Consider the following 288,358-nt stretch of genomic DNA (forward strand, 5'->3'; position numbering starts at 1 on the left):
GTATGCACACTTCGTTGTAAGCTGAGAAAGTTGAAGAGAGCGAAGATCACGAAGAAGGTAGATTTTGAACAGCTGAAGAAACCAGAGATCCGAATGGAGTATTCCATCAAAGTGGAGAACAGGTTTGAGCAACTTATAGACGAAGGAGAAGAGATGACATGGGAATCAATGAGGGATATCTTGGTTGAAACAGCAGAGGAATGCCTGCCAAAGAAGAAGAGAGAAAGTAAAAGCAAGTGGATGACAGAAGAAATTCTATCAATGATGAGAGACAGGCAAAAGATCATGGACATGGATTCGAAAGAATATAGAGAGTTGGACAGGCAAATAAAGAAACGTTGCAAGGAGGCCAAAGAGACCTGGCTGAATAGTGAATGTGCCAAAATTGAGAGTCAATTTGGAGAGAATCGGAATGTGTACCAGAGGATAAATGAGATCTCAGGCAGGAAATCAGGCTGTTCAAGCTCTGGGTGCATCAAGGCAAAGAATGGTAATATGCTGGTAGGGAAAGATGATGTAATGAAAAGGTGGATGGAATATGTTGGGGAGTTATTTCACGATGTAAGGGACGGTTTGCCAAGCTTTCCAGATTCTATTGAGGGTCCAAAGATATTGCAGTCAGCGGTTCGATCAGCTATAAAAATGATGAGCAGAAATAAGGCTGCTGGGCCAGATGGAATTGTTGTTGAAATGATTGAAGCATTAGAGGATTATGGAATTGAGAAACTGGCAGGAGTCATCAACAGAATGTATGATGATGGGATATTTCCGGAAGACCTGAGCAAATCAATCTTTATTGCTCTTCCCAAGAAACCTGGCGCTGTGGATTGTGAACAACACCGTACAATTAGCCTTATGAGCCATGTTACAAAGATAATTCTAAGAATCCTGTTACTCCGTGCAAGAAGTAGAATAAAACCTGAGATTGGTAAAGAGCAGTTCGGCTTTGTAGAAGATGCTGGTACCAGGAATGCGATTTATGTCTTGAGAATGATAACAGCGAGAGCGGTAGAGATGCAGAAGGATGTTTTCATGTGTTTCATTGACTACTCAAAAGCCTTTGACAAGGTGAAACATGATCAGCTTTTTGAAGATCTTGGTAAGCTAGACCTGCATGGAAAGGATCTACGACTGTTGCAGAACCTTTATTGGAACCAAACAGCGTGCATAAGGGTGGATGGAGATTGTAGTGAATATACAAGCATTAAGAGAGGAGTCAGACAGGGATGTGTGATGTCACCAGATCTCTTTAATTATTACAGTGAGCTGATCCTAAGGGAGCTAGAAAAGGAAAATGGTCTCGGTATAGGTGGACATAACATCACGAACATAAGATATGCAGATGACACTGTCCTACTAGCTGAGTCTGAGGAGGATCTGCAAAGGCTTCTTGATGTGGTGGTTCAGGAAAGTGAGAGGAAAGGTTTATCGTTAAATTGCAAGAAGACAGAATGTATGGTGGTATCAAAGACTGAAAGCCCAACATGCATATTGAAGGTGAAAGATCAAAGAATTAAGCAAGTTTCCTCCTTCAACTACCTTGGCAGTCTAATCACAGAAGATGCCAGATGTATTAAGGAGGTTAAGAGAAGGATTGCACTGGCTAAGTCTGCGTTCTCAAAATTAGACAAGATCCTAAAAAACAGTGCCCTCAGTATAGAGACCAGAATTCGGGTACTCAACTGCTATGTCATCCCTGTATTAATGTATGGAAGTGAAGCATGGTCAATAACAACAGACATTAAAAGAAGATTGCAGAGCTGCGAGACGTGGTTCCTTAGAAGAATGATGAAGATCCCGTGGACTGATAAAGTGTCTAATGACGATGTCCTAAGTAGAGCAAATGTGAACAGGAAGCTGTTACGTGAAATCAGAGTTAAGCAGCTCAAATTCCTTGGTCATATCCTCAGAAAGGATGGTTTCGAGAACCTAGTATTGACAGGAAGAATAGAAGGAACAAGGAGCAGAGGCAGGAAGAGAGTGATGTGGTTATCAAATCTGAAAGACTGGCTAAAAGAAAGGGGAGCTGAACATAAAGCGACAGAGCTTCTGGAGATGGCTTATAACAGAGAATTGTGGCATGACATGACTCACATGATCGCCAACGTCTTAGGATATGGCACCTAGAGAGAGAGAGAGAGAGAGAGAATGATATACGATAATGAGGAGGAGGCAATTTTTGTTTTTGTTTTGGAAGGTAAGCTCTTTCCTGTGATTACAAAACACTTCTGAAATGTGTCTTGGTTGCTACAAATCTTACAAGTGCATGGGAGTAAGATGCAATCCATTGTCATCACAAGTATCATCCATTACATGATTACCATCAGTCATATTTCCATTAAAGTTAATATTCATTTGGTGTGATAAATATAAACCAGATAATCACTCACGACTGAAATGTATTAAGTATATTCTTACTAAAGACATCACGAGCAAAGCTTTTATGCACGATTTTCCAGAGAATTGCCAGAAAAACAAATTGGTAAATAGAGATCATAACTTGTGATCCAAACACAAAAGCTGTATTCCCCTGCCTCGGAATTGTCAGATGACACTCTTATCGTATAATTTTTGTTTTTGGATCAAATGTGTAATCTTCATTCAGGCACTAAAAATTGCCCTATAAGGCCAAAAAAACAAACAAGTTTGTTTCCTGTAGCCGCGCGCGCATTTCGTTTTTGACGGCTTTTTTGCGCATTTAGATTTTGTTTTCACTTTTGAAAAAAAAATAAAAAAATAACCCGGAAAAAATCGCAAAAAATTATATAATACACTACTGGAGTAAACATTTACACATCACACAACAAACGAGCTTAGTGAAAAACTAATGGAGAAAACATCACACATTTTTTTAATACTTTTTTAATCTGCAGGTTGAAAGGGGATCATAAATATTCTTGAATATGAAGAAATATGATTTTTTTGTGTGTGTGTTCCATTCCAATTTGCAGCAAAAAAAGGGCTTTTTTTCATTTGAAGACATGGATTTAAAAAAAAATAAATAAATAAAAAACCTCATTTCGCATTTGACTTTTTTGACCTGATACAGGAAACAAACATGTTTGTTTTTTTTGGCCTAAGCAATTGACATGATTGACGTGATTTACAAAACACAAACTAAAGTCACAATTATATAAGCCATGCAGTTGAAAAAATAAGATACACATTTGACATTGTAAGTAGTAGTTGCTATTTATTTCAAATTGTTGAAGATGATTCAAGATAGTATACACGAAGGTTGGCTTGTAAGAAAATATTTGTTTTTCTTCTACACATCCTATTTTTAGCGTATTTATTTAGTATTATTTAGTTTATTTAGTAATAGTACATGTAACCCTATACTATATCCACTACGCACTATGTGACTAGATCTGGTCCAATCAGGCTAAAGTCGACAATAATGAAACTGAGATATGGGCAAAACGTGAGGAGAAAAAACAATACAAAACATAAGAAAATGGACATATCAAAGGTTCATAACTTTGCAACCAATTATTCAACAGAGCTGGGGATTCAACATCAGTAAGTGAAGGTACTGAGCAAGTTAGTATAAAAAAAAAAAAATGTTTGATTGGCGTAACCTGACCTACCCTAAAATTAGGCCCGACCCTAACTTTTTTTTTTTTTTTTTTTTGGCAAAAAAATAATAAAATTTAAAAAAATAAATTTAAATTAATTAATTAATTAATTTAAAAAAAAAAAGTTCCAAAGCCTTTATCAAACGAAATTTACAGCTTAAAAGTAAAAAAAAAGAATCCTGACCTACCTACCCTAAAATTTTTGTTATGTTACGCCAATCTAACAATATTTTTTTAGGCCTAATGGTACTAACTCAATTTTCAAAATTTCCGACTTTGGCCTGAGTGGATCAGATTGGGTCTCATATATGTGACCATCCAGCACAACTGAGCCCTGAAGTCGCCAATCATCATTTTGAGATATTCAACCAAAATATTTTGCTTGAAATTAGCATTAAAATGATGTATATCATGTCTATAGTACTTGACATTTAAGTAGTGAAAAATCAATAAAACAGTCAATAAATCCTTTGTTTCCTATTGTTTATTGTTAAGTTCAATGGAGCATATCTCAATAGTGGCACTGGAGACATCCGGGCTCAGTTGTGGTGGATGGTCACATATAGTCTGTCCACTGTATCTAAACAGAAGTGAACAAAAATTGCTCACTAATTGATGATTGCCCTTTTTAGTCAGATTTACAGCTTGAGTATAATTTCTGAATTTTTTTTTTGATAAATCAAATATTCTGCACAATTAAGGGGTGGGGTATGAACGTTTGGACAGTATTTATTGTGGGACATTAGAACACATCAGACATATCGAATTGCATTCTGAATACGAAGAATGTCATTCTGATATCAAATAATTTTGATTTTTTTTTTAATTCGCAATGTAATACACATTTTATGGCAAATGATTAAAAATTGATATTTTTGATATTTAACAGTACTCGAAGTAAACTTTATAAATCTGATGATTTATACTTAAAGTGTATGTAGGTGGGATGAAAAGCCGACGATCATTTGAAAATTTTGACCATTCATATTGAAGATATGGATTTTTTTCCCAAAACACCAACAAAAAGTAGGTCTTTTTGGGAAAAAAACCCTTAACTTCATTATGAAAGGTCCAAATTTTCAATTGATCGTCGGCTTTTCCTCCCAGCTACATACACTTTAAGAATATGTCATTAGACTTATAAAATTTACTTCGAGGACTGTTATTATATCAAAAATGTGAAAAATATCAAATTTTAATAATTTATCATAAAATTTGTATTATATCGTGAATTTCAAAAGTGAAAATTATTTGATATCAGAAGGACATTCTTCGTATTCAGAATGCAATTCGATATGTCTGATGTGCTCTCATGTCCCACAAAAAATAATGTCGAAACACTCAAAACGCTCATTCCAGATCCCTTAAGTATTGCCTAATTGCCTTGTATTATTATGTCAAAATATATATTGATTTGTGGTTGGGCATTCACAACAGAATTCTCATCTCTATTGATAAGGCAAATATTTAGGTCTGTTTAGCTACCCTGTCACTGGCCAAAGTATATAGATGTTATATTGTGTATACATTAATGTTTTAAAATCAAGACCACTTAACATAATTGAAAACATTCGTCAGGTATCAAAGTTCAGTGATTATTCTATATGAAAAAAAAGCAAGTCATTTTTTATTTCAAAGAAAACAGTTCTCATCGTGGATTTTTCTGTAACTGTATAAAAACTCTTGCAAAAACTGTGTGTCGCAATACAGCAAAATTGTTAAATTGATTTGTCATGGTCTTTCTTTTCCTTGTTCTTTTTCTGCAATTATGTCAGTTCAATTATTTGAATTCTTTATTTTCTCTCCGTACAGGCTGAGCAGTTCTTCTGGTGTGAACCAAATCCGAATTAGCACCAGTCAAATTCATATCAACCTTGTCACTGATTAATTTGATAACCAGGCAGGTTTGGTTCACCCCAGAAGAACTGTTCTGGCGGGGCTTCCTCTTAAAAGAGGCTGGGCTTGCTTAATTTTCTTGAGGCAGGTCCCATCAGAATCCAGCATGTGTCCGCTCGGCATCGGACTGATCAAAGCTGAGAGTTCTCATCATGCTCACCTATGGTCGTTTTAGGGCAACGGTTGAAAAATTACTGTATTTAGATAATTGCTTTATAATTTACATAGTCCTATAGCTCTAATCCAATTGATGATTCCATTACAGAATTCAGAATTGCACGTAGCAAGATTACTAGTATTTATAGAGAAAAAGTCATCTTTTGTAATATTGAGAACAAAGTACAAAATATGGTTCAATGATGCATCAGTTACAATCGCACTATATTTTTCTCATTGTCTCATTATTATTTGTTCTTGTGCAAAGATTGATGAATAAATATGTTTAAATGCATGCTTGAACCATATTTTGTACTTTGTTCTGAAAATTACAAAAAAAATGACTTTGGTAATTATCGTAGCAGGCTGAAGGCTGACGATATGCATACAAAGTATAGTTTTACCTGTTGTTGTAATATCTTATAGTAAGTATATTTTAAAACAGAAAAAGGTGCGCAAAGGTGTTACATTTTCTCTTTCATTATTCACGTGGTAGCAATTAAAAATCAGGTTAACGTATAGGAGAGACACTGGTGCAGCTACACACAGTGTTCCTTTTTTTCTTCTTTTTTTTTTTCCTTTTTTTTAGTAATCACACCGAGTTACTCTTTATTCCATGTTGATCGATCTTGTCTATAAATTAGGCGAGACGGAGCGGTGACTGTTACTGTGGAAATGAACTGTATTATTTAAGCAAAATAACCAAGATGGGAAGATATATGTCCTGAAGGCTCCAACTCGCCTTAAAGATTCAGACTACTTACTGGCATTTTCAACAACAAAAAAGCATTAACATTGCAAATCATAATAGCATGATCAATTAATTCAGTAATGTTAAAATCACTGTACACTTGCACTACTCCGAGTACTTAAGTTCCTGTAAAACTGGAAAACACTTCCATCAGCACCATAAGAACAGATTAGTTTCTGAAACTTTCAATGTTTTGAGTATAGCGTATACACATGTTGTATTCAAGAGGTTGCCAATTGCCCCAAAAACTACAAAGATGTTGATCCATTTTATAGTCTGTTTGATAGAAATCTTCATTGCAGATGTCAATAATTACCAAGTCTAAATCGAAAATTCTCTTTGTCACAATCTCGTCTACTGCACGACCATACACTCCCGGAACAAGTGCTGAAAAAAGAAGCGAAGAAAAAAAATCAAGGATCATAGAACAAGTGTAATGAAAAAAGGGGAGATGACAGATTAAAGATTAAACCAGGGCAATTTTCACCATTCAATATATGGGTGACCAAGTGGCATTGTGTTAAAAGGTTACATTAGGCGGAGGCGCCGTATGTAGCGTTAGCTTTGGGCATGTTATTTTCTTTATTTTCCTCCCGACTTACCCGGGTGAAAAATAATAAGAAGAATACAATTAAATATCCAAAGCTAACGCTGAATACGGCGCCTCCGCTCAATGAGGCTTGCTGATGAGCAGAAATTCAAAGAGAAAAATACATATGTTAAGGTCAAACAGAATTATATATTTGATAAATTGATATTCCTCTTGGAATTCCGAAAAAAATACTAAAGGAACCTTTGTATGTATGTCCTTACTTTCAATTTTAACGACAATTTGAACGACTTATCCTTCACTTTTAAGCAATTTGTAAACAATTTTAATTTTTTTATACTTGCGCTGATGTGATCACTGAATGGGTCTTTAAGTGGTTCAATGGTGAATGTGTCATTGAAGCTTTGTGAAAGATGAATTCTAGCAAACAATAAGTTTGATCCTAACACTATAGGGCATCCACGAAAAGGCCTCAAACATACCAATTTGTGCATAACAAGAACTGTCTTTAAAAAAGACAACACAACATATGAAAATCAGGTTTCATAATAACACTGCAAAAACGTCGGTGTTAAAAGTAACACCGAGGGTGTTGATTTTAACACCTGGTGGTGTTCTGAGAGGTCCACACTTTTCGGTGTTAATTCAACACTGCTAAGTGTTATTTTGACACTACGAAGTGTTATTTTGACACTGTATCCTGGTGTTAAGTTGATCCTTTTTCCGGTGTTAATTTCCTATTCAACACCGCTGGGTGTTGAATTGATCCTTTTGCGTGAATTTTCCTATATTCAACACCACTGTGATGTAAATTTAACACCACTGGGTGTTGATGGAAGATATTTAACACTGCGGCGGTGTTCTGAGAGGTCCACACTCTTTGGTGTAGAAGTGACACTGGTACGGGTGTTGAAATTATCATCTTTAATCATTGTTAACATCTTAATCAATGAGCGTGAATTGTGTCTGTTGCTTCTGTTGGTTTCCACTCAAATAATAGATCACATAGATCTACAAAAAAAAGTCCATGCAAAGCACATTTAAGATTTTGTATTGACACCAAGATGGTGTTAATCTAATAATCTAACACCGTAAATTAACACCAGAAGCTTCAACACCAGCTCGGTGTTGCATATTCAACACCGGAGTTTTTGCAGTGAAGTTTGCATTAATATTAAAGTGTCTGTAATGCAGGTAATTTGTTTTGTGTGTGGCAAAATTACCACATTAAATACCACCAAGGACATAATTATTAGGAATTACTGTGAAATATTCAAGAATATTCATTTCATATTGACAGCTAGACATGGCACAGCGTTATCATCCCTATATCTTCGTGTCAAAAATTGCCGTGACAGTACGGCGAATCCTCTCGTTTTTCAATAGCTACGCATGGCGATTTTGTTCGAGATAGGCCGAGCGACTCAGGCTAAGCATAGTATACGACTATCATATGAGATACCACCAAGTTCTATTATACACATTATTACGATTTGCGCATGCTCTAGTATTCCATATGGTGTTGCTATTACAAGGAAATTCGATTTGTTTTCAGGTAAAACCCAGGTTTTGTTTTTAATACACTAACTTGAAATTAAATACACTAATTAGCGGCCATTGCTGTTTGCTCTGGATACATTTTACTGCATTTTTGGCGTAACGATTTTTAAATTGTAAGTTAAAATTGTGATATATTTAATTTTGAGAATTACAATTATATAAAGGAACACATTTAAGATCCAGGTGCTTGTATAATAGAATATTCGATCACGCGTGTATATCACAATGCATATGTAAACTTTCTTTATCTATGTCAATAATAGAATATTGATTTCACCAACGGAGTATGGAGCTGTATGAAAAAAATATTTATAATATAGGGTGTTGACACTGTGCATGGAATCTTTTACATATACTCAATTCTTTAGTCTGAATTGTGTTTCCTCTTCAGTCATTTTATTGAATGTCAAACTCAAATTGTTGTTTATGCATGAAATTTCATAAATGGGTATATACCACACTTTAAACGAAAGAATTGATGTTGGAGTATACCAACACTTCGTAGGGTTTATGGAATAAGGTCGCACCCATGACCGATAGCAAATCAGCACTTTTACTATGACTATAGGTTCAATCAGGGAAGTGAGGTCTTCTCTCACTTCCCTTGAGATCTGCTATCATTTTCCCGGTTCAAAATTAAGTCCCTTGATCATTTTGATAAGGATCTTAGATCTTGTATATAAATGAGAAATCGGGGAGGTGTTGGTTGATCTATCTGAAACGTTCTGTTTAGGTGTTGAACAAATACATTTTTGAAAAGCTTAAAGACGGACGATGATAACGGTTTTTACAATAACTACGGGCAATTAACCAGTTTCACTTGTCCCAAATCTGTCCAAAATGACACGTTTTTGGTTTTGATGAAGTGGCGCCTCGGGCAATTTGGAAATGTGTCACGGTAATATTGATAAATAAAATGAGAACAGACAGAACAACAAAATGAATACCACTTGAATTTATAGTAACAGCAATGTTTTCTCTATTCAAGTATAGTATAATAATCTGGGTCCTTTCATATTATTTTGTTCTTTACAATCTTTGAAAACCAAATAGCGTCTGGTCATCTAACACTCACAGTATTTCTGATTGGTTGAAAACTTGAAATACTTATTTCAATTGCCAATTATGACTAAGCTTTAAGCTATTTATGGTCAAACTTGCATTTGAAGATAATCTTATTAACACTCTCTTTGGTTGGTTCAAAATTGGACACAATATTCATATTGGTCAATCTGCAGGTACTGGTAGTTCTCGGGGTTAAGTTATTGTTGAAAAGCAATCTTACCTGACCAGAGAATCTTTTATTGGAAACAAAAAAATATCATTATATTCTGATCTTACCATCTATTGCAATCTAGATGTATATCGAAGCCTTCAGCAAATCCTTTACCCTTATGCCAGCAGTAACCTAGGATACAATAGTAAACACAAAACAGGTGAAAACAATCAAAGAGGAAGCAAAGAAATGCAGGATGATTAATTTTCGACCTGTTGATGAAGAGGTTACGCACGTCACACCATCAGTCCGTGGGCCGCTTGTTCGAATGGCAAATCAAATGTACTATAATTGAAGACCAGGGGCGGATTTAGAGGGAGCGCACCCGGTGCGCGCCCCCTCTAATTTTTGCAGAGCGGCGCCTGACTCTGTGTATTTTTGCAGAGCGGCGCCGGACTTTATGTGGGCGCCGAGCCGCCGCGGCAGCAGCGGTGGCTCGGCGCCCCTATTGAAAATTCCTGGATCCGCCCTGGAAGACCGAATTAAAAAAAGACTAGTTTGCGTCTAATGTCAAGGCGTGCGGCGTGATTGGTTGGTGACCTTGGTCTAGTTGACAGGACGTCATCCCGGACGTCATACGCAATATAGTATTTTAATTGAATGTGTCAAAGGGCATCGGAAAAACCTGGCGTCAACAATACCTAAAGCAGTGAAAAGGCATGTGACGCCAGGTTTCGCTGTTTAATTCGGTCTTCAACTATTTAGACTTGCGATATGTTATGTTGGCCTAACATTGTGTTGTCGGACTAGCTGCGGTGTGTCGGACTAGTGATGTGTCGGATATAAAGCGTAGTAGCACTATATTCCAGTGGGTACAGGTTAGGATTTCGACGATGAATCAACGTTGATACAACGTCGAAGTTTCAACCTAACCTGATTTCAACCTAGGAGGTTAGTTGAAATCAAGTTGAAATTTCAACGTTGATACAACGTTGACATTTCAACCTGATTTCAACTAACCTCTAGGTTGAAATCAGGTTGAACTCAATCAGGTTGAAGTCCATTTGCAAATACAACGTGATTTCAACGTCGAAATTGATTTCGATGTCGAAATTTCAACGTGATTTCAACGTCACTTTTTAGTCAGAGGCTATTTTAACGTGTCTCCCCACGTGTCTCCTGGCACGTTTGTGCAGTGAGATTAAAAATTCGTGCAGTGAGAATTAAAAATCCGTGCTTGAAATATTCAAAGTCAATACGGTGTTTAGTAGCGACTCCCGTATGGTTACTTTTCATCATCACCCCTTTCCTCATGTTTCTCAAAAATCTCTAATTTTCATAGGGATGGATACATATAGAAATAGTTTGCGTACCGCTAGTATATTGTCAACCAGCCCGACATACCATAGGTCTTACAGATTCTGGGATATAGGCCTAATTATCAGCCCCGGATGGACACGCAGACAGACAGAAAAGCGTTTACCAAGTCTCATCATGAACATAAGTATAGCCTCACTGCTTACTGTGCAGCGATTGGTGGAATCAGGGTTGAATACATTATGCACTGTTTAGCTATTGCAGTGTGCCATTAAAGCACTCTGATTGGTTAAACGTTTTAAAATACATATTTAATGTATTTCAAATATCACCACAACTCACTATGTTATTACAATAAATGCAGTGCTCAGAGTGTTTACATTTTTATGAAAGACATCTCGTATAATAGTTGAGCAGATAGATGACAGGAAGAGCCTTTGCAACACTAAATGCTGGACAATTAGATAGTCTAAAAATATTTGATGCTATTCAGCTACTTGATTGTCGGACAAGGCCGCCGGTATTATATACCCTCACCATCTTTCCAAGAAATTAGAGGTTGCCAATTAAGGTTTCACAATACAGTATTGTTGCTACTTTATCCATCCATTAATTAATATCTTAGTGCAACCACAACTTTTAATATGATACACAAAGTAGCATCAACAATAATTGTTTATACTCACTGACATTTTGAAGAAAAAAAAGACAATTTTTCAGTACGACCAGATCAGGTTGTTATTTGAAATCTTATCTATTACTCATAATTTGGGCTTTAAAGGTAACATTTTATGTTTGCCGGGCTTTTTACACTACTGGGGTGGCGGTTATGGTAGGTTGAAATGTTCTTTTGGGGGTTGGTTTTAGAGGGGGGTTGAAATTTTCTGTTGGCTGTTGAGTTAATAAACCAACTCATTTGTAAGAGGAAGGATAAAAGAAATGATTACATAGCGACAATTACCTTTTGGACATACTCTGTCTTGACAACCTGCAACAGGACCAAAGAACGTCTCGAAACAAAAACTGAAAAGGAAAGAAAAGATCCAGAATTATTGCTTGACAGTGCCCAAATGAACCAGTTCCTTAAGTTAAAGAATCATAATATCAAATGTGAACTCATTCTGCAAACCTAAATTATTTGTCTTGATATAGGTGCATGCAAACGACGCTAAAATGTATATTTGGACATTTTATGTACACTGTTAAAACACTGTTTAAAATTTTGCTGCTTAAAAAGACGTTGTTTAAAGTGTTGTTGTTTAAATTTTTAAACAACATAGAAGTTTTAAACCATGTTGTTTATAAGTTTTAACAACTTGCAAGATGTTAAACAACCACTGTTTACCGGGTGCATCGCTCAACATTGTTTAAAAGTGAAATTAAAGAACTTGTTTAAAAATTTAAACAAATGTTACTTGAACTTTTAAACAAGTTGTTTAATTGGTAAACAAGATGTTGAATTTATAAACAAGGTTGAGCGATGCAGCGGCGCAGCGGTTGATTAAAATCTTACAAGTTGTTAAAACTTAAAAACAACATTGTTTAAAACTTATACAAGCTTGTTTAAAATTTTCAACAACTTATTTAGTTTTGTTCTAACAGTGTATTAAATACATAAAATGATTTTTTTCTAAAAAACAAACTACTCTAACCACCTGTACGGAAACTTTAATTTTGTAGATTGTAATTTGGTTGGTGAAAGTCTGTGGCAAAGCAATTGAATGGTTTAAGATCCCAATGGAGATTGGCGAAGTTAAGGAAGGGGTATGAACGTTTGGACAGTATTTATTTTGGGACATTAGAGCACATCAGACATATCGAATTGCATTCTGAATACGAAGAATGTCATTCTGATATCAAATAATTTTGATTTTTGAAATTCGCAATTTAATACACATTTTATGGCAAATCATTAAAATTGATATTTTGATATTTAACAGTACTTGAAGTAAACTTTATTAATCTGATGATTAGTGTATGTAGGTGGATGAAAAGCCGACGATCAATTGAAAATTTTGACCTTTCGTATTGAAGATATAGATTTTTTCCCCAAAACACCAAAAAACAAATAGGTCTTTTTGGGAAAAAATCCATATCTTCAATATGAAAGGTCAAAATGTTCAATTGACCGTCGGCTTTTCCTCCCTGCTACATACACTTTAAGAATATATCATTAGATTTATATAATTTACTTCGAGGACTGTTATATATCAAAAATTTGAAAAATGTCAAATTTTATAATTTGTCATAAAATTTGTATTATATTGTGATTTTCAAAAATGAAAATTATTTGATATCAGAAAGACATGCTTCGTATTCAGAATGCAATTCGATAGGTCTGAGGTGCTCTCATGTCCTACAAAAAATACTGTCGAAACGCAATAAACGCTCATTTTAGATCCCTTAAATGACCCATTCAACAATCATAGCTCACAAGCTGACCTCAAGTAGCTTCAAGTTGTGAAGCATGAGGTTTTGTACCCAATACATATTAATTGTCATGTAATTTTATTAATGCCCGTGCATATCAGTTTCGGTTTATTTTCACCATACAATATTATACAAACATAATAATGAAAGAGAACATTGGTGGGGAGACCAAAAAGAGCTAGCAAGGCTCGAAATGTATGGTCAGCCTATAGAAGTTGCAAATGATGATAATTATAGATTACTACCTTAAATAACTACTAAAACATGACAACTACAAACACGGGAACAGGTTTAATTTTATTCCAAATCAGAGGAACTTGTCTTCTAATTGTATTTCTTGCTAAATCAGTGTTGACATTATATGGACGATGAAATGAAGAAATGCGGGTGGGTAGCTGTGAATGGATCTATTTTGAATGAACATGATGAAGTAATCGGCAAAATTAACAGGAAGGTTATTGGATGCATATAGTTGTGCATGAACAAAGGGTCAATTTGTGGATGTCACAAAATAATAGTCAGGTTATTAAACTTCTTAAATTAAGGTGGGTGGGGTATGCTCGAGCCAGTGAGAATTCGAGCAGACTCTCATAATTCTTTTTTGTTTTAGATGTATTGAGTAAAGATTGGTGTTATTTGAATTTGCCAAAATTAAATTACAATAAGATGGGTGGGGAAGCACTGTATAATGTAAATAATGTTTTAGGTTTTAATTTGGTTGGTGAAAGTCTGTGGTAAAGCAATTGACTGTTTTAAGATCCCAATGTAGATTGGCGAAGTTAAATGATCCATTCAAATATCATGATGACCTCAGATTGTGAAGTATGAGGTTTTGTACCCAATACATTAAGGGATCTAAAATGAGCGTTTATTGCGTTTCGACAGTATTTTTTGTGGGACATGAGAGCACCTCAGACCTATCGAATTGCATTTTGAATACGAAGCATGTCTTTCTGATATCAAATAATTTTCATTTTGTGAAAATTACAATATATACAAATTTTATGACAAATTATAAAAATTTGATATTTTTCAAATTTTGATATATAACAGTCCTCGAAGTAAATTATATAAATCTAATGATATATTCTTAAAGTGTATGTAGCAGGAAGGAAAAGCCGACGGTCAATTGAAAATTTTGACCTTTCATATTGACGATATGGATTTTTTCCCAAAAAGACCTAATTTTTTTTGGGTGTTTTGGGAAAAATCCATATCTTCAATACGAAAGGTCAAAATTTTCAATTGATCGTCGGCTTTTCATCCCACCACATACACTTTAAGTATAAATCATCAGATTTATAAAGTTTACTTCAAGTACTGTTAAATATCAAAAATATCAATTTTAATGATTTGCCATAAAATGTGTATTAAATTGCGAATTTCAAAAATCAAAATTATTTGATATCAGAATGACATTCTTCGTATTCAGAATGCAATTCGATATGTCTGATGTGCTCTAATGTCCCAAAATAAATACTGTCCAAACGTTCATACCCCAGCCCTTAAGTGTCGTGTAATTTTATTAAAATACACGTGTAGGATGGTCATTCAAAACGTTCTACCTCCATCGTCACATCTCGGTTATCTTAAGTGCCAGGGAGTTGAAATTACTCATGATTATACTTTTAACTCTTGACTATTTGATTAAAATGTGATTTTTGGTTGTTCAGATATGTAGCCGAGATTTAGGAGTATAATCATGGGTAATTTCAATATCCTGACACGTAAGATTACAGAGATGTGATGATGGAGGTAGAACTTTCTTTTTGAATGACCCTCATATGTTGGAATTTAGGAACTTTGTTAAAATTATATTTTTGGTTTCATACATTATGACATAATTATGTCGATATAAAGTCTTAAAAAAATCGTCATTTTTTATATCAGCTCATCGATTTGATTCAATGGAGAAGCGTGGGCAAAGGTAATTGCACCAAGTCTTAAAAGTCTTGATTATTCTATAAAATAGTTTTAACTGTTCGTAATTCGGTAGTCCCTGCAGGCCAACACGATGTGTTTTAGGACACCTGATATCAACATCCCTGTTTAAATAAAGCTTCTCGATTTTGTTTGAGTGAGCTATTATCAGGATTGATATTTAAGTTGGTGTTTTACTCATTTTGAAATTTTAAACCATTAATTACATTGCTAAATGACGTAGCGGCCATTGACAAGCAAAATAAGGAATACATATTAATGGTGTATCAAAGTACTACTATAATTTGAGTAACCTGGTTTCTTGACTGAATATATAATGTACTTAAGCACAAATTAAAGCTTTCTAAAATTAAACTCTTTATCCGCGATAAAAGCACATACTTAACTAATCAAATCAAAGATTATTGCAACCTGGGCTGTCAATCCGAATAGAATTGTATGGAATGAAAAGTAACCACTAAATGCTAAATATTAATGGTAAATTTTATATACCTTAGCTTTGTCGACGGAAGTTTTGTCTTAAGCACGTTAAGCATATTAAGTTCGAAATATTAGATGAGACCACAGAATTAAAATTTTAATTATGTGGATCACACATAAACAAAGCGATTATAGAAAAGTAGGAACAGGAAGAAGATGTGGAGGTGGAGGTGAAAGAAGAAGAATAAGACGAAGATGAAGAATAAGAAGAAGATGAAGAATACGAAGACTACGAAATGGGACGCCCTTTAAAAAGGGTTCTTGGGTGTTTTGTATAAAACTGTATAAAGAAGAAGAAGAAGAAGAAGAAGTGGAAGAAGAAGAAGTGGAAGAAGAAGAAGTGGAAGAAGAAGAAGTGGAAGAAGAAGAAGTGGAAGAAGAAGAAGTGGAAGAAGAAGAAGTGGAAGAAGAAGAAGTGGAAGAAGAAGAAGTGGAAGAAGAAGAAGAAGTGGAAAAAGAAGAAGTGGAAGAAGAAGAAGTGGAAGAAGAAGAAGTGGAAGAAGAAGAAGAGGAAAGAAGTGGAAGTAATAGAAGTGGAAGAAGAAGTGGAAGAAGAAGAAGAAGAAGAGAGAAGTGGAAGTAATAGAAGTGGAAGAAGAAGTGGAAGAAGTAGAAGAGGGAAGTGGAAGAAGTAGAAGAATAGGGAAGTGGAAGAAGAGGAAGGGGAAGAAACGGGCAAGAAGGGGAGAGGAAAGAGTAGGAAGAGAGGGTGAAGGGAAGAGAGGATGAGATTCTGACGTTTGGTACGTGTGGATAGATAATGTTTACACACAAAAAAACCTTATTGTACTACACATTTGACAACACAGATATACCGTATGGTTTATATTGAAAAGCAAACCTATATACGGCTAAAATGATCCCACGACGTATGATTGTGGAAAGAGAGCTAGCTAAGTGTCATTTACAAAGTTCCTGTGAGAGAACATTTGTTGATTAAGCGTCTTGCCATTCTGATTTTAACAAATAAGAGTGAGTCAAATGTGACTTGTATATTACATGCATGTCAAAATCAGCTTCCTCTGGCACCAGTGGTCAAAAACAAGATGTTTAGACCTGTCATGGCAAATTACAATTTTTGCTTTGTGTGATCTGAGTAAAACCGAACTACATTATCTGAATTTCAAAATTAAACCAGGGTTGTATTTTTTTCAAATTTCTCGTTTGCAAAGCGAAGCAAAGCCTAAGAGTGAAAGATGCCCACCCCCTCGTGATGCGACTCGAGTGTTTTATAATTCTTACCATTTTTGGCATTTATAATAAAATGTAGTTCCAGTGGGATACACCACGCCGCCGTACAATTCGTTTCTGCAGACACCATTTCTTTTGTAATAAAATCCGACTGCATCTGAGATGGGAAAGAGACACAAGGTAAAATTCAGCTTTTCTTACCATTTTTGGCATTTATAGTAAAATGTACTTCCAGTGGGGTGCGCCACGCCGCCGTCCCATTCTTGTCTGCAGGCCCCATTACTATTAGAATTAAATGCAACTGCATCTGGGGACCGAAAAGAGATACAAGGGAGAATTATTTAGTGGGGCGAGTCATACTTGGGTGTCATTAGCCTTTTCGAAGTATGGCGTACACAAAAGGAGGGTAAGGTAAAACCCGGCAAATTCAAAAGACTTTACCCACTTCGTGCAGCGCCATCGTATTGTGTCCGCCATATCTCGAAAAGGCTATGGGGCAAGAGGAAGCTCTCCCCGGACATATTTTCTCTTTTTTATTATTATATTGTCTTTCTGGCTGCCGTGATGTTAAGATTTGTAGGTTTTTTTGCCCCTTTGTGTCAAATCTGACCCCATTACATCATAGAGCGTCAATTTGACGATATATGATTGCATTAATAAATAAATAAATTTTGGATTTATAAAGCGCCTTTTTTCAAACCTCGGACAACTCCAAACGCGGTAATTTTGCTGCCATGGCCAATCATCACAATCAGATCGCATCAACTAGGCCGGTTGCAGCCGAACTGTTAAGTTATTCAATTTGAGTTTATCATTTTTGTTTGTTTCTTTGTTTGTATGTTTATTTGTTTTCGTGGTTCTAGGGATGGGGAATAAAAAAATAAAAGATTTGGGGGAAAAGATAGGAAAAAGTTAGGCACGAGCGTTTTGAGCAATTTTGTAGTCCGAAAGATTTTGAATTCCACCCCCACTAATATTGAAAGGAACGACAGCCAAACATTTAAGTGATTCATATCCAATCATAGATCTCCTTCACTGTCTAGGCCTATATATGATCAAATTCAGATTAAAAACAGAATTGTGACCTATGGCGATATTATGTGCAGCTATCAAAGGACATCAAAACAAGTATAACGCCCTTTACTATAACGTCATCCCTCTACTTTTAAGTTAAAACAAACGATATTGAAAAAAGCCAGGTGTTTGACAAACATAGGTGAAATGTAAATATTTTGAGAATTTCGTCCACTTGTGATGTCATAATTATTGATTTGGAGATAAAAACAAACACAGAAAAATCATTGAATTGACAGAATGCTACATGTTATCATTTCTGACATTTCTTATTATCTGTGTCTTAATATTTAGGGCATACAAGGCCGGGTATAAACAGTATAATACTTGCTGCAAAACATTCTTACAAAATATTATTTAAGTGATGACAAAATGTTTGCAAAAATCCCCCCCCCCCCAAAAAAAAATAAAAATTACAATAACATTTTGACAACATTTTTCGTTGAACGATAAATCCTCCTCCCCAAATATTCGACGAAATAATTTCTGTTTATAGGCTAAATTATCTATGCATGGAATTGTAAATTTTGGCGTCATTTTCGTGACATTTTTATTTTCCAGTGTGTGGAGTACCGAAAGCTGGAAAGTCAACATTATTATCGGACACTGCATTGGCCTCTGTATTATCCAATGCACTTTATAATGCTATACATTACGAGATGAGGTGCTTTCATTTCTTAGTTTAGTAAAATTGAGATTGATTGATTAGCTGCTTGTGTTTTGCTTGCTTGCTCGCTCGCTCGCTGTTTAATTGTTTGTTATTATTTTCATTTTTTTTTTCATTTTTATAGTTTTATACTTATGTATTTATTATTTATTTCATTTAATTTCTTATTTATTTTGTCTTTCTTTATTTTCTTTAATTTTGTTTCTTATTTAATTCTTTCTTTCTTTCATTCTTTCCTTCTTTCTTTCTTTCTTTTGGTAAACACAACGTCTATGCATAGAACTTTGGAAACTTGGGCTGGGATTTGGGCCTTGAGGTTTCATGTATAATTTGTAATTGCAAGTACGCGGAGCACCGTAAGCTGGAAAGTCAACATTATTATTTGATATTTAATGCAACTTATATACTTTACATCACAAGATGCAGTCCCGGGATGCAGCGCTTTTGTTTTTCATTGAATGAAAGTATGACACGACTTAAAATAAAATAATTGATTGATTGGCGATTGTTTGCTTGATTGATTGTTTGCTTGATTGCTTGCTTGCTTGCTTGCTTGCTTGCTAATTGCTTGCTTGCTTGATTGATTGATTGATTATATTAAAATTAATGAATTAATTGATTATTTTTATTATTATTAATTTCATTGATTTGATTGATTCGTGTACCGGTTTTCGTTTTTTTTACTCTTCAGCAATTTCACAAACAATACCTGTCTTCCGAAGCTGAATATCAACTTGTTTTCTTAAAACGTAATAGCTGTTAATCATGTGATTGGCAAAATAGCCCACCTAATCCATACATAAAACACTTAATCCGAACCCAAATCTTTAACATAAACCCTACCCCCGGCGGCCCGGTAAATACACATTGCCCAATTGATAGAATGAATGTCGAATTGAACTGCCGCATTCCATTCTCTGTCGGCGCTACGGCCGGCGCACCAAAGTAAAGTAAAACTTTATATTCATGTTATTGCGCACAAAAATAAAGTGCCGCGAGTAAAACTACGAAGTTTTGATGAGGATTGAATTAAAAGTCATTCTTATCCATTAATAACAACTAGTAAATATCGCAGCAAATTATAAAAAGGATCTTTTACTTTAAATTTTGTTGGTTTTAGTAAACTATTTCTTGAAAGTTAGCAGTACGCGCAGCAGACGACACGAAGTGATTCGGTCGCAATTACGCAACCATTTCACGAAGTTTTGCCTCACGAGTCAACTGCTTTGTCGATCGAAAGTGTCTTTCGCGTTTGGTCATTTTTTTGTCTAAAATGTTCAGTGTGGATAACGTTGAAGTATCAAGAACATATCGAGCGAAATCATCGGCTGGACAATGTAGCAGATATGGTACAAAATGTAAGTATTTCTTTCTGTTCTATCGTTTTGAAATTGTAGAAGTTAGGCCCAAGTTAGGCCCATAATTGAGGTTGGGCGATAACGGTAAGTCAGGATACCTGAAATGAAATGTAATGAAATGTATGACCTGACTTGAGTAAATAAAGCGCGTGATATAATTTGATTGAATTTTGCATTAGCGCTTGGGTTCTATAAGGTATTGTTTTATAGGTCCCAATAAGTACTGTTTCAGTTTTTTTCTCCCAGCCGAGTCATAGGCCTAAGTTTGATAAATTTTGAAGGTCAACATAAATGATCGTTTTTGGCAGTTTTGGCATCAAAATCGACTGAAAATTACGGGAAATGTGGTTGCTATACCAACCTGCGCCTTCTGCAACTATCCTGAAATTGTGGCACCAGTTCGTATAAATAATATTAATTGCAATAAACAATTTGAAAAAATGCCCATAGCCAAAAACAAGCATTTTATACTGACCTTGAATTTTCAGGTCACAGGTCAAAAACCTTTGTTTTTAGGAAGTTGCCATGAATCACTTTTTTGATGTACACATTCATATAAATACATTGGTATACTTTTTATTTCAAATATCTTAAATTTGTAAAAATCCATGATTTACCACGTAAAATTCACTTTTTTTGGTCAAGATTGAACAAAAACCCTCAAAGATGCAAGTTTATTGTTTTAAACGAATATTGAATATACATGTGACATGTATTCTCCACAGCAAATATTATGAAGTTCATACTTTATTTGCTTTCAAAGTTATAGCTGTTTTGACAATTGACAGTTTTGGTAAAAAATATCCTTTGACAGCTGCACATAATATCGCCATATCAAAATTTTGCCTCAATATGATATGATGGAATATTTTTATTCGCAGATTTAAAATATTCATGTGCCCTCTATTATTCAGATTCAGAGCAAAAATTAAGGTTGCAATTTTTTTGAAGTTATAGCTACTTTAATATTTGACATTTGTGCTTAAAATTGAAAAAAAAGTCACAAACACACATTTTTCAACCCAAATATCTCAGTCCTTTCAGAATTGCCAGCCGGGTTAAACAGATAGAGGAGACTTGGTAACTTGTTAATTTTATAATTAGTAAGCTATCTACTGCTGATATCGGCGTTGATGAAGTACCGTAGTTAAATCAACGAAGCTGATATTGGCATTGAAGAACTATTTGGTTGATTACAAGCAAGTTATAACTACGTACTGCTGATATCGCAGTTTTCAATCAATAAATCAGCCAGGCTGATATCGGTGTACGTGTGGACGAACTATTTTGATGATTATTAAGTATAGGATAATGGCCAAGGATTAGAACGTGAGTGGATAAGAATGGCTGAGCCGCGGAGCGGCGAAGCCATTCTTATCCACTCACGTTCTAATACGCGGCCATTAACCGACTTAATAGACACCTATGACGTCGCGCTATTGTTTTACCGCTCCATTATTTTTTACGAATGGAGTGTTATTGAAATAGGCTGCTCTTTACAAATTGATCAATCACTCATTGATGCCGGACAATACACTAATATAATGATCGTACTAAATTTTAGGTGCGAGTGCAAAAATAGTCCAACTCAGCTTTATGTAAAATTTCTATAGAAATACCCATCATATCACGATCCAGGTGTTTAGTTCAAATCATCCGTAACCACCTTCTTGAATTATAAAGATTTAAAATGTTTGTTACACAAATTGAATAAACGTAGATTCGTAAAATCATCCAAGTGATTAGACAATCAATAGTTCTTTATGCCCACTTCTAATGCGTTAACTATTGAAGTAGTTGCGTTTAGGTCTCTATTTTGCATAATAAGGAAAATGGGCAAAAAGGTCATATAGGTTCATATGAAATGGTCATTACAGTTGTGTACCTCAAGAAAGCCACACCTATCGCTATACCTGAGCAATGATACTCTTCTCTGTGAATCGAGTGTTCGATTTTGGAACAACCATGCAATTATGGACACTATTGTTTATCTTGGATAATTTTGTGTTTGAATCATTCCGAGGATATATATCGTTGATTCGCAGCAGAAGGACCAAAATCAGGTACGAAAAGGTACGAAAATTTTAAATGTACTACAACACATTTTACCTAGGCCTATTATGTCCCTGAACTTTGTCGGCAAAAAACAAAACAAACTTCGCCGCCTTCGACGCGAAATAAAAGCCACCTCAACTTCCAGCCCCCCTTCCGAAATCAAATGGATCGTCCCTAACATTGTAATATTTAATTACCGTTAAATGGGGGTAACTTCGGTAAGCGGGGTAACTTTGGTCGTTCAAATATATTTTTTAAATGGTCATATTTCCGTACAGCAATACTGTTTTTAGTCATATTTGGTCTCAATTTGTTAAGAAATATATTTGGAAGAAATAAAAGTCGCTCATGTCCAATTTCGTTGAAAGTTGCGAAAATATTGGCATTTTTGACCAAAAATGAGCATTTTTTTACATTTTTTTCAGACAAAATAAAAATCGATATTTGTGAGCAAGGATGCGTGCTTGCTTAATTTTGCAAGGGGTCAAATGTCACAAAAAACAAAACCTTGCCCATATACAGCGAAGATCATTTTTTTTCTTCATGGAATGTAATACTCTGACCAAAGTTGCCCCAAAGGGCGCCACATTCCTTTTTTAAAGGAATTTTTATTTCTTCATGGAATGTAATACTCTGACCAAAGTTGCCCCAAATGCGGGGTAACTTTGGTCAGGCTATTTTCAACCCCTAGGGCACCCTTTCAAAATTATTCAAAAATCTTTTTCAACTTCAAGGCGTAGACGGGAACTCTAATGTCATAAAAAAAGAGATAATTTGAAATATATTTGGTTTTGTTTGGAAGCAGTGGTTTAAAAACTCCGAAAAGTGCCCAAAGTTACCCCATTTTACGGTATCGGATAGGCCTACTGATCGATGTATGTAAATATTCAAGCATGCCAAAATACCATCAGATGAAACATCAGATATACTAATGACAAATAAAAATTATACAGAAAATAGACCTACTGTGGCTTTTATCATTATTAAACATGCCCGAAGAGAACGATTTAAAATAAACAGATTCATAGGCCTAAATACATTGATACAGAATGTGTATTATGTATATGTAGCAATGTTGCCCAAAATATGACAAATTATATGTAAGGCCTAAGCCACTGAAAACGTATAAAAATATAAAGAAGAAAAAAAATGTTATAAAAAACAGTAAGCGTAGAAAGAAAGGTCCAAATAAATAAATAAAGGGCCTACGAAGTAAAGCCTAAATAAGCATTTTCCAAAGTGAGGGTAAAATACATCTTGCATAATAAGTACAACTTAGCCAAAAATTTAACCTGCCCGTTTTGATCTTGACTTGCTTTTCACAGATTGCATTGTAAGGGCTCGGATAGCGACGTTTTTACGTATTTTTTTGTGGCACCTGAGAGCAAATCAGACACATCCTTCTGATATCAAATAATTTAGATTTTTATTAGATTCGCGATACTATACACATTTTATGGCAAATTATTAAAAATTGATATTTTTGAAATTTAACAGTCCTCAAAGTAAATTGTATAAATCTAACGATATGCTGTAAATAGTAGGAAGTTGGCTTGGGTTGAACAGCCGTCAATCATATGAAAATTGTGACCTTCATTATTAAAGATATAGATTTTTTCCTCAAAACACTAAAAAATGTAGGTCTTTTTGGAAAAAAAATGTTTAAGTTCAATATGAAAGGTCAAATTTTCAATTGAGTCGGCTTTTCATCCCAGCTACATAGGCCTATAGTTTAATTACATATCATTAGATATTTAGTTTACTTCGAGGACTGTTAAATTTGGAAAAATATAAAAAATATGAAATTTTAATAATTTGTATTATATCGCGAATTTCACAAAATCAAAATTATTATTATTTTTAGATATAGGGACAATCCTCGTATTCAGCATGCAATTCGATATGTCTGATGTGCTCTCAGATCCCAGAACAATACTGTGCAAATGTTGCTATCCGCTTCCTCAATTTATTGTATTAAGGGGGTACTACACCCCTGCCCAATTTTGTGCATATTTTTGCATTTTTCTCAAATATCATAGCGCATTGATGACAAGTAAGATATGTATATTATAGGGGCAAGGACTACAACTACTGCACTGGAAATTTTATTTCAGCACAGACAACAGTTGTGCAGTTACAGTCAAAAATGAGGGAAAACCAATATTTGATCAATAAATCAGTAACTACTTGCCTTGAGTTGCTGAATTTTCAGTGCAGTATAGTTGTAGTCTTTGCCCCTATAATATACATATCTTACCTGTCACCAAAGCGCTATAATTTTTGAGAAAAATGCAAAAATAGGCACAAAATTGGCCAGGGGTGTAGTACCCCCCTTATGAAAATCATTTTCTTCTTGTTTTTTCGTATCATTGTTTTGCATGAATGAAGTGATGATAATAATACCGCACTTTTCGCAAATACTTGCTTTTCAAAAGTGCAATTGATATTAACATTACATTCGTAAATGCCAATACTTTTTCCCTGAAAAGTATTTGCTTTTCAGAGAAAAGAGAAAGGCATTTACGAATGGCGTGTTATTGTGATCATCGCTCCATTCGTGGAAAATAATGGAGCGGTAAAACAATAGCGCGACGTCATAGGTGTGTATTAAAAGGAAGCTAACTACTGCTGAGTGCTGACATCGGCCTTAATGAATTAGATTTTATTTGATAAATCAGCTAGGCTAATATCGGTGTTGCAAAATTATGTGAGGAAGGTTTAATCCTTTTCAGAGGGCTGAGCTTTCATCTGTCTGAAAAATTAAGCCTTATATACTAGGGGTGCTCTGCGTGCTAGCCATGCGCTTCAATGGAAAAAGTTCAAGTTTTGAAATATTTTCTCAAAATATCAAGAGTTATCTTAAAAACTACTGAATCAATACTAGGCTTGTTTGTACTCATTTTAATGCATTTTTCGTGCTGATTCCAAATATGGTCATGAAAATTTACATTTCTGAAATTTTTGAATTTCTAAAAATATTTTTGAAACTTGTCGTCTGCAGTCGACACCCGCGTAAAGAGAGTTAAGTTCATATTGCAACAGAAGGCATTATATGTTACTTAAAAGTAAGATATAATGCCTTTTGTTGATATAATTTGATAAATCAGCTAGGCTGATATCGCTGTGGATTAATTATTTGGTTGATTATAAGTAAGCTATATATCGGCGTTGATGAAGTAGTTTTCTTTTGATAAATTAACGAAGCTGACATTGGTATTGAAGTACTATTTGGTTGATTATAAGTAAGCTATCTACTGCTGATATCGGCGTTGATGAAGTAGTTTTCTCTCGATCAATCAGCTATGCTGATATCGGTATTGAAGAATTATTTGGTTGATTATAAGTAAGCTATCTACTGCACTGCTGAAATCGGCGTTGATGAGGTCGGTTTCTTTCGATGTATCGGCTATGCTGAAATCGGCATTGAAGAATTATTTGGTTGATTATAAGTAAGCTATCTACTGCTGATATCGGCGTTGATGAAGTAGTTTTCTTTTGGTGAATCGGCTATGATGATATCGGTATTGGAGAATAATTTGGATCACTATAAGTAAGCTATCTACTGCTGATATCGGCGTTGATGAAGAATTATTTGGTCGATTATAAGTAAGCTATCTGCTGTTGATATCGGCACTAATGAAGTAGCTAGTAGTTTTCATTTGATAAATCAGCTAGGCTGATGTCGGTATTGAAAAACTATTTGGATGATTAAGAGTAAGCCATCTACTGCTAATATTGGCGTTGATGAAGTAGCTAGTAGTTTTTATTTGATATATCAGCTAGGCTAATATCGGTGTTGCAGATCTATGCGAGTCTAGTAGCTAGGGTTTAATCTTTCCCTAGAGAAGTCCTTTTCAGAGAGCTGAGCTTTCATATCTCTGTCTGCAAAATAAGCCTTATATACACTAGGTGAACTGTTTAAGTTCCTATTGCTTAAGTAAGCTATATGCCTTCTTTTGATATCATTTGATAAATCAAATAGGCTGATATCGGTGTGGAAGAACTATTTGGTTGATTATAAGTAAGCTATCTACTGCTGATATCCGCGTTGATGAAGTAGTTTTTATTTGATAAATTAACGAAGCTGATATTGGTATTGGAGAATTATTTGGTTGATTATAAGTATAAGCTATCTACTGCTGATATCGGTGTTGATGAAGTAGTTTTCTTTCGATGAATCAGCTATGCTGATATCGGTAATGAAGAATTATTTGGTTGATTATAAGTATGCTATATATATTGTTTATATCGGCGTTGATGAAGTAGCTAGTAGTTTTCATTTGATAAATCACCTAGGCCGACCTCGGTGTCGAAGATTATAAGTAAGCTATAATTCAGCTGCTGACAAAGATTTATTCTATACCAATTAGCAGTATAGTTCGTTCAACTTCAAGAGCAATATAATATGTCAATCTGTGATCGGCGTTGATTAAGTAGTCTTCGCTTCGTAAATCACCTATGCTGATATCGGTATTGATGAATTATTTGGTTGTTTATAAGTAAGCTATCTACTGCTGATATTGGCGTTGATGAAGTAGCTAGTAGTTTTCACCTAGGCTGATATCGGTATTGACGAACTATTTGGTTGACTATAATCATACTTTTCATTAATACTTCATTTTTGTGTGAATTATACATCAGTGTGTTTGTTGTGTATATTTGCGTGATCTAGGCCTAGGTGGTTTTAGCATTGGGTATTTCATTTCCGCAAAAAGTCAGCGAATACATATAACAAAATAGGGATTTCTAAGAATAAAATTAATCTAAATTTATTACTGATTAAAATGTAATTGATTTATATCTATATTTTATAATAATAGTTGACACGGTTAATTAGCGGATTACGGAGTAATCTGGTCAATGAAGACAAAAGGCTAACATATTGTCACTATCAATTGGTTAATAATGTTATTGATGACTCAGAATATAATTGGTTCACGCACTTACCCGTATAGCTTTATTTCACGCCGTTATAAGGTTAACAAATAGGCCGCAATTTAATTAGTATACTGTACGATTACGTTTTATTGTGAATTAATTGGAGCCGTTTTTGTATTTTTGTTGTTGTATTTTTGTTGTTGTTTTGTTGTTGTTGTTTTTCGGGCTTGTTTGATTGCTTTTTTTTAGCTTTTTTGCAATATATACTTCAACTAAAACAAACACACCCAGCATCCTTGCCACTTTGTGCAGATACAGGCCTGCGAACACATACGTGGCGCTTATAATATGAAATTGGTCAAACAAATTTCAGACCTGATTTCTTGGCATATTTGTCATATTTACACATGACCCCACAAGCAAGGGTGCATCCTAAAGTACCGAGGTGTGTGTTTTAGGGTGATAGGGGAGATGAATAGCCTGTACATGAATTTGTGGATAGTATGCGGACGATTTTGAATGGTGTTGCAGAAAGCGGTAAAACTACCTTGCTCCGACCTTATTATTCAGCTTTCAAATTTGAGTTGGTGTTGTCTATTCCAATTAAAGATTCATCTTTTTATTAGAAGTGGGTATATATTACTACTTTCACAGTCCGTAACATGTATGGGCCTATCATCTCTCAGCATCTTTTTTTTAATAGCCTTGATCAAAGAATATAAATCGCCTCAAGAACATGGACCCTTGTCTAATATTAGCATAAATTGGCTTTGATTTGAATCGGTATAAGAGCCTACTCTTACTAGGTCAGCAAACTCATAATTTAGCTTAAATTAGATAATTGAATCGTTTCTTGTTTGTGTGTTTGTTTTTGTGTTTTTTTTGTTTTTTTTTTGTTTGTTTGTTTGTTTGTATGTTTGTTTTGTTGTTGTTGTTGTGGTAGTTGTCGTCGTTGTTTTTGTTTTGTTTTGTTTTTGCAATTCCAGTACAGTTTAATTCTGAATAATTTAGACAACAATACTATTTAGGGGTTATTTAAAGGTTTTATTGATTGTTATATGTTTTTAATAATTTGCCATAAAATTTATTGATATCAGAATGCAATTGATGTGTCTGATTTGCTCCCATGTCCCGTAAAAATACTGTGCAAACGTTGCTATCTGATCCCTTAAATAATAATGAAAATTTACAACTGTGTTCCAACGCATCTGTAACCTTATAGGCCAATATTTAAATTTAGAGGCACTCTATAGCTTTACACAACCGTTTTATTTGATAACTATTTATATTACTCATATTTGTTATCTATTTCACACAAATAAAGTTAAAGCTACCAACCTTCAAAGAGTTAATATAATCAATACATCATATCATATGACCAGAAAGGCTGGTTGGAAGGAAAAAACGGATGCTTTTTGACCTTTTCCATGTCAGGTATTATATTGCATAATTCATTATAGAATTCTGGTATGTATTATAGAGTGTATTGGAGTGGGTGGTACATATTCTTGGTGTTCAACAATGTTGTGGAATAATAAACTCCTCAACAAAAGTTTGGAAAGTATTTTCAAGCATCTGTATCTCCAATTATTTGTGACATATTCATATCGTGTTGCACATCACTGGATAGCTACAATACTCCCCTTTACAATGAAACGCTATTTGAAACAACAATATTTTTCACGGCTGAGTACACGCCTTGTGAATGTAGTGGGTCTCAAAATGAATTTGCCAAATTGACCATTATTCTGTGCTCAAACAAAGCTAGCCACTAACCTCAATAGCGGGTGGAAAACCACAGGCAGCCACAATAGTCTGGCACCTTCTCCTCATGCTGCTCACCGACCTGGTTACACGTACTGTGGGATGGAATTCCATTCTTCCACAAGGATTCGTCGCAGGTCATTCAATTTGGTTGCCTATGGGCTTCTTTGGCACGCACAGCACGATCAAGCTGGTCCCACAAGTGTTCAATCGGGTTGAGGTCTGGCCCCCGGGTCTGGCCTGATGGCAGGCCATTTTGACTCTACTCCCATATTCTGTAGGTATTCGTTGACTACCGTGGCTATGTGGGGCGAGCGGTGTCACCTTGCCGGATTGCATTAGGTCCCAGATTGTGAAGTCACAGCTTGCTGCACAGAATAATGGTCAATTTGGCAAATTCATTTTGAGACCCCACTACATTCACAAGGCATGTACTCAGCCGTGAAAAATGTTATTGTTTCAAACGAGGTGTTATTGTAAAGGGGAGTATTGTAGCTATCCAGTGATATGCAACATAATATGAATATGTCACAAATAATTGGATATACAGCTGCTTGAAAAAACTTTCCAAACTTTTGTTGAGGAGTTTAGATCAACTTTTTTTTTATAATTTAAAGTGATTGATGGTGATTCGATTTCTTTTAATTGAAATCGATTTTTTTATGAATCGTTTTCATTGATGCAGCTATACAACTTACACAGACTGCATCTGCATGAACTTTTTGGTTTTTAGTATCACAAAGAATACCAATAAAAAAATCCTGTACAAAATTATGTAAGATTCCAAACTCTCCAAATCCTTTAAAAAAACACAGCTAGCTAAATCTTATACATGTATATTATATTTTTATCAAAACTTTTTCTGGTAGGCCTATACATGTTTATACACTTCCCTGATGGGATAACAGTGGCTGAATAAATAAGCCTACGATAGCAATACAATATAATAAGAAATAAAACAATAATAATATAAAATAAAATGTCGTTCAATGGTGGGTAAAAATCTTGTTGCCAACGCATTTTAACATCCACAACGCACTGCACATCCAATTTCCTCTCTGGTCCAGACGCATCCCCTTTTTAAAGGGATTTTTATTACACTAGCTTTTACCGCGTCTTTCTACTCTCTATGGACCATCGCAAACAGCAACGAGGAAACAACTTTTCTTCAAGCTAACGTGTCAAAACAATTCTTGCTTTGACAGAACTTTCAATATAAAATGCACCCATTGAAAACTCAAGAGGCGTTGATAGCCAGTTAAACTTGACATGCTTAACATGCTTAATGGATATGCCGCACTGTATAGAACACCAAAATCCTTTGGGTGAAACATTTTACCGAACATTGGGTACATTTTACCGAACATTTTGCAAATTTTTCCGAACATTGGGTAAATTAATCTTTATTATTAATAATTTATTTTACCCATTGTTGGCTAAAACTTTAACCAACATTGGATAAAAAAAACCTTTCCCTATCTATTGATATATTGTGCCCAAGTTGGGCAAAGCGCCAATTTACCTAAGTGTTAAGGTACCATATGAACAACCATCATAGGTGTTAACCAATATTGGATAAAAAACCTTTCCCAAGCTATGAGGGTTGTTTATATGGTACCCAACGGTTTAGTAAATTGGCACTTTTAACCAACTTGGATATATTGTACCCAAGTTGGGCAAAGCGCCAATTTACCAAAGTGTTGGGTACCATATGAACAATCATCATAGGTTGGGTAAGGTGAATTTACCCTATGTTGGGTAAGAGGTGATTTTATCATTGGGTATTTCCTACCAGTAACAGCATATCAGTGTTACCAATTTATCCTATGCTTTAAAGGTCAGCGAATATATATAACAAAATAGGGATTGGTTGATTTAAGTAAGCTATCTACTGCTGATATATGCGTTGATGAAGTAGTTTTCTATTGATAAATCAGCTATACTGATATTGGTATTGAAGAATTATTTTGTTGATTATGTGTAAGCAATCTACTGCTGGTATTGAAGAATTATGTGGTTTATTATATAAGTAAGCTATCTACTGCTGATATCGGCGTTGATGAAGTAGTCGTCTTTTGGTAAATCAGCTAGGCTGAAATCAATGTTGTAGAACTATTTGATTGATTATAAGTAAGCTATCTACTGCTGATATCGGCGTTGATGAAGTAGTTTTCTTTTAGCTATGCTGATATCGGTATTAAAGAATTATTTTGGTCATTATAAGTAAGCTATCTACTGCTGATATCGGCGTTGATGAAGTATAAGTTTTCATTTGATAAATCAGCTCGGCTGATATCGGTATTGAAGAACTATTTGGTTAATAAGTAAGCTATCTACTGCTGCTATCGGCGTTGATGAAGTAGTTTTCATTTGATAAATCAGCTCGGCTCCCAGCAAACACAAAAACGTTTTAAAAACATTTTAAATAAGTTATATTTTGGCTTTTGGTTTAGGTAAAACGTTTTAATAACATTAAAATGTCGGGTTATATAAAGGTCATGATAACGTTTTAAAACGTTTTGTATGAAAACACACTACAACAATATTTGTAAATATTTTCAAAAAATGTTATTGTAAACTATTTTTGCAAACATTTTTGCCAAATATTGTGTCAATACTTAAATAACATTATGTTAAAACATTTGAACCCATCAAACACAGAAATGTTCTTAAAATGTTTTTGTCAAAACCTTTTAATAACATTTAAATGTCGGGTTATATAAAGGTCATGAAAACGTTTTTAAAACGTTATTGAAAATATTTTGGGCAAACATTTTTCGCAAAATATTTTTCAACTCCCAAAATAACATTCTGTTTAGAATGTTTTGTATCAAGTTTTCAAGAATGTTTTTGGAATGTTATTAAAACGTTTTTATACCCTTTATATAACCCGACATTTAAACGTTTTCTGTAAAACATTTTTGTTTGCTGAGCAGTAGATTATCAAAAATGTTTTTAAGGTTATGAAAACGTTATATACTCTTAATATACCCTTTATATAACCCGACATTTAAACGTTTTCTGACAACCTTTTATAACCTTTTGCGAATGATGTCGAAAACGTTTTGTGTTTGCTGGGCTGATATCGGTATTGAAGAACTATTTGGTTGATTATAAGTAAGCTATCTACTGCTGATATCGGCGTTGATGAAGTAGTTTTCATTTGATAAATCAGCTCGGCTGATATCGGTATTGAAGAACTATTTGGTTGATTATAAGTAAGCTAACTACTGCTGATATCGGCGTTGATGAAGTAGTCGTCTTTTGGTAAATCAGCTAGGCTGATATCAATGTTGTAGAACTATTTGATTGATTATAAGTAAACTATCTACTACTGATATCGGTGTTGATGAAGTAGTTTTCTTTTAATAAATCAACTAGGCTGATATGATATTTGTATTGAAGAATTATTTGCTTGATTATAAGTAAGCTATCTACTGCTGATATCGGCGTTGATGAAGTAGTTTTCTTTTAATAAATCAGCTAGGCTGATATGATATTTGTATTGAAGAATTATTTGCTTGATTATAAGTAAGCTATCTACTGCTGATATCGGCGTTGATGAAGTAGTTTTCTTTTAATAAATCAGCTAGGCTGATATGATATTTGTATTGAAGAATTATTTGTTTGATTATAAGTAAGCTATCTACTGCTGATATCGGCGTTGATGAAGTAGTCGTCTTTTGGTAAATCAGCTAGGCTGATATCAATGTTGTAGAACTATTTGATTGATTATAAGTAAGCTATCTACTGCTGATATCGGCGTTGATGAAGTAGTCGTCTTTTGGTAAATCAGCTAGGCTGATATCAATGTTGTAGAACTATTTTATTGATTATAAGTAAACTATCTACTGCTGATATCGGCGTTGATGAAGTAGTCGTCTTTTGGTAAATCAGCTAGGCTGATATCAATGTTGTAGAACTATTTTATTGATTATAAGAAAAACTATCTACTGCTGATATCGGCGTTGATGAAGTAGTCGTCTTTTGGTAAATCAGCTAGGCTGATATCAATGTTGTAGAACTATTTGATTGATTATAAGTAAGCTATCTACTGCTGATATCGGCGTTGATGAAGTAGTCGTTTTTGGTAAATCAGCTAGGCTGATATGATATTTGTATTGAAGAATTATTTGTTTGATTATAAGTAAGTTATCTACTGCTGATATCGGCGTTGATGAAGTAGTCGTCTTTTGGTAAATCAGCTAGGCTGAAATCAATGTTGTAGAACTATTTGATTGATTATAAGTAAGCTATCTACTGCTGATATCGGCGTTGATGAAGTGGTCGTCTTTTGGTAAATCAGCTAGGCTGATATCAATGTTGTAGAACTATTTGATTGATTATAAGTAAGCTATCTACTGCTGATATCGGCGTTGATGAAGTAGTCGTCTTTTGGTAAATCAGCTAGGCTGATATCAATGTTGTAGAACTATTTGATTGATTATAAGTAAGCTATCTACTGCTGATATCGGCGTTGATGAAGTAGTCGTCTTTTGGTAAATCAGCTAGGCTGATATCAATGTTGTAGAACTATTTTATTGATTATAAGTAAACTATCTACTGCTGATATCGGCGTTGATGAAGTAGTCGTCTTTTGGTAAATCAGCTAGGCTGATATCAATGTTGTAGAACTATTTTATTGATTATAAGTAAACTATCTACTGCTGATATCGGCGTTGATGAAGTAGTCGTCTTTTAGTAAATCAGCTAGGCTGATATCAATGTTGTAGAACTATTTGATTGATTATAAGTAAGCTATCTACTGCTGATATCGGCGTTGATGAAGTAGTCGTCTTTTGGTAAATCAGCTAGGCTGATATCAATGTTGTAGAACTATTTGATTGATTATAAGTAAGCTATCTACTGCTGATATCGGCGTTGATGAAGTAGTCGTCTTTTGGTAAATCAGCTAGGCTGATATCAATGTTGTAGAACTATTTGATTGATTATAAGTAAGCTATCTACTGCTGATATCGGCGTTGATGAAGTAGTCGTCTTTTGGTAAATCAGCTAGGCTGATATCAATGTTGTAGAACTATTTGATTGATTATAAGTAAGCTATCTACTGCTGATATCGGCGTTGATGAAGTAGTCGTCTTTTGGTAAATCAGCTAGGCTGATATCAATGTTGTAGAACTATTTTATTGATTATAAGTAAACTATCTACTGCTGATATCGGCGTTGATGAAGTAGTCGTCTTTTGGTAAATCAGCTAGGCTGATATCAATGTTGTAGAACTATTTTATTGATTATAAGTAAGCTATCTACTGCTGATATCGGCGTTGATGAAGTAGTCGTCTTTTGGTAAATCAGCTAGGCTGATATCAATGTTGTAGAACTATTTGATTGATTATAAGTAAGCTATCTACTGCTGATATCGGCGTTGATGAAGTAGTCGTCTTTTGGTAAATCAGCTAGGCTGATATCAATGTTGTAGAACTATTTGATTGATTATAAGTAAGCTATCTACTGCTGATATCGGCGTTGATGAAGTAGTCGTCTTTTGGTAAATCAGCTAGGCTGAAATCAATGTTGTAGAACTATTTGCTTGATTATTAGTAAGCTATCTACTGCTGATATCGGCGTTGATGAAGTAGTCGTCTTTTGGTAAATCAGCTAGGCTGATATCAATGTTGTAGAACTATTTGATTGATTATAAGTAAGCTATCTACTGCTGATATCGGCGTTGATGAAGTAGTCGTCTTTTGGTAAATCAGCTGATATCAATGTTGTAGAACTATTTGATTGATTATAAGTAAGCTATCTACTGCTGATATCGGCGTTGATGAAGTAGTCGTCTTTTAATAAATCAGCTAGGCTGATATTGGTATTGAAGAATTGAAGAATAGGCACGGGTTACTATATAAGGCCTCGATACTATAAATAAAATAAATAAATAAATTTCGGAATTTATATAGCGCTTTTTCCAGAGGATTCAAAGCGCTGTAATTTCGCTGCGTGGTGAATCATCACAATCAGATCGCATCAACTAGGCTAGTTGCAGCCCAACCTGGCGCAAACCTATCTGCACTTAGATTGTAACATCCACCCATTTTCTGCAGCTCCCCAAATTCCATTGGGTGAAGGAAGTTTTTTGATAACGAAACAACTAATCACCGATTTTGAAAGCAGGAGGAAACCGGAGATCCCGGAGAAAACCTGCGAGAGCGAGCATGGATCAGGATAAACCAAGTGCACATGAGTCCTTGGGCCGCGCCGGGGCTTGAACCTGGGACCTCAGTGGTGCAAAGCGAGGGAACTACCACTGCGCTAACTCCCAAGAATATTGTTCTTTTACAGTTAACTTCCAGGACTACCAAATCAATTTGGACTGTATAAATGTGACACAATTAAAAATTGTGAAAAGGAGTGTCAGTGATCACCATGATCACGGCATGAAACGCAATGTTTGATATTGTGAAATCTATAGAGGTCTGGTTTCTCATCTGAATATTATAAGATGTGTATACGCGGCGTCGTGCCATAAACGCATGACGTCGATTTAATGCAGATTGCAGGTAAATGACGTCAAATTGACGTCACAAATATAATGTACCTTGTAACGTAAAACCTAATCCTATTAATAAAGTGTCAAGTGTCCGCCCACGGATAGACCATCCCAGATCAAACTCCCTAGTTTCCCAAAGCTGTTTTCAATATTGACAATTATCCACCTTAATCACATTTTTGAATATAAATTCATACTTTGATAATGGGGTGATTATGGGCAAATACAGCGCTACATCTTTAGGGATTTTAGAGGAAATGATAAAAGAAAGTGTTCGAGAAAATTAAACAGTGTATCAATTATGTTTATAGTAATTTTATTGTCATTAAAATTTAATACGGATTCTGTAAGACCTTGTATGAATTCTCTTGATAATTAACCGATATTCGCGCGTTTTGAATTACCTAGTTTTAAAAGCTTCTAAAACGATTTTCTGCGGTTTTCTTTGTAGTGAAAGAATCCATTGTGACCCAATGCTGTCAAATGAGGCAGATGGGTCTGTCATAGTCAAAAAATACCCGGCCTGGGTGCCGGTAATGTGTTGTGGTGAAGGTCATTCACATATAAGATGAAAATAACATTTGATGTAATCCGACCATCTTTCTTTACAATAATTAATTTTTTAAAGGAACTTTTTATTCGAAAGTGCAATGTCTTCTTTACGTTTTGGTCTTGGTACTGTTTGTTATACAGTGTCGTGAATTACAGCAGGAACTATGCAATAATTTTTCCTGGTTGTTTCTCAAAATGGTGTGTCATTTGATTTAGTGTTTGATCTGGTTTGCTTTTTGTTTTTGCAATTTATAACTGTATTGAGTGTGCGACTTGACAGCTACACAAGTAAGGTCTACCAAATCAGTGCCATCAGTGCCATCAGGGTATTCAGGGCACTTCACTGGTCAAATGCTTACGCTGCAAGCATTTGGAATGTCTTACCAGCCCATCATGTAGCTTCAATTAAACCAGGATTTGCAGAGCTCCAAGTTGAAGGTTAATCTTGGTTGCTGTTAATGCGTAGATTAATCGTGGCATAAAATACCTTTTTGTCTCCTATTCGGATTTACAAAGCATTTGGACGACAATTCCATAAATCATGTCAACATTCATATCTGTTGATGTGGATTTACTAATTTAGTCAGGAGTTTGTAAAAGACCCACTCCAAACAATAGCCTGAGGAGGAGAACTCTCACTTATCCTGCAAAACCTAATTGCTTGAGTGCTTTGAACAAAATATGAATCCATTGAAAATTCCTATATATGAAAAGAAATGTACCCAATCACACACATAATTTAATCGATACTTCCAAAACAATAGTACCTGAAAGGTTGTGACAGAATGATTAACAACTAACACTATTACGAAAGTGTACAAAAAGACTCGATTTTGCGAATTATACATTTGTAAATCAGAGACTTGAAGCGGTCCATTGCTGTGATACCAAAACTTCATTGTCTACTTTTCAAGCCATTCATTTGCGTCAGGTCAAGTTTTAGCTTCAATTGAAAATAGCCAAAAAGTACATGAAAAAAGGACACTATATAGTATAGTATAAATCGTGTAAACAAGATAATCGAAAACAAGTATTTCTAAGAACTTTAAACTTGCGTTGGCCTCAAACACGAGTAAATCAATCAATTCAACTCGTTTTCCAACATGTCCAACTGGCTCTAAGTTATACTATACTTTCTAAATCGCCGCGTCTTGAGATAAGGGAATACAACAAATCCCAAATCAATGTAGATTTACCACTCCCCGCAATACCAATTCACTGCAAAAACAGCAGAGCAACACTTAATAAATACTTCATAAACACTTGTTTGTACAGTGATAGTGTTTAAGGGATGTTATTTTAAACACTATCTTGTGTTAAAAACATAAACATCTTTTATATTTTTTAAACGTGTTTAGTGTTTATAAATTTTAACATCCTTGTACATAAACATCTTCACTGTATAAACAAGTGTTTATGAAGTGTTAAAGTGTTTATTAAGTGTTGCTCTGCTGTTTTTGCAGTGTTAACGTCTTCAGTACTCTTCCACTTGCAAATGTATCCGTCTGTATATTATGCATCCTGTCGTGGAGGGGAGGGTGGGATGTGTGATTGTTGGTCTTGTGCACGGTGGTTTTGCAAATCCGTAATCTGAGGTATTTCTGTTGCAAAATACAATAAATTCCCAATCAATGTAGATTTACCACTCCTAGCAATACCCCGATAATTTAGTGTAAAACAAAATACTTGGAAATTTGCATTTTCAAGAATTTTGTATTTTATTTTTTATATAGTATCTGATTTGACATCCAATCAATCAAACAATACACGAGTCAATTAGTAAATCCACCACATTCATAGAGATCACAAACTTCAGCAAACAAAAAGGTTCAAAGAAACTTCATTCTTATTTTCATTTATTATATTTTTTCTTTGAAAATGCTTTTATCTTATAAAGCATAATAGGGTGATTGTACTCTTGAAAAGACAACACTAAAATTCCTTTTTACAAGTCAGAGAGATCAAATAATATTATTTCAAACTCGTGTATATTACATTTTTTAACTCGTACGGTGAAGAGGTTCAAGTGAAAACAATGCTATTCTCTAGAAATTCCTATTTCTAGAATGAAGCATGAAGTTTATCAGACAAATTAACGATAGGCCTACACCTATTCTCGTTTTTCCACTCTTATAAAGGGCGTGTGGGTGTGCGGGTTTGCAAATCAATAGCTGAAAGAGAAACATGTATTAGGTGTTGGAAATACAACAAATTCTAAATCAATGTACGAGCGTTGATTTACCACTTCCAGCAATACCATATCAATCACATGTCTTTAGTACATGAATGATCTGCCTCGAGCTCCAGATATATCAAAATGCGTTGAAATTTTAGGATGGAACTCTAGGCGCATGTTGCATGAGGCCAAGGCCATTCACCCAAGTTGAAAACAACGTAAAATGAAAATTTAAAATTTAAACGTTTTATTCGAAAGCGTATTGTCTCCTTTACATTATGTACCAATCTTATTGTTTGTGCAGTATTTATTAGTGTTATGAATTGAATTATAGCAGGAACTATACAAAGGGTGTGCAGTAATTTAATCTGATTGGTTCTCAAAATTTCAAAACTCAAAAAATTGTGTCCCTTGATCGATCTATAAAGGTAAACACTATTAAAATGTGATTGTGGTGTTTTTACTCATACGATATGCCTATAAACATTTTCCCGATTCAAATAGGCATAAGTTGGGAAAATAAAGTTGCACCGTCCGAATGAAGTATCAAAATATACAAAACAAAATTCTTTATCTATCGACTACTTTATTAAAACATTATTTGGTAATTTGAAATTAGGTTATAAAGTGTCTTTGAGATATTGCTTTTATCTTAATTCTCTTCACGCGGGTGTCGACTGCAGACGACATGTTTCAATTTTTTTTTTTAAATTCAAAAATATTAGAAATGTAAATTTTCATGATCATATTTGGAATCAGCATGAAAAATGCATTAAAATGAGTACAAACAAGCCTAGTATTGGTTCAGCAGTTCTGAAGATAGCTCTTGATATTTTGAGAAAATATTTCAAAACTTCCAACTTTTTCCGTTGAAGCGCATGGCTAGCACGTGGAGCATGAAGTGTTAATGATACTCTTTGCGCGCAGTATCTATATGCGTATAAGACCTTATCAAACCTTTTATATCTCTTCAGATTTTCAAAACATTTGAATGACACTTTCGCAAATCATGTCAACAGTCAACAATTAATGAAAAAAGACAGCGGAAAATGTAAACAAGATACTTGAAAATGTGTATTTTGAACCTGCTTTGACATCCACTCAATCAAACAATACTCGAGTCAATTAATAAACCACCGTATTTATAGCATTATAAGAAGTATACCAAACAATACATTTCAAAGATATTGCCATTTTTATATGTTTTTCTTGAAAATGTTTTGATCTTATAAATCATAGGGTGATTATTTTCTTGAAAAGGCAATATTAGTTCCTTTTTACATGCAGATAAAAAAATCAAATGATTTCAAACACGTGTATACCACGTTTGTGTTCTCGCATGCAATCAAATGACAACTATTCTTATCCTCTGGAAATATCCATCTCCGGAATATCAGCACAATTATTAAATATCTTTTTCTCATTATTATCTTCCTTTCTTCCCTTATCTCTTTTCGTTCTCCTATCTTCCTTCCTTCCTTCCTTTCTTTCTTTCTTTCTTTCTTTCTTTCTTTCTTTCTTTTTCTTTCTTTCTTTCTTTCTTTCTTTCTTTCTTTCTTTCTTTCTTTCTTTTTCTTTCTTTCTTTCTTTCTTTCTTTCTTTCTTTCTTTCTTTCTTTCTTTCTTTCTTTCTTTCTTTCTTTCTTTCTTTCTTTCTTTCTTTCTTTCTTTCTTTCTTTCTTTCTTTCTTTCTTTCTTTCTTTCTTTCTTTCTTTCTTTCTTTCTTTCTTTCTTTCTTTCTTTCTTTCTTTCTTTCTTTCTTTCTTTCTTTCTTTCTTTCTTTCTTTCTTTCTTTCTTTCTTTCTTTCTTTCTTTCTTTCTTTCTTTCTTTCTTTCTTTCTTTCTTTCTTTCTTTCTTTCTTTCTTTCTTTCTTTCTTTCTTTCTTTCTTTCTTTCTTTCTTTCTTTCTTTCTTTCTTCCTTCTTTCTATCTCAAAATTGATAGGTATTGATGGGTATCAGCATTGATTTATTTCCCCAAAGATATGAAGGATAATTTAAAATCAACACATTTTCCAGACGGTAGCATCATGGGAAACAGGGGTAGTTCCCCCAATCGATTTTAAAATTGAGAAAATCCCATATAAGTAAAACCATAATATTTAATTTGATTTGATTTGATTTGATTCTGTTGGAAATACAACAAACACTAAATCAATGTACATTTACCACCCCCGCAACGTCCTCACTTATAACACTATTTAAACCATAAGTTTTAAAAAAAAACTCAGGAAGATATAGGCTAAGGAACATAATTATAGAACCCTGAATATTATAAACAGGCTTAGGTGCTTAACACCGATGCACACAGTTTGCTTAAATTCCAAATTAATCATGAATATTTACAATGTATTTTATTTAGCCACTTCTCTGAATACCAATTTATTTTCAACTTAATGTTACAGGCCTATGTGTAATTCAATGATAGTGCCTGAGCTAAATTCCAAAACAATGTATGTAAATATACCACTTCCAACAATACAACATCTTCCGCAGTGTACAACCACGGTACAACCCTGTCGCCATATTCAGGATTTTCCTTAAGGAGGGTGACCCGATATATTTGGAAAATGGAATTCTTTAAAACTTACGTATAGGACCCTAACATAAAATGTTGTCTTTTTCAAGCATTTATGCAAAAAGAACACTTAAAAATGTTCCTTGTTAATGATGCGAGCAAGAAGTGAGTAATGGAATTACTGATATAATATATACAACGTTATACTGGTAGTCTACTGTATTTTATTACTGATAATTATGTAATAAATTAATATCAAATAAAAGATCCTATTTTTCTCATTAATATATTGAAATTGGGAGTTCCAAATTGGCGTATTTCTGAAGATATCATCAAAAACAACTGTCGAATTAGTCTCGAACGTGGTATACCACATGCAGTCAAGCCTAATGCAAAACTAGGTTTGCCGATTTCCGACTGATTTTGCTTGATCGCATCATATTTTACAATATACGGTACCGATTTGGAACACCTGTTTTGAGAAAATATGAGCTATCACCTGATACCAAAATATATCATGCATATGTATAATTATACATAAAAACGATTGACTCTATCGTACAAGGTAGTCGTGGCCGAGCGGTTAAGGCGACAGACTAGAAATCTGTTGGGGTCTCCCCGCGCAGGTTCGAATCCTGCCGACTACGAATTTCTTTTTCCTTTTTTTTTGCTCTGCTATATCCCGTATCATTAGAGAAATTCCCTATTACTTTTTTTAGTAATTTTGTTTCTAATTTTGTTGAATCCTGTACATGAATGACTATTTGTTTTTTTAAATAAATCATATTCAGTACATCATGCGCTTCATATCATCTCTGGTATTGCTAAATGCCTTTACGCATGTCACATGATCATGATGATGTTTCTATTTACTTCAACCAACAGACCTACATTATATGATCGGCTGGAATCTGCACAATGTAGTCGTGGCCGAGCGGTTAAGGCGACAGACTAGAAATCTGTTGGGGTCTCCCCGCGCAGGTTCGAATCCTGCCGACTACGATATTTCGTTTTTACTTTTTTTCATCCTCAGAGAGGTTTCCCACCAATTCGAGATTTCTTTCACAGGTTATTATTACTTCCCCTTGTTTTTCGCTTCACGGTGTCTTTGGAGGATTATTCTTTTTTATCCCCGCAAAAAGTACAATAAGCTTAAATTTTGACGATGATATTATAAAATCAGCCAGTTTATTCACATTAATCGCGTTAAAGTAAACCCTGTTCCGCACTCTTCAACTTACACTTACACACCCTGCTTTTGATCGCCCATTGATGTCCCAAGTTAGACGCTATTGCACAGTAACCAATCAGACGTTTTCGTTGACGTAAACTGAACAAGAATTGCAATCGATTATGTACAGTTGCCGTTAAAGTTGAAGTAAATTTTCAAACTTCATTTCGCAAACTCTCTATTTTCTGACCGCTATGTCTCTTTATAGACACCCTCCTCTGGAATCCAAACCACTGTTCGCTCTATTTACAGCCCTTACAGAGGTGGCTCTAATGGAAATACATCACATTTCACATAGATTTAACAAGCAAAATATCAACGTGAATACTCTTCCACTATTTAAAACCCTAAATTTTGACACGGGCATGAAGCATAGGGCCTATAAACAAACTTAAGGTACATTCATACTTCACTGCACTGCACACAACAGACCATTAGAGTGGCCGTAAGAAGAGGTCAAAGTCAAACTCAATCAATCCTACCTGCTGGATATCAATTTAAAATAATTATTTTTAAATGTAAATTAACTACATCTATATATCTGGCATTTAGGTATAGATTCTGTTAGGTTTATTCACAGCCTCACTACAATTACCTGTAGTGTGCGATGCAGCGACGTATAGGTTCAACAACCCATGCTTCTAGCGGAGCTTAGAGGAATTACTTATTCGAAACTAATTTAGAATGATTGCAATGTACTTTTACCACTTTCCGGAACTCCAAAATGATTACAATGTACGTTTACCACTTTCCGGAGCACCAAATCGATATACACCAGGCACAAAAAGAAACTCGTCAGTTATATTCATCCTTGCTGTTCAATAACGTGATCATTTTGGATTATTCTGAAATATACATGTTGTTCATTGGACTTCTCTTTCTAATTTGACACCCTGTTCGTGAACATTGAGCAAGAATTGACCAAGATATGCGCCTCCAAACTCTCAAACTCCAAAATGAAAAGTTGCAATTTCAACGATTCAATTGTGCCTGTTACACTGTGTGCTTTATTGATTGGCCCGTGGTGCTTGTGTGCAATACAACGACGCGTTCCCATTGAAAAGCGTTGAAAATTCAACTTTTGATTTTGGGGTTTGAGGCTTTGGAGGCGAATATCTTGGTCAATTCTTGTTCGTTTTTCACGACCAGGGTGTCAAATCAGAAAGCAAAGTCCAATTAACAAAATGTATATTTCAAAATAATCCAAAATTATCAAGTTATTGAACAGCAAGGATGAATATAACTGACGAGTTTCTTTTTGTGCCTGGTGTATAATGAACTGGTTCTATAAACTTTTCAATTTGCATCACAACCCAGCTGAAGACTGAAGGTAATTTCAGTCGTAATGTCGCTTTATGCATACCTGGTTCCCTGGTCTGGTTGACCAGAGTTAAATCAAAACTTAATTTCAACATACCCAGACGAATGTGAATCTGCAGTTTTATTTTCAAAAACGTTTTGTTTTTGTTTTTTTATTTATTAAAAAGTTGTAAATTAACTAAATTATAAGACAATAGGTCTAATAGATAGGACAAAGCCATTATGTATGATTTCGGTCAAATTTTATTTTTGTTATTCTTGGCAAAAATTATTACTGTAACACTAACACTAACAGTCAAGGAGGTTTACTGACCATTCTAAGCCGAAATAATAAGGTATTTGAAAGAAAACCACTTAGCTGCTTAACTGTGGAGCTCATGGGGGAATTGGATAAAGCCCGGGATTTATTATAAAAACTCTAAATTTTACTGCAATTAAAGCACTTCAGGCACTGTAGTGCACCATTGGGCATTACAATCATGCAAAAGGTAGAAATTCGAGAAAAATGAGCTAGATATACTATAAAAGTTATTCCTTTCAAACTATTTAAATTACAGTTTAATGGTTTAATCCTTTAACTTCAATTTCAAATGGAATCGGTCCACTGACAGATAATACTGGAAGCGTACTGACTACATTATCATTCAAACGCGTTTTTTTTTTCTTACACGTATTTTGGCCTGCACGTACGCCACTATTGTAACGAAATGGCTAAACAAACAAATAAACAAAACTCAAACTATCAATCAAAACAAAATATTAACTCACCTGCTGTTTGTAATTGCATTGCCAGCGACATCAGTGAAACAAATACTAGGTAATATTTCATTTCGTATCGAGTCCAAGTTCTTAACATCCAAAACAGTACCAAATTCATTCAATCCGTGACAGATGATCCGGATATCGCAATCGATATCACCTGGAGTTGGATAAAGTAGTAGAATCCAGGATGGAAAATATCCGGGAAAATTCAGTAGAAACAAATGTAATGTTAAAGTTTTTGATTGCCGCCGTATTGAGCGATGATTTTAAGAAGCGATTCCCCCACACCGCCCCCGTTTGTAAATATCAAGTTTACGCCTCGTACATGCCGATACGATGAAAAACAGCAACAAGTACATTACCTTCTATCATATGGTAGTCCATCACTATCTTATTTTCAAATATTAAAATATCAACTTCGTTTCCAATTAAATTAAACTGAGATGCCTTAAACGCGTATGTCCTGTGATGTACGAAGATGCGCAAAAAGTGAATACGTGTTGTCAGACGAAGCTTTGAATGAACTTTCAATTTTGCTCCACATTAGAGTATTTGATGCACTGGCCATGCTAATAAAATAATATGTTTGTGACTTTGGCCGATGGCATAGAGCCACAGCATGCCGCGTTTACTTAGAAGATCAATAAAGCAGTTTTAACGAAAACTGTCACATTTATATGAATGGTATAAGGACCCAGCAAACACAAAACGTTTTCGACATCATTCGCAAAAGGTTATAACGGTTGTCAGAAAACGTTTAAATGTCGGGTTATATAAAGGGTATATTAAGAGTATAAAACGTTTTCATAACCTTAAAAAACATTTTATGATAATCTCCTGCTCAGCAAACAAAAATGTTTTACAGAAAACGTTTAAATGTCGGGTTATATAAAGGGTATAAAAACGTTTTAATAACATTCCAAAAACATTCTTAAAAACTTGATACAAAACATTCCAAAAAGAATGTTATTTTGGGGTTGAAAAAATATTTTGCGAAAAATGTTTGCCCAAAATATTTGCTATAACGTTTTAAAAACGTTTTTATGACCTTTATATAACCCGACATTTAAATGTTATTAAAAGGTTTTGAAAAGAACATTTTAAGAACATTTCTGTGTTTGCTGGGTTCAAATCTTTTAACATAATGTTATTGACACAATATTTGGCAAAAATGTTTGCAAAAATAGTTTAAAATAACATTTTTGAAAACATTAAAAATATTGTTGTAGTGTGTTTTCATACAAAACGTTTTAAAACGTTATCATGACCTTTATATAACCCGACATTTTAATGTTATTAAAACGTTTTTACCTAAACCAAAAGCCAAAATATAACTTATTTAAAACGTTTTTAAAACGTTTTTGTGTTACTATTTTCATCAAAATCCAAGTATGTTTTCGGTTTTGACCCCTGTAGAGCCCAAGATTTAACTTTTGACCTTTCTGTTTATAAGTCGATCGTAGATAAGTCAAACTATACACTTTTTGAATCTGTTTGACCGGAAGGATAATTTGACACGAGTTTGGACACAATTTTTTTATGTTATAGGCTACTATACCCAAAGAAGTGGTTTTTTTCATATCAATCATATCTAGGAATTAACAGTTGGAGATAATGCTGACGAAACTTCGGTCAAGTACACGTGACCTCATGAAGGAGGTCGCCGCGCCGTAGATAGCTGGTCAGGGCATTTTGGGCATTTTATAGGACAGGAAATTGTAGCTAACAATTGGGCTTATTACCCTGATCGGGACCGACTGTAACGAGGTGTTTTACCATGGGACACTTGCCCGCCTTTTACCAGCCTGATAAGCCACAGGTAGAGCGGAATTAGATTTGCTTTAGATTTGCTTGGTCCTACGGAGAATTGAATCCGGGACCTCTCGCACCAAAGGCAAGGATCTCAACCAGTGTGCTACGGCTGCTCCATGAGAGAGAACAAAAAATAAACTGGCAAAATTATCTAACCTGGTTTTCTTCTGCCGGAAAATACAACAGGTTTTAATATGAATGTATCAAATTGCTCGTGGGTGCATGTTGTCAATGACAGAAGGCTTTACAGAAAATATAAATGTGTGAATAATCTGTCATCCGATATGAATTTTTAAAAATAGGTTAATACTATAAACCGATTTAGGTATATCACATCAATTGTTTCTAAAATCATCTGTGAATCAACAATTTACCTGAAAATCATATTATGTAACGGGCCTAGATATCAATTACATTTGACTGTTTGTGACCTTTAAGAGCAACAGTTACTGTATTCTCAAACCGTTTATACATTTTTTTTTTTTTTTGAGGGGTTTAAAGAGGGGTTTAAAGGGATTATTGCTCATTTATTTCCTTTTGGCTCATTATATTAGTATATTAGAGAATAGGTAAATTTGCAGGCAATCAGTATAGGTTACAATGTACACTTATTATCTTTGAAAACACGTAATTAGGCCAGTCACAACGATATTATTGTGGAAAGCCAAGTTATCAATGCAGTGGGTTGAAGCAATGACGAAAAAAAACCCAGTTTGTGTTACAATTAGATTTGTTCTCAAGAAAAAGATTCACGATTTTGATTACAATGATCTTTCTTTCCCTCTGTAATTGAAGTGCAAAATCATCCTTAGCCAGTGCTCTATATAAGGGGGACCATGACCTAGCGGTGTTTATATTGAGACAAATAAAGCTGGCACATAAGAGGAATAGTACTGGGTTCTAGAATCGATCCAAATGCTAATTGAAAGGTTGTCATTTATTGTCCACCCTACTGTATGTAGGCATATGCTTTTTCTTGGGCAGACGAAATACCCCGGGAATTGCCCAAAACATTCGTTTTGAAATTCATATCATTGGTCGTTATAAACCGTTAGCTCAAGAATTGCAAAACGGGGCCAAAACCCATGGAAATACAAATGCAATTATTGGCTTCCTTGACTCATTTCCTTGACTCAAGTTGGCTAAAACTGGAAAAATATCAAGTTTGCAACATCGAAGAACTATACGTCCAAAGTTCACGATATTAAAATTGGCCCCCGGGAATTGGCCAAAACGTTTTCTTTGTTTTTTACCAGTCTCGGCAAAAAGGTTTTTAAAATATGGAATCCTCACTCGTTTCTGTAATAAATCAAAAATGATTCTATAAAAACCAAAAATGGATCTAAAAAGGGCTAAAGATCCCCTTACAGAACCTGAACAAATGATGCAACCGCGGATTTTTTGTCTTTGGCCTAATATTTATTTTGTTTGCACCCCTACCCCACTAACCAAGAAAGCTGGCTACACCCTGGTAGAAACATAAAACAAAACTCGTAATGCATCATTAAAATCTCTGGTAAACGTTTCTGATATCAATTTTTTTTTTAGAACGTGATTTGATTTGGACTTTATTCCAAAAAATGCCGACATTTAAAGCTAGACCGTTGGGACATTTGCAATTTCGTGTCCTTGTCTCGAAAAGCGGGTTTAATTAGGGACCGTTCACAAACACTTATTAGTTGGGCTGATGCAAAAAGGGGGGCTGAAAATTCTTATAGGGAGGGGGTCTAAAAAAAAAGACCACAAATTTTCCTGGTTAATTGACTTTATGTGCTTTCTATGGGGTTGACCCATAATTTTCATGTCAAAAAGGGGGCCCTGACATTTTGAGATCTCAAAGGGGATCCGAAAAAATTTTCGCGATTAATTTTTTTTGCATCAGGCCCCCTAACAAGTGTTTGTGAACGGTCCCTTACGCCACTGTACTATGATGTAAGTGCTTGCAAAATATAGATCATCTCGTCACGAAGATTGCATTACTGGCACATTCTCCGATAAAGTGTTCAAAATGCCAAATATGTGTCGCCCATAGTGTCAAGTCGTATTCAGACTTGTTTCTTCAGAAAGAAATAACTTTTATTAATATAACTTATACTTAGGAGTTGCTTTTTAAAATGTGTGAGGCTAGAGGTTGTAACATGCCTAGAAAGTATAAAACAATAAAGCTGATTATGCATGTCCATTGTTTTCCTCCATGTCGCCAGCCAAGGTGTGTTCAGTATAACGTGTCCCTGCTCTCTAAACATGCGCACACATAATGGATTATAGGTACTTTTCATTAGCTGGTATCATGCCCTAATTATAAAGTATAAATCATCACAACACAGATTATTAAATTTTTCCAACAGGTCTTTCAGACTATGTCGCCAATATTGTTCACAGATACGTTACCATATTTCTAATGGATAACAATCTGTGAAAATAATTGGCTAGATGAATGTTCTCATATGTGATGGATCAAGCAGGCTCCATAGTTATATTATATATATGGAACAAAACACAATGGTTTCAAAGTTAAAAAAATCAGGTCTATTAATGGCAAAAAGTCCTGACGTTACGTTCATGCCTTCACAGATACGTTACCTAAATTCTACTCTCCTCGGAAAAAACGCTGTGATAAATGAAGCCAAATACCATACCAGACTTTAGTACATTGGGTGATGACTGATCAAGTATGGGTATTAAGTCGGTCAGTTTTTACACTTGCACGATTAAGACAAAGATGGGAAAGCGTTTCACAGATACGTTACCACTGATACGTTACCCCCAATACGTACAAGTAATATTGCTCAAAAATGAAATATTGTTGAAAAATCACCCATGCATTGTTTTGTGTTCTTAAACTATTAAAGTTTACGATTCTGAATGAATTTTATGAATTCTTTGTGGTTGGCATTTTGTCATTCCTGAGACCAAACTTGGACGCTTTAACGGAGAATGGGCCTACTCGTATTAATAGGAATGTACGTTTAATAACGCCTCCCTATTTCAGAGTAGGCGTAATGAAAATACAGTAATTTAAACAGACAAAACAGGTTAAAGGAAAAAGTCAAAAACGTGTGTGACGTAAAACATGGAGAATAACAAGTCCCCGTAACAAGTGCCTTGCCATAAAAAATAAAAAAAAGTCACAACGTTGCAGGATACTAATGCTCTGACACTTGATCGGCTTTTTTGTGTATTACAGGCTATACCAAAATGATCTATACCGTGTTCTCTCCCGATTTGAGAAAAATATTAAAAATATTAAATCAAATGTTTTCGAATTTTAATAATTGCAAATGATGATACCTATTTATTTGGTTAGTTCAAATATCTTAATTTTGTTTTGGAGTAATCACTATGATAAAAAGGATTATCAAGACGCAAGTCAACAAGTTTGTAGAACATGTATAGAATTTGGCCTATCAAGACGCAAGTCAACAAGTTTGTAGAACATGTATAGAATTTGGCCTCAGTTTTGCCAGCGACATGCGTGACATTATAGACCAGGGGCCATTGTGAGAACCCTTTCCTATTTGAGTTGTTGACAAGTTCATATAGAAAGATCATTTACAATCAAACAAAATAATACAGATGTAAAGTTTAATAATAATTATGATGAGTAATTCGACAAGTGAAATTGTTCAATAGAGTTCAGATATTTAAGTTTTAAATTTAGTGAAAATGCTTATTTTTTGGATTTGAACCCCAAAATTTACCCCCAAAAATGTCCATACTACAACTTGCGCAAATGAATTTTATTGCACATAGAGTCTTCAATTCATGTATAGCTTTAAATGTTAGCTAAAATATTTAGGACATAGATAGTAAAAAAGATGAGCAATTTTCTCTACACCACTAGCCAGACAAATTTCTGCCAGCATTTCAAATGATGAACATCACACCACAATAATTATATTCAAAAATGCCGCCAAAGTAAGGCTAGTATTATGTCATGGAAGTGGAACAAATCCTTTATTCCTACAAGGATTGCTTCGTAAATATCACAAATAATCGATATCACAATTTTAGTCGAATTAAGAACAGGACACAACAACATCCGCCTAACCAAAATAACTTTGTGTTGAACATGATCAGTGAAAACAGGTGCCCGTTATGGATCATTCTGGGACACCCTGTATAGATATAGCGGCCGTATATTTGTGAAATGTCTGAAGACTGAACCTCCCCTTAATTAATTTTGATAATAGTTAATTATTTTAAGCGAAAGACGATCTGACACGGAGGCGTATACCCATTAGTAATTTTCTCCGAATCAGAACGTTGAATTTATTGTCAGTGTCACCTCCGTTTTCTCTTGTGATGTTGATAGATGATATTTCAAAATGAACTTGAGGATGTTTTATTTTATTTCATAAATTTCACAAGAAATGTGTAAGAAACACGTTGTTGTTCCACATGTGTAACAAAGTTGTCGAGATCGAAATAGAAAGAGCAGTTCTGCCCTACCACGACAAAAGGAAGTATTGGACAATTTTATGTTATGATTGAGATATGGGACAAAAACACAATTATAATAATAATAATAATAATAGCTTTATTTATACACGGTAAAAACATGTTCAATACAGTATTGTTCTTCCACATGTCCGTGTGGATATTAAAAATATTACTAACAAACACAAGTTAATTTAAAATATAATATATTAGTGTACATAGACTAAAAACTAAAATTAATATGATCTTTTACTAAAAGACAAATATTATAATAAATAAAATAGTAACCCTGCATTCTTCCTCATACAGTCACACTCTCACATGCACTCCTCTCTCACCCTCTCAACACACATCCTCCATACATCTTTCACAATAAAACGTTATAATATGATTTATGTACAAGTTATATTTAAATTATTAAAACACATCATCAAGACCACTATTGCACAAAAACATACCAAATGATAAATTATTCAAAAATATATTTAGGAAATAAATTATTTAAACACATCGTGATAATTTGCAGGCCCACTATTGCACAAATACAGAAATTTCATATTAATATAAAATACTATAAAATTGCTCCAAATTGTGTTTTTGTCCCATATCTCAATCATAAAATTAAAATTTGATGTTTAGGTACTAATCCGCATCTGATTAGCGTCTTTCATGCATGTAAAATTGTATGATTCGGTAATTAATTTTTTACTATTAAAAGGGGGTACTACACCCCTCGTTAAATTTTTGCCTATTTTTGTATTTTCCTCAAAAACTAATAACACAGTGGTAACAAAAGTTATGTATATTATAGGGGCAAGGAATCCAATTACTACACTAGAATTTCAGTGACCCAAGACAAGCGGTTCGTTATTCATGATAAGAAATGAGGTACCGCTAGGATGTACCTCATTTCCTATCACATATACTGAAACGCTTGTCTTGAGTCACTGAAATTTCAGTGTAGTAATTGGATTCCTTGCCCCAATATAACTTTTGTTACCAGTGTGTTATTATTTTTGAGAAAAATGCAAAAATAGTCACAAATTACCACAGGGTGTAGTATTTTAATTGTGCAAAATTGAGTGATCGTGATCTGAATTCTGAGTCACGTCCATTGCCTTTGTTAATCATGCTAATTGTAAGTGATCAATCTCATTTGAACGACGAGTGTATTTTGGAATGACCTTACTATTGTTAATTTGTCAGAAAGTAACGAAAAAGACTTTTCAATATCAAAATAATCGTGTAGGTCCTAAATGGGATTTCCCGTTTTTCCTTTTCAACATGTAAACATTATTTTGCAGCTGGACAAAGTTTGTATGACTCGTAATATTTTTTACGAGATTTGTTTTATTCATTTATTTTATAAACTCGTCAGCTGAAGAGAATGATATTATTTACATGGTTCAAATTTCAAGACGTTCAACGTCTTATATGCATTCACTGGTAAAACATAAGAAATGACTCACTTACTTGCCTTCCTATACGATCTAGGATAACCGACACCGTATGGGGGGCTTTGGGGCGCTAGCCACCGGGGTAAAAGAAAGGGCGGCAAAAAAGAAGGGGCGGCGGAAGGATGAAAGGCGGCAAGAAGAATTATTAAAGAAAAAGGCGGGCAGAAGGGGCGGCAAGAAGAATGAAAAAGGTCGGAAAATTATAGAAAACTATGTTATGTAACTACAGTAGTACAGTATACCATTTTGGTCGCCAGCAGGGCCACCGCTCCAGACGGTGTGGATACTTGGGGGTGTAACACCTCTAATTCTGTAATATTTTTAAAAATCGTGAGGAATTTTTGATCCACCCCACACCCCCCCACCCTAATTCCACATTGGTTTTCCAAGTGGTGGAAAGATAACATTACCATCAGATTTGTGCTACCCGTAGTGACCTTGATGAAGTTTGCAACACTACACATGCCAAATAATTTAACTCAATGTTGTGTATATTAAACAATTTTATGTAAGAAAACAAAATCAAATTATCTTGACACTTCAACTACGGTTCATTCGTTGGGAGAAGCAGAACAGTTTAAGGCATCAGGTTACCTCGAAATTTCAAGAAAAACCAACAAACAATTTATTCGATCGAGTGTATTGCTTCAAATCGTCGTAGTGCATTTAGCACTTAACGTTTCGACTAATGAAGTGACTTTGATTCTGTGAATGAAAAATAAAGTTGAGGAAAAAGCCTGGGCGGGGGAATAATGGTATGCCAACTGGAAAAACATATACAGCGTGTTCCTATAAAAATGTACCTTTGGGGTAATTAAAATTGTATCTATAATTTCTTTTTACATAATTGTAAAGCCTATTACTGTAGTATACCTTATGTAAAAAACATTTTTGAAAAATATTTTGTCAATAATATTCTTAAATAACATTAGAATGTTTTGCATCAAGTTTTCAAAAATATTTTTGGAACGTTATTAAAACATTTTATACCCTTTTCTATAACCCGACAATTATTCGTTTTTGCTGGGTACCTCATCATGGGCTTTTGTTTCCAGAACCAAATCTAAATATTTCACACAAGGTTAAAAAAAACGAGATCACCATGTAAGCGAATTGTGTATTTTTCTCATAATTATACATTTAAGAACAACCCAACAAACGGACATTTTTTATTGGGACACCCTGTACAAGTCTTCAATCCTCTAACTTTAGAGCATAAATCCTTTTATACAGGATGAAAATGAATAAAAGCTTAAAAGAGAGTAGATAAGTGATGATACATGATACTATGACAATTTGAAATCTTATGACACCTAATCGGCTATTGAAACCTCTCAAGAGATGATAAATTATGTCAAGTTTAGCTAGCCCACGTCTTGTTAGAAGATAAGTGTAAAATATGACATAGGGTTATAATGTATGACAAGTTGTGCCATCAAAACTATCTGAGGTAATTTTAGTAGGCCTACCGGTAATTTCTCTGGGTACACAATATAAAAATAGCTTGCTTGTAATAATACCACGTTAAATGGATTTAGGCAAAAAGACAAACACTAAATATGTTTGTTCGTTTTGTGTTAAGCCGCGAGCAAATCAATCCAGGCAGCCTTTTTTCTTTCAATCACAAATTGCTGAGAAATTTTGAAGATAACATGACGTTTTTATATTATTTTTATTATGAACAATTTTAAAAATACCTAAGAAATACACTTTTGGAATATTAGTTGTTCTCATGATTATATTGTTTTACAATCGCGATGAAATTAATAACATATTTTGAAAATCAGAAATGACTTGACCATAATGTGATTTAAAGTGTATTTTATTTGGGGAAAAAATTTAAATGGTATGTTACTTGGGAAAAGAAATACAAAAAACAAACAGACAGACACAAGAATTAAGGCCCTTAGGGTAAATGCGGCTGGGTAAAACAACATTGGGTAATGTTGGGTAAAATTTTACATAAATTCATATGGTTGTGTAATGGTATACCTTTGCATTTTACTTGGGGTAATAAATAAATAATACAAATAAACAAACAAACAAACAGAAACAATGGTTAAACAAACAGAAACAATGGTTAAACAAACAAACAGAAACAATGGTTAAAAGAGTTTGTATTCAGATGCTATTCAATGTCTGATGTGCTCGCATGTCCCAGAAAAAATACTGTGCAAACGTTGTTATCCATTCCCTTAAAGACTATGAATTTGTATTATTCTTTACAGTTGTTGAGGGGAACAGACCATTATTCCGAAGGGTCATTATTCCGGATTTCATTACTACGGATTTACAGCAAGGTTCGTTATTCTGAAGGGTCAATATTCTGAAGGCCTGTTACTCTGAAAAGTCATTACTCCAACATTTAGAGATTCCGGTGTACTGGCCCTTCAGAGTAATAAACCTTGTTCTAAATTCAGAGTGTTAACCCTTTGGAATAACAAACCTTGTTCTCATTAGAGTATTGACCCTTCAGAGTAATGAACCTTCGGAATATCAAACCTTTGAAATAACAACTCTTCGGAATAACGGTCATTCGGAATAACAAAACATAATTGTTGTTGTTTTGGGTCATAAGTAAGAAAATCAGCAGTGAACATAAAATACTTAGTATCATTATTTCCATTTAAACAAGAACTGAACTGTCTTGCGTTATGATAAAAATGTTGGGTGAATTCTTTGATGACACCCCTAGTTTTTGGAGTCTTCACATAAAGAGTCATGTACAACCAAAGCTGTTTTCAGTTTGTATATTTAATTTACATGTAAGTTTATACAATAATATCAAAATACAACATAACAAATTACAAAATTAAAAATGTGTAACATATGAACTGCTTTTGTTATTTGCATTGCCTCTTATTTTTTTATATTACAAAATATATTTAAAAGGCTTTTACAAAAATGCTACAAGCACACACACTCTGGTATGACTTGTCAACTACGGGCCAAAACAAAACCCGGAGAACTGACAGTGAGATGTTTGTCTGCACATATTAATGCCTACCCATTTACAAAATGATTTAATTTCAAATAGACTGTCATTAACATAAACAAAGGCAAGATTTTAAAATTGACAATGTCAGGTATTTGTTTCTTGGAAAGGCTTTCCGATCTTTTAAAATATGCTTATTCTAAATACTTCACTCTAAGGTCGGTATGATTATGCACAAAACAATTTAGACCAGGTCTAAATTTAGACTTTGTCTGACTACGGAGATTAGTCTTACAGAGAAGGAACTCTTTGGTATTGACTACCTTATTCTTTATTATTTTAGAGCCTGTTAAGGGCAAATACATGTATGTAGCTTAATATCAGATAAACTTTTACTGGACTTGGCTAGGAATGGACCAGGAAAAGAAAAGAGTAAACAAATTCCTCCAAAGTCTAACCTCCAAAGTTAGTCTAAAGTTAGATCTGGTCTAACTTGTTTTGTGCACACAGACCTAGTAGTTTAGTGGTGTGTAGTAGTATCAGTGTGTTCAAAGGTAGGGTCGCTGATTTTGTTAGCAATTCTTGAATTAGCTTCAGGTTCGGATTTAAGCAGTGGCCCCGCACTAGTAGAGTTTGTGCCGGGCCAATAAATATTCAATAATTCTGGCCCAGGCAGCCAGTAGATGCATGAGACAAGACTATGATTAAAATAAATGAAGGATGTTTGAGACAGTGTTGTTAATTTTGTATTTTCAGATTTGTCCATTGCTTGATTTTGCAATAGAAAATATTGAGAAAGCTGGGCCTGTAAATTTATTGCTGGGTACTGGATCAGTAGCTTTACAGTCTCACAGAAAATTAAAAAAAGTTATTATATCCTGATTAGTTTGTAATTCAAACATATATAAACTTATACTACAAGATACCTATTGGGCCCACCTGTGCATGTACACTAGCCAAGGTACTTGGCTGGCACTGTGTAGGGGAGAGAGGGAGTGTTCAGCCCTATTTTTTCTGACCAGCCTAGCGATGTCAATTTTATGGTTACGGATGACCTGATTAGCCCATGCGAAAGCCCTATGTCTTAGCTATATCCGACCACAATCCCAGAACTATAGGTCTTACAATGGCGAACTTGCCCCATATTGGGGCAGGTTCGCCCATATGGTGGGGTAAGTTCACCCTAATCACAAAAAAGGTTTAAACATTGCGTAACAATAACATATTACATGCAAACATTTAGCAAGAGTATACAGGGCATTCATTCTCTTCTGGGGAGTCACTAAATTTGTTGCAGGGGTCGGGTCAGGGTAAAATGTAGGGGTCCAAAGTGAGCTTAAACGTATCATGTTTACAACTTCGGGTAGATTATGGATTAGGACATAAACGGTGGTATGAGTAATACTGATACCAACATAACTTAAAAAACATGCTTTTCAGTAGTTTTACCTTGTTTAATGGTATAATTATCAATATTTTGCATAATACGCTGATGGGGCAGGTCCGCCCTCCAGTTTGGGGTAAGTCCGCCCGGGGCAGATATAGGGCGAACATGCCCCATCCTCAAAGAGCGAACGTGCCCTTTGTGCACATTTTTGTATTTTCTTTAGGGTATGCAAAATACAAATCGAACACTGGAGTTTATAACTGCATTAAATCTTTGACAAATCCCATATGTTCCCAATACAGATTCCCATTAAAACCATCTGTATTTATGTATCAATGATAATACAAAATTATTAATGCAAGAAAAAATTACGTTTTGGTGTAATTTTTTGTTTTGGCTGCAGTTCGATGAACACGTCCCTATATGTCGCGTAGATAATATGAGAAGTTTATAATGACCTATGTCACCTAATTTTGCCATCACCAAATTCCCCGATAGCTGTAGTGCTGAGAAACAAGGGGTGGGCGAATCTGCCCCTAGGGCGAACACTCCCCGCTCTCCCCTACATGTAGTACCAGGGGAGTACCAGTGTAGTACGACTGCTTGTGGGTCCTATGCAGTAGCAACATTGGTACTATGTATGCACTATATGTGCACCAGTCAGGAATAGCAATCTTGTAGCATAGAAGATTACATTATGTAAAGTGTGGCATCAAAGTGTGCAGATCCAATTCATCCATCAATTCAGAGATTTCTGTAATGAAGCGTAAGAATACTTTTTTGTTGTGCCACGGAAGTAAATAAGAATAATTATCTGGTGGGCAAATTTAATTTGGTTTTGATTTGTCAAGTGGGCGACTTGATATTTACATGAACTAGATTTCTCAAAAGCAAACAATTTACCTGATTCTGTGCTTCAATCCATGACCTAAGCAGAATATATTCAGGTTTTATTTACAACCAGCTAACATAAAATTGTATTGGGCTTGACTATGTCGTAAATAACTTCATTTATAGCAAACATATGCATGAATTTAAGAATTAGACCCATATTTCATCAAGAAATGTTATAACTGGTTTCAATTCATATCAAATCGGAGCACAAGCTGCACACCTTGATCACCTTGGTACATTTTTTACATACATATCCAAGAATGTCATTACCATATTTAAATTTGCACAAATCATTCCTAAATTACAACACTTGGGCAAATAGCATTGTGGCTTTTTAATACGAGTCTTTCTTGCTTTGTATGTATCTTCCCATCCAATGCTTAACTTTATTCAATGCATTGAAACAAATGACAAATATACAAATGGAACAACTGATTTCAAAATAGCCTGCTAAAATGAAATATTAAGGTTATTGCTATATTGGACCAAATGAAGATCGTCACTTTTGGCGATCACCCATGGAATGGTGGAATTATTAGCACAATAAAAGCAATTCAAACATATGGTAAGACACTCTGAAAGATTGAAGTGATGCTTCTGATCTCTTCAGGTACATTTGTCTCAACGTTAACGGTGGGAAATATGAAAATATTTATGTGCCTCTTAGCTAAGCAAATATAGAATGAATTCAGATATTTCATGTTAAAAAATTTGACCCCTACTTAAAAGTGCTGTACCAAATAGTATAGACAGTCTGATCTGGACCATCCAATACCATTCATGTATGCTTTCACATCAGTATTTCTTGAAAACATTTCTTCTACATGAATGGCATAAATGCAACTGATTTCTTTTTTACTTTTATGTTCTTTTGTCAGTATGCTTGTTTATAACCTTATTTGAAAGACCATATCAAGGGGTCAGAGCCAAAAGTCCTAAGTACAAAAATGTCATTCAATGACAGGCATTTTTGTACTCTCACACATTTCATATGCATTATGTTGCACTTTGGGCTTTACATTTCCACTGATAACAGTTTCTGTGGCTATAGCTTCATTATGGCTATACAATCATGTGCCCAGTGTTGTAAGGATATTTTGGTACCAAAATCTCATTTTGACCAAAAATGCACTTACTGCCTTTTGGCTCTGACCCCTTGATATGTTTTCCTTTCCTCCCTTCCTCACACTATAAAGATAATTATACAGTAGAAATGTGACCTTGTACTCTCCTTATTAAGCAGTCCACATGGAGGGCTTTATGCTTTAAAAGCAACATGGTTCTCAAGCAAAAACTTTGGGAAAAACCGTGTGAATGCTTTTGAGGATTCCAATCCCTAAGTTTGCACCCAAATTTATCCTCAAGAAATTTAGGGAATTCACAATTTCCCCCCGAGTGATACTTGAGTGCCACTGCAGTGTAAACGATACATTTTTGTGATTCTCAAGTGCTGAGTTTAACCTATGACCTTGGTTTAATTATATTTAATATGGTTAAATTTGGCACAATACTAAATAGGTTACAACAAGCTATCAGGCATTGCAAAACTCGAGGATTCCAGACTTCAATGGAGTCGTGTGAACGCACTCGGGGATTGACATAGGAATTGCAATACTCGAACATGTTTATTCTCAAGAATTCCATGACTATCTGAACACGACTATTGTCATTGGGCAGGAAATACCTCCTATGTGTCATTGGCTCCTGAACATGTTTAAAGTAAAACCTCCTACAGTTTGTCCACTCTGAAAGTGACAACGTGCGCGTATACAGCGCACAGTTATGCGTCTCTGCTGCATGTATGCATCCCTTCAAAGTTGGCACAATGTGTGTGTCCGCGTCGCTACTTTGTACTTCAGAGTAGACTGACTGTATGTAACCAGTTGGCAGTTTTTTTTAAACATGTTCAGGGGCCACTAACACATAGGAGGTTTTTCCTGCCCAACGACAGTACAACACTATTATCTCTCCTCCATAAAACAACTTGTGCAGTGTGCACACATCTTGCATGGCTGGGGCTATTTCATGATACCCTGGCTGGAGCATTTGGCTTGAGCCTGGTCCCATTAGGACCATGATTGTCTCTGCACGGAGTGACCGTTTACACTAACAAACACCGCATCAATACTCATAAAGCCACATGTCCATGGCTGTCCAAAGGCCTAAATCATTCTAGGCATGTCCGTGCAGGTGTCCAAACTCCTGTCAGTCTGTAATTGTCTTAAAAATCTGACCCTGCATCATGCTTATCTCGGCCTGCGATGTTCTGTATTGATGTCGTTCCTGAATTTCTAATTTCATCTTTTCAATACACTATATCTATTATTGGTGGTGGTGGTTGTTGGTCTCCTGGTAGTGACAAGGGTGAATCCAGTGGGTCAAGGTTTTCTTTTGCACCTGTAAGATAAAAGGCTCAATTAGTTCTGTTCTTAAAAGAGAGAGAAAGTTATGTGGGGAATTAATTATGAGAAATGGTTTTTAACACAAGTCTCCACATACATAAATGACAGTGAAAAAAGTCACTGAATATCTAGGATTTGAACCTGGGACCTTCTGATCACCAGACCCATACTCTACCAAACGTAATGATTTAGATGGGGAAGACTAGTTATTATTGAAACACATTTGCAGGTTTACTTGTTCATACATACATGTATAACTATGTGTATTGATGATTTGCTCAAAACCCTTTACACTCTTGTGGATGGGGCTTTTCATGTTTGCATGTTTTAAAAGCACTTGATAGTAAGCACATATGCTCACTATCGAGTGGAAAAACATTTCTCATAGTTCTGTTCTCCTTTACAACACATAGTCTCACACTGACAGGACTACAGAGTGGAGGGGATTTTGCAATTAACTTGAAACAATTATCACATGTTCATATCATGGTTTAGTTTTTTACTTATCAGCAATATGGAATTATTTAATCATTAAGACTCATGTTAAGAGTTGGTGTTTCCATGTGATACTGCGTCTGACTGCATTATCAGTGTTTAAATAAATATAGCGCTTCTAGGTAGTTATCAAAGCCCTTCATGTTAAGAGTTAGTGTTTTCATGTGATTCTGCGTCTGACTGCAATATCAGTGTTTAAATAAATATAGCGCTTCTAGGTAGTTATCAAAGCCCTTCATGTTAAGAGTTAGTGTTTTCATGTGATTCTGCGTCTGACTGCAATATCAGTGTTTAAATAAATATAGCGCTTCTAGGTAGTTATCAAAGCCCTTCATGTTAAGAGTTAGTGTTTCCATGTGATACTGCACTGGTTGCATTATCACGTGTTTAAATAAATATAGCGCTTCTAGGTAGTTATCAAAGCCCTTCATGTTAAGAGTTAGTGTTTTCATGTGATTCTGCGTCTGACTGCAATATCAGTGTTTAAATAAATATAGCGCTTCTAGGTAGTTATCAAAGCCCTTCATGTTAAGAGTTAGTGTTTCCATGTGATACTGCGTCTGACTGCATTATCAGTGTTTAAATAAATATAGCGCTTCTAGGTAGTTATCAAAGCCCTTCATGTTAAGAGTTAGTGTTTCCATGTGATACTGCGTCTGACTGCATTATCAGTGTTTAAATAAATATAGCGCTTCTAGGTAGTTATCAAAGCCCTTCATGTTAAGAGTTAGTGTTTTCATGTGATTCTGCGTCTGACTGCATTATCAGTGTTTAATAATATAGCGCTTCTAGGTAAGTTATCAAAGCCCTTTTTGTTAAATTTCATCTTGACACATGCAATAAATATATTGTGCAAACCTTTTTTATAGCAATTATATGTTAATTGCATTATTGCAGCAGCAAGATTAAGCCCAGGTGTATATTTACTATTTGTTTGGACGATCTTCATGGTACTTTCCCTTATTTACACTTGCTATCAAAGATCCATATTTTATTCAACATTTTCCTTACTAATGTGTTTCTTTATCACTATATTAAGTTGTCACAGTTCTGATAAAAAAAAGTGTTTTATGCAAGAAATGTGATATTTTTTAGATAAACAGAGTGATGAAACCCTACAGGCCCTCACCATGAACAGCAAAACAAAAGTGTCAGTGAATGGTGTCAGGTGTTCTGTCAATCCTTGATATGCGGTTTTATTCACCAATTCCCTCATTCCCTCCACAGCTAAGTGGTTTTCTTTCATTTTACCTCATTATTTTGGTTAAAATGATCAGAAAACAGTTGACACTTGTTACTAATATCATGTAATATAAATAGTTGGCAAAGAATATAGAACAAAATTAAAATTTGACCCAAATCATACATTATGGTTCTAAAGATGTCAAAATTGAAATGTATTTTGCTGGAAAAATGACCATATATCCCTAAAAATATGTAAGTGAGCATTTTACATTAATGATTATGATCTAACAACATAAAAGTTTATATTAAAAAGCTATCTATTATGACTTTCAAATGACAAGAAAATGTGGTCAGCAAGGCAATGAAAAGTAATCATGTTTTGTGAATGCAATGCAATGTACTGTTGTACACAGTGAATTATATCTCATATTGGAAAATAGATCTTATATTGAAAATCTTCTGTAGTTAAGTAAAATTGAGTTCAAATATTAGTAGGAATGCTGCCCCCCCCCATTCAACACAAAATTTGGCAACCATGAGAGTTACCAAATAGCGCAGAAAAGGGGTAATTGTTTTACCAGTTTCAGTTTTAGTTTCAGTTTTATTTCATCCATTCAATTACACATGTAAACATAATACAGAATAATAATTTCTTTTGACAGAATAGTGCAGAACATTTTAAATTATATGACAAAAGTATGAGAAGCAGTGGACGAGGATGCCACTAAACGCACAGCGTGATGTTGTGGCACCCTATACATAATGTTTCAATTATACAATACTAAATAAAGCATACCAGTAGCGAGGACTGCGAAATTGGCAAAATAGGGGGTATTTAATATGCACTGTCCACAAAATTTGACTGTGAAATCAGCAAAATTGGGGATATTTAATTTGCACTGTCCGCGAAATTTGGATAAAAGGGGTAGGCCTACTTGGGAAATTCCGGTAAATTTATGTCAATTGAAAAGGGGTGTTTGAAATCCTAGTCATTGAAAACTACAAAAAAGGGGTTGTTTTTGGCCAAATTTTGTCCTCGATTTTGCATGAAAAAAGGGAGTAACTACAGAATACCCCGCTCAGGGTGCCTAACCCTAACCTTAACACTAACCCTAATCCTAACGCTGTGTTGGGAGGTGAGGTGGGTATTCTGTAGTTATGCCAAAAAGGGGTAAATTTGATGAAAAATCATTGTAAAGAGGGTCTTTGAAAGATTTGGTAAATCTCATGGTTACTAACTTTTGCGTTGAGTTAGGAATACAATCGAGTAGCAATTTACGATCCAGATTCACCCAATTGGTGCTGCCACTTAGGTAATAGAAACAAATTAGTTTGATCTTTTGATCGACCATCGATGCTTGGTTGATCCTTATTATTTATGAAATTAATTAATTGACTATTGTTAATTGTGATAACATATGTGTACATCCATATCAAAACGATGCACTTGTCGGCTGCTACATGTGCCTTATTTCACATAATAGCTAGGAGTAAATTCCAGACTCATCTCAAGTGGAGGTCACTTCAAATCATCCCCAAGTGACATGGATATGGAATGTTATTTGTATTAATAATAAGCCATCTGACTTGGGATGATATAAAGTGACCCCCACTTGAAATGAGTCTGGTAATTTATTACCAATTATTATGTGAAATGAGACACATGTAGTAGCCGACAAATGCATCCTTTTGATATGGATGTACACATATAAATCTTTGCCTGCATTGATATTAACCAATATACATTTAGCATCAATTTTGATTAATTAGTTGTTAGTTCATTAATAACAGGCATCGAAGCAGCATTGACAGTCAATCCAATGATCAAACAAATTTGTTTCTGGTGCCTAACTGATAGTCGAAAGTCAATTGTTACCACCAATTAACTGAAAACAGTTTCTGGTAATCCCAAGGTCAAGTTTGAACATTTATGACAAGTTAATTGGTACGTATACCCAAGGGTCACTGGCTGTTTGCAAAAGAACATTAAGTTATTATGCCACCCAATTAAACTCGATTGTGTGGATTATATTTCTGTTTGATACTCATATTAAATCTTATTTTGGATCTCTTTTGTGTTGCTCCCACAAAATGAGCGCAAAAAGTCGCAAGTTGGGAGTTTTGAGATGTTACAACTGTTGAGTTGATGTTCTTTGCTTGAAGACACCTGTATTGGCATATCCTTTCTGAATATGGACACACCACTGACTAACAGGTGTCTTCCAACTAAAACAAAGAAGTCAATAGTTGGCACATCTCGAAACTCCCAATTTGTGACTTTACGCACATTTGAACTCAATTTAATTCAATTTGAGAAGAAGAAAAAAATTAGATCCATTTTCCAATATGTGTTGTATAAAGGCACAAACCTGTTCAGATGTCATTATATATGTATCCTGTAAATTCTGTAAGTGACATTATCATGATAATAATCAAGCAAATAATTAGAAAATTACAGACGGTATTGTTTTAAGCTCCTATGACATGGGCAGCTTGTGCATGCCCCATGACAAGTGCACACCCCTTAAATAAAAACTAACCTTACTCTTAATAATCTTCCACACTGGGTGACTCCATTTGAAATCTACACACTGTGTGGGAGATTGAGGTCATGTATTCCATAGACAGGGTATTTAGATTTCAACTGCAGGGGTGGAATTTCGTAAAGTGCCACAGGAGTCCATGTGGATTCTCGCAAGAGAGTTTTGCGAGAGTCCATGGATTCCCGTAAATGGATTCTCATTGTACAATCTTGCAAGAGTCCAAAAGGTATTATATGTAGGCCTACGTAAAATGCATTCAAACAAACAAAGTAATAAATAAACTAACAAAGTTAAGTTTTTAATATATGTGTCATCATACTCTCACTTCCATGTCATTGCATCTTTGGCGACTTTTCCTTTATATTTTGCAGGCTCTGAGTTTTAAGGCGTGTTGAACTTAAACGTAAGTTCGCTGAGCCGATCATTTCCAGCGCGAGTCCACATGGACTCTCGCAATAGGACTTTACGGGAGACTCTGCGAGAGCCGACTCTCGGACTCCCGCCGAAATTCCACCCCTGCAACTGCAATATCCCATTATATAGAAATTATTTTTATAAATCTTCCACAAAATAGGTTTGCTTGTTATTTTGTCAAAAGAGCTCAATTGACTCCTATCCCACAAACCTTCTGTACTGGTACATGAGTAGCCATAAAGAATAGAAACTCCTAAAACATGTAAAAATCTGGAAAAGGAAGCAGTATTCACACATGCTATGGTTTGTGATAATGTGTTTAACATGTACTCACCTCTCCTCCCCTTTGGTAGACAAGGTTTAAGGAAAAGGTGTGCAAAAGCAGGTTTGGCCCCATGTAAAATGCATCAGTTTTTATCAGGGATGGATTCATGAAATTGATGTACAATCAGCGATGGTTTCATTGTTCTTGTTGTTTTGTTCATCCAATATGAATCATGCTGCAAATATTTTGATTCATGGTATATCTTCCCAATTGTTAATTATTGTTTTATTTATTCAAAAAATTATGATCTTCATTGAGGAGATATACTATATGCCTATGTTTATAGATCAAGCCTATTTTCACCCATTGGACTATTCTAGTTGAAATCCATACAACCCCTAAAGGACACATGACCTTAATCTCCAACACAAGGAGTGTGAATGTCAATTACCTAAATGGGTGACTCTATTTAAAATCTACATCACTTGAGTGGGAGATTAAGGTCATGTCTTCCAGAGGGGTATGGATTTCAACTGGAATAGCCCATTGAAAAGGTAACAGCAATTAGCCATGTGCAACAGAGTAGAGTTTTGCACATGAAAAAAAAGAAAAGGGAAAAAAACCAGCAAATTTTATGGACAAAAGGGCAAGCAACAAGACAAGATGTTGTCCAAAGCATACAAGGCATTGGGCTGTTCCATTTCAAATTAGCATGAATTTCAAATAGAATAGACAATTTGGTAACTTTCAATTTAAATACTCGCTCCAGCTGTAGAAAGTCACAATATAGAGGGAGTATGGGTTTCAAAAGAATTACCACTAAATCTGTATATCTTCCTTGAGTCAGTAAAATGTAAAATAAAATTTTGAGATTTTCTCAAAAAGTGTTAATTTTTTGTAGGAATTGCTAGTTGCATCACTCCTTTCTGAAAATGTATATTCTTTTATATACTTCTCATCATTACATTTAGAGATAAAAACCAATATCTAAATTACTGAGAACGGTATACAGACTATAGCCAATTTCATTTGACAAACATACTCCCTCTGCAGAAGACTTACTTAAATCTTCCACAGGGGTATGACCGATTCCATTACTGACACTTACTTTCTACTATTCTGGTAACTCTGGCTTTGTCATTTTCTATAAATAAGGCTGTTGCCAGGAATGCGCCTCCCCAGCACCGTCACAAATGTAGCAACATACAAGGAATATTGCAGACTCATCATTTGAGCAAATGCAGTGGTATCACTTGACCATTTATACCTAATTTGGTCCGATATCTGTGAAATAAACAAAAACATCTTTGAAATCAATATTTAGAGAATAATTAATGTCTTGTTTTTAGCCACTGTCGTGCATCTATCGCCTCATATAACACAGACGACATCATTATTTTAAGTAAAACAATGTGGTGAAGCAAAAGGGAGATGATTGTATGGACCATCCCCCTGGCAAAATATTGGGGGATCTACCCCCCCCCCCGATCTATGCCTATGAATAACAGAAAGAATTCTTTTGCTTCTGAAGTAGCATTGATTCAAACCCGATTCGCCCAAACCCCACAGAACTACATGCTGTGAGCATATTTTAGTGGTGGCGAGAGTCAAGTTTAAAATGGTGAAAGGTTCTTTATAGCTTTATGATTGGATAAAGAGCTCAGCAGTGGTTCATATACATAGTTGAATGCACTGCAATTTGAGTGGTTGGTAGAGAAGTTTCTCATCTTCTCTGAAAGAACATCGTAGTGATCTGCATCCGTAAATAGGCTAATGCAATGTGCACAACCAGCCAGTGAGACCGGCTGGCCGTAGTATGAGAGAGTATCTTGTACAAGACTACATAACTTCCCCAATTGGTGAGCACATCAGTCACTAAGGAGCACTATAGCATCGGCAGGGATGGAATGCACATTCTGGACCGTGAAAAAGATTTGTTCAGGAAAGGGGTCATGGAAGCGATCCAAAAGGAGAACTGGCACAGCATCCTCAACAGAGACCAGGGGTGCCATGATCTTCCAGTTGTTTACAACAAGATTTTGTAACTTGACCAAAACCAATCAATATTTGGTAGTCAAGTGCCAAGTCAATAATAATCTCTTCAGTGGCTAAAGACGACCTATAGATGTAGGTCGAAGTTACCACACCTCTGCAAATGGTAAGTCTTGTGGTGACAACTCTCTAGTCCGAAGGATCCCTAGTCCGAAGGTTCGCTAGTCCAAATAATTTACCATTCACTAGTCCGAATTCTGAAAAAGTCCAAATATCGGGTTCTCTAGTCCGAATATAGAATAAGGCTCGCTAACCCTAACCCTCATTCTATAGGCCTATTCGGACTAGAGAACCTTCTGACTAGAGAACATTCGGACTAGCGACCCTTTGGACTAGAGAGAAGTCACAAGTCTTGTGACTGTTGTTTTAAATCTACTACTGTATTATAAATTAGTAATACTTACAAAACCTAAAATCCATGGACTTAAAGCATCACCTAATAAATGTCCCATAACCATCTGACAGGCATTAGCTGTAGATCTTCTAGGTGGAATCACAGTATACTGAAATCAAATACAAACATTTCATAATTTCATTATAATGCTTGATAGATTAACCCTAACCCTACCAAACATCAAAAAACCTCAATTCACAAAGCATGTGCATGGGCAGGTATCCCACGTGATGTGATTGCGTCATCATACGAACAGTCATATGGCCACGGAAAGCTTGGCCGGTAAAGCTACAGCCCCGTGGCAAGGTAGGCCTGTGCATGTGTCTATAGGAACTATTTTCGTAAGTACCCTTGCGATTTTATGCTCATTTTGTAGGAGCAGGTAACATATTTTAATCCTATAAACTTGCAAAAAAATACACTTGTTTAACTAAATATTTGATTTTTCCATGCAAAATTTGAATAGTTATCATATCCCATACCATGTCATTTGCAGAGGTCTTTATCAGTAACCAGCATGAGTGTTAGTATTTTTATATTCATAAAATATAATTTGATCAAACAAATCATTTATTTACATTACATGAATAAGTAAATCAATCAATTAATCAACCCCTGAAACTTGTATAGCACCTTAATCCAAGAAAACTTGCACTACATCCTACATGTAAGGCACTGAGACACATTCCATATGTCATATTATTCTCCCTCGGAAGACCTGTATGTTATTTGTTTTACAAAAATAAAAATAACACCTGTCTTGTTAATTTATGTTTGGCTATTGGGCTATTCCATTTAAAATCCACACTACCCCTGTGTAAGATTTTGGAAATATCTTCCACAGGGGGAGCATGTTTTTCAAATGTAACTGGTCAGAGTTAATCATTTTGAAACCCATACTCCCCCTGTATTATGGCTTTACCAATATCTTCCACAACTGGAGTATTTCAAATGGAAGTTACCTAATTGTCTATTCTATTCAAAATTGATACTTCCTCTGTGGCAGACTTCAGCTAAATCTTCTACAGGGGTAGTGTGGATTTTAAATGGAAAAGCCTATTGTTAATTTGGAAGATAACTTACCAATAACATATCAGGCACCAGTCCCCAATTAAGAAACAATCCTATTTCAGCTAAGAAAACAAAAGACTGTAAAAGAAAAACAAACAAAATAATGTCAATTGGTGTTTCGATTGGTACAATGTATATGAAGACCTGAGGTCCATTTCAATTTTATGAAGCTTTTAAGTCTCAAAATCATTTGTAACTTAAGACGAGTCGTATCAGACATGAGTCGTAAGTTCCATTTCACTTAACTTACTTGCGAACAGTAACCTTCGTAAGTGATGGGGATTTACTACAATGACCCTTCCTAAAGTTACAAAGTTACTTGAGTGAAAAGTTTAGTGAAAAGGACCCCTGAGCTAACCAAATTCATAATTTTAAATGCCCAATATCACCAATTGGGCTTGGGCACTTCTGCAGCTCAGATCTATCATATTTTACCATCACATCATCTATGTAATATTACATCCTTCATTAATACATTCTTGTTCATTAATTGGTTAGGCTACAAAAATATTATGTCTCAAAGCCTGTGGTAGTTTTAAAAAAGAATGCAGAATGAGGTTTTTATTTAAGATTTTTATTTTTTGAATTAAGATGTTATTTACGAGTGCTCAAATGTACAGAGCATAAAATTGTGGCTGATTTACACAACTGAAGTACAAATATCAATTGTTTTATACCTAAACAATGCGAGTATGGAATCAAGTAACTCTTCTTCCAAATTTGTCTCAGAATTTCATGACTTTACTTCAAAAAACTATAAAAAAAGTAAATAAAAAATGAATTTGCCTTTTCAGTTGTCATGGATGCGCTAAGAAAAACAAACGCACAGCGGCTTTGAGACAGCAACATTTTGTAACCTTAAAAGTTTATCACATGACCACAAGTAGTTAAACTACACTGCGCACAAAAAGTATCCTAGGCCTCTCAAACTCAACTTAAATCTTGCTTGAATTTGTCAATGTATCATTTACAATGTACTTACCCACGCTAAGAATAAGTTTGTGTAGGCATATGTAAATGCAAAAAACAGGAATGGTACAGAGACCAACATGCCATAGCCACATATAAGAGGGTCCACTTTATGATTGTATTTTCTTAAAACTTGAGCTAACGCTGTTCCAATACCAGTCCCCAAGAAACCTGTCACACAGGTTATTGCACCAAAGATGAAGGCCACGCTGAAAGGGATATAAAAAAACACAGTTTTTAGGCGACAAATGAAAAATACCTTTCAAGTACATGTAGGGTTGGTCCGGCAGCCGCAGACATTGTTTCTTTTTTTCTGAAGGCTAAAATTACCAAAAAATTTCACAAAACTCTCTAAAATCTGAACATTTTTTGCAAACATATTTTCTAAAAATATTAAGGGCTCTGGTAGCAACGTTTGGACAGTATTTTTTTGTGGGACATGAGAGCACATCAGACATATCAAATTGCATTCTGAATATGAAGAATATCCTTCTGATATCAAGTAATTGTGGAATTATAAGCAGAAAGGTCAAAGGTCACCATTTGACCTCCACAGGGGTTAAAACCTGAAAAATTATGTTTGGCAGCAGGACTATAATTGAAGACCGAAATAAAAAGACTAGTTTGCGTCTGACGTCATGGCAAATGCGTGATGTGATTGGTTACTGACATGCTCAGTACGGCATTTTTGGTCTGGTTGACAGGACGTCATACGCAAACTAGTCTTTTTAACTCTGTCTTCAATTATATTATGTGCCAAGAGTCAAAATAACCAATATTTTAGGCCCTCTATAAATGTTACTTACTCAGAAGAATCCATCCTGTGGACCGCATATATATCCTCTACAAATGTTGGTGCCCATAATGCCAGTGCTCCCACTACCCACGATACACCAGTGAATCCAAGGGAATTAAATATGAAGCTTTTACTGAAAAGAAAATAACACAAAAAAATGAATGGGGATATTAATTCATAGTAACACATTATTATCATAAAATTTCACCCAGTGTATACTATAGTGGTTGTTTTTTGGGTACAATGTTATGACCCTTCCAAAATAATTCACCAAAAGCATCAAATGTGAACCTTTTCCTCCCAATGTTTTTTAACACTTTTTCCCTTGAACAATTGTTCTTTCAAGCCATTTTTTGTCACATGCTGCTTGAGCTAATTGCCAACACTTGCATTTAGGGACAGTCAGCAGAATGATTTTTAAATCTGCTGACTGTCCCTAAATGAGAGTGTCAAGCCAAATACTGACTACAGTGGAAATTCCAATTGCATGAACACAGCCTGGTATAGCGTGACGATTTTTTACGTACACTGCGTGATGTATGCCAGCGTTTGTGACTTTGTGTGGGTAACATAGAAGTAAATCCAACTATTCCAATTCACTGATGATTGGTTAATATTGTATCCAAGGTCGTATGTTCGTGTTGTAGTTTGAAATACGCAAAATACGATCACGGTTGGATCGAATACAGCTGTTGAAAGCTGCATTCATTCAATTGGTTCATTCAATTCATTCAATTGGAATTCCCACTGTAGTATAACACCAATATGACAAGATACTAGACATGGAGCTCAAGAAAGACAACCGATCACTTCCCTGAGATACTGAAAGGAATAAGTGATCACCAAAAGTAAAGTAAGTTGAGTATTTGGTACAGTGAGCCTCTTTCCACTTCAAAATCGGGCACTGTGATTTGTTGAAATGCGTCACGTGAAAGACCTTAATTACAATTAAAATGGCCAGGGCAAATGAACTTTATGTTTGTCTTGCACAACAGCATGCAGTGAAGCGCGGTGCATTATAAGCACCCTAACACATTCTCAGCCCTCAAATTAACCCACGGCACCCATGGCATTTTGCCGTGGGTGCCCATCCCCACTGCCGTAATGCCCTCAAAATATGTCCTTTACCCAAGGCAGTCACTTGTCGTGCCCTCTAATGAAGTTGCCGTCAGTGCCCCAGCCCTGCCCCTTCATTATAAAAATCATCTATCTATGTTTGTGTGTGTTTTCTTCACTTTTGAGAAATTGCCTTGGTGCCCTTCTCAAATTTTCAACAGTTGCCATGATGCACTCTTACGAACTGCCGTGCTGCCTTGCCTTTTCAGTGAAAATCCAAGACAATTCTCAACTTGCTCTAAAAAAGTTGCTGTGCCCCTTCAGATCCTTAATTCGAGGGCTGCACATTCTACACAAAGCACTCTACACTTCTGTAATACACACTGTCACTTATATTTGGGATATGCATATGCACTTCACCTTGGCTGTTAAAACCTCATCAGTAAATGGGTTTTCACAAATTATTTACGTTTTACTGCCGCAAACACACTATTTGGGTGTAAAGGATATTTCTTTTAATTCAAATCTCCTGATCTTGACAAGCTGAAAAACTTGAAACTACAGGATTGCCTTGGAATGGAAACTATTAACCTCCAATAAAATATGACCCAATCTGATCCACTCAGGACAAAGTTGGAAATTTTGAAAATTGAATTAGTAGCATTAACTTACTCAGTACCTACACTTACTGATGTTGAATCGCAAGATTTCTTGAATACGTAAAGTAAAGTTATGAACCTTTTATATATACATTTGCTTATGTTTCTTATTGGTTTTTTTCATCTCACTTTTTGCTTATATCTCAGTTTCATTATTGCCGACTTAAGTCTGCTTGGATCAGATCTGGTCATAAATAAAGTAGTACCCACCACACACCCAATAGAGATTCATGTACTTACTTTTTACCAAGTGCCTTCAGATCTGTGCAGTAATCTGTATTTGCGATAGCTTTATTCCCTGTCTCTGCTTGACCTCTGATTGGTTCACGTATACACACCATGATCAAAAATACACTTAATACACCAAATGGTGGTGTTACCTGTTATTTGAGGGAAACATTGTTATTTGTATGAGTAAGAAACTTGTACTATTTGTGACATGATCAAGGGGAATGAGTCACATGTCGACCATGGTCAAAAATGAGTTTTACACATGTTTCTAAACAGGACGTTTAGAGCTTTCAGAAACTGAAAACCCCATGTTGATACAACTTTTCTTTGCAAGGTTACGTCAATTTATCAATTGCTGAAAATAATATAAAACAAAAGAATTTTAACACTTTCTTTGCTTATATCTCAAAATCAATATTGGCGACATCCGACTCATTCCCCTTGATCATGTCACATTTTGGTCATTTTACAGGAGAAGCACTTTTTGTGTGAAACACTAAAATGCCAGAGCATGAAGGAGAACAGTTTTATCTTAAGGGTACTACACCCCTGCCCAATTTTGTGCCTATTTTTGCATTTTTCTTAAAAATTATAGCGCATTGGTGACAAGTAAGATATGTATATTATAGGGGCAAGGACTACAACTACTGCACTGAAAATTCAGCAACTCAAGCAAAATAGTTATTGATTTATTGATCAAATATTGGTTTTCCCTCATTTTTGACTGTAACTCCACAACTGTTGTCGGTGCTGAAATAAAATTTCCAGTGCATTAGTTGTAGTACTTGCCCTATAATATACATATCTTACTTGTCACCAATGCGCTATAATTTTTGAGAAAAATGCAAAAATAGGCACAAAATTAAGCAGGTGTAATACCCCTTAATTTGCAAAAGGTAAATTTATTGAAAGAAAATTGCTTTAGTGTTCAATTAAGTTGTCTGTTTTATTTTGAATTAGTGCAATGAAATTATTATAGAATCTTTTCTGAAAAAACTAGATAGTAGTAATAGTATAAAAAATAGATAACAAATCACTAATACTAACAAAATATAAATATCTTTTAGCAAGAATATTGTGATGTGCCCTGAGTAATTTTATTTGAGGATTTATCTTTGTTTACAAAGTTATGAGTGATGACATTTTGGGGGAATTCCCCTCTCAAATTGAGCAAAACAAGTTGAATCATATCTAATTTGGAATATTTGGAAACCCCCTGAATTCCCCTAAGGAAGTGATGTAATGAGAAAGGTAAATGTTATAAGTAAGACTTGGGAATTTCCCAGATTGAGCATACATGTAGTGTGGAGGTAGTAAATGGCCAATAATAGAATGGGGTTTTTCCCATGCTTGATACATAAGAAAATGTAAACACAATTATTGTCACAGTTTATAGTGTTGATCTGGGCTAGCTAGCTAATATGCTTACAGTCCAATTCCTTCAAAGAAAGGAAATTGCAAACCAGAAATATTTTCTGTAGTCAAAGTACTACTATTTGCCAGTGTTGTCGGAGAAGATCTAGAATACGTCAAAGAATGTACTTCCAAGAAAGGAATATATTCTTCTGTCGACTTGCTGAAGTCTGGTGTTTTGATTCAACGCAACTGTCAAAATAAGTGGGGACAACTGCATCGCAGTCCTGCTTCCTGAAGATATTGTGTGAAAGGTGGAAATAGCACAAAGTTTGGAGAAAGCAGCGCAAGGAGTTTAGTATAGGAGAACGGCGCAAGGAGTAAAGAGATTTGGAGAACTGCGCAAGGAGTTTAGTATAGGAGAACGGCGCAAGGCGTTTAGTATATGGGAGAAAGCAGCACCATTTTCGTGTGTGGATTTTATATGCATAAGGATTTATAAGCGCAAGTGTACACTGGACTTCGCTGATTTTCGCCGGACAAGTGAATAAGGTTATATTACATCAGTCGTCAGAACATTGCAAGAACTTTATGGTCACCAAGAAGAAGAATGCTGGCTAAGTAGTACTAAATAGTTAAAGAGTGATTATATTTGATTGTTGTGTATGTGCATTTGTTGTCATATATTGTATCAATCATAACGTGCTTTCAATTAAACACTTAGATTTTGTTAGCTTAATCAAACAGTGTATTTGTGTTGTGCATTCGTGTGAGTTCGGGTAAAAGGTGATTTTGGCCTTGAGTCAAGTACGACTCGTAACAATATGAATTCCAAAAATAAATAATAGCCTTGAAAAATAAAAACATAATGTTGTAAGGTCACAAATGGTTTAGGCCTATATTATATGACTGTCATGCACTGATGGGAAATTGCAGTGGAGATGCGATAGACTAGTGTGGCGACATAGGGGCACAGGAGGGGATATGTGCTCCCCAATCAAAATATAAACTGTTAAATTCCTACTTGATATCAAAAGCAGCCAGTGCCCTATCAATCAGACTCGGTGCCTCCCTAATCAAATAACTCACACTATATGTTGTACACCATTGATACATCATTTTCTTGTTCATTTTAAATATTAAATATATCTTACCCTGAATGCCCACTGCCAACCCCATGCATTAGCAACACCACCACCAGCTATGTATCCAAGACCACTGTAAACAAGAAAATGTAATATTAACAAAAGTTTGTTCAGGTAACTTATAATGTTTTTTTATAAAAAGAAGTAAAATAAATATGGTGCCTGAGAGGGGTGTTCTCCACTGAAAAGTGAGAAACTTTTGCAAAACGAAGGCCCCCCCACAACCCCGGTTTTGCCACCAATGGTGGAAGGGACGGGACAAAGATGGAACAAATAAAAAATTTTGTAAGTTTGTATTTCACAAAACCTTCATAAAAATTACACATTTATGCAATAAAGAACGAAACAATGAAAACATTGGGACTGATTGGATCAGTCACAATTAAGCTATTCCATTTAAAATCCACACTACCCCTGTGGAATATGCTGGATATATCTTCTACAGGGGGAGTAGTTTTAAATGGAATGAACAAAGGCACCTCCATTTTGAATTTCACACCCCCTCTGAATAAGATTCAACATAGATCTTCCACAGTAGTAGGGTGAATTTCAAATACAGTTGGTTATGTTCTAATTACATTTAAAATTCATACTCCTCCTGTTGAGTTTATTTCCCAAATCTTCCACAAGAGGGGTGTGAATTTTAAATGGAATAGCCCGGTATGTGAAACAAGGAACAGAAACCAGGTGTTATCAAAGTGTTCAGACAGATGGCATAATGTAAATCTACTATTCATAGCATATTTTCAAAGTAGCCTTTGTGATCAAAACAGTATTTTGAGCTCTGTTAACTTACGGGATAGTATCATTTGCACAGTATTTTTGTGGGACATGAGTGCACACCAGACATATCAAATTACATTTTGAATACGAGGAATGTCCATCTGATCTGATATAAAATAATTTTGTATTTTTGAAATTCATAATATAATACAAATTCTATGGTAAATTATTAAAAATTGATATTTTTGAAATTTAACAGTCCTTGTAGTAAATTGTATAAATCTAAATGTGTTTAAAGTGTATACGTAGCTGGGATGAAAAGCCATCCATCATATGAAAATTTTGACCTTTTGTATTGAAGATATACATTTTTCCCCCAAACCACTAACAATTTTAGGTCTTTTTGTGAACAAAATGTATATCTTCAATACGAAAGATCATCCCAACTACATACACTTTAAGTACATGTCATTAGATTTACTTCGAGGACTGTTTAAAATATCAAAAATATCAACAACAACAAAAATCAATTTTTAATATTTTGTCAGGCTTTGAGTATTAAAAATTTGAGGTGTGTGATAAATAGCACACCTCAAACTGGAGTGCTATTTTGTGAATGATGAGTGTGCGAGTATGAGTGTAAGCTTAAAGATTAAGGAGTGTGATAAATCACATTCGCACTCCTTGTGATCATTTAAGGGGTGCGGAGGAGTGTGATCACACTCGCACTCCTCAAAACTCAAAGCTTATAAATTTGACATAAAATTTGTATTATATCGCAAATTTCAAAAATGGAAATTATTTAATATCAGAAGGACATTACTCGTATTCAGAATGCAATTTGGTGTGTCTGATGTGCTCTTAGATCATACAAAAATACTGTGCAAACGTTGCTATCCTATTCCTGTTTACATGTAATGGTACATCACGTTTGATACATGGCAAGTATACGAGTGATGAAATCACATTGTACATACCTGCCAACTGGAATGGCAAAGTAGAATAATGTCAACATCCTTGTCCTTTGATTGCCAGTAAAGAGATCTGCAATAAGAGTTGATGCTATAGTAGAGTAGCTTGCTTCACCTACACCAACAAGGCCACGCAGTAACACAAATGCCCAATATTTCTGAAATCGATTGACAAAGAAATAAGGGTGATTAAGGATTTCATCTTATTCATTGTTATTTATTTATTTATTTATTTAAACTTTCTTTACCCAGGGTAGCTCCTTCAATGTCAAACACTGATTTCCAAGGAGGCCCTGCATTTACAATGTGAACAAGAAGCATATATATATACAGTAATAAATCGGAAAATACATAATTATAAATGGCACATGAAATTGTGAACAATTGGGAAAACATGTAAATTCAGATAAAAGACATATTACACTGGTTTTATCAAAAACAAAAACAACTGCTTAAATTGAGCAATACTCATTGACTTAAAATTACATCTACTATCATTTGGGAGGCTATTCCACAATTTAGTAGCACGTGAATGAAAAGTTCTTTTACCTGCATTAATATTATATGGTGGTTCAAAAAGAGCAAAGTTGGTTTGAACTGGTTCCTTTAGAATGCATGTCATGCATACATTGTAAAAGTGAACTGAGAGGAAAGGTAACCAGGAGCCATTCCTTTCAGGCATTTGAAGGTAAGTGTTGCCATGTAGTTGAACCACCTATCATTTAATTTATTCCAATGAAGAGTACTCATCATGTCATTAATTGGTGTTCTGATATCAGCAGAAAGAATAATACGAGCAAGCCTATTGTGAAGAATTTGGAGGGAGTTGGAGAGCTCAACAGAACAGTTAAACCAAACAGTATTACAATAATCAAAATTAGGCATAACAATTGCATTAGAAAGCATGATGAGGGTATCTTTTGGAATATGTGACCCCTCGGCACAACTGAGCCCTGAAGTCGCCAATCATCATTTTTGAGATATTCAACCAAAATATTCTGCTTGAAATTAGCTTTAAAATGATGTATATCATGTCTATAGTACTTGACATTTAAGTAGTGAAAAATCAATAAAACAGTCAATAAATCCTTTGTTTCCTATTGTTTATTGTTAAGTTCGATGGAGCATATCTCAATAGTGGTACTGGCGACATCCGGGCTCAGTTGTGCCGAGGGGTCACATATAAGGTTTGACACGTTTAATTAGGATCGGGATATATCTGCCATATTGAATTCTATCATTTCTCCTGGTAGGCTGATATAAATATTGAAGTCTCTTAATTCATGGACACACTAAGGTATTTTCCACCCTGATGTCACGATGTGGCAGTGACGTCAAAGTGTTGAGACAGCTGTTTCACTTGCGCATCTATGCGGCATCTTTAATTCCGTAGAGCCATTGGTATATTTATGTTACTTTGTAACAAAGTGTTGTCCATTCCCCCAGTAAATGTAAAATATTTGAAATTAAAAGCTTGATTTTGCCAAGCCTGTTCAGTTAAATCCCTGCCGAGATCCTTGACCTTCTTGTTCACTTCAAAGAAAACAAGGCAGCAATAATACTCACATCTGATGGTACAAAAGAACAAGACAATGTCATGGCTGCCCAGAAGAGGACCCCAAAGGACATGACCAGCTTGCGAGAGTAGCGGTCACCCATGAATCCAAATATCGGACACATGACCATGTAACTGATGATGAATACTGTCTGAAGGATACCTGCTGCACTGTTACTGTCTTCAATGTTGAAGTACTTCTGGATGTGCAACAGATTGGCTATGGAGAATAGGAAAGAAGGAACAGTTTTAAACAAAACCAAAGTGTTATGGTACAACATAATAATTATAAATTCCCAGTCACCGCACAACCCAAATAAAAAAAAGGAAAGGAACATGGACTGTCAGCAGGCACTCAAATCCACAATCTTCTATGCAACGTAATTTGCTTTGAGTCATTCAACATTTTCTCATAAGGTGAAAATTATTCGGCTTTTGTTTAGTACCAGTGTTCGAAATATGCCTCAAAAAGTTACAGGCCAGCCGGGCTTGACCTTAAAAAGTTACCGGCCAGCCGGGTCGGCAACTAGATGCCAGTCAGAAAAGTTACCGGCCAGGCCAAAAAGTTACAGGCCAATGGCCGGCTGACCGGCCCCTATTTCGAACGCTGTTTAGTACTGCACGTGTCATAAAGTCCCACCTCACACGTGAGCATGTATCAGTCACGCATGTACAACTTTAGCGTTAAGACTGCACAAAGAGTAAGGCAGCTATTATAAATACACCATAGCGTCAGAACTAATTTAGTGTGTTAATATTTATAAAAACTGATGATTTATTTACCCGCATTTAGATGTACCTCATTTGTCAAATTTCGTTCAATTACTTCAAATATTAACAACAAAGCAGTGTTTTTAAAGATAAATACCCGAATTTTAAAGTTGCAGCAATTTGTATTGATTTGAAGACAGCGCGACGATAAATGGACGGTTTTACGTGCTACAATACTTGCGTAATAACCATTGATTGTTGTAAACTGCAACTTTTAAATTCGGGTATACATTTTTCATTAAAAGCACATAGGCCTACTGTAGTACAGGGATCTACATGTATACGGTGATTTTTTTAATTTTGGGTGGATCACCGTATAGGCATTTTACATTGAAAATACACGTAACCCATGCACCACGTAATTGAATAGCAGCCCGATACTGCACAGGTTCGCTAGATCGCTGGTTACCAGTTGCTCTCGTCTAATATGTAATCGGCAATCGCGGAACCTAAAAAACATGGCGCACATATCATGATCGGGAATTGACACAAATTTTTACGGTAAAAGCAGTCATACCTAGAAAGGGTAAAATTCAAATTGAGAAAATATTCTAGGTATGACTTGTTGTACTACTAGGCCTACTGTGTTGTTTAATATTGAACGACATTTGACAAATAATTTAGTAAACAATGCTAATATAGAAATTAGTACCGGTATTGATGCGGTCGATAAATATGTATGCCCCAATTTATGAGTACTTAGCAATTATTTACAGATATGAAATTATTATGATTTAACAGTTGGAACCACTCGCTCGATAGAGAGTTGCTCTGGAATTTGTATCAAATAAACTTACTCAGTTGAAATTTTATTCTGTCATTATTTTATTTTATTTTATTTTGTTTTTACTGTTGAATATCTTGTTTAATCTTCGATACGTACTTACAAATAGGAAGGTAGCCTAAAGGTCCGTTCATACAATGCATACTACACCGCAATTGCGGTGCGGTGCGATGCGTTGCCGATATATCGATTAACTCAATGGCAACGCAACTCATCGCATTTCAAAGTTAAACTAACTTTATTGCGATACCGCAATGCAGTATTCTGCGGTATGATGCAGTGAGGCATCGCATCGCAGTTGCGGCGTAGACTGTATGAACGGACCTTTAATGATCCATTTCCATATTAATGGCAAATTTAGCCAAAAATAGCCTTTTTTAATTGTTTAGTTCCTGGGGATGGTCCTCACCTGCAACTGTATATCTGTCAACATAATTCAGTAAATTCACTGTAAACAATATGACAACAGTGGCATAGGCTCTAAAGCCAGCAACGGGTATTTTCGATGGCGAAATCACTCTGGCATCACCATTCTCTTTACCCCGTAGATCACCCGCACCGTCCTGCGTCCCTACCCCGCCACTGTCGGGTGGAATGAGTGGCTCGTCATCCGGCATGTTGTCTAGCCTTGCATCCATCAAAGGTATAGGAAGATCAAGCTCGAAGTTTGATGAATCCGTCTTGTATTGTTGGCTGAATTTATACTTAGAACAAGGAAGTTCAACAAACTACACAAATCTTTATTATCATGTGTAAATCATGTGATTGTGAAGAGAACTGCTTCTTGTTGTTTACAATTTGTAAACCGGAAGTGATAATAAATTTTCGTGCCTTCGTGCCTGTGCTTCGTGCACACGTTCGTGCACGGTTCGTGCAATTCCTAGCGCTGGGCAAAGTACGATACTCGATATGCGGGGGGGGCTCAACTTTACTGGAGGTGCCTTGCCCGGGGGACACTCACTAAAAATGGGTGACGGGGATGTGCGGCCACATTGACCCCCATTTTTCAACTCCCTCTCACCCAATGACCCCCTTTTTGTTTTACTGAACTTCCCTATCACCCATTTGTTATCCCTTTCACCAAAAGAACCCTTGAAAAAGTACCGGTAGGCTATTAGTGGGGAAAATTTTTGATAATCTTTCACTGAATTACCCAATTTTTGTATTATTTTTCTTCAAATGTTTGAAATTTTGTATCCGATTATCTTGACCCAAATTTTTCCCAGTTACCCCCTTTTTTGGTCAGATTTCCCCAATCTCACGGAAAGACCCATTTTTGGGACATTCTCGCTGAAACTTTGAGACCCCCTTTTTCAGTGTCTAGGTTCTCACCACATGATCCCCGTCACTTCCAAAGTTGAGTGCCCCCCCGCGGTGACATGTAAGGGGGGTCAGTCATTGGGTATACAAAATGAAAAAAACTGGGTCAATATGCCTAGGTATTAAATTTTGAGGGGGTCATTGGGCAGGACATTTTTTTTAAAAAGGGAGCAAAATTCTATTTAGTTTGCTCCATAATTATATATTTCATAGGCCCATAGCCTCCCGATGGGGCAATAGGCCTACGGTCTTAAAATTGACCTTGGTGCACTAATTTTTGTCAGGCCAAAGAGACTCGGGGGGGGGGGCAAAGATTTTGGGGGAGCAATTTTTGGCCGGGCCATGTCGAAAGTGGAAAAGTCAGATTTTGGGGGAAAGGGGAGTCATTTACAAACATCATTGAAAATCATCGGCCCGAGGTACGGTACACATAACATGCAGCCCTTAGTGGCTGACTGCCGTGATTTACGAAAATTGTTGGAGAAAAGATTGCCATAAAAATGTTTTTAAAGTTTTAAAAACACAAGGATCTGTCTAATTTGTCTTAATTTTATTTGAATGACATTTGAATGAGTGGGTCAGTCTTATGAGCTATTCTAAAATTAGTTTGGACGGTATACGTGCGATGGGAAGAGAAGTCCTTCAAATTCCTTCAAACTTGCATCAGTTCAAATGTAAAACGAATTGATATAGGCCAAACTGGCCAAAAGACATACAGATGATATTCATTTCACAATATTTGTTTTATTTATCAGACTCCACATAATCAAAAATCGTTAAATATATTGCACACAATATCTACTAGAGCAAAGTTTCTATCACATTTTGTTAAAAATTCATCACATGTTCCTCCTGATCCTCTATCTGTCCAAGCTCGTATATTCATTCAAAATTATTACAAATGACACCGGCACCACGAGCTAATAGTAAGGGGCATTTCGTGATCAACAGCCATTCCCACTTTGACATTCCCACTTTTCCCAAAAATTGTGAGATTTTTATTCTGAAAACCTCTAGCTACATAATGTTTATGCATGTACAAAAAATTGTTTTGCAGATAATTCGTTCAGCAAAAGAATCGTCAAATTTTGAATTACGTTCTGGTAAACACCAGAACGAAATTGCAATTAACACAGTGATGGTCAGTGTAATACACATGCATGACTCGTAAACGCAAATTCAGAATCTGTAAGAAAATTATAATTTTGATCTTTTTGAGTTTTGCAACTTGACCCTCTGTTACAAATGAATGGGGTTGATAACACGAGGAACTATTATAGTTTAGGCCTAGGGCCCTGGCCCCTGTGAGATGAGTGTTGCCAGAAAGTATTTTGAATAAACACATTTTCTTGAAACCTGTATCGGCTGCGTTTAGGGCCTATACATGTAGATACAGTTTCAGGTGACAAAACACAAACTATATACACTTTCATACTTTCTAAATTAAGATTAAAATTTCATTCTGTTAGATTGCAATGCACGATGAGCGATAAATCCAAGCTTAGATTAGAAATTCTTAATCGAATAGATTAAAATTAAGTTAATCTGCATTTATAAACTATATTAAGATTTAAACTGTTTTGGATTAAATTTTTGTCTTAATTTGGATTAATCTTGGATTACCATCTTCTTTAAAAAGTCAATCTAATGAATTTGAATTTCAATCTATAAGATTCAGATTTGCTCAATGTTTATCTATTAGAGTAAGAATTTTTAATTTCAGCTTGAATTCAACATAATTTTCTATGTGCAGTTTCATGAAACACTTATAAGCAACATTATAATCTTAACAAACTACTCTTTCTTACTATACCGTTTTCAACATACATTCATTGCCGTTTCAAGTGATAAAAGCATACACTTTAATACTCTTTACTTGAATAAACTACCTTATCTTACAGATTTTGATTTGATTTGATTGAACATTTCTACATGTAGGCCTACAGTTTCAAGCGATACTCTTATACTACCATTTCTAACAGTTTTGGTTGAATTGGATTCAACATTTCTACATTGTAAAGTTTCAGGTGATAAAAAAACCACTATATAATCTTAACAAAGTACTCTTTCTTAAAGTTTTTGGTTTGATTAGATTCAGCATCAGTATAAGTGATAAAGCTTACATACCGGTTATGCTCTTTACTTGAACAAACACCCTTTCTTACAGTTTTTGGTTTGATTAGATTTCTACATGATTGTACAGTTTCAAGCTGATTGTATAAAGTTTCAATACTCTTAACAAACTACCATTTTTAACAGTTTTGGTTGAATTGGATTCAACATTTCTACATACAGTTTCAGGTGATAAAAATCACCGTTTTTGGTTTGATCGAGTTAGATTGAACATTTCTAATATACAGACTTAGTTCGAAGTGATACTCTTAAACTACCTTTTCTATAACAGTATATTCTAATAGTTTTGGTTGAACAGTTTTTGACAGTTTTTGGTTTAATCAAATTAGATTGAATTACTTTCAAGTGATATATTCTTAACAAACTACATTCTCTAACAGTTTTGTTTGAATTGGATTCAACATTTTTTTACTGACATTGTACAGTTTCAGGTGATAAAAAAACCACTATAATCTTAACAAAGTACTCTTTCTTAAAGTTTTTGGTTTGATTAGATCACTAGATTCAACATCTACACAAGTGATAAACTTACATTACTTGAACAAACTACCCTTTCTTACAGTTTTTGATTAGATTGAATATTTCTACATAGTTTCAAGCAATACTCTTAATAAACTAACAGTTTTGGTCGAATCGGATTCAACATTTCTATACATTACACAGTTTCAGGCGATAAAACACTCTATATTCTTAGCAAACTATTCTTACAGTTTTTAGTTTGATTATAATCAACATTTATATACAATACAGTTACAGGCGATAGTACATTGAAAAAATACTCTTAACAAACTATATACTATTTCTTACCGTTTTTGGTTTGATTATATTCGACATTCTACATGTGAAGTTTCAGGTCATAACTCAACAAACACAAAACCTTATATTTAAATGTCGGGTTATATAAAGGATATTTATAAAAACATTTTAATAACATCCAAAAAACATTTTTGAAAACTTAATGTAAAACATTCTAAAACAGAAGTGCTGACAAAATATTTTGCAAAAATGTTTGCCCAAAATGTTTTACAATGAAGTTTTAAAACGTTTTCATGACCTTTACATATATAAACAAGACAATTAAATGTAATTGAAACGATAAAGTTTTAAGAACATTTTTTGTGTTTGCTATAGGAACAATTATACTCTTTCTTACAGTTTTTGGTGTTACTACATTCAACAGTTCTATACAAGTATAGTTTTAGGGGATAAAACATAACAAATTACTCTTTCTTACCGTTTTTGGTTTAATTAACATTTCTACATAATATCCAACGAAGCTTTATCTAAACTCGTATGCATAAAAATATAAAATCAATGTTTAAAGTGGAATTCAAACTGATTCACAGTGTTTTGTGGTTGTCATTTTTGCCATCTATAGTATAAGCAAACTATGGAGTAGTTCAGACGTCCGATGCAGAAGTTATGTATCCTCTAGGACACTTTGTGGCAAATTATCATGCCACCAGAAATATTTTGTAAAACTGTTCGTCAAAACGTGTAATGGATTTTTTTTGTCATGCAGCTTCATAACTTTTATTTATAAAAGTATAACAATAAAATGTTGCCAATAATATATTCTCCAAAGAGCCTTTCACCCAGAGAGTACGCGAGTCCGTCACAAAACTCTTCCAGTATTGTCCTGCTGATATCGCTATGCACTCTTAGATGGTCGACACAAGAAATTGTATTATTTGGATCTGAATCAAAAATATAATTTAAATGACTTTAAAATGTCACAAAAGCCATGTTGTCCATTTATGAAATCAACTCATTCTGACAGCTTGGTAATAAATCAGGAACAGCGTCTCGCAGCCACTGACCATCACGTCTAACAAAAGACTTGATATTGTCATTGAAAGTATAGTACTGGTTTCCAGTGATAAAATAGAGTCTGTTATTCGGCATCTTGTAAACGGCAGATATGTTGGCGAGTTGGTTGGGAATGTTCCTCCATCCTAAGGAATTCATAGTGACTGGTCCTGCTATCTTCCGATATCCTAGGTATTTGTATACGAGATTATCTGTGAAGAAAATGGAAGGATTGTACGATTGAATTCAGATAATAAGTGTACTATCTCTTACAATTACAAATTTTACGAAGTGTGTTATCTACTGAAGATAACACATACAAAGGTACTATCTACTGAAGATAACGCATAAGGTGTATTGTATAATAAAGGTAGGCCTACTACAGATACAAAGTCTATACTGAAGATGCCCATTACCCACATACAAAGTGCAGTGCTATCTACTGAAGATAACACAGATACAAAATGTATTACCTATACCAAATTAGCCGGTAGTATTTCTTTCACTTTACCTTTTTATTTAGAATGGATTGAAACCTTTCCTTTTTGAGTAATAAACCCAAGATTCAGTAGCTAAACCTCGATTTTTGCCATGATTCGTTGCCCAATTTGAGTTTAATGAGCTAAACCGTGGTGGATTTTTGACATGTTGGAGCTAAACCACAGTTTTGCTGCCAAAACTATGCAATGAGTTGAGTTTTGCTTTGTGACAGGAACCCTTTTTATACACTTGTTGATAATTAAGAAGGAAGTTGTTTGAACAAAGTTGGAACAAATTCTGTTTACAAACCTTTACGACAGAAAATTCGTTTTCCTACCAAGTGCCCAGATCATAAATGGTAATAAATGTAAACAAGTCAATATATTAGAACTGAGGATTTCACAATTGATTTAATGTAAATTTAATGTAACTCACCTTTTAAAAAGTAGATATACCCATCTTTATTAGATCTGTACGCTGCCTGAATGTCGCACGGTAAATGCATCCATCTTTCGGTGATGTTCCAACGGTTCACGATATGCTCGTTACGCTGGTCTAACTTCCATACCTGACAACCCTGTAGAAAATACAATTAAATATAGTCATTTTTGAACACATAAGGATAGAGATTTTGGGCCTATTATTTACTTGTGGCCAGTGTGGCATTTTACCAATGCCGATGTCTAAATTAATTAAGCAAACCGTTTAACGTTTTCGTAGTATCCGGTTGTCGGCCTGTTGAGATTGGATTTGGAATCGAGTCGGCAGCCTAGAGAATTGAATTGCTAGTTTTTAATAGTTTCCAATGGATTTGTTATTTAAACAAGTGGCCTAAGTAAAGCAATGCCGATTGTTCAGGTTGAAAAGCATTACTTTTGGTCTTTGAGTGACAGGTTTAAGGAGAAATAAGGGGTCTTTTGGTGACAGCGATGCCAAAAAGGGGTATTAACATTAACAGCAACGCACACGTCGCCCCACCCTGGAGGAGTTAACGTACCTTGAATATATACACGGAGTAGGCGAAGTAAAGAGCTGCATCAGGGTTCCCTGGAAATCCTAAACCAAAGAGTTTGCTTTGCGTGGAGACTGACCAATCAGAATCTGCACCTTTGTGCCACACGTAAGAGTCTAAAATGAAAATGAGAGACGTAAGTTGTGATTATTAACACATTAGATAAAATAAACTAAGACTTATGATATAGGTGATTCATTATGATGGCTATGATTTTTTGTAAATAATTTTTTAATGGATGTATCGTTCGTTTGTAACTTTCAAATTGTAACTTTCTTATGGAATCAGTGCTATCTTCAGTAGATAGCAAGCCGTTTTCTCATGGAATTATCTTTCTTATGGAATCAGTGCTATCTTCAGCAGATAGCAAGCCATTTTCTCATGGAATTATCTTTCTTATGGAATCAGTGCTATCTTCAGTAGATAGCAATTGTCTTTCTTGCAATTATGTTTTCTTATAGAATCAGTGCTGTTAGTTGTGATTTCTTACGACTAGTCCAATAAAATATCCACTTACTTGCAGACGTTTCGGAAACTGTCAGTTTCCTTTATCGATGCTATTGATGTAATGACGATCTGTATACAGCTGATGTTGACTGCTGCTTAGCAACTGAGTTGCCAGTTGCTTTCTTGTCAGTTATCAGATCGTCAAAAACGTGACTCAAGTTGTATCAGGAGAATAGAGGAGAATCAGTGCTGTCTTCAGTAGACAGCAATTCTCTTAATTATCTTTCCTATGGAATTAGTGCTATCTTCAGTAAATAGTACTGATTCTATCAGAAAGAGATAAGCTACGAAAAATAACACTGATTCCATAAGAAAGAGAGATGCTATCTACTGAAGATAGCACTGATTTTTTTTCAGAAATAGATCTAGATAATGCTATCTTCAGTAGATAGCATATCTCTTTCTAATGGAATAAGTGCTATTTTCAGCGGATAGTATCATGTCTTTCTGATAGAATCAGTGCTATCTTGAGTAGACAACTTAAGAATCGATGCTAATATTTTGAACATTCTAAAGCCAACTACGGTATAGTCTGAACCACTGTACGAGTAATCCACACTTGCATTAAATATCATAATGTGACAGTGAACATTAAAATGATGCGTTCACCCACTTGTTACGAAGTGACCAAATCTTACCTTTGAAAATGAAAGTGAATGCTCCATGTCGCTCGGACACCGCAGCATCAACAAACCCTGAACACGTGCTTACAAGTGGCAGCCAATTGACCATCTCCTGTCGTTCAGTCGTCGTTCTTACTGTTGTTGTAAGATCGTCAGTTCTTTCCGTAGATAGTTTCAGTGTTTGCAACAATGTGGTCCCAACCCCACTTTGAGTAGTCGATGCTGGTCTTTTGGTAGGAAGCGACGTGATCATTGTCCTGTTGTTGTTACCCTGCGTGGTTGTATTTACAGAAATGTTAGAAGATGGCGTGGACGTTGTTCTGGTGGAATTAATCTGTGCAGTTCTTGTCATATTTGTAACACTGTTCTCAGTTTCTGTGGTAGTTGGTCTTCCATTGCTAGTTAGAGTTGGAGTTGTCGTCTTGGCAGAAGTGGCATGAGATGGCGTGAGCATTGTTCTGGTGGTATCACTCTGTGTAGTTTTTTCTGTGGTTGCTGGTTTTCCATTTGGCGTTGTCTTCGTGAACGTGGTGGGATCAGTTTGAGTGGTCTTTGAGCTCGTGGTGATGGTTGTTGTAGGCATAGTTGTAGGGGTAGTCGGAACTGTAGTTGGTGGTTGCTTGGTCTCTTGGTTTTCTAGAATATATAAATGTAGTGATTACATCAGTTTATGAAGCCAAACTAAACACAATTCAATATAGCTTGACTATAGGACCGTAAACACGTGTTTGAAAAATGTAAAATGACAGTGTGCGTTTTATAAACTACACAACCGATGTTAGAGTGGTCCTAAGACAAAAATCTTTATTATATTTATTTCACATGTTAGACTTCCTTTTGCCAAAGCTTTGGTCGACATTTGTTGATGATTTTCACATGGTTAACATGGAAGAAGAGGAATAGAATATACTTTCTTGTTTTCTTAATGTCCTAATATGCATGGCAAATGACAGTAAGGTTGTTTTAGTCTCCGTGTATGTTACAATCTGTTTTAAAGTGAGTCAAATAGAAAAGTTAGCCTCAAACTCTTAGTGGTGCAAAGAGAAGATACACCTTTTACCATAAGGTCCGAGCGGTTTATCACTTTATCATCGGCAGTCACACAACCCAAAGCGAGGTTTGTTTATCTGATTCAAACATTACTGATACAGCAATGGTTTTTCATTTTTGTTTTAAGGAAGTTTTTAATATACACCCAAGATATACGGTAACATTTTGCAACAAAGTATTTTTTGACAAGCGGGCACACAAGATGGACAAGCATATACCAGAAATTAAAATGCAAAATGCTTCAAAACGCCACATGTATCTTCCCTTTCGTATTATTTGTCCCAAACACCTCCAGGTCATATACGTAATAGGCATATTTAAATCATTGGGCTATTCCACTTGAAATCCATAGGCCTACACCCCATATGGAAGACATGACTCCATTTGAAATCTACACTCACTCATAACAAAGTCTTTTGCTATCTACTGAAGATAGCATTATCTCTTTCTGTCAGAATCAGATTAAGGTCATGTTTCTTCCATAGGGGTGTATGGATTTCAACTGTAACAGCTCATTTTGTAGGCTAAACCCTTCGTAAGTACACTTACCTCCATATAAAAACTGTATTCCCAACTTATCATCATAATGGAGTTGAAAATCCTCCTCATATCCCCTGTAATATGGATACATAAGAGAATCCCGCACGTAGGAATGGACGAGGCCAAGGGCATGACCAAATTCATGAGCAGCCACAATAAACAGATCAGTGTAGTCAACTGCAAGGAATAGAAAGATTTAAGTATTAAATTTAGATTTAAAGGAGGATTTCGTGATCCTAGCATTCTCTTTTAATGACATTTTTCAGTAGATTACTGTAGATACAGTAGTAATACTGATTACGCGTTACGGTGGACGCTTTGGACCTGTTTTAAAAATTCTCCTTTCAAAAAAATGTATACTTTTACATACTTATCTTTGCTATAGTGAGTATAAAGTAACATTTTCCCTACAAAATGATCCCGCCAGTATCCTTAAATAAATACTAAATTAATGTACACTTACAGCGAGGTGGTGGACCAAGTGACCATCTTTCTTGATCATCAAAATGCACCCATCCACTTTCAGGTCGAAATGCGTGTGCGAGTACTTTTCCTTCGCCATCGAAAGGAGAACCATCACGGTGATCCCCGGTATAGAAGTTGATAACGATGTCGGCTTCACTTGCTGATGTTACTTCACGGAAAGACAATGCTGAGGCGTCGGCCCATAACTAATATTTTTAAAAAAGAACACAAACATCATGGAAAAGACATGTTAAATAAAAGCTGATTTTTGTTTGGTTAATTTGTTCGTTTTTTGTTTTTGTTTTTTTTTTTTTTTATTCCCTGTGCTTGGAACTGATGGAGGGAGAAAAGACATACATAATGAGCCATCAGTTCCCAACGATCATGAACAATAATTACATAATCAAAATATACTTTTTGAGCAACAGGTACAAAGAGAGACAGACGAGGCAAAGACTATGGACGAAGACAACGAACACTCACACTCATACAAAACATACAAAAGGACAGAAGACAAACAAGATAAAAGGATTCATATTCTACTCAAAAAAAAAAAAAAAAAACTAGCCATGATATATACATAATATACAAAATATAAAAGTTACTTGAAAAAAAAACACAATCAAATTTTATCGATGTCGAAAGAAAACTTTTTAAAGTGCTTGCCAAGATTGCCATTTTTCTCAGCAATTTTTCCATTTTAAATGACACCTCAAAATGGGGACATTTGAATCTTTGCTAGCAATTCATACAAACTGATCGACTCAAACAAATGTCGAGGGCGTGCCCTGGGCGCATTTTAGCTCAAATAGTCATTCCAAAGATCATTTTAAGAAATCATTATTATAACAGTTCTCCTTCTCTAATTCTGTGACTATAACCATGCATAATCAGGGATGAAACTCCACTTTTGACAAAAAGCTTGAAAAACAGCGTGAACAAAATGGCCCTAAAACGGACTGAAAATGTTTTTATTCTAGGCCAACTGACTGAGATTTATAAACACGACAATTAAAAAGTTTTACTTAAGACTGTCATTATAATACAAGTGTACTACTGGAATTTGGTACCTTTAGTGTTGGGAAGAATTCATCTTTTCGGTAAATCCCATAAGCCTTTGCGAGTACACCTGAGACCTCGTTATTTGACGTCACGCCGATCTGCGCCGATGCGCACATCGTTTATCGAACATCGTTATTGCGCATTGCAAGTCGGCGTGACGTCAATTGGCGAGTTCTCAGGTGTACTCGCAAAGGCTTATGGGATTTACCGAAAAGGTGAATTGCATAATGACGAAAGTCATGTTTGAAGCCATATCTAAGAGCAACTTGAACAAATAAAATAAATAAACATAAAACAAACAGACAAACAAAATGTTACGGTGAAAATACTCACGTCCCAGGCTTTCCTAATTGCCATTCGCTGAGGCTCTACTGGTAATCTTCGGGAAGTAGTCTCGATATAGTAGGTTAAATCAGTTTTGCTCCACATGTTGAAACTCACACGAAATTCAAAGACATCAGAATTACCGCATCGAGGGGTATTTAACAACTGTGTTGTAGCATCGTCAAGTACACCTAAATGAAATATAATCGAATTAGGTTATGATTTTGTTTTCAGTCCAGCATGGTCAGTGTTGTTATTGATATCCGGTCTGTTGCCGATGTGTGGAGGTGTTCAACATAAGTTCTGACCAGTGACCACCTACATACATCATTATGTAAGAACTTGAAATACACTGGACCAAATTTCGTACCCTGTGGTACACCACCAGCTACCACCCGCAAAAAGAAATTCATAACGTAGTCCACAAAGCCTATGCTATATTGTGGTTAGAGCTCAATATAATAGCCTACATAAATTTACATTTACTCACAAATACCTCGTGGAGGCTGAAATAATGTGGTCTCCTAGCTTTAGAGCCCATTAGAACCACCTATATATTGAAATTAAACACATTCGTTTGTGTGATTGTCTATTATATATATTACTTATTTCTTTACCTGTAGGTGGTAACCCGGCGTAGAGTTGGAATTTGATGAGCGCTTCTGTCACATTACGCGTATCACCTTGGCCTGGGTTGAAGAGCGGCAATGGAAGGTATCCGAAATACGTCAAGTAATTCTGTGAAAAAAGGTTACAAAATACAAAATATTGATGTTTATAGATAAATAGTTGTAACTATTATGCAATATATATATTGCTATCTTCAGTAGATAGCAAACATTTGTACCATAAGCAATATCACCGCACAAAACTATCTTCAGTATACAACTATTGATATCTGGTCTGTTGCTGCTGCTATTGAAGTCACTGCACGTCGTGACTATGCACCATACATTGCTATCTTCAGTAGATAGCACATATTTGGACCATAAGTAATATCAAAACTATCTTCATTATAATATACAACTATTGATATCTGGTCTGTTGCTGCTGCTATGAAGTCACTGCACGTCGTGACTGCACTATACATTGCTATCTTCAGTAGATAGCACATAATTATATATTTGTACCACCACTATCTTCAGCATATACAACTATCATCATTTTCTTTCAATCATATACTTTTATGCATACATTGTATACTTTCTCAAAGAATAACAGCAGTGTGTTAAATGTGTTAATGCTTTTGATGAGAATTAATAAGTTTGAATTATATACATACAATAGTGTATGTGTTTAAACGGTATTAGACTGGTTCTATTTTTGGAAAAATCGCGTTCCAACCGGAAAGTTAGGCAACCAGCTTATGTTTGTTAAATCTGGTATCCTATAACTCGAATCTGTTGTCTGCCAAGCAGTATTTTGAGACCATGACCTTCATATCCGAAATTCACAGTGCATTTCTTAGTATATCATTGTCAATAACGAAATTGGTTGGGTGTCTATTGTATTTCTTGGATCGCTTTAATCGCTAACGCATTGAATATCGGGATATATAAAGGGTACAAAACATTTTAACATGTTTTAAAGTTGATGCAAAACATATATAAAGTGTTATTATGTATGTTATTTAAACTGGTATTAAACTGGTTTTCATCATACTTCAACAACCGCTCACAATTTGTTTCTATCAATAACACTATTTCTAAAGCGCATGTGCCAAAGGAGGGTGTTCCACAAGGATCTGTGATTGGACCACTATCATTTACCATGTACACAGCCCCTCTGGAGGATGTTATTAATGCTCATGGCTTCAGTAAAATGATTTATGCCGATGACACTCAAATATATATTGTGCTCGATGAATGTGAACGTTCATATTTTCTTCCAAAGCTTGAAAGATGTATAAACGACATTAAAACCTGGTCAAACATGAACGATTTAAAACTAAATGAGGACAAAACGGAAGTAATCCATATCACATCTCGTTTTAGACATAATTCACCTTTACCACCTGTTCAAATTTGTGACTCATTTATCCAACCTGTAAATAATGCTCGCAATCTTGGTGTAATTGTCCAGAATGATCTGAGAATGGATTCTTTTGTTAATAACATTTGTCGCTCAGCATCTTTTGCTCTGTATAAAATTGGCCAGATCAGAAAATATCTTGATAAAATTGTACTGAAATGCTTGTTCACGCTTTTATTACATGTCGCCTTGACCAATGCAATAGTCTTCTTTACGGTTTACCCGACTCACAGATCTCCAAACTCCAACGAATTCAAAACTCGGCTGCCAGATTAATTTCGCTTACTAAGAAACGTGATCACATTACTCCAATCCTTCATGATTTACATTGGCTACCTGTGAAATACCGCATTAGGTATTATACAAAGTTCTCCTCCTCACTTATAAATGTATTATGGTCTTGCACCTGTCTATCTTCAAGAACTTATACAGCATTACACGCCTCCACGTAGTCTTCGATCGTCAACACAATTTCGTCTAACTAGCTCATCATTTTCTACTCAGTATGGTCATCGCTCATTTTCTATTGCTGCCTCTGAACTTTGGAACAGTTTACCATTACATGTGAAAAACTCTCAGACTGTTAATCAGTTTAAAACATCTCTGAAAACTTATTTATTTAAAATTGCATACTAATGTTTATTTGTTATGTTTTTGTCTATGTATAATTTGTTTAAGCGCTTAGGGACTTTGGTGTAAAGCGCTATTATAAGCATGGTTTATTATTATTATTATTATTATTTAACAAAACAATATTATTAAACGTTTTATTTGCACTAGATATATTATAATAACATTTGAAAAAAAAACCAACGAAAATGTTGCCGTTGTACATTTCATGCAAAACGTTTTTATGTCCATTTTTATGTAAATAAAAAGTTTCGAAAACGTTTGTGTTTTAGAAATCTATTTTGTGTCTTTTAATGTCGGCTTGTCACTTAAGAAATTTATTGTGTGTCTTTGATGTCACTTGTCACTTCAAAAATTCATACTTGTCAATAACGTCTATTGTATTCCTTGACACATTGAATCGATCAGTTGACCATATCAAATTATCAATTATGCAAATTTCATAATTCCTTTATAGTTTTATAATTCCATTATTGTTATTTAGCTAAATGCAATAACACATACAATAGCATATCATAATTCCATTTTGTACATAATAATAATTCTATTATCATTGCACTTAGCCGAGTAAGTGGGTGTGGCAAACAATTGTAGGGTCCACGCTAAATGACAATAAATGAATATTTATTCTGCTATAGAGGGCCTGCTTGAAAAGCAGTGCTTGTCACTGAAGCAGTATTACCCTCAATAAAGAAAGAATAAATAAATAAATAAATAAAATAAATATATATACCAACAATTTCATTGTTGATAGGTTGTACATGACAATTAAGAAGTTTATTTTTAACATCAAATATAAACCTATTCATAATTGGTAATTTAAACTTATGACCTCAGCACAAAAATTAAGACGTACCTCAAATTTTCGGTCACAACTTTGACCTTCATCTGGAGACTGGCAATCCAGATGAAAGTTGTGACCTAAAATTTGAGGTACGTCTTAATTTTTGTGTTGAGATCATAAATTTAAATTACTAATTATGAAATTTACCAACACAGATGAACTTTTATGCTAATAAATCTATTCACTTATTTCAATCATCAACACACAAAATGTACAATAAGTGTAAGCAATTTACATAATACTACTTCATCAATACACATATCTACAGTAGACGTATTGCTTAAATATAATGTACTTCATCATTACACAGATCTACACAGGGTCTGGATCTACATCAAATAACCTATTTTACATATTTCATCAATAACCCGGGAATCATGGAAACTTTTGGGCCTCATAACTTCTAAATTGTTGGTCTAAAGTATACTATAGGCCCCTACTTACTTAGAATGAAAATGACCTGATGAATCCATCTGTGAGGCCATGCAAAAATGCTCAGTTTTGGAGAAAAAAATGGGTGCTTTTGGGGGGACCAAATTTGTTCGGTCAAATTTTTTTAGGAACAGTTTTTTAAATTTTTTTTTTTGGAATTTGGATCAACTTTGAGAAATGTGCACCAAAAATGGTTAGAAAATGCCCAATTTTGCCCAAAAATCATTAAAAAAGCCTGATCTTCACCCAAATTTCATTTTTTACGAATACTGCTACAAAAAGACTTGTATTATATGACTACTTGGACTGAGACTATAGTATACCAGAATACGTGTCTCAGCAAATACCCCAATTATGGTTGGGAAGGGGGAAAATATTATCGCAATTTCTCTTTCAAACCTGTCAAAGTATTCGTCTGGCCCCACTGATCCCAGAAATATAAAGTTTGTGTGCGTATGGGCGCAAAAGGTCTAAGATCGATATCCATGTTATGCATGGGTCAAAAGTCAAAGTTGCTCCAATTTTCGTAAATAAATTCGCCTAGCTTAGAGGTTCCAGAAAAATAGTAGTTTGCACTATCTGAGATGTAATGGTTATTATGTTACACAACAAAGAGTTAAAAGATATACAGGATTTAATGACATTTATTTACGAAATTCATATCGCAAATAGTATAATAAAAAACTTATTCTTTTCCTGAATCCGTTGACAATTTGCCACCATTTTTACAGAAATCTGAGCAACTTAAAATTGTCACCCCTACATAACATGCAAATTGACCTTGGACCTGTTGAGCCTCATAACTTGGTGTTCTACGCGCAAATATGCTACATTATCCTTAGGCCCAGACGAATAATTCAATATGTTTTAGTCAATTTGGAGCATGTTTAATTTGGTAAACATTGAATGATTGGTGAAAACTCATTCCAAAATACCACAATATTTAATATTAATAATTCGTTGGGCCCGCTTTCTCTGGGACACCATACTACGGACATATCGCGACATTTAGAAACCGTCCTTTCCAAAACTTACAGAACATCGTAAGCAAAAAACTAAAGAGCAAAATCATAAACACATCAGAAAAACGCTGCTGCAAAACAGTCTAACGTCTAACATGTTATGAAAATGTTTGCAAAAATTTAACATTAACATTTTGACAACAAATGTTGTTGCATAGTGTTTTTTATTTAACCTATATTTTAAACACGTTTTCATGACCTTTATATATAACCCGACAATTAATATTATTAAAATGTTTGAACCAAACCAATAAATTCTTTAAAACGTATTTGTGTTTACTGGGATATTGTCATTGCATTCCGTAATTACATGAAATAATATTAATGTTATTATAATGTTACTTACCTTGACGTCATTCAAATGCACTACGTCCGATCCATCAGATTCACTAACAGTCAGCTGTGTACACGCAGCAATTACTGCAATCAAAAATACCGCGCACGGCGACATTGTGTAGCTTTGACTTTACTATAAGCTGAGAACGTTTTCTAAATAAAGCAGCCGACTAAGATACACAGTTAAGATACAACGTATCGAAGAAACAAATTTGGAACCTTTTGACACAAGTTGTACAGAAGTTATGAACTCAATTCCGATGTGAGCAATATTAATAAGCATGAGATATTATTGGTAAAGGTCAGTTCATAATCCAATCAGCCAATCACAATAGTTTGCCCTATTTCCTACTTCATAATCCAGGCAACCAATCACAATCGTTTGCCTTATTTCCCCTCATGTACATCCTTTTAAGATCAATAATGAAACTGTTTGTATATTTACTCCTTTATTGTCATTTAGCTAAGTGGCCCCCGGAAGTGGCCCCTAGACAGACAACCACTTTCGTGATTGACATGTGACATACGAAGACACACGATGAATTTCACAAGTGACAGGTGGCATTAAAAGACAAACAATAAATTTCTCAAGTCGACAAGTGGCATTAAAAGACGCAAAATAAAATTCTTAAGTGACAAGTCACCAAGTGACATTAAAAGACGCAAAATAAAATAATTAAGTGCCAAATCACCAAGTGACATTAAAAGACGCAAAATAAAATTCATAAGTGACAAGTCAACAAGTGACATTAAAAGACACATAATAAATTTCTGAAGTGACAAGTCGCAACTAATTTCAAGTGACAATTCGCCAAGTGACATTAAAAAACGCAAACTAATTTCTGAAGTGACAAGTCACCAAGTGACATTAAAGCCATATTATAACATTTGCTGAGGAGGACGCCCTCACTGATTTTTTTAAATTCACTTTTTTACACGATTATATTGTACTTTATTAAACCAATATACCCTGCAAAATTCAAGACTCTAGGTGCTGTAGTTTTGTCAAAATCCGAGATTTTGAATAAAGCGCCGGAACCGGCGTCTTATTATTACGATGGAATTATTAGTCGAACGCATACACGATGTTCATAACACACAGTACACACGGCGTGCAGGACGGTGATCTACACAACAAAGGGTCGTACCATAACATGACCGAAGGAGTGGTACGTATAGAGGCCGTCAGCCTTTCGCCATCTTGTGGGTACAAATGATTGTGTGTTCACGCGTCGGACACTACGCGCAGGGCGCAGCTTGCCACGCAGCTGTTATCGCGCCTCAACGCGGTGATTTTGCTGCTCACGCATGGAGATCGAACGACCATCACAGCGTGTACCCACAAGATGGCGGCATATGACGTCACGCTGACGGCCTCTATTGGCGACATACGCGCTGGTAGTAAATTCCAATTTACTTTGCTTTGCCGTAGTTGTTCGGCTCAAAAATAAAAGGGGATATATCTGACAGTAAAAACTAACATTTTATGTCAAAGAATTGCTAATCTATTTTGTATGATAATGTTATAATATTGCTTTAAAAGACACATAATAAATATCTGAATTGGCAAGTCGACCGGTGGCATTAAAAGACACAAACTAAGTTTCTAAAATAAAAAATGTTTTTGGTTTTGGTCGAAACGTTGTAATGACATAAAAATGTCGTGTCATTTTATAACGGTCATGAAAATGTTTTGTATGAAACACACAACAGCAACATTTTCTTTTTTTTCCAAATTTTATTGCAAACGTTTATCGATTTTTTGTTGTTGACACATAAATAACATTATGTAAGAATGTTTGCAGCAAATTTAAAAGATGTTAAAATGTTTTTTGTAATACAAGCCAATAGACAATCGGATAATGTATTTCAAATCACTGTTAATGTTATGTCTAAACGATATATCACCAAAGTACCTTATCAACAAAGCATAATGTTAACACCAGACAAGCTGCGTCCATTTATCTCTGCCGCCTTGCACAAATGGTTATGACAATGGCTACTTTAAATCATCTTTTTCGTACAGTGGGGTTGAGTTTTGGAATAAATTGAGTAATGATGTAAGAAGTTCGACAAATGTGCAGATTTTCAAGCAAAGATTCAAGTCTTAAAAATTTGCGCATGACTTGTTAATGATGTGTTTTTATTTTACTTTGAAAATTGTATACATTTCTGTATTTTAATTTTGTATCTAATAGTTGTATATTTTATATAAATTGCATGTTGATAATTGTTGCCTTGTAATATGTAAATGTATTGCAGGGCCCCAAGACCAGCTATTGGCTGAATTGGGTTACCCTGCAAAAATATGAATAAAATGAAAATGAAATGACATACACCGGACATACACAACCAATTTCGTTATTGACAAGTGATATACTAAGACACACGATGAATATCTTAAGTGACAAGTCGACAGAAGACATTAAAAGACACAAAATAAAATAAAAACATAAAAGCAATGTACTATACTTCATCAATAGAAAATAGAAATGAAAAGATCTGGCAAAATAATAAAAACATCAGTACTGACAAAGTTGAGGCCCATTCAAATACATTTTATATATTGTCGGTGTATAAATCACAGATGTCATGTAAGCGCCTTATTTTGTCTTAAATACACAGCTTTCGGTTGAACCACTAGCAGGCTATGTTAACACACCTATGACAATGACAAATGTATACCAAAATCTGGCAAAAAGTGACATTAAAAGACAAAAAATTAATTTCTTAAGAGACAAGTTAACAAGTGGCATTCAAAAAAAGACACACGATGAATTGACAAGTGGCATTAAAATACACAAAATAATTTCTTAAGTTACAAGTGACATTAAAAGGGCATTTCGTGATCCACATCCTCATCCCCCCACTTTTCTCAAAAAAGTTGAGATTTCTATATCACTGGAAACCTCTGGCTACATAATGTTTATGTACAAAATGATTTCTTGCAGATTAATTTGTTTAGTAAAGATATCGTGAAATTTAAATTTCGTTCTGGTGCACCAGAACGAAATTACAACGCATTGTCTATGGAGCAGTGTAATAGTATACATATATAATCATGCATAACTCGCGAACGCAAAATCGGAATCAACTGAAATTTTGGGAATAGGTTTTTTCGTGGATATCTAATGAAAAATGACATAAATAGAGGATGCTAGGATCACAAAATACTCCTTTAAGAGACACAAAATTAATTTCTTACGTGACAATTCGACAAGTGACATTAAAAGACAAAATAAATTTCTGAAGCACAAACGTTTTAATGGCATAAAAATCAATACACATATCTACAGCAGACGTATTGCTTAAGGGTAGACGAGGCACACCGACACCGCCTGGCTAATAATTATTTGGTGCAGAAGGGACACTAAAATGAATACACGGGATCGATACACGTGAATTGCTATGCACGATTTTGATATCAGACGAAAATCTTCTGATACCGGGTTAGAAAATGATGAATATCTCCCGTCATGATTTTTTCTCAAGAAACCAGATTTGGTCTCATAAACTTGGAAATACGTGTTGAACAGATATGATAGTCGCTAGAATGCGCTTTGAAAATTGGCCGTGCGCTTTGAACTCAAAATTTGACCATTTTATATTGCGTTGGTCCTGTTATGGACTACAGCGTGCAGCGTGTAGTACAGCTGCACTCACTGTAGGCAGTATAAAAGTCGATGACCATTGACCTCAATGGGGTATACAAGCTTAATCACGCACAACCAAGATCGATTACCCGGCTATTGTGAGTAGCCTTAGTTATGTCCCTCGACTAATTATTAGTTTAAAAGAGCTTTAAAGGTTTGAACCAAATGGCTAATCGTGGCTGTGGATTTAACCTACCATGGCGATTCCTGCCATGAAGATATAGGGTCGAAGACACTGTGCGAGGTATTGTTGGTCGAAGCAACCAAAAAATCATTATATAGATCAATATATTATTGACAAATAACACCTTGATGTTTTGCAAAAGTTTATTCTACAAATATTATAATTTGCAAACGTGCTTAATTTATTGTTGGAAATGAGTTATGTACGTTTTACAAAAGTGTTGTTGTTTCAGCCTTCTTTACAACATAACTCAAGAACCACAGTACCTACAAAAGTATATCTGTGGTATTTGAATTCTTCTATGCGCTCGCTATGAAATGAGCAATGCAGTTTTTGGCAAATATACCATTCGCAAGATGCTGTGAACTACCAAATCGCAACCGTTTAAAATAATTAATAACCTTAAAGCAAGGTATATTACTTCATCAACACACATATCTACAGTAAACGTAAAGCAATACTTCATCAATACACAGATCTACAGTAGACGTATTGCTTAAGGCCGTATAAAATTAATGTTTTGGTTCTCGTCCAGAGGATTTTCATGAATTGATGAGGGAGGGAGTTTTTTTTGTTTGTTTGTTTTTTTTCAATGTAAAATTAGCATTGTCAGTAGTTTTCGGTCTTCTCCAACAGTGCTCGAGGAAACGATGAGGCCCTTTTTTAAAATGTGAAATTCTGAGGGATAAACCCCCTAGAGTACCACAAAAAGACTTGGAAGTGATGCTTGTTCTCTAATAAACTTATTTATATGTATGAAGATTTCATAAATCATTCCAAAGTCTAAAAAATTGAAAAATCTAAAAAAAAAAAAAAAAATCTGACAAATCCCAGAAATTGAGGAGGAGGGACGAGAACCAAAATATTAATTTTACACGGCCTAAAGCAATGTACTACTTCTTCAATACACATATCTACAGTACTAGTAGACGTATTTCTTAAAGTAATGTAGGCCCCTACTATATACTTCATCAATGGGCCTAATCTACAGTTGCTGTAGACGTAAACAACAGGCCTACATAACCTCAATATAATTATATAGCATTGATGTCACTACCGAACTGGAAGCGAATCAATGTATATCAGTTTAACATGCTATCTACCGTTAAATATATAAAAATTAAAGAATGTCTGAAAAATGTTAAAAAATTATTTGGCAAAGATGACACATTTTTGTTAGAATGTTACAGCAAAATTACTTTTCTGAAATTTGAATCTTACTCATCTTGATATGAGTTTGGTCGAAACGTTTTTATGACATAAAAGTGTCGTAAATAGGTCATGATAACGTTTTGTATGAAATACACAGCAGTAAACATTTTCTTTTCAAATGTTATTGTAACATATTAATTTTGTTGCAAACATTATAGAATGTTTTGCAGCAACATTAAAACATGTTGAAATGTCTTAACCCTTTATATAACTCGATATTTAAATGTGTTCTGGCAAACTTTTTTTTTCAGTTCAATTCAATTCAATTCAATTTCTAACATTTTTGCGAATGTTTTCGAAAACGCGATGTGTTTGTTGGGTTAAAGTGCGCGAGCACTCAATAGGAATAATTATTTCAAAAGAAATATGAAGAATTGAGTATTTTTAGCGGGATTTTTAGAGCAATGCGAGTAGCAGCCTTACTACAGATACTCTCTAAATGTAAAAGAGTGAACACTCAATCCCAGTGATTCACTTATAAAATCACTCAAAAAAAGAGTGAAATAGGTTTTTTAACTTTAAAACCTCTCAAAAAAGAGTGAAAACCCTTCTAAAGAGTGAATTTCAACTCGTTCAAGGAGTAATGAAGAGCAATACGTTTTTAGAGTTGTCTTAATTCATTTAACTCCTTGAAAGAGTTAAAATTCACTCTTTTAGAGTGGTTATCACTCTTGTTAGAGTGGTTTTAAAGGTAAAAACACATTTCATTCGCATTTTGCATTTAGGTTTTCAGGCCACCGAAAACAAATATTCTTAATTTACATTACATTTATAGGGCTAAACAAAATAATAGTTTTGTCTCATGTCATGTTCCCCGCTCGCATTTGATTTATGCTGCGCGTTTCCTCGAGCATCATTGCCATTCGCCACTTGCACGGTTCCGCCATTATGCACTATGTGCGGGGAGAGCCTCGAACTGGCAGCATACATGAATGGGAATTGAACCAGTCATATAACATTCTGTGTAAGGTTACGTAATTCTTCCTTTCATGTATGCTGCCAGTTCGAGGCTCTCCCGCATATAGTGCATAATGGCGGAACCGTGCAAGTGGCGAATAAGTTGAATTTTATTGAAATATATTTTAACGAAATTTGGTCGAAAACGGTTTATTATATCAATGTTCAATTTCAATTTTGTTTCTGCTCACTTTGCAACTCCGAAATTGTAACGCTAGTTGTAGCCTGTATTTCAGCTAAACACAGCCAAATAAAAAACCGCATTTGCATTCAAACTGGGACATGAGACAAAACTATTATTTTGTTTGGCCTAGGGGATGTCGGGTAAGTGAGCCACCTTTTCATATTAATGTATCAATAAAGTAAACGTGAGGGCAGCATACCGTATACTTCGGTAATGTAAATGATTAAAACTTTTTTGGCTGAACCATGAAATGGTATCGCCTATGGCTATAATAGTGTGTTTATACTAAATTTAGCTTACTAAGTAATACTTACTGACTAACGTTTTGGTATGAAATGGACATAATTATCTCTAAATGCCACAAGGTATGACCCCTGATTGGTGTCAAATGGAAAGAGGAATAAAAGATATTTCTCAACACGGGGTGACACTCATCATAAGAACCGGATCAACATTCATATGGGTCATTTTCATATTTCAAAATGCCAAGGTATGAGCCCCCCTCCCCCCAAGTGGCTTCAAATGAAAGAGACAGAAGTAAGAATATAATTTAAAAAAATAATTTCCCCACCAGGGATGACACTACTCATAAGACCTCACTGCAAAAACAAGTGTTTATATTTAAACACCATATTGTGTTTATCAGAGCAACACTTAATAAACACATAATTCATGTTAATGGTCTAACACTAATGTTCATAAATTAACACTTGGTGTTATATTACAAACACTAATGTTTGTAATATAACACCAAGTGTTAATTTATGAACATTAGTGTTAGTACCATTAACATTAGTGTTAGACCATTAACATGAATTATGTGTTTATTAAGTGTTGCTCTGATAAACACAATATGGTGTTTAAATATAAACACTTGTTTTTGCAGTGCTGGATCAATATTCATACTTTCTCGAAATGCCAAGTAGGTATGGCCCCCAAGTAGTGTCAAAAAGAAAACAAAGTAAAGAATATAATGAAAATAATTTCCCCCACCGGGGGTAACACTCCTCATAAGACCTGGGTCAATAGGCCTATTCACATTCTGGGTCCTTTTCATATCTTGAAATGTCAAGACGGTACGACCCCATGCGTGGTGTCAAATGAAAAGATAAAAGTAAACATGGTAAAGAAGTAATACAATAAATTCCCCACCTGGGTCAATATTCATATTTTGGGTTTAGGGCCAATGATATCTGTCGAAATCCGAAGGTATAGCCCTCAGGTGAAAGTGGTATAAAACAATATGCCAACGCCCATTGTTCAGGTATGGTGCAGTCTAGTAACCGCTCTAGTTTTTAAAGAAAAGTGATAGGAGACCTGACGATTACGAAATCCTATAACGGCTTGACTGCAAAAACGATTCTCTTATAAATGCATCTACGCACAGTTTCCACTGAGTTTCCACCTCGATACACCCGAGCACACAGATATTTCCAAGCACAGCAAGTCTAGCCTCTACGCAGTCCGGTCTTTATTCTACACGGTTGAGTGCATAGCATCATAAGAGCTGTATGAGATCTAGTGGAAAATAGGCATATGTGATTGTTTTTTGTCAAAACCTCAAGTGTTCCCTTCATTCAATATGATTCTTTTATATCGAACGAAAGCTAGGCCTAACACTTCCCCCAAAACATTTTTTGCATTACGTCAACAGATAACGCAATTCAATGTTTATACATAGGGCCTGCACTTTGGCTCGTTTTTGCAGGTTTACATGGTCCAATAATCACAAGATGACTGACATGTGGTAACAAAGGAAGCAGTCACTGCAATTTGATTATGTCCCATATGATTGGCCATTCAAGACACCCATGTGAATATACTATAGCGGCCTTTTCAAAATATAATACCTGTTTGCTTGATTGCATTGACAATACCCGGGAACAATAGGCCTACACACAGTATATGCATTGGACAAACTTTTTACAATAAGCATGATAAGTGATGATGTGACCTCCAGATTTATACATCGTTCGTCTCGCACACTGACAACATTTGATTGAATGGACTGTAGGCTACTGCGCCGTGATTACGGTGAAGGACACTTTTCAAATCCTTTGTTTGGAGCCAATCAATCAATAAAAGCATGCAGGGCCTCTATACCCATGTACAGTTTATCCCTTACATAACATATGTCTTGAATACGCTGGCAAAGTTATGTAATAATCGGATTAATACTATATATATATAGCAGTAGGTAAAAACAAGTTTTGAATAATCCGCGCTACAAAGTCCCATTCAGTGATCCCAGCGAAAGTGGAAAACAAATCAAATTGTTACGTTTATAAATTTTTTTAATGAAAAACAAATGGCAAAAAAAACCAGGAAAACGACAGTATTGACGAAGTTGAAGCCCCATTCAAATACATGTAGCTAATTTATATACTGTCAGTCAGTACCGGTATATAAATTACAGACTCACGTAAATGCATTATTTTTTGCCTTAGACACACGGCTTTCGGCTGAACCACTGCACTAGCAAGCTTTGTTAGCACATCTATGACAATGACGAAAGGTACAAAATCAGCCATATAAGGCCTTTAGATAGCAGAAGACACCAAATGACCAAATTGGTGTTTTATGACCTTTGACATTCTTTTGTGGCGAGTGACATCGTCTTTCAATTCACGCCGAGTGTCCTTGACAGGTTTGACTATGCTTCAGTGGTCATGAAAGAATTCAAAAGATAACCTCTGCCCCAATAATCCCAAGCAATTGTCTGAAACTGCTCCTCGGATCATAAGAACTCAGTCCGCAAATGATAGTTATAGTAATGTCCAAAATATAAAAATTACTGACTATCATTGAAGACCGAGTTCCGCAGTCTAGTATCCAAAATCTGAATTTTGATGATTTTTACGATCGTCGGGATGAAAAAAAAATCAAAAAATCACTGAATAGTCCTTTAGTTCCCTCCTCTACTTACCCTGGCAATATAAATCAAAGAAAAAAAAATAAAACAAGAAAAGAAAAAAAAAATAACCAAATTAAAGACTTAATGTACGATTTCCTTCAAATTTTTTAAAATTTGTCATTATATACTCAAAATGCTGAAATAATACTAGTAATAATTATCGGGAATGGTTTCTGTTAATTTTGAGCTGAAGTAATAAGGTAAAGTGAAAGAAACACTGCTTGTTATTTTGGCCGTTTAACACGCAGTTCTATGGGGGGACATTATGACTTTATGTCGAACTTTGCTCTATTTACCTACAAACACAAGCAATTTGGCTGATTCCATTTAGGTGCAAGTTGTAAACATTACAAATATGCTAAAAAATCAGGTTTGAAAAAAATTAACCAAATTCATATTATAAGATCGTAGGGGCCCTACATTATGACTTTAAGGGATCTGGAATGAGCGTTTTGAGCGTTTCGATAGTATCTTTTGTGGGACATGAGAGCACATCAGACATATCGAATTGCATTCTGAATACGAAGAATGTCTTTCTGATATCAAATAAATTTCATTGAAATTTATGATATAATACAAATTTTATGACAAATTATTAAAATTGGATATTTTTCACATTTTTGATATATAACAGTCCTCGAAGTAAATATCATAAATCTAATGATATATTCTTAAACAGTCCCTGTCATACCATACATGTATAGTCCTATGTATAGTAATTTTGCTTTATCTGTTTTGTGCTGTTTAAAGTCATAATGTACGATCTTATAATATGAATTTGGTTAATTTTTTTCAAACCTGATTTTTTTGCATATTTGTAATGTTTACACATGTCACAACTTGCACCTAAATGGAATCAGCCAAATTTGTTGTGTTTGTAGGTAAACAGAGCAAAGTTCGACATAAAGTCATAATTCAAGAAATTATGACTTTATGTCCGCCCATAGAACTGCGTGTTAAACGGCCAAAATAACAAGCAGTTGTTTCTTTCACGTTACCTCGTTATTTCAGCTCAAAATGGACAGAAACCATTCCCGATCATTATTACTAGTTTTATTTCAGCATTTTGAGTATATAATGACAAATTTAAAATTGGAAGGAAATCGTACATTAAGCCTTTAAACAAATAGTTAAACATAATTTCCATAAAATGTAAGCTTTTACTGTCAGATATGTCCCCTTTTAATTTTGAGCAGAACAAGTGAGGTAAAGCAAAGAAAATTGGAATTTACTACTACTACTACTAGCGCCAAAGAATGTTATACGATTGTAAAACGGTACGATCCTTTGGGTGTGTGTGTGTAGGGGTGCGTATGTGTGTCCTGCACGCGTATTTTTTTTTGTAACTATAATGGGACGCAATACGATACCGGTATGTTATAAGAATCAAACTTACAAGAAAAATGGCTCTTGTCAAATCCTACAATTCTGTCAGAGAAAATATGCATATTTGCATTAAATATTTAATTAATTGACATAATTGATTACCATAATTCCAAACATGTCAAACAATGTGTCAAATTAAAGCTAATGAAATGCTTTATAAATTGGTCAGATAGAGCACATTTTGCAGAATGCATTTAGTATTTTAGTTACATGACTAATTCTATTCCAATTTTTTGCTATACACGCATAGGAGCTGTACTTTTAAAATCCGCGCCTAATCAATAATAATAGTCTTTCACTCCATTGTCAAACCTAGAGTGTGATGGTTTTGTAGCAGATGACAGTGCTCATTCAAGCCTGTCAAGGTCAGTTAGTAGCCACTTGCTGAATGGATGGCCATTATCAGCTATCAAAGAGATGCCTTGTGCAGCTGCCAATCACAGTAGAGGTTTGATAACATTTTGTTAAAACCCAAATGTGATATAAGGACAAAGCTGTGAATGTTGGTACTTAATTGTTTGGATTCTTATGTTGAAATGCCCTTGTATTAGTATTTTTATGTGTAGTGTATATTGTTCATAAATTAAAAAAATATAGACACAGATATTAATACATTTCACAACACTGTGTTTCACGCCAAAGCGATCATCAGGTGAATAAATTAAAATTGAAAAACACGATGATCAAAGGCCTTTCCAAAAACTCCGTAACCTAGCAACGCGTGCACGCGGTGTCGAAAAACACACCTGGCGCGAGTATGACGCACAACGGTAGGTGGTGACATAGGTTATGGAGAAAATGAATAGGCCTAAACATACCATATAAAACATTACGTTTTCTTAACACGGCTATGACGACATTTGCTTATCAGCTCACTTCTTTTGTTGAGCGAGATTCTTGGATTACTCATTTTTGAGTTTAAGATTGCCATTTTATAATAGCTCTACCATTTATTGGTATCGAGCACTGTATAGCTGTCTGTGATACTGTTACTTCTTAATGTTACTTCTTAATTGTTCATAAATTATATAGCTTTTAAATTATGGGCATTTTTGCTCTGTTGCACTGTACCATTATGGAATATGAGCAAATCAATTACCGACACAAGCAGGTATACAGTGCATTATTTTATTTTTATTTCGTATCTCAGGAGCACAGCTCACTTGGTAAGGCATCAGAATTTTGTTCACGAGCACTTCGATCTTTAAATCGGAAGGTGGTGAGTTCGAGCCTCATCACGGTCACATTAATTTTATAAACCAAATATTGTTCGAACTTTTCATTTAGTTTTTCTTTTATTGTTTCTTTTACTTGTCTTTTTTTCTTGTTTTATTTATTTTTTTCTTTATTTTTCTTTGATTCATATTGCCAAGGTAAGGAGAGGAGGGAACTAACGGCCCATTCAGTGATTTTTTCATCCGGACGATCGTAAAAATCATCAAAATTCAGATTTTGTACTGCGGAACTCAGTCTTCAATGATATAGTAGTCAGTAATAACCTTTTGGTCATTATATGACTATCATCATTTGACGAATGAGTTCTTATGATACATCATCCGAAAAGCAGTTTCAGACAATTGCTTGGGATTGTTGGGGCAGAGGTTATCTTTTGAATTCTTTCATGACCACTGAAGCAGAGTCAAACCCGTCAAGGACACTCGGCGTGAATTGAACTGACCATGTCACTCGCCACAAAAGAATGTCAAAGGTCATAAAACATCAATTTGGTGTCTTCTGCTAGTGGTTCAGCCAAAAGCCGTGTAGGCCTATTTAAGACAAAAATAATGCATTTACGTGAATCTGTAATTAATTACATAAATTAGCTACATGTAGGCCTATTTCAATGGGGCTTCAACTTCGTCGATACTGCCGTTTTCTTGGGTTTTTTGCCAATTTTTTTCATTAAAATTTTTTATCTTACTATAAATAGGCTAATGTTGTGTGTGTGTGTGTATGTATGTGGTTTATGTAAAAGGCTCCGTCAGTTTCAATCCAAATGTCGCCAAATTCATACGGGAGATCGAGGAATATACGGGAAATTGCCTCGACTTTATTTGGTTGAAATCGGTCAAGAATTGGCTGCAAAAACAGTGAAAATATGGGTAAAAACGGGGTTTTTGTTATGAAAATCAGTTACCAGCCTGCGCGTCACTGCAGCTGGCAGGCAGCGCGTCGGCGATAGAGCGTAATGCGCACTACGCCACTGCGCGCGTAAACGGCGCAGAGCCACGCGACTTGAGAGCCAGAGACCAGTGGACATGATAATACAGAAAGAAGGAAAAATAAATAAAAATTAAAGGACAAAAAGTACATGGACGGGTCACGGGATTATGATAAAGATGAACACGTCCGCATACACGCTATGAGAGGACGTATACGGGAAAAATATGTGTGTTGTATAAACAAAATGAAGCGGTAGACCTACTAAAATGAAATTAAAATGACAAAAGAGGTACGAGTAATTAGGCCAACGGGTTAAATTAACTAAATGAAACGGGAACGAAACAAAGAAGGAAAGAAACTAATTAGGAAATGTAAAAAAAAAGAAGCTATAATAATGATAACAGAATTAAATAAAAAACATGGAAACGGGAAATCACAAGCTAAGCAGCAAATATTTCTTTTTAAATGGGAACAAAATAGCCCCATGTAGAAGAAACTGATAAGAAAGGAAAAAAAAAAAGAAATGTAAGAAGAGACAGATGTATATAAATAAAATGTATCTTTTCGATGATTCTACCTGTTCAGTAATTCTTCCTGTTATAGTGAACGCTCCCATTTACTCATCTAGCGGGGACCCGCGCGCAGCGCGGGTATCCCGCTAGTCTTACTATAAATAGGGAAATGTTGTATGTATGTATGTGTGTATGTATGTGGTTTATGTAAAAGGCTCCGTCAGTTTCGATCCAAATGTCGCCAAATTCATACGGGAGATCGAGGAATATACGGGAAATTGCCTCGACTTTATTTGGTTGAAATCGGTCAAGAATTGGCTGCAAAAACAGTGAAAATATGGGTAAAAACGGGGTTTTTTTGTTATGAAAATCAGTTACCAGCCTGCGCGTCACTGCAGCTGGCAGGCAGCGCGTCGGCGCGCGAGCGTAATGCGCACTACGCCAATGCGCGCGTAAACGGCGCAGAGCCACGCGACCGTTGCGAGCCAGAGACCAGTGGACATGATAATACAGAAAGAAGGAAAAATAAATAAAAATTAAAGGGTAAAAAGGTACATGGACGGGTCACGGGATTATGATAACGATGAACACGTCCGCATACACGCTATGAGAGGACGTATACGGGAAAAATATGTGTGTTGTATAAACAAAATGAAGCGGTAGACCTACTATAAAGAAAAATGAAATTAAAATGACAAATGAAACGGGAACGAAACAAAGAAGGAAAGAAACTAATCGGGAAACGTAAGGAAAAAAAGAAGCTATAATAATGATCACAGAATTAAATAAAAAAACATGGAAACGGGAAATCGCAAGCAGCAAATAAAAAATGAAGCTAAAAGGGAAATGTAACAAATAACAAAAAAAAAAAAAAAATGGGAACGGGTTTAAATAAATAAATAACATGAAAACGGAAAATCACAAGCTAAGCAGCAAATATTTTTTGGGAAAAAAATAACCCCATGTAGAAGAAACTGAAAAGAAAGGAAATGTAAGAAGAGACAGATTTATATAAAGAAAATGTATCTTTTAGATGATTCTTCCTGTTCAGTAATTCTTCCTGTTATAGTGAACGCTCCCATTTACTCATCTAGCGGGGACCCGCGCGAAGCGCGGGTATCCCGCTAGTAAAAGTAACAATTTGATTTTTTTTTCACTTTCGCTGGGATCACTGAATTGGGCTTTGCAACGCGATAGGCCTATATTCAATACTTGTATTCACCTACTGTTATAGCATTAGTCCGATTATTTACACAACTTCGCCAGCGTATTCAAGACATCCAATGCAAATAATCACCTAGATTATGACGTAGCAAACCGTAAATATGGCGGAGTACTCAAATTCATTCAACAAAAGCATGATTACAAGCTATTGCAATCTACCGCGACAGCTCGTCTCACACACATAACAATTACGACAACGTTTGATTGAATGCACTACATTGCGCCATGATTACGGTGAAGGACACCGGTTCAAATCCTTTGTATGGAGCCAATCAATAATTTCACGCACATCCTCTATTATTGCCAAATTATTGCCCGGGATGATTGCACACTGTAAAAGAGCTATTGTTATAATGTTTGATGAATCGTGTTTAACTATTTGCTTAAGAACGGCACAATACAGATAAAGCAGACAGATTTACTACATGTGGTACATGTATATACATAATAGGGAATGTGTGTGAGTCGAGTATTACCTAATTATAATAGGGCGTATCCAAAAATGAATTCACGCCCCTTTCAAATGTCGAGCCAAAGTGCAGGCCCTATGAGCAAGGCGAATGTGGTAAATCTGTTGAAAACAACCTATCAACTATTCAAGCACAATAGTTATTTTTTGAGAAAATTTAAAATTAGTCACAAAATATATCAGGGGGTTATAGTACCGGTACTACCTTAACTAGCTTCATTTTAATGAGCAATGGCCAATTCTCTTTAAATTGCAAATATTGTGCAAAAAGTTACTATTTTCGCCTGTTTTGTCATACAGGGTAGGCCTATTTGACTTTGCTAAAGAGCGCTTACAAATTGATATAACTATAGCGGTCACCCGTCTTTCGCGGTCAGGGTCTTTCGCGGTTGGTAAATTTTGTAAATTTTGTGTACATGTAAATGTTTTATTTAATGTGAAATGGTATGAGAGGAGATGATCATTTAGAACTTAGAAGTATAATATTTAGTATCTTTTCCATATAAATCAATGGCTTGAAATTGCAATTAGATCATGTCTTGCCCCTGATGTGGGATGCTGGTCGCTCTGATATTTAAGATTTGTATGCATTTGTGTCTACAGTACTTTTTAGCCCATTTTGGACAAATTTGTTGTACCTTTTAGCTCATTTTTTATCATTTTCATCCAAGTTTGTCCCGCACCTTGAAATGTACCTTGCTGCCCCCGCCTCCTGCAAAAGTCCTGGCTACAGTCACTGAGCAGATGAACACAATTTTATTCACATCCCTCTTGATCTGATATTTTAGATTTCTATATGCATTTGTTGTACTTTTTATTTGTTAGCCCATTTTGGATAAATTTGTCGTACTCTTTAGCCCATTTGTGACAATCCCGCCATCCCCATGAAATTTGCCCCCCCCCCTCTCTCTCTCTGAAAAAGTCCTGGCTACACCACTGTGCAGCTGAAACAATTTTATTCACATTTCCTTACACTCTATTTCATATATGTTATGATCATACCTGATCATACATTATGGTGATAACATTAAACATATAGCACTACCACAAAGCAGAGTAGGCCTATTCATGGTGTGGTTTGGCAACCCTGAGTAATTTGTCCTTCAAAAGTTTCACTTTAACTATAGGTTCTCCATAAAAACACAGAATACATGCTAATGTTGATCAATTAGTTGAATAAACAATAGCCTAGATGTTAATTGAGTTTCTACTGTGTCATGTAATAGTTGCTTCTATATCATGTATAGTTGAGACTACAGGCATAATATCCTCACACCGATGACAGGATAGAAGGCCTAATTCAGGCTATGTCAACATTAGTGTATTGTGTTGGCGTTAGCATGCAGGTGCGCTGCCACTGCCTTTGCCCTGCCTTTGAAACTAATTAACATAATTTGACACCCTTAACGTAAACAAAAACAAAATTGGACAATTAAAAAACGTTTTATTGGGGTGCGGACAACTTAACTTTAGGCCTACTCTACGAAACGCAAAAATCCGTTTTCCGAAATAATGTAAAACGTAGAAGTTTTTAGCCTTACAAATTCGAAAAACTCAGTAATTTATTATAGATAAGCCATTTACCCCGCTCCCTAAGCATTTGAGTCATATACATCTCCGGGATACATCTACATCTAAAGAAATACTGGACAGGTCGACGTCCAGACTCTGGTGGCATCACAAATGTCTAAAAATCTTTCTCGATTGAGCAAATTATTTAATTATTATTTTATTTTTTACCCTAGTTATAATAATTTAATAATAAATAGGCCTAATAATATTATTTCACCTGCTGATGCTGCTCCGGATGTTTTACAAAGTGACTGTCATTTTCTTCACTGGTCGTCAGACACCGGTTTGGCAAGGTTTGTTTGTGTACAACGCCCCCATAGGCGTTCCCCAAACGTCACAGATCTAAAAATAAACAGGGCGCTACCAAAAAACATTGACGTGTAAATCCTAAAAACACGCGTTTCGAAGAATTTACACAATATTATATAATACATGGCAGTTCTACTCATAATAAAATCAAATCGTTTGAATATTTTTTTATTTTAAAAATAGTCTTCAGAATCACCGTGATGTTGTTTTAAAAATTGAAATTGTGGAGCTCTCGGTAGGTCGCACATCAAATTAATTTTTTTACATCCCTACAAATAATTTCGAGCAGTCCTACTAACAAAATGTACACAAACCTGTGAACAGCGAAGAGCCAGTTATGCATGTGATTTTGTGAATAGAAGCAGCGAACACACTTGAATAGGTATACCAGGTTGCTTACCAAGGACATCTATCTACCAGCGTTGGCAGTCATTTTGATGAACTAAATTTCGTACGGATTCATAAGTTTAAAGTTACCGAATTACCATCATGACGATCAAAGATCGATTCTTGAAACAGTGGAGGAAAAATTTTGAGGAGTTTACTCCGCCAGAATTGAGTATTTTACAACTCGAGATACCGGAAAGAGAGAGTGTCACCAGTACAGGCAGTGAACAAGGTGATGAAGGCAACAGTGAGGCAGCCACTATAAAACTAAACGCACTGCAGGAAGATTTAGAGCACACACATGATTTGATATTTAAGATTAGAAATGAACTAAAACGAGCCAAATTTTGTCAATCATGGTTACAGAGGGAGTTTACTCGATGCAGGAAACATAGTGAACAACTTGGAAGTATTACAACCCCTGAGCCAAGTGGATCTGACCTGGACGAAGAGGATGACGTCGATACACCTTTTGTGGAAGAAGATCAACAAGAGGTGGTGGAAGAAGGAGATGAAGGGTCTGGTTCACAAGATGGTGCAGAAGAAGAAGATGATGTTGATGATGACGATGACGAACCATTGTATATGAATCTCAGTGAGGTCGAGGAAGGTGTCGCACAAGCCGATGATTCAGATTCGGATCACGATTACGAATATCTATACGACAACACACCATTCGTTTCAAGTCATGCTGGCAGAGTTCCTCCAGGAGTAGTAGTAATACCTCAACATAATGGAAGACCAAGTTCCCCAGATCATGTGCATCGTGAGCCCCGATCTCCTCCACCATCGACTCCTCCACCAGATTTCAACCTCTCGAGAACACATTCAGTTGATACTCCTCATATGACAACAAGCGATAGACTGACAAGACCAACATTGGCATTGCCTCATGGATTGGGAATGGATAATGCAATGCCGGCACAACTCATAGCTGAAGCACAGAGGAAGAGGTTCTCCGCTAACTATTCCAATTTGAGTCCTGTCGACATGGACAGTGGTAAGTATATCCCTCACTTCCCCGTCCCTAAAAAATAATACTACAAGATGTACTTGTTTAGACTGCCTACTGTCCGAATCTAGAGCGGATTGATTAAAAAAAAAATATCAAGCTCTCCACCCAAATACCGCGCCTGCTTCGTCATCCACAGCTTCACAACCATATTTCTATCATTCAAGAAAAGAACATTACCGGTACTTTGAAATGGTTTATTTCATTCGTTTCACCCCGTATGTCGATCATTCAAGAAAAAAAAAATCGAAATGGTTTATTTCATTCGTTTGATCAATCAATCAATCAATCAATCAATCAATCAATCAATCAATCAATCAATCAATCAATCAATCAATCAATCAATCAATCAATCAATCAATCAATCAATCAATCAATCAATCAATCAATCAGTCTGTCTGGCAGTCACATTGATTGATTTTCCAAAATTCATCCATTTAGTTTTATCTGTTGCTCTTTTGACTTTATTGAATGATAGAATTTTGATTTTAATTCCTTTTCGAGCAAATTTTGTAATACCAATTTTGAAATAATTTTGATATCACAACTATTGCATACATTGTAGGCCTGCAATATTGCACAATGGTTAGTGGAAGAGTGGATGTTACATGAAATGCAACTTAAAAACAGTAAAAAAATTGTTAATGAAGAGGTGGTTACTTGACCCTTTAATATTATTTGCAGTTATTTTTATCCGTACATGTAGCCCATTGGTATTTGTGTTGTACATAAGCTACACTGGCATAGCACTCAATAGAGTGCATGGTTGAATCAACCCGTCTATGTACAACAAAACAAATTTGATTTTTGTGAGCCCAAACAAGGTATGGTACTAAAATATATTCAATATCACTTCCTTGTGATTATACTGATTAACAATGTACTGGTACATGTATGTTGATTTCCAGTCCACCATAAAGTTAAAAGTCCCATTCAGTGATCCCAGCAAATGTGTAAAAATTTAACTTGTGCACAAATTTTACCACCATAAAGTTTAAAGTCCCATTCAGTGATCCCAGCTAATGTGTAAAAATTTAACTTGTGCACAAATTACCACCATAAAGTTTAAAGTCCCATTCAGTGATCCCAGCAAATGTGTAAAAATTTAACTTGTACACAAATTACCACCATAAAGTTTAAAGTACCGGTACCCATTCAGTGATCCCAGCAAATGTGTACAATTTAACTTGTACGGTACACAGAATTACCACCATAAAGTTAAAATTCCCATTCAGTGATCCCAGCAAATGCTTAAAACAGTGGCGTAGCTGGGATTTTTTCCAGGGGGGGGGGCAAGCCTGCATGGGGCGGGGCCCAAACTAGGGGGCAGGGGCCCAAAAACACAATTTTGCCAGGCTTATTGATAATAATCGTATGGTATTGCATATCGTATGGATTCCAATATTTCTCTTCCCTTCCTCTCCCTCTCTCCCCCTCTCTCTTCTCTCTTTTTTCCTCTCTCTCCCTCCTTTTTCCTCTTTTTTTTCCTTGCACTAGGGGGCGGGGGCCCAAATAGGCAATTTTTGCCAGGGGGGCAATCGACATAGCGAACCATCTGGTATAGGAAGTTAACCAGTTTGACATAGCAAATCTTCGACATAGGATAGCAGATGTACACCTACATTTGTAATTATGTAGGCTACTCTGTTTCAAATAATTGAAAATTGTGAAACTAATTTGGTGAGGGTAGTAGGCCTACACATGAATATATAAGGCATCTCAGTTGGTATTTGATTGATAAAAAAAGCTTTACAATGAATCTGTTTTGGTAAACTCTTTGAAATAATTGCATACCTTTTAACACTAAATTGAAAATGCATCCATTTCATCATTTTTTCCAATATTCCTCATGATATCCACTCCACTCAATTTTTCAATTGACTGGCAATACAAAACACTATTTCCTGTTGTTTCCCAAACCACTATAGTTGAAATTAAAAATTGATGATAATTGGCTTGTTCACTGATTTGAAACCGACACAACACATGGTGATACTTCATCAATTTCCCCTTTTCATCATCTTCGTTTAGCTACCACCACCAAGCCATGATATGACGATGTGAGTCATCCATGATATTGGTGCATCCCCAGTGACATGGTGTCCAGTCTTGCGTGCCTGGTGTCTCATCAATTCAGGCTACTGTCTAATGATGATCAGGGAGGATGAGTTGGAATTTGTCCCTTGAGTATTTACTGATGAGTTGTTGCCTGGTTTTCTTAAATATAAGATCTTGAATAAATCACTTAAATATCACTGTGAACTTGATCTAAGGTGTCAAATTACGTTAAGAATCTGATTTTGGCAGAAAATTGTCAAATTGCTCTACATAGCTTGGTTAAATGATAAACCATTTGTTTGTTTGCGATATGAGTCATTACTACGGAGCGTAAGAATTGGTACGTGTACGAGCAAGTTGGATCTAAAATTTCAAGAAATTTTCTGAATCTAGCGATTCCCCATTCCCCAAATGATCTTTATGAACTTAATTCAGTAAAGGATAATGATGTGAATAGTATTATAGTAGAAAGGAGGGGAGAGAAGGGGGGGAGAGTAGAGAGAGAGAAGAAGGAGAAGTAGAGAGGGAGGAGAAGGGAGAGCGAGAAAAATAAAGACAAGTGACAGGCCTTGTCTTTTGAAAATTGCTGGCGAGTGACAAATCACTCTCCTCAAAACTTGTCAGGTGAGCTATAGGTGAGTGATTAGTATTACACCAAATGTAGGCGAGTGATAAAAAGCTTTCCTCAGCTTCATTTTAGGCGAGTGATGGTGAGTTATCGCACTCACTCGCCTCAAAAGACAAGGTCTGAAGTGAGAAGGAGACAGGAGAAAGAACAGGAGTCACTGAGTGGGGAAAATATGTACCAAAAATAGGCTGTTTTTTGATGTATTTTTTTGCACTTGTCATTGGCTCTTCTAGAAAATATGAAAATGCTGTGCAAAATGGTCATTTTGGTTAACTTAAAATGCCATCAAGGTATCAGGAGGGTTTTGGTTGGGAGATTTTACATGTACATACTTACGTGGGCACCACCGGACACCAAGTTCTCTGAATGTCAATGTTCAGTCCTGGTTGACTAACTCTAAGCACCGGATAAAAACGCGATTTTGGAAGCCAAAAAACGCACCACGATATTCCAAAAAACGCAAAAAAACGCGATTTCCCGAAAAAAACACAAAAAAAAATTTTTTTTTAATTTTTAATTTTTTTTTTAGAAGTTGTAGACCCTAAATTACTTGTTATTGAAGGTTGGCACCTCCGAAATACTGCTATATAAAAAAAAAAAAAAAAAAGATTTAAAAATCCTGAGATTTTTTTTCAAAACTGGATAAATTTGTACATTTTAATTACTTTTGCTTCTATTGAACAGCTAGCAATGCATGTTAATTCAATATGTCCCTGGCTGTTCAATAGAAGCAACAGTAATTAAAATGTACAACTTTATCCAGCTTTGAACAAAAATCTCAGAATTTTAAATTTTTTTTTTTTTTTTAAGTAGAAATATTTATTTGGTTTCAAACCTTCAATAACAAGTAATTTAGGGTCTATAACTTTTTAAAAAAATTAAAAATTAAAAATTAAAAAAAAAAAAAAAAAAAAAAAAAAAAACATAATTTCACCCAAAAACGCAATTGCGGCCAAAAAACCTTGATCGCGTTTTCCTCCGGTGCTTAACTAACTCCCTCCTACACCACAGTATTTTATGCCTACACTAAACACTACAAAACAATATTGTATCCAATTTGCATGCATGCGATTTGAGGACCACTTCCAACCACATTTCCTTAACTTGTTCAGTCCACCTAGTTCTGCACAATTTGCCAAGAATATATGCAATTATTGATTGATTATAAAATAAGTGGTATACTTAATGTAAAAAGTAGGTAATGGTGAATAGAAAATGTATTTACACAAAAGAACTCAATGAAATTATTGGCATGTCTAACACTGACTTTCAACAAAATACCATTGTAAAGATGTACAATGCAGGGGTCGCATTTAAGGAGTTTGCGCGTCCAGGGACTCCTTATTTTTTTATTTTGCCCATTTTGGACTCCTTAAATCTTAAGTTGAATGTGACCAAAGGGTCCGATAAAAACTGTATGGACTCCTTAATTTCACGATGCACTGAGGCATAAATCATCAATTAAAAATAAAAAAATAAAAAGATCAGTAAATCTTTTGAATCACCATAGGCCAACAACACTAATAATTTCACTGGAATATTGACAAGTTCTGAAGTTTAGAATTTCAGACAGATGGACTCCTTACATGTAAATTCTCATCGTACCCCTTAAATGTTGGTTTTGCAGGTACCAAAGGGTCCAGAAAAATTAAATTGGACCCCTTGATTTTTTGTGCTCGCGCTACCCCTGGTACAATGTATAGACTTATAGTCTACAATGTATAAATAATCAACATTGGGTGTACCTTTATAAAAGATTTTTGTAAAAAACATAATCAGAAATTGTAAAAATCGTGTTTTTTCTTAAATCATTATGTCATTAGATTGGCATTTAATACATGTATTCAATTTCACGATGGTTTCATCTAAGTTTATTCTTGTTGTATTCAATTTATGTAGGTCTCTCTGTATGACATTAAAACAAGAAATGTCTTTAAAAAGACAATGCCACGGACGAAGACCATGTTTCATACATGTAATTTGCATTGTTAGTTCATGATATGCTGGTAATTTGTTTTATGTGTAAATTAATTACCGGATGGGACATATGGGTATTTATTGGTAAATACCACCAAGGATATAGAAAATACAAATTTACTCTTAAAATGTGTGCTAAGTATACTAGTATCTAATTCAGAATTGTATGACAAAAATCTCCATGCATATCAATCCAAGCAAGTTTCCTGACAATGGCAAAAATTAAAATAGCTCCCTAACTTGTAGGATTCCTGACATCATATGCAGGTGAAACTCAATACCACAGGTTTCTATTCCTCACATGTCTTTGTTTTCATTCTCAATGTTTACAATGTGAATTGTGATATTGGACTATTAATTGCAGACGTCACCCATTTTGTTGAACCCACAGATTATGTACAATTCTATGAGTCATTCCTGACCCTGACAGTTTTAGAAACAGAAACATATTGCTGGTTTTTGGTGCAAATTGGCCATGTACTATGTAGGAATAAAGTGGAGTATAGTGTTCACACAGGCATTTTACTCAAGATTAATTGTACACCCTTGGCAGTGGTGTAGCATCATAGGGGTACTTGGGGGGGTGCACCCCATCGCATTGATCTGAAAATTGAGAAAACCCCATATTACACTTGCCGAAAAATGGTTTGTGCCCCCCTTCGATCTGAAAATTGAGAAAAATCCATAGGGAAATTGCTGAAAAGTGGCTTGCCCCCCATCAGACTTGGTGTCCCTCCAGTCATGGTCAGTGCCCCCAATAATTATGGTGACCCATGCCACTCCACCGACTCTACAGTGTAGCCGGGACTCTAGGTGTTATTCTGGTAGATTGTATAAGGAGCTTGCATTGATCTAAGTTACACCATGGTCGTATTATATACATTGTAGTGTACTTGTAGTGCTGAAACAGAGGAAGGGTGCCCAGGGTGGCCAATGTCTCACACACCAATGTCAAGCCCTTTTACTTTTAGTTTTTATTCTCATATGAACACACCCTAAATCTTGTTTCTATATAGATTAACCCACCAGGTGGTAACAATAAGTTTTAATTGAGGGTTTCTATTATTATTCAAATGCCTGGAAATAATAGCTTTTGTTTCTTCAAAAATAATCGGTTTTGAAAATTAAACTGTTTAAGCAGCATTCGTTCAAACAATGTATTAGGAAGTTAATTGATGTCCAAATCTTAAGTTAAAATTGCTTAGGCCTACATATGAACACACCCTAAATCTTGTTTCTATATGGATTTAATAACCCACCAGGTGGTACCGATAAGTTCAAATATCAATTTTAATGAGGGTTTCTATTATTATTCAAATGCCTGGAAATACCTTTTTTAGTTTTTGTTTCTTTGAATATAATCGGTTTTGGAAATTAAACTGTTAAAAAGCGCCATTCATCCAAACAAAATGGATTAGGAAGTTAATTGACCCAAGCGTGTGTACAAGAAGGCAACAAGTTCAAGTTTATTTGAGAGGCCATTCAACATCCACCTCTTTGTTATGATAGAAGCTTATTGAGACTGGTAACTCTTTTAAAGCTGTAATTTACGACACAGGATACATTTTACGATGAAAAATTATGAAATAATATCGAACAAATGCATGTAACTTTGGCTCTGTACATGTAGAATTTTGCCTGTGCATGAAAAATTCTGTGTTTTTCAGCCCATTTTGAGGAAAAAATAGAGAGTTGTGCATAAATTTTATGTTCATCAAAAGGGAGGACTTTGCAGGTGACACCTTGGTCTGGTGCGGACATTTTATATAAATGAATTTAGAGGAGCAGCAACGACACCACTTGCATTACATTCCAGATGTTAAATCTACATCATATGCAAAATTTGAGGGAAAATGAACGAGTCCGTTTTATTTTAGGGCGATTTGTCTATAAGTGGTCTTTACATGTAGCCCTATGGAGAGAGTGCCTGTTGAGGGCGCTATAACCCCCATTTTAGGAACAAAAATGTGATTTAAAAAAACCGGACACGTGCGAATTTTCTAAAATTTGCAGAGATGTAGTATAGTATGAACATGTAGAAATATAATCAAGTAGTTGCCCTACCTGCTCTTCTCCGAAAAAAATAAAAAGTCCTATACCTCAATGATAATGAAACCTAGGTGTGAAGTCAATTTTGAGTTCAGTATTTCTGCCTTGAAAGAATTTTGCAAGCTTTAAGATGATACCTCATTTGCTATAAAAATCGATCAAATCCCAGATTCTTATTTTTCTGTCTACTATATCTTGAAAAGCACTTTGCTGCAAAGACCCCCTTTTGATGAACTGCATCACAAAATGCACCAACTGTGTTGTGGGCACAGGGTTGCAAACCAATTTCACCTGTCAACTTGTCTCTGGTGGGTGGACAGGCATGGCTCCACCCAAATCAAATATTCTTGTTATTTGTTTGTTTGTTTGTTTGTTTGCTTGAAAGTAAGCAATCTACTGATTTTAATCGGAGGAACACTACATGACATGTACACAGTCACATACATGTATGTATGATATGAATATGATAATTTGATATACGGTAAAGTTAAATCAAATTCTGGAAATAAAATTTGCAACTTACATGCGACAGTTACGTCTGGTAACTCCGAACTTCATCAGGCATCTGATTGGTCACATGACAAACGGCGGGGAAGATTTTGCAAAGCTTGGTCCCAGGCGTGCGGCAGTTGAAAGCGGAGTCCCCCTATTTTGTTGGTGGCTGGCTGTCATGTGACCAATCGGATGCCTGATGAAGTTTGGAGTTACCGGACGCAACTGTCGCATGTAAGTTGCAAATTTCATTTCCAGAATTCGATTTAACTTTACCTTATATGTTATTTACTGGATGACTGATCTACACCAAGATATGAATATGATATTCATGAATTAATTTTTTTTTTGCTGAAGAACAAAGTTTTAGAGTCCTAAAACAAGCCCAAAGCAAGCCAACAATGATTGGTAAGAAAGGAGGACCCTTTTGAACAATTTAAAATAAATAAAATAAAAGTGGACACACAATTTGAAAAGAGGACACAAAAGGTTCACTTATTGGACCATTATTGACTTGTTTTGGAACTTTAATAGGTTTTTTTTTTCTCTCTTGGTCCAAATGTGACAGGCACGTTAAAACAGCAATTAACACCCCTGGCCAATTTTGTGCCTATTTCTGCATTTTTCTCAAATATTATAGCGCATTGGTGACAAGTAAGATATGCATATTATAGGGGCAAGGACTACAACTACTGTACCGTACTGAAAATTCAGCAACTCAAAGCAAGTAGTTATTGGTTTATTGATCAAATATTGGTTTTCCCTTATTTTTGACTGTAACTCCACAACTGATGTCTGTGCTGAAATAAAATTTCCAGTGCAGTAGTTGTAGTCCTTGCCCCTATAATATACATATCTTACTTGTCCCCAATGCGCTATATTTTTAAAGAAAAATGCAAAAATAGGTACAAAATTGGGCAGGGGTGTAGTACCCCCTTAAATAGCTTACAATGTCTATATTTGGACCCTTTCATACAGAAAATGTACCCAGTTTAGTAAAAGTTGCCAATTAAATAATTAAACACTTGAGTAAGTTTGAAAGTTTACTCTGTTTAAAGTAGGCCTACAGCCCTACATGTAGTAGCACATTATACTCTTGTAAAAAATTCCATGGTTTTCCTTTGCTTGTGAATGATATACAGAAATATGGTATAATAAGCAGTGCTATTAATAAAGGCAATTTGTTTAAAAAAATGTTATAACAAGGTTTTCTGACTTAAAAATCAGTGCTATGCATGATATGCATGATATCATGGAAATAGCATTCACACCATTCTGGTTTGACACAGTTTGTATAGGGCCAGCCACTCCTGTCTCAACTCAAAAGAAATTTTTCCATTTCACTGATTTTGATGAATAACCCATGGAAATTATGACCCAGGCAGTACGTCAAGCGATATCCATGGAGGCCAGCGGAAATGTGAAATATTTATGTCACTCTAAAAACTTATTTTTGCCATTGGCTATATTCATGAATCAGCACATATTTTCATCATCAATTAATTATTTTCAATTCTCATTATCGAATATCAATTTTTAAATATTTAACAATTATGTTTCCATCAGGATTTAGGTTTTTGAAATGGGGCCCCTCTCATGATAAAAATCTCTTCCGGCATAATATGCACCTCCACAGTCCACATTTTGACCAAATACAACTCTATTGGCCATTCTGGCAATTTTGACCTACATTTGTTTTGGTTTCAATACTAAGTTAGGGACCGTTCACAAACATTTGGGGCCTGCTTCAAAAAGAAAAATTAACATATTTTTTTCAGGCTACCCCCTTTCAGACTTAAAATTATTATCAGCCCCCCCCCCCATTTGGCCATGAAAAATGAATGTCAATCCCATAAAATATAGTGTAAAATCATGTTCTATGAGAAAAATTAAGGTGATATTTGTAAAGGTCCCCCTTTAGAGGGATAAAAAATTTCAGGGCCCCCTTTTTGCATCAGCCCCCAGCTAGTACAAGTGCTTGTGATGGGTTCCTTAAGGCTGATTCAGACTGATGTGATGCTATAAAAACTGCCTCTGTGTAGCCCAGTTCTGTCTTTGTACATATTTGAAGTCCTGTTTAATACTTTCAAGAAAAGATTTCTGGACATAAAGGTCTTTATATGACAGGCACCATCACTGACAGACACAGTGTCACTGGGATATTTTCCTTTTAAAAGTGTAATAAAAGAAAAAGTATAATATAATCATGTTTAATTTACTCTAAATTTTGAATTTATTTAAAAATATGCTAAAATAAAGCCAAGTATTCATACCCAGAGCCCTTTGTCTTCTTCGCTGATGACATTGACATGGTTATATGCAGGAATCAGTAAACAAAAAAGATGATCAACTAGTCACATGTATCATGTATGCAAACAGTGCCATGAATTACTTGCAAGTTCACCGTCATATGCATGACTCAGTGTATGTATCTTCCTGCATGATGAGACAATAGACAAAAATTAATTTGACTTCATATTTATTAACAAATTACCATATTTGGTCAATATTTCATCAAATACATTTTGATGTGCTTGATGTTGAAACAGTTAATTATGATCATCCTCTATTCATCATTCATAATGCTGGAATGCCGCAATGCCAGTTGTGAGTTTATGTACATGTATGAGATGATTGGGTGAATTTGAGTCGATGGTGACATCTTCGTTAATTTATAGCACAATTTGATACAAATAATGGATGCTAGTATGGTGCAACTTTTGAAAGCAAAATATTTTCCGCTCGTATGCCTGAAACCCGGGGGTCGGGTGTACTTGAATTACATTTTGACAGGGGTGTGCTGTGGGGGTACTCAAAATACATTTTGATAGGGGTGTGCTGGGGGTACTCAAATTACATTTTGACAGGGATGTGCTGCTAGAACTCTGAAACCCCTAACCATATATTAAGTAGGGATTTTATTTTACTTATTAAACTAATTTGCCGGTTTTTGACCAATTTTTCTTAAACCGGGACCCATGTTTAAGAGATTTTTTCTCACTATCGGGGAACCAAAGCAAGGTACAAGATACATATATAGGCGATGGCTGATGGAAGGGTGACACACACCCCTAATTACCACAATTCACCTTCATTATGGGCTAAAATAGTCCTCACAGCAATTGTCCCCATAATATGTGACCGTACACCACAGATGAGCAGTAAATGTCCTCAATTGTATTCTGAGTTACAGTGTAAAATGGGCATGAAGGTCATATTCATAGGTATTTCAATTTGGTGCTACGTGTATCTCATTAAATGAGGTACACGTAGCACCAAATTGAGGTACCTATTAATACGACCTTCATGCCCATTTTACACTGTAACTCAGAATACAATTGAGGACATTTACGGCTCATTCGTGGTGTACGGTCACATATTGGCCCAAAATACATGTATGCTTGTCACTCCTCAATTTAAATACTTCCATCGCCACTGTCATAGCTATGGGTTTAATGCCATTAGGATAGGAACATAACACCTTTGCATTTTTGACACCTTTTTCTTTTTGTCTGGGTATTTGTTTTTATTTGAATTATGCACAAAACAGTATAGTTTGGTCTTTGATTATGAGGATTTGAGAGCCTACAAGAAGAATGTCTTTGTCGTTTGAATTCTTTGTTGACCAACAACAGCTGACTTCGTTGTTTTCTAAACTTTGTGTAAAATACAGCATATTAATTACCAGACCACCCAATCAAAAGAGCAACCATTCATAATTCCTATGCAGAAACCAAATTCCCATTGTAGTACAATTTCACCTAGAAACAGTGATCCCATAGGTCGATTAGATCACCATTCTATATGAGGTAATCATTGAATAATTATAGAGACAAGACAAGTGAGATGAGAACAATTCAATTGATGATGATGAGAGCTAGTTCACATCCTTACGCTATATCGTTAGTGATGAGCCATCTTGGCTAGTGATGGAAGATGAGTAATATGACCATTGTGTGATGATGAGGTGATATAGATGGATAGCCCAGGAGGAGCACTGGATGTTGAGTGTCAGTGATGAGGATAAGAAGCTGTCGCCAAGGTATCAAGGAATCAAGGAGGATGCAGTGGCGTTAAGAAGTGTCAAACTGTCAAGGAGGACGTATTGGTTTCATGAGTGATGAGATTCGTCATATTTTTGAGATGGTTTATAGAAGTCAACATTCTTTTGAATGGAAATATTGGGAATTTTGATTGAGATATAAGACTTGTAACCATGGCAACATTGTTAGTTTCTTGATTGATGAGATATTTATCATATTATGGACATCAATTTTCTTGTGGATGGAAATATTGCTACTTGTGAATGCTTGAAGACATACTGATACTGGTAACCATGGTAACATTTTGAGTGACTCTTCACAGTGATTGCAGATCAATAACATTATGGATCATATTGGACTTTGTGTTTGGATTCCCATTGATGACATTGAAAGTAAGATTTTGGGATGCAGGTCGTTAGTCCAAAGGGTCATTAGCCTGAAAATCCAATAAGAGTCTTTAAGCTCTAATCCTTACCCTAACCCTAAATTTTACCCTAACCCTAACTTAAAACCTAAGCCCTAACCTTAACCATATTAAATCCTAACTTGAACCTAATCATAGCCTAACTCTAATGCTAACCGTAACCTTAATTGTAGCCTTAATCCTAACCTAAAATGCCATAAACCCTAAACTTAACCCTTTTTGAACTAGTGACCCTTCGGACAAAAGAGCTGTGACACAGTTCTTCCATGATATTACTTATTTTGCAATTAATGAAATTGTCAACATTTCATCCGCTCTTTGTGATTAGCTATGGTAGTGGTGCATCGTGGATCACAGCTGATGTGCCAGTGACGACTGTGTTTATTATTCCATACAAGTTTTGTGTTGTCTTTAGACCTGTGTAATCATGGTAATAGGCCTGTTAGGGGTGTCACGCCTGGACTCCTAATGATAGACATGTCAAATTGTCTTTGTCCTAAAAGTACAATCAACCCTTGTTTTTAACTAACTTTGAAAAGGCAAGCTTGTTGAAAGTGATGAAAATTACACCAAATTTAACTGACATTTAATTAACATCCATGGTGTCAGTTGAAAAGCTTGATTCTTATGAGATGTTCGAACTATTTTATTCCACTTCCTATCACTAGAATCTACGGCATGTCCATCTATCAGGGCACAGTTATTCAAACCCCAATACATTTGCACATTCATTGAATGACCTTTGACAATTTGGGTACAAAAACTCATACCCTTCAACATGAGGTCAAATTTTGCACTATGATTGTTTAATTGAGGTTATTGAACTATGCCATTGGGGTGAGGCCATTGTGGTTCATAGTGTATTATAGTCTTCCTCTGCCTCCCAGCACCACACATTGTATGTCTGTGCTCCCAGTTTGCTTGGGGAAACCTAACAGTTTTAGCTTTAAATTGTATTTCACCATAGATCCAGGATCTGTGATTTCACACTTTATGATACATTAAATATGTATGATACATGTAGTACATATTTTAAAATATCTCTTTAAAAATAAAAACAAAAGTACAAATAAATTAAATCAATTCCAGGTTCCACAAATCAGCAGGCCACAGTTTGTTTGAATGGATGGTCTGTGTACTGTACAGACACTTGATTCTTGTGACTGATTTAAAAGCCAGTGTTAAAATGGTAAAAATAATTTTTATCTCTCTAAAATTGGCCTGAACCTCTGACTTGAACTTTGGCTTTGAAAAGTGACCCACGATGCAACCATATATCAGTGGTTTGTAAATATTGCATATATTGTTCAGTGTAGAAGAGGAAATTACATAACATTGAAACTGTTTTAACTATTTCAATTGAAATGGATTATGAAACTCACGCTTTTTTCTTCCTCAAGTTCAACTCCATCATGTTTTAATCTGGTTTTGGTATCAGGGATGAATAATACACTTGAACTTGTGTACAATGTAACTTGTCAGGCCTAAAAAATTGTTTGATTGGCATAACCCGACCTACCCTAAAAATGGGCCCAACCCTGACTTTTTCTTCTTTTTTTGCAAAAAAAAATAAAAAAATAAAAAATTTAAAAATAAAAAAATAAAATAAATTTAAATAAAAAAGAAGAAAATTGTTCCAAAGCCTTTATTTCAGCTTAAAGAGTTAAAAAAAAAAGAAAATATCCTGACCTACCTACATGTACCGTAATTTTTTTATTTTATCAAACCTGATTATGCAAAATTCAAAATAAGAACAGGAATCTATAATGATATGAACACTGATGTTAGTGATGTAAAAATACACCAATTCATTCAAGGAAAAATTGACAGCAAAACTGTTATGAGTCTTGTGTATTGAGAAATTAATTTAATTTTCAGTGAAATTGAATGACCAGGCATTTCTAAGTATCTGGTGCTTTTCCACGTAAATGTGATCTTGGACAGTGTACGTAATAGCATTTAAACAATTCCCCAACCACCTGACAATTCCCATGCTAGGGTATGACACCGGATTATCAACAATGATTCATGCATTAAAACGCCTCTGGCATCTTATTTGTACTTTGCACCTTCCTTTTTAATCAAGCGTTTCAAATTCCCTTGTGAATTGGCCTGATAATGAATGAACTTGAAATTTTGAACGCATAATTGGTGGTTAAGCTTACTTGATTTGGTGTAAGCTTACATAACCTGGAGAGATCGGTCAGCAAGGTTAGGAGGATAGATAATAAAGCAAGGCTATTATTGATGTACATATTGGTGCACTGTTTTCATCAATCTTGTTCATTTTTTTTCACATTTTTATTATTATTTTTTAATATTATTATATTTATGATATTGAACCAAGCAGAAAGTGTGAAATAAAATGTGATGGGGGGGGGGGGGTCACCTGCAAATGGATATGGTTCTAAACATGGACCCTTCAACATTAACATCAAGGGTAATTTACAAAATTACATGTAGTCAGATGAGTGACTGCACTGTGATCAAAATGGGGAGGGGGTCTTTTGGTACAAAATATTGAAAGGTACACAGCGAAGTCTTTAAAACATTTAAAACATTTTAAGAATTGAACATTTTAGGTAAAAATTTTGCCAAAGCTTACAAAATGTGGGGACTTGTGGTAAAATGTGCCAAGTTGTACTCCCAAGATATGGGTTTTTGTGAAAAATTGCTAGCTTTTGCAGGAATGATTGAGAAATTAATTGAGTGAATTGAAAATGGGATAACTGTGGATTATAAAACAAAAATCTGACTGAAATTGAAAAAAAGAAAAAGGACCTCCTCCTTTTTCTCAAGCACTCCAGGAAAAGGCCGGCAAAGTATTTTAAACAATACTAATTTGACATTGGAGGGGGTAAAAAGCTTTGTCCCTCATCATCATGAAAATCATCTGGATGAGAACCAAAACATGAGGCCTAAGGTCAAAATCTCATACCTTGTTTTGTGGTGCCTAAACATTGTGTTTGATCTGACCTGAAAGTAGTACAGCTTGTGTTTCAAAAGTTTCCTAGAAAAAAGGTGCATGTAATCATGGTAATGGTGGTTCTTAAATTTTAAAACCACAATCATTACCTAATTTCACTGCCATTCAATTAAAAAGAAAATATAGAGCACTGATGAATGTGGTAGAAGCAGGATATTGTTGATGTTTCTATGGCAACAATGGTGATCTGACTACCGGAAGTGGTGTACAGTTTCCTTCCTTGATGCAGTGGCAGTTATGCTGGGTTTTCTTGTTCATAAATGACCAATTGATGATATCATGTAGCCTATTTAATACAAGCCCCTGGTAAAACTTTTGAACTTGAGAAAGTTCCAATTCTGTCATAAATTCTTTGAAGAGGATTGATGTTGAAGAAAAAACATAGAGGAACATAAATTTACAATTTGTCTTGAAGATTTCATTTAAAAATTTCCACATATATGTGACGTGATCAAGGGGAATGAGTCACATGTCGACCCTGGTCGAAAATGAGTTTTACATTTGTTTCTAAAGAGGACAGTTAGAGCTTTCAGAAACTGAAACCCCCATGTTGATACGGCTTTTCTTTGCAAAGTTACGTAAATTTATCAATCGCTGAAAACAATATAAAATAAAAGAATTTTAACACTTTCTTTGCCAATATCTCAAAATCAATATTAGCGACATCCCACTCACATATTGTGATCATAATTTGCTTAATTTTTGTGTCGCCTGATAAGGCAGGAGACTATATAATCACTTTTCCGTATGTAGGCGTGTGTGTGTGGGCGTGTGCGTTTGTAAATGCCGTCTAACGAGGACCTACATATGGATACACACCGTAAAACGAGGACACACCTCCAAACGAGGACGTCCTCGTTTTGAAACTATGCCCAGGATGACGTAAATGATGCAAATATGCATATAAGATAGGTCCCCATAGCGGGTATGGGGACGGGTCTCAGTTGGATAGTAAGTTGCCTGGTGTGTTTGCGTGAGGTCCACGGTGTGTCGATTAAAAACGGGTGTGTAAGTCCTCGGTTAGATCCTTCTAAAGTCGAGGTCCTCGTTTGAACGTATTTACAAACAGGGGTGGGGGTGCGTGTGTGCGTGTGTGACAAATTTGATTAAAGTTTTGGTTTTCGCCTATTTTCTCGGAGACTAGGAGTAGCACGTTTCTCAAACTTGGTGGGTGGGTGCATCTTGACCCGAGACATAACCGGTTTGTATTGGTTAGTGGGTCAAGGTCACTGAGGACCTCTAGAGGTCATCTGAGGTCACATTAGTTAAAACTGTCGTATGGGCATGAAACTTGGTAGGTACAGTCAACATTTCAAGACAAATTTTTTGAAGGTCATTTCAAGGTCACCAGGGGTCATCTGAGGTCAAATTAGTATAAACTGTCGGATGGGCATGAAACTTGGTGGGTACAGTCAACATTTAAAGCCAAATTTTGGAAGGTCATTTCGGGGTCACCAGGGTCATCTGAGGTCAAATTAGTAAAACTATCGGATGTGCATGAAACTTGGTGGGTACAGTCAACATTTAAAGCCAATTTTTGGAAGGTCATTTCGAGGTCACCAGGGTCATCTGAGGTCAAATTCGTAAAAACTGTCGATGGACATGAAACTTGGTGGGTACAGTCAACATTTAAAGCCAAATTTTTGGAAGATCATTTCGAGGCCACCAGGGGTCATCTGAGGTCAAATTAGTAAAAACTGTCGTGTGGGTATGAAACTGAGTGGATACAGTCAACATTTAGAGCCAACGTTTTGGAAGGTCATTTCAGGGTCACCAGGGGTTAAATTAGTAAAAACTGTTGCATGGGCATGAAACTTGGTGGGCACAGTCACCATCAGTCAGATAATCGTGCCTAGCCGATAACCGCCAAATTCATTTACCTCGACCAAAAGTAATCACAAAAGCAGGCGGTTGCGAAAGCAGGCGAGACTCGTGGTTCGAGAACCGCCTTGTTAAAATTTTAATTAATTAATTTTAATTAATTAATTTTAATTAAATATCTTATTATTAATTATCATATTATCTTATTATTTGTCTTCCAACAAAAGGTGCATTCTCAATGGATTCATGTAGTATTAGCCCATCAATATCATCGTCAGATGACAAAGACAGCACGTCACCTGACTTCATAGATGGTACCTGCCCAGATACCTCGGAAATAAGAAGACCCTCTGACGTCACACTTGTACTGTCCGATACCCGTAGTGGGAACCCCAAACCGACTCCACCTGCACGTTCAAATTCATTGCCTCACCATGAGTCAAGCATGCCAGGAGGAAGGGTAAGTGGGGTAAGTGTTCCTGTTTTCAATGGTTTGGGTACTTTTGAGCTCGACTAATCAACTGCTTTAATAGTAGTGCCAGAAGTGGGTAAATGAAATAGCTGCCATGCGAAGCTGCCATGTATTAGATGAGTACAATTTACTGTGTGTGAATTGGCAAACGTTCACAGGGCAGCTATTTGCATGTACCGGGGTACACTTCTGGCACACTAAACAGTCGCTATATACAGGCCTGCCAACTGTCCCTCATTTTGATGGACTGTCCCTCATTTGGGGTTTACCAAAGTGAAAATGAGGGACAGTCCTATTTTCTGAAAATTTCAGCCATGGCAAATTTAAATGTAAGAACAGCAGAAAATGATGAAAATGTCTCTTTAAAATTTGCAATTGCAATGGTATTCTCTTTAGTCTTGTGATAAATTCAGACCTGCAAAACCTTTGAATTCAGAAAGTATTGCACACCTCAAGTCTTTGAATTTGTCAGTACCTGGTTTGTGTACATGTACATGGTTTTAGTGTCAATGTCCCTCATTTTGGTATCTGTAGCAATACTGCTCAACGCTTCAGGTGAAGCCAGACGAACAGGTTGGCAGGTCTGTATATAGTTAGTGAAGGCAGTGCAGTGAGGCAGGGTGCACCTGGAGAGGGGGGGGGGCAGGGTGCACCTGGGAGAAGGGATAATGGCTGAATTGTGTCAAAAATAACTGATTTTACATTTGTCAGACTCCTGGCAGAGGGGGGAGGTTGGGGCTGAAGCCCCAAAGCCACCCTCTGGGCTAGCGGCTGGAAAGGCATTGCAAAATAACCAACCGCGCAGCTGCATTTAGGGCCTATATAAATTTTATTGGGCATTAGTGTACTGTACATGTGTCGTGTGTGCCTTGTATACACAATCAAAGTCATCAACAAAAGCAACAAATGAAAGGAAAAAGGAAACAAAACAAGCAATTTTTAGTTTCGAATGAAAGATCAGTATGTCTCTGTCAGGTCAGTGGGTCAGGGTATCCACTGACCCACCTTCTCTGTCAGGTCAGTGGGTCAGGGTGTCCACTGACCCACCTTCTCTGTCAGGTCAGTGGGTCAGGGTGTCCACTGACCCACCTTCTCTGTCAGGTCAGTGGGTCAGGGTGTCCACTGACCCACCTTCTCTGTCAGGTCAGTGGGTCAGGGTGTCCACTGACCCACCTTCAGAGTTGCCACAAAAGAATTCCCTAAATCATGGGAAACCGGTTCAGAAAGTCAGCGAAATTATGAACATTCATGGTGACCCATGGAAAAATTGCAGTAATTAAGAACAATTGCCCAATTGCATGAGCCGTTTGAAAGTCTCCAAAATACAGTGCTGTATGGATGGACCGAGAATCGAAGGAGGCAAGAGGGAGTTCTCCCCCGCTCGAAATACATGGACAAAATTGACCAAAATTAGTGTAGGTCTTCCTGGGAGGGGGCACATCACAAATATTTGGTGGGTATAATGCTCTTTTGTTGCTTCCCCTGGAATTTTGAGGTGGTGGGTCTTTAGGAGCTGATGTTATACTGGTAAATTGGGGGGGGGGGGGTATTTTGGTGCTGCGAACAGGTAAAAAGGTGTCTTTTGAAGCTGAGAACAGTCAAAATCAAGGGTCTTTCTTGACTTTCTGGATGGAAATCACCTGCAAAACAACCAGAAGTGTGAGGAATGAGCAATTTAGGGGTCAATAAGAGCTGAAATCAAGGGTCTCTCATGGCTCTGTTTTGGTAAAATTCCGGGGTCTTTCAGAGCTGTGCGGTCCAAAAACAGGTGTCTTTCTGACTTTCAAATTCCCACACCAATATTAACCTAATGTTAGCCCATTTTACACTTAGCTTTAAATTTGCTAAATGCTTTTATAATTTTAACCCTGGGACATTTTGCCCAGTATGCCACTGCTGAATTGGCTCAATTGCAGGTTTGGTTACACTGACCACTGTCCAGTGCATTGTCCACTATCAAGAACTTCCTGTTTCTTGACCATTGATCTGGAAAAATATTAAAGGTACAAGAAATCATAACAAAGCTCTATTTGGCATGCTTCGCCAATTTGTTATTGTGGGAAACCTGTGAAAATCAAAGTGGCTGAAACTATTAGGTCAAAGTTTAATTGGAGTTACAATTGATTATTGTGTGGGGTGGTATTTTCCAAATAATTGTATTAAATTTAAAAAAAAGCAAAACAAGCATTGAAAGGATAAATGACAAGGAGTTATCAGATTTCCTCGTTGTTGCTCTTTTGTTAGATTTTTTTCCAAACTTTCCAAATTACGGATTTTTCGGACTAGGTTTATTTTTACATTTATGGTATGTGTAAATTGCAGGAATCTTGCTACTTGATTAATTCTTGAATACAATTTCAAATAAAGTTAACACTTATGTAATAAAATAATTAAAAACCCGAGGAAGAAAATACTGATTGTGTTAAAAGTGAGGTAATACTATACAATACATTATGGGTCCAATTCAGAGGGTGTTCCCCCAAATATTTGCATATGATTTCATGTTTTCCTTCTTAGAACCATTTCCTTACATCAGTTATGTTTCATTGCCCACCCATACATAATTGCTGTATTCACAGTATTGAGGAAAGAAAGATTGGAAAGTATTTCCCTTTTTGTGATGGTGTACATTGCCATGGGTAAATCTACATGCCTGGTTTATGGCATTCCATGTAAACGAACAAACGCGGTTGGGTTTGGGGTATCTCCGGTCAAATAGCAGCATGTATGGGGGAAACCGTAGCTTGAAGGCCTGTGTTATTCAGTATATAAACAAGAGAAAGCTGAAAGTTGGGTGTGGTGTAGATTTTTTTATAGGGCAGTAACATATGAACTATTTCAAACTTCAAATTTTAATTTTGTTATAAATTCTTTACTCAAAATGCAGAAATAATATTAGTAATAACTGTCAGGAAAGGTTTCTGTCCATTTAAGGGGGTACTACACCCCTGCCCAATTTTGTGCCTATTTTTGCATTTTTCTCAAAATTTATAGCGCATTGGTGACAAGTAAGATATGTATATTATAGGGGCAAGGACTGCAACTGCAACTACTGCACTGGAAATTTTATTTCAGCACAGACAACAGTTGTGGAGTTACGGTCAAAAATGAGGGAAAACCAATATTTGATCAATAAATCAATAACTACTTGCCTTGAGTTGCTGAATTTACAGTGCAGTAGTAGCACTTGTTCAGTGCCTGTATGAGACCATGACAACCCCTCTCTGACATTACAAAATCCACCAGTTCGGCGCTGCGCGCCTCGCTTCTCGGCGCTGCTTGGCGCCTCGCTGCGATCTCGGCGCTCTGGCGCCTCGATCCTAAGCCGAGGAACTAGAGCTAGTTCTATGCAGTAGTTGTCTGTGCCCCTATAATATACATATCTTACCTGTCACCAATGTGCTATAATGTCTGAGGAAATGCAAAAATAGGCACAAAATTGGCTAGGGGGTGTAGTACCCCTTAAGCCAAAATAATAAGGCAATGCAAAACACAGCAAAACCAAAACCCAGGCTATGCCACTGATATGAATGTAAAAATACAGATCTCTTCTCACAACCATGCGAAATGTCATGACGGATTTCATTATGCAACATTTCTCCATAATGTCATAGATTAATCATTACATGCATTATCAGCATATCAGATGCTGTTAGATTAATTATTACCTTATCATTACATGAATTATCTGTGTTATAGCTGTTTGACCTCATAATGATCTGTGTTCAATATATTGTATTGAATGGTGAATACATTGCATTGGATGTGACTTTTGGCAATTTAAACATGAATCATTATTAAAGGTAATTGCTATACAGGGCAGCCCAAAATAAATTATTGCATCAAAATTTATTTGCTATCCATGTTATAATGTAATAATACGGTACATATCCATGTTATAAAGTATAATATGGTTTTTGTTAGGGTAAATGAGGGGGGGAGGTTCGTATTGACATTTTGCGGTATATTTTGTTGTTGTTGTCATTTTTTAAACTTTTTTGTTGTTAGGACAGGGGGTTCTTAATACAGGCCATCCGGCCTTCCGAGACCCTCCTCATTCAATCTATGTGTTTAATTGTTGTGCTGTTATATTTTATATTTGAACGAAATAAAGATGAATGAATGAACAAATTTTTTAAATAATTAAGTTCACTCTTTATGGGGATTGCTGAGTACTCTCCCGGGGGCACATCAAAAATTTTTGGTGGGTATGCTCCCCCGGAATTTTGAGGTGGTGGGTCTATGGGAGCTGACGGCGTACCGGTAAAAGGGGGTCTTTCGGAGCTGCGAACAGGGCTGTGAACAAGTAAAATGGGGTCTTTTGGAGCTGCGAAAAGTCAAAATTAAGGGTCTTTCTTGGCTTTTTGGTTGAATATCGCCTGAAAAAACAAGAAATATGAGGAATGAGCAATTTTGGGGTCTTTTAGAGCTGAAATTATCAAAATCAAGGGTCTTTCGGAGCGTTATTTTGGTCTTTCGAGCTGCTGAAACCCAAAAGGGGGTCTTTCGGGGAGCATACCCGTATGGTCATTTGTGTTGAGTGCCCCCCGGTACTCTCCCCCCCCTCCATCTTAAAATGCTATATAGTAGCATTTCCAGATCCACAATTTCCTCTCTTGGCTAACATAGATGGTTCTTACATGGTTACCAATGTCTCCATCTCCTGCATCCTATCGCTCATTCTACAAAATCCGGTGCCAATCCACTAAAAAAATTGAAAAAATAAAAGTTGTTCAAAAAGACCTCCTTTTTGTGTTTTTTAAAAGTAAATGTATCACTACTTTCAGATGTAAAAAATTGCCAACACCACTTGCATATTTTTCTTTCAGGAAGTCATGATGTTTTTTAACACTAAAACTCAATGTAATGTGAGATACGTTACCGACTATAAAATGGGCTGTTTTTACTCAATCCAAGGTCATAAAAAGCAAATTAAAGATCACTTGAGTGAAATGTAAAACAGATTTCACCATTTCATAGAAGTTTTGAAGATGCATAAATGAGTGTGTAACGTAGCTCACAGTAACGTAGTTCACTGGTTTTTAATGTTTTTAATGTGATTTGTGAACGTTAGAACGTTATGTCGGTTAATTCTAATATAAATGGGGTTCAACCACTGGTAGCTTTCACATATTATTAGGAACTACATGTAATACAAGTGCATACTATAGAATTCTGGTAACGTAGCTCACCAATCTTAACATGGTCGGTCGAAATTTCAATGTTTACAACATTTCTATGCCAAAAATGCTACAGCATCACGATTTTTACTGTGATTTTTAAAACCTATGAGTGTTTCCTTTCAAAAACCGCAAATTACATTGATACCTCTGTTTTACTTCTTTCCAATAACGTGTGTTAAAAAGGGTAACGTAGCTCACAGCGTTTTGGTGGAAAGTGCAATTTATTTTAGAATTACACAAAGACATTTTAATCACTAAAAAATAATGTTGATAAACAATATGATGGTGCGTTATCTAATTAAAAAACAACAAATATGTAAAGAAATCGCATTTATTCAAAGAAAATATTTAGGGTTAGATGTGACACTTGAGCTGTGGAAACGCATTTTTAGCGATTTTTGAGCCTTTGAAAGGGTAAATCAGGCTGAAGAAAGCATTTAAAGTATGGAAAACTATATATGTCCGTATAGATCTCGTTGAGTTCTACCAGAAAAACAACATATTTGATGCCCTAAATGCTCGACAAAGTTTTTGTGGACCAAAGAATGGAAACTAGAGCTAAATTGCGCATACACATATACGCGACCTTAGCAATAGCTAATTAACTAGGCCTATGGCTAATTAGCCCAGCTATCTAGCATGCATGCATGTATTAAGGCATATAAACAGCCAGCAGTAGTATAAATATGCTGATTTTACTGAGAGGTCTTTTTTGAAATGCACTGTAATTTGAAATTGACCATAGGGACAATGGGAGCAAGGTTAATTTGTTAGCTCACCTATAGCATATGTGAGTTCAAAAGGTCCAGCAGTTTGGTGTAATTCATTGGAATATAGATGTATAACTACAACAGAAGTTTGTAGTGTCATATAATTAGGCCAAGTAAAATAAAAAAACATGTTTCAAGTCCGGGTTTTTGTAAAAAAGGAGGAAGAGGGGGCTTTTTATTTTATATTTTCATGGCAAAATCGGTGTGAATACCCATAATTTGAGCTGTTTTAGCATACACAATAATGCCTGGAAAAAGGAGGAGGCCTCTTTTTATTTTTGTTCTGAGGATATAGGACGGCACCTCTAATTTTCATAAAACCTTCAAAAAGTGTTTCTTGTATATTAGCAAGGCTATAGAAATATTTCTGCTTCCTAGATATAATAGAATAAATATATAATTGAAGAAACCTCAAAAAAGGAAGCGGGAGGGTACGTGAAACATGTTTATTTTTTTATTTGGCCTTATAATTATTAATTATATTACATAATTATTTTCCATAGTTGTGAAATCATTTTGTTAACCAAAAATTATTCAATATTCATGTAAATATTTCTGTGCAACTTTGGTCATGCGCTATTAGAGTGCGACTTCCTAAGGTATTTTTCTACATACCGGAAGTAATATCTGCATGACCTTTGACCCCAATGACCTTGGACCCCAATGGATGAATACAATGTGTAATGTTATCATGCTATATTATAATTTGTGGAATGACTTAGCATTTTTAGTAACAGAACAGAAAATCACATCAGCCATAATGACCTTCAGTATGACCTTTGACCTCAAGGCTAATGCATGTGTCAAGTGACATCATCTTGCTGTGTAATTCGTGTAAAGAGTAGCAGTTTTAGTAAAAATAACAGGAAATAACATTTTCGACCATAATGACCTTTCCATAACCTCTGACCTTGAGTTGGTCACGTGACATTTGTGCCACTAGCTATTGGTCCTGATGACCAAGTAACATTGTTGTACCATATATATTTGCGACAGCCGCAGCATTTTAGGGTATTTGGTCATATACCGAAAGTATCCCCTTAATGACCTTTGACCCCAATTCTGGACAATAACTTTTAGACACTGGGTATAGCTGATGCATGTACCCAAGTGCCATCATCGTGCTGTATAATTTGTGGAAGAAGTAGCATTTTTAGTGAAATCACGTTTTTGGCCATTGACAGGAAGTGGATGACATTTGATCTGAAGTTGATCATGTTTCATTTGTCCCCCCACCCAATGGTCCTAATGACCAACTATGGTCAACATGGCTCAACGCATATGGCTACGGTGGCTCATTATAAGATTGACAGAAAGAAAGAAAGAAAGAACTAGTGGCAAATGGTGGTCATAGACCACAAACCTAGCTGGGGCATGTTGGTGTTTTGGAGGTATCTAACCCCTGCAAAATGTTCCAGAAATGTTCCCCTGGTTATGAGGTTTGTTGTCACCGAGTTTGAGTCCCATACGACTTGCAGATGCCCAGAAAGTTAAATTTTACGATTTGACCCAGATGACCTTTGACCTGACCCCTGTACAGCATTCCAAAGTGTTCCCCTGGTCAGTAAAATTTGTTATCACAGAGTTTGAGCCCCGTATCCCTTACAGATGTCCAGAAAATGCATTTCTAAAATTTGACCTCTGCATGACCTTTGACCTGACCCCTTCAAACTGTTCCCATGTTCATGAGATTTGTTGTCACTGAGTTTGAGCCCCATACCCCATACAGATATCCAGAAAATGAAATTTTATGATTTGACCCCAGTTAACCTTTGACATGACCCCTGCAAAGTGTTCAAAAATATTCCCCTGGTCATTAAGTTTGTTGTCACAGAGTTAGAACACGGTACCCCTTACAGATGTCCAGAAAATGCATTTCTAAAATTTGACCTCTGCATGACCTTTGACCTGACCCCTGTAAAATGTTCCCCAGGTAATGAGATTTGTTGTCACTGAGTGTAAGCCCCACACCCCTTACAGATATCGAGATACGGCAAAATAGATTTTACCCCCTTAATGACCTTTGACCCCAATTCTGTGTGCAAGGTATGGGCACTGGGTAAAGCCGATGCACATGTGTAAGTGACGTCATTGTGCTATGTAATATGTGGCAGAAGAAGCATTTTGAAGGTATTTGATTATATACCGGTAATGCCCCCTTAATGACCTTTGACCCCAATTCTGTTTGCACCCTATGGGCATTGGATATAGCCGATACATATGTGCAAGTTACGTAATTGTAGGGTGTAACATGTAGGAGGAGAAGCATTTTGAAATTAATTGCCAGAAAGAAAGAAAGAAAGAAAGAAAGAAGAACTAGTGGCAAATGGTGGTCATAGACCACAAACCTAGCTGGGGTATGTTGGTGTTTTGGAGGTATCTGACCCCTGCAAAAAAATGTTCCAAAAATGTTCCCCTGGTTATGAGGTTTGTTGTCACTGAGTTTACAGATGTCCAGGAAATGCAATTTTAAGATTTGACCCCAGATGACCTTTGACCTGACCCCTGCAAAATGTTCAAAATATTTTCTTCTGGTCATCAAGTTTGTTGTCACCAAGTTTGAGCACTGTACCCCTTACAGATGTCCAGAATATACTTTTCTAAGATTTGACCTCTGCATGACCTTTGACCTGATCCCTCCAAAATGTTCCCCTGGTCATGAGATTTGTTGTCACTGAGATTGAACTCCATACCCCTTGCAGATATCCAGAAAATGAAATTATAGAATTTGACCCCAGGTAACCTTTGACCTGACCTCTGCAAAGTGTTCCAAAATGTCCCCCAGATCATTAAGTTTGTTGTCACCAAGTTTGAGCCCTGTACCCCTTACAGATGTCCAGGAAATGCATTTCTAAAATTTGACCTCTACATGACCTTTGACCTGACCCCTGCAAAATGTTCCCCTGGTCGTGAGATTTGTTGTCACCGAGTTTGAGCACCATACCCCTTACAGATGTCCAGATAATGCAATTGTAAGATTTTACCCCCTCATGACCTTTGACCCCAATTCTGTATGCAAGTTATAGGTGTGTGGTATAGCCGATGCATATATGTAAATGACATCATTGTACTATATAATATGTGGCAGAAGAAGCATTTTGAAGATATTTGGTTAAATACCGAAATGCCCCCTTAATGACCTTTGACCCCAATTCTGTTTAGACACTATGGGCACTGGATATAGCCAATACATATGTGCAAGTTACGTAATTGTAGGGTGTAACATGTAGGAGTAGAAGCATTTTGAAATTATTGCCAGAAAGAAGAAGAAAGAAAGATCCGATAGCAAAACAGTACCTAGCTGGGGGGTTGTAAACCCCCAGCTAGGTAAAGATCCGATAGTAAAACAGTACCTAGCTCGGGGGGTTGGAAACCCCCCAGCTAGGTAAAGAAAGAAAGAAACAAAGAACTTGACAGAAACAGACCTTAGCAATTTTGCAAATTGCTAAGGAAAAAGGCTATTGGCACCGGATTTTGTAGAATGAGCGCTATAGGTTTCTCCTAGTACTGGAATATTTTGCTCACAGTCCATTCACAAATTCTAGAAGGAATCCCACAACATACCCAGGGGAAATTTCTCATCTTCTCTGGATCACCACAGTTAACCAAAATCTCCATCAATTTCTTCTGATTTGGCAATGTGCTCTCCCACAATTTGTCAATTTGCCAGTCCAGTGGTATATTAAATGGAGCATAACATTTAAACATTTCCCCCTCATATTTTGTCAGGATACCTCGACCATAAATCGTACATATGTCCAAGAATTACCTGTAGAAGTATAAATCATTTTGAAATGCTCCTCTATGTAGTACTAATAGTCAATATTTACATATGAATTGGTCATAATACAAATTCTACAATGTGTAATCATTGAATCCAATTATAATTATGGAGTGTACTCACTGCACTGATTTATGTTTGTGAAACTATTAATAATAAAGGAAAAACCCCATCAAAACTGTATTATGTTTGAATACTGACATTAGTGACAATGAAAGTCTAGGGTTGGCAGATTTGCCCTTTGAAACTTCTTGAGAAATTTAAATGTTTATTTTTTTTTGAACAATGATTTGTAAAATTACTCTAGAGGAAGTTACTTGTATTTCAACTTTTCCAAAAGGCCCTAAATGTTTTTCTATATCATGCGCGTATTTTGGGGGGGGGCTTTGGGGGCGCCAGCCCCGGGTCAAACTAGGGGCGGCAAAAAAACGAAGGGCGGAAGAAGAAGAAGGCGGCAAAAACAGGGCGGCCAAAACAGGGCCAAAAGCGAAGGGGCGGCAAAGCGAATTAGCAAATAAAAGGGGCATAAAAAATTGAAAAAGCATAAAAATTTTGAAAAAGGTTGTTTTTAGTGCGCTAGCGCCTAAAACCCTTTTTTTTTTTTTTTTTTTTTTGCTCTTCACTTTTTCAAACGACCGTGAAAAAAAAATTGGGTCAACCTTTTCGGGCTGTTAAAGAAGGGGCGGCAAAATTGTTTCTTCTTCAGCCCCGCGGGGTTGGGGCGGCCACGGTACGCCACTGTATATGATTGCACTTATGGCCTTTTGGCTCTCAGCCACAATATCATGATCATCTATACACATTTTTAAGCAGTAAATGTTTTATTTTTCATGGTTGTATGATATTTGTTTCATTTTATTTGACATGATTAAAATTATTTTGATTAAATTTATATTTGGTTACAGATAGATCACAGGCTGTCCACACCAGAAGTAGAAGATCTCAACATCAGAAGAATGCTCCTAAATGGAATCCTAGAAAGCGAGAAGAAATATATCAAATTGATGGAGGAGCTACTCAAGGTGAGACTCATTTGATCTTATAAGATTCCTAGCTTCCATCATACATAACTTCTTCCTCCCTACATTCTTTCCTTCCTTTCCTTCCTTCCTAGCTCCCTCCCTGTTCTTTTCTTTTCCCTACCTTCTTTCCTTCCTTCCTTTCCTTCTTCCTTCATTCCTTCCTCCTACCTTCTCCTTATACCTTATTTCCTTCCTCCCTACCTTCTTTCCTTTCTTCCTTTCCTTCTTCCTTTATTCCTTCCTTGCTTGCTTGCTTGCTTGCTTGCATACTTGCTTGCTTGTTTCCTTCCTTCCTTCCATTGTAAGAGTGATTTTTTTATTTAATATCTAGAAACCTATTTTTAAATAATGCCACTATATTTGCCGACAAGACACGGAACTATATTTTGATAAAAATAATTCAACACACCATATTTCATATTGTAATAATTATTTGCTCAAATTGGCGTGTTAAAGATTGTTTGCCCTTTATCTTGGTATAGTTATAGTTATACAATAATTGACTAATTGACTCACAGTGCACACAGCCTATTGTGAGGATAGGCCAAGTTCCCAGGGATGTACTCCAGAAATATAAAGTGTGACAAAAGACAAGTGAAAGGGGATGATCAGCCAATTTGCTTGTGTCAACCCTAACACCCCAGTTGCTTTTTGCCGAGGGGAAGGAAGGAAGAAAGAAAGAAGAAGTACAGAAATTATTTATTTGGGTGCGGTTTTGAACCAGGGACCCCTTGAGTGTCAGCCATGCGCAGTTGTGCAGGGGCATACCTTGCTACGGAGGTCCACCGGCCAAGCTTTAATGCCCACATGACTGTTCACATGATGACCCAATCACATCAAGTGGGATACCTGTGTGTGCAGATGATATGTGAATTGGGCTGTTTTTTAAGTTTAGTAGTTTCAAAAATTTCAAAAAGAGTTTTAGAACTTAAACAGAAATTGTATATTGGCGGACTTGGCGCATGGCATGTACTTGTAACTTTTGTTTCTAATGAAAACATTTCTGGTAAACATGACATCGGAGGCATAAAAACATTGCTGACTGTTACTCTTATCATGTTTGAACTTTCATAATCATAATGTAACATTGATTAAATATGCTTACATTATTGGTTCTGTGGTTTTATAAAATGTAAACATTTGACATTCTTAAATTTATAAATCAAAGCAAAATTTTTAAAGAAAATTGATTGTCTTATTTCATTGTTAAATCCATATATCTAATTATAACCCTCATTCTAAATCACCACCCTCTAATCTGAAATCTGTTTTGTTTGGTGTGACCGATTGCACAAATTACAGTCACATTCTGTTGGCTCCCCCTTCCTTTTTTTGCAGTCATGTTCCTAATTAAAAATTAAGTTACACAATTTATACTATTTTTTACTCATTTATAATGGGGAAATAGCCAAAAATAACACAAATATGATAATTTGAGAATAACATTTTCAAACCACTATATCAAAATACTAATGTTCTTCATCTGTATTTAAATATAAAACGCCGGCAAAGTATTTTTTTTTAATTTTCCCTAAAATTTGGTGGGAAATCCTGGACAAAAATGGGCAGGCTGGTAATACAGCAAGCAAACAAAGATTTTGAATTACCTTAACACCTAACCATTACCCTCAAAATTTAACTTTTACATTTTGAAAAAAAAAAATCATGTTTCAAAAAAGATAAAGGACAAATTCAACAAAAAAGTCTGGTGACACACAGAGGCCATACCTAATATCCTGAAGCTCACTCGTCAAATCCAAAGTCCACTGATTAGCTTTGAATTTTAGATACAATTTAAATATCATCGGAATATATCACTAATTAGAGAAGTGTACTACTGTAAAATTGGACATTTTCGTGGTACATTAATTTTCACGCTTTTCACGTGCAACACAGCTACCGTGAAAATAAAACACATGAATATGTTGTTTTAATGCATAGGTCTATGGATTGTAAGAAAACTCAAAATTGCGAAATTAAAAACAATCAATGTGGTTCAAAATAAAAAAATTACATGCTCGAAAATTACCGATTTTACAGTATGTAAGCATGGCTTTTGTTAAATGCTTCCTGAAATTATAGTGCACACCTTTATTGAGCTATTCCAGTTGAAATTCATACACATTCATCCCCTATGGGAGACATGGTGGGACAATTGAATATGAAAGGCACATACCTGTACCTAATTGGGTACAAAACTAAGGGTCTATCAGTAGCAATTTTGTCGAAAAAAAGGGGGTCATTCAGTGGCGGCTCCAAGAAAATAGGGGTTATTATGTGTGGAAACGAAAAAAATTGGGTGTCATTGACCGTGAAAAAATCCTTTATGGGGAAAATTTTGCAAAAATGTGCCATTTTGAAGCTAAAATTGCAACTTAGCATGCACAAAATTGCAGTGGTGTAAATTGAAAAAAACAGGTCATTGGGTGTAAGCTGATGAAAAGGGGTCATTGGGTGGCAGATTTGCTGAAAAATGGAGGTCTGTTGACAGGCACATGATGCATGCCAATATATGTGAGTGCATCCTCCAGTCTCCCACACAGGGAGTGTGAATTTCACCTGAATGGGCGACTCCATTTGAAATCTACACTTCCTGTGTGAGTGATTAAAGGTTATGTCTTCCATAGGGGGTGTATGGTTTTCAACTGGAATAGCCCAAATTCCCGCCCAAATTGCACAGTTTCAACATATTGCCTATTTGTTTTGGTTTAATTTTTACTCAAACCAGGGCAAAGTTTAACATTTATTTTCCAACCCACCATGAATTGAAATAAATCCATAAAGAATGATATCAGTTTTTGCACATATGCAAATAAATACACACCTAAATGTATTTGTAATTTTGTGGTATAAACATACTCACTCAATCACATAAATAACCAATACAGATATACATTTTACCTTAATTAACAGATCAATAATTGACCTATTTAGGTCTAAGCATTGCATAATTATATCAATATTTTTATTTAATGTGTACCTAAAATCATGCATGTAATGAGTCAGTGAGGTCACTGAACTTAATTTATATCATGATGGGCAGTGCAAGAAATTGTGCTATATCTGCAATAGCTGCCCTATGGATATTTGGCCATCTCTGCATTCTATACTGTACATACCTAAACAAAATGGCACCTGGCAGCTATTGCAGATGGGTCCTTCTTATGTTTACTTCTTGAATAATCTTGGCAAAAGATTTTTTGTCCAAAACGGAAGGTCATGGAACTGATTTCTGCTTAAATACATATGTGCCCTCCCTAGGAATCAAATTTGCAAGCCTATATGTTCTAACAGGTGGTGTATGACGTGCAGTCCCTAAATTCAGTAAATTTTCATCGTCAACCGTGTAATTGAATGGGATTATTTTGAAATTTTAAAGCGCTTGAAATATCACAAACAAATAGGCCTATGTTGATAAATAATATAAATACAAGCTAAAACCGTTGGGGTTCGATAATTAACCCCACAAAATTAACCGAGTATATGGAAAATGCCATATGGCCGGGCGGTTCCACGAGTTGCCGGCTCGATCATGTCATCCGCCGCATGTGTTCTAAATAGGATAGCTCTGCTTGAGCCAACCTCAAAAGCATTGGCAAATTACATGTCAGGACCAATCGTGTCTCCACACGGAGCGACTGTTTAAACAAACAAACAAACAAACAAACAAACCAAAATGTATAATGACCGAAATGGCAACCCAAGCTTTGCAATACTTGTGGCATTATTTTGCATCTAATTGTCTTGCATTGCATTCTACACTTTTTCCCCAGCATATAGATATGCCTTACACATATTACAATCTTTCATTGTTTACTACACATGTTTCCAATTGATGCAATCAGATGCAATTTTCAGCCCCATTCCTTTTTAGAGGAATTTTTATTTATATTTTCCATTTTTCCTCTTATCCTTGCAGATGATGAAGAACATCAAACTGAACATCCAGACCACACAACCCATCCTATCTATGGAGGACTATGACATCATATTCTTCAAGATTCCTGAACTCACTGAGATCCATCGTAGATTCTGTAACCATATGGAGCCAAAGCTGCAAAAATGGACAACATATGAGACATATGGGGATTCCTTCAAGCTATTGGTTAGAATTTGATTTTGATGTGAAATTTTAAGTTAAAATAATTGTGTTTAAAAGGCAAAATCACTGGCGAAAAGGAGTATTTATTTTATAAATGGCGCAAACTTGAAGGAGAAGTCGACAAAAAAAAAAGTTATGGCAAAAAGGACGAATATGACAGTGTTGATAAAATATGAAGCTCCATTAAACTCCCCCCAACATTTTAACTAAAATGTGACCTTCCACCTTTATTAGACCATGTTGGGTCTTATCACTTCCAGGGTATATGTTAGCACACATAATTATACTCTTTACAAAAATTCAAAAATGTGATTTGTTTTAATGATTTTTATTTAGATTTCTTGATTTAGTGAATAACTTATAATATACTTTTCCAATTAATTTTCAGTATTAATATTGATTTATCGCACATTAAAAAAACACCAATCGCTTGTAGCTAGAATCTAGATTTGTATGACAAAATTATGTAATTTTCTTCTCACACTCTTATCATGGGTTTGAATCAGTTGTATGATAAGTACAATTTCACACACATTTGATTTCTATTCCTATTTGATTATTTAAAAGACAACAAAATACTTGAACTCTATAAACTAAGCAGCCAATATTTACTAATGTTGTCAATTATCCAGATATGTCGCATTCTTCTTGGTACAATATTTGATTTTTTGATTGATATTATTATATTGCCAAGTTGTGGCCTGTTGGCCAATTACATACAAGAACTACATTATAAAAATAAACGTAATTGATTTAAATATTTAAGTAATATTGGCAATAAATTGCATAAAAACAAAAAACAAAAGTATACATTGTGAAATAACAATTGGCAATAAATTGCATAAAAACAAAAAACAAAAGTATACATTGTGAAATAACATTTAGAAAATTGCCTACATAAGTCATTAATAGGTTTTTATGAAATATTGCACTTTTAACATGAATAAAATGTTCATGGTTGAGTGGGAAATGGGTCATATTCCATAACTTGCCATTTACCCATGCAATCCCTATACATAATCCACATGATGTCATCAGGCCATATGAGATGATTTTAATCTCTGCCATGTGTGATCCAATCAAGCGAAATGAGGACAATGTCATGATGGTTGGTTTTCGGATTTGTGTATCTAAACAGAGAAGATCTAAATCAGCTTTTATTTTATGTAAATACCATCAACAATCAAATGTGTGCTAGAAAGCCAAGATATAGTTGTAAACATTGGGTATTTAAAGAACATAAAGATTTATATGGTAAATTAGTGCATAATTAAAAATCAACTGGTGATATTTTTCTCATTGCTTGATTTAAGGGTCGCATTCAATTTTGACATTGATACAATGTAATATCACAATATAAATGGCCATGGCCATGCAAACTGTCATCAAAATTCAAACCATTTTTTTATATGAATATATTTGTAATGCTTCTTACACAATGGAAACAAAAGAAATTCCTGACATGTGACTTAATTGTGCATGACCACAGTTTTACTGTTCCATTTAATTTCAATTAGGTGTGACAGTACTAGTTTTTCTCACATTATGACCTCTATTATCACAATACCACTTTGTTATAGGAGTCAAAAGCTGTAAAAGTAGTTTTATCTCATCGGTTGAATTCATATGAATTAATCACAATGTGAAATGCATCCATTTTAAGACTGGTTTTATAACCTTCAAACATTTGATAGACTTTGTTTTGTAAATTTTATAATAAAAAAATGTTGCTGCTTATGACTATAATGATGAGTTTGTAAAGTAAATCACATGTTTGTTTTTTTTTTCACTAAGGCCTAAAAAATTGTTTGATTGGTGTAACCCAACCGACCCTAAAAGTAGGCCCGACCTTTTTTTTTTGTGCAAAAAAGTTAAATAAAAAAAAACTGAAGAAAAAAAAGTTCCAAGGCCTTTATCAAATGCAATTTACAGCAAAAGTAAAAAAACCCTACATACCTACCCCAATTCTTTTTATGTTAAAAAACCCTACCAACCTACCCTAATTCTTTTGATGTTATGCCAATCAAAACTTTTTTTAGGCCTAAGCAGTAATCAAAAGTCATTGTTCTGCACAGATGTTTTCTGTGACAACCTAAGAACTGCAGTATCAAATGAATTAAGATAAATATGTCAGTTAATTGACATCATTTCAAACTACAAGATACGCATGTTAGTTTTCACTCTGTGGTTCGAAGTAGAAAAAGTTCAAATAATTTGTCCAAAATGACAACACAATCTTCAAACATCGCACCGTGACTGTATCACATTTGTATGAGAATAACCATTTCAGTAAAATCATCTTATTCTTTCTTCCTTGTGTAATTTTTGTTGTAGGCAAGTAATTTTGGTGTTCATGAAGAGTATGTAGCAAACTACAAGAAGTGTATGGAAGTGTTACAGAGACAGAGACAGGAGAACCCAGCCTTTGCTGCTGTCGCACAACAGACTGTCAAACTACCTACTGGAGAGATGGTCACATTAGAAGGTAGGTACAATCTTACAATACCCCTGATTGGTTAATTGCATGATATAATCATCCGAGTAACCAATCATAATAGAGGTTTTAGATATCTCAGCAATTTGAAGCTTAATTTCCCTTCAGCCCTACTGATTATTCTTACTATATCTCTGATATTGGCTCAATACATGATAGAGTCCTCTTTCTAACCAATCAAAATAGTTCTTAGAGGCCGATAAGTTGGCCAATAGACTAGCACCCATGGGGTTAAGATTTTGGAATATTGACTAAAATGCACATTGACCGACAGCAAACTTGAAGGCGGCTAGGGTTGGACATTTGAAAGGGGTGATGAGTGGCTGGAATGTACCCAAAATTTGGCAGAAAATTAGGGGGGGGGACTGAAGCCCTAAAGCCACCCCTGGGCATACCAGCGGACAAGGAAATATGCAAAATGGTAGGGGCATATGAGTGGAAAGACTTCTGAGATAGAGACAGAAAGCTGGAAAAGCTGTAGACCCTTTGATGAATACCACATAGTTATGATTTGCCTATTTTTGCAGAATTCCAAATTCGGCCCCGGTGGATTCCCGAACAACTGAAAATCATGAGGGTTGGGCAAACTGAATCAATTGTAAGATTTTATTTGTATTTATATATGACGCATATTACTTCCTGGTATTTGTTCAAATACAAATCAACAAAGTAATAATTTCTTCATTTGCTAGCCTTTGCTGAAGACTTAGTTTCATTCAGTTTCCACGAAAAATGAGAATATTGCAAACAAATCTTGTTCAAGCTCTGATATTATGCAGTGTCATGTGGGATAACTAATATGACATGTAGGTTTATATAAAGAAAATACGTACACTTTTAACCACATGGACTGGGAATAGAGAAACCTTTTACTCTTTGTGCATAATTTGAAAAATGTTAAATTTCATCTGGCTTCATAATAACTAGAGTCTGTCTCATCTCATGTTGAGAGTAATGCCATGTTGGATTTGTAGTGCAGATTTGAATCAAGGCATTTACATGGTGGAGCATAGATTCGGCGTCTTGGTTTGCGAGAATCAAAATCCATCATAGTCACTGCACTTACTGTATGATACAATGAGAGAAGTAGATTCTCGCAACCGAATCTTATGAGAATCGATTCTATGGTTCTCATCAAATTCTAGGTCCTGCATGGTTGCATCACCAGCATATGGGATTAGATGAGAGAATCCTGACTATGCTATGGTATGTCTGCCATATTGGATTGTAATACATGGGACCATACCAAAATAGTGCACCTTGGGCTTTTTTTCTGCAAAGGCCCAAAAGTGAGCAAATGTTGGCATCTTCAAATGCAACTGTTAAGAAACTGCACTTGTGGCACTATCATGCAAAATGATAAATGCTGATCACGAACAAGAATGCATTCATATTGAGGTCTGCCATACGTATAGCAAAGTAATTTGGAGTTATGTTATTTACTTCTCTATAAACTGCAGAGTCTGGATTCTTGTACTTTTTGTTAAAACAAAGATATGTGGCTTTAAAGCTACAATTATGAAAAATGTTGAATTTTTTTGTTGGAAAAAGCACCACATGTGAACTTTGTTCAAACCCACCCAATTTAATCATAATTCATTATGATCAACCGACTAAACAATCTGGAAAAAAAAATCCCCAAACAGTCACATACAGGGCATAGGACCTAATGCAGGAAGTGAGATTTGTGGTACTGTGTTAATATCAAAACAGAAACTCACATGTGAGCTCATTTAAATAGCATGAAAGAAAATGGTTTGAAAACAAACTGATGTTTAATAAGTACAATTGATGAATCTGCCGGGATAATTATCTATTTGTTTTAGTTTTAGACATTTTGTCTTATTTGCCTAGAAATGATTAATATGTGATGACAGTGATGTTCTGTTTGATCTGCTCAGGTGTTGAACACCAATTTGCCTGAATAAAAATAATATGAAACTCCCATTTAAGTTCTTCAAACAAATATTCTGATAGCTATACATGTAATTGAATAATTTAGAATTTTAGAACTATGCACATATTTGCCCGGGGGTTTCTGGATACAAGAACAAAAAAAGCGAGACTAGTGCTAGTTTCGAGTCTCCCACTAGGAGTATCAAATCCCCAAAATTACTCTTATCATATTCTAAAAGTCTCTTCTAGTCCTGCTAGGGATATTATTCTGTAATCACAGTCTTCAAAGGAGATTCCATGCCCATGTATCTAATTTTTTAGAATTTTTAATAAAAAATAGAACAAAATGTGAATTTTTGACGTCCAAAAGTCTGTTAGAATAATATTCATATTTGTGCACTTGGTCTTTTTGGACCAAAAATCATATAAAATTTGACAATGATTGCCAAATTTGAGACCCGAAATTTGTCAAGTTTTACCCGATTTCAGCTTTTTTTTGTTGCTCAAATTTCTGTGTTTTCTTTAAATTTTCAGTCCAATTTGAACTATTAGACCCCAATTTCATGATGTTTTTCAGCTTTTTCGAGCATTTGCAGTTTTTTTTCACTAAAGCCGGTCAGTTTCAAGTCTGATATTTAACATGTTTTCTGATCAAAATTGACTAGATATCTAGTTACATGTAGATTATATTTTATTTGGAATCTTCTTAAACCCAACCCTACCCATGATTTTTTTGCTATCGGAAGGGAAAGAAGAAACAAAAAAGGAGAGAAGGTGAAGAAAGAAGTCACTTGGTACTGTCCCCCGGGATTCGAACCCGGGACCCCTCGCATGCCACGCACACGACCACCGACCTGTAGCCACCGAGGTTAGACTGCCCGGGCAGCAATTCCCTGGGTATATATGACTTAGGCTGATTGCATCATCAAGTCACATGGAATGCATGCATGCAGAGTGGTTTTATAGTGAGCTTTAGTGAGACTTGGTTGGGTTAGGGTTAATCAAATGTGACCACACTTTTTTAAGAGTTAATGTTTTCATGTAGTTGAGGGTTTCAATCACACACACATATCCAGTCAGTTTACATTATTACACATTTGTACCAAGATTTAAATAGGACAATTGTCATGCTGCCCTTGGCATTTGTAGAATATGGGTCAAACACTTCCTCAACACATATAAAGTAGGACCCATGACAGTGTAGTATGTGCAAATTCATCAACTAACACTACATGTACAGTACAATGACTATATATGGAGTGATATATCAGTGTCCAGTGTGGTTAATAAGGAACTAAAACCAAGAGTAATTCCTAACCTAAATACATGTATGAACTCATAAAGAGTCCTAGTTATATACAATACACACATCACATAAAGAAAGTCCCCACATGTTGGAGTGGTCGTAAACTTAAACACTAATAAATAAAAGCAATAAGATTAATATGAATGCTTAATTGGTGAAAATTATATTTTGATTTTTGTTACTTGCGCATCAATAAAGTCCCAAATTTATGTGTGTGTGTCATCGAACATATCCATACACACAGCAAAAGAATTTTTATTTCAAATCACACCAAATTACATTCAAGCATTAATTTCTCAATCATTCAGATTATGTTTTACATAAGTTTATGCTGTCATACTGCAGCTAACAAAATTCTCCAAATGTGTTCATATCTATTAAATTTCTTTTAATTAATTTATTCTAACAAGTGGTGATATTCTTTTTGATGTGTTTTGGATTATGGGGTCGTAGTGAATAATACAGGAATAGGATATAGAATATGTGCAGGGCAAGGGAGTGAGTTTACAAATTTAAATCCTTGATATGAATACATTCATGTGTTTAACACATTTCCTAAATGTGGTATTTCTTACTCACACATTTTACGTGTACTACTGCACTTAATGATTGTTTCGTGATTGTACTTCAAACAGATGTGTAGCAAGGTGACAAAAAGTGGGGCGCCCAAAGTTACGCGAAGCTCCGAAAAAGCTGCAAAAAAGTTCAAAACGGTGCAAAAAAGTTTTAAAATTGTACAAAATGTAAAAAAGTGGGGTGCTCATGGACGCCCGGTGCCCTGCTTGCGATGCGTCTGACTTCAAACAAGACAAAATGAGACAGAAAAAATGTTTGAAAGAAAAGTCTAACCTTTCAGTTCATCCAAAAGTGCTGGTATTGACTTTCTCAAATAGCATTTTTACCAGGGGCATACTGACCGACAAGGTGTATACCCCGGAGTTGTACCCTAGCTCAAATTAACAGCTTGATAAAATCATCCAAAACCTTTGGTGGTCATCTTATTTAGGCCAATTTAGGACCAAAATTCACCTGATTTTGGACCAAGGTAACATAAAAAGTATTTGAGATGCATTTGTACCTTTGTGACACAATTCTTGGGAAACTAGCTTAAGTCCACCTTGCAACAAGCAAGCAGCTACCCATTCACATAATTAGGTGGAGAGAGACAACCTTGGCAACAAAATGTTGTTCATGCAGGCATGGTTCAGTGTTTTCCGCCCGGTGGGGTCACTCCCTGGCAGGGGGGACACATAGGACCGTTACCACAAGTACAAATCACCCCCTTTTGCAGTAGATTTCAAGGACAAATCATGAAATTTTACCCCCTTTTTTACTCTAAAACAAGGACAAAATGGTACTCTGAAATACCCCTATTTTATAGATTCTGAGGACACATTTGCTATTTTGACCCTATTTCAAGGACGAGGATTTTATGAATAGTTTTTTTTCATCACAAAATTCAAGTACTTGTAGTACCCCTCCAAATAAATTGGCTATTGCAAAATTTGGCGTGAGTACGAAGTAGGAAACCAAATTTATTTGTTATTTATCTGGCCAGCTATCCACGTGATCGGGAGAAAACAATAAGAACCCCTTTTTTTTCAATTTCGTGGACATTTGTGCGATAAAACACCCCTATTTTTCCAATTTCACAGACAATTTTGTCCATGGACAAGCCCTAAAATGACCCCTTTTTCCGCATGATTTTGGTAACGATCGTGCGGTCAGTATTGCAAGTTGAGTGACCCCACCAGGGTTTTCCGCCAAAAGTGGGCCTTTTGTAAATTATTCCTTCAAAAAGGGACTGGTTTTTGTTTTTTACAGAAAAAGTAGACTTTGTTTTTCATTTTGGGAAGTGTGAATCGCACCTGGCATCCCCTGGCTACGGCTCTGTGCTGCGCTGTTGTCGAAATGCATAATCCTATTACTTAATCATTCACATTAATTTAAAGTGTTTTTTTTTGTCTTGTTTTTGCAGCAATGTTACACAGTCCACTACAGAGGATAACTAAGCTAACACTAGTGTTGGATGTAAGTACACATAGATCTTATTGAAATAATAATTAAAAATTTAAATCAAATAAACAGATTGCATATAGTTAGATGAGAGAAACAAGATTCAGATTCTCACAATAACAGAAACAAGATGAATTCTCTTGCCACTGCCAAGCTCATAAACCAACTGTACATTGCATCCTGTTGTTCATAGACAGAATTGTCTTTACTCTAATCCTACATATACTACCTTCTTCATATTATTGCCACACATTTTATGTATCGATCAAAGTTCATGTTGTTCTATTCATAAAGATACAGACATGAATGACCCATAAAGCCAAACATGTTGCTGATATAGCGTGTGTGTTTTCCCCTAAAACACACAAGGCCATATCTTGAGATTGTTGATTTCTTAGGATGTTGCTTAGTGTATAGAGCATGAAATATACTTGGCCATTTATACCCGCATTTATAGCTTCATCATGTGATAGAACTCAACGTTTATAAGCCTACAGGTATACCGTAATGATTCGCCTAATGGCGTATAGCTATGGGCTTCTTGACATAACTTAATTGTAGGCACACACCAAAAGTGCCCTCCCATAAAAAAACAAACCACTGGCAAGTAAGGGCACAGACACTTAATTCTTGTTGGGGCTTTCAGAGGAGGGAGCTCATATTTGTATATGAAATTTACTCTACATGTAAGGCACAGGAGCCCATGTGCGCCATTTATAGGCAAATCTTTACGGGATCCAACTTGACCAACAAATCTAAAGAATTTCATGGTCTTATGTTTACTTGTAAAACCTCTCAATATCTTGGTGTTGACATAAATCATGGCTATAAACACACCCAAAAGATGGAAATTCTCAAGATTTTGTGCTCATGTGAATCCTACTCCTGATGATAATGCAGAGATGGGAAGCTATTTACAACACACTCAAAAACTTATTTGTATGTATGTAGGGTCTAGGACATGGCGAGTGTTTTAGTTTTCCAATATGATGAAAGGGCAATTAAGGAATTCAACAAGGGAACGAAGGAAAGAGAGAGAGGATAAAGAAAGGAAGATAAGTTAGGAAACAGGGAAGGATCATGATCTTGTCACATATTGCACGCTATTGTCACGTCATCAGGTCAGTACAAGAACATCATGATATGTGACATTTCGGGCAAACTTTAGTTATTAATGGTCTCGGAAGCTTTAACATTTTAATTAAATAATTTAAGTTTTAAAAACAAGAAAAAGAATGAAAAATCTTCTCCTGTAAAAAAAAGTGAGAAAAAATAAAGTACATGTAAAAAGAGTGAAACAAATCTTATCCTGTAAAATGACAAAAATGCAGATATTACATTTGCATAACATGACAACTTGTTGCAATGTTTAGTTTGCTGTCCACTCTAACAAAATAATTGGCCGTCTCGTTACTGTAGAAGTATATAAATATACATAAAAGGAAATTATTCAGGATATTGTGAACAATAGTTTGAAGTCAAGGTCAAAAGTTAAATTCAGAATGGTCGCAACCAGAATTAATCGGATTATATAATAACAAAAGAGTATTTTCTAAATGTTGAAACCAACAAATTAATACGTTGTTGATACAGTAATCTCTCTTGAACCCTGAGGACTGCTAAGGTTTATTTAATATTGAAATATATAAGCAGTAGGAGCATTGCCTATGAGGGAAACAACTGAAAAGGAGAAATTTCAAATTAATTGGGAAATATTTGCTCAAAATATGTGCAATAAGGTGCAGGTTTTAGGGAGGTTCAGTTTACAGCAACATTCTTATCTAAATTCATGCTGACATCACTTGAAGTATGTGTTGCTCTTTTAATGTACAGTCCAACCTCCTTTTAATATCCGGACCTCTTTTATATGGATCTCTCTGTTATCTGGACATATGATCTTCATAGAAAATGCTTGAGAGCTTGATTTCATGCACTGAAGCATTTAGACGGACGTACGTACGTAACTATTTGGCATGAAGCACTCAAATACCATTTTTCAGTGGTATTAACCCATTTCCAGAAAACTTAGAAAAACTTTCTCAATGTTAGCACTTCAGACATTCAATACAGAATTACATATAAATCACTTTTCCGGATTTTTCACTTATCAGGCCAATACTTCAATCATGGATGGATAAGATACATGTAGGTTGGACTGTACTGTAATGGACAAAGGTATTGGTTTTACGGCAGAAAGAGTGGCCACATTAAGCGGACACTATTTTCCTACAAACTTGCAACATCTCTGTACTAACGACAATAATCTAGATTTGTGTGGTTTGTGCTGCCCTTTGTGATCCTTTCTTTCTGGTCTATTAATTTGATGATCTATTAAGTTTAATGTAGTGGTTTATCCATGCTGTACCTTCTATCTGACAGCAGGATATGACGTCTGATCACAACAAAAACATTACAATGAAGAAGCGTTTCATCATACAATGTTTTGGTTGTGATAGTGCTGTCATACTTTTGATATCCGACCACTTGCGACAGTCAGCATTGGACATTGTACCTTATTACTAGTATTACTATTAGCAACAGGTCTGGTATAAACTAAAATGCATAAAATTGTAAACAAAGTAGCAATAAATTGAATTGCAAAGACTAATACTAGAAACAAATCCTACGCAAATGGGCTAAGTGCCCATGCTTTTTATGGAATGAGAATTCTTGCAATTCACAATCCATGAGGGCCGATTTCTCTATCACTTGTGTCTATCAAATCATACACTGTATTTGTGCTTGTTTGCGTTTCACGGTTTGTATATTATATTAAGACTGCACTTCGAAACATGCATGCCATAACAGCATTAACATGTGCAGAGTGGGTGAAGCAAGCAGTATTTATCATCACTTGCACTTTGTGCAATGATTGGTTCTCATTAACGGATGATGCTCATTTGTCTGTTTCTTTATAACCTGTGGTCGTATCCATCATTTTTAAGACAAGCTCCTCAGCCAGGCCAAATGACATGCACAAATGACTGGTAGTAATTAAACATCACCTAGCTTCTTTACACTTCGAAAATGTTGCGATTTAATTTTGTCTAAAAATTCAGTCCCATTCAAAGCCAATTAAGTATAATGGTCAACAGACTTAAATCACTTCTTGATAATGACTTCCAAGGCAAAACATAACTTGGAAGGAAAACCCCTCAAATTCTTGATCTCCATTACGTAGCAAACATATGACGGCATGTTTAGCTGTGTTTCTGTACACACGGAAGTTAACAACACCCAATTAACAATGCGCAAAAAGTTAATTTCACATAATTAAAAGGTTGTTAATACTGTTGAATTCAATGAGAAAGAAATATAACTGTCAAAAACTGAATTTTTGAATATAAATAAACTTGACAAAATTTGCAAGGTGTTCCAACCTTTCAAAATTTATATCGCACCACTTAAAAATTTTTTTTTTTTAATATATCACACAAAGTAAAATTTCATGCTTATAAAATTCAAAGTTGGCCTTTCTCATATTATTGGGGAAAAAATGCTGCAAACATTTTCCACCATGAATTTGCATTTTCTATGTTTTGTTTTGGTCTGTTTTGTTGTATTATCCAACATTTCGGTTTCACACCCAAGTTTGACTATTTATGTTCACATGTGGTTTTGGGTGGGGTATATAGGTAATGTTTATGTAAGAATAGCTAAATATAGATCAACCAACAAATGTCAAGTGAACCGTTACCACAAAAATACCTCATTATGTTGTCAAGGGAAACAAAGATTATAAACAAAAACAAACCAGGAAGGTGAGAACAAAAGATATGAATTGGGAAAAAATGCATGCATGACTGGAGTGTGTATAGTTTGTATACCTCGGTTGATATGCATATTTGAATAACCAAGTACTAGTTATAGCAATAATATGAGATTTGCATAAAGTTAGTTTTTACTGATCACATTATTTTTGAGCCAAACGAATGAGGTAATTGAAGAAAATTGCTATTTCATTCCAGCACCTACAATGTGTGTATTAGCTCGCCGATCATACTTGTATTATTATTGATTGGGGCTTCACGCAGGGACGTATATATTAGAAATAGCAAAAGGCACACAAATCCAACAAATTTCCAAAATAAATACAAAATAACTAGTGTTACAAAATAACTTGTGTCTGACCCTTGAACAGCTCTGAAATGTACAGAGTACATTGATAGTAAAACTAGGTGTATTTGATCCTCAAACAGAAATCTTTGAAATAAATTTGGCCCTCTTTGGCCCACAGGCAAATATAATTAACAACCTTTTGTGTACAATATAATGAACACATGTTCAAAAGTAAGTATTCATGTAAACAATAGGTTATATTGATAAAGTAAACAGATATTTCAAGCCATTCATGGAAACTAAATATAAACCTACTTCATGTCATTCTGCTTGACTCAACAAGTATCCCACTGTTTTTGACCAACACCACTCTGGGAAAACGTAAACACAACTAGCAGTGACGTCAAAATTATGTGTGCATTGGTCTGTGACAAATGCAGTTGCTCAGATGCTCAGATGAGTCAATTGTTTGTACTTTTGGGTTTGTGCGTACTACTTTTAATTATGCATGTTTAATCATGGACAGACCTAACTGTGATAATGACCATGAAAGGGCTTGTGTACTTGTACACCTAGTTGGAATCAGCCAAATTCATTGTACTTTAGGAAAACAGAGCAATTTTAATTAATGTCATTAAAGTCATTAAATTGCCCCTAGAACACCACAGTTAAGCAGCCAATACATTGTAGTAAGTTGGGGTTTTCTTTCATTTTACCTTATTATTTCAGCTTCAAATGACCTGAAAACCTTCCTGACAGTTAAATATTATTTCATATTTTTACCAAAGAATAACATTTCAGCCACCTTATGCATATGGCAATACAGGTGTAATGGGTTTGCATTACATACTAGGAAGTAATAACAGATTTATTAAATCTGTTGTTAGTTCAAGTTCAGTTAAATGAATTGTAGGAATACTTGAGTGTTTAGGTAGTTTGGAATTCATTTACCTGAAGTGTTTTATTGTATAAATTAAATGAGCCACTCCCCAGAGAACAATTAGTTAGGTAAATGTACTATATGATGGGGCTAATGTTTAGAGGTAAATTCTGTGCATATGCACCCTTTCTAGCAATCAGTAGATCAATCAATTGATCAGTGAATCGATTGATTGATCAATCAATTAATCAATCAATCAATCAATCAATTCAAAATCAATCAGTCATGAATTGATATAGATTGTTTGACATAATGAAAGGGGCAATTTGTGATCCACAGCCTCATCCCCCAAAAAAATGTTGAGATTTTATACCATCAGAAACCTACTACACATCGCCTTTTCGGGCTGTTAAAAACTTGAAATTTTGGAAATGATTTTGGATGCTTAAATCCCAAAATACCCCTTTAAAGAATGAATATAAATATAAAGAAGGAATCTAAATTGTTAAAGAATTTAAATCTAATGACAGGATAATCCGCTATAAATAGTAATACCATTAACTGATTTGTTCAGTCAACATTACATTCCATATTTCATGCTCAAAAACTGAAATTCAAAACATGCACATGTCATAAAAATTTAGAATATAAATGAAACCTTTTCTATTCCACTTTTTGAGAGGAAAAATACAATTCCAAAAGGTGACGCAAAAGTGGTACAAATGGTTTAAGGCGTTATATTGATCACACTATATCTTAGATGACTCACTGAAAGTAGGATTCCTTTACAAGACCATGCTGTGTTGAATCAGGTCTATATTTCCCTACTCCGTAATACATTTAAAAGTATTGATGCTCTATCAATTGGTAAAATGATATTAAATTTTAAGAATAAGGCTTTGTTTCTAGGGGTCAGGAAAGTGCAGAGCTTGGTAAATTGAATATGTGTCTTGTAATGTGTGTGGTGTAGGAGTCCTACTGAGGAAGAAGTGCATTTTTGTTTGATCAGATTTCAACCAAGATGGAAATGAAGATGTACGTCATCTGAGTGGGCACTTACCCATTAACTGGTGGGATGAATAAAAGAGGTCATCTATACCAAGAATGAATCCAATATAAAGGATAAGTGGTTATTTTTTTCAATTCCAATAAAAAACAATAATAGATTTGAAATTACAAAAATCTTATTGAGTTATTTGTGTGTGGGTGCATATGAGAAGGGATACTCTAACCCGTACAGGGAGTGCGGTGGGGCAATGCACCCCTCTAAATCTGCAAAAGGTCTGCTTTGTCTGTAAAAAATAGCAAAATTCTGCCAAATTATTAACTTAAAAAAACCCCAAAAGATCCAAAATCATTTGCAGAGGGGATAAAGGTCTGCTTTTGGCCAGAATGAAGATTTCTCTTGAAAAGGTCTGTATTTGGAAAATATGCACCCCCATGAAAAGGCCTGGAAATACTATTATAGAGAAAACTGGAAGAATAAACAGGGGGTCTTTAGAATCTAAAGACTCCCTGTTTATTCTTCCAGTTTCTCTATAACAGGGGTGTGAGAGACCAGGGCTGATATTCATAAAACCACGCTAGGCCTAGTTGACAGCTAAAATTGACTTTAGCAAGCTGCTAAGCCTAGCTGATTGCTAATTCTTATTCATAAAACCCAGTTAGAGTTAGCAACATTCTAAAATTTTGCCAAAACTTAGAGTTGATCTGGGGCAGCGCTAAGTCACTAGTTGACAACTAGTCTTAATGATTTTGAACTAAGTTTGACATGATTTATTGTTTTAATTTCATATTAACTGTTGTCAATTATGAAAAATAATGTTCTCAGAATATTCTGTTTCTGAGGTCTTCAGTGTGTTTTACACATAAGAAACTGTCTTAAAAACACACAACAAATTTAGGGTGAATGAATAAACATTGAACTAAGCCAGTATTGTTTAACCAAATTTGCACAAGAAAAATGATTATGATATAGCAAGTAATCTTTAGTTAAGCAGATATGTTCAATCAAGCAATTCTGTTCCATTGTTTGATACGTAAAATATATATTGTGGAGACATGTTACCAATGTTCTCTTTGGTAAAGATGCATGACTTATTTTCAATAACAAATTATATGTCAATTTGATAAAGATAAATCATGCTTGGCTTTTGTCAGGACAACAAGCAAGATATATCATATGCTATTAAATTATCTAATATTATTTACACAGTGTTGCTCATGAAGCTAAATGAGCAGCGTTAAGTGGATGCATGTTGTTTTCTATTTGATGGAGCAATATAGTATGTATAGTATGTTTTTACAACAAACCAAGGACTTAACATGTATATGAACTTTACTTGTTCAGAGTATCTTTTTTAATTTAATTTGCCGTAACAACCTTGTAGGCCTATATAGCTTACAAAATACACATGTAATTTTATTAACGAAATCTCAATGAAGACCATCAGCAATGAGTCATTACATTTTGATCATTTTGACTGTGGTTCAGAGCTCAAGTATAATAGACATGTATTATATAAGCCTATTGTATTAGATGTTACACAACTGTTGAAGGCCATATCACCCAAAACACCCAAATAAGTTATCAGCTAAATATTTCTAGTTGATAGCTAGTTAGCAAAGTGTTTAGCAAGGTTTTATGAATAAGAAATTAGTTGATTGCTACGTAGCTATCAACTAGTGGATTTAGCATCTTGCTAAGCACTAGTTGGTTGCTAATTTAGCAAGGCTTTATGAATATCGGCCCTGATATTTATCTGTTTCCAAACATTTTATTTTCAACTTCCAGATATTTTTCTACACTTGTAGTGTACAAAAGTATGTATGATTTAAATAATTTCAGATTTTTTAAAGCCAAAAACATATATTTTTTCAAAGACACTCTCAGGCCTGTTAAGATATGGATTGCTCTTGTCATTATTAAAACCCATTTATTAACATTGATAATTGAACACATGAATTTTGAATGACCAGTTAGTATGTTATTTGCTTCAGCATGACCATGATGACTGATACAGTGATTTCTTCAAGACTTGAAAAATTTGAATCCCTATCCAGTAGTCTCTCTGTTAGCTGCTAATGAATCCCACTTGTTTGATGGGAGCTTGATAAAACGGAAACAAACCTTATACTCCCCGTGGCATACAGACCAGAGGGGACACGAAATACTGCTACAAAATTTACCATCAGGTGTGATTTGCATCTTGGCCTGTTTTAGACAAAAATTAACCCTATTTTGGTCCATTTTAGTATTAAAATTGCCCCGGAAAATTGCACATTTTATGCATGTTCCTCCTAAGTCATTCTGGTAGTGTGACTTTGCAATTTTGACCCCCGTGGACATTTTGCCCAGCACTCCTGTGAAACCCTTCATACTATCATCTGACCAATTCACTTTTCCTCACAGAAAGTAATAATATAGACTCTGAATTTATATAGTTCAGTGCTGATTTGACTGTTCTGCTTCGCATTATCTCCTGGTACTGCACACTTCCAAGTTGAGGGCATTGAGACATAGAGAAAACTGAACTAGATACTGAGAAGAACTGAGTCTGGTTAAATAAATCTAGGACATATCCACCCTGGGTCAGTCTGCTGGTTTCCTTGAGAATCTTTTCTTATTTTCTACTTGAATGATCCCATTCTTGTCTAGTCCAATTATAAGGTGATGCTGCACCTGTCTGCCCAAAAAAACCTTCTTTATATCAAAATGATTTTTTACAAAACAGGAAACAAATGAGAAAAATTATACATCAGATCAGAGAAGATGAGACGAACTAGTTACCGGGTATGTCTGTGTTGCAAAGTATTTTTCCTTATCATCTCTGTGCAGCTCAAGTTGTGTCTTGATCAATTTAACCATCTTTATTGAAGCCCATATCTCAAGAACCAAAAGACTTGTTGCCTAAAAAGTGCAATATTTGAGATTAAATGAATTGCTACAATAAGATACATTATCATACCTCTCCCACTACTGCTGTGAATTAAAGGCTTATTCAGTGATTAGCTCATCCAGAGGATCATAAAAGTCATCCAAATTCAGATTTTGGAACCTTTGTTAATGCTATACATGTAGATGTGTTATTAACATAGCCTGCTAGTGCTTAAGCCAGAAGCTGTGCATTAAAGACAAAATAAGACATTTTACACAAAATTAATGTGTAATTTCTCTATTCAAGTACAGAAATTAGTATTTGAATGGGGCTTTTAAAAAAAAATATTAAAATACCTAATGACAATGTTAACTGACTTATCCTTCACTTTTAGGTAATTTATACACAATTTTAATTTTTTTACATTTTTGCTGGGATCACTGAAAAGGCCTTTATTAAGGAAATTCTTAATTGCTGATAAATGCGGTAGTATCACCTTATCACCTTAAAATAGCAGTTCCTGGATGATCTATACAGGGGTCAAGGATCAGCTGCTTAAAAATGGATGATTTTATACAAAAGATTGAATGATTTTGCACAAAAAGAATTGTATGCATGACATGATAAGGAGGACATCAAAGAAGTCATATTCAAGAAATGAAATTCCTTGAAATTAATGAGGACAAAAGGAAACAAGAAAGACAAAGGCAACACACTTGTTAGTTCCTTAAAGGCGTTATTGCCGGTGTTAGATCTGGATCATTTGCTGATGAAATTGATGTCTGCATCAAAATTGAACTTGTAAAATTAGCAGATTTTGATCATTGGCGTGGATAATGAGCAGTCATTAACCTGAACACCGGACACTGCTTTTTGCTATCGGAAGATAAAGAAGAAACAACAAGAAATGTCTTTAAAAAAGACGGCGCAGTGAATGAAGAAAAAATGTTGGATTTCACATTCACTGAGAGGACCTTTGGCTTAAAAATGAGCTTTTAGAAACGACACTGTAAAAGGAGAATGATGTTTGTTTCCTTTATTTTATTTTGTCTTAAAACCCACAATGAGGGCACAAATTAATTTATATGCTGAGTACTTAGTTCATTTCTTGGTATACTTAATAACATATGATGACATTTACTTAAAATGAAGAACATAATTATTCTCAAGTTTGTACTTAACATAAATGAGTTAAAAAGTTGTATGCATTTGAGCCTTTAATAAGGCCTAGGAATGATTATAAACATAATACTGTGGTATGGGGTAATAGCAATTCCTCATTGATAGCATGGATAGTGTCTAAGTCTGATGACGAGTCTTCAGGTTCATATTGTGGTTTGGATATACCATTGACTGACATCGGTATGGCCATTGTTTTCAATTTTATGATGAATAGTTATTATATCATTTTATGAACCAATTACAGGTAGGCCTATTTCTGGAAAGCATTAAGAACAGAGATTAAACTGACCAAAATTCGAAATCAATATTCAGGGTGTACTAGGCGATATACAGTGTGTAAAAATGAACTTTTAAGGAACATGTGGTATATTTTTCTTTTCAGGAATATTTTCTCAATCTGAGGACCACAAAATCAAACAGAGCTTGAATTGAAAAAGCCAACCAGAAATATACTTTATTTTGGGTGCGATGTTTGCTTCTATGTATACAGGGTGATCAATTTACTTCATTAACAGACCTAATTATTTATTCAAAAGGTTTAATTAGTGCTAATTAGCTGCTTAAACTGCTTTCAGTCATAAATACTCATTCCAAACCAGAGAATACAATATCTCTTTGTCACTTTTAGACTACACTTGCAATTCTGATAATTGACTGTTTTACATAGACCCCTATGAGGGGTGTAAGTATTCATTTTGAAAATATCATTATCATTTCATTTGTTCAAGAAAAATGTCACGCCGTCAGTCTTTTGGGAGTCTCAACTTATAACCGCATGGTCCTTTACACTGCGCCATTAGGCCTATCAAGTGACCCAGACCGAATAGGCTATTTAGTAATAAATAAAGCAACTTGAAACAAAATGATGGAGAAATTATCACTTTCGTAAAAACAAAATAGTATGGTCCACAACAAAGAAGTCCTAAACAAACTGTAGGCGAAACAACGGCCGAAAATTGCATAAAATAGCTGACATGTACCGCAATATCAAAAAACTGCATTTGGTACATTTTACAGGTTCACTTTACCATGCTTACAGCACGGTGTGTCAATTGCGGGAAAATCTGTCAAGGTGTCCCGAAGAATAATCATTTACAGTTGAGTCACGGTCACCGGCCATCTCGTTTGCATATCCATATTAAACTACAGCGCCTCTAATGACGTGCATGCACTGTTACTGTGCGACTGAACAACCTTTGTTTATTACTTTAGACAGATCAGCACGCTGTGATTGGATGTACTATGTAAATAAGTAAGTTGTTGTTGTAATGGTAACACACCATACTTTGGTAACACGAAACTTCACCCATCCCATCCACATGTAATGACACGTGATACAGTTTTTGAAAGCTAACTGCCCAGGCTAAATCCATATTAAAACAAACAGAAAAAATATAGCCCATGATAAAATTAATCATAGTTATAATTATTTTCTTCAAATGTGGTTGTCGGGTTCAGTATACCACAATTAATACAACAATAAAACAATTCCCACCAGATAATTACTTGATATGTAGGCCTATACTTTCTCAATCTAAACCTGAGGTATAATATGGTTTCAGATCTAAACCAAAATCAGTACCACTGACGCGTCATCTCTGTCTACCAACCAAGTTATCAAAATTTGTCTATGGCATATGCAAGGTATTCTACCGGGGCAATACACTAGGATAAATTATTACTTGTGCTGTGATAGTTGCCATCTGCGACGTGATTGGAAATTATGCACATTTACAAAAACATAGGCCTACGTTTAAACTGCTAAAATACATCACGCATTTTGACTATAAACTCATCTATACCATTTTACTAGAAATGTACTATCTCCAAGGACGCTACGACCAACTCAACGAACTCATGCATATGCAAACGAGCCCAATCCCTATGCTAAATCAGGGGTGTGAGAGTAGAAATTGACAGGACGCATGCTCAGCTAATGCTTGTAGCTAATATTTCTCATGCAAGGAGCCCAGGTTGAGTGTGTTGTTGAAAATCATTGCATTAAAAAACACTTCTTTCAATGAAATCGCATATAAAATCAATGGATACACAACCAAAATTCTACAAAAGTCAATCTTTATATTAATAAAGCTATCGATGTGTACGAAAAACTTCAGTGGTACAAAATGCCTTTCACATATTCGAAAATTTCAGTATAGTAACACCCAGCCAATTCAGAATTAATGCAGCACTGCTGCAAAAACCAGATGTTTAAATGATTTATGCTAGAGATACTGTGAAAGATTTGTATAAAACTTCTAAACATAATAATAATTTGCACGTGAAATAGAGTTGTATGAAATTGCTTTTATAATGTATGTAGTCGTAAATTGGCCAAATAGCCAATTAATTTTGAAAAACTTTTTTGAGGTCACGAGGTCACGACAATGTTATTGTCAGCCTGTCACCAAACAATGGTTGAGTGAATTTACCTATGTATACTGCTAAAGTTTTGTGAAGGAAATGCTCTAATTTTTTTTTTTAATTGTAATTAAGTTAAATAATTATACATGTTACATTTCGGGACGAAATAGTCTCGAAGAGGGGGTAGTGAAACGGAGAGCCAAAATGCGATTTCAGATTTTTGGCCTGTTTTTAAGCTTACCTCCTGTGTGTTTGTCCATTGCAGAAATACGGAAATTTGGCTCTTGTCAAATTCATATTTAGAGAAAAGTCACGATGCTCACGTGTTCGTGGTAGTTTTTGATTGTTATTATGAATATAAAAATGATTGCATGGCTCTGCACAAGGAATATTTTTGTAAATATTTGGATTTGTTTACCTGTCGATCGTCAGTTTTTGCCGTGGGTTGAAAATACGGTAGAGAAATTTGTCATGTCGTACGTGCGAAATTGGCCTCAAATTTCACTATTTCCGCTATATTAGCTTATATTGTACAGAGATCTTATAATATTGTGTAAATAATTTTGTCAGGAACAAAATAAGGTATTACATACCGTCCATGAATAAATATTCAGGACAAAATTCAGGCTTTTCTTGTGTGTTTACAGAATTTTGGATTTGTCATTTTGAAATTCCCCGCCATCATCGTCTGGTTTACGTAAACAAGTTTTCCTAAAAATTGTAAATTTCTTCAAAAACGACTTTTGTTGATCAAACTTTGGATTATTTAAGATGTAATTATTTAAGGATGTAGAATTTTAAGATATTTTTGAGTATTTTTATGTTTTACATGGTCAAAAGGGGTCATCAGTTTGATTCCTGATTTAAAAACTTACAGTTGTTCTAGTTATTTAATTTCGTCATGTTCAAAATCTTTTCGAAAGTGAGCGCCTGACGCGGAGTGACTGCGCGATATCCATAGTAAAGGAGCTTACGCTTTGAACGCAGCCGCCAAAAGGTTCCATGAACGCGTTCAGGAGAGTATATAAAGGCCGTGCACGACGCGAATTAATCAGATTGCTTGGTGGACAATAGTCCACCCACGAACCCTGAAAGGGAAACCACAGGGTAAGCACTGCCAACCAAAGCAAATACGCCCTACTCAGGAGCTCAGATTGAGCTAGGGGCAGCTTGGCTATCTCTTTTTCTCGGGCTTGGCTACCACAATAGTGGCAACACCAGGGTGGTTATACACTCCGGTGATTTGGCCTAGCGCCTATGCCTAATTTGGGCAAGTGACTTGCCGCACACGCTACAAGTCCAATGGAAAATTATGCACTGTATTCATGTGCATTCACTGTTGCATGGCAAGCTCGTATTTGGTGTATAGGCATGGATACCCTGTAGTAGGCCTACTAGGCCTTGGCCTAGCCTATGACTATGTCATGTGATGAGAGATTCTGTTGATTAAATTGTATTTTTATGCTTCTCGATTATTCAAGCAGATAGTATATACTTTTCGGCAGCATTTATTAGTAATTTATTTGGATTTAAAAGAGATAAATAAGGAAATATCGTCATGATCAACAACAGAGATTGTGTATTTACCAGTGTTTACTTGTATTTTATGAATTGTGATGTGATAAGACAAATATGAAAGCAAAATAACAATACAAGATATATACAAAAGAAGCAAATATAAAACAGAATTGTCAAGTCTCATTTTTACCTGTTACTTCTCCTTTCATGCATCACTGATTCAACATGTCTTGGGGAGAATTCTAGTCTTTGATACTACGCTACCACTTGTATGTTTAGAAGGCTAGTCTTCTCCATCAGTCGTTTACAAAAGTATTAGGGGCAAGCTCGGTCCCGTTACAGTATCAAGGTCTCCTTCTGCGCATTGGTTGTGCGCATTAACTAGCCTCCAGCACAAATCCTGTGCACACGATCAGGTTGGATGGGCGGTTTACGCCTGCTTTACACAACAGGAACTGCGATGCATCCTAAACTGGATCGTTTCCGTGTATTCGCATTGCATGGTGGGTAATCGCCTGCCAATTTGCGTAGCTCCACGTTCACAACAGTTTAAAATCAACACAGGTAAATCCATATAAAAATTAACATGGACACAAAATTGACATAGCTTATGTAATTCAAATAATAAAATAATAAAATGTAATATTATCATGATAGATGCACGTTTTATTAAAACTTGAAAAGATTATTAAGTCCAATAATTTGTTTGTGTTAGCTTGCACGAGTCACAAAATGGCGACCCATCACGCATTTTCTGCATGTGCCGACATTAGTAACTCATAGTGACTGTCCTCAAACTAGCGCCAGTGTGTCTCAGGCCTGATAACGACCCCAGGTAATTTTATGCAGAAAGTTTTCTTGCGAACAGCTGCAGGTGACAATTAAACAATGAACACGGCTTGTTTATGTACATGCGTGGGGAGGCTTGTACGTCAGCTGGCGTGTTTTGGACATGTTCGCGTAAAAAAGTGTCGTTTTTCTTCATGAAAAATACCAGCGATGACCAGTTTTTGTGGGCTATTTGATTTACAGGTATGTCGGTTCGTCATAGGGTAGAAATGATAGCTGTACAATTTGTATAACATACAGTTTAACATAGGCCTAAACATTTATGGGCACAAATCGACCTTCCGTATTATGCACAAGTATGTGGAAGTGGCAGGCATAACCTAGTACAAGGAACTTATACGATGTCCTCATTCACAAACTGATACTATCTGTCCATCGTATAAGACTGTTACCGCACGGCAACTGGTTGAAGGAATATTACACAGTCAAGAATTATAGGCTCCATCATTTTTTTGTTCTGAACCCTCCCAGTCTCCCAAAACATCAAAGCGTTGCACTTACTTAAGACTGTCCTTTTTCATATAACGCAGACAAAGTAGGGCCAACTTGCCTAGAAATGGTCAAATTTTGGCAAGAAATATCTCTGTGTAATCCTATGTAAGTCCCATATCACATCGTTATCGGCGATCAAGTTTTTTTTTTTTTTTGTACCCACCAGCGTCATGCATGTGACGTGACACGGCTAAAATAAGCGACCGGGAATCGGGGATCGTTAAAACGTCAACAAATTTCAAAACATAGAAAGCAGTAAACTTATTGGCGAGCGGTCCGAATTTTGAGCCATAAGTTTATGTGGCGAACTACTGGGTTAAAGTTGTTTTCTTTAAACTTCCGTGGTCCGGGTACGCGCTGGTGAATTGCGATCGCGTAGTCTACAGTGACAAGGTCGCCTACTACGCGCCGCGCCGAAGACCAATGGGTCAGCCGGCTTGTTGTCAAGTGCATTGATCAGCCAATCAGCGTGATTGTTTATTGCTTTTGTGTTTACGCTCGTGTACGCGATACGCACAGGCACGACCACGGAAGTTTAAAGAAAACAACTTTACCTACATTTTAAGCTTACCAACATGCAACACCACTGAACACGCAACTCTCTTAGAACTTGTCATGCTTCTTGTCACTACTCTGAGCTCTGCTGCGACTGCAGGACACAATTCTTATTGTCTTGTATAAGTTGTGGGCTATTATTTAAAACAGGAGACTTTTGACATACATTTCAGTCATGCTTTCCTATCAAAACAACACAAACATGCCCCAAATCACTGACGACTGTTGATTGGACACGAGTTGGCACTGTGTGTTTGCGCTAAACACACGTTTCTCCAGTAATGGTCAAAAGCAAACAGACAGATGGATGTATTATGGCGCTCATCAGGTCATGTCATGTTTATTTATTTATTTATTTATTTGAACAGACGCTTTTGAATCAGCGGCACACGCCTAAATTGGCGGTGCGTTCATATAAAAGACAAACAAGAAATGTCTTTAAAAAAGACGGCGCAGTGAATGAAGAAAAAATGTTGGATTTCACATTCACTGAGAGGACCTTTGGCTTAAAAATGAGCTTTTAGAAACGACACTGTAAAAAGGAGAATGTATGTTTGTTTCCTTTATTTTATTTTGTCTTAAAAATCCACAATGAGGGCACAAATTAATTTATATGCTGAGTACTTAGTTCATTTCTTGGTATACTTAATAACATATGATGACATTTACTTAAAATGAAGAACATAATTATTCTCAAGTTTGTACTTAACATAAATGAGTTAAAAAGTTGTATGCATTTGAGCCTTTAATAAGGCCTAGGAATGATTATAAACATAATACTGTGGTATGGGGTAATAGCAATTCCTCATTGATAGCATGGATAGTGTCTAAGTCTGATGACGAGTCTTCAGGTTCATATTGTGGTTTGGATATACCATTGACTGACATCGGTATGGCCATTGTTTTCAATTTTATGGCGATGAATAGTTATATCATTTTATGAACCAATTACAGGTAGGCCTATTTCTGGAAAGCATTAAGAACAGAGATTAAACTGACCAAAATTCAAATCAATATTCAGGGTGTACTAGACGATATACAGTGTGTAAAATGAACTTTTAAGGAATATGTGGTATATTTTTCTTTTCAGGAATATTTTCTCAATCTGAGGACCACAAAATCAAACAGAGCTTGAATTGAAAAAGCCAACCAGAAATATACTTTATTTTGGGTGCGATGTTTGCTTCTATGTATACAGGGTGATCAAAATTTACTTCATTAACAGACCTAATTATTTATTCAAAAGGTTTAATTAGTGCTAATTAGCTGCTTAAACTGCTTTCAGTCATAAATACTCATTCCAAACCAGAGAATACAATATCTCTTTGTCACTTTTAGACTACACTTGCAATTCTGATAATTGACTGTTTTACATAGACCCCTATGAGGGGTGTAGGTATTCATTTTGAAAATATCATTATCATTTCATTTGTTCAAGAAAAATGTCACGCCGTCAGTCTTTTGGGAGTCTCAACTTATAACCGCATGGTCCTTTACACTGCGCCATTAGGCCTATCAATTTAATACCCAGACCGAATAGGCTATTTAGTAATAAATAAAGCAACTTGAAACAAAATGATGGAGAAATTATCACTTTCGTAAAAACAAAATAGTATGGTCCACAACAAAGAAGTCCTAAACAAACTGTAGGCGAAACAACGGCCGAAAATTGTATAAAATAGCTGACATGTACCGCAATATCAAAAAACTGCATTTGGTACATTTTACAGGTTCACTTTACCATGCTTACAGCACGGTGTGTCAATTGCGGGAAAATCCGTCAAGGTGTCCCGAAGAATAATCATTTACAGTTGAGTCACGGTCACCGCCATCTCGTTTGCATATCCATATTAAACTACAGCGCCTCTAATGACGTGCATGCACTGTTACTGTGCGACTGAACAACCTTTGTTTATTACTTTAGACAGATCAGCACGCTGTGATTGGAATTACTATGTAAATAAGTAAGTTGTTGTTGTAATGGTAACACACCATACTTTGGTAACACGAAACTTCACCCATCCCATCCACATGTAATGACACGTGATACAGTTTTTGAAAGCTAACTCCCCCAGGCTAAATCCATATTCCTCCGCCGGCAAAAATATAGCCCATGATAAAATTAATCATAGTTATAATTATTTTCTTCAAATGTGGTTGTCGGGTTCAGTATACCACAATTAATACAACAATAAAACAATTCCCACCAGATAATTACTTGATATGTAGGCCTATACTTTCTCAATCTAAACCTGAGGTATAATATGGTTTCAGATCTAAACCAAAATCAGTACCACTGACGTCATCTCTGTCTACCAACCAAGTTATCAAAATTTGTCTATGGCATATGCAAGGTATTCTACCGGGGCAATACACTAGGATAAATTATTACTTGTGCTGTGATAGTTGCCATCTCATGACGTGATTGGAAATTATGCACATTTACAAAAACATAGGCCTACGTTTAAACTGCTAAAATACATCACTCATTTTGACTATAAACTCATCTATACCATTTTACTAGAAATGTACTATCTCCAAGGACGCCACGACCAACTCAACGAACTCATGCATATGCAAACAGAGCCCAATCCCTATGCTAAATCAGGGGTGTGAGAGTAGAAATTGACAGGACGCATGCTCAGCTAATGCTTGTAGCTAATATTCCTCATGCAAGGAGCCCAGGTTGAGTGTGTTGTTGAAAATCATTGCATTAAAAACACTTCTTTCAATGAAATCACATATAAAATCAATGGATACACAACCAAAATTCTACAAAAGTCAATCTTTATATTAATAAAGCTATCGATGTGTACGAAAAACTTCAGTGGTACAAAATGCCTTTCACATTCGAAAATTTCAGTATAGTAACACCCAGCCAATTCAGAATTAATGCAGCACTGCTGCAAAAAATGAGAGAAGATGAACAAAGAAGTCTGACCCCCCGGGATTCGAACCTTGGACCCCTCGCATGCCAAGCACATGATCAACGCCCGGCAGCCACTGGGGTTGCACTGGCCCAGCCAGTGATTCCCTGAGCATAGGACTTATAGGGTGATTGCTTCATCGCATCACCTGGGATTCATGTATGCGCAGTGGTTATCCTTGTGGTATTTTGTGATAATTTCGGGGGTTAGGGTTAAAGATGAACTGGTGATACCTGATAACAAAAAAATATTGATATCCTTGATGGTGTTTTACTTAAGCTGAAGCTTGTGATGAAAAATGAAATGTTTAATTTGCTCTTTATTGTCCACAACTTATAAATAGTACTGATATGAGGTGTTTTTTAATTAGGTATATTATACAATTTATTTTGTGATTTTTGTAGGATCTACTGGAGAGGACACCACAGTCTCATGACGACTACAGCATCTTGTATCATAGAGATTATAATGTGGTATCAATTAAGTATTGTGCATTCTATTGTTTTTAATATTTTTGTAGGATCTACTGAAGAGGACACCTCAATCCCATGAAGACTATGGAATCTTGTATCAGGTGCATGAGAAGACCAAGAAATTCATGGCACAGGTTGACATGGCAACCAAAGATGTCAATCCCAACATCAAACATGTAAGTACCTTGCACTATGGGTAATAAGTGCCACCCTCAATGCCCCCTTTTCATGCCCTTTATCTTTTCTGAAGCTTGACCCATTTGAAGCCCATACAAAGTTTGGAGAAACTTAAGGTTGCATTTTGCTCCAAATACCCAAAATTAACTTGAGCTCCAAGCTCTTAATTCTGTGAACGTTTGTAACTTTGTGCCAAAAAATACACTGCATAGCTCCATTTTTGTTCCAAAGACCCCATTGTATGCACGTAAAATCTGGTAGGCATATATGGCCTGTATTTTTTAAAATCTGGGCAGCACTTACCTGCCTAAAAATAGCAGATTCAAGACAGCTATGCAGAACAGAAACCTCTTGAAATCCATTGTAATTCAGGAAAGACATCCACCTGTCTTGCAAGCAAGCAAGCAATTTAGAGTGCACCTGAAATTTGATTACCTGAAAATCTTTAGGAGTGTCATTCATAGCTCTCCTTAATGCTGCTAACAAGTAGTGGAACAATTTGTAATGTCTACCTAACAACTCTTCTAAATCAACTCTCCTTAACTTTGAGAAGAGCATTTTGTTGCTCACCTAAAATACCCAAGGTGGCAATTTTATTTTAAATTTAAAAAACAATCTCTTTGTTACAGAAACGTCAAGTGAAGAAGCAGAGTTACCTGGTTGAGTTCCACGATGGGGAGAGGAAAATACGCCATGTATTATTGTACTCTGATCTCATCATATGTGCCAAGGAAAAGACCTCCAGGTGAATTAAGTTTATCAAATTGTTACTATGATAAAAGTCTAAGGTAAAGAAATTAGTTCGCTTCTGACGATCAACTTTCCACAGCCTGTGATTGGTTAGTAGCATATAAAAGGATGGTTGATTTATCTGGTGCATGCCTTCGGAGAAAAGGAATTGCAGAATATGGCGAATGATGTCTACTTCTATATGGCAAAAAGCAACTTTTCTTGGCATTGTTGACATGGTGCCTTCAGGAAAGAAAGGTTCCTATTACTACAACCTAACTTTTGAGATGGCACAGGGCACACTGTTTTATCACTGCATTCAACAAATTATGAACAAATGGTTTCTGAATTTGATTGACAGGTAATGTTAGTGATGAACTCGTTTATCTCTGGCTCTGATTGTAAATGATCTGTCAAACACCATCTGCTCCTCAGACTATTAACTTTGATCATTTAATTGAGCATCAAACCTGTATAGTAAAAGTCCCATCCCAGGTTTAATTTAAGGTGGTTAATGAATTTGGCTTTTGTCTGACTATCATTCATGTTACAATTTAAATAAGTTTAGACTGTTTTAATAGCAGGATTTTGGCTAACCAAATTCTTGCTTATTCCAGTAAAACCCAATCTGGGGGCCTGCTCTTTAGCATAAAGGGACAGAGCAACATTTACTAGAGAGTATTTCCACTGTAACCACCCAAATTGTTTATGGTTATGTGCACCATGGGGCTTATATTCAAAAAGTGACAATGGAAAATCAACAAAAAATGTCATAGAACATATACACATGTACAAGTTTTGTGGGATATTTAACTTGAACTTGAAAAATGGAACTCAAAGATACAAAGATAATGCCTGTATGGACTTACATGACAAAACTGAAAATATGCAACCCTACCCTGGAGTAAATAACCTCCAAGCAGCCTACCCCACATGCTTGGAAGTAACTGACTTCAAGGGAAGTGAAAATTAACTTACTTTCTTGCAGAATGCATATGTAGTAAATGTTAAATCATTCTTTTGACCACATCTCAAGACCAGTGTATATTCTAATTATCAGATTTTTCTTTTCTTTTTGGTTGATATCATATCCCATGTAAAATAAATTTGTACTAACTTGATTCTTTCTTTCTGTTTGTTCTCTTACAGCGGCATGTTCCAATCACGAGCCCAATATGATTGCCAGTGGTATATGCCAATCACGGAATTATCTCTTACACCAAATGAACACTCAGAACGTAGGTTGCCTTAGGATATTATGTAAACTCTGCTATAGACCTTTTCAAATGGAAGTTTTCCAAAGACACCTGTTGGGTGCGCCAAATGGGCAATTGCAGTTCAAATCCACACTCCCCTGTGGAAGATTTTGGAAATATCTTCCACAGAAGGTGTATGAATTTCAAATGGAATTAACACATTAACCAACTCTATTTGACAGTCACCCTCCCTCTTGAAGATTCAGCTTGAATCTTTCTCAGAGGGTGTATGAAATTCAAATGGAGCTGCCTAATGTGTTCATTCCATTTGAAATTCATATTCCTCTTGTAGATGATATTTCCAAAATCTTTCACAGGGGGAGTGTGCATTTTATATGGTATAGCCCAAAGAAGCATCTCCCTCTCTCATTTGGCCCAATTTTGGCTCAGTAATTCATCACTAATTTTAATACAGCATTGCAAATTGTGTGCGCCAAATATAATTTTCATTGGGCCAAAATTGCAACATACAACCTGAGTAAACACTGATGACAACACTGAAAACGAAACTTGGGGTGACTAACTAAGGAAAAGTTAGTTAAAACAATGTCAAGTACGACTAACCTGTAACTAATACGGCTGGACTGAACTAAACTATATGTTAGTAGGTCAGGATACACTAGGGACTTAACTATCAAAATACTAGTTCAACCTTGACCTACTAATATAATAAATTAGTTCAACCGAGACCTACTAGAGCTTATTAGGGACACTACTAATATATTGGGGTGTTCTACTAATGGGCTCTACTATCAAAAAACGATGGCAAGTACGACTATTTTTTTTAATAGGGCATTCTGTACTAATGTTCGACTAGTTCAGCTGACTGAACTAGTCTGTGGAACTAGCCCAATTCTAGCCGGTAGAAGTGGTGAAGATATGGAAAGATACGTTTTATTGACCTTTTTTCCCAACCTTGTATTTTTTAATAACTTACAAACCGTTTTAGCATGGTTAGAATTTGAAAAACAGATTCGGCCCCGTTTTTGAGCCCTGTTTTCTACTACACACGGCATGATGAAGGTTCCCCACAATTCGGCAGCCATGGCAGCCTCAACCATGCATGCACAAACCCACGGTCCATGATCATGACATTTGTGTTCCGATTTACAATCTCATTTCAAATTCTAACGGTTTGTAAATTATTCAAAAACAAGCTTGGAAAAATGTCAATAAAACATACCTTTCCATTTCTTCGACCATTTCTAACGAAGCTAGAATCGAGACTAAAATGTCCATCTCAAGACGCTAGATGTGCTATACACAGCTGCATGTGTGAAATGTCCATGAAGTTAGTAGAGACTAGCTCTACTAGATTTTGTTATAAGAGTCATGTCATGTGATCAAAAGGGCGGTAAATTCAACTTTAGTACAACCCTTGGTATACGGTCCACAACCATGATTCGTTCTACCAATTCGTAAAGCCAGAAAAGTTAGTTGGACCGACTTTTGCGGTGCAACTAATTTTCACTTATTAGTAAAGTACCATAATTTGGCATAGTTCGGCATGTCCGTAATAACAATTTCCCTCAATGCATGCTGTACTAGCCAAGCATACTAGATGGACGTTTAGTCCGACATTAAAAACTAGTTTACCAGGGGAAACTAGTGGTCCTACTAAACAAAAGCTTAGTTCAGCTTACATAATACGGGTTTTTGTTTTCAGTGAATGCTTTTTGGGCCAGCTCTAACCCTAGTTGCACATTGCATAATGCATGTCACTAGCAAGAGCTTATGTGAATTTACAGGAGCGTAAGGATGCTCATGTACACACCTGAATGCTTGCAATGTTGATTTGAAAAGGTCTATTGATATTAACCCCATGGGTACTACTGGCTGAATTATATGCATCTAAGACATATTTTGATTGGTTTCAAATAGGACTATATCATGTATTGACCCAATCACAGATATGGTAATAGTCATTTGGGCTTTAGGGGATAAGTTTAAAATTCATAAGAGATCTAAAATCTTAATTTTGATTGGTTTCTCAGATGATTATATCATGTAATTAACCAATCAAGGGCAATGTAATAAAGTAAAAAAGTTTGACAATGCTAATTATCTGGTTTTGTATATGAACTCTTCAAATATGAATAATAATAAACAATCTGCTAGATACTCACTAAACAAGGAAATGTGATCACATAACCCCCATACTTGTTCTTCAGATAATTCAATTCAATATAATTTCCATTAACCGGGAAAGCTTCACAAAACATCACTTAAGTCTTATCACTCCATACAATACTTATAGCACTCTCAGATCATCTGAAAAACTTTTGCTCTCAGTATCTAGAACAACATCTGATGTTTTGAGAATGCTTTTTCAGTTGCCATCATAAAATTATGGAACTCTTTCGTTAGGTACATTCTTTGTATGATGCTCTGATGCATTTGTTTAAATCTGTGTACAACAAAGTATTTCAATATTTTCTTGATCATGCATATTTGTTGCTTCATGTATTTAATTGTTTATGAATTAAAAGAATATATTCCTTTAAGCCTATACCATTAATTTCAATATTCAATGAAAATTACTGTTTATCTTAATTTTTTTAAATTTTTTACAGCTGAACAGAAAATAACACAAATGTCAGATACTGAGCTTGACGGACTGAAGAAGGAGATCTCTGACTTGAAAGCTAGCATCAGGCGTGATCTAGATCCTAATGTGGTAAGAGACTATAGGTCAAAGGTCAACTAACATTAACAATTTTTTGTTGGTGGTTTAATCGATGTTGTGATACTAATGCTAATATACATGCACAAAATTAGCAAACTTGAAGTGTGACAAGATTCCCGTTAAAAGGGAATGCCAGCTATATGGAAATCACCATAACTTGTCCTTTAACATCATCCTTCAAGTCTGTCAGATACTAGTATTATAACAATACATGTGCAACCAGCACAATAAATAAGGTAGCAGTTCATAAATTATGACCTTACAGCCCAAGTGAGGGTCAATTTTGAATATTAAGGTGACCGTAATGACCGCAAGGATGTTTTCGTTAACTTGAGATCTATATCAGTAACAGCAAATAATGCAGAAATAACCACAAGTTATGAACCTAAAATCAATAGAAGGTTCAGGTTCAAAAGTTGCACCCCATTGGTTTGTACACAAGACAATAACCTTGTCTATGATGTTCAATAATGGTGATTGCCATGGACAATGGGCTTGCAACCGTGAACTTTGACCATGTTGACGGAAAATGGAAACTCATGATATGCATCTGTACAAACTAATAGGGTTGCAACTTTTAAATTTATACCTTCCATCGGTTTTAGTTTCATTACTTGGTTATTATTGCATCATTTGCCATTACTCATATCTCAAATTAAAGAAAACATCCTCGCGGTCATTGTGGTCACCTTGATTTTCAAAATCGACCCTCACTTTGGCTGTAAGGTCATGATTTATGAACCGCCATCTTATTTCTTCTGCTGACCATATGTTCATGGTCATAGGGAATAAACCAAAAGATCAATAAAACTGTATGAATAGAATTAACTACTTTTGTTAGGGATGGACGGTTAAAAATGTTGATTACAGTTCTTGTATTCACCCATTGCATGTTTCTGCCATGTGCGAGAAGAGCCTCAATCTAACAGCATACATGAATGGGAATTGAACCAGTCATATAACATGGCATAAAGTTATGTAATTCTTCCTTTCATATCATGCCAGTTCGAGGCTCTCCTTGCATCATGGCAGAACCGTGCAATAGGCGAATACTCCTAAAAAGGTCAAAGTTATGTTGATCTAGTTTTGTTACAGATGGGCAGGGAGGGCACAATCTTTATAACAAAACTAGACACGTTTATAGGACTCCAGCGATCTTTTGGTTTGTTCACAAAGTCTTGATAGTTTTTCCCTTCCTGATTATGTTTTATAGTAGCTGGGGCTGAAGCCAACCAATGGTGTAAATTAAAAAGGGTTTGCTGGAAGATTTTGTGATTTAGTGGCCCCATGGTGTGCATTTAGGCTTTAGAAAGTGCAAAAGGGTGAAATGCTACATGGTTTGTTGTGGTAAAGCAGGGTGCATATGGATAGATGCATGCATATCATCATAGGTGAAGATTGTATAAAAATACTTGGGTTTTTATAATACTCGGGTTTGTTGGATGTTGGTGATAAAACGAAAGAATTCTAATCTAACAAACCCTGGCCTTAAAACTGGCTAGATTTTCAAATTAAACCATTTATTTATTCAATCTCAAACATAAAAACTACAGTTTTGAGTCTTCCATATTCAATTTACATCATAAATGTTTATAGTTGCATCTTCTAAACCATCCCAAAGTTCATGTCAATATTAATTCACCATTTTATAAGTTTTCAAAATCATAGTCCCATATGCCATAACATTGTCAATATCATGTCAAAAATATGAAATAAATATTACAAAATTATTCATTATTTCATTTACCAAGCCCATGTATAAGAATCCCAGGGTAGGCATTTGAAACAAATTGTATTTAAAACTTAAATCCAATAAAATCATTGAACTGAACAAATTAATATACTTGGATTATGGTACGGCACGATAAACAACAGTAGACATATAGCTAGACTGAGAGCATATTCTGACAAAAAAAGTGGAGAGAGATTTTTTAAAAATCATTTCCTGTTCCAAGTTGTAGACAGACTGGGATAGTTTTTAAACTATTAAAAATTAAACTATTCTGATTTTAAAATCAGAATTGTTAGAGACCAGGGGTCCATTTCACTATCTGTTAACCCTTCGTAACTTGAGTAACCGTTTGTAAAGTTACGAATACCCAATACTAGACTTAACTTTATGAAGGGTCCTTGTAGTAAATCCCTATTACTTACGAAGGATACCGTTCGTAAGTAAGTTTAGTGAAATGGAACTTGCGACTCGTCATAAGTTACGAACGATTTCAAGACTTATGAAGCTTCATAAAGTTTAGTGAAATGGACCCCAGATCTTCTACTGCTTAGGGTTAGGATTGGAATTAGGGTTACAGTTTATGTAAGGATGTAGGGTTATGTTTGGTTTGGTATTAAGCGTTAGTGATTGGGCTCAGGCTTCTTATGAATGTAATTTTTCAAATGGGAAAACTAGACCAATTATTTGTTTGTAAAGCTTTGAAACTCACAAGAACCTTTGTTTACAAAAAAAAGGCAACAGCTCAGGGATTCCCATTTCTCAAGTGTTGGACCAGACACCTCACAAACACAATGACACCACTGGTGTTTGAACTATGATCATGAGAATGATCATGTGATCATGAGAATGCGGTTTTTGCTATGACACAATATCTTTACAATATCTTTTTATTGCCTCAAATTATAAACAATAGAATGTAATACAGTTAATTCAGAATATTGACCTAGTAAAAGACGAACTTGTCATGTGTTTAAAACTAAGTCAGTGTTGCCATATTAAGGTACACCAATGACATGACAAAATACAGAAGCATTAGATAGGTGAACTGATGCTTGACCAGTTTTCTGATGGGTTTACTAATGCAATTTGGGCTACAAGTCTGTGCAATTTGCAACACTTTATATAGGTCATGAATGTTGTTAATCTGGCAAGACATGGAATCAAGGACACACCACCACACGTCTTAAAGATTATTGTCAGGACTTGGGATTATGGTTTTGATTAAGTTTAGGGTTATGATTTAAAAGATACTAAAAGTGTAGGAAATCCACTATAGTTTATAGGATCATATTTATCATTTTGGGCTCCAAATCTGAGCAGTGTACATTCGTTTTGCCATTAATTGTGCGGCGATTGCATGAGTGAACCCGATATATATCATGTGGGCGTGAGATAAGTACAGGACAAATGCAAGTGTTTGTGAACAAAAACATGAAACTGATTTTGACAATTAAACTTCAGGTGATACCAAGGATGACATAACAAGCACTTTTACTAGATATTCATAGTGGTACATAGGCCTGTTAGAAAAGTTTCTTCATTAATATATGCATTGTGGTGTTTATGTAACTCAAATTTTACTTTCACAAGAAAGTCACTATGTATGATTGATTATTAAAAATTGTATCCAAATTATTCAACTCATTTTTTTGTACATCTGGGACAGGCTCGATCAGAAACCAAAGTACCAATAAACTGGCATTAACAAAGTTATTGTTTTCATTCCAAAAACATGTTCTGTACAATGTGAGATTCAGTTTGAGTAAAATCTTTTAATTCTTCAGGAAAAGTTTGCCTTTATTTGAATACCAAATATTGTAATGAGTCCACTGGAGCATATGATATGATTGGTAACAGACAAACACCTTCAAAAAGAAGTCAAAGGTCACCATTCACTGAATTTTATTGATAAATAATTTTTATTTCAATTAAAGTTTTAAAAGACACGATGCATGTATTAAGGGTAGACGAGGTATTGTTGGTCGAAGCAACCTAAAAATCGATTTTCATTATCTAGATCAATATATTATTGAAAAATAACACTTTATGTTTTGCAAAAGTTCATTCTGCAAATCATATATTTTGCAAACTTGCTTAATTTATTGTTGTTAATGAGTTAAAACCGACGTTTTACAAAAGTGTTGTTGTTTCAGCCCTCTTTACAGCGTAACTCAAGAACCGCAGCACCTATAAAAGTATATCTGTGATATTTTAATTCTTCTACACACTCGCTATGAATTGAGCAATACAGTTTTTGCCAAAGCTCACTACCATTCGTAAGATGCTGTGAACTACCAAATCACAACAGTTTAAAATAATTAATAACTTTAAACACTTAGATCAGGGGTTTTCAACTATATTCACTCACGGGCCACGGAGGACCAAAATCATTTCAGAGATTTGTGTTTGAGCGCCGAGTACACCTTGGTTTGGTATGTTTACTGTACATTTCAGAGCTGTTCAAGGGCCAACCACATTAGTCAGTGGGCAGATTATGACCCGCGGGCCACCACTTGAGAACCACCAAGTTTAATAGGTCATTGCACTTTATCTTCCTTCTGAGCTGTGAAGACCTTTTAACACAGCGAATGGTTGATTCTAATTATATGTAATCTGTAACATATGATAATAATTTAATATAGATGGAGAATTTTAGTTCATAATGTAATATAGTAGTGGCAAAATTATAGTAATTGTCTGCCAATGGTACTTAAATTAGAATAATACAGTTAGTATGAAATGGCATTTATACCCTGACTAGAACAAAATTTACTAAACAGCAATCCTTTGTTTATTGCCTCTATTAATAAGAACCAGCCGCACAGTTCCCACAATGCACTTCTTCCCCGGTACTGATTTGCTATTCAGTGCACTATGAGTCGATAGAGAATAAAAATACCTTAATTAACAGAGCTTATCCATATCTTGCAATTGAGGTATTTCTTGTCACTAATGACCCATGTTGCCCATGTTGCACTGAATAGCAATCAGTACAACAGGGAAGAAATGCATTATGGGAAGTGTTAAGTACCCTCTCTGTGTAAGAACAGTGTTTTTAGTTTATAAATGTGATTAACACCAATTCTTTACACTTTTGACTTATTAGTTTGCTGTGATTTAACAAAACCAAAATGGCAAATTCGTGACTTTTAGTTGTGTATTTTATGTTTGCAAACACAATTCTGCACACTTTAATTTCTGTTTGTTATAATTATGTTATTGCAAAACATAGCTTTGTGTAATGTATAAGCCGCTTGTTAAAACTAACCAAAACCAATTCCATGCTGTTTTTCTCCTTATTTTTTTGCACAAATCGTGTGAAATTTGGTCCCACCAGGGTTCTCCGTCTAGTCCGCCACTACTCCGCTCATCGAGGAGAAGTTCGGTGCACGGGTAATATTTGCTAGCATGTTAATCTGTTGTTCTATCCCTACTATCACCTATATGGTACTTGTGTTATTAATATATACCCCTGCTTGGTGTCAACTTTGGTACGAGTAATATTTGTCATATCTGCACCCATCATATCACTCCTTCCATTATGCACTTTCTGATGACCACTTTACCCACCCTCTGTAACCATGGTAACTGTGGTGCTGTTCGCACTTCAACGTATCCCACTAACACCGTAATGTTTTCGAACCGTGTACATATTTGTATTTGTCACCCCAGTGCTATGTGTTTTCAATTCAGATATGCTAAATGAATGATTTCGTTATCAGTTTTACAATTTATCAGAAAGTTATCAGATTATTTGACATAATATTATTTTCAAATCATAATAAATCTGAAACATCTGTATAACAAAAGAAAAACTGATCAAATTATATATGTTACCTTGGCTTGATGCTACAGCCATTGGAATATACATGTATAGTAGGTTCCCAGACATGTAACCGTGTGTTGATTTTTCAATCAAACACAATTTCCCAGGTTTAAATAACAGTGCATAGCAAAAGACATTGTGAGGAAAAAGAGAATTGTTCCAGTTGGAAAAAAGAACCAAAATTAAGTTATTCACAATTTGCATTAAAATATTCACACTAAAAAGGGCATGGAGTATGCTTCTTGATTTTGGAAAAGCAGTTTGGGAAAATATTAATTGTTCGTCATTCTTACTGTTATTTCTATGTATTGTTTTTCTCAAGTTTGAGGAAAGATTTCAGTCATTAAAAAAGTTACAAAAAAATTTTATAATGCAAAGATCAATTAAACAGCATTGATTATAGTAACTATATGCCATCAAAATTGACACCATGGCAAAAGGACTAGACTGATAAAACCCAAGATGAGCAAATTTTACTCTGATTGTACACTTTAAAAAAGGCGACAGTTCTCGGTTCATACATATAGGATGGGTCCTGATAAAAGGGTTCTATGAAATTGCAAGAATTCCAAAATGATTTTCAGGCCATTACAGAACATTTTTCATGTCCAAAAGGGGTCTTTCTGGCCTTTTTAGTCCTTCAATCATGCTCACAAATAATTAGTTTCCAGAAAGGATCACTTAATTGTCCCCCAGTGAACCTCTGTACATGAATGTGAACCCAGCTTATATAAGCCTCTCTCTTGATTTGGAAAAGCCTTAAAAACACCAATGACCCCAGGGTCAAGCCCCCCCCCCACAGGGGTCAATCCTATATAGGACCCTTTTGTGTGGCTATCCAAATACAGCTATGTCCAGAATTCGCTAAACCAACTCCCAAGAAACATAATACCCAGAGTTACCTTGCAGTATTTTCAATGGGCATTGCGATTCTTGTGGGCCTAGTTGTGTTTTGAATGGCCATGTAGTAGAAGTGGCTGGGATGGTAGTGCCAATGGTATACAAGTTTAAATATATCTACATACATTTCAATCACAATTCAATTTGCATGACTAAATATCATATTAGATAATATCTTCATGAACTCTCTGTACTATAGGCCTCTAGACAAGAGTGTATAGGCATTTGCACATTTTATTAATTCTGATATCAATTTTCTACACCATCAAGCATGACATCATTACCAGAAAACATAATATAGTACACCATACACATTCTGATCACACATTTCTGAGAATGCATATATGCTAAACTATAAGAGGGAACAAACCAATGGATCATTGGCTGTTCTAGTTAAAACCCATACACCCCCTATGGATGACATGACCCTAATCTCCCACATATGGGGTGTAGATATCAAATGGAGTCGCCCATTCAGGTAGCCCCATTTGAAATTCACACTCCCTTTGTGGAAGAGATTAAGGTTATGTCTTCCATAGCTATAGGGGTTTATGGTTTTCAACTGGAATAACCCAAATGCAGTGCTGTAATTAAACATCTAACTAGTTTTGTTCAGCTGAACTCATCCTTCCTTCCCGATGGGAAACTAAACTGGAAGTGGTCAAAATCATGTCAATATTTTGGATTTTATAAGGAGAAATATAATTGACAGTTTTAACCATCTCCTGCCCATAATCATGGTAATAAGACTATAGTTTCTTTCCTATGACTTCATGGATCTATTAAGCTACTTGCGGTTCCGCCATTATGCACTATATGCGGGAGAGCCTCGAACTGGCAGCATACATGAATGGGAATTGAACTAGTCATAACGTTCTGTGTAAGGTTACATAATTCTTCCTTTCATGTATGCTGCCAGTTCGAGGCTCTCCCCGCACATAGTGCATAATGGCGGAACCGTGCAAGTAGCGAATTGGCTTGTTCCCAAAGAGCTAAGAAATCATATCACATTTGTAAACTATTAGAAACCAGTAGACTTTGGCAATTCACATGAGTACATTATTATTTGATTTAAAGTACATTAACAATGAATATAATTAACAGTAGTAGTCATGATTGAGCTGTATTCCATGATAACTTATGTAAGCTAATAAGACACAGCTGAATGAGGGGGCATGATGCCACCTTATTCAGCATCAATTCTGCGCCCCCTCTGAGCCATGAAAGTCAAAATTTTCATGTGCTTCGCTTGCATTTCAGCACAACATCATTTGAACGATCAATTTAAGACCGATTTAACTTAATTATAACCAAAATGAATTAGTGGTAGGCCCTATTTGTGTAAATTTTTGCGCCATTGTTTCAAGAATTGAGGAAGGGGCGCCGGTATCGGGGGAGGGGCACCATTATGTATCCTTAGCCCTGGGCGCCATAACCCCTAGCTACGCTACTGCTGTAGTATATACTATCCAGAGAGGTTGCATCAGCTTTGCACTATACATCAGCTTCTCAGCTACTTTTGTAGTTGTCCCTTCGGGCTGGCCTCGCATTAGATGCTCGCTATGTCAGGGAGGCCACAGATTGTGGCTAGACTTTTGCTTTTGCAAAAATTGACACACTTTCAAAACATATCGGTTGTATTTTGTTTTCTTCCGTTTTCTCTGTCCAATGTTACTTTAATGCTGTTTATGTTCAAATGCATGCTGGTTCTTATCATCTGCAATCTGCTCCAATTGTTTTTACTTATTGTCTGCCTACATCTTACAGTTCAATGTTTACTTGTAGATCCCCTTACCCCTGCAATGTTTCTGAATCCTTCAATATCAATTTTCAATTTTGTCTACATGCACATCTTATAGTGCACTGTTTTCTTGTAGATCCCCTTACCTCTGCAATGTTCCTGAACCCTTTAATATAAATTTTCATTTGTAAAATACTATAACTTTTGTCTCATATTGTATCCCATATGAGCATAGCCTCAATTGCATGCACTGCACATATTGAATATGTTTGATCACTTGCTTCCTTATGGTAGACTTAGACTTGTCTAAACTGTAATATTAATGTTCCTGTACTTGCTGGGCGATTCTAGTTGAAATCCACCCTCCCCCTATGGAAGACATGACCCTAATCTTCTACACAGGGAGTGTAAATTACAAATGGGGTTACCTGAATGGGTGACTCTATTTGAAATCTACACTCCCTGTGTGAAGATAAGGTTATGTCTTTATAAGGGTGTATGGATTTCAACTGGACTATAGCCAATTTCTTTGTAGTCTTCTCTAAGTAGTCTTTTACAACCCAAACTGTTTTGCCTAGTAGCCCCGCTAATTAGCATGTTTAGTGTAGTATCAAACCCCATCCCTACTTCTAGGACAATCATGAAAATGGCAGTGAAGGACTTTCAAGAAAGTACATGATGGTAAAGTATTGAACAAAGGAGAAAAAAAATTCAATTTGTTGTTGTCGTTTCTGCATGCTCAATGTGTCATCAACGTGGGTAAAATTAACTTCTATGGTAAATATTGGCATAATGCTTGCTTGTTAGTTAAGCTCTATAATGCTTGTAGTAATTTTAATACACCATGGTTTGTATTTAATGGTGAACTTATATCGGTGTAATATTATTTACTTTGCATAACTTATTAATCAATTAACATATCAGATTTAATTACCAACATCACTAAAGACAGCCTAAATAAAATTATGCAAAACAAAATATACTTTACACAACTAGGCTATACATGTATCTCTTCAGTTAGTGAATGGAGGATCCCCTAACAAGCTATTCATTCCAGCTACCAAAGTTTGATTTAAATCAGGGTAAACTAAACAGATCTCAATACATTTTGCCAACCAAAGTGGTCAAGTCACTTCATAAAACATTTAGATTTTGGAAGCCACTCCAAAATTTTTCAGACTGGTAGAAAATTTTAATATGTCTGTCTTTTCATGGCACCTTCAAACTTATAATTAGGTGACAGAAACGAATGTATATTAAGCTTAAAAGTTAATTTATCATCAACTAGAGACCAAATGAGCGAAATCAGAACCTTATTAATAAACTTGTTGTCATGTAACCAATACAAGTACAATGTAATGGTGTTCTTCACAAAGGAAATTTATGCCCAAATACAGGAAGGTAATTGGAAATTTGAGTAGAGTTTATTTTTGGTAAATTGCACATTGTGAGCTCGAGGCTAATGACGACAATGGACAGGTTCTGTAGTTACTGTTATTGGATAATTATTACTTATTTTTAGATAAAATATTGTTCTAAGTATCACTATATTAGGAGATTAAAGGGGATTCCTGGATATAGCGTCTACTGGGAAGCTCTCATAATCACAACTTTTCACCAGAAAGGGTCTCACTCTCTTAAATTGACTGATTGAAATATTTCAATCTTTTATAGGTTGATGGTAGGCATCTAATCAGGTTGTTGACAAATAGATTAAAATGGATTATTGGATTGACTTTTTCTCTTTTTGCAGACTGATTTTACCATCCATCATTAGTTACTCCTAATGTACTGTCACATGCCATACATTGCATATGGTTGGAATGAGATTTCAATCTTTTTTTATGGAGTGAATATTTTCAATCTTTTTTAGAGTGAATATTTTCAATCTTTTACAGTGAACATTTTCAATCTTTTTAGAGTGTGAATATTTTCAATCTTTTTAGAGTTATTATTTTCAATCTTTTTTTTCAATTCAAAAGGATTTGTCTCTAACTTCATTTGGCAAAAGATTGAAAATCAATGAAAATCATTCTTTTCGTCAGAATATTCAATCGGAAAAGATTTGTCTCTAACTTCAATCACTAAAAGATTGAGAATCACTCCTTTAGATTGAGTAAAATGATTGAAAATTCAAATAATTTGACTGAATATTCAGATGAAAACCATTTGTCCCTAACTACAATTGGCAAAAGATTGAATTCAATCAGAAAATTTAAGAGAGCAAAGAGTTCCCTCTTATGGCACCCTCCTCTGATATAAATATTGAATGATCCATTGTTCTTTGACATTTTTAATTGTTGTAAGTTTTAAATCTCTTTCTATTTAAGCATATCATTTTATGTGTTTTTTCTTTTCTTTCAGAAACAAAACAGGGCATTATTGAGGAATGTAGCTCAGAATAAGAAGAAACTTGGAGAACTGGTGAGTCTATTGTGATATTCCATTTAAAATCCACACTACCCCTGTCGAAGATTTTGGAAATATCTTTCATGGGGGAGTATGAATTTCACACGGAATATTCGGCAGCTCCATTTGAAACTCATCCTCCCTTTGTGGAAGATTCAGGTTGATTCTTTCTCAGAAGATGAAATTCTAATAGAGTTGCCTAATGTGTTCATTTCATTTGAAATTCATACTCCCCCTGTGGAAGATATTTTCAAAATCTTCCACAGGGGTAATGTGGATTTCAAATGGTCTGCCTGTGTTGGCATACACAGGATGAAGTTCTGGGGGTATTCTGTATCCTTGCACTATGGCGAAGTGACACTCTCAAACCCCCCTTTTTCAAGCTCTTTTTCCATTCCAGAGGTCCCTCATCAATTCTGTTTTCCATTCCGGAGACCCCCATTTAAAGTTCCCAGAGTCTTTTGGCTACATTTTCCTCCAAATACACTAAAATAAGCCTCATATTTGAGGTCCAAGCACTTTCTTCATCAGAGCCAGTTTTAAAAATTTTCTCCAAAAAGGGCACTGAACAAAGTGACAATTTACCTCTGGAAAAATCCGGATGGCGCGTACCTACCAAAAAATTAGTCAAGTACCTCCCCTTGAAAGTGTCCTCATTGCAAAATGAATTGTAGGCCTATATAATTATAAAGGGTGTTTATTCTACAATGATTTATTTACAGGTCAACATTGAATCAATGTCAATTCCAAATTCATATTTAAAATCACTTGCTCATACTTTGGTGAAGTTAATTTTAGTGGTGCATGCTTTAAAAAGATCTTTACAAATTGTACAAATTGTCTAACTTGTTCTGCAGACTATGCACTTAGCCGGACTAAGGAAATTAAATATACAGCGATTACAATAGTGTGATAGAACTGAATGTATAGTCCCATTCCATTTACTCCAGGTCCTCTAAATGAATACTGGAGGTTTTTAAAAATTATTATTATAAAGTGGAATTGTGTATTATAGTAGATAGAACTGAGGTCAGTATTAGGTAGTTGTTTCCCAACACCTTTTCCTAATACGCATAACATGGCCTTATCTTACTTCCTCTTTGGGACAACTACAGGGTGTCCCAAAATACTTAGGTACCTTTTCTATGTATTTTCAAAGTTTGTTTGATCATCTTGATAGATAGCAATATAAAGCTGAATTTATACTCCATTGCTGAGCGACAAGCAATTGGTATTAAACCAATGAAGTAGCATACTTTCCCAACGCAACAACGCTCTATCTTATTGACTCAAAACCAATCGCTATCGGTCAGTGATGTAGTATAAATTTAGCATAACTGAATTACACAACTAAAGATATTTGGCGATCTACCTTTGCTATTGACTTTAGATTGCAGAAATAAGACATCGAATTTTGATGCTGTACTTTGGAAAGTTGGTAGCATACTTAATGATTTTGGACACCCTGTATAACACTGATCAAAATAACAACAATAAATTTAGATTTGGTGGTGATGCACAATAGCTAATGCTTAAAGTACAGTACAGGTATCATCAATGTAGTCATTTTAGTGCAAAGTCTGGGGGTGGGGAAGGATATGAACACATACCACAGGAGGGGAATACATATCAGGCAACACCCATAGTGTGAGAAAACAATGAAAAGCAAAAAAAGTGACAAATTTGTCAAGGGTGAGAATGTGTGAAATCCTTAAGCTAGATCTGCAGTTGAAGAGTGCAGATCAAAAAACCTGTAATATTCACTTTCTCAATACTGTAAAAGTACAAAATTTTGTGTGAGTAATTTTTTGCACTTTGCCAATTTTGAACTGTTTCCCTTGTTTTTAAATTTGTGATTCTAAATTTCATTGCATAGACCAATAAACAAAAGGATTATATTTGTGTGTTGTTATTTTTGCGGTCGAAGCTTAGAACCTGAAAAGTGTGAAAATAAATGTAGCGTGAAAATTTCTACTTTTACAATTACAAAACTGGTCAAATATTAAAAAAAATATGTGCTTCTTTTGATCATACTCTCTTTAAAAAAAGGGTTCTTGGTTGTCCTGTATGTAGAACAAGGGTACTTGAAAATTGAAAGAACCCCAAAATGGTTCTTTCTAACCTTTCCAGAACCGTTTTCAGTTCTTTGTAGAACCATTTTAAGGTTCCACATACAGGACAGTTGAAGAACGATTTTAGGTTCTACTTAAAACCGTTTTTTCTTAGAGTGTGGTTAAAAAAATTTACCTTAAAGTTTTTTAAAGTATAGGGTGCCAATTCAGGGCCATCACAAATATGGGGCGGCCAAATTACAAATCTATGCCCATATTGAAATAAAGATACAAAGAAAACACAACAAATTTCTCAAAAAGTGGGGCGGCCATGGCATCCCCGGCTGCCTCGCTTGCTACTAAAAGCTAGCATTAAAGCTAGCATTATAGGGCAGATGTTGGTGGCCTTAACACAAAAAGTTTGAAAATGAAATATGTGTTTTGCCTCTAAACACTTCAGATAATCATGAATCTTTGACTCGTGATTTTGTGTGTTTGTTTTTGTTTTGTTTTGATTGAATCTTGTTTCAATCTGTAAAAAGGAATAATTCTAAACCTATACTCATTACTTTCAAAACATACATGTTCCTATTAAAGTTGACCTGTCATAAAATATTTGTAAACTACTTCCTGAAAAATTGGTTGTGTGGTTTCGATAGCATCTATTCATTAAGACCTATTGAACCGTTTTCCTTCCACACTACCACTGGGATCGACTCGAACATGCATCCCTGCACAAAGTTGTTTGTAAAGCTAATTTTAGGCCACACCAATTTGCAACATGATGATGTCCAATGTCCAATTGCAGTGGTGTAGCGTGAGTCATTTGATTGGCAGGGGGACCACGGAGTCTGATTGAGGGTGTACCGCGATTTGTTTTTCGTCAATTTTCAATGTGATTTTTCAAACTTTCATTTTGATTTTGGGGGGGGGGGTTGTGCCTGTATGATGCTATATGCCACTCTCTGATTGCACTGAAATGTTTAGTTTTTAGCCAAGAAGCCAAATTTGGCTTTTGATGAACAAAATATGTTTGTTTTCTTGTGAGGTTTGTGCTCACATAGGCCATGCTATGTGCTAAAACTCTCATGCTTAAATGTGCTTAAATGGAATTTACAGTTCCTGATGATTGGCATTATGATTATTTTCATGTGTTGCTGAAACAATAAACTAGAGAAGAATAAAACACTACATTTCAGCAATATTTCATATCAACATTGGTGACAAATAAGCAATTGCCTAAACATATTTTGTTATTTAGGTCTTCATATAATTCAATACATACAGAACGTAGACATAAGACTTTGTGCAAATAGTGAGGTTGAATGCAGCATAGTTAAAAGTATTTTTTGCAGTACAAAGTTCATAGACAAAAGTTACGGCAAACTGACAAGGAATTTGGTAAATTTAGTGTTTTAGTTAAGTTTTTTGATGTTGTTTGACATTGATTTTTGTAAATTTTAAAATCCAATTATTTCATGTTTACAAACATGTGCATCTAATTATGCAGTACATAATTAAGACATTGAGACAGGTTGATGCATTCGCCACTCACCACTGCAGCCCAGGTTATATTATCCGCAGTGTTGTAAGTAAGCATGATTGCTAATTCATATGACTGTTGATCCTCACTGTTTTTTCTCAAGGTTTTCCGATTTTGTTCCTGCATTATGAAATTGTACCTTTCCTATTGAGGGAGAAAATGAAGGTACAGGGTCTTGTCTAAGTGCACAATATGATATCACTGTACATGTCAGAGCTCCAACTGACAACCCTCTAATCATGAGTGAGAGCTTCTACCATTGCACCACCATGCACACATTTATTTTATTACTAATCTTGTATCTTCTCATTTTGTATGTTGCAGGAAGCCATTTTGATTTTGCAGTCTCCCAAGATGTCATTCCATCTATATCATCATCAGGGCAAGGTAGGCACAGTACCCTAATCAGTCTTTATAACATAACCATTGCATCCAGGATTAGCTCCTAATCAAGTCTCAATTAATTTTGATGGGGGCTATTTTATCACTTTTCAGAAATTCACCCCTCAATGTAAGTTTTTACAATGAATAATGGTTATAAAGGAAGAAAATTACTGTCAACCATCACGTAACCTTGATCTTTTCTTCAAAGTTGAACCACCAAATATCCCTAATGTGTACATGATTTTATATTAAATATATAACCTCTTTTTATGCTCTTGTAGACATACACATTCCTATTGTCATCAGACTATGAGCGTTCAGATTGGAAAGAGGCTATCCTATCAACCAAGCGAGAGTGCAGATCATCACCCAATCTTACACCATACCATATTGAGAAACTTGTGTCCAGAATCAGGAGGGTAAGAACCAACTACAATGGTTAATGTCTTTTGTAGTAGACATGTATTGTTGCGACCTGTCATGAGTATGGGTATGGGTATGGGTCCCGGACCATGAGTACGGGTAAAGGTCCCAGACTATGAGTACTGGTATTGGTACGGGTATATCCCAGATTCCCAGGGCACAAGTACAGGTACTGGTCAGAAGCCAAAATAGGGCGTGAGTACTGGTACAGCCTGGTGAGGATGGGCCCGGGTGCGGGTTCGGAGGTACAGAGAAGAGTACGGTTACAGGTAGGAATACAGAAATGGCACGGCTGTTTGATGTATATAGAATTGGCTTCATTATTAACTAAATGCAAACTATAGATGGCGCTATTTATCCTAAATCATATTTCTTTATTTGCACGGGTTAGGTGATTAATACCGCCATTAAAACAGTTGGAATAGGTGAAACAAGCAACAAGGAAATTTTATAAACATATTTTATTAAACAATAAAAGGAATTATTTGTATTAAAAGCTTGAAAGGGTAATTTCCAGTAACTAAATAGCGCCACCAATTTTGGGATTAATAGATACATTTTATATCCGAAAAAGCTTTAAAAAATACTATAAAGGTGAATAATTTTGTAAAACAGGGAAAATTAAAGTTGCGAATGGCTCAAAAGCATCTGTATACATTAGCACGATATCACTTTTAGCTGTTTAAGCCTAAAATTTGGTTATACATGATGTTTTGTTTGAAAATCTAATAAATGATCCCATCAAACAACCGTGATGGAACTCGAGTAGGGGTATTTGTAAAACCAGGCTGTTTTTAGTAAAATCTATATAGAAGTTATAAAAAATAGAACATCTAAAGAGAGAAAGGGTAAAAAAGAAAGTACACTGTAGCTTTTTACCAAATTGTATCGCAATAAAAGTGAATTTATTTGTGTTGTTTTCTTTTGAACAGGATAAACAAATTAATGCAGTTGGATCAGTTCTCATCAAAGATGGTATGTATGTGAATTATTTTAGATTCTTGTTTGTTTTAATCAAATGAAAATATTGAATCAGTGAACTGTTTGTAATAACAATTAGTAATAGATATAAATATACCAACATGTAATCTGTGGCATAGATTTCTTTTTGACATTTGATTTGGAGGGTATGGGGTTGGAAAAAATCTTTTGTTCGAAGTACAGTAAATCAGCACCTTTTGGCAACAGAATAAGTTTATAGTACAAATGTGCATCATTGTACAATTAAGGGGTGGTTAAATTGTACGTTCCCTCATTAATTTTGATATACCAAAACATGTAAAGGCATATTTATTATGAGCATAATGTTTCATCTTCAAAGAAAACTTCACTTTGTTATCAGTTTCCAATAAGTGTCATTTTTTGAATTAATGTAATTTTCTTTTCCCGTTTGTGATTTTTAGATTCTGAATTGTTGTTTGGTCAGCTTCATATAACAGTACACAAAGCCAAGGGACTCCCAGTGCCATCACGTAAGTGTATAATAAATATACAGGTGGGTGACTCAATTGACAGTCTCGTCCCAACCCCCTGGACACTACTGGTCATCTAACAGCATTTCTGATTGGTTGATAACTTGAAATGCTCATCTGAATTGCCAATTATGACCAGGCTTTAAACTATTTATGGTCAAACTTGCATTTGCAGATGATCTTATTAATACCCTCCTGGATTGGTTCAAAATTGGACACAATATTCATTTTGGCCAATCGGCAGGTAGTTCTCATGGGGTTAACAAACTTGTTTCTCTCATAACTCCAGTGTGTCTTCAGTGATGTCAGCAATATCTTGACTAACAGAAAAACTTTTCTTGGTTTCTATCATAGTTCAGGTTCAAACGCTATGCCCGATTAACTAAATTGTTTGAGTTGAGCCACTTTTTGGCAAAAAGTGGCTCAACTCAAACAATTATTAAGTTTTCACATGTAAAATTATTAACTCTCATATCGTCTAAGATCTCAGAACAAAAAACAAAGGTTTTATATTTTCTTCTTTTACATACTTGACATTATAGCAATAAAAAATAGAACATTTCTTTCGAATTTATAAATTAAAATACCACATCAAATGCCCCATTGTTTAAAAGTACCCATCTTAAGAGCACCAACCAGATGGTTCATGATTCAAACAATCATTCAATTCAGTCACTTTTGCTATGCAAAGACACAAAAGTGGCTTAAGCTGTTTTAGGACTTCTTTGTACAATTAACCAATTGTAGATCACCGATTTTATTGAAACAAAGCTCATGTAGTAGCTTAAACAAAATTTATCTTCTGACCATCACTTGGCTTGTTGGATTCGTCTATATATTTTATGTTTGCCTATAATACTATTTTCTAAAATTGTATTTGTTTACAAACAACCTGTTTTCCTACAAAATACTTTAATTGGCTGTTAATTTTGTTTCTTTTGTAGAACTCTACTGTTGCATTGAAGTGGATTCATATGGCATATTCTTCCTCTTAGCCAAAACCAAGACATCGCAGAATTCAACAGTCCCAACATGGGAGCAGGTAAGCTTAAGGCACTAGTAGCCAGGACTTTTACAGAGGGATGGCAAAGGGGAGGGGGCAGGGGGTGGGGCACAAGGAAACTTTAAAGGGGGAAAATGGTTCAAAGTAGTTTTAGGGCTGCCAGCATCCCAGGGGGGGGTGAAGACTTCTCACAGGAAGCTGGCCTCTTAGCCCCCGTTGCGCCACTGTGTAAGCGATCATGTTTTAGTTTGGTCCTATAGCGCTATCAGTAGGCCTACCATAGCTCTTTCTATTGCACACTAAACATTGGCATACAGCTATCATTTTTGATTTGTATAGAAAATGATAGCACTCTATAAATGTTCATTTTAATGCTCGATACAACTTGTTATATTTAAATATGGTACCTAAATAAGCAAGTGATAATTGACCCAAATATGATGGTTATAAAACTGTTAAAAGAAGGCGCCTAAGCTGGGTAGGTTATCTGTACAGACTCGCAGAAGAAATGCCAGCATGCCAAGCCCTAGCTGAATTCCAACTAAACACCCTGGCAGATGACCCAAACCAACATGGGTGGCACTGATGCAAAGAGAGATAAACACACAGACTTTGACACAAACTAAAGACAGAAAAGCCTGGAGAGCAGTAGTAGCATATGCAATGGCCGTATAGCCAGAATACGTGGACGACAATGATCAAAATATTTTATTAAAAATACTTTTTCTTTCCATACAGACATTTGATTTTGAAGTTGATGGAGCCCAGAAGCTACGCATCTTAGTATATGACTACACCAAAGGACTGGATGATGAAATGTATGATAAGGGTGCGATGCAGGTAAGATTTGGCACACTAGTTAAGGTTTTTGCTTTTGGTGTGAGAGGTCTTGGGTTCAGATCTCTGCAGAACAAAAAAAAATAAAATCTGCTCTCCCCGTGGCTCATCTGGCAGAGGTGGGGCAGATGTCCCATGATAAATAACCTTGTTGCAGTTGGTTCCAATTAGAGTAATATCGTCGTCTGTATTCCATAGTGGCTTATAGTGGGCGCCATGAATAAACAACTTTTCGAGAAAATCGGGTTTGAAGAAATGCCAATTTAAAATCGAGTTGTGTAAATCAGACATTCATTATATTTTGTAAATGATGTGAAATTTCTGTAGTAAACTAAATAGATTTTATTGTTTTATATTTTCAAAAGAAATAAATACATACTATTGCTGGCAAACTGAAAATAAAACTATCGTCACTATGGAAAACAAACAAAACGCAATACCCTAACCTAACGTTAACGTGCACGCCACCTCGGTCGCTGTGTAATCCCTATGCGTTACTTTTAAGTCGTTCAGTATTCCATAGTGGCGTATAGGTCCGATACGTATGTACGCCACTATGACATACGATGTTTTTCATTTTGCCGATATTTCATAATTATAAAATGTGTATAAAAAGTGGCGTATGGTCGATACGCCACTATGGAATACAAAAATGTCACTTTGTAACTATATCATACATTTAATTAATTAATTACTAATTAATTAGCTAATTATGACTGATGAGACTTAGAAAAATGAAAGAGAACATCATTAAAAACATATGTGCCAATTTTCAAAAAATGACCAAAAATCACTATACGCCACTATGGAATACAGCCGAATGACGATATGTCCAATTGTTGGCTACATATACTTTCCTGTCCTGTAAAAATGCCCCGACCAGCAATCTATGGCGACCCCTTTCACCAGGTCACTCGTGCCTGACCGAAGTTTTGTCACTGTTATTTCTCAGATTTCAGCTGTTAATGCTTGACATAAAGGGAATCATTATTTTAACAACATTTTGTAAATTTCACATGGTTTGAAGATGATGAGTTTCGTCATATTCAAAATTACGGCTGGTATAGCTCTTATGTTATGTCTAATCTTGATTGTCACTCATATACAGTTTCCAAGTTTTCTTTCAAAAATTTTTTTGGTTCTACAATTCCTACTTACTTTAGTACTGTGATCTGTTTGTATTGCCACTAATACCTCAAATTGTATTTAACATTTGCATTAGCTTGAGAGGTCCAAATTAACTGCCCATGCGGAGAAGTTTCCATTGAAGATGGACAGGATTGAATTGGAAGTGAGTCTACGATTCCAGAGGCAGGACAAAATCTTGAAGAGAGTGATGTCAAAGAGGAAACAAGGAGTGTTTGGTGTTAGACTAGCTCAGTTGGCTCACAGAGAGAGTACTAAGATACCACATATTGTGATGCACTGTGTGGAGGAAGTAGAAAGAAGAGGTAAGATGATTGGTATTGACCCCAAGGAATTAAACATCTTTCTTATGGAAAAGGATACAGTCAGCTCAGCGACACAAAGTCGTATGTCCATTTTCAGCTCAGTGGCACAAAGTCGTATGTCCATTTTCAGCTCAGTGGCATAAAGGCGTATGTCCATTTTCAGCTCAGCGGCACAAAGTCGTATGTCCATTTTCAGCCCTGGCACAAAGTCGTATGTCCATTTTCAGCTCAGTGGCACAAAGACGTATGTCCGTTTTCAGCTCAGCGGCACAAAGATGTATGTCCATTTTCAGCTCAGCGGCACAAAGTCGTATGTCCATTTTTAGCTCAGTGGCACAAAGATGTATGTCCGTTTTCAGCTCAGCGGCACAAAGATGTATGTCCATTTTCAGCTCAGCGGCACAAAGACATATGTTCATTTTCAGCTCAGCAGCACAAAGTTGTATGTCCATTTTCAGCTCAGCGGCACAAAGTCGTATGTCCATTTTCAGCTCAGCGACACAAATTCGTATGTCCATTTTCAGCTCAGCGGCACAAAGTCGTATGTCCATTTTCAGCTCAGCGGCACAAAGTTGTATGTCCATTTTCAGCTCAGTGGCACAAAGACATATGTCCATTTTCAGCTCAGCGGCACAAAGACATGTCCATTTTCAGCTCAGCGGCACAAAAACATATGTCCATTTTCAGCTCAGCGGCACAAAGACGTATGTCCATTTTCAGCTCAGCGGCACAAAGATGTTTGTCCATTTAGCTTCATGCTGTGCATTTGTGTTGGGCTCAATAGTACAAAGATGTGACACCATTGCAGATAAAAATGAACCCTGTAGGATTGCTCAGCAACTAATGTACTTGCGTCTTTGTGCTGCTAAGTCTTGAGCTATCATGTTGCAATCAGTCATACAGCATGGACACTTGTCGTTGTGTCAGGTAGCACTATACAAATGCAATGAGCAACAATCTAGATGGCGTCACTCACAGCTAATGGACTTATGTCTTTGTGCTGCTGGTGATCGTGTTCTGAGTTGTCTTAATGCAATTAAACAGTATGGACAGACGCCTCTGTGTCACTGAGCTTTATACACACATGCACTGTTTAATTATAGCTATATAGCTAAATTTGTCTGAAATGTTGCCATGTTTGCCTATAGTGGGATTTGCAGTGACATTTGTTCTGACTGGGAATTAAACCCAAGTAGGGGAGTAACACATATATACATATAAAGGCAACCATATGATATTTCAGCATCTGAACTCATCACATACATGTATACTGATGTTATCTTGTGTTCTTTCAGGTATGACTGAGATGGGCATCTACAGAATATCAGGCTCATCAGGAGACATCAATAACCTGAAGAAGGCATTTGAAATGAGTAAGTCCACTTAATTTTAAACTCCAGCTGATATAGGCCTATAGCTTAATCAGCTCATAATTGGCAGGCCTTGTGACAATATCAATATATTAATTGTATTTTGATAATTGTCTTGTGACATATCGCAAGAAGCATCACAAATTATTCATTCAAGTCCTATACATTTATCCACTTTATTTAACACACAAAATATAGACCATGCGGTGTTCCTTGGCAGCTCAGCAGACCCAATTTGTTGTTTTGTCTCAATTTTGTTGTTAATTGCCAGATGAATAAAATAAAAATAAAATAAATAAACACATGTCAAATATTTCACTCTTAATGTGGGTCTACCTTTTGGCACAGTGGTCAAAGCTTCTTAATTATCCTATAGTTTTCTAGATATCATCTGACTTATAATGGCCTGTTCTAGTTAGATTTCAAGTTAACTGAAGTTTACTGAATCATATTTGAATAACCCATAGATCAAAAAGCAAGGATGCAGAAGTTAATCAAGAGTGCAGACATCCACGCAGTAGCAGGACTACTCAAGCTGTACTTCAGGGAGCTTCCAGAACCACTATTTACACATAATCTGTACAGCAAATTTGTTGATGGACTTGGTAAGTTATACAGTACGTAGGCCCTACAGTTGTGGTTTCGTCAAAGGGCGAGATTCCAAATTACTTTTGAAGTGCCCTAAAATTAAGTCAACTAGAAACCCAGGCTACTTGGGAAAAACATTCAAAACGAATGTTCAATATTGAAATAAATGAATTGCAGAATGAACTTTTGCAAAACATCAAAGTGTTATTTTTCAATAATATATTGATTTAGATAATGAAAATCGACAATACCTTGTCTACCCTTAATATTGACTGTGATCGTAATCTGATCTGTTATTTTAGCTTTGAAGGATCCTGAGGCCAAGAGAGACTGCATGATGTCACTACTCAAGTCAATACCAGATGTCAACAGGCATACCATATTCCATATCTTCAACCACCTCAGAAGGTAAGATAAGCATCAAGTTGATACATGTCTACCACTGTTGTTTGATGTGATCATTTATTAATGTTTCTAATAAAACATTACATAATTTTCAATTCTAGACATTCACAATACTTACAGCTATCACACTAATATACACATATATTTTTAGCTATTTTTAACTTAGATTTTCTTTTCTTTATCAAATTTTAATATCTTTCTGTTTTCTGTTCATTCTACAAACTCTATATTTGTGTGCAAATTGAGGGCCCAATTTACATTTTGAATTTAAGTTAGCCCAATAATATCAGTTATTATTAAGTATATTATTTTGTAGACATTGATATGTATAAAAAGGAGAGGTCGAGGTCTGAGATTAAAGAGACTGTACACTCAATTCCAAGCTACCATTAAGCCCCCCAAAAAGATTGTTTGCTTGTACTCCACAACTTTTTCAGAGTTGGGTCGGACAGGATTTTTTTTTTGAAAGGTCATAGCCAAAACATGACTGTATGCCTTTAATTAGCTTAATAAATAGCCCAAATAGTTGTGAATTGAGATATTTCTCTGCTGTATACCTCTTCATTCATGTTTTTAAAACAGTTTAGAAGTGTGTAGAAACTGTAAAAAAAACTTTTCAGGATGTCAGAAATGTTGCAAGAAAAAATTAGGGTCGGTATTCATTTGTACAGTAAAAAAAACTTAAAGATTAGGGCTGGTTGGTAGAGGACAAACAAACAGTCTTTTTTTTTTTTTACTAATCAACCTAATTAGCACCACAGGCACTTCAGTCGGTATTGTCTTTTGATGTTAAGTTTTCGAGGTGCTATGTGGTGTCCCAGCTTGGTATCTACAGGAACAGCATGCTGTATATGACAACCAATACTAAAATGGTTGCTATATACAGCACAGTTACTGTAGATGCTGAGTTGCAATTCCGCACATTACCTTGTAAACTTAACCCCACTAATCACTTGGGCTAAATTAAATATGGTAATATGGAGTACGAGGTTGACTAATAATATGAAAGGCCTTGAATTTATAAGCTTGCAAATGGGTTTCACCTAGTTTCACCTTCTTATAAAGTAGAGTAAAATTACTAAATTCATTTTGTTGTTGTTGTTGTTGTTGTTGTTGTTGTTGTTGTTGTTGTTGTTGTTGTTATGTACTGGTGATAGTGATACTAATTCATACTAATTCACTTCATCTCTTACACAGAGTGGCATCTCATGCTGGTCAGAACAAGATGTCACTCAACAACCTCTCTACGGTGTTCGGCCCAACACTCATCGGCCCTGCAGTATCACCAACAAGCTCTGATGCGTCATTGATGAACATCCTTGGTATGTCGGATGTCATGTCACAAGTCGGCATCCTATACTACTACTTAGAGCATTTCTCCGTTGACGGGGGTGTGCCCCAGAAGATACCAAGACAAGTTATGAGCACAGACTTATAAACTTTTGGTGCGAGCAAAAACAGTTTTGGGACTCTGTAGAGCCAATCATAACTCATCCATTTTTTGAATTTCTTCTGCAGAGTTGCATCTCACGCCAGTGAAAATAAGATGTCGCTAAACAACCTCTCTACTGTGTTTGGTCCTACACTCATCGGCCCTGCAGTATCACCAACAAGCTCTGATGTGTCAATGATGAACATACTTGGCATGTCTGATGTAATGTCGCAAGTCGGCATCCTATACTACTACTTAGAGCACTTCTCCGCTGATGGGGGTGCGCCCCAGAAGATCCCGAGACAAACGATGAGCACAGACTTATAAACTTGCGATGGCAGTAAAGAGAGAATATGGACTCTATAGCTATATGGATTGGAAATACAGGTTTTTCTGTATTACAGTCTGTGATATCAATGCGACAAGAAGTCCTTTTACACACACACTTCTAGTCAACGTCTCGGGGTGCACACACACATTGAATCTTAGTGTGTTGAACTGTGCTCAGTGAATGCACACTGTGGAAACAACATGATTTGCAAAGATGTCGGAATGGTGCTCAGAATGTATACAGAGCACCATTATGTATAAACAATGTATATCTCTGTAAAATAATCATACAAAGGGTGACCCAGTGTAAGTAAATGAGGTGTACTGAAGTGTGTCTCATTTACTGGTGTTGGCTCACAATTATGGGATACTGAGAAATGCACATTATTGTTCATAGTAACTCTGTTGGATGTAAAGAAGTTATACCCAGTAAACAGATGCAATTTAGTCACTCAGCAAAGGCCTTAAGTTATTAATAAAAGTGAGGGGCTAAATTTATATATATTTTGTAAGTATTTGTGTAATATTGGGTAATGCAACTTTTTGTACACATTTTGTGCAAGTAATTAAAATCTTGCATTAATATTAGTATTGCAATTTATATTGATTATAATCAGGTATTAAGTGATGTTAAGTTAAAAAAAATGTAGTGGCAGCCTTCTATCCTTGTATATTTAGGCTAATGGACAATAAAAAAATTCAGTTTCGAAGAATACTTAAATATACATATCCATGCTAATGGACAATTTGTACAAATTCTATCCAGATTTCAGTAACAGGTGCATACTTATATTATTTAAAGTCTAATTATGTTTGTGAATAGGATCTTGGCCACAAAACCATTAGGTCTATTTACAGTTCCACATAGGCTGTCTTTATGCCATGTTATGAATGTAGTTTCAGCCAACCCTATGTAAATGATTTTATTTGATATATCATATAATAGTTGGAAGAGATAATATAAAAAACCATCATATTTACACAGTTAACTATCTCACAGAGTCTACCTTTATGTAGACAGTATTATATGAGTGTTGTAAAAACAAAGGACATAAAAGTTTCTGTTTGAAGTTCTGTTGGCTTTGAAATTCAACAAGATAGAGTGCATGTGAAGCCTTCAAAGAACATAAGGAAAGTACAATAAGGTGTAACAATTGTATCAAAAGTCATGATATAGAAAATGTACACAGAAGTATAAATTTCAAGTGATTTCCTGGTTACTTGTGCTTGAAACTGTAATCAGTGATTTAAAGAACATACAGATATATTCTGTTGTGTTTTCTATACCATTTTTCACCCTGATGTGGTAGTGATGTCAATGCGTTGAGACAGCTGTTTCATGCGCATGTGTGCGGCACAACTAAAAACGGTAAACATTAATTTCAGAATAAGGGGAGTATGTGATGGTAACTTAATTTTTGTTAAATAAAATTAGTTATTAAAATAATATTTGATTTACTAAAAATGAGAATAAATGATATGAATTTTTGTTTTTACTATCCTCTACTGTGTGATAGACAGTAGGCAGGTCCAATATTTTATCATCTACTACTCAAAATATTGGACCGGCAGAGAGTAATGAAAACAAAAGTTCATATAATTTATTCTCTAATGCAATTCTTTAAACATAGCAGTACATAAAGCATATCAGTACACAGAGGAAAAGTAGTACTAGAAGTTTAAGTTAATATATATCAAGAAAATTTGTATTAAAATTGTAGATGTTCTTTGTATATAAACAAAAAAAAATCTTGTTTAAAGTTTGTAGTTGTACATCAAGTTCAATGTGTCTATGTGTTATACTTGTATTTGTAATGTTCAAATTATTTTTAATTATTAATTTATTATTGTTATTATCCATGTTGGTAAGAAAAAACAACATTGATTGTTATTTTATTCCATATATATGATAATTTTATTTTATTCCATATATATGATAATTAGTAGTGTTAATAACATGTAACTCTATAAGCAATGATTTGTAGTACCGTAAAAACTCGATAGTTAGCATATGTGCTTACTATCGAGCACTTTTAAAACATGCAAACATGAAGTGCCCCATCCACAAAACTGTACAGGGTTTTGAATAAATCACCGGTACACATAGTACGAACAAGTAAACCTGCAAATTTGTGTCTCAATCCCATTAGCTCAGTTGGTAAAGCGCGGACTTGGTACAATTTCATGTTTAAAAAGCGCTCGATAGTAAGCACATATGCTAACTATCAAGTTTTTACGGTATATGTGAAATGTTCAGGTGCAAAACAAAAATATGCCATTGCTGCCGTATGTTTTTTTAAATCAATATTGTTACAGATATTCCCTGCAAACACAAAATGTTTTACAAGAAACTTTTAAATGTCAGGTTAGATAAAGGTTATAAAACGTTTTAATAACATTCAGAAAACATTTTTGAAAACTTGATGTAAAAATATTCTAACATAATGTTATTTTAATAACATTATGTTAGAATATTTTTAAAAGTGTTGAACAAAATATTTTTCAAAAATGATGCTTGCCAAAATTTTTTTGCAATTACAACAGCCTTCATTTACACAAGGCAGCCTACATTTACACATGGCAGCCTTCGTTTTGTTGCATTTTGCATCTGAATTCTCTAAGTTTCTAAAATTTACAAGGAAGAAACTGAGATTATTATTTTTAAATACGAAAAGCTATTCAATTTATCATGGTGCTTGAAATTTTGATAAAGCCCTTTTTACATTAGCAAGTAAACTATGTAGCATGATCTTCCAAATTGTTTTTTTTAAAATAAATTTTGTTACATATTGTGTATTAAAAACTTGCATGGCTTAAATCTGTAAAAGTTACCAAATGGGATAAGTATGCAACAGAAATTATGCAAATAAAATAAACATGGACCAAATAAAAAAAAGTAGTTAACAGTACTAAGTATAAGGGATAAAATGAAGTGTTTATTTACTGCCAAAAAAACCCATTAAAATCCCAATTACAAACGCAGTCGGAGTTGGCGCTCTACTTAAATTTGAATTGCCATGTTTTGAAGCTCCAGGCTATTTCGAATGGTACATTGGTACCAGTGTATGTATTTATAAAGAGATATTGTATCAAATTGGGTAAAATAAAACTCACTCCTTTGGACAGCATATTTATGTATATGGGTTGTACTATAGAAGTTCCATTCCTGGTTATGAAATTTAAAAAGGTTTTTTTTTGTCCCCCAATGTACTGATTGTTATATACCAGTATTCGTTCAGTAGATATCAAAGTAACATACATATCACATGTATTTTTTTCCCTACTTAATTTTCTATATAAATTAATCACATACAAGAAAAATACAAAGCAACTCCCTATTATATTTGTAAAGTTTGTTGAAATAGTTCTGATAAGTATATTTAGACATCATTTTCCCATAGACAAACTGTAATCAAGAAACGGGTAATGCCATAATGCTATAATATTGATACACTAGATAATTATTCTTAAAAATTTCTTTTTTCGTTTACCATAGTTGGCTACGTAGACAGTTGTTAACGTGGTTACAATTTGAACCATGTTTGTGTTTAAAACTGTTGTTTTTCAACAACTTGTGGTTAAAAAATATCCACATTACCAATTGAAATAACCATATAATATGGTTCTTTTTACTGCATGGTTGAAAAACAACCATTTTAAGCATAAATATGGCTAAAATTTTAACATTCTACATTAAGGCTTGTTCAGACAGTTGCAAGTACATTCAACAGTAACGACATGCCTGTGTAAATGCATATACAAGTAGCTTACTTTTGATTATTTTACATGCAAGATATCTTACATATAAGGCCAAAAAAAATGAATGAATGATGATTTTTACAGATTTGTTCAAAAAATCAATGTTTTTCACTTATAATTAATATTTTATTGAAAGACTAGTCTTTAATTGATGTCTAACAGGTATCCAGATGTCAAAATTGACAAATGTCCCTAATTGAAGAAGCATTATTTAATATTTGAGGGATTTTTAAAACTGAAGGCTTAAAAAAAAAAAATCAGACCGTCCGACCCAACTTTCCCATTTTCCCACTTGAGGGCAACACAACAATATTTTTTTGTTGGCCTAATGAGCTACTTTTGAAAGTAAGGCCAGTGTGATCAAGACTTGCAAGTCACTCGCATGTAAGAATGATCTTATGTTGACCATAATAGAACTAGATGATCCAGCCCTATTGTGATTGTGTATAATCATGGCATAATTTACCATGAGTTACTTGTGAGTTAGCTTCCAAGTAAGTCCCGTGTGGACACACACCTGCAAGTGCGAAAGTAAGTACTTTCAAAAGTAGGCTTACTATCTAAACACACCTATAATGCACTCAACCAAGGTAACCACATATTTTTAAACTGTTGCTTGAATAAGTAATGTATATGGATTTCATTTGTTTAATCAGAATTTGCACATAGTTATTTAGTCGGAATAAAAAATTGCCCAGAACTGTTGTTGTCATTGTATGTGTGTCATAATTTTACTCATTTATTCCCCTGAATTATGAAATACCTATGCATTTCATTTTGACATATGGTGCAGGGCACCTTATTTAAGTCCATATAGTCATATTTAGACCTAATATTCAGTTCCATATGAGGGCATGTAAATATATCATGGTGTTAAATTGACCCAATTATTGTTGTATTGTTCAATTATAGATCCATGCAAGTTTGGGGTAAATAAATTACGCACAGTGCAAATAAAACTCATAATATCCTTACTTTTTCTTCCTGTTATATTTCTCCATAAATCCAAAGCATTACCATTTAAAAGAACTATTATTACTATAAATATTTCTTCTTATTTGCAACATTGCATTCCACAATCAAAGAAAACTTTAGAAAATTTCAAGTTGTAAGAAAAATGTACTTCTTCCATAATGGTGTCACATATTCACAGCTATAAATTATATATTATATTTTTATTCTGAGAACCTCACTCAGTTTCACTCCTGTATAACAAAAATTTCGAGTAAATGGGTAAATTAGAGACTATGTTTAATTAATGTGTAATTTGCTCACTTTTGTTTTCCTGGTATAATAAAAACTTCAGTGTTGTATGTACACTGTTTCGATTAGACAAGCAATCATTCTTGTGTTGGTGACTACCTTTGAGCAGATTTACTTGACTTACCCGGTGGGGGGGGGGGATACTTAACCCGGGTGGGTGCGACAAAGTACCCCTCTGTATGTTGTTTTATAATTGAATACCTGAGTGGAAGAAGGGCCCAACTCCATCAAAACTGTTTTCAAGATATTAAGAAAAAACTTAATATTTGGAAAAGTTTTACAGGCAGAATGTTTTCATCTTCAGGGGACCTTTAATACATGAACATACAATATTACATACATTCAAAATTACAAAAGATGTTTCCATGGCAACGGTACAGGTCTTAATACGAGCTGGAGTTGGGCCCTTCTTCCACTAATATACTGCAAGTACCAGTTCCGTAAGCAGATGTGTTATAAATAGCTACGGAAATTTGGTAATTATCCATAAATTACACAAATAGAAGCATGTAATATGTTAACAAGAAAGTTTATTGTAGTGAAAAGCAGATTTCATGGATGAGCAAAATTCCTCTTTAACCCAATATTTGTGGAAGAAGGGCCCAACTCCATGGATTTGTGCCTTTCTTCCATGAAAACCATGATTAATTGTACGTGGAAGACCATTTAGAGAGTGGATTTTGGCTCATCTTTCACACAAGGAAGAACAATCTGCTGGCCATAAAATGCTGGGTCTAACTCGTTTTTGTAAAAAATTGGAGTTGGGCCCTTCTTCCACTCAGGTATTCAATTTGTATCTGCTAACCGTCTATTTTGAAAAGGCTGTCAGCCTTGTAGTTTTGTCAGCCTTGGACGTCGTGTATCCTAATGTATATCCCTTCACAAAAAGACGACTTTTAACTCGCATTCATATCATCTTAAGGTGTGTACATTAATTTCTGAAGAATCATGTGTATGATTCTGATTTATTTTTTTATATTATTTTGGCTGGTCCATTTATAAATCCCAATTTTATTAACAGTGTTTCCATATAGTAACACAATAAATAAAATAAATGTCACTTTAAATGTTCAGTGATGCATCCATGAACAGATTGAAGTTCTTTTGGAATATACTTGTGAACAATGTTTACTGCCCATTTAAGTGGTTTGGAGAAAAATATAAAATTTGGAGGCAAAGTTTTGTTGTCTAATTTCTAGACTACAAATTTAATGCTTTTGTTTTGATCCAGATGTACTGATGGTGTTTATATGTGTTCGGTGGTTTGGTTGGCTGGCCTTACATATACACCAACCCGAGAAGCGTTTACTGTATTTGGCCCTCTATTGACGGCAACACAGATGTACCAGAGCGGAGATTTAATTCAGTAATTCAATACTCATGATTGTGTATTGAATATCACTGTTGTGTACAATTCCCGGTACAATTCTGTATAGCACACAATAAATAATGGATGGAACCCCCGACCTCGGGACACCGCAGTTTTACATCGGGGACACCGCAGTAATGGCGAAGTCGGATAGGTGTATAGGGTGAATAAAATAAATTGTGATTGTACACAAAATAATTATCTCCCATTAGCAAATTAAGTTTTAATAGTTCCTTGAGAATGAAGTAAATTGCACAAATGTATGACCATGCATAGACTATGCCAAGCTTATAATCCACACATAGTGTCCTTGTTTGAATGGGCTATACCAGTTGAAATCCCTATGGAAGACTTGACCTTAATCTTTCACACAGGGAGTATGTAATTCAAATTGAGTTTCCTGAACAGGTGACTCCAATTTGAAGTCTACACCCTCTCTGTGGGGAGATTAAAGACATGTCTTACATAGGGGGTGTATGGATTTCAACTGGAACAGCTCGTTCTAACATTGAATTCAACCCAGTAATACTACAGCAATTGCTACTGTATATATGTTATAAATTGTTCCAAGATTATTTTAATTGTTTAATTAGTTAACAGCTTTGTTATGTATATCATTAATAAATGTTACCATGGTTACCTAATAAAGTAAATAGGAAACTATTGTATAAATATGGTTTTCATATGTTTTGTTTATTTATTTGAGATATTGTGGAGATGGGTACACTCTTAAATGTATGTTGTCAGGTGCAAGTTGACTACTGCAGATGTGGTTAAAATGGTAACCGCATTAGTGGTTAAGCAGATTCAACCCATCGTGGGATGTTTTTCCAACCAATCCAGGCTGCCAGTCAATCATATGTACCTTGTCTGTAGCGTAATATGCATGATCGCCCGGTAGCCTGAATTTGTTTGAAACAAAATGGGTTGAATTTGCTATAAAATGGTTGCTTTTCGATCATGCAGTGGTTGAGAATAACTTTGTTGGGTGAAAATTTGATGAAAATGCTACATTAAGGCTTTAACAACTGCATGGATGAAAAATAACAGTCATGTCTACAGTAGTCAAATATGCACCTAACCACTCATATCATGGTAACCATATCTTTTCAAGAGTGCAGTTGATGTATTTTTGTCCATGCTATATAGGATCAATGTTTATTAGACACTGTCATGAACTCTGCATATGGATGAATGGGAGGATCTTCCTTTATGTAAGTAGGCCTATTCACTGTAGAAGTAGTTACGTAACCATAGCGATAGGTTTACACTATTTTGAATGTATTGCCCTCCACTAGACGTTATGCTGTCACCCTAGGTTATCAATGAAAAGGTATAAAGATCTGGATCATAATTCTATAGAAATTTCACATTATGCCAAGTTCATGTATGTTACATTCACACATGTAAGATTAGTGACTTTGAAAAGAGCAGTATGATGTTATAGTGCAGGGCAATACTTTCAAAAATAGTGGTAACTAATCCTGTTACACAATTACTTTTACAGCGAATACACATATGAGGGGGTATCAAAAAGTTTTAGAAATCGCCCAGAAGTGAAAGAGCTATATCAATGAAATTTTGTCAGTGCAATCACTGGTCCTTATGTACACTATGGTGCAAAAATGGTCTCATAAGTATGTTTACTCTTTCTACAGGCGACGCTAGATGCTAATAACCTGCTGCCCCAGTTACTGTGCATAAACTGCAAGATTAAGAAAATTGAGGCAAGCAGCGTTATTAAGATCCTGCATTTGATGGGTTGCAGTGCCTAGAAAATCGATGAGATAAAAGTTATCTTCGGTGATTGCGATATTGTCACTGTTGCTTTTTGGAAAATGAATTTTTATTTCATCACATATTTTTTGGGCACTGTAACCCTTAAAATGGAACTTAATCATGCTACATGCCTCAATTTTCTCTATTTTGCTGGTTATGCGGTTACATAGGCAGGTACTGACATCTAGCGCCTGTAAAAAAAGTAAACATTCTGATGAGACCATTTTTGCATCATAGTGTACATAAGGACCAGTGATTGCACTGACAAAATTTCATTGATATAGCTCTTTCACTTCTGGGCGATTTCTAAAACTTTTGATACCCCTCGTAATTAGCCTATTGACACAACTACCATGTCAAGCTTTATTTTGTAACCTGTGTAATCCCTTTCTTGATACTAGGCTAAAAGCTAAGTATGCTTACATGATGGTAATACCACTGTAGCCATGGAGTATCTTCAGTGGCGGCGCCAGGAATTTTTGGGGGGCATTAGGGGGGCAAAGTGAATTTCAGGGGGGGCAAAATCAACAAAATTTGCATAAAATTACCAAAAAAAATTTCTGGGGGCAACAGGGGGGGGGCAAGAGTTCTGACTGGGGAAATCCCCCCCCCCCCACCATGGCGCCACCACTGAGTATCTTAGATGCGATTTGTCAAGTGCTGCAGTTAGCGATCAAGGCAAAACTGGCCTTGCGTACATTGTAAAAAATTATAACACCGTTCGCCGTAGTCTGTAAAATATGAAAGGATGTGGGTGGATACACCAGAGTTTATTGTTGTCTCCAATTTATCAGCACGCAGTGTTCATGATGGTACATTAGTGTTGATAAACATCTACACAACAAAACATGAAACGATATAATATTGTTTAAATCCATTATTAATTTATTAATATATTATCACACATAAAAATAATGTGTTTGTCATTTTACATTTGTAATCTTCATGAACTTGAAGCAAGACATTAATGGTATTCATAAATCCAGCCCTGTAGCCGGGGTGGGGGTGGATGCCCCAATCCCAACTTTCCAAAAAGAGTGATGCACAAATTTGCTTAGAGTGTATTAAACCCACATGTTGTAAAAATGGTGCACCAAATGGCATCAATTGGAGCTTCATGTTTGTTAAATTCCCAATTCTCAGGAGTCACAGGTGCCGACAGTGCCTAAGTCAACACTTTGCAAAAATTTGCAGTCCCTAAAAAAAGCTGTAGTATTGACAATTGATCATTTTACACTAAAAATTGTGCGTTTTGGGACTGAATTTAAATGGAAATACTGCCTGTGTTTTTAATCAAATATGCATTTAATAAATAAAATGAGTGAATAACAAATATAAAATGTCCTTGATACTGTCCAAGTTCAAGGTTTCTTCTAAAAAGTGATTGAAACAAAATGAAAAGAAAACTCGACCCAAGATTTCTAATTTTTTCGGTCGTTCGCTAAGGGTAACTAAACATTTTTTATTGGCCTTATAATTCAAATGAGTGTCATTTCATCATGTTCATTCAGTAATGTTTACGCAACAGAACATGTCATGTGACACTGAAAACACCTTGGTTAGAACCATTACAAAAAGGAAAGAAGGTATAAAATCAAGATTGTCAGATGATACTTTAAATTGTTTGAATCGTGTATATTAAAGGTGTTATCAGTGATTCGCTTAGTCAGAAAATCAGATTTGTGCATTTTTTGTAAAGAGTATATTCTGACACTCCCTGCAAATGATAAGATCAAACACAACCTAATACATGTCTCACATTATAGTCAATTGAAGGAGTCTGTCCGTACGGATACTTTTAGCTACAAACGATTGTATGGAGCTTCTTGGGGATTCATGTTTCAACGTTGCTCATCACCGTTTAACAACGATACGTGTGCGTTGTCTGCATGGTTACTTTGACGCGAGGACAAAGTAAACCACAAAGACTCGCCAGACACGAGTTGTTAAATGATGATGAACAACGTTGAAACATGATTGAATCCCTTTCAACATTGAAAACAAGCTATAGTTATTTCATGAGGATTGTCAGTCAAGTCATTGCCACTACTAAAGGATCAGTGACTTCTCTGTTGATATCAGCATAAAGGTACAGAATAAATGGAGTTTTGGAATTGAATCTAATACTCGAACTTACTTTTTTGCAACTTTTGCTACATTGCATCTGGAACCACCAGATTAACGGATTAACAATGATATTAGGTAGTTGGTTCCAGACGCAACGTAGCAAAGAAGTAAGTTCCAGTATTAGATTCAATTCCAAAACTCTGTTAGAAACTACTGGATGACTAAGAACATTCACTCATTTGTACAGAATAAATGTTTAGCTGCTATAATCTTCGAAATACTGAATTCAACATGTAAAGCTCTATACACACAAAGATTCCAGGCATGACAAATTACTTATATAATTAATTAATGCATATGCGAATGAGGATTCATCACAGATTAACAATGGTATTAGGAAGATAGTAGTTGAAATATTAATCAACACTGTCATTTTCTTCTATTTTGCCCATTTGTTTCATAAGAAAAAACACCATTGCCAATGGTAGTGACATATCCTTCATTTTAAGCTAGGTTTCCTGAATTTAAAAAAAATTGTTGCTCCTTTGTAGAGATCACTGACAGTGCCTTAAATATCAAATAATTCATGCATCCAAAGTTTTGATGGTGTTAAGCTTGCTGTTGCTCTTTTGAAATAGACCAGTAGACACTCATTTAAAATTCACTCCCCTTATAATTTACTTCTGTGTTTGAGTAATCAAAACACAGTGTAATGCTGGTAATAATAAATGTAAATAATGAAGAAGGAGGCGGCCTATATGCTTCACCCTGGCAGGGCGTAAGACAATGCGAAACACAAATTAATATATGCGAGGATCGGAAATAAACAATAAACTTAAGTTGAGATTGCCTGAGTACCGACTGTGAACTCAGGTAGGACAGTGGTAAAGCACTGGACCGGTAATCCAGCGTCCGGGGTTCAATCCCCGCTGAGTCCTGATTTTTTCTCTCTCAATATTTTCATATGCCAGTTTGCTCGAGCCCCAATCACGTCAATTATAATAAATGTAAACAGCATTCAGAGTGTTGGAGAACAGATTGATAGTTCCCCAACAGATTCTCCAACAGTTTGGCAGTATTGTAACCATATCAAAACTGTAAGAACAGCACTCCCAAGTCAGTTGATTCCTAGTATTCAAAGCTATATTGTAGTGGATCGCAAGAATAAGGTCTCTGTAAAACTGCCGTTCCATGTACAGAATCTTTCTTGTTTGGGTTAACAGTAGTCCGAATAATCAGACCCAGAACAAAATATTAATTTCTGACATGATCGTGTACTGGGTCTGAACTGTTTCCATATGAAATCTTGATGGCAAATTGGACAATAGAAGCACATGGTTCTACGTGATAGCTTTTTAATCCCTATTCATGTTACGTGAATCACGCTATTGTGGACCATCCTTCTGATACTTGAGTGTTTGGACAAGCGGAACGGTCTTTTGTCTACCTCTCTGTTTGTAAACAAACCAAGAGGTCGAAATCGCCCTCCTCGCCGAATCACGAAAGTCAGCGTAATAATACGGCACTAGGTTAACAGTATGACTATGTATACAGTACTTTGTTTCACCTGGAGTGTGGCAATGATGTTGGTACATATGTTGTTGGTCACAGTATCAACACGTGCTTGCTATCACCAGTGGTGGCACCAAGAATTTTTATTTTGGGGAAGGTGGGGAGTGAAATCTATACGTGGGGCAAAAATTAAAAAAATTGGCATTTTGTACCCAAAATAGTGGGATTTTTCAGTATAATTGTTGCTCTGATTGGAGAAAAACTGAGGGGGGGGAGGCAAAGTTTGTGGGTAGGGAAATGCCCCCTGTCACTACAAAACTTGAGATGAAACAAAGTATATGTATTGCCTAAGTCATTTTTTTGTAATTTTGAGAACAAGTAGTAAATATGGATCAAGCATAATTACCTTATTCATTTCTGATTATTCGTTTTAATTTGTTTCATTATCATTTGTTTTTGTGCAAAGATTGGAGAATAAATATGTTTAAATGCATGCTTGAATCATTTCATGTACTTGTTCTCAAAATTACAAAAAAATGACGTAGGCAATTATTGGAGCAGAGTGACGATATGTTAGTCTGTTCATACTTCCACAGCACTTGATCTCTTATCATGCATAATCTGCTGCTCACTAACGCTGCCTGCTCCACCTGCTGGTCCACTATGGCTAGCGTGACTCCCGTGACTCACATGACTGCTGTGACTTGTATGGCTCTCACGGCTTGCCGTACTCTTCGTACTCCTCACCGAATCGGTTCTTTGAAGGTCATCCGTAACCTGAAGGTGCTGCGATTTTGCCATTTCTTCCTGCATTTTTGCTAGGATTTCTTGCATTTTCTTCAGTTCTGCGTCTTTTTCTTCCAACTGGCGATCTTTTTCAACCACTTCCATCATTGATTCTCGATTAGGTTGGCTGTAAATTGGAGAAAAAATTGGACACAAGATTAATGGTTTGATTGATTATATGTTTGTATTGCGTGTACAAAATGATTGATTGACTGAAGTTGCATGATTGATTGGTTGATTGCATGATTGATTGTATGAAAATGTTTTGTACATGATTGATTGCATGATCATTTTATTGATGGCATGATTGAGTGATTCATTGATTGTTTTCTTAATTATGTCATACGGATATGTATGTTTGTCATGTGAAGGTGTTTTTGTTATGTGTGGATATGTTTGTGGGTTTGTTTGTTTTGGTGGGGTAAACTTTACCAGCAAAATCAGAAATAGATGAACTATGTTCAGTGAAAAATATAAAGAAACATAAGAAAGATATTGGCCAAAATTATCATGGTATCACATATACATATCATGTATGGTGCCGGGGTATGGTGTCTATGATTGAGTGTGTGTGTTCATGGGGTGTATACTTACTTATTTGTTGTTGTTATACCAGCTTCTTCATCGCTTTGAATTCTTTGTAGTCGGTAATTCTCATAATGAACATCACGAGTTACATCTTTTAAGTCTTGCATATGTGTTCTGAAAAGTAACAAGTTTTTGAAATTAGTTTCAAATAGTGGTGCATGGATGTATGAACAAATAAATATATTATTGGTTTTGTTTTCACTCAAGCACCATTTAACAATTGAATACGTAAGTGGAAGAAAGGCCCAACTCCACCATTTTACAAAAATGAGATGCAGCATTTTATTGCCAGCAGGCTGTTCTTCCTTGTGTGTGAAAGAAGGGCCCAAAATCCACTCTCTAAAATGGTATTACATGCATGTACATGGTTTTGCATGGAAAAAAGGCCCAACTTCATGGAATCAATATTAACTTCTTAATATCTCAAAAACACTAAATAGATTCATCAGGTTTGTAGATATACAGTAAAATAATTTTCTTTTGCACAAAACTGATCAGAATGAAATATTTTACTCACTTACTGAGTTTCAGCCTATCATGGTCGATAGGCATCATCTCCTGGCTGTAAATACCTTACTTACAGTCGGGATACGCCCACTGAAGTAAGGTATCATCCAACATCATTCTGATGATGCCTATCGACCATGATAGGCGAAACCGTCAAGTGAGTAAAATATTTTGGTTTTGTGCAAAAGAAAATTATTTTATCTCAAAAACAGTTTTGATGGAGTTGGGCCCTTCTTCCACTTAGGTATTCAAATTAGTTGAATCACAAAAATAATTCAACATTAAATTACCTTATTAACATATTTCTAAGCTTGACGAAATCACAGTGCTTGGGGTTCTCAACTGAAAAAAAAAGAATGAAAAGTGTTATGTAAAAAGATGAGAAAGTGATACTTAAAACAGTGAATTAGTTATGGCAGCAACTTAAAAGAGTTACAAACATGTTAAGGGTTCCAAAATGAGCGTTTATTGTGTTTCGACAGTATTTTTTGTGGGATATGAGAGCACCTCAGACCTATCGAATTGCATTCTGATACGAAACATGTCTTTCTGATATCAAATAATTTTCATTTTTTGAAAATCACAATATAATACAAATTTTATGACAAATTATAAAAATTTGATATTTTTCAAATTTTGATATATAACAGTCCTCGAGTAAATTATATAAATCTAATGATATATTCTTAAAGTGTGTATGTAGCAGGAGGAAAAGCCGACGGTCAATTGAAAATTTTGACCTTTCATATTGAAGATATGGATTTTTTTCCCCAAAAGACCTAATTTTTTTTGGTGTTTTGGGTACAAAATCCATATCTTCAATATGAAAAGGTCAAAATTTTCAATTGATCGTCGGCTTTTCATCCCACCTACATACACTTTAAGTATAAATCATCAGATTTATAAAGTTTACTTCAAGTACTGTTAAATATCAAAATATCAATTTTTAATGATTTGCCATAAAATGTGTATTAAATTGCGAATTTCAAAAATCAAAATTATTTGATATCAGAATGACATTCTTCGTATTCAGAATGCAATTCGATATGTCTGATGTGCTCTAATGTCCCACAATAAATACTGTCCAAACGTTTATAAGGGTTTGGTCACTGTTTTAATAACATTTAACTGTTGAGTTATATAAAGGTCATGAAATTTTTTTAAATGGTTTATATACGTGTTTAAAAAAACCACTACAATAACATTTGCAAAATATTGTCAAAATGTTATTGCAAAATAGTTTTGGCAAACATTTTTGCAAAATACTGTTTTCCATGTTTAAATTGATTTTTGATAATTATGAAAAGTCTACCTTCTGTGATGCCCCATGGATACAGACGTCCTCTGACTCGTTTACCATTAACCTCTACCACAGTATTGCTTCCTATAACAGCAAATGGTACACTGTCCTGAAGAATGGGAAAGAGACAAGTAGGAAAAAAGTTAATATCTGTATAATATAATATATAATCATGATTATAGAGCAAATGTTAATATATATGCAGTCGGGGAGGGGGTACTTTGGTTTGGGAAGAGAGGTACCTCGAGAATCAAGGGAGTGGACCCATTGCTAATTCGATACACCAGCTAAAAAATTGACCCATTGCTCATGATACAGTCCATGGGTTGCTAAACCTAAAGCCCAAATTGACTGTCAAATTAAAAATAATTTTTTACATAGGCCAAATTTCAAAATTGTTGGCACGTTTTGAAATTTTGGTTTGAGTGCTCAATGGGGTAAATTTTTGTACACTCCCCTTCTACTCTTGATTTAACTTTGTATCATCATGATCATGCCAATATCATGTTTCTGTATTACATGAATAGTAATTTCATGGCAGTGGCATGCACAAAGGGGGCCTGAGCCCCCTATTTTGCCACATTTTCACTCTATCCATGCATAATGATTCTATTGGATTGATACGCATTAATACACCCTTGTCATACCGGTACCCAGGGTGAATAGTACTCATAATCATTATAAATAAGTATAGCGAAACCTTGAGCAGTGGCTGCACTACGGGTGGGGTGGTATCCCCCTTCTTTCCTGGCCCCCAGTTAGAAAATAAAATACAGGAAATCCACTACTAAGTATTTTGGTCGAAAGTAATCATATTTGGGACGAAAAAGGCCTTATTTTGGGCAAAATCACCTCATTTGGAGCAAAATTAATCCATTTTGGGCGAAATGGCCAATTTTAATGAAAAATTGTCCAAATTTTTCCCCCTCCCAAAATAAATTTGGCTCTGTCCGCCTCCCCCTGGTGCCACCACTAACCTTAAGTTCTTGATCAGCTTGTTTGAATTCATCATCTTCATCTGAATCACAATCTGGGAAACTATAGATGCGAATTTCATGATCCGATATCTCATCAAGAATCTAAAACAAACACAAGAAAATGTTAAAAGTTTGGGATGAGTTTGAAGTGATACTACTCAAAAATGGAAATTGCGCTTTAGGCAACAGACTGCCTTTTAAAATCTGTTGCAATGGGCTATTCCATTCACACTACCCTGTAGAAGATTTTGAAAATATCTTCCACAGGGGGAGTATGAATTTCAAATATAATGAGTACATTCGGCAGCTCCATTTGAATTTCATATACCCCCTGAGAAAGATTCTGCATGGATCTTCCACAGAGGGAGGGTGAGTTTCAAATAGAGTTGGTTAATGTTCAATTCCATTTGAAAAATATTTCCAAAATCTTCCACAGGGGTAATGCAGATTTTAAATGGAATAGCCCAAGTTTTGAAAATGAGATGCAGTCAAATACAGTTGATTAATGTGCAATTCCATTTGAAATTTGCACTCCCTCTGTAGAAGATATTTCCAAAATCTTCCACAGGAGTAGTGCGGATTTTAAATGGAATAGCCCAAGTTTTGAAAATGAGATGCAGTATCAACATCGATTTTATTGCTACATATAGGCATGACCTCACCCCCACTGCCATCCTCCAGAGAGTGAGAGAGTATTAGGTCTCCAACTCTAAGCCACTGTAAGCTTTATCCTATTCATGCAAGGATATGGCAAGACCTATAGGAAATCAAAATGTTGTTTTATATTCATTATCATTAGTCACTTTTTTTAATTTATAAGAAAATTAAAATCAAATCGATTAATAAACATTTCTCGTCACTGTCCTTAACCCTTTATGGAAAATGTTTGAATTTGTTAAGCTATTTTTCATTTTTGCTTGTTGATGTCGTTTCGTGAACATGGTTAACAGTTTTAATGGTAAGGTACCAAACATTGAAAAGTGCATAATTTCCATGGTTATTAATTTACATTATTACTACTTTGAATTACCATTTACCCAGGAAGGAATATTGTTAATATAATGTAATATAAGGGCTTCCTATATTTTTATGGGATTACTAGTAGGCCTACTAAGAATATATGCCTAATCTGCAATGGAAATTAAATATGACACAGAAAATTGATTTTTAGAAATTATTTAACACGATCAAGTCTCTTTCTTCCTTTCTGATCAAATTCGGGACAGAAAACCTGAATATTGTGTTATTTTGCTTATAATTAAAATCATTTTTAATTCCAATATCTGACTTACCCTCCTCTTGAGCGTTTTGACCTCTGACGGTGTGAGGCAATCGGCTTTTGCTATCACGGGCACTATGTTGACTTTATTGTGTAACCGCTTCATGAATTCAACATCAATTGGTCGCATTCTGGAGACAAAAATACTTTAATGTTAATCAGGCGGTACGTGGTAATAATAGTCCATCTAACACAAAAATGGCTCGCATTCTGGAGACAAAAATACTTTAATGTTAATCAGGCGGTACGTGGTAATAATAGTCCAGCTAACACAAAAATGGCTCTAAAACGTTATGAACGTATTAGTTTGTAAATTAAATCTAATACTGGAACTAATTTGCAACTCACTACGTTGCGTCCGAAAACATCGGACTTCGTCAGGCATCTGATTGAAGATGTTGTGTTGACGTCAGATGTTATGAACGTATCTTAATAAAAGGGTTTTGTTTGGTCAAAACTTTTTAACATTTAAATAAGGGGTAATATAACGGTCATGAAAACAGTTTTAAAACGTTTCATAATACATGTCATTATACAGACGTCATATGAAAACAATAAAACAACATTTTAAAAATGTTGTCAAAATATTATTGTTAGATATTTTGTCAACGCTTACTAAGGGTAATGTTTAGCGTCCGGTTTTGAAAAAAAAGGAAGGAGGAGGGGCTTTTTATTTTTTATCGAAAAATAGGTGCAAAGATCTATATATAGCCGGTTTACCCGCACACAAAGATCTGGTATAGCCGGTTTAAGCGCACACAAAGATAACTTGGAAAAAAAGGAGGACACCTTTTTAATTTCATCGCTCTGAACACAAAACTTTTCTGAAGTGCTTTATATACATTTGTAAGGCTATGGAAAGTGTTTCAACTTCTGAAACATCTTCGTTAAAATGTTACAACTGAAATTTTAGTATAAAAAGAAAATTTTTAAATTAAAAAAAGGAAGCGGGAGGGGACGCTAAATATGTATTTATTTTACTCGACCTAACATATGTTAGAATGTTTTACATCAAGATTTTATTAATGTCTTCTGAATGATATTAAAACGTTATACCTATAACCCGACATTTAAACATTTTCTGTAAACGTTTTGTGTTTGCTGGGAGTATACATTATTTTATATTTATTTGAATTAAAAACTGACAAACAACACATCGGCATCACTGCCAACTTCCCAAGAGGTAAGAATTAGGCCCGGAATTAGGGTCAGGTTAGGAACGATTAGGGCTAGAATTAACAGATTAGGGTATCTTTGCATTCTTTGGGGTGTAAAACATTATTCTTTTGTTTCTCCAGTCCAAACAAATAAACAATGGAAACAAACCAATTCTACTAACCCATGCCCATACGGTGATATAAAATAAAGGCAGCAGTGTACTCTCTTGTCGGTGATGTTCTTTCGATTCAATCCTGATTCGTCGTTATAATAATGATAAAATTGTTCATCTATGTAAGCAATGATTGGATCCCAGCTGAAACAAAAGTATACAATAGATAATATAATTGATTGGTAGTGATTTATAAGTTCATTATATTTAAAAATATTGTTCAATTTTTACTGATTGTAAAATAAATATTACATTTTGGCATCCTCTTTTTATGGTATGTTTGAGTAGGTCAAGAAAATTGTTATCCCCAGCATAGGCGTAGATCACGGGGATGGGGGGGGAGTTCCACTCTAATATTTTGATAGGGGTGGTCCATTCAATTACCCCCAATGTTGACGCCTGTATATATGTGGGTTTCTGACCAAATTAACCTCATATTTGGCCATTTTAACCTATATAGAAAGTGCCAAATTGTGTGCACTTCGCGCGAATTGATTCCACTTTTATACCATATTTTACCAGTTTAACTTCAATATGGCAAAATTTTTCGCGAGCTTCTCGCGCATTTATCATGTTTATACCAGAAACTTATTTTGTCGCCAATAGGTGATGGATTTACTATTCATCCCCCTCAAATCAAATAGAAATTTCCGTTACCAGTGATTCCGATTTCGCGTTTGCGAGTTATGCAAATGTATAAAAGCACCATGCATAACTCAAAATCGGAATCAACTGATATGTTGGGAAATGTTTCGTAGATATCCACTGAAACAAATATAAAAAAGTATGCTAGAATCACAAAATACTTATATAATTTCTTACCAGTCATTACTGTTAACGGAGTCACCAAATCCAGGCGTGTCAACTACTGTAAGTTTTAACCTCACGCCATGCTCTTCTATATCAACTGTTGATTGCTGGATTTCAACTGTCTGAGAGATGCGTTCTATATAAAATGAAAAATAAGTTGATATTGAGAACATGTAGATAATGAAATATTAACTGATATGATATATTTCATGGCATTAAAGTACATCGTCATAGGCGTAGATCCCCGGGGGATGGATAAATCCCCCCAATATTTTTCCAGGGGGTCAGTGGTCCATACAACCCCCCCCCCCAATGGTGACGGCTGAATGTGGGTTTCTGACTGAATTAGCTACACATTTTGCCATTTTAGCCCCAAGTTCAATTTTTTTGCGTGCTTCGCGCGAATTTATTTCAGTTTTGCACAACATTTCAACAGTTTAGCTTCAAAATGGCACTATGGGATACACTAGAATTTTTTCCATATGACTTTCCAGAAGATCGTGGAGATCATTTTGTATAGGCCTAAAAATATTCACTATAAACACCTAAAAAAAGTAACTACCCCAGTGGCTCTTGAACGGTGGGGTTTGGTGATGGGGGCACCCAATAGTAGGCCTACCAAGTACCTTAGGGTCCCCTGATATGTAAAATTCATAATTTTAGGGATTCATATAACCTAAGGTACAATTCATGAAAAAATATATGCATTTCAAAAGCTTCCGCGCTTTCATCACTTTTACACTTTATAGAGCATGACCATCTGCTGAAGACGTCTGAAAAACAGGCGTCTGTATCATAGTCAACCTACATGTAGCGAAAACGTTCCAGGTGAGCGAAAAATAGTGCAGTGTTGAAGTTCAACTCTTTTAATCATCTACCCATGAATATATACACTTAGGATGATATTACTACTAAAGCTGTACAAATACCCTAAATCAAAATAATGAAGCGAGGATCGCAAACTTTGGTAGCACATTTCAGATCGTATTTCACTAAGAATGTAGACGTGAAACATGATCGCGAACTAAAGTAGAGAAGTCTAGAAATAATGTAGGTATTATAATATCTTTTGTAGATAATGATGCAAGTCCCTTCCAATTATGTAAATGTGGGTCCCAACAAATTTTGTTTTTAATAACAATAATAATATTACAAACACGCATGTATAAAAGCGCTTTTTTTTTGGAAATAATAATAGGCCTTAATAAAAAGAAGATATCTACAAAACTACATTGAAGCCTGTAGTATTGGCCCAATACTGGGACTATTGGGTCACCCTGTATATCTATCATACACTCCGGGTGATTAAGATACTTTTCCCGATAGTCATTATTTTTTTGAAAAATATGGCATTATATTTTCATTGTAAAAAGAAAACTCTGCGTGAAGAAACAGCATGGAAGATCGACATATATCATATATATATTATCATATAAACAAATTCAAAGTATAGACCTCTGGCAAGGCAACCGTTACTTAAAGTTTCACGGAATACCCTCACTTACGATCATTGGGTAAACCGATCATCAACACAGCCAAATTAAAAAGTATCCAGTAGTTCCATCCCCATTTACTCAGAGTCTGATGAGTTTATGGCAAAATCATTTTTATAATAATTTTCTATACACTTTCCTTCGAAGGTTGATACCAAATTTGATATCAAAAGTTTAATCATCGTGAGCAGAGGAACCTTTGTTTGGAAATTCGTGCAATTTTAAAAATGACATAGGGAATTGTATCACGTAGCGGAAAATTACGTCGCCTGAATAGGCCGGCAGGTTAAAGGTTTACCCATGCATGTCAAAATGCAAATCAAATACCCCGCTCTTTCAATTGTGCGTAGGCAAGTGTACAATTGCTTCAGGCCACATAATAACATGGAATAATTGGTAGGAAAAGGCACTATCTCATTAGCATGAGCTGCACTGTTATTTAAATAGCGTATTGTTATTTAAATTTGGCCTCAGCTCGTATAGATGGCGCTAGTCATGGCATGCAGACGGAGCCTGTTCGAACCAGTGGAAGTGTACAGGCATGTATAATTGATGCATAAATCACCGTTCTGTATATAGGTATAAGCTGGTATATTTTGTACACGATTTCTTTATACAACAATGGGGGCAATATTAAATGTATTAAGTTGATAAAATGTGACAGTGACGTGCCTTTTTATTGTCTGTAGTGCAGAGCTCCGCCGACTGAAGCAGCTTGAAGCTATAGATGGTGCCAGCGTGGCCGTCCCTGGCTGCATAGTAGAATTCAATTCCAATAATATTGAATTATATCAGATTCATTTCAAGCAAACACCATTGGTCTGCTTTTGAAAAGAAATGTTAATTCCCAAAGATATATAATCGCGTATCACAATGTCATTATATTATGTCAAAACAGCTGTAGATCTTAAAATGGTCAAGGACATTGGTTACGTAATTTCCACAACGGCGTTTGGTAATAGACCTATGAATAAGGGATGAAGTGGTCTTCATTTCTGATCGGTCAGATGTGGTGTAAAAGATTTTGACTTGAAATACCTACTTGTATTTCATACCTTCTCAAATTTCCATCGCATTATTAACAACAAGTCCTAATTTCGACATTGCTATTGTAAAAAGTCATTCCCTTCTCAAATTAGCAGACTTTCAATAAAAAACATATCTCTTGTGCCTAATGGAAACTAGTCCGCCATTACGGGTGCAGAGGTCAGTGGTCTCAGCTCTTAAAGCGGGCGCACTTTCAAGCTTGGTACTCGCATTGAACAGACAAAGTTCGCATACTGAATGGCGGCTTTATTTGTCAACCGTAATTAACATGATCAAGGGGTCGAACATAACCGATCAATAACTGGACTCATTTTCTACCAAGCAAACCAGCGGGATTTGTAATTGCTTTTCGTGTTTAATAGAACAACCGTGAGTTTAGTGTCACCCCCTTGATAATAAGCTGATACCATGCATTGACTTTTGCGTATAACTTTTGCGTGGTCAATTCGTAATTTGTCATTTTTGAAATTGCACGAATTACCAAACAACGGCTCCTATGCTCACGATGATTAAACTTTTGATATCAAATTTGGTATCAACCTTCGAAGGAAAGTGTATAGAAAATTATTATACAAATTATCTTGCCATAAACTCATCAGACTCTGATTAAATGGGGACGGAACTACTGGAGACTTTTTAATTTGGCTGTGTTTATATTAATACCCCAATTCCAATACTCTTTTATATCAGAACGCTTACGTTATATGTTACTGTTCAATCTTTCATTTTTACCAAATATCAATTTGTTTTTTCATGAAGCTCCAACAAATGTCAAATGGTGAAGTGCCCATGTGTTTCTCTTTTCATTTGGAGCTGATTATTTTAAACCAATTCGACATACATGGGAAAAGAATATAGCCTACATCTCTCTTGGTTTTTCTTCTAATTAATATAATACGTGTTTTTGTCAACATGATTATCTCGGGATTATTATCCCGAGATAACCTGATTATCTCGGGATAATTTTCAAAAAAAAAAGTTTTACATGTCACCCATGAGGCTCCGTATCACAGAACTATGCAGGGCAGGGGTGTAAAGTGTATACCGTTAACAAAATTTTCACAAAAAGAAGTATACATTTATACGAGAAATAAATGACTTATACACACGACCTATATGTCAAGTACATACTTTATGAAGGGAAGTGTATTATTTGTTGATAATTGAAATCAAAATTCTTCATCCGGTATTAAACTCGTTATCATCGACTTCCACGCGGAATTTTCCCGAGATTTCTGTATAGATACTTGTCAATGCTGCATGGCTATACGAATCTTATTGTTGACTTTCATAATTTATATATGGGAATTTATGTGATCAGTCAGACAAGTTAAAAGTATCCAAACAAAGTTTTGCATTTGTTGTTAAAACAATATGGTCCCGGTGATTTTCTTTCATTTTTTATAGGTTTAAAAATATACACTGATATTCCTTCCTAGCGAGAGTGGCTCGATACATTCGAGGGGCGGTCAGTGTAATGAAAGTTGACTTGTAACCCCAGAATGGATTATTTCATATTTTCATGGCATTTCTCCTGGCAAAAACGACATCACACACTTGATTAGGCCTACGTAACAGCATTAGCATAAATTCAATGGTCTGAAAATGAGTCGTTTTTGTTCAGAGAAAAAGAGTACTGAGTACCAGCTCTCCCACGTGACCATGCAGTCATTATATTTTCGTATGTTTCATTTGGAGATTTGTAAAGTCCTAAAATTGTTTAGGTTTAAAAATATACACTGATATTCCTTCCTAGCCCTATATACGCAGAGTGGCTTAAGGGAAGGGGTATGAACGTTTGGACAGTATTTATTGTGGGACATTAGAGCACATCAGACATATCGAATTGCATTCTGAATACGAAGAATGTCCTTCTGATATCAAATAATTTAGATTTTTGAAATTCGCAATGTAATACACAAATATGGCAAATCATTAAAAATTGATATTTTTGATATTTAACAGTACTTGAAGTAAACTTTATAAATCTGATGATTTATACTTAAAGTGTATGTAGGTGGGATGAAAAGCCGACGATCAATTGAAAATATTGACCTTTCGTATTGAAGATATGTATTTTTTCAAAAAAAAAAAAAAAAAAAAAAGGTCTTTTGGGGAAAAAATCCATATCTTCAATATAAAAGGTCAAAATTTTCAATTGATCGTCGGCTTTTCCTCCCAGCTACATACACTTTAAGAATATATCATTAGATTTATAAAATTTATTTCGAGGACTGTTATATAGGCCTATATCAAATGTGAAAAATATCACATTTTAATAATTTGTCATAAAATTTGTATTATATCGTGAATTTCAAAAAATGAAAATTATTTGATATCAGAAAGACATGCTTCGTATTCAGAATGCAATTCGATACGTCTGAGGTGCTCTCATGTCCCACAAAAAATACTGTCGAAACGCCATAAACGCTCATTCTAGATCCCTTAATACATCCGAGGGGCGATCAGTATGTAATGAAAGTTGACTTGTAAGCCCATAATGGATTATTTCATGGCATGCATTTCTCTACGATCACCATACACTGTATCTTTGTCTTTCAAACAACACGTGCAAAAACGATATCACACACTTGATTACGTAACAGCATTAGCATAAATTCAATGGTCTACAGTCATTGGCTGAACACGAGTCGTTTTTGTTAGGAGAAAAAGAGTACTGAGTACCAGCTCTCCCATGTGACCAGTCATTATATTTTCCTATTATGTTTAATTTTGGAGATAATTAATGTCGATTTGTAATAACTGCTTTTTCATTTTCGCTGTTTTTGCAGAAGTTCTAAAATTGTTAAATGTCAAAGACGTCCCATTTCCACCAAAAAATTGAATATCCAACATGACATTTGTGTATAAAACTTTAAACATATATCGGGGTATGCCCTTCGCAGAGCTATTGTATTAGGACTATGATCTAGTCATGGTTACAGGAAAATGACGCATGTGGGCTGACGGATCAAAGAAAGCAACTCATATTATGAAGGATTTAGCATTGAAATTATACCCTTTTAGCGTTTAAAAAAGTGAAGTCATCACACCACTCTGCTTTATAGCCTTCATTTTTAAAGGACACTGAATTGGAACAAGAACTGTCTATAAAAAAGACATTCCGTTTCGAATATACATTTTATACAAAAATGTGACAAGACCATAACATTCACCGGGCCTTATATAATAGAACTAATTTTACATTTTTGTATAACAAAATATCCCCTATATCCTCAAGCAATCCTACGGGGCCTATATCATTGGTCATCTATTTACCTTCTAGCCGATAATTGTCTTTTTTAAAGACTATTCTTGTTTTTAATTAACTGCGAATTTCTCGTACGCGTGTGAAGTCACGAAACTGGTCATTCCCAACAAACAATATGTCTTGTTTCTGTCAAATTTCTTTATACTTCAATCGTTAGGAATATATTACCTTCTGTCGAGAGATCAGGACGGTCCTTGTAAAGATCTGTTAAAAACAAACTATTGACTAAAGTCGACTTTCCAAGTCCAGATTCACCTGAAAATATAAGAGATAGGTGTGATTATGATTATGATAATTTATAAGTTTGTCTTGTTACTATTGTGATGTTACTTTACCGTATCTTATAAAGATTTTTCGAGCCTTAATTTATACGAATAGCGTTTATGGTTTAGCCACAATAATCAATCATATGTAGGCATATATAAAATGTATCCATCCTTACCGACAACCATAAGTGTAAACTCAAATCCCTTTTTGACTGACTTTCTGTGCACTTGGTCTGGCAGTGTAGCAAAACCAACATATTCACGCCCAGGAGCCTGCATGGAAAAAGAATCGAACCCATCAGTATCAAAAAAGGCGTAAGGAGGTCATGTGTTCAATCCCCTTCAACCATGACAACATGTACAAGCTGCCAGTGACGTAGCCAGGACTGTTTCAGAAGGGGAGTGGTGAAAGGGCGAAGGGGAAGTCAATTTTCTAGGTGGGGGGGGGGGGGCAAAATATAACACAAATTGTCCGAAATGGGTAAAAATACAAAAAATGCATTAATATCTTTAATATCACTGCATGTCAGGGCCGCCCGCATCCCACAGGTGGCAGGGGGGGGGGGGAGGTAAGATACATACCTTTAGTGGATCCTTACAAGTATGTGCTCAGGCTCCTCACTTCATACATTATGCACATGTAGCCACTCCCATATCATAAAACAAATTCACATCTATATCTTAAAATATGTGACCCAATCTAACAAAACGAGGACAAAATTGTTTCGGAGTTGCGTTGATTTTTCATAAGGCCAAGTAAAAATAAAAATATGTTTCTCGTCCGGGTTTTTAAAAATGAGGAGGATGAGGGGCTTTTTATTTTCTTTTTTTTTTATTGGAAAACGATGCTAAATACCTGTATTTGGCAACATATTTTGGGTATTCGACATACAGATTGATATCTGAGAAAAAGGAGGAGGCCCTTTTTATTTTATTTGTTTTGAGAGGTAGGCCCCTCTAGTGGTCACAACACTCTTCTTAAATGATGTATTATGCATTTACAAAGCTGTAAAAAAAGTTTCAACTTATGAAACATCTTTTTCAACAAGTTATAACTGAAAGTTTACAAAATAAAAAGAAATTGGAAAAATCTTCAAAAAAGGAGGAGGGCGCGGACGAGAAACATGTATTTTTTTTACTCGGCCTAAAATCTGCATGTTACTGTATTGCTTATATTAAATACACAATGATTTCAACAATAACTTTTGTTGTTGTTGTTGTTTTTTACATAAATGCTTCTTTGTTCTTTATCATGAGCCCCGTGTGAATTTGGCGATATTCGGATGCAAAGAAACAATCACGACATTCATTGATCGGGATAAATATCAGACTTGTAACGAGTCAAGTCATTTCTTGGTCGAGTCGAGTCATTTCTTGCAATATCTCGAGTCGAGTCGAGTCAAATGACTCGAGTCACTGTACAATCTCTATGGGGAAAATTTGAAAATCCGAGTCGAGTCATTTCATTTTTGAAAAGTCGAGTCTCGAGTCATGACTCGTTACAAGTCTGATAAATATTATACAATGTATAATATTGTCATGCATAAATTGATAAATTATTGTACAATTATTATATTGTGTTACGTTCAAACGTCCATACGTGTAATTTGACCGGGAATTTGACAGTTATACTTCTCTACTGGTGCGATCAACGTCAACGTTAATACTGGTATTTTATCGCAAAATTTTTGTCAATATTTTGTTTCGATAGCAAGCTGAGTCTTGATAACCCGGTCAAGAAGTAGGTAAATAAACAAATATGCAATATTTGTACACAAAGAATAGATATATATACACATAGTTCAGCACGGATATCAAGAGCTAATAGAGAGCTTGCGAAATGACGTTACGTTAACTTTAACTTTAACTTCTAGAGGATTATAGAGGATTATGTATTCAAAACCAAGATGGGTTTGAATACATAATCCTCTATAATCCTCCAGAAGTTAAAGTTAAAGTTAACGTAACGTCATTTCGCAAGCTCTCTAATCAAAAATACTAGCCTTAACTTTCGTGAACGATGTTGTATACATTTGTAACAAACCAGTTATAAGGGTACACAACGTATTGTTGGTCGAAGCAGCCCAAAAAAAAAATCAATTTTCATTATTTAAATCAATATATTATTGAAAAATAACACTTTGTGATGTTTTACAAAAGTTTATTCTACAAATCACATACTTTGAAAACGTGATTGATTTATTGCTGTTAATGAGTTGTGTATACGTTTTACAAAAGTGTTGTTTTTTCAGCCCTCTTTATAACATAACTCAAGAACCACAAGACCTACAAAAGTATCTGTGATATTTGGATTCTTCTACACGCTCGCTATGAAATGATCATGCAACTTATGCCAAAGCTCATAAATTCATGCTATTTACTCATGCTAGATAAACATGTCACATTTAATGCACGCCAAAGACTCCTTATACAAACATGCAAACATTTTATTTTTAATAATTTGTTAGTTTTCTGATATTAATTTTGCGCATGCCGAATAATACTAGCCTAAAATAATTGACGTTTCTAAAACATACTATAGTATTACATGCACATTTCTGAGACGTCAGTGGTTTTGCCTCTGACATTATGAGGTCTATATCTAATCACTTCCTGCAAAGCCCCGGCAGGAAACCCCTGCGTCCTTAAACCAGATTTATATAAAACCTTCAAATTTGTTAAGAAGTTCGAGTTGACCTTTAACCCGAATTTTGCTATCAAATTCAAATGAAATTTGAGAAAAAAATCATACCGAAATGTCGACGTCGTCGAGTGAACCGTCTGATAAAAATTGTATTAAAAAATATTATTTTCTTTTTAAAGGCCGTGTCTGATAAAAATTGTATTAAAAAATATTATTTTCTTTTTAAAGGCCGTGTATTATTGCACTTGACACATGTAGCTAATTGCGTGATTAAAAACTATTTCAGATTTCATGCATACGTTTCTGAGATGACCATTGACCACATTTTTTTTTTCAAAATCAAAATCATATTTATACTGAATCAGAAACACAAACTGCACCAACATAATGTATCCCTACAGAAAGCTCTATAATTCGACCAACATACATGTAGTTGAAACATTTTGACATTTTATGCGTGTGTGACACCATTTTATTTTCATTGACATGTTTGCTTAAACAATTCCATTTAAGTGCAATTAAGGTGAACAAATTCTCTCCAGGTATCGCAAAGTTCACGTGAAGTTGACATTATTTTATGGTATTTTATTTTCAAATATCTAAATCCCGAACAATTCATTTTTGTGTGTGTGAAATTTAATTTTGAGATGCTTTAAGGGGTCTGGAATGGGCGTTTTGAGCGTTTCGACAGTATTGTTTGTGGGACATGCATGAGAGCACATCAGACATATCGAATTGCATTCTGAATACGAAGAATGTCTTTCTGATATCAAATAATATTCCATTTTTTTTAATTCACTATATATTACAAATTTTTTGACAAATTATAAAAAGTTGATATTTTTCACATTTTTGATATATAGCAGTCCTCGAAGTAAATTTTATAAATCTAATGATTTATTCTTAAAGTGTATGTATAGCTGGGTATCTTCAATACGAAAGGTTAAAATTTTCAATTGATCGTCGGCTTTTCATCCCACCTACATACACTTTAAGTACATAGGCCTATCATCAGATTTATAAAGTTTACTTCGAGTACTGTTGAATATCAAAAATATCAATTTTTAATCATTTGCCATAAAATATGTATTACATTGCGAATTTCAAAAAATCAAAATTATATAATATCAGAAGGATATTCTTCGTATTCAGAATGCAATTCGATATGTCTGCTGTGCTCTAATGTCCCACAATAAATACTGTCCAAACGTTCATACCCCATCCCTTAAGTGCGATATTTTTTATGTTATCTCATGTCTAATTCTAGCTAATTCTCTCCACTGTTTTCCGATACTTTTCACGTGTTTTATCAGGTGCTATGCTGTTTACTTCCCTTTTAGCTCCTTATCCATCCCGATATCTAATTCACATGAACGTCAGGAGTTTCAGTTTCATTTAATGTTCAAGAAATGCAAGCGTATTATTATCACAAAAGTAGGCATATAGTCAAATTCAAACACAGCATACTAGGTAGTAACACAATTGGTATATCTTATACAACTAAACAAGTAGGCCTACTAGCTTTAATAAACCGTGTCAGTCCTTCAGATTTGGATGCTGTATAATAATGGTATATCCTTAATGTCAGTCCATTTCCGAAATGTTCTATAATTACGTACCAAAATAAGCTGAATTCATCCACGCTGACTCACCATGATTCAATCACGTACTTTAATTCAGTTATGTTAGAACTTTGATACTATTTTTGCACTGATATAACAGTAAGCCTATTACATGTATACATTTTCAGCATTGATTTGTCATTTATATATATTATATATATATAAATCATTTTGAGCCTCGTCATCTCTTAATGTAAAAGAGTGAACGTGAATATCAAAAGAGTGATATCTATGCACTCCAAAAAGAGTGATATAAAATCACCTCAAAAGAGTGAAATATTCACTCCAAAAGAGTGATTTTCCATCTTCAAACGAGCCATACAAATGAAAGGACCACTCCAACCGAAGAAACCACTCCAAAAAGGACCAGTCCAAAACATACCATAACTTAGAGAGCGGACATTTCACTCTTTGGAGCGAAATTTCACTCCCTGCAGTGATTTTCACTCTTTTTGACTTGTGTATAGATATTCACTCATTTTGGTTCACTTTTTACATTGATTGAGAGGGTATAGTTATCTTATAATTCAAGCTACATTGGTTGCAGATAAGGCAGCGAATTGGTCGAGGTAAAAATAGTTGTCGTTCGGTTTTAGGCTGTGGTCAAATTGTGGTCAAATTAACTGGTTACCCAACAGTGTTGACGCTTCTTGAAAGCCTGATTCTTTCAAATTTAAATTTGCAACATTAATGCATGGATCCTCGTGAAAATTAAGGTTCATTTTTGAACAGGTTTATCTGAGGTTTATGACTTTTAGAACATCATTGATCTACAGATTTTATAGCTGATGGAAATTATGTTGCAGGTAAACGCACTTGCCATTGATAGCTTTGCTGGGAGAAATCTTGTAGTCGCCTGCTCCGCAGCCGAAGGATGATTGTGACATGTTGCATGTTTTGATGTCCTATATTGTCTTTAATCACTGCAAACTGATGATCATATCATGCGGTATATACCCTTAGTCATTTTGATAGCTTACTATTAGTATTAGTACCTCCTGATCATCTGATTCTTCTAACTCTATATAGTTGTGAAACTAAATCACTTTGGCCGCAGGCCTATTCGCAAAGGGGGCAAACTTGAAAAGACTGAAATAGGACTTCGAATGTTTCAGTTATATTTTATATTAATATATATCGACTGTTCAGTGCCAGAAGTGGGTAAGTGCAATAGCTGCCACGTGAATATATAGCTGCCATGCGCATGAATACAGTATACTGTGTAAATTGCCAAATCTTCACACGGCAGCTATTGTACTTACCCACTTCTGGCACTGAGCAGTCAATATACTATATGTCTAATAAATTATGACAACATACAGGGTGAGTCAAAAAAAGTGCAATAGAGAAAAGAATCCATTTTTATTTAAGAACCGATTTGAACCTTACAGGTTTTAAAACATTTTATGAATGATATATCCATTAGTGACATTGTGTGAAAAACCAAGGAATTAGCATTTACCGTTTTGTTTTTATGACACATTTTATAGCGATACCCAATTTTAATGTTTGTCCAAGAAACATCTAAAATTTGAAAGTGAGCCCACTTTGTGTAAGGTAGATTTGGAACAACTGCTATTTTCTTAACCTCATTGGCGTTGAAATAAAATGGAGCACCCAAATTGTTATTGTCCTTGGTCTTGTTTAAGGAAAAGAAACATTATTTGTTGTTATTTTCATTTTACCTTTACTTTAAAGATGTTTATTCTCTATCAAAAACATACACATTTGCAGGCGGATTTTTTCAAATGTCGAAATGAAATGCGCGTAAATTGAACTGGAGCGAATTATAAAATATCCAGTAAGTTGGACATACTGGGATTAAAAAAACTGGAGCTGTTGGAGTCGAGTGAGGTATGAAGGACTTAAAGTAATGTTTAAAAGTTTGTTTGAACAGAAAAGAAATGAAAATAACGCAAAAATCAACCAAGTTTAAGTTAAAGTCAGTTTCGGAGCTGATGCCTTTATCGTGCATTGTGTGCTCTCATTCAAAATACATGGTACCTCGTGGACAAATAATGAAATTGGGTATCGTAGCAAAAGGACTCATAAAAATTAAACGATAGATGTGATTGACTTCAGTTTTTCACAGAAGGTGCCTATTGAGTGTGGCATTTATAGAAACTTTCAATAATTGGAAAGTTCAAAGTAATTCTTACGTAATTATCGATTCTTTGCGCTATTGCACTTTTTTTGACTCACCCTGTATATTTAGCTATCAATAGTATCATGTCCTATAATATAGTCTAACACTAACAGTGTCGTTGGCCTTAACTAAATTTAATGTAGTTGTGTCCTTTATGATTTGAGGCTCATTACGCTGTTCCATATAGGAAATTGATTAAACATCGGTTTTCCAGCTCTCCGATATGATAAACGCGATAAAAGTGAGTTGATGAATGTTTCAGACCTTATAATTATATTGGCCTTTTAATAAATATGAAACAGAATCTTTGAGCTGTTTTAATTTAATGCTGCGTAAAGTTACAACTTTTTAAGAGCAAGATAATCATGATAAATAACTTGATAATGACAATTACACAATGATAACAATGATAAACACGACATTGATAAATAAAAAAATTATATAACAATCAATCACGATGATCATTAACAACACACAACATGCAAAGGTAGTATATTACTAGCTCATTCCTTATGTTAATAGCATGCTAACCTCTGGCCTCACTTTTGACTTAAGCGTTGCGCTTTTGAGAGTATCCCAAGACGCTGCCATCGAGCCAAAAAACTTTTCCACAAAATATACAAAAACTTAATATTCCACAAAGTTCAGCTACAAATATATTGTCCACAGGAACGTATTCAGAAGTAACGGTCTGGTTGCTGTAGTTGATAGTAAGTGCCTGCAGCCATACTAACTAATATATATTGCCGGTCTAGTCTGACTTATCCTTTTGCTTCTGTTAAGGCTAATTTACCAATATCCCTTTTTGACAAAACACATCCGCTCTCTGTGAGAAGTAAGTATGCCGTTTACTTTGTATGAAATCATACGAATATTGGTGAAGTATCAAAGCAACGATAGAGAAATGTATTAAGTTCGCGGTGGTTTTGATCCAAATCAGTTGAGCACAGTTATCACACGGTGGTCCCTCTCTCGCACAGCAAAAATTGTTTTAATATTAATCGCCTCCTCATTTGCTCGCGCGGGCAAAGTTCAATATTATTGAAGAATACTTTTTAATTCATAAGGACTGTATCTTTAAATAGTTTTGTTAATTAATACATTCAGGGTTGTACCTTAAAACTCGTTTATGTCTTTTTAGAATCCAACTTAATTCCCAAATGTGAAAATATTGTTCGATAATTTTATATTCCACATTCCATACGAAAAGTTTAGGGCTTACTTAAAAGTATTTATTATAAGGCTTTTTAACAGATCAGTTCCAGCAATTTTCCCGCTGCCAAAAATGTCCGTGAGATATTAAACCGTATTATTATGAACAAACACATACTTTTCTTTTCCTACTGTGCTTTTTGAATTTTTGATCCATTATGTCAGATCAAATTTGTTCATTTACTAATTTTACTTAAGTTAAGTTACCAATATAATAAATTTCATTAAAGCAAGGGTGAAACGTCACTGCAAATTAAAATGTTTAGATTTCTGTAACACTTTTTAAATACATGGCCGTGTTTATTAACTACTGAAAATAGTCTGTAGGCCTATATTCATATTTTCTAGAAATTACTGGTATTTTCAGGAACCTCTAACACTTTCATTCCATTTTCAAATAACCGCACTCTAAAGTTTATACTTAAACACACCAAAGTGTTATAAACGCTAATGATATAAACGCTTCCTGAAATACAATATTTAAGTTTTAAACATTGTTAATGTTTAGAGTTAATCTAAAAGTGTTTACCCTTAAGCACTAAAATGTTAAAAATATTTAAACCAGGTGTTTAACGAAGTGTTTACGGTATATCGTTTATGTTTAAGTATAAACTTAAAAGTACGATTATTTGAAAAGGGAATGAAAGTGTTAGATTTTATTTTGTATTTATAATATTAGTAGATGTATCTGAAAATACCAGCAATTTCAAAAAAATGTGAATACTAACTATTTTCAGTAGTTAATAAACACGTCCATGTGTTTAATAAAAATTCCCTTTAAAAGGGAAAGCCAGCCTCAACATTACTCGTTGACTGCCGATAAAACGCCCAATAAAGACTTAGTCACCGGACCGTGCCGGCCAGTTAAAGTACATGCCCTATCACACCACTCCACACCATACATAAATTCTCCCAGTCACATTTCCCAAATATGAAATTAAAAAAATTCAAATTTTAATTTACTTCTTTTAAAGTTTGGCAGAGGCGGGGTTCGAACTCACGGCGCAACGCTTAGTACTCTATGAGCCTAGCGCCTTAGACCACTAGGCCACTTGTCTTCTTGTTATTCAGCTGAAACTTATTTAAAAATATAATCGCAACTTCAACATAGGCCTACCACGTGACAAGCAAAGGCAGAAAACGTATTATATTTTGGAATTGTATCTGCTTAAAACATTAATGTGTATTATAATAGAGCTACCATTATTTATATTGTTGAATTCTCAAGCGCATAGAGACAATTAATACGAGCGTCCTATGATACATACACAATACATAAAATCGATTTTGATCTTCGGCATTACTCGGTGACCTCCGATAAAACGCCCAATAACGCCGGTCAGTTAAAAAAAATGCTTAAGTACATGCCCTATTGAGATAAGCAATCCTTTTGTGATATGTCCATTCATCCATATAATAATAGCAATCAGATTTTTGGATGGATGTTTTACACAGTGATTGGAGAAGAAGCTATGTAAATAATCAAAAGTACATGTCTACAAATTGACAAGGACAACTCCTTTTGTCAAAATTGTTTTCACCTATTGCTCAGTATGTTAATTAATCCGATTAATTACGTAATTTCGCTAGCGTATGATATATCAGTACTAATATGTAGGCTCAAGGAGGTTAGATATAGAAAGAAGAGGAAATAGATTACGTATCGCATATTGGTCCTTTGTGCCTATTAGAGTTTCCGCCAAGGGGAGGAAGAAAAAAGGAAGGGGGGGAAGAGAGAGAGGAGAGGGAGACCGATGGAGTCACAGGGCTCTAAATTACATAGGCGTAGATCGGGGGGATAAATACCACAATATTTTGCCAGGGGGATGGTCAATATAATCACCTTCCAATATTGACGCCTGTGTATTGGTTTGTGTCGAAATTAACCTCATATTTGGCCATTTTATAGCCACAAAATGCCATTTTTAGCGCTTTGCGCGAATTTATTCCACTTTTGTCCCATATTTCACCAGTTTAGTTTCAATAGGCCTATGCTAAAAACTTTAACCCTTAGATTGCAGCTCTACTAGAAGTAAAAATATAGATAGTGAACGAATTTAGTATTTCTATATCTATGTGAGAATGATACAATAGAGGCCCTGCATGAAATTATTGATTGGCTCCAAACAAAGGTTTTCAACCGGTGTCCTTCACCGTAGTTATGGCGGAGTGCAGTCCATTCAATCAAATGTTGTCATCAACCTATTTGATCGTAGTGCAGGATTATGTGTGTGAGACGAACTGTCACGGTAGATTGCAATCATGCTTTTGTTGAATGCATTTGAGTAGTCCGCCATATTTACGGGATGATACGTCGCATGCAAGGCCTCTATATGACATGATGAACATAGTCATTGATGCATCAGTTTTAAAATAGACTAGGCGGTTACCCATATTTGGCGGTTCTCGGCTGGGCGCGATTACCAGGCTGATGGTGACATGCCCATATGACAATTTTACTAATTTGACCTCAGATGACCCCAGGGTGACATTGGATGACCCCAAAATGACCTAAACTTATAACTCTAAATGTTGACTGTACCTACCAAGTTTCATGCCCATATATGAGCTTTTACTAATTTGACCTCAGATGACCCGTGGTGACCTTGGATGACCCCAAAATGACCTTCAAAAAATGCTGCTTTAAATGTTGACTGTACCTACCAAGTTTCATGCCCATACGACACTTTTTAGTAATTTGACCTTAGATGACCCCTGGGAGGGGACCCCGTGGTCAGATGACTTAACGAACATAAACATCTTCTTGCCAGCACAGAACTATACCCACCCACCGAGTTTGAGCCCCGTACGACCTAGTTTCATGCCCATATGACAGTTTTTAGTCATTTGACCTCAAATGACCCCTGGGAGGGGGACCCGTGGTCGGATGACTTAACGAACATAGACATCTTCTTGCCAGGACAGAACTACACCCACCCACCGAGTTTGAGCCCCGTAGGACCTAGTTTCATGCCCATATGACAGTTTTTAGTCATTTGACCTCAAATGACCCCTGAGAGGGAGCCCCGGGGTCGGACGACTTAACGAACATAAACATCTTCTTGCCAGGACAGAACTACACCCACCCACCGAGTTTGAGTCCCGTACGACCTAGTTTCATGCCCATATGACAGTTTTTAGTCATTTGACCTCAAATGACCCCTGGGAGGGGGCCCTGGGGTCGGATGACTTAACGAACATAAACATCTTCTTGCCAGGACAGAACGTCACCCACCCACTGAGTTTGAGTCCCGTACGACCTAGTTTCATGCCCATATGACAGTTTTTAGTCATTTGACCTCAAATGACCCCTGGGAGGGGGCCCCGGGGTCGGATGACTTAACGAACATAAACTTCTTCTTGCCAGGACAGAACTACACCCACCCACCGAGTTTGAGCCTCGTACGACCTAGTTTCATGCCCATATGACAGTCTTTAGTCATTTGACCTCAAATGACCCCTGGGAGGGGGGGGGGGCCGGGGTCGGATGACTTAACGAACATAAACTTCTTCTTGCCAGGACAAAGCTACACCCACCCACCGAGTTTGAGCCCCGTACGACCTACGACGGCCTCACATTAGCAGTCACAGACAAAACCTAAATCTACAGAATATATCCATTACTCGTCGATACTCGAAAGAGCTCAAAATAAATAACTTAGAAAATTTTCTTGATGTCCTTTAACATGTTTTCATAGTTAACCATCGTTAGCCATGGAAATCTATCATGAGAACTGACCGGTGACTAAGTCCGATTTATTGGGACCTTTATCGGCAGTCAACGAGTAATGATGTAGAAGAGGTCTTGTAATTAGTTTTGGTCAATGTGAAAGGCATTTTTAGGATCACGCTTACATCTACATGACAGTCCACCAAACCATCAACGATGAGAACATGCACACTGAAACAGCAGAAAACATTAATTCCTAATCTCATGTCAACTCTTTTAATTCATTACATGTACTCCAAATTGTTCTGGTCTGTTTGTTTTGTTGTTGTTGTTGTTGTTGTTGTTTTTTTTGTCTTTTCAGCTTTTTACCCACGATATCTCAATTTCCAATTTTGCAATACCAGAACTTACGAACTCAATATCTTCGCTTAGGAATGTCCGATTTCACTGCTTTCGATATATACACTGCCGGTTTGAGTTAACTTACATGTACATTTTATTTTAAAATAACTTAATTAATTCGCAATGTATAGTTTAAGCCTACTATATTATAATAGATAGTGGCCAGCACATTTATAAAGGACTGGTTACTCACTACAATCTTCACTCTTAAACTGTGTTTTTCTGAATGTGCTGATCATGTTGATTGCTAGTCGGAAACTCCTGCGAAGCTATGGACATGGCATCTTACATACTCCATTCTATAACAGTCTGCCTAGTGCCTTGTGTGTTTTCTCTTCAATCATTTTGTTGAATGTAATTTTATGAATCAAATAGTTATGTGTCATTTTATTTATAATAAAGAAGTTATTAAATTAATAAAGTAAGACAATTTATTTATCTATAAGTGCATGTCAAATGGGGTACATTGTTCAATACTATATGCATAAATTATGCCCATATTATAGCTAGGCCCTAAAAACTTTATTTTGCATCGGATTTTTCCGTTGAAAAGACAAAACTGATGTTTATGATAGCAACCATTTCATCAATAACATTTTGAGTCATTTTATCCATAAAACGACACAGGATATGATAGATAACTACTTTCACATCAATATGGTCCATATGATCACAGATTGTTGAGAATCTGTGATATGATCCGGGGATATGATGAAGATTTTGATTCTATAGATCTGTTATCAACATGATATCACGCTGTTCAGTGGTCAAGGAGTAAGGACCCCGGTCAAGGACACTGATATGACATCATAGGTGATGTCAGATTTTCTTCTGCTGACCATATGATGCTATATATATTAACTATTATTGTTACATTTAGGCCTTTAAACTTTTAAAGTCATAATTAATTAGTTCAAACATAACTTTGGTAATACTCACTCGTTTTCGTTCGTTGAAACGGCAAAACATACTTACTTTTCCTAACAAATCGAATTAAAATATTTAAAAAAAAAATTAACCACAAAAAGTAAAAAAAAAATCATTCCAATACCACTAAAATATAATCTCTTGAGTAAACTGACCCCAAACCTGAAACAGGTACCAGCCCCGAATGGGCTGGTGAAAAGTGTTACAGAACCTAAACATTTTTATTTGCAGTGCTCTAATTGTAGGCCTACCGCTCACTAATGATACTGAGAATTTTAAAAACACAAAATCAAAAACGAAAAAAAGGCAGAAACCAAAAAAACAAACCAAAAAACAAAAAAAACAAACAAATAAAACCAATAAAACAAACAAACAAGCAAACAAAAAAGAAAACAAAACAAGAAAAGAAACCAACATAAAAAAACCCTGAAAGCTTTCACGGCATCATAAATTATTTTATGCTAAAAGGTTGATAATACGAACATTACTATAACTGAACTGAAAAGTTTATTTCTTTAGCTACGTAAAGTGGTATCGGATGCTAAAATGGACGCAGATATAATAATATCGAAATAATTATAAGACAATGGTTAGCATCGTTGTTAAGAATTGGGTCATCCTATTTACCGTGATTGTTTACATTATCTAATTAAACCTACAAACTGACGGAAATTATAGCAAAGGTCACTTTATGTAGGCCTACGTCCATGGATTGGTCATTATGATAATGTCCGATATGGTATAAGCAAGTAAAAAATAACACCTTTTTTGCAAATCATCGTTGCAATAATGGTACCCAACAAACACAAAACGTTTTACAGAAAAGGTTTTAATGTCAGGTTAGGGGTATAAAACGTTTTAGTAACGTTCCAAAAACAGTTTTGAAAACCTGATGCAAAACATTCAAACATAACGTTATTTAAGAGTTGACAAAATATTTTCAGCAAAATATTTGCCAAAAATATTTTACAATATACCATTTTGACAACATTTTATCCAAAAGAATACGTCAATAACGGGTAAATTAGAAAAAAAAACCAGCAAAAATAATAATAATAATAATAATAATAATAATAATAATAATAATAATAATAATAATAATAATAATAATAATAATAAAATAAAAAAATAAATAAAAAAAAAAAAAGGGGGGATAAAAACAAATAAAATACAAAGTTGAAAATGATGTAAGTGGATTAAATTTGCCAGTAAAACAAATTAGTCCCAACGATTGGGGTATTTTTTGATATCGTCTTTTTTGTGTAAATTTTAGGCGTATAAGGCTAAAAAACCCAACAACAACAAAAAACAACAACCAATGTTTGTTTCTCGTAGATGGCCTAAAAACCTATGCGATATGCGTTTTTTGTTAAATTTTTGAGTCCGTATTTATGGTAACACAATGTTTCAAATCACAAATATTAATGTTTAATTTATTTGCGATTTCAAATTTCTTGTAAAACAAAATGTACGAGAAAGAAATCTTTTGAACGATTTTTCCTTTATTTTTTTGCTTGAAAATATTTTTTTTCCTGGATTTCTAATATTAAATAAATGAGGTAAAATTACCCCCAAAACAAAATGCGCCCAACCAACGGGAAACAAACTTGCTTTTTATCATGTTTTAGGCCAAGTAAAAATAAAAATATGTTTCTCGTCCGGGTTTTTGAAAATTAGGAGGATGAGGGCTTTTTATTTTCTATTTTTATTGGAAAATGACACTAAATACCTGTATTTGGCACTATATTTTGGTATTCGACATACAGATTAATATCTGAGAAAAAGGAGGAGGCCCTTTTTATTTTATTGTATTGAGAGGTAGGCCCCTCTAGTGATCACAAAACTCTTCTTAAATGATGTATTATGCATTTACAAAGCTGTAAAATAAGTTTCAACTTCTGAAACATCTTTTTCAACAAGTTATAACTGAAAGTTTACAAAATAAAAAGAACTTTGAAAAATCTTCAAAAAAGGAGGAGGGCGCGGACGAGAAACATGTATTTTTTTTACTCGGCCTTATGTTTATTAGCCTATTATCAAAGTGGTAACAAAATGAATGCAAAATAGGATTTTTGCAATGATTCTTTTAGTTTTATATAATACTTTTATACATGTATTTCACCGATTTACTTTCCATCCACTTCCGTTTTAGATTTCCGATGGCGCTATATACCACAATTCCCTGTCTCAGGCGGTGATGGAAGCGATATCGCCAATTTTGAGGTCGCCATTGGATTAACACGTAATCATGAAATCTTCACAAACAATTCTAAATTTGTTATGTGGTGTCAAAGCAAAATTATCTTACTCTAAAACCGACGGGGTACGACAATGTACCACACTGCAAGTATGTTAATTTTCTATTTGTAATTGCTAACCGTGTATTTTGAATGGGGCTGTCAGCCCTGTATCTTCGCCAGCCTCGTACGTCACATGTTGCGCTTCCTATGCCGCCTGCCCTGTCTCAGAATCTCATCCGTACGGATTCTATACGAAGCTATATCATGATATGGCGCATAATACAGGTTGTCCTCGACAAAATGTTGGTTCTTAAGGAATCGTATAGCAACGTTTGCACAGTAGGTTTTGTGGGACATGAGAGCACATCAGACATATCAAATTGCATTCAGATTACGAGGAATGTCCTTCTGATATCAAATAATTTTTGAAATTCGTAATATATAGGCCTAATACAAATTATTAAAAATTATATTTTGTATATTTTTGATATTTTAACAGTGCTCGAATTTTAACTTTATAAATATAATGGTATATAAGTCTATGTAGCTGGAATGAAAAGCCCATCAATTGAAAATCTGGACCTTTTGTACAGAAGATTTACTAAAGTTTCCCAAAAGACAACCCTAGTTCCAGTGGCATAGCCAGGACTTCTTCATACGTTAGGCAAAGGGGCGGGGTGGGTTGGGAAGGCAAATTGGGGGACAAACTTAAACGAAAATATTGTCAAAAATGGGCTAAAAAGTTCAAACAAGACCTAAAAATATTAAATATCAGGGCGACCAGCATCCCACTGGGGGGAGGGTGAGGGGCAGGACTTCTCACAGAGGGTGGGGTGGAGCATCCCCCTTGCCCCCCCTTGAGTTCAAATCATATGGGAAGGGGGGGGGGGTAACCCACTACCCCGCAAGGACCACAATATAATGGTATACTGGAATTGATTACTAAATATTTAAGCCAATCTTACAGATGACACTGTTCAAGATTTGTTTAGAACTAGAATAGCCCGTAAATATGGTAAAACATCTAAACCGTTTTACGTTGAACCACACAGAAATGGACAATAGTTTTAACTATAAACACAAAAAAGCTCGTATTTGTTTTATGATTATAATTAAATGTAAACTTTTACATGGATTATTTTTCCCCATAGTATATATATATATGCAAATCAGAAACGTGCTGTTTCACCGTTTCCAAATATCATATCAACCAACACAAATGTTTGTATAAAAGTAAAGGCCTACCGGTACTCCTGCCTCGTTTGACATATACACTGAGATAACCGTTTCCCCCTTAAGGTTAGCAACTATTTAAAACTGTTGCGATTTGGTAGCTCACAGCATCTTGCGAATGGTAGTGAGCTTTGGCAAAAATTGCATTGGTCAATTCATATATATAGCGAATGTGTAGAAGAATTCAAATATCACAGATATACTTTTGTAGGTCATGTGGTTCTTGAGTGACAGCCCGATGAATGAAACAACGAAGGACTCCGGGGGGGGGGGGCACTCCAACTTTGGAGGTGACGCGTATGTAGGGCTGTTAAGACCCCCCTTTTCAGCGTCGCTGTCAACCAAAGACCCCATATTTTTTACGAACACATGCTCTGTCACCCAAAGACCCCCTATTTTTTTTTTTGATCTGTCACCCAAAGACCCTTACTTGTTCACTTTTAACAGCAACTTTCATTTATCACTGATTTTGTCACTTATTTTGAAAAAACAAAGAACTTTGAAGCCATTTAGAACGAGAAATTGGATTTTCGAGGTTTCTGTCGCGCTGTTTCGGCTCTCACCCAAAGATCCCGTTTAAAAAAAGGTCATGTTCTCACCCAATGACCCCATATTTTTTACATTTTGCTCTCACCGAATGCCAAAAATCATGCTGTCACCCAATGACCCCATATTTTTTACATTTTGCTCTCACCGAATGCCCCTGGGTGCGAAAGTGCCAGCCCTACACCTATATCCATTTCAAATCGAAGTGCCCCCCCCGGGGAAGGACTCAAACATCAGAAAAAGAAAAACAAGTCCTAAGACCGAAAATCTATCGTATGATGAAAAGTTGATATACTTACGACCCATTCCGCCCTCTGTTGTCCTGTAATACCACGCCGATCTGGATTGGATCTCTTCTTTCTAGGTAGAGGTCGAGGGTTGGGAACAGGAGTCTGCTGCTGCTCCATGTTTGGACCTTTGAATACCAGTGAAATGATAAAATATGAAAGGTTTTTGCAATGATTATTAAAAAAATAAAAAAAAAAATAACGTAGTGCATATTCGTGTTGATCGATGTGCATTTAAGGTGGTACTACACCCCTTGATAAATTTTTACATTTTTCTCATGGTAACAAAAGTTATGTATATTATAGGGGCAAGGAATCCAATTACTACACTGGAATTTCAGTGACTCAAGACAAGCGGTACGTTATTTATGATAAGAAAAGAGGTACCGCTAGAATGTACCTCATTTCTTAACATAAATAATGAACCACTTGTCTTGAATCACTGAAATTTCAGTGAAGGAATTAGATTCCTTGCCCTATATACATAACTTCTGTTACCAGTGTGTAGAGGGGGGGGGGCAACGTGCCCCGGGCGCCACCCTTGGGGGCGCCAAATTGACCGGTTCAGCATCGCTCCGCGCGCAATTATTTCAAGAATGGGGGAGGGGGCGCCAATTTTGTTTCTTGCCCCGGGCGCTACCAACCCTAGTTACGCCACTGGTCAAGAGCCATTACGGACTGGGATATTTCAACCATTGCCAACAGAATTGAAATGATTGCCTGTCCATTTTTTCTTTGCGGTTTCAAGGGCCCCTTTTCTAAATTTTTTTTTTTTTTTTACCCCGGGCCGGCCCGGGCCTTACCCATCCCCAACCAACCCTTTTCGGCAGCTAGCCTGCTCTCCGTACTGTATTGATAACTGACAAGGCAATGAGGAATTCCGGGGGAATTTCACTCTTTGTTCTTTTTTCTTCATCTGTTGTCCTTGTTTAATTTAATTTTCTAGACCTATTTGTACACGTTTTCACAAAATGTCACATTTCCTTCCGACTGAAGCGTTTAAAGTAGTGTTTGCTCACAATATTTGTGCTTTAACATTCTGCTTTATACTAGTGTGTACTACCATTATAAAATCTTTTTAGTGAGGATATTAAGCACGACAGAAGCTGACAGGGAGGATATATACAACCAACACGTCTTGTATTCAGAATGCAAAATACACAAATATCATGGATGTTTTGGTACATGCTTACATAAATACAAGGAAATACGATTAGATAATTTCGTGCGTGTTGTGCAGGTGTTCCCGTGTCCAGTGGCGTAGCTAGAGGAGAACCGAGGGTGGGGGAATTTCCACCAGATAATTGTCAGGGATAAAACGGGGACGGCAAAGAGTAAAGTGTCATTAAAATGACTAAACATTGGACCAAAAATTGACAAATGGGGACAAAATTTGGCCCCTCCCACTAAATTGAATGAAAAAGTGCGCTTATGCCGATATTTGGTAAAAAGTGGACATAAACTCCTCAAAATATTGCGTTTCTGAACCTTTTGTCACCATAAAGTTTGAAAATTGAGTTCATCATGCCCTCAAAGCGGGCGGGCATGCACTTTTTACCTGCTCGACAGCATAGTTACCCGCCCCCTGGCGTTCGGGCGGGTGTTATTAAAGTACATCCCTGTATAATAATGTTGGATGAGCACAGAACGATAATAATATCAAAAATGAATTAATATTGATAATGTCGCGATATATGTCTTGTTAGGTTATCTTCAAGCCCAGAGGATGATTTAAGGAAGCCCCATCATGCACTGCAAAATAATAATAATAATAATAATAACACACTTTTATTAAGCGCACTTCACGGAGCGTCACAGTGCGCTTTACAATATAATTATATGAAAAGCCTTAAAATACCTTAATTACAAAATACACATAACCTTAAGCAAATACTATTATAAAACAAGTAAAATACAAAAACAACTTATACACAAAAGCACTATATATTAAAAAGAGCAAAAATTAAAATTAAAAAGTGTTATCACTAGAGTTTCAACTGCCACTTTACTTTTCAAATCCCATTGAATTCTGTGCAAAAGATGTTGTTTAAGAATTGTGTGTGTGTCATTATTACTTGGTCGATTTCAGAACGAAAGTGATGTATGCATAAAGGATAATTCTCACCTTCTGTAGATAACATAAAATGTGAAATCGACCAGCATTTTGAATGTGTTTTTATTGTAAATATATTAGTCCAAATTCAAATTTAACCATGCACGTCTATGCAGTGTGCGAGCAGTGGTGCCATGTTCACTCACACAGCTGTGCTAACCGCAAGTCAACACAGTGGCGTGATGGGTAGTGCCACATTATACTCCTAATACAAATCGACATTTACAACGTTTCAGCTGAAAGGGGAATAACAACCCAGTCATACTATTCGCTGTAGAAGTGACGTAAGGCTACCATAGCAATAGATGAATACATTTTTTGAATAGATCGCCCTGCACTACAACTACAAAGAGCAGTATTGTATTCAATCTATGATTGTAGACATACACAGGTGATGAGTGCAACCTGCTTGTAGTGCAGGGCGATATAATCAAAATTGTATTCATCTATTACTATGGTATATAGTTAATCCGACTTATTATAATACGTCACTTCTACAGCGATCGCAACTCGGCATGCAGCATGACACCTGTTACTAATCGTTAACAACCAATTGCCTCAGACGAAGGTCAATATCTGGAAAGTTGGTCATGGCCAGCGATTCCCCATACGTGCAATATATATAGCCCTTGTGGATGTAAATGGCAAACTGATTATCTCATGAGCTCGACGGCGAAGAATTACTTTGAGAACAAAAAGCGTCAGAAAGAATAGCCTAAAACTTTAAGGGGCATGTGACGTAATGTGTGACGCGCTCGGACCTAACTAGACCAAAGATAGCAATGAGTATGGAACACAAAATAACAAAATACTAAGGCCAAAAGGCGGTAATTGCGAAATTTACTGAAACAGACTAAAATAGGGAGCAAAAACAAACAAACAAAACAACCCCCCCAAAAAAAACACCAAAAAACAAAAAACCAAAAACCAAAAAACAAAACTCAAATGCTTAGGAAAATTGTCAGTGTAAAGGCTCACAACTTTGCGGCACAATGAATGGGGCAGAATATAACTCAATCTTGAATTCCCAATTATGCTTTATCAAATTTTTTCCGCCCTTTTTTATTTACTAATTCATTTTGCCGCCCCTTCGTTTTTGCTGCCCCTGTTTTTGCTGCCCCTTCTTCTTCCGCCGCCCCTTCATTTTGGCCGCCCCCTGCTTTTACCCTGGGGGGCTAGCGCCCCCAAAGCCCCCCCCAAATACGCGCATGAAAATCCTTTGGATTTGTTTGTTTGGTATACCAGGCGGTTCGGGTACACACACTTGGTTCCTTATGGGACCAGGCTCAAGCAAATGCTCAAGCCAAGCTTGAAAACTTATGCATATGCTAGCCTGTATGGAGAGAAAAGAAAACTAAAAAGAAATAAAATGAAGAAAAGGAGCAAGAAAAAAGAAAGGCCACTCCTTAACAAATCAATATTGTACAAATTTGCTCTTAGCCCTTGGATCGAGAAATTATAAGAAACTGGGAAATTCTTATTCCGTGCCTGATAAATTTGCAGCTAGAACCCTTCGTAGGGTGAGTTTGAAAAATGGACTCAGTAGGCATGGTATATAGGCAGTGATCATGGTGATAGGATAACAAATAAACCCAAAAAAACACCCACCCTTAAAAGTAGCCATTTAAGCAACTGTAAATTGTATATAACAATAAATTAACACAGATTATACCTTGCACACGTGGAGGAGGTGTCGGCGGAGGTCTGGTCCAGGAAGATCGAAAAGGTTGGATCTTCGCAGGTGATGTCATTCTAAGTTAGGGTGAAGTGTTATGAAAATGACTTCGTCCTTCAATTGCATTGGTTACTTGAAGCAAAGATCCCAGATTTGAGACAGTTTACCTGCATACCTTGTCACCAATGATTGAATGTCCAATGTCACCAATATGATTCCACCTTACACAATGTTACAAACGCTTATGTCATGTCAGTCGCTGCAGCTTTAAACAAGGATGTCGAAAAGCAATTATTCCACCAAAATGATGACTTTGCCGGTAAATCCTACATATACTCCGATATGTCTGGTCTGGCGTTGTCGTCAAAAATAATAAATGTACTAGGTGTTGTCCAAAGGAAACAAAAAATACTAAACACAATCTGCTCATCGACGTTACTTTGATGCAGAGTAATCTGAAAGCCAGCAGTTAAATGAATTCAGTCAGAAACGAACTGACAACTCATCGACCCATCACGTCTCGACGGGTTAAGAAGGTGCTAAAGGCGAAGTTTCCGTGCCATAGCGCATTCTAACTCGCTGTGCACTAAGGAATGGAAGTACGCGTGATTGGGAGTCAGTCACATCAATCTTACTCTTATTAACTCCTAACTCTACTTCTATCAACCTATGCTGAAAATGTTGATAAAATAAATGACAGTTTTCAAGTAAAATTAGTGCTTGTGCATGAATGTGTCACTTTTACTCAAATAACAAAATCAGGCAGTACGAGTGAAACGAGAGACATGGTTGTTATGTAAACTGAGGCAAACCTATGTGTTTCGATGATTTATGTAAGGGTGGGTTTTGTTGATTTATGGAAATGATGATTGTGGTTCAGGTTGTATTGTTGATTGAAAGAGACAGTGAATAAATAAAAGCATTGTATGACTGCTACATGTTACGTTTACTGGTAAGCAGGGCCATCGCGAGCTGCCTCAGACCTGTAGGTTTTATGATAAGTAACGGATCCTTATTCATGTTTAATATAATAAAATACGCGCGAAGCGCGTAAAAACAATAATACACCAAAAAGGTTCTCAGAAATGAACTTGTGTGATATGAGTTAACCTTTTGCCTTTTGATATGCTCTCGGTCTGGAGTACATATTTCCCTTATAACCAATATAGGCCCTACTGGGCAAGTGATTTATTGTTATCAGCGATTTTAGGGGTAATTGTATTTTGTAATGGTTTCGGTAACGAAAAAATTATTGCCGATTGCTATACCCTGCCTTTGGAAAGTATACGAGAGACGTTACCGCCGATATGATGTGTTAAACCAACAATGACAGCGTGCAATCCCAGCGCCGGCATTTTGTGATCACATTATGAAAATTAGATTGGGCGCAATTTCGCAAAATCTGAGTAACGTACTCATCAGCACTTTTGGTAAATATATTTGATATTATAGGTTATAATAAAAAAGTGTACCTTCTTATTTGAGTTGAAACCATTTTATTTCAGTATTTCAGTATACTATAAATAATATTATATAAGTACTCAGTAGGCCCTATGCTTAATATATTAAATGTAATAGTACGGTTGTATGAAAACAAAAATGTGACAACACAATCTGTAAAATTCGAGGACGCCGCCTGGAGTCGAGGTGTGTTGTAGGCCTCATGAAGCTGTAGCAGTGTAATTTAATAATTTTCACCACGAAATGTATCTATACACTGGCAGAGTTACGTAATTAATCGGATTTATTACCATAGCAATAGGTGAAAACAATTCTGAACACATCGCGCTGCACTACACTCATCACCTATGTATGTCTGCAATCATAGATTGAGTACAATACTGGTCTTTTCAAAGATACTAATCTTACAGGTGCAAGTGATCAGCATGATATGGTTCAATGCAGAGGTACCGCATGAACGTATCAGTGCAGCGCGGTATATTCAAAAATTGCTATGGTAGTTAATACGATTATTACGTAACTTCGCCAGCGTATTGCAAATGAACGTGGTAAAAAGCAATACAGACCGCATCAAAAGTAATCCCGTTCATGCCTGAAATTGACGAGTAGAGATGGCGGTTACCCGTTCTGTGGACCAAATTTTAAAGACTTATACAAAGTCATTTATACTTGTTGGCAGTGTTTATTTCGTAGAGTGAATGAATTAATGTTCGTCAGTGATTTTTTTCCATAGACGTTATAATGAATTTGATTTAAGAAAAAGTAGCAAAGACTCACTTTGTTAAATTTCTCATCGTCATGTGGGATTCTGCGCCGTATGTACAGATGTACAGGCTGTATCACAATGATTGGTACCCATCAGCTTCCAGTGATTATGGACATGACTGCCACATCAAAATGCAACATAGGAGCTACCTTATTATAGATGAATGTTATACGTTCATAAGACTGTAGATCACAGGCATTTCAAGAGGATCCAAGGCTGCATATTGAAGATGCAGGTTTGTCAATAAACACCAAAACATTGTTGGCTTCACAACTTTCATACATTGCTCCAGTTGTAGACCTTCCTGAGAGAGTTGTAAAGAAATTAAACACTATGTTTTTTAAATTTATTTGGAATAGAGTGGAAGCGGTGAAGCGGAACACCATTATTGCAGATTATGAAAGAGGTGGTATAAATATATTTCAGGTTGAGATGTTTTTCAATGCTTTAAAGATGTCTTGGATCAAAAAATTAAACATTTCTAGTCCTGCTTGCTGGAAAAACATTCCACTTTACTATCTGTCGTTTTATCTTTTCTGTTTCGGGAGCTCTATTGTTCAGAAACGAAAACGCAAGGGATTAAGTGGGATGGTGTGTAAGTTGGCTTCATTGTTACGTTTGGGGCATCATGCTTCTCATTTCAAGAGGTAATAACAGGTGCTATCAATCACACTTATGTCTGTCAATAAAGGCTGGATAAGTCAATTATATGCAACACTAGCGCCTCAAGTGGGCAATCTTACTCATGTCCCTCGTTTAACTAGGCAGGATAGGCCTACATCAGGTCCGAACGCAAATTTGGTGTCATTATGGTCTATATTACTGTGACATTTAAAAAAAGGACCCTGCCTCTTCTCCTCTCGCTTTCTTCTCTTTCTAGTCTGTCCCTCCCCCTCCCCAACTCTCACCTATGCCATCTTTAGAATTATGTGGATATCTGAATTATATTAGATGTTGTATTTCCTTTACCCTTCTCCCCCTCTCGCTGTTTTAGCTGTAGGCCTATGATCAACGTGGAAAAATTAAAATAAACGGAATAAACTCCTCCCTGCTCTCTTCTCTCCATCTCCTCTCCTCTCCTCTCCTCTCCTCTCCTCTCCTCTCCTCTCCTCTCTCTCCTCCACCCGATCATCTCCTCGTCTCATCATCCCCACTCTCTCAAATAATATACATTTAAAATAGATTTGAGTCTGGCAATTTTGCCTGAAGCAATTATCAGATTACCAATTCCAATGAAAGAAATCCTATTAGTTTCACTTCAACGCACTTCTCTGGTGTTGCATATTACCTAGTTTTAAGGTGTATTTGGGACGAAAATAATTCCCCGTTTAATCTCTACATAATCATAATATGACCGATTTTTGCGCGATAGCACGAACAAGTATACATAATTCTTGGCAACACTGATTACTATTGAGTATTAATGTATACATGTATTAATGTATATTTCTACGCTGGCTATTTTCACAATCTACTCCCGCTTAGGCTGGAGTACCTATACACCCAACGCAAGTCAATTGAAGCCGTACAATTTATCGCGAATTTACGACCGTAAAATTTAGACACTTCTTTTGTCTAGATTAGCATCAAACCCTCTCATCTCACGTGTTTCATGTCAGAAATTAACATAACTCTCGAAACCGAAACAGAAGTTATCTTCGTTCAACTTTTCTGTAGTCAACAAAAGACTAGAATAAAAGGATTGTTCACACGTACCATGCTAACACTTCAAAATAACAATGAGATCCGAAACCGAAACCGGAAACCGAAACCGAAACAGAAAAGATAAAACGACGGTATGTCAACAAGTTTGGTTTGGGTATGAATGTGTTTAATTGTAATTGTAATTGTAGCTTCAACCAAATCAACACTCCCTCATTTCAAATATATAGTTTTGGTTTCTCTATTGTTCAGAAACCAAAAATCAAGGGATTAAAATGTGGAGATGAACTGGTATGCAATCATAACACTATTGTGCTGGGAGGACACAAGAGGGTATATATAATCAAAAGTATAATGGCCTATAACCATACGTATATAATAGCCTATTGTGCTAACACTTCCATGACACCATAAAATTACACCCGAGTTTGATAAGTTATGCATAGACATCGTTGAGACACAAATGATGGATATATACGAGACCTAGGCCTACATGTAGAAATCATGTACATTTAATGAGGGGTGGGGGGGTGTTTTGTTTATTTGTCTGAAATATAAACGATGCATGATGATGTAGATGATTTGATTATGAATTAGATTATTCCCCGGAAAGCACAACCCATACCTCTTACCTATGTTCCCTCCGCCACCTATATATATCCTCCTCCCTCCCCGTCCCCACACTCGATATCGACTCTTCCCTATTCCACTCCACTCTTGAGCCCCCCTCTCCCCCTCCTTTCCTTCCCACTTCCAATGCTCTCTCCCCTCTGTTTCTCTTTCTCCCTTACCCTTACCCCCTCCCCCCTCACACACACACACCTACCCTCTTTCCCTGGCGATCTCTTCTATCTCTCTCTCTATTCTCCAATACATAAATTGAATAAAAGTTAGTTTAAACCAGCTTTCTATGATATTGATCTTCCGTCATGCGACATGCACATAAATAGAGTTATGTCTAATAGTGTTTATAACACTGAAGTCATAATCTGTCAAGTGTCTATTGTCATGTCTGTGGAAATATTTCGATGGTCTATATATTTTCACAGTGAAATCAGCTTAGGCTTATTTCGTAGTTTCTTGTCAATGCTTTCAAACTAAATCAATGCTTTCAAATGTAGACTGCTTTGTTCGACTTCTCTGCTCGTGAATATTGCACTGCGAAATTTAAACATTTCTTTTGTATACTTAGATCAGGTAACTCGAAAATCCTGTAATTTTATTTGTCACACCACTTATAAGAAACTGAAACCAAAACCGAAACTACCTGCCACAAATGTTTAGTTTTAAACAAAAGGTAGAAACAATGAGTTCGATATCTTGTGATTCAAGTGGTTAGGCAGGACAATAGGAAACCACGTGACCAAAACCAAAACCAAAACTAAAACTATATATTTGAAATGAGGCACTGTATGCAAGAATGTTATTGACACCTTTCCTGTTTTTTATAACAACATGTTTAAAGTCTGGTTCAATACTAAATGTACTTCAAATAAAGCTGACATATCTGATTACTACAATCAAATCATTTGGAACAATGATGCTGTAACTGCTAACAAGAAAACACTTTTCTATAGAGACTGGATTGATGCTGGCTTTATTTTTTATAAAAGATCTTTTTGATGATGATGGTTCAATCTACTCACTTGAGTATTTTCGGCACCGCATTCAGCGCACTGGCAACATTCTTTTTCAGTACTTTGCTCTTTGCAATGCTCTGCCGAATGATTGGAAGAATGCACCAATTCTAGACCAAATTAGGACTGAATCAATTGTCTTTAATGCAGTCCCTATAGAAGCCTGTTCTTCAAAGTTTTTTTAGACATGCCATGGTCAATAAGACTTATGTTCCACCAATTTGTATGAACTACTGGTGTAGAAGATTCCGCAATTACAATTTTGATTGGGAAAAGATTTGGGGTTCAATACCATGTTGTACCAGTGGGGCCAGGCTTATTTCACTTAATTGGAAAATTATTCATAACATTTATCCTACAAAAGTTTTATTATGTAAAATGGGGAATGAAGATACAAATTTGTGCAATTCTTGTAATGCTGTTGATCATCCAGAGCACTTTTTTTTTCATTGTAATAAGACCACTCCTATTTGGTAATTTGCTAACAGGGTTATTACCCACACAAAGGCTTGGTAAGAACTTTAGGCTTTCTGTTGAAAATGTTTTATTTAATTATCATAATGACATTACCAGTGATCGTTCAAAATATATCAATTATGTTATATGTGTTGGCAAAATGTGCATTGGCAAATTCAGATACGGAGATCATCCTTGTCTTCTGTTCCTCTTTAGGCAGGAACTTCGTATGAGAGGTTTGGTCTGCGATGACTTTAGCTAGTTGATCGCAGATGAACAGTTACTTGGATGACTTCCGTGTCTGTTCTTGGCTCTGTCATTTTGCTTAAATTATTTGTTTGATTTTCTTATTATATACATGTATGTAAATTTGTTTTATAACATCTACTATATATGGATTATATGCAGTGCAATAACTTTTGTTGTTATAATATTTATAGTGTATTTAATGTGAATAAAAGGCATTTTGCCTGACATACTATGTCAAAAGATAAAAAAAAAACACACCAAAAACTGATTGGTACCAAACATTTTGCTTTTTACTAACGGCTCTTTTCAGAGCCACCAAACCTTTCAATTTAGCAGATAGGCGAGGTCTGCTTGTTTTCTGTTGACACGGGGCAGTGTTCAGTAAACGGCTCTTTTTAGAGCCACCAAACCTTCAAATTTAACAGACAGGCGATGTCTGCTTGTTCTCTCTTGACAAGGGGCGGTCTTCAGTGAACGGCTCTTTTCAGAGCCACCAAACATACATTAGCAGATAGGCGAGGTCTGCTTATTCTCTCTTAACAAGGGACAGTCTTTAGTGAACGGCTCTTTTCAGAGCCATCAGTAGGCAAGGGGCGGCCTACATGTCTCATGCTTAGGTACTTTGTCCTGAAGAAGTCAGAGCTACTCCTGACGAACGCTTGACAGTTCTAAACTTGTCCGATGGCGAACCCGCTAAAAGCTTACTAAAATTTTAAATAATTGTTATCCACAAAACAATCTACATCTACATCTACAAAATACTCAATAACGTTGCTAAAAGCAATATCTAATTGAGATAGGAATGATGGATTTGGATGAACAAAACACATACAAAAAAGAAAGAAAATGGGTTACGTCATAATGTGATCGGAAATAGCTGCTTTGAAGCTTTCAGTGCTAGTTATGTTGAGGATATTTGAAGGGAGGTCGTTCTAGTCCTGTATTGTACGAGGATAAAAACTGTATTTATATACGTTGCTGTTGGTTTTGAGAACTCTGAATTTGGCAGGATGGTATTGCCTTGTGATTTTCATTGATTGACGATTAATATAATCCGGTATGGGTATGGCAATGGTTTCATTTTGTATCTTAAACATCCCAGCAAACACAAAACGTTTTCGACATCATTCGCAAAAGGATATAAAAGGTTGTCAGAAAACGTTTAAATGTCGGGTTATATAAAGGGTATGTTAAGGGTATAAAACGTTTTCATAACATTAAAAATCATTTTTGATAATCTACTGCTCAGCAAACAAAAATGTTTTACAGAAAACGTTTAAATGTCGGGTTATATAAAGGGTATAAAAACGTTTTAATAACATTCCAAAAACATTTTTGAAAAACTTGATACAAAACATTCTAAACAGAATGTTATTTTGGGGTTGAAAAATATTTTGCGAAAAATGTTTGCCCAAAATATTTGCAATAACGTTTTAAAAACGTTTTCATGACCTTTATATAACCCGACATTTAAATGTTATTAAAACGTTTAGAAAAAAACATTTTAAGAACATTTCTGTGTTTGCTGGGTGCAAATATTTTAACATAATGTTATTGAAGTGTTGACAAAATATATGGCAAAAATTTTTTGCAAAAATAGTTTACAATAACATTTTAAAAATATTATTGTAGTGTGTTTTCATACAAAACGTTTTAAAACGTTTTCATGACCTTTATATAACCCGACATTTTAATGTTATTAAAACGTTTTTATGTAAACCAAAAGCCAAAATATGACTTATTAAAAACGTTTTTAAAACGTTTTTGTGTTTGCTGGGATGGTGGTTCAACGAGATTGCTTTCTACGTTGTTCCAGTGTTGGCCATTTTAATTTTTGAATTTTCTGTCATGGAACCCTTGGCTCCGCTGTAGTTTTTGGTGACAAACCGAGCAGCACTGTGCTGTATCATTTCCAATCTTTGGACGTCTGTTGTTGTATGTGGGTCCCACACAGCACAGACAAACTCTAATTGAGGTCTTACAAGAGTTGCTCCTTAACTTTCTGCGGGCATCACCAAAGGTTCCTACAAACCAACCAGAGAGCATTATTTGCTTTGGCAATTATATTATTCAGGTGGAAAGTCCATTTAAGATTATGAGATATTTCAACACCTAGATAGGGATGATGAGGGACTTGTTCCAGTTGATCATTATACATGTTGTACGATTTCCGTAAACAAGTTCATCAGGATTGTCAGTAGATATCATTTATAAAATTTCATGTAAACAAATCCAATTGATTATTTGGTAAAATGATGTTAAACATACCTAACAATGACGTTTCGTGCTACATCGTAGCACTTTAGTTGCTAATCTCTACATGGAGTGGCTTGAAAAAGAATCCATTGCCACAGCCCCGGTCAACTTTGGACTTTGGAAAAGATATGTGGACGATGTGTTAGAAATTGTTAAGAAAGGATCAGCGGAACAGCTCACTTCACACATCAATCAGATAGACAAAACCGGTAACATCAAATTCACGTATGAAAAAGAAGAAAACCAACAAATCGCCTTCCTTGACACCCTCATTGTCAAGAAACCCGATGGCTCCATTAAACTGTTAGTGTACCGTAAAAAGACACACACGGATCAGTACCTCCACTTTCAATCTCACCACCCACTTCAGCATAAACTCAGCGTCATTCGAACCCTTATGGATTGAAAGGATAAAGTCATTACAGAAGAGGAAGACAAACGAATGGAAGAAAGCAAAATCAAGGAAGCCCTCAAACTTTGTGGGTACCCAGAATGGGCTTTCAAAGACGTGGACAAAAAGAACCCCCCTAAAAAGGAACCGTCACAGTCGGTCACTAGAGGTATGGTCGTCCTCCCCTACAAAGAGGGGCTTTCGCAGCGTGCTAGGAGGATATTTAATAAGCATGGCATTCAAACATCATTTAAGCCACACCAGACATTAAGAAACATTCTGGTCCACCCAAAGGACAAACGCGATTCCTTACAAACTGCCGAATGCGTTTACGAAATCCCCTGCTGCAACTGTGAAAAAACCTACATAGGTGAAACCTCTAGAGTTCTATAGTACGTTTAAGGGACCCTTGGACTATGTTTGCCAGAAGAGAGGTAGAAGGTTAGATTTGAGGTGCATGTGCTTGGTTAGAATGTTAAATGAAAGTTTATACATGGCCTAGCACCTACGGACATGCGCAAACGTGTGACAATGTTAACCTTGCGTGCATGCTTCATACCTAATTCGTTTATTTACACACACCACACGAGAAGCATATTCGAAAGGCTAGCTTCGGGCGACGTCGCAATGGATGCTAGTAGATGCAAGTATGAATACAATATCATCCAAGAGTATAATATCTTATAATCTTTAGGTCCGAGAAGTACTAAAGTTTGTTAATGATGTTCTATACACGTCAGTGGGGAATTATGCTATGCCACCGCATCCGCAGTAGGCATATGGTACAATGTCATTAAACACTCGGACAAGTATTCAGAATCAAAGGTCTTTTGACAGCAACGGTTGAGTACGCAATCTCTAAACGCTGCATAGTTCAGGCCACGTACACAGAATATTTTGTTTACTCCCCAACAGGCATTACAAATGTATTAAACATGTTTAACGCCAATTGGAAAAATCACACAAGTACTAACCAATACTTTGTAATTCAGAACATGTTGCACATACTGCAATAACTCTAACTTGTTCCCACAAAGTATTCTTCACACAAATTGATATATTTCCCATGCTATTATAGTTGATATCAGAGCCTTCATCAATCATCACACAGGTATTTCGTATCTTTAAACATGACAGCAAAAATATCTGTGACATTATTTCCCGCTTGAAAACTTTCTTTGATAAAGAAAAGGTGGAGGGAAACCCCATTTTGTTTTAGACTATATTTTCACTAATACAAGTTATAGGCCTAGGCTTATGATGTAAGGTATTAAAAGAAAAGAAATAAGTATAATATTGATCAAATCAAGAAGACTATCAGAGATTTTTTTCCTACTCGCACATTACACACGAGGCAGGCCTATGTTATATGATTATAAGGCCTACGGTAAAAAAGATAATATGCTTGTTACGCTAAACAAGAGACTTTTCGTGCATGGCTGATCCTCACTTGATGAAGGTCATATTGCTTTATCGTCTACAAAGATGCCTCCTCCCAGGCCAATGGTACGTTCAAATCGATCGGTTGGACGTCCAAAGGTCCCATGAACGTATTATAGGTACGCGGCTTAAAGAACACAAAACCGAAGCAAAAAAAGCATCAACTAAGGCTTATACCAGAGCTCAGAGGAAGGCCTCGGTCACCGGTGAGGTCAACAAATCCGCTATTACTGACCATGTAGCGGAGGATAATCATGTAATCAATTGGGATGACGCGAGCATAAAAGACAGAGAGCAAAACAGAAACAGAAGACACATGAAAGAAGCGATTTGGATACGGAAAAGGGGGCCCAACACACTCAACCGGGATGAAGGAAATCACTTCCTGCCGCACATCTATGACCAACTCCTAAAACCACCTAAAACAGCGCCACCAACGTCACGCTCCGACAGGAAGCAGACGAGGAGGACTGGGAGAATTGGTCAGTCGATTTGAGAAAGTGCTACGATGTAGCACGAAACGTCATTGTTAGGTATGTTTAACATCATTTTACCAAATAATCAATTGGATTTGTTTACATGAAATTTTATAAATGATGTTGTACGATTTGATTAGTGGGTGCTTTTTGGTTGTAATCCTGACAGTTTTGCATTTGGCGGTATTAAATTTCATTTGCCATTTTTCGGCCCAGGTACAAAGAGAGGAAAGATCCGTCTGAAGAATTTCTGTATCTTAGGGTGATTGAATAACTCGGTATAAGAGACAATCGTCTGCAAATAATCTTATCCTGGTAAAACTGTCAATATGGTCTGCTATGTCATTCATGTAAATGAGAAACATGAGGGGGCCTAGAACAGTTCCTTGGGGAACTCCAGATTTAACCTGTGCTGCGTCTGAAATTTCACCGTCTACGACTACTCTCTGCGTTCTTGATGTCAACCATTTTTCAACCCACTGTAAAAGGGGACCTCGTATGCCGTAGAAATTCAATTTTTGCAGCAATCGCCGATGAGGAACAACATCAAAGGCTTTATGAAAATCCAATATTTGAACATCAGTCTGCCAATGATTGTCTAGGTTGTGTGCGAGATCTTCTATCGTAATGATAAGCTGAGATTCGCAAGAATGCCCGGATCTAAAACCATGTTGGAAATTTGAAAGGATGCTGTGTTTTTCTAGGTGACACATAATATGGCGGAAAATGATATGTTCCATAAGTTTACATGTAACTGAAGTCAAAGACACCGGTCTATAGTTTGCAGGTTTGCATTTCACTCCTTTTTTTGTAAATAGCAATTATGTTGGCTGTAAGCCAGTCCTCTGGTAGATCACCTGTTGTGAAAAGATATGACGTATGATTGGGGCCAATTCATGACTTAGGTCTTTTAACAACTGAGAAGGAATGCCATCGGGCCCACGTGCCTTTCTGGGATCTATTTCTTGCAGGAGTTTCTCAACACCGTAGGTCTATAGACAATTGATCAATTGTAGGAAAGGGCTCTCCATCCATATTAGGTATTTGATTGACATTCTCGGACGTAAACTTTACTCAAAAAACGTACGTTATTTCCTACGTCAATGTCGTATGAAATTTAATGTTGTCATTGCATATCAAGTCACTTTTATACGTCAATCTCGTTTGGCTATGTATTACCATTAATGAATTGTAAAGAACATATAGCCTCTCAATTATTGTTGCTTTATGATGTACATGTATTTATATACCGCATAATCTGTCGATGCTTCCAGATAATATAGCGAATATACCCGATTTGTTCCTATTATTTGTTCAATTTATACATTTTGAACTATTTTAACCAGCGGAATCACATGTATGTTCTATCATAAGATGTTTCGCCTAAATCTCGTTGGACCAAGGTCGTGATAGTAGGTTGGTCATCTATCCAACTCAGATACTAAGAATGGATGTAGGCCCTATAACTGACTATAGGTCTACTGTATTTACTATTTAAGGAACTTATTCATTGCTATCTTGTTGATTGAATGTGTCAAATCGGACACAATAGATGAATAGATGCTGCAGTCCGTTGATTACCACTACCAGGGGCCGCTAAACCAAAGGTAAGATCAGGTCGCCTATACAACTTGGTATAGAGTGCTTGCCCAGCCTACTACTTCCTGCAAGGTCAACTATTGATCCAATTTTGCTGGAAGACAAACAATTACTGTGTACTGCACTGAGCAATGGGGGGGGGAACTCAGGTTCGTGACAAACTGGCCCTGAAAATGTTCAATTATCTCTATTTACTATTAATTTTTCACCAGAGGAATTGTTCAAAATTATTTCTTCATTTTTTCAGCAAAAAATTACAACGTTAATGATCAAATTGTGTTTCAGAGACAATTTTGCCTGTCTCAGAGCATGACATCATGCAGTTATTGTTGCCTACATGTATGCACACAACACAGGGGTACTTACAATAGGCAATTGACCCCTACTGGTAACGCTGTGTTGTAGATATAGGAGATGAACTAGTTAGTGTCATATATCAAAAAGTATAAAAGCTATGATTTTAGTACTTGCTCTATGTTTCAATTACTTATTCTTGTCAAAATATCTGAATTTTCAACCCGGTACAAGCTTTAATAACGGGGGTCCATACATTTATATGAGAAAGAAATCCTACCATCTATCCAAACTCCCGTGTTATTCCAATGCACATTTTGCTTCACCGGGCAGCCCTGGCTTGGTCGTATTTGGAAGATTGGTGTCACGAAACCGTAATAGGTACAAATTTAGTTCTTTCTGTCAATCAAGTATGGTTTATTCTCTACATGTCAATCTTTAAATCATTAGCATAGTCCTTATAATAACGGGGGACCGCCTTGATGAGTAAATGACAGCAAACCACTGAAAAATACCCCAAAACTCGGTCAGTGGAGTTCCGCCCGTACATGTCAACCGCGTCATTATCGATTGGATTAGTCGACCGTAGCGGACAATTCGATCGCTCATTGGATTAATATTATCACGTGATAATAAATTTGCATTGGACAATAGATTACTATAATGGTTTAGTACTGCATATATCGGTTTAATCTTCATTAAGCGGGTAATGGCTGGAAAGGTCACGGTGAATTTGCCGTGGACATAACTGCACTATGATACTGCATTGAAAACTGTGCTTGCTTGTCCTGTACCACGCTTGAATGATTTCACTTAGTTTGACCTATTGCAATGGCCCTATTGTTTTGCCAAATTCACCAGGGCGGAGCTTCGTCATGCTACATGTATATCATACAGTAAAGGTGAGTATTCGTATACCAATATTTTGTTTGTTTGTTTGTTTGTTTGTTTAACCGGTCGGTTGCCCGAACTTTTGCTGATAAAAATCTGTGTCAAAATGAGCAAATATAAAATAAAATGAAAATTATGTAGGACACATTGAAAGTGCTGTGATATTTTATTAATTTGTACCATCAGTGTATGCAATGCGATTACACTTCGTTGTACCTGACGTCGTAGGCCTACTTTTGTGTTTGGTGGTAAACTTTTGCCATCTAGTTTTGCATTATATTTTGTAAATGTATTTACGTTTTGAAAATTACCTCAATTGTTTGTAAATATTGTGAGGTCAAAAATTTGATCTATTTCACAATTTACAATGTTATGCCTATATGCAGTCCAGTATTAAACGAAAATTATTTACGTGCTGCATGTGTTGTACAGAGCCTGTACAATATATATTTCGACATGCTAGATTAAACAAAATAGTCAATCAACTCTACAGACTGCAAGTTCAATCTCATGTCAAAAATAAGTCATGCGTAAAAAAATTAACAGGATCAGTTAGTACATTTATTTACATTCTTCGAGCTTTCGACACATCGGACTACCACACAAATCAAACAATGGGGAAAAATGAATAAGATATAGCCTAGTAAAATAGCAAAACGAAAAGAACATGTACACCGGCAAATGACCAAATAGAAATTGAGAAAAACAGCAATGGCAAGAGAAGTAGCTCACATGATATGACTTGGTATGTATGACATGACCATGGAAATGGTCTGTGTTGTGAAAGTTTCTCGAAAATATAACTTAGCCCCCCCCCCCCCCCCACCCCTACTAGCCTAATTGAATCAGGCGGCGCACGCCACACCACCTAAAATTCTCCAAAACAAAGAATCAAGCTAAAATCGAGAAAAATCATGCTAAATCAGTCTAATTTCAGGTAATATCATTTGGCGGAGGCGCCCTATTTAGAGTTAGCTTTGGGTATTTAATTATTTTCTTTTTTTTCACCCTACTTACCCGGGTAAAAAGTCAATAAAATAATTAAATGCCCAAAGTTAACGTTGAATAGGTTGTTGGGTAGAAAACCGCATAGGAATCACCGTCCCAATGAAATGAAGGGATCTTGTTATAAATAGAGAGGGTCTTTTAACTGGCAAGTTTCAGTAATAAGAATAGAGAGTGCGTGTAGAAACTGTGCGGTGCTCCCAATAAAAAGAAGGATTTTTAATTTATGGCGCTGCTATTGCAAAGGAGGATCTACGTTATTATAAAGTTCGACATAATGTTACAGAGGGCGTTTTCTTTGTACTAGGCGTCGCGTCGCCCCTTTTGGACCTAAAATTATTTTCAGCTCCCCCTCCTTTTTGGCCTTGAAAAATGTACGTCAACCCCATAGAAAATAGTATAAACTCGTGTTCTACGAGAAAAATTAAGGTGATATTTTAAAGGCCCCCCTTCCGAGGGAGAAAAAGTTTCAGGGCCCCCTTTTTGCATTAGTCCCCTCGTTACAAGTGTTTATGGACGGTCCCTAATCGTGACCTTGCACGCTGTATCTGGTTGAACAGCCACTGTAACCTTATTCTGGGTTATGTTTTTCTACAATTTTCATACTAATTCTGATCATCGGCCTTTATAATAGCCCCTAAAGTTCTGAAAAAAATTACGTATTGTCCGTTGGGACATGTAGATAGCTGTTAGCCTACCATTTTACAGATATAGTCCTTTAACCAACAAACTGCCCTAATACCTCAGAGGTAGTCAAGTTTTTGTGACCAGGCAAATAAGTGCAGAGATTTGCCACATACTTTAAGCCTTCAAGTTTTTATGCAACTTCAAATAATCGCAATATATCTGACATGTTTGCCAGATTTCAGATTTTCGAAAGCACTTTGGCCTGGAAGAAACGTCACCAAACTCACCATGCTTGGTGCTCTCATAGAGACCGCTTCATCGTCAGTTACTGCTGTCAATGTGGCATTGGGGTGTGCAGCAGTGTTGGTATACTTCATGTATAATAGCGTCAAGAGACCACCCGGAATGCCACCTGGTCCAAGACCATATCCTTTCATTGGCAATATACTGAGTAAGTTCTATATTCATGTGAACTTCCATGAAATGTTTAGAGGTATATTAATTTCAGTTCAGTTATACGTATTCAGAATTGCAAAATAATATCAATTGAAGATAGGTTGACGATTTAGAAGTGACGCAGTAATACCATAGCAATAGATGAATACAATTTTTGACTATGTCGCCCTGCACTACATCGTTCATACGCATTACATACTGGTCTCGAAAAACATGCATTTCTAGATCGCGATTGAAAATCTTCGTATTAGTAATACCTTTCTATAATGTGAAATAGTTTATTTTCCGATATCTCGGTCCATCCCATCTTGGGGGCTATATACGTCAGACGCATTACATACTGGTCTATCTTGAGATAGACCAGTATAAAAGGAGCTAGGAACAAAAAAAAAAACCAGGACAAAAAGATGCCCAAATTAATGCAGGGTGACACAATATTATACATTAGCAAAAATACATGAGAAAAACAAGCAGAACACACCAGGAATACCGAGTAGGACTTAAAGACAATTATGAGTGTTATTTTGTAAATTAAATCAAATACTGGAACTAAAATTTGCAACTCACTTTGCTACGTTGCGTCCGAAAGCATCGGACTTCGTCAGGCATCTGATTGAAGATGTTGTGATGACGTCAGATGTTGTGACGGTTGTTGAACAAAATAATAATAAATACGGTAGGGCCTTCATGACTGGTAGTAATATTTCGCCGTTACTTGAATATTCAACCGATGACTTCGTGTTTTTTTTATTATAGGTTTTGTATTGTTGGTCACAATTTTACATATTCTAAAATTATACCCATTGTAATCAAATTTTGTCCTTTTCTTTTTTCTGAAGTGTTTAGGAAGAAACCTGCGCGGGATGTGTTCCGTGATTGTAGCAAAGAATACGGGAACGTGTTTTCGGTTAAGGTCGGCAAATGGTGGCTCGTAGTTCTAAATGACATTGAAGCAGTGAGAGATGCTTTTCTTAAAAAGCCCATCGACTTCGCCGACAGACCACAACTGTTTTCTGGTAAGTCGTAATTAATCCGAATTAGGTTCGGACCATTAGCTCGTTTTCGCTTATGATGGTATCCGCTCTGTACATGTACTGTCAGCTAGCGTGTCGGCTTTACACCTTTCCTGCATGGTAAATTTGATGTTATCGTCTAAATAAACTTGGTGATATGTTTAAAGACACCTTCTAATTCAGTGCGTTCAATAATCACCAAAGTGTCGTCGACATATCGCAGCAAACATTATGTTTACCACGATTTGTTTCACATTTAGATTTGGCCACATCGGGTCAGTTGTCTGATAAATAAAGTCTGATGGCATCATGGCTCAACGTAGAAAGTTGTAAAAGTAGGTTCCAGTAAAATTTTAACGATTGGATGACTGAAAACAATTTGACACAGACTTAATTCTCGTAACTTGCTTTTTACTATGTTCCTTTCATGTTAAATGTTTGCTTGTTTGCGTTCATTGTTGCATGCAGTGGAACTGATGACAGAAGGTTCCAAAGATATTTCGTTTAGCCCGTACAACGAGACATGGAAATTACATAGAAAGCTGGGTCATTCGGCTATTAGGTAAGTTTTGCTAATAAATCCATTATACCTTACGTGGTATGAATTCTGCTTTTTGCATAGCTACTACAAGGATGCCCTTTAGGTGTGCTTCCTCATGACGGACACATCATTATGGACCACAATTAAACAATCATAGTGCAAAATTTGACCTCAACTTGCAGGGTATGAGTTTTTGTACCCAAATTCTCAGAGGTCATTCAATGGTTATACACATGTATTGGGGTTAAAGAAATGTGCCCTGATAGTTGAGCATGTTGTGGATCCTAGTGCATGTAGCCTTTTTCGCGCTTCCGCTTCAATCGAGGAGGGACAATACCACAACCACAGGCCACGTACGACGCGGTAGTAAAGAAACTTCCGGGTGGCGACGTGTGCCGTGTACATGGTGTAGATATGGGTGAATGGGGTCATCAAGGATATGAGACATCCCTGCTCCGATCCATCAATAGTTTACAGCAAAACCATTCGTTATGTAAATGCGTTTTGGATCAAACGTAACGCCACAACCATCAAATTAAATGCAAGTCCAGATAACCAGATTCATTAGCTTTTATTTTTGTTAATATTTTGAAATTTCATTTACCTTGAAGATCGATAACATTTACTATACTGTTTCAATCGTATAACATTTTACAGACACTTTGCATCAAGCAGGAAATTGGAGAAGCTGGTCGAAGAAATTACAGGGAGAATGTCGGAAAGGATAGATGCGTTTGAGGGCCAGCCCATGGACCCAAAAGATGTTGTTTTATCTGGAATATACAATCTTCTTACAAGTTTATCTTTTGGGGAAACGTAAGTTGTGTAATTGCTCTGACCGGACAAGGAACACTGATGTTTGGTGTGGCCCGGGGTGTGGCATCACATGTCACCACATCAATACTTACTGACATAAGGAGCTAATAATAGTATGCAGAAACATTTATCATTATGCCAGCCTATAGACGAATCCAATTTTACGCATTCCTACACCTGAATGGCAACATAGCTGGGTCCCCGTCGGCTCCATCTCATTTAAAATGTGAAATGATGCGGCCTGAGGGTATTTTAAACTGCATTCTATCACCCGTGTTACACGTAGACAAAAGAATGATGACAGTTTACAACACAAAAGAATCTAACATCGAATCCACCCAATTGGGCAGTAACAACACCAGTTTGGTGCTGTGGGGACCCAGTAACGATCTCAACCAACTCAGAGAGCAGGACTCAGAAGTGGGTTTTGAAAGCTGCATTGCCCTCCCCCTTTGAAAGTCCTGGTTACGCCAGTGCCTATGCAATATTATTCTTGACAACCTCTGTGTTATTATTTTCCAGTTATGATTTTAACGACCCGAGGCTACAATTTTTCATGAATAAGAGTCAGGAGCTCGTTGGGCAAGGATTTGCAGCGGATTTCATCCCCATTGCCAGATTCATACCGTCAGCTGCTTTGCGAAAATATAAGAAACTTTTAAGTGAATATTTGGGTAAAATACACGACTATTTCAGGAGGCACCGTGAAACCTATGACCCAGGTATGATGATAAAATAAGCTTATTCGAGGTTTTTTTTAATTCGAGTGATATAGTTAATCTTTGAGTTTCAAATTGCTGGTGCTAGAACTTGAAGCAAAGATTTTTTACGATTTATATATTATCAATTTTAAAACACCTTTTTGTATTAATGGTAATTTAAAGTTCCATTATCAGTTCTTGTTTGAACACTCAATTTTATCAACACAAAGTTCGTAACACAGACTGATAATATGACAAAAAAGAGAACATTAATATAGACATAGGTGTTTTGTAATTAAAATAACAACAAAGTCGATCTTTTACATTTATCATGCTTATGTTTCGTCCTCTATCACATATTGGGCTATTCCAGAAAATAGATGCACACCCCCTATAGAGGAGTTCGGATATCCGGACTTTTTGTCCAGTCGTGACTATTGGAAATCCGGACTTTTTAAGTGCCCAAAGGCAAAAAAATCCAGCAGAAAAATAGTTTAAAATCAGAAATCCTCAATTTGAGAGTTCATTTTCAACATTTCCGTGATTTTTCCTTCAATTGATTGGATTTCCCAGCTTTTTCCAGTAATATTGGCAACTGGAAATCCAGTCGTTTTCTGAAAGCAGACTTGGAAATCCGGATATTTCTTTGATTGAAAATTTACTCCTCTATAGGGGGTGTGCACCTATTTTAGAATTTACCATTATTAACGTCATCCAGCCGTTTTTTGGATAACATATTTATCCATTTGGTTTAAAATGGTCCTAAAGGAAGATGTTAAATGTGTCTCGGTAATTGAACGAGATGGAACAAGTTGACCCCTATACGCTGGCGAAGTTACGTAATAATCGGATTAACTACCATAGCAATAGGTGAAAACAATTTTTGAATATACCGCGCTGCACTGATAACGTCACGCGGTACCTCTTCATTGAACCATATCAAGCTGATTACTTGCACCTGTAAGATTAGTATCTTTGTAAAGACCAGTATTGTATTCAATCTATGATTGCAGACATACACAGGTGATGAGTGTAACCTGCTTGTAGTGCAGCGCGATATGTTCAAAATTGTTTTCACCTATTGCTATAGTAATTAATCCGATTAATTACGTAACTTCGCCAGCGTATAGTTATAACGTACTCGTTATATAAAAGAAAAAGAAAGAAAGAAAAAAAAAAAAGAAATTGCTGACCGACCTACCCTAATTTTTTTATGTTACGCCAATCAAACAATTTTTATTCTAGGCCTAAGTAAAGACTTCACAAAAAGTAACGCGAGCCATTACACTGAACACGGCTACAGCTTCACAACTATTGATCCTATTTACAGTATTTTAACATAAATAAAAATTCCCTTTAAAAGGGAAAGCCAGCATCAATGTAGAAGAGGTCTTGTAATTAGTTTTGGTCAATGTGAAAGGCATTTTTAGGATCACGCTTACATCTACATGACAGTCCACCAAACCATCAACGATGAGAACATGCATAAAAAAGGTAAAAAGGTGGTTTATGTACGCGATTTTGACACTACATTTGTCAAATTTCGTTCAATATTAACAAAATAGCAGTAATTTGTAAAGAAAAAAATGAATTTGAAAGGTACAGTAAATTTATTTCAATTCAGTGTGAAGATAATGGTGGGTTTTATTACATGCCACATTGCTTGCGTAAGATATTATCGTCTGGTCGTATAGTTAATATTGAAGCTTATTGAACGAATTTGGGCGAATAGGGTATCAAAATGCGCGTACATAAACCACCTTTCCTTGAACCATAGATGTAAAAATATTAAGCTGTAGGAAAATTTGCAGCGGTTGCGTTACTGATTGGGAAGACTTTACGTACATAGTTCGACAATACTAACAAGACATCTAAGTTTTTCAAATGGCCTTTTCAGACAACCTTCGAGATATGTGTGATTCACTGATTCACGCGCAACAGGAAGCCATCGATGAGGGCAGTGAACTCATCTCACAGCTAACGGATACCCATCTGTGTCAGACTATTTCGGATCTATTTGGAGGTATTACAGATTTATTTTGTATGTTTAAAATGAACGAAGAAGAAGAAGTGTATTATTTTAACATGATAATACAGGTAAAATGCCCGAGTTCCAGACTGGATTGTCCATCTCCGCGGCGTCCGCGCACTCTCTTGCAAAACTTTGGATGATACTCCCTGGGGTGCATCTGTTCTAAAAACGTTCTATGGAAGAGCCAATTTCTTTTATGTGTACGCTGCATTATGTTAAGTATAATTCGTCACTATGCAAAAACTTTGTTTTTAATACCAGCTGGGACCGATAGTATAATCGCAACATTGACATGGACCATCGCTCTCATGGCAGAGAATCCAGACATCCAACATAAATGTGCAGATGAAATCCATAAGGTCATAGGTCAGGAGAAGTTTCCAAGTCTGCAGGATCGCGGTAACCTTCCATACTGCGAAGCAACTATGATGGAAATACTTCGGTACAGTTCGATCGCACCTTTCGCTCTGCCTCACACAACGCATTGCGATACAACACTCAGTATGTGATTATAGTAAAATGTAATTAGGCCATTATTGTAATTTGAAATCAGTTAAGAGTCTCTGGACTTAAATTTACTCAGTATCAGTGACTTGCCTGATAGAAATTAGAATGCCCAAGGCTCTCGGCACTCTGTATAAACTGCCTATATCGATTTGCAGGACTTTGATTCGCAAGAGTCACAAAATGGCCGCTCTGTAAAACATATCAAGGCCTATGGGTAAAATCGTTTTCCGGTCAGATCTACTACCTGCCGTGTAATGAAAAAAGATCATAGAGCCTATTATATGGATCTGTTAAACGGTTATTAGACCAAATAATTAGCCTTTCTGGTTATAGACACTTTCCGTATGCACAAAACAAGTTAGACCAGGTCTAACGTCACCAGGTCTAACGTCACCAGGTCTAACCATGGAGGTTAGAATCAGGGAGGGATCCTTATACTTTTTTCATTTCCTCCTTTATTTATAGCAAAGTCCAAAAGTTAAAAGGGCATTTCGTGATTCACAGTATCATCCCCCCACTTTTCTCAAAAAATTGTGAGATTTTCGTATCACTGGAAAAAATCCTTGCAAAGATATCGTGAAATTTGGTATACCAGAACGAAATTACAACACATTGTCTATGGAGCAGTGTAATACACATAATCATGTATAACTCGCAAACGCAAAATCGGAATCAACTGAAAAAAGTTTTTTTCGTGGAAAAATGTCATAAAAAGAAGATGTAGGATCACGAAATACTCCTTTAAACTGCAAGCATCTAATATTAATCTACATATATTTGCCCTTAAGATATCGGATAAGGTATGTAAATGCCAAAAAGTTCCTTCTCTTTTGAACTAATCTCCATAGATAGACCAGATCCAAAGTTAGACCTGGTCTAATTGATTTTGAGCATATGGACCATTGTATATAGACATTACAAACGGGAATTAGATGAAATGTTATTAGACGAAATGGCACTAGAACTGTTTACGTCATTGTATTGCTCATTACCTCATTTAAGGCCCAGCTCTTACACTATCCAGCTTTTACACAAGGTCGCGCCTTTACACTGTCCTCTGTCCTCCCATAGTAATTTATTACTATCTGAATACACCAAGATTAATCCTCATTATGGAACAAGTAGACTAGACGTGCCAATGGCAAACGTGAAAGTAATCTTGTAAAATAAATATAAGCCACATTTAACATGAAAGTAGCTTTGTACATATGCTTTTGCTCTCGTGCGATTGGAATTCGGAAACCATGTGTAATCATACGAACGTGAGAAGTCAAAGCCGTGATAAAGGATGTTAGAATTATTTTGCATCCTATGATATGATGACAGTAATTTTCTTGTCTGTTCATCTACAGGAGGATACGCAATACCCAAAGGTACCATGGTGATACCTAATCTTCTTGCGATACACTTTGATGAAAAATACTGGGACGAGCCTGAAACATTCAAACCAGGTAAAGCATGATAATAATACCATTTCAATAAAATACGAGAAATAATTGTGTCGGAAACAATTTGGTCTGATGTCAAATTCTGTTGAAAGACTGATTTACTAAACCATGGACAAAGAGTTGAAAAGACCGCCAATGTTTGAAAACCTATTTATCATGCTTATGCGATGTATATATATCAATTTATTAGAATAAAAAAGTCTGCACGTGACTATCATAATATGTAGGCCTCACCTGCACACTTATATTAAATATTTTGTACTTCGTCCTCAGAACATTTCCTCGACGAAACTGGCTGCATTCGTCAGCATCCAAACAGCTTCCTACCGTTCTCTGCTGGCCATCGAGGATGCCTTGGAGAAGCTTTAGCAAAAGCTGAATTATTCCTTTTGTTTAGTTGGCTGCTTCAGAAATACGAGTTTAGTAAAGTACCAGGGCAGGAAGACAAACCACTCATAAATGTTGATCCATGGGTCTTCTTGGGACGAACGCCTAAGCCTTACCAAGTTGTGTGTAAAAAACGCCAATGAAAAATACATAAATTTACATTTATTTGTTCAATGCTGTCGCTAAATGCATTATATCATCAAATTATTATACTCGATGATTAATGCCTTGTAGTAATTAAAGAATAGTTTATCATAGCTTGTCAGTAGGGACACAGAATGTGTTCTAGGAGACATTGGGAGGGCAAAGTGAATGGCAGATGGGTGAATCAGTAAGTTCCCCTAAACATGCTAAAGATTTTTGGGAAGTTTTCCCCAAAAATGTTGAGTGATTCTTTGGTGTCACCCCGGGGGTGTGACTGGGCAGGCTGGGAGTGGGGAATGTCAAATGCTGGTTGGGTATATCTCAGTCGGCTTCCGACTGATTTTGCTTGATCACATCACATTTGTCAAAGAAGCAGGTCATATTGCTGCACTGGACAATAATTTTCAAGAGAATTATGTGCGCACAATTTCAGGTATAGATTTTGGTAACGACAAGGTGGTCCTATATACATGATATACGTACAGTACTCGTTTAATTAATGGTACAGGGTAAGATAGGATAAGTGAGACACTTAAGGATATTATTGGATATAAAACTCATGTAAGTGAATAAAGATTGGACTTATGTTTTTATTATTCAAGTATAATCCTGGGATAATGTCTGGTGTTACAGTTTTGGAGCGATACTCCAATTCAGTACAGAAGGGCGGGATCAATTATGTAATGACTCAACTGTCCCACTTACCCCAACACTTTGGGGTAAGTGGGACACATTCTGGGGTAGGGGTCAATTTGGCACATATAGGGTCCACAACTTATAAGTTCCCCTTAAATACTTTTTTTAATAAATCGAAAAATATTTGACGAAATGCAAACGTGTAAAAAATATTGGTAGCCTCATTTGTTTTACACCTATGGACCATATTATAGCGTCACACGTCATTGCGTTCAGTCACAATGTTTCATTATGTTAAAAAAGAGACCGTTTTAAACAGTGTTAAAAGTTGCATCTGAGTCCATAAGTGTTGATTCTCAAACAATACAGTAGGCCAGGTCTATTTATGTGTTTGTTAAGGAAAACCTGACTGCTATGGACTCAGGTGCAACTTTTAAAACGGCCTCTTTCCTTACACAATTAACCATTGTGCATGTTGTGACTGAACCCAATGACGCGTGACGCTATAAATTGGTTCACATGTGTAACACAAATAGGGCTATACATACCTCTTTATATTTTTACGATTTGTAAAAGATTTTTGGACTTATTTTAAAAAGTATTAGGGGGAACTTATAAGTTGTGGACCCTATATTTATGATATTATTACAATGAAAGAACACATTTTACAGCAATGCATATTGATATCGGAGCATTTGGGCATTATTAACATAATTATACCAAAAAATAGTAATACTATAGTATCTTAATTTTTATTTCATCTGAATTATTATGATGGAGATTCTTGGCCCCTTTGGCCCCTTTGAATTTCACCAACAAAAATAAAAAAAAAGTTCCAAAAGACACCTTATCATATTTTTATAATCGTGGCCATCAACTGACTCAAATTACAAATTATATGAGAACAATTTCACTGACCATCTAGGATTTGACCAAAGATGTCATGACTCCTCATAGTCCTGTACCAATGACCACATGGTTGTCTGTAGCAGTAGTATAAAATAAACAATAAACGAGAAGTGAAGTTATGTGGTGGTAGTATAAATTGCGACATTGGACTATGCAAATATAAACAAGAGGGAATAAAGGTCTTTATAGGGGTAGCTTGATCATTCACAGTTACCACCATGGCCCGACATGGAAGTGTGTCAAATGCAGATATGGAGGAGTTAAATATTAACAAGGAAGTCTTCTTTCCCGATTAGTTTAGACTAGTCATCTGCAAATCGCACATCATTCACTCCGATCCCCTCCAACAGTAGTCTCGGTCCCAGCCGATTTGTGCTCCTTCGTCACTAAACAAACCACGGAGGAACACAAACCGGCTGGAACCGAGACAACGCCAACAGGTGCATCATCTACTATTATTTCCATTGTCTCTATCATCATCCCCACTAGAAGAATACCGGTGACAGTACACAATACAATTATACATTCTTAGTAACGCACTCCTTTACCAACTACACTTGTGTTGGAAACTCCATCTGCCACTCCCACCCTGCCACTAGTCTCATGTCCCATGTATAGTTGGCTAAAAATGGAGAAACAGATAAGCCAAGTTGGCTGATCAATCCTCTGTTTCTCCAGTAAACTCCAATCCACTTCAGAGTGTCCCTAAGAGCTTCAATCAGGCCACGGCACCGTGACAGTGTTGTAGACTCTGCTCTTAATCTTCTTTAGCCAACATTGGTATTTGCACTAACCGTTTCCATCAATGCAATTGTTGCTCATTAAATGAAATAAATAAATAAATTTCTGAATTTATAAAGCGCATTTTTCCAGAGGATTCAAAGCGCCGTAATTTCGGTGCGTGGTGAATCATCATAATCAGATCGCATCAACTAGGCTGGTTGCAGCCGAACCTGGCGCAAACATATCCGCACTTAGATTGTAACATCCACCCATTTTCTGCAGCTCCCAAAAATCCATTGGGTGAAGGAAGAACAACTAATCACCGATTTTGAAAGCAGGAGGAAACCGGATATCCCGGAGAAAACCTGCGAGAGCGAGCATGGATCGGGATAAACCAAATGCACATACAGGCCTTGGGCACGTCCGGGGCTTGAACCTGGGACCTCAGTGGTGCAAGGCGAGGGAACTACCGCTGCGCCAACTCGCTCCCCCTTTGATCATTACTTACCCCACTTCCCTATGTTTCCTTCTCGATGATACTCCTCTACCTCCTTATTACCAATCTCTTCCTGCAATTACTGATCTATTTTATACTCTATATACTACCACTATCTGCTTCTTACTGAATTCTTTTCAGCCTGATTCTGGTTCTGCATTTCATTTATAACATGTATAACAAGTTATAGCCTTTGTAGTCATTTCCGTATTTTGTTACAACTCTTCACATCGATCCTGTATCTTGACCTGACTAGAATGATGTCAATGGAAAAGGTATCTTCCAAACTCCCGTTCCCGTGGTTTCTTCTATTTGGTTATGGGAACCAGATGTCACAGTAAGTCAAAATTTCCTTTTCCTTCTGAGCTCCGTAACGTTAAAAGTGGCAGATTGGGCTGGGACGGTGAGCCGCGACGGAGCGGAGGAGCTTGACTACGTTGATCATCATCAGCTTTCCGATGGTAACAAACCATGGAGAATTGATGTCAGATGAATACGATTATTCCAAAAAAAGCCGAAATACACCCCATTTAAGTTAAAACGAAGACCATCCCATGGATACCGTATTCATAGCAGTCCTTCGTGGCTCATTGGTGGATCATGCTATGATCCGGTGTTTCTGAATCTGGGACTTACCACACCAGGGACGGCTAAACCAAAGGTCAGATCAGGTCACCTGGATCACGTGGTATCGTTGGGCGAGAAACGCAAGGCGTTTCTCGCCCTTTTGCGCTGAGTCTTGACCTACATATTACTCACAGTGTTGCAGAAAATATTCGAGCTGTCTATGTACTCGGGAAACTACAGAGGCGATATGTTCATGACAATTTGTAATTATTACTTTATTTTGATATCTAATCAGTGCTATAAAGTCATCTTAATTAGGCAGCAACGTGTTTAAAAGAAATAATTAGACCTATTGTTGTAGAACTAGAATTACTTGTATGCAAATCCGAAAGTTGCAACAGATTGTTTTAATTTCTTTGTTTGTTTAGCATGATTGGCAGTTTTTACGTAACGTTGGACGCAAGGTACCACGAGGGCGTAAACAGATTAATTTACCGTGCCCACTGATAGTTGGTCACTGAATCAACTATTCACACACGGATTTATTTGTCAACCTCGCAGTCAATTAATTTATGTTAACATGTCCTTTTTTGAGATCACATACATCTCATTTACATAATAAAGAACTCATGTCTGTGAGCCCATTTTAGTGGCCATTATCTTATTTACATAATGGTTTTGACCTTAATTCATGCATAGATTCATGAGTGGTGATTCAATGTTTTGAATATTTTACCGTAAAGTCCTCTGGTGGTGGGTTTTTTTGTTGTGTAGTCCTACAAAGGTGGGGTGACTAAAAAGTAGCCTGCTGGTAATCTGGTAGACATGTTTTACCGTACAGTCCTATGGTGTAGGGTTTTTTATTTTTATCTTGTTGTCCTAAAAAGGTGGGGTGACATAAAGTAGTCCTACAGTCAGTATAGTCCTACAGTGGGATTCTTTTAGTGTAGTCCTACGAGGAGGTGGGTAAAAAGTTGTTCTACAGTCAGTATAGTCCTACAGTGGAATTCTAGCACGCAATTCAGTCTAACTATGCCTCAATTTCTTACCTTTCATACTTTGCAAGACTGTTTCCATGCTTCAAAACCTAACTCAATCAAACAATTACAATAAATGTAAGTTTTTATCATACGGAAAAAACAAAACACCTTTGGATATAATTACAATATCATTTTGCAAATTTGATTGCTTTCCTTGGTCTCTTCGTCATTTAGAACACCAACCTTCCTAGTTTCCTACTTTAATTCTTTCAATCAAGATTTCACTCCACTGCTAATGATGACAAGTGAAAATCAAAGTAATACTGCATTATCAATATGGAACTACACCTTTATCTTGACAATTCATTTTCTCTCATTCATGAGAGAAAGCCTAATGAACGGCGACGAGGGGGCCTACCAACTGAGTCACGTCTACGACCAATTGATCCTGAGGGCGTCATCATCTTCTGATGACGTCATACCATCCAACAAAGGATCGATTGGCAGACACCATTGAGAAAGGCAACAGACTGGAACGCCGAAACTGTATGGAAAAAAAGTGAGTTTTTTTCTTGGAATTATACTATGAAAAACTTTGAAATCTGAATATTGTATTCCTGATGAATCTCTTCAAAAATCATTTGCTCGTCCTATTCCTTTTTAAAGGAATTTTTATTTTGTTAATAAACTGCATCCACCAGGGCGTTACAATCAGGCAGCAGCTGACAATTCGACATTGGGCTTCGTGGTGCTTTGGCTAGGTGAGTATTCGTATACCAAAATTTGTCTGGCCTTTTGGCTGATAAACATTTGTGTCAAAATGAACATATTGGACATGTCTGACAGTGCAGTAATATTATATTTGCGACTCAGTGTTTGTATTATTTGTTTTTTACCGAAATGGGGGGGCGCAAGTTTATTGACCCCAACATTTTGGGACCCCCTTCCGAAGAAAATGATAGCCCCCTCAAACGAAAAGAACATGTACACCGGCAAATGACCAGTAGAAACTCAGAAATGTACATCAATGACAAGAGAAGAGCTCACATGATATAACATGACCACAGTTTGTATGACCATCTTGTAACATACAAATAAAAATTACTTACATGTTTTGACTAACAACACAAACTCCTTTGTTTGATAATTAGGCTTATAGGCTGCGAACGTAGAATGTGTTTTTTGTATTTATTTCCTCCAATTATTTTGTAGTCGCGAGGACGACAATGTGTCGAAAGCTCGAACAATGTAAAGAAATGTACAACTAACAGGGGCGTAGCAAGAGCCTCGGGGGCCCATGGACAAGGACAAATGCGGGCCCTTTTAACATCTCGTTTACTAGCCTTATCCCTAAGGGAACAACCCGAAAGTTCAATGAAGTCCTTTAAACGAAAGTCCTTTCGTTAGGAGGCTGAACCCCTCCCCTCCCTCTAAAGTAGATGTGAAATATCGAAAATTCCAGTATTTCTAGGTTAATAAGAAAACTAAGTAGCCCAAAATTATATGGCTTAATTAGCCATTAATTGTCAAATGGCCATTTGCGGCTCAAATTTCTATATTCGAGGGCTTGGAGCAAGAACTAGCTATGGTCATTTGTTTTCTCAATTACATGTTACTCATTTCGGTAACAAATGGACGGTTAATTCTGCCCTCCATAAGAAAATGTAAGTGACTTTGGGGTATATGCATGGTCACTTGCGTCTAACTAACTGTTCAAGCCGGGTGTTCAAGTGACCATGCATATACCCCAAAGTCACTTGCATTTATTTTGGAGGGCAGAACTAACTGTACATTTGTTGCCGAAATGAGTAACATGTAATTGAGAAAACAAATGGACATAGCTAGTTCTTGCTCTAAGCCCTATATTTAATCTTTAATATACATGAATTTTAAGACCGCTGTTAAATAGATTAACATTTTCATACTATTCATCAAGGGGGTACTACACCCCTGTGGCAAATGTGTGACTATTTTTGCATTTTTCTCCAAAAATAATAAGACACTGGTAACAAAAGTTATGTATATTATTGGGGCAAGGAATCCAATTACTACACTGAAATTTCAGTGACTCAAGACAAGCGGTTCAGTATATATGATAGAAAATAAGGTACATCGTAGCGGTGCCTTATTTCTTATCATAAATAACGAACCGCTTGTCTTGGGTCACTGAAATTCCAGTGTAGTAATTATTGAATTCCTTGCCCGTATAATATACATAACTTTTGTTACCAGTGTCTTATTATTTTTGGAGAAAAATGCAAAAATCACATTTATCGAGGGATGTAGTACGCCCTTAAGTAATTAACACACAGGAAACAAGAGGCAAACATTTTGAATCTTTGTTGTTGGTTTATTATATGACTGGGAATGATGTTAACGTATTAATTTATCTGTCATTGATGATGAGAGTGTCATCCTCCTCGCCCATCTAAAGGAGAGGTAGGCAATCTTTTTTTAACACGCCGGGCTAGAAATAAACAATGAAAAACTGCATGGGCTGCACATTTTTATTTTCAAAGTGCACAATTAAAATCATTTACAATAATCTAATTTGCTACTTATTTTGTCTGAATTAATTTTTAAACTATGTAAATTAATGCATATGTTTTCATGTTTGTTAAAGTCTATCCAAAATGTATGGTTATGAATTTTAAAACTTTAATGAATGCAAAAAAATGGAAGAAGAAGTTATTCCATATTTTTTTTTATCATCGTAACTAAATTTAATAGAGCTATGTCTACCTGTAACATGTGTAATGAACTTTATTCTTAGTTATACAGAATTCACGGGTCATTTGATCATTATGAACATTATTCATGTGTCTTCTCATGAATCAAGTAGTCATGGAAACCTTTGAATAAACAACGTATACATAAATTCCAGTTATATAAATCACTCCATGTCAACAATTTACATAATATTCTATAGAAATTATTTGACATTGAAATAAGGAAAAAATGCGATTACATCCCACGTGCACTCGTAAGTTCAGGGCTCCTTTTACCATGGACTTTTGCATTTTAATAATAACAGTGTTAATATGTGACCGTACAGCACGAATGAGCCGTAAATTCCTTAAATTGTATTCTGAGTTACAGTGTAATATGTGTATGAAGATCGTATTCATCGGTAACACAAGCTCATTTTGATAGTCAAACACCAATCAATAATCCTATTGTTGAAGTGGATAATAACCTTCTACCTTAGATATGGCTATACAATTTTTAATAGCTCTGGTCTTTGTTTGCTTTGGCTAAATCCTGTTCAAGTGGTGGGTTACCAGGCATTGTATTTTGTATAGGTATGTATAACCAACAATTAACAATATGAGAACTTTCTTGAACCTCGTTGACTTGGGGATGATTTGAAATGACCGCCAATTATGACTGTTTGCTATTTATTGCCAGCAATGTGGAAAAAGAGACACACGTAGAAACCATAACCCCGCTTTTGGATATCGTTTGAAGTCAAATGATATACCATTTTAAAGCTTATGATGTATATTTTCTAAGCACGAAATAAAACAAAATTGACCGGGGAGGAATTTACGGCTCATTCGCCGTGTACGGTCACATATACGATTTTAGTCAAATTTTAATTTGATTATTATTTGCAAAAAAATTATGCAATATTATAAGGAATTTTTAAGGAATTTTTGTCATTTTAGTTCAAACTAATGAGGTAAATTAAGTTAATTCAAATTTGCTTTTGTCCTAAAAAACACAATGAATTTGGTTGAATCCAATTACGGTATGTGTAAGTTGGGACTGGCATGTGTTAACATTATAAATATGGCCCCAAAATCAGTTTTGGAAAAAAAAATTGACCAAACTCATTTTAAAAGATCGCACATTATGGCTTTAAATAGCTTTTAACTACTTTTTACTAACGTAAATGGCCTTTTTGTCTCACTCCCCCTAACAAAAGTTTCGTTTATGACTTCATCAAACTTTTGGGTTATTCTCTTCAAGTTTATATTTCAAATTTCTACACACCAAGATTACTATAATACGATACTTCCTTGTGTTGAGATGCATCATAACATATCCGTATTAACTATCTCACATTTGTCTTTATTACACAGTCATGACAATAACAAAAAATGTCAAACTTGAATACATTCGGCCCCTCAGCATGTTCAACCCACACTGTCATAGATTCTGTCGAGATTGTTTATAGTACTACGCCTGATGAAGGCAATTTATTAAATAGTTTTTATTTAATTATTTTGAACATGGTAACACAATTTTCATGATTTTCCGACATATTAGTAGGCATGTCCACTAAAAATTGAAGTACTTTTAAATTGAGTCAGACCTAACTTATTGGATGGGAATTGATGAAAGAAACATTTTGGCGTTTAAATAATCTTAATCGGACGTTTCATTTCAGAGATATGGCCTTTTGAGTGTCACGGTTTTATATAGGGCTGCTAGAACATGTTAAAAAGTTAAAGTCCAAAAAGGAATACTAACAGAAAGTGCAACTTTAAGGTACTTTTTCTTAATGTATTTATTAACTATCTTATCTGGAACATTATATTTGCTTATAACAACATGAAAATAAGATGATCCTGAAAATTTAATCGATTTTGTTGACCTCAAAACCCATGGTTTGTTTGTTGAAACCTCAAGCATGATCATAGATGGCCGCCATGGAAAATATCTCCATAGAGGAGATGAACAATAAGTGCATTATTTCAAATGAAAAGCGGTAGTCTTAAACATTGTTCAATCTTTTAAGGTCAGCACATTTTATCTTCAAAAATTATTATATTTCATCATGGCATAAGTTTGGTAACATTAATCACTACCAATTTTGAGAAATTTGCTCCAACTCAAAGGTTATCTTTACTACATTGAGCAATACACTGTGTGCATGGAAGCCATGATGGTCCCCGGTTTTTATACTCCCTATGAAATGGACATGGTAGTGAGAAGTGCACGGGGAAGTGCATGATTTGAGATGGGCCGCGGTAGGCTTAAACATTCTTAAATTTCTTAACATCCTACACATTTTGTCTTCATAAATAGTTAAATTTTATGAGTATGTAAGTTTGCTTGTCTGATTCACTCCAAATTCGGAGATAATTGCGTTTGAACACCTGATGCACGGAATGGTGTCACTTCAACCTGTTGTAGTTCTCATCTCATTAAATTTGACCGGGGAGGAATTTACGGCTCATTCGCCGTGTACGGTCACATATACGATTTTAGTCAAATTTTAATTTGATTATTATTTGCAAAAAAATTATGCAATATTATAAGGAATTTTTAAGGAATTTTTGTCATTTTAGTTCAAACTAATGAGGTAAATTAAGTTAATTCAAATTTGCTTTTGTCCTAAAAACACAATGAATTTGGTTGAATCCAATTACGGTATGTGTAAGTTGGGACTGGCATGTGTTAACATTATAAATATGGCCCCAAAATCAGTTTTGGAAAAAAAATTGACCAAACTCATTTTAAAAGATCGCACATTATGGCTTTAAATAGCTTTTAACTACTTTTTACTAACGTAAATGGCCTTTTTTGTCTCACTCCCCCTAACAAAAGTTTCGTTTATGACTTCATCAAACTTTTGGGTTATTCTCTTCAAGTTTATATTTCAAATTTCTACACACCAAGATTACTATAATACGATACTTCCTTGTGTTGAGATGCATCATAACATATCCGTATTAACTATCTCACATTTGTCTTTATTACACAGTCATGACAATAACAAAAATGTCAAACTTGAATACATTCGGCCCCTCAGCATGTTCAACCCACACTGTCATAGATTCTGTCGAGATTGTTTATAGTACTACGCCTGATGAAGGCAATTTATTAAATAGTTTTTATTTAATTATTTTGAACATGGTAACACAATTTTCATGATTTTCCGACATATTAGTAGGCATGTCCACTAAAAATTGAAGTACTTTTAAATTGAGTCAGACCTAACTTATTGGATGGGAATTGATGAAAGAAACATTTTGGCGTTTAAATAATCTTAATCGGACGTTTCATTCCAGAGATATGGCCTTTCGAGTGTCACGGTTTTATATAGGGCTGCTAGAACATGTTAAAAAGTTAAAGTCCAAAAAGGAATACTAACAGAAAGTGCAACTTTAAGGTACTTTTTCTTAATGTATTTATTAACTATCTTATCTGGAACATTATATTTGCTTATAACAACATGAAAATAAGATGATCCTGAAAATTTAATCGATTTTGTTGACCTCAAAACCCATGGTTTGTTTGTTGAAACCTCAAGCATGATCATAGATGGCCGCCATGGAAAATATCTCCATAGAGGAGATGAACAATAAGTGCATTATTTCAAATGAAAAGCGGTAGTCTTAAACATTGTTCAATCTTTTAAGGTCAGCACATTTTATCTTCAAAAATTATTATATTTCATCATGGCATAAGTTTGGTAACATTAATCACTACCAATTTTGAGAAATTTGCTCCAACTCAAAGGTTATCTTTACTACATTGAGCAACACACTGTGTGCATGGAAGCCATGATGGTCCCCGGTTTTTATACTCCCTATGAAATGGACATGGTAGTGAGAAGTGCACGGGGAAGTGCATGATTTGAGATGGGCCGCGGTAGGCTTAAACATTCTTAAATTTCTTAACATCCTACACATTTTGTCTTCATAAATAGTTAAATTTTATGAGTATGTAAGTTTGCTTGTCTGATTCACTCCAAATTCGGAGATAATTGCGTTTGAACACCTGATGCACGGAATGGTGTCACTTCAACCTGTTGTAGTTCTCATCTCATTAAATTTTTCATTAAAAAAGTTGATCTCTTCATGCAGGAAGGTCCTCTCTATTTACTGACCAAACAGGAAAAAGTTTGGTGAATGTTTTCTGGTGGAATCAGGAATTTCTTGAAACACCCTGATATAGGCCTACATTTGGATCAAAACAAGTATGTACGCCATTTAACATGCCTGGGATTTCTTGTATCGATCAGTTTCTCCATAGACAATACGTGTGTGAGTGCACGCACACAGTAAATGAAAAATCGTTCTAGTGGAAACTGTATTGAGAGTGGGCATCCCTAATATTAGGGCCTCTTGCCACAATATTGTAAATACCACAAAGATCGAGATGTTAAATTTGAAGAGTATCATTTTGGTGTATCATTTTGTTAAACTGCCTTATGGCGAATCTTACAGGGGCCCATCAAGATCTGGTACAATAGGACAAACCACCATACCGAATAGTGTTGACAAAACACTGCACTTACATAAATAACGTGAAAGTATGGTAAGTGTTACCATTTCAGCCATGAAGGTTCCATCTGAACCTCAAGCTGAGCCCCTTATTTCATTTTCGCTTTTGCTCGGGGCCCCTGAACCCTCGGGGCCTATGGACTTCGTCCACCATGTCCACCCGCTTGCTACAGCCCTGGCAACTAACTGTTCCTGTTACGTCTGTGTCGTGAAAATTTCTCGAAAATATAAATCATTGAACCATGATGACGCACGCTACACCACCTAAAATTAAAAAACAACAACAAATAATTAAGCGGTGGTGCAATAATCATGAATTTAAGCCCCTCATGCTTCAATTTCATGTATTGATTACAATTTTTTTGCTGTGATTTGTTTTTTCATCTTACATATCGAAACAAAATAAATATTGAGTAGCAGGACCAAATCAATAGGAATTTCTGCAACTTTTAAAATAGAGGTGATTGCATTCAAAAGGTCATTGTGGCATCAATTCTGAATCGATTTGGACAAATGTGATATCAAACTGTGCGGAACAAATTTATCTGTAACATACTTTTGGCGGGTCTTGATTTAATACTCCTTCTGTGACTTATGGACCAAAATTAAACTGGATACTTTCTTTTTGGGATTGGTTTATAATAAAACAATTTGGTATTGTGACTATCTCTCTCTATCTCTCTCTATTTTTCTTGTACATCCTAGTTAACCCCAGCTATGAGCTAAACATCAATGTCTGACCAGCATTGTATATCCAGGTGGTTACACTATGGTCATCCAGCTATGGTTAAATAGTCGGTGCTGAACAGGACATCGTTATGGCGGACGAAATCTTTAGATTCAACGGCACTACTTGTTCCTGGATTTGAGGCGAGTCACTCCATAATTAGTGAACCTCGGCTGCTGTCCACATGTGTAAAAGCAGAACCCTCCACCTAGGGAGTTGCATAGGGTTAACCCTTCATGTAATGGACCTGCAGAAGAACTGCGAAACTTCAAAAGAAAGGCAGGCACTGTTGCAGAGCAGGCTGCGAAGCTGAGAATGACCTTTGCCAGACACTGGATAAATTGATCAACTTATTATATTTATCCACCTTGCAGTGAGCAGTTTTTACTACTGACCGTGCTGTGAAGGGTGTCTGGTTTTCCCGGTGGGTGCTTCGTTTTTTTACCTCCCAATGGGGCTGACTCCCCCAATTCTGCATTATTTGTCACGAAAGTTACTAAAGAGAATAAACGGACGGACCGAACGAATTTGACTAAATCTGCTCACGGATCACGACTAACGAATTTGAATATTTGGCTGACCAACCTGAGAGGCTTAAGAACTAATAAAGGACAGCTAGAGGCTAGGATATGCTCTGCTCCAACGAAGTCCAAGCCTGATCTCATCCTCATTACTGAATCTAAGCTGGAATCTTCAATCCCTGAAGATAGTCCAGCCATTTCCCTAGCTGGCTATTCTAGCATGAGAAGAGATAGGATTGACAACAGTGGATGGGGCGGCTGCATAGTCTATTACAAGAATGGCTTGCCAATAGTGAGAGAATACAGCATGGAGCCCAAGAGGCATGAGGTAATGGTCTTCACCATGGAAACCATGAGTGGTACAGTACTGCTTTCTCTTGTGTATTGTCCTCAAAAGAAAGTCATCAAAACCTTGGAGTGGTATGATAATAACATGGACCGCCTAATCACAAGAACCAAAGCCAACATTTCTATTTTGGCTGGCGATTTCAACTGTCACCATCGCGAATGGCTTCTCAGCAGATCTCCTACTGATGAAGAGGGCAGGATGGCATATGACTTCTGCTGTACACATGATCTTACCCAAATTGTCTCAGGAGCCACCCACCAGCTTGGTAATCGCTTAGATCTTATCATTACAGATGCCCCCAACCTGTTCACTCCAGTCATCATAGATCACAACATTGGCACCTCCGACCACTACCTTGCCAAGACAACATTGCAAGCTCAACCTCTATCTGAACAACCACCACCCAGAAAAGTATGGCTCCACAAAAGGCAGATTGGAACGGACTCAGAAGTGCTTTAGCTGCAGCTCCGTGGAACAAGTTGATCACGAAAACAACCCTGAAGCTGCATGTGATAATGTGACCAATGTCATCTGTGAGGCAATGCATGAGTTTATACCCCAGAGATCTGTGCACTCCTATGTTAACTACCCAGAATGGTGGAATGATGGCTGTGAAAGGGCACTCAAGAAGAAGGATACCAAGTGGAGATGTTGGAAATCCCTCCAGACTCCAGAGTCCCGACTTGAATATAACAGAGCCAGGACAGAGTACACATCTGTGTCAAGAAAAGCTGCATCTGCGCACAAGTCTAGAGTTAAGGAGAAGATGACAGACGAGCTCCAGACAGGATCAAAGTCTTGGTGGTGGACCGCACATCGGCTTATGGGCAAAGGGGGCAAGAGTGAAATACCAGTCCTCAAATCTGATGGCAACACCTACATAACATCAGAGGCTAAAGCTGAGTGCTTTGCAACATTCTTCAGTGAGAAATCAACCATCCCTCATGCTGAGAACTGTAAGCCAGTCCCCAACATTCCAAACAAGACTGCTTCCAAGTGCGGCAACATTGTATTCTGGCCAAAGCAAGTCAGTAAGCAGCTGAAGAAACTCGACATCAACAAAGCTTCTGGACCAGATGGTATCCCATCCATTGTGCTTAGAACCGCTGCCCCTGAGCTTGCTACCCCACTTGCTCGTCTCTTCCAACTTTGCTTTGATAAAGGTCATGTGCCGAACCAGTGGAAGGTTGCTAATGTCATCCCATGCCACAAGAAAGGGACAGGCATTCTCCCAGCAACTATCGCCCTATATCCCTACTGTCAACACTGTCTAAAGTCATGGAGAGACTGATATATGAAGCTATGTGGCGCCACCTAGACTCACATCAGCTAATATCTAAGCAGCAATTTGGTTTCAGGGCTGGCCATTCCACTTCCGATGCCCTAACATATGTCTCCCAGCGGCTATCAAACTCCATCAATGACAGAGAAGAAAGTAGAGTTGCCTGCCTTGACATCAGCAAGGCTTTTGACAGGGTATGGCACCCCGGCCTATTGGCAAAGCTATCTGCTCTGGGTTTCACTGGAAAGCTGCTGAAGTGGTTGAATGACTACCTCACCAATCGTTCCCTGAGAGTCTCACTGAATGGGATTTCATCAACTGAAAAGCCTATAAATGCCGGTGTCCCACAATGCTCGATCCTTGGACCACTTCTGTTTATCATCTTCATCGATGACATCACCTCCGGACTTACAAATCCATCAATCTTATATGCTGATGATGTAACCCTGATGTCATCCATCAAGTCCAAGGAAGATAGAATTGGCGCTGCAATATCACTTGATGTAGACCTCAAAGCAATAGAGACATGGGCAAAGACATGGAATGTACTGTTTGGAGCTGCGAAGTGCAAGACCACCACTATTTCTAACCGCAGAGATGCTTCATATAGTCACCCTAACCTCCACTTTTTTGGAACAACTCTAGAAGAGGCAGACAGTGTTGACCTTCTTGGTCTTACTGTTAACAAAGACCTGTCATGGACCCCTGTAGTGGACAAGATGGCAAGAACAGCTAGCCAACGTCTTGGTCTCCTATGTCGTGCGGCCCCCTACCTTGTCCCTTCTCAGAGAGCAACGATATACAAGACTATGATCCGATCCAAGATGGAATATGCCAGCTCTGCATGGATGGGTGCTCCACCCACTTCTCTGTCCAAACTTGATGCTATACAAAGAAGAGCGGTACGTATCATTGGCATCTCAGAAGCAGATGGAAAGAACCATCAAATACAGCACCTGAGACATAGAAGAGCGAGCCATCACTCTATTTCATCGGATGTTCTATGGCGAAGCTCCAGAACTCCTTCAACATCTGTTACCAGATCGTATGATTATTGATCCTCGTCTGCGGCGTTCTGTCAGATCCCACGACCAAGCTGTCAAAATCCCAAGATCCAACCTGGTCAGCCACCAGAGGTCATTCCTTCCATCCTCAGCTCACCTTTGGAACGATCTACCTGGTCCAATTATCTCTAACCAGAATCGGCTGAGCTTCAAACGGGAGGTTAACAACTATCTTGGCGTTAACCCATCAGCGCTATCATACCGATAGCAGCTGTTAATGCCTTGCATAGTTCAGACATAAAAAACAAAAAACAAAAAAACAATTTCAGGTTTTAAATTTGGGTTCCCCAAAATCATGCAAGCGTAAAGTAGGGAGGGGTGAGGCAAAGAATTTTTGGCACGACCAAAGGGGAAGGGAGGGAAGCGATTTTTGGCAGACCATTTGACCATTCACCACCCGGGGGTATTAGAGCATGGATAATAGTGACTAAAGGAGCTGTGCAATAATTATGAGCTCTATGCAGGGACAGTAAGAGGGGGAGGGGGTGGCAGGCCAACAAGATCAATTGAGCAATTGTCGGGCTGGTTAAACGTCAGGTATCAAAAACTGAAAAATGCTTCAATTTCAGCAAACTGGTGTCTCAAGTTGTTTGAAACGTAACAAAGTTTGCAATGTCTATATACCTTTTTCCCTCTTTCCCACCATGCACTATTTGGGGGGGGTACGGGTGTCGCAAAACGCATCAACTCCCCACGGGGGTGTATAGAGTTATGTTCATTACATTCTGGAATACGGACATTTCGGCTGGTGTCGTCATCGGAAAAAGGAATCGCATATAATGGCGCCGATGACACGTACCTTTCCGGGGCAAAAAACATCATTTCTATGCGTTATTGACATGTGGTCATCAGGAAAAAAAGTTTCCTGTTATTGAAACCTAACTTTGTATACGTTTTATAGACCTAGAGGTGAAAAACTAATGACAGGACAGCCAGTGATTTTCTGCCGGCGTCCGTTTCATTTTTTTCAGAGATGAAAAAAAACACCCCAAAAACCCCGGGGTAAACAGCATCTCTATATACATCGCTCTATAACTGCATCACTCGTGTATTTATTAATTACATAATTAGTAACATCGATTGTCTTTACAAAAATCCATTTATATGGAATCAGTATGCCCATATTAAGACAAAATAATTGCCATCGCAAGATGCTGTGAACTACTTTTTTTCCTGCTGCTTCGACCAACAATACATCGTTTACCCTTAATGCAAGTTATCGCAATATATCTAACATATTTACCAGATTTCAGATTTTCGAAAGCACTTTGGCCTGGAGGAAACGTCACCATGCTTGGTGCTCTCATAGAGACCGCTTTATCGTCAATCACTGCTGTCAATGTCGCATTGGGGTGTGCAGCAGTGTTGGCATACTTCATGTATAATAGCGTCAAGAGGCCACCTGGAATGCCACCTGGTCCAAGACCATATCCTTTCATTGGCAATATACTGAGTAAGTTCTATAATGTGAATATCCATGGAAATGTTTAGAGGTATTATATTATTATAATATTAAAATTAATATACCTCAGGTATATTAATTTTAGTTCAGTTATACGTATTCAGAATTGCAAAATAATGTCAATTGAAGATAGGTTGACGATATAGAGGTTATCCACGTTACTCGTGTGTGACTTCTAACAATTCCTCATTCAAATCAATTCAATGTGCGATCTTAGAGTTACTTGCATGACTGTGGCGGGCTAATTTGAAACAGTCATGGTTGCACATGTAGGTACTTCTTTTGAAGATCCTAAACAAGATATAGCAGTCGCTGATAGGATAGGCAGCTTATAGAACACCGATAACATCTACAGGCTGTGTATGTCGATTCGCTGTAGAAGTGACGCAGTAATCGGATTAACTACCACAGCAATAGATGAATATAACTTTGGACTATGTCGCCCTGCACTACAACGTTCTTACGCATTACATACTGGTCTATCTCGAAAAACACGCGTTTCTAGATCGCAATTGAAAATCTTCGTATATAAGTTTACCTTTCTTTATGTGAAATAGTTAATGTTCCGATATCGTATTTGAAGTGCAACATACTATCTCGGTCTATCCCATCATTCTTGGGGGCTATATATTTTAGACGCATTACATACTGGTCTATCTCGAGATAGACCAGTATGAAATACACTTTACGATATCGGGAAATTAACTATTTCACATACAAAACTACAACTTTAGTGTAGTTTTAAACAATATTGCATACGTAAATATAATTCAACATTCCACATGACTTTAAATAAATCTGTTAAGTATTATGCTTAAATTTAAAACCACTTTCATGAAAATCCAAGGCCTAATTCAATTATAGAAAGGTAAACTTCTACATGAACACGTTGCAGCATAGCACAGAAAGGTAAACTACGAAGATTTTTAATTGCGATTTTCTAGAAATGCGTGCTTTTCGAGATAGATCAGTATGCGAAATACGAATTTGGTAAAAATCATAAATAGTTCAAATTTAAAATTTTGTAACTAATTATTTAGGAAAAATTGAGGTGTGTACCACTTTTCTCAGAAAAGTCAAAAATTCAAAATAGACCAGTATGTGATGCACCCGACGAATCAATGCAAGAATACAAGGAGC

The 288,358-nt window shown here is 35.8% G+C and overlaps 7 protein-coding genes and 2 non-coding genes across 18 annotated transcripts in view; 5 read left to right on the forward strand and 4 right to left on the reverse strand.

Annotated features, from left to right (window-relative positions):
* Positions 1 to 5,399: 5,399 nt before the first annotated feature.
* On the reverse strand, positions 5,400 to 44,434 carry LOC140163957 (tubulointerstitial nephritis antigen-like). Of its 2 annotated transcripts, none has more exons than XM_072187253.1 (5): positions 43,937 to 44,434; positions 17,118 to 17,223; positions 11,986 to 12,047; positions 9,833 to 9,899; positions 5,400 to 6,768 (listed from the first exon to the last, which is right to left on the reverse strand). In XM_072187253.1, exons 1-5 carry the CDS (start codon positions 44,043 to 44,045, stop codon positions 6,687 to 6,689), a joined length of 426 nt encoding a protein of 141 aa, XP_072043354.1. In that variant the 5' UTR covers positions 44,046 to 44,434; the 3' UTR covers positions 5,400 to 6,686. The 2 variants fall into 2 exon arrangements, with proteins under 2 accessions (XP_072043354.1, XP_072043353.1); XM_072187252.1 differs by lacking the exon at positions 17,118 to 17,223 and adding an exon at positions 17,268 to 17,373.
* On the forward strand, positions 41,183 to 41,264 carry Trnas-aga (transfer RNA serine (anticodon AGA)). The gene has a single exon. It is a non-coding gene; the product is annotated as a tRNA-Ser (tRNA).
* On the forward strand, positions 41,538 to 41,619 carry Trnas-aga (transfer RNA serine (anticodon AGA)). The gene has a single exon. It is a non-coding gene; the product is annotated as a tRNA-Ser (tRNA).
* Positions 44,435 to 54,375: 9,941 nt separating the features above from the next.
* Positions 54,376 to 79,485, reverse strand: LOC140164581 (protein spinster homolog 1-like). Its single transcript, XM_072187885.1, is given in 13 exon segments — positions 54,376 to 59,252; positions 63,307 to 63,342; positions 65,268 to 65,338; positions 65,340 to 65,443; positions 66,616 to 66,714; positions 67,689 to 67,754; positions 68,659 to 68,854; positions 69,452 to 69,574; positions 71,397 to 71,536; positions 73,895 to 73,958; positions 75,586 to 75,737; positions 77,146 to 77,354; positions 79,099 to 79,485. Coding segments are annotated over 12 exon segments (1,485 nt in total). The 5' UTR covers positions 79,328 to 79,485; the 3' UTR covers positions 54,376 to 59,252; positions 63,307 to 63,310.
* Positions 79,486 to 81,956: 2,471 nt separating this feature from the next.
* LOC140164579 (50 kDa hatching enzyme-like) lies at positions 81,957 to 95,551 on the reverse strand. The gene is made up of 9 exons (XM_072187884.1): positions 95,320 to 95,551; positions 90,632 to 90,752; positions 90,024 to 90,205; positions 88,627 to 88,834; positions 88,173 to 88,340; positions 86,589 to 87,209; positions 85,429 to 85,559; positions 84,867 to 85,008; positions 81,957 to 84,163 (listed from the first exon to the last, which is right to left on the reverse strand). The coding sequence occupies exons 1-9, from the start codon at positions 95,422 to 95,424 to the stop codon at positions 83,898 to 83,900; spliced, it is 1,944 nt and encodes a 647-aa protein (XP_072043985.1). The 5' UTR covers positions 95,425 to 95,551; the 3' UTR covers positions 81,957 to 83,897.
* Positions 95,552 to 112,375: 16,824 nt separating this feature from the next.
* LOC140164582 (active breakpoint cluster region-related protein-like) lies at positions 112,376 to 205,353 on the forward strand. Of its 4 annotated transcripts, none has more exons than XM_072187887.1 (23): positions 112,376 to 113,435; positions 130,153 to 130,394; positions 141,037 to 141,153; positions 145,073 to 145,258; positions 147,590 to 147,740; positions 152,930 to 152,982; positions 172,192 to 172,320; positions 172,951 to 173,066; positions 174,200 to 174,288; positions 176,880 to 176,983; positions 182,062 to 182,109; positions 187,556 to 187,615; positions 191,519 to 191,581; positions 191,860 to 191,997; positions 192,934 to 192,976; positions 193,405 to 193,473; positions 194,418 to 194,515; positions 195,215 to 195,316; positions 196,536 to 196,764; positions 198,060 to 198,137; positions 198,602 to 198,739; positions 199,025 to 199,130; positions 200,646 to 205,353. In XM_072187887.1, exons 1-23 carry the CDS (start codon positions 112,538 to 112,540, stop codon positions 200,884 to 200,886), a joined length of 3,498 nt encoding a protein of 1,165 aa, XP_072043988.1. In that variant the 5' UTR covers positions 112,376 to 112,537; the 3' UTR covers positions 200,887 to 205,353. The 4 variants fall into 4 exon arrangements, with proteins under 4 accessions (XP_072043988.1, XP_072043987.1, XP_072043989.1 ...); XM_072187886.1 differs by having other exon boundaries at positions 200,325 to 200,784; XM_072187888.1 differs by having other exon boundaries at positions 130,153 to 130,385; positions 200,325 to 200,784.
* A 6,302-nt stretch (positions 205,354 to 211,655) lies between these two features.
* Positions 211,656 to 243,346, reverse strand: LOC140164583 (septin-5-like). 3 transcript variants are annotated; one of them, XM_072187891.1, is made up of 11 exons: positions 243,234 to 243,346; positions 226,469 to 226,565; positions 226,195 to 226,281; positions 220,228 to 220,351; positions 219,415 to 219,549; positions 218,089 to 218,206; positions 216,797 to 216,898; positions 215,832 to 215,928; positions 214,810 to 214,861; positions 214,019 to 214,126; positions 211,656 to 213,551 (listed from the first exon to the last, which is right to left on the reverse strand). In XM_072187891.1, exons 1-11 carry the CDS (start codon positions 243,339 to 243,341, stop codon positions 213,221 to 213,223), a joined length of 1,359 nt encoding a protein of 452 aa, XP_072043992.1. In that variant the 5' UTR covers positions 243,342 to 243,346; the 3' UTR covers positions 211,656 to 213,220. The 3 variants fall into 3 exon arrangements, with proteins under 3 accessions (XP_072043992.1, XP_072043993.1, XP_072043994.1); XM_072187892.1 differs by lacking the exon at positions 243,234 to 243,346 and adding an exon at positions 233,236 to 233,638; XM_072187893.1 differs by lacking the exon at positions 243,234 to 243,346 and adding an exon at positions 233,248 to 233,637.
* A 12,214-nt stretch (positions 243,347 to 255,560) lies between these two features.
* Positions 255,561 to 255,902, forward strand: LOC140163561 (uncharacterized). Its single transcript, XM_072186875.1, has one exon. It carries the CDS (start codon positions 255,561 to 255,563, stop codon positions 255,900 to 255,902), a length of 342 nt encoding a protein of 113 aa, XP_072042976.1.
* Positions 255,903 to 260,379: 4,477 nt separating this feature from the next.
* LOC140164584 (cytochrome P450 1A1-like) overlaps positions 260,380 to 288,358 on the forward strand; it is a 44,143-nt gene continuing 16,164 nt past the window's right edge. The window contains exons 1-10 of one of the 4 annotated variants that reach the window (XM_072187898.1): positions 260,392 to 260,598; positions 262,455 to 262,670; positions 263,515 to 263,691; positions 264,157 to 264,250; positions 264,887 to 265,045; positions 265,568 to 265,767; positions 267,644 to 267,769; positions 268,040 to 268,279; positions 269,638 to 269,736; positions 270,007 to 271,035. In XM_072187898.1, coding sequence (XP_072043999.1) covers positions 262,508 to 262,670; positions 263,515 to 263,691; positions 264,157 to 264,250; positions 264,887 to 265,045; positions 265,568 to 265,767; positions 267,644 to 267,769; positions 268,040 to 268,279; positions 269,638 to 269,736; positions 270,007 to 270,263 — 1,515 coding nt within the window. In that variant the 5' untranslated portion in view covers positions 260,392 to 260,598; positions 262,455 to 262,507 and the 3' untranslated portion in view covers positions 270,264 to 271,035. Of the gene's footprint in view, positions 260,599 to 261,150; positions 261,333 to 262,454; positions 262,671 to 263,514; positions 263,692 to 264,156; positions 264,251 to 264,886; positions 265,046 to 265,567; positions 265,768 to 267,643; positions 267,770 to 268,039; positions 268,280 to 269,637; positions 269,737 to 270,006; positions 271,036 to 287,002; positions 287,210 to 288,358 lie in introns of those variants that run through there. The other 3 variants (XM_072187895.1, XM_072187896.1, XM_072187897.1) reach the window with 3 other exon arrangements.

Source organism: Amphiura filiformis, chromosome 11, assembly GCF_039555335.1.
Source record: "Amphiura filiformis chromosome 11, Afil_fr2py, whole genome shotgun sequence".
Lineage (NCBI taxonomy): Eukaryota > Metazoa > Echinodermata > Ophiuroidea > Amphilepidida > Amphiuridae > Amphiura > Amphiura filiformis.

Coding starts and splice junctions, on each gene's coding strand:
- LOC140164579 (XM_072187884.1), bottom strand. CDS start 95,424: ATGTCGCCGTGCGCGGTATTTTTGATTGCAGTAATTGCTGCGTGTACA. Junction 85,560..86,588: donor ATTCACTTTCATTTTCAAAG/GTAAGATTTGGT, acceptor TTTTCATTTTAG/ACTCTTACGTGTGGCACAAA. Junction 85,009..85,428: donor ACTCCGTGTATATATTCAAG/GTACGTTAACTC, acceptor TATTTTCTACAG/GGTTGTCAGGTATGGAAGTT.
- LOC140163561 (XM_072186875.1), top strand. CDS start 255,561: ATGGAGTGGCTTGAAAAAGAATCCATTGCCACAGCCCCGGTCAACTTT.
- LOC140164583 (XM_072187891.1), bottom strand. CDS start 243,341: ATGGAGCAGCAGCAGACTCCTGTTCCCAACCCTCGACCTCTACCTAGA. Junction 220,352..226,194: donor TCCTGATCTCTCGACAGAAG/GTAATATATTCC, acceptor CATTTTATATAG/AACGCATCTCTCAGACAGTT. Junction 214,862..215,831: donor TCCATGGGGCATCACAGAAG/GTAGACTTTTCA, acceptor TTTTTTTTTCAG/TTGAGAACCCCAAGCACTGT.
- LOC140164582 (XM_072187887.1), top strand. CDS start 112,538: ATGACGATCAAAGATCGATTCTTGAAACAGTGGAGGAAAAATTTTGAG. Junction 182,110..187,555: donor GCTCATCGAGGAGAAGTTCG/GTGCACGGGTAA, acceptor CTTTTCTTTCAG/AAACAAAACAGGGCATTATT. Junction 191,582..191,859: donor TATATCATCATCAGGGCAAG/GTAGGCACAGTA, acceptor ATGCTCTTGTAG/ACATACACATTCCTATTGTC.
- LOC140163957 (XM_072187253.1), bottom strand. CDS start 44,045: ATGAATTTGGTACTGTTTTGGATGTTAAGAACTTGGACTCGATACGAA. Junction 17,224..43,936: donor AATGCAATTACAAACAGCAG/GTGAGTTAATAT, acceptor TTCCCATCTCAG/ATGCAGTCGGATTTTATTAC. Junction 9,900..11,985: donor AGACAGAGTATGTCCAAAAG/GTAATTGTCGCT, acceptor ATTGTATCCTAG/GTTACTGCTGGCATAAGGGT.